The sequence below is a fragment of the Phalacrocorax aristotelis genome, chromosome 7 (assembly GCF_949628215.1).
Source record: "Phalacrocorax aristotelis chromosome 7, bGulAri2.1, whole genome shotgun sequence".
NCBI lineage: Eukaryota > Metazoa > Chordata > Aves > Suliformes > Phalacrocoracidae > Phalacrocorax > Phalacrocorax aristotelis.
This window is the reverse complement of record NC_134282.1, coordinates 32,719,850-32,958,236: the sequence shown is the minus strand read 5'-3', so window position 1 is coordinate 32,958,236 and position 238,387 is coordinate 32,719,850. Positions and strand designations below refer to the sequence as shown.

At 40.2% G+C, this 238,387-nt stretch overlaps 1 protein-coding gene and 1 long non-coding RNA gene across 11 annotated transcripts; both read right to left on the bottom strand.

The window, feature by feature from the left end:
• Positions 1-11,982: 11,982 nt before the first annotated feature.
• Positions 11,983-221,882, bottom strand: NEO1 (neogenin 1). 10 transcript variants are annotated; one of them, XM_075099801.1, is made up of 29 exons: positions 221,442-221,882; positions 156,417-156,734; positions 135,102-135,377; positions 131,093-131,246; positions 122,596-122,732; positions 88,762-88,916; positions 87,821-87,941; positions 63,736-63,955; positions 57,549-57,703; positions 56,841-56,989; positions 55,618-55,756; positions 51,649-51,698; positions 50,641-50,785; positions 49,154-49,264; positions 45,674-45,868; positions 44,769-44,864; positions 43,408-43,631; positions 39,467-39,605; positions 36,655-36,762; positions 33,536-33,730; positions 32,790-32,822; positions 28,538-28,606; positions 27,573-27,720; positions 25,580-25,818; positions 24,765-24,857; positions 19,201-19,359; positions 17,955-18,209; positions 17,482-17,622; positions 11,983-14,972 (listed from the first exon to the last, which is right to left on the bottom strand). In XM_075099801.1, exons 1-29 carry the CDS (start codon positions 221,554-221,556, stop codon positions 14,965-14,967), a joined length of 4,347 nt encoding a protein of 1,448 aa, XP_074955902.1. In that variant the 5' UTR covers positions 221,557-221,882; the 3' UTR covers positions 11,983-14,964. The 10 variants fall into 10 exon arrangements, with proteins under 10 accessions (XP_074955902.1, XP_074955900.1, XP_074955901.1 ...); XM_075099799.1 differs by having other exon boundaries at positions 17,486-17,622; positions 43,408-43,583; XM_075099800.1 differs by having other exon boundaries at positions 17,486-17,622; positions 63,736-63,895.
• LOC142059532 (uncharacterized) lies at positions 213,840-214,591 on the bottom strand. The gene is made up of 2 exons (XR_012661396.1): positions 214,375-214,591; positions 213,840-214,257 (listed from the first exon to the last, which is right to left on the bottom strand). It is a non-coding gene; the product is annotated as an uncharacterized LOC142059532 (long non-coding RNA).
• Positions 221,883-238,387: the final 16,505 nt, after the last annotated feature.

Here is a 238,387-nt window from a genome sequence, read left to right as displayed (position 1 = left end):
TTTTACCTACACTTGAATTTTTAACAGTACAAAGGAGAAATCTGGTAGTTGTTTTGCAAAAGCGTGTATGAAAATCCTTCACATTAATGGTAGATATGGAAACTCTGGATGACTTCATGATCCTCGGAGAAGAGCCTAATGAACTATACCACAGGATACAGACCTTGGAATAGGGACTATCACAGAAAGCAGACAATAAATGAGAGAAAGGAAGCAGCTATTTTGAGGTCTCAGGCTAAGCCAGACGATGATGCCAAGGTCAGGACCTGATCTATTTTAGGAAGTTAAAACTAGCCTCTACACTTAGCTTTCATTTCACTCCTGTGATACCCTCTTTGAGTCTTTGTCCAAACCCACTCTGGGAAGTATACACAAAATTGGTGATTTGGGTCAGTGGCTCACATGTATGGTCTCATGCGCTTCCTTCATAGCCAAGAAAATGCAGGGCAGCCTAGCTGCTGGAGTGTGTCCTACAGCCTGGGGCAGTGAGATGTAGCTAGCTACCATCCTCCCTGCTCCCTGTCTCCAAACAACTGATAGCCAGAGCCTCTCACCTCCATGCAGTGCCTCATCTCTGTCTTGCCAATAGTTTCAAATTCATTTTTCCTTCTCTGAAATCTCATTTTCTTCATACCTTTTCATCCAATGGTTCCGTTTAGCCCTCTGACATGTGCCCAGCCACTGAAGGATTTGAATTTGCTAACACATCAACAATATGTCTTTCCTGCTGAGATGAGAACAAGGTCCAGGACCTTCTTTACCAGGACTCCCCATGGCAGAGATGGAAAAAAAGAATAAAAGGAGCCCAAGGACCATCAACGGAATCACTGTTTTGCAGAGAAGGATGCACAGATGCACTCCCACTCCCACTGACACAGCACAGCACAGGCTCAGTCCAAGCAGGACATTCCTTTTCTTTTCCCTCCGGCTTCTGATGGTGCAGGAAAAGGGGAGACCCTGTCGGTTTCCTTCCCATCAAGTCTCTGACTTTGTCTGGCTGTAAATGAGCAGAACTGGTGAGGAAAGAGTAAACCAAACATTTTCATCAGAAAATGCCGTTCCCTTGAAACCAGATGGCTGTGTCCTGGTGGGTCAGTTTTGTCAGTTGTCCTGGAGTTTCAGTGAGGGACATTCAGGCAGTAAAATGTTTGGTTTGCCTTTCAAAACAAATGTCTGTGCCAGGCTGTTTTATTTCACATGCCATTACTATTACAGAGAAAACTGGGATTGTGAGTCAGTCCTGCCCAGTCAAAATTTTCTTTTAAAATTACATTTCACAGAAGATTTGTAAACTTTCAAGGTTTTAATGCTGGACTAGAACAAAATCCAAGTTTTGAGATCTTAAACTTCCCTGTGAAACCTGCCATTTGTTCTCCACCAGAGAGTCAACCCCCACTGCCACGTGTTGCAGAAGGATGGGCAAGACATAGGAGGATCTCTCACCCTTCCTGAGAGCAGAGCAGGTCACAGTTAACACAATAACTGTGAGATCTTCATGACAAGCATGATACCAGAGGAGACAGAACTTAGCTAATGGAGTCCGATCTTTACTTCACCCAGACCATTTCGACATAGCTAGTAGCCACATCTCTGCTAAAGGCCATTGTGGATCAGGATGGCACAGAAAGCTTTTCTCTGACCAAAGAAAAGCCTTTGCTCCACTATCCAGAGAAGCTGGAAGAAGCCCCATCCATTGTAGACAAGCACACTTGGAAGGGCTTGACTGGTTTAGCATATGTGTTGATGCCTCCTTATCTTATTGAAAAGACTTAAGACTGTGCTGAGATTTCATGATACTTGCACACCAGCTGTCAGGAACAAGCTGTTCAGATACCAAAGCCAAGTCGCCCTCCTATCAACAGGGTGGTTTCTCCACTTCCTGATCACTACTGCCTCCCCTGCAGTGCCTTGTGAAGACCCAGCCTGCTGGTGTGGGGGCTCAGAGTGGGAAAAAGGCAGGATCACCAGCTCTTGTGATAGCTCCCTTTCCCTAGTCGTAGTTTGGCCAGGGCTGTTCATAGGAATTTCAGCCTTGTCTTGGGAAACTCCCCCAGACTGGCTGCCCACTCCACTCACCCTCCTTCCTAGAGAAGAACAAACAGTCTGTGTTTATGGGAGGGAGGGACTCCCAAACTCATACATCTTGGACCCTGTGAGAGGTTTTGGGGTGTTGGAGACAACAGAACAGACCTACTCCTGGCAGTGCTTTCCTGCAGGCACTGGGATGGTCTGATCCCCTGCACCAGCCAGCCTTAGACAGGAAGGAAAGTGATGCTAGAGCTCTTGGAAATGAGGTTTTTCTTCTTTGCAAACCCACTGAGCTGTTTGGACCAGCAAGGTGATGTGGTTCATTGAGTACAAAATGGTGGAGCACTGTGTGGACACCAGCCTGGCAGGACCCTCAGCAAATCTCTTGGCTCAGTGTTGTCCTCCAGTCACAACTACTGTAAGAGAGACCCTGCAACATCTCTGATCTGTCCATAGGAAGCCTGGCACTGGGAATGGGGTTGTGCATGTCATGGCTGAGTCCTTTTTTCATTTCCTCCGCAAATTCAGGGATCTCACAGCACTGGGCACAGGACTGGTGAGCTCCAAGAGGCAACAGGTACCCTACAAGGTACTCCAGTAAATGCCCAAAAGGAGAAGGGATTTGCACTTTTCTCCTCCTTGCTAGGGGAGACATCAGTAAGATAGGACCCATGACTTTAAAGACATGAATACACCATAGCATATATTTTATTTAAAATAAAGAAAACCAGACACCAATGACAGCTTTTGCAATTCACTCCACTCAGCTTCAGGGGCCAAGCTTGTACCTGCCAGCCCAAGGGACTGATATGGCAGTGGGACATGAGCGGCAAACCGCATGAGTCAGACTGCATCCCTGTTATTTTGTGGAAGAGGATCACTTTGGGACGTGGAAGGGAAGATGTGCACAAGGCAGTGCTCCTGTTTGTGTGCAAACCACAGCATGTAAAAGACAAATGAGGGAGTTGCTCAAAGCCTGGCACTGCTTGTGCAGGATCACTCACTGCTGCTTTTCCACCTTTGGGCAGAAACAGGAGGAAACAGTGGCAAGGCAGAGGCAACATCGCACTGCTTACACCCCTGTAGGACAGCAGAGGACTTTTCTGACCCTTTGCAGGTATCCTGCTGCCAGAGCTGGAGCAGGTCACCCATGCAAGCTGCTCCGAGCACCTCAGGCCAAACTTCCTCACTGCAGAGAACATGACCACTTCTGCCCTCTTGGGCTGCATCCATCCCACAAAAAAGCAAAAGCTTGCAGAAATGAATCACGGAAGGGGCCCCAAAACCTTCCTGTGGGACTGGAGACATCGTGGTGGTCATGGGAAGATGAGGGCATAGACAATATGTTCATATCCTCAGGTGATGGGATGAACAGAAATCTTTCCATCTGAGCCCACCTCTGCCAACAGGCCATGTACCTTGCTGGGGCAAGGGTACAGAACAGCAATACAGACCCCGGGGGAGGCACCAGGGTAGGAGCAAAGTCCTGGAGCTGGAGGAGCTGGAGCCCAGGGAGGAAAGGGAGAGGGGCCAGGGTTGGATTCTCAACAGCCCTGGCAGTGAGGTGCTGGGGATCATGCTTGGACTGGAAAGTTGACCAGGAGCTTCTGCTTCCCATAGGCAAGGGCAGTGTTACAGCTTCACCGCTAGTGAACCAGGGCTGCAGCTGCTGGAACCAACATGAGCCTTGCACCTGATGAGGTGCACCCCTTGAAGGTAAGTCTCCCTGCCCAGCACTGGTGGGTGGCAGCCACCTCTCCAAGCCCCCAAGAAGTTCAGCTAGGGCATCACTACCATGTGAATCCCAGGAGAAGAGAGGAAAGAGGCCAGCCCATGCCAGGACCCTGGGAACCCAGTGGCAATGCTCTGCTCCAGTGCTGAACCCCTCTGCCAAGCTGGTGGGGCAGTGCTGCAGAAGGGCTGGACCAGGGTGGTGGCTGCAGGGGGTAAAAGCCCAGGAACTGGGCTGTACTAGCATAAACAATTAGTCCATTTTTGCTGGTGGCACTTTAACACCATAGACTCTCTCCCCATCTACCATTACCCCCTTGCAGACAGTATCCCACCCCTCCATCCCTGGCAGAGATGACCAATTGGTAGCCTGTGAGTAGGGATGTGGGTGGCCCTTTCCCACTGCTGAACTAAAGCTGGGCTCAATGGGAAGAAAATCAGGGCACGGAATGATGCAGTTTGGATTTGCTCTCAGGAGTTAGAGGTGGTTTTGCAGCTGCTTTTCAACAGCCATACAACCCCTTAGTAACACTTCTCCCTTTCCCCATGCAGGGAAATGCTCAGTTTGTGATGCCAGGTTTTGTGCGTGCATGTGGGGCCTCAACCAGGGTGTGATCAGCAGCCAGTTTGGTTTCTAAGCTCAAGCCCACACTGAGAAATCTGCAGAAATTAATTCAAGCCATTTAGGCACATCAGGAGCAATACTGGCCCCCTCTCTACTCCCCGCAGAGGCGTAGGCTTAGCTGAACACTGCTTTTCTGGCAGGAGGGAACAAAGTGGAGAAACTAGGACACACCAAGGTGCTGTCCTCAAGTCACAGCTGAGTACTGCCTGTTTTCAACACAGACCATCAGTGCTGAAGTATGAGGTCCTGAGTGTTTTCCTTATTCAAGGTGTTGGGCTGGGAGGCGTCACTGGATGTGCACAACAATTCTGTATATGAGATGTCTGCTATTAGTGCCACCCTCCCTGATGACCCTGTTAGCAGCACCTCAGTGAAACTGCAGGGAAGCTGAGGGTCTGGCCTGCCCAGGATTGTGCTGTGATCAGAGCCAGCACAGTGCTGGGGCCTTTCCAATGTCCCGGCCTTGTCCCTGTCCCTGCCTGTCTCTGCTCCCAGCAATCCCAAGGGACTGCTGGCTGGATTGGCAAGGTGTCTTCAAACAAATCCCCTCACTGCCTGCTTTCTCCCTCTTTGTAGAAAGGGGAGGGTGTGTGTGAAGTTTCACACATGAGTATATACAGATTGGGTTTGTCACTTTTAAGCTGTTTGCAGAGGCCTCAGATATTTTGTCTCACCAATTTCAGCACACCAAGCCCCCAGTTTGACTTTAGGCTCTGATTTTAATGGAGCTGACTATGGTGCCATCTACTATTGGCAAATTAAGGGAAGAAAATCCTAACTTGGTTCTGCCACTTACAGCTGCAGGAAAGTAGATTGATTTTCTTTTAAGACAGCTTTGCAAACCAGCTGCCTTTCAGCCTCCAGCAAACAGCTGACCCCAACTGCCATCAGTGACTGTTCTGCTCAAGTCCACCTTTTAGCAGGTACCTGATTAGGAAAGACATTGACTGAAGTCTCTCAGAAGGGGTAGACACTCTTTTGTTTTAACAGAGGAGAAACAACAGTTTGATAGGTTAAAGTGGGAGATTTAGCCCAGCAAATGCCAGGCCCTTTGTAGGACTTCCACTGAGTGACCTCTTGTTGCACAAGCGCTGCAGGACCCAGCTCTCCTGCCCTGTGTGCAGAGCCAGCCACATCCTCCAGAAATCCCCCCACCAAGGCAGCCATACTCTATATGCCCTGCCCTGCCTGCTGGGAATGGAATGGGAGCAGCCTGAAGCTGTCCTCAGTGCTGGGCAGGAAGGTGTTAACAGCATCTCCCAGTGCCACATGGCTAAATTCCTTCCCCTCTCTGGGAAGCTGCTCTCCGTGACTGTGCTGCAAATTAGACAGCTCTTCAGGGTCATATTTCCCCTCTTCCCTTTTGTTTTATTTTTTATACACCTGCTTTCTTCAGCTGTGATGGGAATGGCTGGGGCTTGCCCACACATGGCTCACAGCAGCCTCTCTGGAGGAGCACCCGTGCTCTCCCCCTCCAGCTCTGTCAGAGACAGCAGATGCAGGGCTGGTGGGGATGGCTCAAGGGACAGCATGGCCAGCTGCCCTCTCCAGACATGGTGCTGGCTCTCAGGTGTCCTGTCCACCCACACTGGCCTCCTGCTGCGGCCAAAGGATTCTGTCAGCTCCAGCCATGTGCATGCCCATCACTGTCAGCTCCTCTCTGCAGAGGCTTGGTGCTGACATGCTGCTCTGCTGTACTGTGTGGGCCAGCGCCGCCCCTGGGGTGGCTCGCCAGAGAGCGAGGGAGCTGAAGATGAGAGATGCTCATTGTTATTGCTGATGCTCCAGTTGTCCCGGCTGCCTCACTATCCTGCAAACAGCCACATGGGAGACGGGAACGCACTCCTACCGCCCAGCATGGGGGGTGGGGATGGAGTGCATACAGCATGTCCTGGCGTTGCTGGAGCAAACCTGCTAGAGTCAGAAGGGCCTAGCAGGCTTGGGAGGGACTTCTTGCTCTGAATGGGGGAGGAAAGATGGAGGACAGGGCTTCAGTGTGGCTTCTTTGTAAGCATTTTTGCTTCCCTCCTCAGGAGCAGCCTGAATGTATTGCCAGGAACACAGGACCCCTGGCCATCCTGGGGAGGGAGGGGGCAGCATGTTGGAGACATAATTTTTGGCCTGAACCACATCTGTAGCTCATGGCTGCACTGCCAGGCAGGAACCGTGTTCCTGTTGGATTATTAACCTTTTCCCTGCAGCCTTAAGCCCCTCTTGCAGCTCACGGTTTGTGGCAAAGATTTAGTGCCAGGACAACTTGACATTTCACATCCCTGTAAGACTGTGGCAACTGAGGACATATATACTTAGCTCTAGAAAGATGCCTAGAATGTAGCTTTTAATTAGCTCTACCACAAAGACTTGAGTATGACACCATACAGCCATGGTGGCGGTACCTATAGGAGCTTCAGATACCCCAGGGATGAACAGGGAGACCTGGAGGCACTTGTGCATGGACACAACGCGTACACATTTTTCCTCCCTGTCTCCAGCAAAATGATCTCCAAAATCATATGGTTTGGTTCAAGTAGTATGAATTTGGTTTATGTACTATGAAAACAGGCAGATGCCAGCCTTGGAGACTCAGGAAAATCCTCTAAAAGACCATGAATCACAAGGACTGGGGACTCAGAAACTCTCTCTAGTTTGTTGTGATGCTCTTGTTTGCTTGCTGAATTTGTTAGCGCTCAAAAGCTCGTAGCATGTCTCAAACAGTGCCTAAAGCAACCCGGTTGCAAAGAGCTGTCCCCACTCCAACCCTCATCCAGTTAAAACTCCCTTGTCCTCCACTGCTGCCTAGCCCCTCGTTTCCAGGCCTGCCTGCAAACCAGACAGGCTGGCCTGGAAGGCAAAGCCCAGCCAGGTGGCCAGAACCAGCCCACAGCCATGAGCAGCACTGGGTTAAGCACTCAGGCTAATGCCCTGTAGCTAGGAAGGGGCCCTGCCCTGGGGATGGAGATGGGAAACACCTGGGGAGGGTGGGGCACACGGGCAGGCTCCAGCCTGGCTCCTCACAGCCCCCTGGTCCTGGTAGCAAGTAGTAGGCTTCTCCAGCTCTGGCTAGGTAAGAGGGGTGGTGGGGATTTTGGGGTGTCTTCCCATCTGAAGCCCATCTTTTGGGGGGAGTGTGGGTGGTCCTTCTAATTCCTGGCTGCTGGAGTAACTGGGGCAAAGGTTGAGCCCTGATTTTGTGCTTCCAGTCCACACTGGGGACTCTGTCACCCCGGCTGTGACCACTTAGAGGTGGAAATGAGGATATGGTTGGAGTGAAAGGGTCTGGAAGGTGCTATGTGCTGTAGCGTGTTGGTAACTGGGCTGTGTGCCCTGTTCTTTGGGTCCCCTCAGCACTAGCAGGGTTGGGGCTAGGACTGGGCAGCAGTCTCCGGTTGCAGACAGTATTCCCCCAGCAGCCCTGTGTCTGGGGGTGCCTTGTCCTTTTGGCTTCACTGCCTTCCCTGCACACCCAGCCCCACTGCAGTAGCACCAGCTGCAGTAGCATGTTTTATTCCCCTCTAACCATGGCTGATAGCAATCCCACATCAGGCTGAGGTGGCTGTGGTTCAGTAACACCACGTGTAACTTCTGCCCATGGCAGCATTTGGCTGCTGGAGCTCACTGAAATGACAGGAGTAGGGACTAGATGAAGTGCTGCAGGGCAGGTATTAACTGCTGAGGGAACCCAGGCAGGCTGGGCTGGGAAGAACGACCCTGGTTACCTGTGCTGGTGTCCGGACCTGGGCAAAGGAGGACGCCAAATGCTGTAGGTCTCAGGGAGGGAATGCAGCCAACGGAGCTGCTGCAAAGCACTTCCTTGTGCACCTGTGTAACTATCCTGGTCTCTGGGGCATGGGGATGGGGTGAGGGCCACAGGCTGCAGAAATACAGTAACCTTTGGTTTGCTCCAGAGGACCAAGAGCAGACAGGGACAGACAGAGGAAGATGAAAGGGTCCAGGCAGGATAGGGCAAGACGTGGCCTTATATAGGGAGTAGGGTAGAGACCCTGGGGAAGGTTTCCCTGATAGCTGCTCACTGCTAGTACTTCAGTGCCCTTCTCCAGTGAGAGGGTTTTTTTGTCAAGAGACACAAAATCCCTGCTGCAGACAGTGAAGGGATCAATAGGAGCATTGTGGGACGAGGGCTGTGCCTCATAAAACAGCACAGCAGCTGCAAGGAAAACCCTGTGCAGGAGGAAAGCCACCCTGACCTCACCATCGTCAGCGTGGAGCTTGGCCAGACTAAGTGGATGCTGTTGCCATGGTGACGGTGCCCACGGAAGAGAAATGGGGTCTGGTGCTCTCACATACAAGGATGCTGGGACTGGGGAGGATGCTGGGTGGGAGCGGGAGGTCGGGCATGCAGCCATCCCTGGTTTCCCCATTCTGCTCGGGAAACCCCTCCCCAGGCTCTTCCTGGCCAGAGCACAGAGCATGTGTCTGATCACAGCAGGGCTCTAGTAAACCAAAGGACAAACCTCAGTATCCTGCTGCCCTCCGGACGGTGCTGCAGCCCCAGAGCTGGGTGCCCCCACCCTGGTTCCCCTGCCCTGCTGCAAGCTGGGACCTGGGTGTCTGCTTTAGCAGTGCCCTTGGGAGACTGAGCTCCAGCAGCAGTCTCATGCTCCCTATGAAAGGGTCCTAAGGTGGGGCCTGAAGTCAGGTCAGGGCTTTCCAACACAACACACCTGAATGTTCCAGCTATGTCTGCAGTGGCCCTGTCAGCCAGGGACAGTGACTGAGGTTACAAATGGGGTTGCTCTTTCATTTCCCCTCAGGTTTGCAGCCCAGGACAGAAGACCTCACTCCCTCTTCACAGAATGATGGAATTATAGGAGGTGGAGGCACTGACAGACAGCCTAAAATGAAAGAAGGGGGAAAAGGAACACAGCAGAACCTCTGTGTGGAGGAGCCTGGGGCAGTCCAGTGAGTGTTCTTCCCTTGCCTGGAGTCTACTAAGTGTGAGTGCCACTGATTTGGATTAAGTTAACGTGAAGATTTTATTGCTGCATCTCCAGCATATCTCATTTCATTCTTTCAGCCTTTGCAGCAGTGGGGTTGCTGCAGGATATTGTAACCAGGGTTGTCCTGTATCTGGTTCAGGTGTTGAGGATTTGCAGATACTAGAGCAGTGCTGCATCTTGTCTCCAAGGCTGGCAGTGGTGTTACCGGTGCATTTGTGTGTCAAACAAAAGGGCTGTGCTTAAACCGCCACCAAGACCAACCTTTGTGGGCAGAGCACCCTGCAGCATCCCCTTAGCCAGTGGCCACTTTGCCGCTGACTGAGGGTGGGATGTCCTGAGACAGATGGGTTGGGGAACAGAATTTCCTCCTAATAAATTATCAAGGAAAATTAGCATTTACTCTAAATTGCAGCCCTATGGAAGCCATTGTGCCTACAGAGAGGAAGGTCTGGAGGAAAGGCAGTGTGTACTGGAAGAAGGTGAGGAAACAGGAGCTGACAATGGGAATTAACTGGAAAAAGCTGATTCTCATTTACTGAAGGACAGAGACTAGGTTATTGTCCCACCTATTTTGCTACCAACCCTGCCTGTGGAGGGGAAAATGAGTCAGGCACCTGTGCATGAAGGGAGATCTGTCCTGATCAGGAATCCTCTCTCAGCTGGTGGCGAACACCTGCCCCACAGCAAGGTGGCCCAGCAACACTCAAAGTAGGCCGAATCCTTCTTTAGCAAATAACCCTTCATTAGATTTTAGTTTGTCTCCCTGGTGCTCTATCACATTCAGGCTTTTCTTGCCTTTTCAACAGGCAGGTGTGCAGTCTGGATCTGCAGGTGTTTGCCACTCTTTCACTCTTACGCTTATGTTCTTTTTGCCACTTCTCTATATTGTGCCTGCCAAGGATTGGCTTTCCTTTTCCAAACGCACTGGTGCTGCCTCTGCCCATGTCCTGCATGTTTGCTTGCTAGGATGATTGTCCCCTTGACTTCCAGGGTGTTCATCACGCTGGAGAGCTGGCAAGCCTTTTTGGAGGCAGGAATTTTGCTGTGCCTGCTTTTGGAAGGTTCTAGAGAGTAACACTACAGCTCAACATTTGACTTTTAAGCGTCACACAGACTGTGTGCATTCATACCCCTGTGTAGTAAGGAGAGACATGTAACCTGGCTGAAGCCTGTGTTGGGTTAGGAGAGACCTGGCCCTGCAAGAAAGTTGTAATGGTTTCACATTTTTGGCAAAGACAGTTTAGTTAAATCATGTTGAGCCCCTACAGGAATGCATTTATTTGAGATGAACCGTGACATGAGTTGTTTTAAACCCAGGCTCAATTAACAAGGTAGCTGTTCTTAACAGGGAAAAAAACCTGCAAGTGTTGCACGAGTTTATCAAAGGTGTTTGAGGCAACCCCTTGCTTCTGTGTTAGCACTTTGGCTTCTATTAAGGAAAGCCACAGCTAGGCATGAAAAAAAACCTATAGGTTGCAGCTTGAGTTCTTTACTGAACTGCTGCTAACAGGAAAGCAGCACTAATGGTGGGCTCTCTAATCTAGGCTGAAGAGAAACAACTTATTCTCTTCCAGGGGGATGCAAAAATGGTGTAGGCTGTGGGTTTGCTTTGCAGCCTTGTTTACTGGCAAGTCATGGCTGCCCTCTAGTGTCCCTGTGCCGCACTGCCCGGCGGCACAGAACGGCTCAAGTCCCAGCAGGTATGACTTCCACCTGTGTTAAAATAGGCTACGTGATAGACATCTCTTAAAACTGTCACCTTTTCATCCGCAAAGCAAATAGCACAGCGAACTACCTGCACTGATTAACATTGCAAGAAATATCCTTTTGCTTTTAAAGCTAGAAGTTAAGTAGAGGGTGGGGTGTTGTTTTTTGTTTTGTTTCTTCTGTATCCACTCTGCCTGTATCTCAGCTGTGCTTCCTGCCACTCCCAACTTAATAATTAATGCCTTTCTTCCCAATTTCTCCCTTCCCATACACATATACATGCACGCACCCCACCACTTCTATCATGGCTGAGAAGTCTCTGACCAGCTGCAGGGTCATGGCATCCCGTCAGGAGACTTTTGGGGTCCAGTTCCTACCCAAGACCTCAGTGTGGTAGCACGATTTAGTGAGCAGAAGGATCAGACTAGCAAAACGGGATGGGGGCAGGGGGTGCAAATCAATGTAGTAGCTTGTATTCCTGTTTGCAGATGTCAGGATGAGGAGCGGTTGAATGCTCCCAAGAACATGGGACATGAGTAACTGGGGGATGTGGCTGGCTTGCAGAGATGAGACCGATGATCAGAGCAAGTCTCTAGTATAGAAAGGAGGAGTCTGGAGTTAGCATGAGGGTAACAATAAGGATATCAGTTACTGCATTTTAAAATCTATGATGGAAAGTGCTATATTCAAAGAATTACAGTAGTATTTTTCTGTGATTTACTGGTTTACTAAGGCTATTAAATGTCCTTTCACTGATTCAAAACCGTTTGAGGGAAGGGAATAACAGCTCCTCTTCTTTCTCTGGAGGACACGACCTACCAAATCACAACAAAAAACATGCAAATAAAATTCCAAACCTGGTACCATATTGATTAAGAAAAAAAAGGTATAGGAGTGATTAAAAAGAGAACAAACTCTCCCAGCAGACCAGAATTTGATTGGATTAAAAAAAGTGTATTGGATGTCCAATACAAAATAATAAACATGAAGTTATTAAAAAAAGCCATAGAGTATACAGCAAATACTACAGAAAAGCAAAAAAATTGTACAGAAACGTAGACGTCTACAGCAGTCCTCAAAATTATTCTACATGAGAATCATAAAACAATATACAGGTTTGGTTTTTTTTTCCCCAAATGTCTCTGAGGGAAGCTGTCACTTAACAGCTTGACTATGACACTACAAGGATATGCAATGTTCCAAATTTAAAATCACAGGATATGTAAGAAAACGTAGCATTAAAATGTGAAAAAGTGCAATACAGATTATACACGGAATTGAATAAATGTTTTTTAGTTTAACCTTAAAAAAACCAACTTTGAACAGTTGTTTTATCATTAAAAATATTCCCCCTCCCCAAATTCAATGACAATATTAATATTCATGGTGTTATACATAAGTAATATTCACAAAGACCCACCAGCTAAGAATACTGTGTATGCACGATGATAGTTCTTTGGGTATAGGTAAAAAATAGGCAAACAAAAACATACACCCCTTCCTTTCAGAACAGGGTGTGTATTTTATTATTTAAATACATATTCTGTAGCTTATTTTGCCCTGAATTGTGTTGATTAAAAGTCCCAACATCAATTATCCAGGTGACCCACAGTGCTCCAATTCATTTGATTACCCACCCTGCCAGCCCCCCCCCCCCCCCCCCCCAAAAAAAAAAACCCCAAACAACCCAACAACCCCAAACAAAAACCAACAACAAAGAACCCAGCAAGTGTCCTAGAAATGACACCACCAAAGAGTCCAGGAAAAGAAAGGAAGTAAAACTACAACCCAGACCCCTGCTGCTCTCCCAGATGATTTATTGGCTCTCCCTTCTCTTAGTGACAGGAACTATGAAAATAGACCCAGAGCTTTAGCTTTAGTCAAATGGATACAAGAAAATAAATGAAGCAAAGTTCTTGCTTTGTGTTTTTTTTGTTTTGGGGTTTTTTTTTTTCTTTACCTTAAGCAGATTGCGGTATTTCCTGTTAATGTTTCAACAGGTGCAGCCACCTAGCAGAGGCACTGTGGAGCACAGCAGCAGTGCCCCGCACCTGAAACCCCCTTTACCTGCGCATCCTCCATTGTTATCGCTGAGCTTCCGAGATCACAAATCCGATCGCTCAGGAAGAACAGACTGATTTTCCCTCTGAATCATCAGTAAGTTTTGAGTTTCCTTTCATCTTAAAAGTGAAATTGCACATGAGTTTTGTTAGGCAGCTGGGTATTTTTTTTTAATTTTTTTACTAAAATACAGTTCCTCTTTTATGCTGTTCCTCCTCATAGAGTATGGCAGAGCCAGGCAATCATACATGGAGAAAACAAAAACCCTTTTCCCTCCCCTCATATATAGGAGTTCCCTTTTAACTTTCCTTCCTTTTTAGACAGCTATGTGAACAGCACCTGAGTCACTAATATTGTTTTTCTTTTAAAATGGTTTCGAAAGTGTAAAAAAATACATTTTTGCCTTGCTTATGTCTCTGAAGAATCCTTGAGAGAAGGATTCTTGTTTAAATGGCCTGGGATAGAGAAATTGCACTGGGGTCGGACTTGCTGCTGAAGGATCCTGTGGACATGTAGTGTTTTCAAAAGTATTGTATGGTGTATGTTGCTGATGAGAAGAGGTGCACAGTTCTCTGCCTCTGGGAGGTCCAGGTAGCTCAAACACAAGCACTACCAGCAGAGAAGTGGTGTGCGCTGTGCACTGCTGCCTGTGCTAAGTTTTCCATGCTGAATGAGCACTCCATCTGTACTTTGAAGTTTCATGATGTGATTTTTAAACTAACAACAACAAAACAGAGCACTGTTGCCAAAATAAGCTGTAGTGTCATCTAAACATAAGGAACCCTACTTTACAGGAGGAATTTTTTTTTTTTTTTTTAATGTTTCTAAATGAGACTCTCACTGCAATTCAGTAACCAGAGACACAGTATGCTGAAGTTACAAGGAAGGACGTTACAGAAGATGCTTTCATTTTCTTCAGTCTTTCGAGTCAATGTAGAAAGACAGGAAAACAACAATAATGAAACCTCCCACAGGATCCCCTCCCCTTCCCCGTCTACTTTTCCCCACTCAAAATATTGAAACTGCACAAAAAGCGACAAACAAGCCTTTCAAATTACATTTCAATTCAGACAGACTGGTAATCTCACAGTGATGAGAGGAGAAAGTCAGGCTTTTAATAATTATAATATAAAAATAATAAAAAAGGCTTACAAAGAGCAGCGCAGCATCCCAAAAGGCCATGGATTAACTGCCAGAAAGGGACGTAACAAAACAGAACAACCCACGCTGGCAATGAATTTTCATACACAACAGAACAAGCAGTCAAACATCAGTCTTGGCTGTGGAAAACAACAGTTTCTCCTTTTTTTTTTTTGATTACAATATTTTTCCTTTTTTTAAAAAAAGATAAAATAAAAACAAATAAAATTGTAAAGAAATGCGAATGTCCAACACTGAAAAGGCAAGGCAATCACACCACTGAGACAAAACCTGACCAGAAAAAAAAAATGTGAAGTCCATTTTTTTTTTCCTTTTGTCTGGATGCTAGATTTCAGCCTGATGCGTCCCATCCTGCACGGTCTCAGCACGTAAATGGAATTAAACTTGGCAATGACTTCACTGCAGGACGATGACAAGAAAGGTCATCTCTTTTTGACCAGCTGTAGCACAAATGCACTGGTTGGTTCGTTTGCTTTCTGTGTATGCTCTCGTGTGCTGTTTCTCTTTCTGTTGTGGTTTTTTTTTTTCCCCCCCTCCTCTATACAACTCCTTGTGTTCCAAGGCTGAGTCCCAAGACTTGTGAGAAACTGTTTGGAGTCATGTCCTGGTGAAGGTGGTCATGCTGTAGTGATGGCATTAAGGTCCTTCATAAGTCCTTCCAGGTGGGCCATCTCTTTGGTCAGTTCATCCGGTTCATAATTCTGTGGGAGATGTAAAAAGTTATTGACAAGGTGACTTGCTTTCTTTAAAGAGGGATATTTCTTTAAAGAAATAAGAACAAACAGGCAGTGATTCTGGTGTAGATGTTGACCCTGACAGATTAATAAGCAGAAGCAGATTTATCAACAGTTACAGGACTTGAAAAAATAGAGAATTGTTTCAAATTAAGTGCAGATCTTTTTGCAACAGTGATTCATGGTTTCACTGATTTTTAAGACTATGATCATCTTATCAGTTTTCCTTGTTATCAATTCCTGCTTCAAGAGAACAGCTTCCTCTGAACCAAAGTAGATATTTTAGAAAAAATCTTTCCAGCTTAATTGGAAAAAAAAGTTGAAGGAATCGCTTCAATAAAACTGTTTTGAGAATCGTTATGCTGGCTAAAAGCCATACTCCATTTTTAGCCTCAGTTGTCTAGCTTTGTCTATATTGCATTGATAACAGAATTATGAGAGCTGTTCATGTATGTCGATAGACACCATGAACTAGTTAATCTCAAAACCTTTCCTAAGATGACCAAGTCTTTCCCAGTACTGTGTAGTTCTGAACCCTTTCTGTTCTTGGAGCATTTCTCCAACCCCTCTTTGGGTTTTCACAGAAGGTGAGCCAGGCTGCACATGGTATTCCAACACCAGCTCTGCTAATGCCAACTCACAAGCAAGAGAACTCCTGTATCATAGTTTTCTACTCTATATATTTAAAGGTCCATTATTAGACCTTCTGGCTAGAGTCTGATATTAAAGCTACTGCTCAGCTGAGTGCAAACCATAAAACTGGAGTCCTTCCCAGAGTGGAGCCCCCAGCCCTGACTGTGATCTCACTTCCTTTGCTTCCAGATACAAACATTTTCTTTCATTTGAATGGAAATGAAGGCAGCAAGCACTTTCCAGTTTACCAAGCAATCCAGATTGCACCAGAAAAGTCATCTCTGTCCTGTGTCTAATGCATTATCTGCCAACTATGGACAATGATAAATAGCAGTGAGCTGGAAGTACTCAGGCTTATTCCTACAGGCTCTCATTGAAAAGCAGAATGAATTCACACCACTACCTAATCCTAATTTTTTAAACCCATAATTTAACTAGTATTTAGTGTGCCTTGGTGACTTTGTATTGTACTAATTTATTACTCAGTATATTTAAATATTAAAAATTTGCAGATGAATAAGCTAATGAGTATATTTTTGCTACCAAGCAAAAAAAAAAAAAAAAATAAAGTAGGAGTGACAACTTGACAGAGGGCAAAAGCGCACCAAATCAAGCATGCATACAGTTTCTAGACCAGTGCACACAGAAATAAAATAAAGAGGGTGTCAAAAACAACGTGACAAAAGGAAAGGACAATAAGGAAACAAGGAAAAAAACCCAGAAAAAATAATTCAAAATAAGCATTTCCTGTAGCGGTAATACCATAGCTAATACAATGACTTCTTGGCTTGCAATTTGAAAGGAAAACAGCTCTTTCAGTGCCTGACACCCAAAACATCCTCACATCTTAAAAACTATTTCCAAAGAAGCCCAACAGTTGCATTTTTTCCCAGAAAATCAGAACACTTTCATACAAGCATCTAAAAACATGTTTGGGATGATGGCTTTAAACATTTTGGCATTAATGCTAAATTTTCCATCTGTGATGACATTTTGGCTGCTGTGCAGCAGCACAGGAAGCTGCAGCTGCATGACTTTAATAGGATCCAGGCACAGTATGCTGGCAAAACAGATGGAAATAAATGACGTCTCAAAGTGAGCATGAACACAACATCTTAAGCTGTACGGAAGAGCAAATGGCACTGTTGGAGGCCTTCAGCTCTGTGCACAAAGATGCTCTTTACATCAAGCTAAGCAGGCAAAACACAGATGTGCAGGGCACTTCTACAGCTCCAGTGTGGAAGCCTGCATATAGAAATGCAAGTCATAAACCAAAGCTCCATTAGGTGCTATGTACTTTAAAGAATGAAGAGACTACTGCTATAGATGGTATCTCTGTATTCTCCTCTTCTTGTGATTGCGATAGGCTAGCAGAAACCAGAAGCACTGAGCATGAGTCAAGAAAGGAAGTCCCAGAGAGCTTTACCCTATGTTCAGCTAATAGCCTCAGTTCAGCCAAAATGTTGTCAAAGGTTTTTCAGTTTTTGACTTGAGTGGTCCTTGTGGCCTGGAATAGATAGAAACACTGCATCTGTTTAGTGCTGTGTAATTAGGAAGAAGGTATGCTTTTATGTAATTTTCAGATTTAGAAAGCACTCCTAGTACTTGCAATTTAAATGCTTATTCTCTGAATTTACTGCCTTGTGTAGAAGGTATTTGCACTAGATTTTTTTGATATCAGTTAACAGGCCATGGCGCTTGGTGGACGTCAGAAGCCTCATTATCCTCTGCCTTTGAAAGCCTCAATGCAGACATTACTAAAGTTTACAAGTATCATATAAAGAGAGAGTCACCACAGTTTGATAAGCACTGCCAAAGGAAGCCACTGGCAGTGTAGGAGTACCTACGCTTTCCGAGTCCTCAAGCATCCTGGTGGTCTCCTGCACATCAGGGGCGCTGGGAACTACCACTGGCATAGGAGGTCGAGTTCTTCCTAAAGTCCCAATTGATGCAGTCTTCACCGAGTGAACTGGGTGGTTCGGAGCTTAAAATAAATTGTTATTTAGTTATGCCTCAGTTAATTAGTTCTGTTGCCTATTCAGAAAGCTTTTGAAAGAAGTGGAATAAAAAGGATTCTGCTAGATGAAAATGAACCCTTCAAATCATGGAGTGCTGAATTTGAATTTTTGTCTAGTTTGTCTACATATGTAAAAGAAAAGGGCCTTGAAAATTACACCAACAAAATTCACTCCAGCCTCTGACATACTTCCTTTGAAGCCCAACTGTACGCCCTGGCTCTTAAAAAGCTTCTCTCATTTTCTTCTTAAAATCTCCTTTTTCTGGCAAGCGGATCTTGCCAATTTTCCCCCCACTCACCTTGCTGAGTCAGCAATGGTGTGCTTGGCAATGCAGGGTCATACGTGGAACCAGATGGTGGAACTGCTGGCACCGCAAAACTCTTCAGTGGGTGGGAAGGACGGACATGTGCTGTAGGGAGATTCTGAGCTGAATCCTCCTCTTGCGCGTTTGCCAGGTAAGACCCTGTGGCGCTTTCAGGATCCTGGTGGTCAGCACATGTCTGAGACGAGGAAGCCGGCATGGTGTCCGTGCTAGGTGTGTTTCGAACAGATTCTACAGCAGACAAAAAGAAAATAAGTGGCCTATTTCCTTGAACAAATTCCTTGAACAAAAATGTTCTCTGTGGTCAGATGGAAACAAAACAGTAGTGTTTGCTAGCACCTTTTCCAAGATCACCATTACAAGTTAAGAAGTGAATTCACAGGTTAACACTCTGCGCAGCAAATAACACCAATTCTGCGTCACTGTCCTGTTTTAAGGTGAACAGCAACAGCTGTCTAATAACAAAATAAGCTTCAGAACTGAATGATTCCACAGGCATATCACCAAGTCAACAGTTTTGCACTGAAACAGCTACATGTAAGATGACCTCAGATAAACAGCATGGAACACAAATCTTCATTCTCATTTTACTCGAGTATTTCACAGTATTGGCATTCTTAAGCATGGTATACATGAAGCATATAACCCTGTAGTGCATATAGAAGAGCCAAATTTTTTCACTAGATTTTTCAGAGCACTACAAACACGACAAAAACTATTGGAAATGATGGTGCTTCTAGCCTGAAAATGCTGCATAGAAATAACCGCAATTTCCTGTATGCTTCAGGAAGATTAACTAATGTCAGCTCTCAGTAGCGAAGTCTGGACTTCTGTCCCCTCTCCATTTTCCAACACAACTAATTAGGAAAAAAGTTATCATATTAAGTAGCTCATATTAGATTTAATCTGGTGTTTCAGACTCCAGGGCTGAAGGCTTTAGAATAAGGAATCTTCCTATTTGAATTTGTATATAAAACATTAAGCCTCCTTTTTCAAGGACGTCATCACATATCTCAAGGATAAATACCCAATCTACACAAGAAACTGTTCACAGAAAACTCAACCTATCAAGGATTTTGTCTGTACTTAGACCCATTGCTCTGCCTCTCATGGAACACCACAATGGAGGTTGACCACGTTAAGTTTCAGGTTTTGATTTCCACATGCTTCACTCATTGTTCCATTACAAGCAAAATCTACCTGATCATTTGTATCTCCTCACCTGTGGAATTGGCCCTGTCTGAATGGGACATGGATGTGCCAATCGGCCACGGGTTGACCTGGTGATGGAGATAGCTGCGGGTTGGAGAAGCGAGGCTGCCGGAGTGGAAATGATGGTGAGGGTTATCGAGTGAATGGATGGGATGAGCACTAATCACAGCTGTGAATGAATATAAGACAGAAAAATGCTTAACATACAGACAAGCATGCACGTGTACTGAAATGCACCATATCCCTCCCTCCTCCCACAGAGCCACTGAATGGGGGAGCCAACCGCTCAGAAGATTTACAGTGACACCGAGATGACATGTTTCAACACCAATTTTCCAACTCTGCTCCAGCACTTCAGCTCCCTCCATGCCAAGACACAAAACCCCCAGAAGGGGCAGAGCTCTTAATTTTCCTGTGCATCTCTCTTGGCTGTGTCTTTCAAGTGCTTTCTGTTACACTTGAGAAAAATGAAGCTCAGCTCCCATTAGAACTTCCATGTATTTCCTGCTGTGCTATAAATGTCAGGTCTAATACAGGAGACATATGAGCTCAAATTCCAAAATGATTTCTGGCTGTCACTGAAATTCTTAATATTGTAACCAAACATGGCATCGTTGTTTAATTACATAATGCAAGACTTTGGACAAGCCACCAAAGGCTCTATTCACTCCCCCTGTGCAGACTTAATAAAGCTCTGCTCTAACACACTCAGATCAAAAGCCTCTTTCTCTCTCCCCCCTCCTTTTTTTATCTTGCTCTTTTCTTCTTCCTGTTTTGAGACATACAAATTTTATACTTAACGTAGATCATCCTTTGCCCTCACCCTTTTGTGCTAACAGCAAAACAAACTCTCACTACTCTCTCCTCCAGCTGGGAGGAAAAGCATGCACAGAATTTAGTTCTTATGACAGACTAAAATACTGAACTGCTTAAAATCATCCAGAATGAAGAGTCTCAACACAGAAAACAGGAGGGAAATGATCACTAGCACCATAAAGAAAAAAAAAAGATTGTGGTTGGTTATTTTCTTTTGAACCTTTTCTGGAAAGTCTCCAGATGTGCTGCCTTTGAAAGTTATTTTCCCGAAATGACGTGCTGCAAAAATCCATCATTATAATGGTGAGTTCAGTTAAGACTTCTTGCATTAGTGCATACGGTTTGAACTCGAAGACTAAATAAATCTGAACCCTCCGACTTCCTCATTTCCTGGGAAACTGCCTGTCAGCAGGACATGATAGGTGACTTGATCAGTGGAGGCAATATACTTCAAGATTTTTCAGCTATTGGTAATAAACGATTTCTCTCTCCCATCGAGTTACACCAACAGAAAGCTAACATCTTTATCAACCTCCTGTAAATGAAGAGTAACAAAACTTTAATATGGAGTAATCAGTAGGTTCTAGATTTAAGTCCTGTGAGCTAGCTGTCAGGGACATGTGAAAAGTCAGATATTTTCACTAAGAGCTTCAAGCAAGACTGAAATGCCACTTTGTCTTGCAGGGAACTGGCAAATGGAGGAATACCCCACAAAAGCTTGGCGATCAGAAATCCAGCAGAGGCAACAGTCAGAGACACCAGGAGCTCTCTTACATGTCAGTAAGGTAGGAAGTGTAAAGATTTTAGGGCATAAAATTTTACAGGCATGAACATTTTCATTACTTCTATTTGTAGAAACCACTAGTCTCCACCTGTGTTTAAGCAAGCATTTCAAACACTCTCAAATGTAATGCAAGTTACTACAAAACGCTGCCTTATATGTTTTTGCAACCACAATAAAAAATCATGCACATACACTACACCTTTCAAGACATTTCCTAAAAGCTTGGAGATGGGGAAAAGAACACAAAATCGCAGTAGCTCTAAAACACTATCCAAAGCAGAATATGGTGAGCAAGTGGGGTAAACCTGATCCAGTGAAAAGCCACCCACGCTTAAACTGCTGGGGTTAGCTAGTAGTTTGCTGGGTTATCAGACCTAAATCATATATAGCTTTACAGGTCCAAAATCATTCTGTTTTACCACCAACTCTTAATGAAGATCGTGATACACTGTTTAATTTCAAGGAAAAGAAAAGTTTAGATGAAGAACAGGATAAAGAGAAATGTGGTGTGTTAAGAAATAGCACTTTGTGTTCTAATATCCTTCTAGAATCTTGGTTTTCCAGTTGTCAAAGGAAGAACTAAGCAGGCACACACCACTCCTGTTGCATTACTGCAAATGATACTAAAATTGAACATAATAAATTAGGATAATTTAGTATTTAAAAGGTAAGTAACTAGATTTGAATGCTACTGGTGGGGGGGGTGGAGATTGACAATGGGGAGGTATCTGCAGGCACAGACTTAAACACACTAAATGGTGCTGCCGTCTGTGTTGCTTGCTGAGAAACGGCCTTGCATACCCGTGTCAGTTTTCCATACAGCTTCTGCAAAAAAGGTATCTAAAGACATTACATTTATGTTTCCGCTTACTATAAAACAGAAACCTAGAGCTGGGAGCCCTCAGAGGTTTTGCAAACAGGATAAAAAGTCAAACAAAGTCACAAAAACAATCTCAAGCCCTAAGGCACCATAGGGCTGCAAACTGTCCTTCCTGACATTTAGTGCATCATGCTAACCCGTCACACCGAGCCAGCTGTGTCTGTTTTGTTCTTTCTGGGCAAGGCAGTATCTAATAAAGAGGGGGAAAACAGATAGGCTTTTCAAGTGAACACAGCAGGACTGGTATCAAAAAGGGATGTCACAGCAGGGTTTAGCGCTGCAAGGCAACGTCATATCCACAGCTGTATGTGCCAGCGTTATCACATCAGCTTGAACACCATCAAGAAGTAGAACTGGAATATACTACCTCCCTAAAACATATATCACCGCTGTATCACTTGTGTCAGCTGTGCATCTTTTCATCCTAATTGGGACTGAGCATAGAAGTTGCTGAGTATCTTTCTCACTGAATAACGTAGTATGAGGGGTACTTTGCCACGCTGTTTCTGTGGAGCACTCAGCCATGTCACCACTGGCTCCTGTATGAATTTCTTACACTATGTGTCCATTTAGAGAAAACACTCTTAGAAGTGCCCAAGGGAAGACTTCTTGCAGCTTGAATTCATTATAGGGTTACACAAGACTGAATTAATCATGTTCCAGCACCTGGCGTGGGACAGGAAACTATCAGAATCCAACAGCTGCAATGTCCCTCATTAGGCACCCGTATTTGACATCAGACAAAACTTTTAAGAAACTAATCAGAACAAAGTTGATTAGTGTAAAACTGCATCCTCCGCTTCTCCCTCATATGCATAAAACTGGGAGAAAACGAGGAGCATCAGACTACTTATTTTAAAACCAAGAGGAAAAGGTTGTAAAACAAGGTAACAGTGGAAAACTCACAAACTGAGCTAATCGGGTCATCAGGACACTTGAAAAAGCACACAGAGGCAAGAAAACCAAGCACTTACTTCAGGTAAATAAAGCAAAAAGTTAGAAAGCTGAAACATAATGGACTGGCCTGAAATCATTCCATAAAATACAAGAGCTTCTGATAGCAATTAACTTGCCTATAGGGTTGAACATCAACATAGTGCTCAGGGGGGTCTAGAGCTCAGACCAAATAAACACTGTGTAATTTTGCCTCACAGTTCTGTCACTGCATGTTAACTTTTGTATTCTTCACTTGTGTTCTCAAGTCAGGGTTTCAGCCTAGCTGTTCAGAGGTATAGCCAAGTCCCTTTCCATCTCAGAGTCATAATTTGAAAACTAGATATATTAATTCTTGAAATATTTCATAATAATAACTAAAAACTATTTCTACTGCCTCAACAAAATTTCAGTTCAGGACGTTTGCTCAAATCATCATTAATGGATAGGGAAATGCACAGATGAGAAATAACAAACCAGACACCCTCTCCTCATTTAAGAGTCTGCTCTGCCAGACTGAAAAAACCTCAGCCTCTATCAGTGGTCTATCCATGTCCTAATAAATTAGTATAATGGACACACTGTGGAGCAAAGCTAATGTATATATTGCAGGCTTTTGGTATCCTTGCCAAAAGATGAGCAGTGTTACTCCTTCAGAGCTATCCCCTCTGCTCAGTAAATTAGGGGACTAGCTCACAAGTGGGCATGCCTTGCACTGAGACTGCTACTGGATGAGCAGCTGAGTTGTTCCTGAAGCTGTTCCTGAGCTACGACCGCATTTTAGCACAAATCCATACTAATTTTGGTTTGCCATGTGAGGGTGGATTGTAAACTACAGCTGGTCGCTAACCACTTCACATGTAGCTGTCCATGCAGTGGGGACAGCAGTTATGTTTAATGTTTAAGAGTGAGATCACTCTTAAACATGGTAATTTAGAAAAGAGTAAGCATGACTCCTGTAAAAGTAAACCCTGCATCACTAATCTCAGAGTTTCAAGAGCATGCCGGTAAGCATGAACATAAAGGGAACCAGTGAATATAGGACAGCTATGTTTTCAAAAAGGCTCTGACAATATTTTAACTTTGTAGTAGAGCCTTAAGTTGCTGTCGGAGGGAAAGCTCTTTCATGGACTGAAAGTTGGTTACAGATAGGAAGCAAAAGGAAGGGACGATGATCAACTTTCTAGGCTAAAGAGAGTCGGCAGGAGATCCCTCAGGTATCAGTGCTGGGATTGGTTTTAATCAATTATCCTTCTGAGTGACCCAGACGTGGGAGCAATCAGAAATCTTCAAGTTTGGAAATTATGTTAAGGTCTTTGGGGTAGTCAAATGTGATTTTGATGGCAAGGAACTCCAGAAGGCCCTCACAACTGACGGGAAAAAATAATCCAAACAGTATTTATATGACACTGTGCTCACAGCTGGCAGTTACAATTCAGCAAAGAATATATAGAGGTATGGTTAACAGATCTCTGACATCGTTAGCTCAACGTGCAATGGCACCCAAAGAAGCCAACAGAACGTAGTACCTCATTCAGCAAGGAAGGTATTGGGAACAAGGCAGAGGATGCTGTGTGCAGCTCTAGCCTCTCTGCATCTCAAGAAGCATGTAGTCAAGTTAGAAAAGGTTCTGAGAATGGTAACTAAAGTAATAAGGGGGATGGAGTAGCTGCCTCGTGAGGGGAGGCTAAAAAGGCTATGACTGTTTGGTCTGGGGAGGAGAAAACTAACAGAAGAACCTGACAGAGATTTACCAACTCTCTACAATTCTATGTAACAGCTGGATACTGGCAGAGTACAAAGGGAAGGGACTATAAAAAGCAGCCAGGCTCATAGGCTCTCCATAGAAAGCACCTGCAGTTGCCAATCTTGGAGACTGGGACAGACAGACTGCTGGACACATTCCTACCTCTTCCCCACTTCTGCAGCATGCCTCCTGCTTGCTCGAATACAGCTATTCAGTTTTGCTTTTTAACTTGATCTAACTCTGCGTTCATGATAAGGGATTCAGGATGCCTTCTTCCCACTGCTGACAGAGCTACTTAGGAGAAGTAAGTAGGAAGGCAGTATGTGAGTGTGTGTGCCTGTGCATACAGTATCAACACGGCTTGTTTGGGTGCTCCCCAGTTCAAGCCAGCTGGTAGGTGGGCTGTTGACTTACGCTGAGGTGGTTGAGAATCAAAAGGCATCATCATCTTGGGCCTCATCCCCCTTCTTCCTGCCAGTGTGGACATGCTATCCTCTGATTCATGTCCTGAAGGAAAAACACTGAAGGTTATTTACCATTGCAGCAAGACTTCTGTGATACCATACCAGATGACTTCAATCCTCCTCTTTCTATTTCTCGGCCATCCTGTTTGTAAGCAGTTCTGTGACTCATAATTGATAAAAGCAGCTCTTTCATCCTTCCCTAGAAGGTGGAAAAGAGGACGGTTAGGGTAGAGGTTGCTGGGCACTGGAGAAACACTCCAGGCCATAATGCAAACACAAACCTCTGGCAGTGCATCTCTGGGCAATGAGTAGCCATACAAAGAGTCACACGCATGGGTCAGTCACGCTGGATTAACAAGATAACCACTCACTGAGTGAAAACTCACCCACACCTCAAGAGCTGAGCTATAGCTGGTTAAAGCACCAAAACCTGATTGTGTGTGTGTGTGACCACTGAAAAAATGTCACACGTCTCTCAACAGCTTAATATGAAACACTTGTTAGATGATCTTCTGATCAGTAATCAGAATTTACCAAGGGAAATTCATTATTTAATTCTTGGGTGCTCAATTTTCTCACTGAAACAGGTGATCCCTCCTTTTCAGAGTCTTACAAACAAGGCAGAAAACCACTTTGCTACTTGGAAAATAAGAACAAAGTAAGCTAAGAGTAACTGAATAATGTGTCAATAAAGTGATTTTGCCAGATACAGTAACATGTATATAATTTTAAAAATCATAGTCAAAGTACTCGCTGATACCTCACCTCTGTAGGAATTCCGCCTTTGATGGATATTGCTGTCCATGGAATTATCAACTGGGGTGATGTCTTGGGAGTTGCGAGGGATGGGGGTATCTGTCATGATTGGATTGGGATCTGGAGATTTATCAATGGGTTTTAGCTCCAGTCTTTCATGATGGATCCAGAGGTCAGGAGGTTTGACATCTTTGGAGTTTCCTTTGTACTTATGGGACCCATTCATTGATTTGCAGGCAGCTCGTTTCCTTGGGAAGGAAAACAAATAAAATGTTCTTAGATGTAGGCTTCCTTTCACTCATAGAAAAAGGCAAATTTTCACTGAGATTTCCTTCAGATCTTGTATCCAGCTGAACAAGAGCTACCCACTGAACAGGAAGCTTTGAATTTTACATATAAGCACATCTGACATCTCAAAGCAAATTCTGCGACTCTGATGCCATGAAATTTGTCTCAAATGCTACCACATGCTGCAGAACAGTGCTCTACAGTCTAAGCTTTCATTAACAAAAATTAAGTTTCCGGTACTTATGGTTATTAAGAGAGTATTCTAAACATGAAGTGTATGTGCATCGTGCTGTGCCCGTACTCCAGGGCTTACAAACATCCTCAAAGAATAGCTGTAGAACAATTGTGCAAATAGCCAATTATCGCAACAGGATGGTTAATTCTAATGAAGACTAATGACAAGAACGTTCATTTTACCGCTGCTCAGGTTAGACACATCTAACTAATGTGCTTGTTCATCACTGCTGAATAGTAACAGCAGCAAATGGGTTGCGAGGCAGACATCTGACATGATGGAATTTTGGAGAAGTAAAATGTAGAGTTGCAGCACTCCCCTCCATACATGCTCCTCGCTTTGGAGCCTGGTTATGATGGAGGAAGGCGTCCCTTCTGGGTAGCACACTTGCTAGGAATGGCTGAGAGATGACTAAACAGAGGTGATATGCAGCTGGCACCCAGCTTTGAGCACTGTAGCTGAACAAGTAAATCAGATCAGGCTATTCACCGGTGGTGGGTTGCTGCATGAAAGAGAGGTGGTATCTAGAAACTGGGAAAACAAAGGCAAGATTTCACAGGGTTATTTCTGCTCTTTGAAAATAAAATACATCTCTTGGGCACAGGCTGTGAATTTTGCCCTCTCCCAAACACATCCCCCAGTTGCTGGACCATCACTCATATGTCCTTGCTCTCCTCTCCTGAAGAACTTGCAATTTTGCAGGATGGTTCAGATTCAGCAAAGCAAGCAGAGATTATCTTCTAAAATTGGCTTTTAATCATTTTCTTAGAACTCTGTTTTGCATAACAGTCTTTTCAAAATTTAAAAAAAGCTTTCAGCTCCGTTCAGTTCTTTCAAAGAACATGCAGAAACAACCTTCAGGAGCCTATAAAATGGAAGCATCTCTGCTGTAGTCGTAATTCAGATGCTCTAAATGAGGGAAGAATTCAGATACACACCTGTATTTTGGATTTTGGGGCACTATTCTAAGGAGTCCAGCACCAGATTCAGATTCCCCTCCAGTAATCTGTCTAAAAATTGGGTATTATCTCATGCAGCTTGTACACCTACTCCACACAGTGAAGTACATGCTAAGGACAGAAGTGAGAATCTGCCTGGGCTGTTGAGCTCTCACAGCTCTGAACAGATGTATTGGCTTGAGTTTGGAAACAGTATTTTAAACAATCATTTCTCCTCAGAGAGAGGCAAGTGCAGGTATATGTGGAAGCACTGCCCCAGTTTGCCTGTAAGCTCTAAAACACTGATTAGGAAAAACAGATCATCATCATCACCACACACACGATAACTTAGCTGTTCTGATGCATGTTATGTCCTGAAGACCTGAATTCAAACTGCATTACTGATCTGTCGTTAGAACAGGATTTCTACAGCCTGCAATACTTAAAAGTAATAACGTCTAAAGCATCATAAAGAAAAGATTAAATAATTGAATTAAGTGAGAAAGGTAGGACAGGGCAAAGCGCCACTCGGACATCTTACTTTTTTTGGTGAGAAGTTGTACGACGAGTGCAGAAGACGGCGACTATCACCACTATCACAATGGTGATCACTCCAACAGATACTATGATTACAAGGAGCATGTTGCTGTCCAAGGGAGAAGTAGGACTTCCATGGGGGCTGTTACTGCCTGTAAGAGTTTGAGATAGGAGAAAGGGGTTATTTATTGTATAGAAAAATTCCCCATCAAAAGCAAGCAGTGCCCAAACACTTCTAGAATCATACAGATCAGCAGAATGAGAAAGATGGCTTGTCTGCTAGGATTTCAAGTGAAGTGCTTGGTTTTTTGTCATTTGCCAGTTGTGTTTCTGTACAATTTTGAAATCTGTAAGACGCTTTATAGATCCATTTGCAACTGTCTATAAAAATTTATGTTCACCCTACTCATATAGTTACAATACAAAAAAATTCAAGAGTTTAGAGTCTAAGGAGAGTTAACCTGGGACCTTGCTATAACAGGCACTACAGGCATCCCCTTGGACCCAGTTATCACATGGATCGGTATCAGTATTCTACAGGGGTCACTCTCCTCTGAAAGAAACACATTTTATGTAACACTAATGAGGGTCACCTTAGGGCAAGGCTTCCACAAGTGATAATAAAGAGAAGGAGTTAAGACAATTTTTCTTCCTTCCTAATATGTTCTTACCAAATTCATTTTACACTGTGCACTACAGCAGCCATTTAAGACTAAATTGGGAAGATCTGCTTATCAAGACCAAAATGTAAATACACGGGATGATATTTTTGCCATATACCCTACACAGCAGGCAAGAATGCTACATCAGAATTAGGCTACAACTTCTTGAGTGGGAACAACTGTCACGAGAAAGAGAAAAAAGTTACTGAAAGAGACAGAATCAGTATTTTCAGTTGGATATAGCATCACTTGGTCAAACACCAAAAGACACTACATTTTAATTGAAAAGCTTTATCACAACACTTACCACCAAGAGGTGGCTTGTAATCTGGTCCTATGTCCACTGGGCGGCTTCCTTTCCCTGCAGATCCTGAAGCTGAAAAGGTCACATGTGCTAATTTTATATACATCTATATATACACACATGTACAAAAAAACCACAGACTTTAGCATTTCTAAGGTAACTCTTTCGGAACTTCTCTGAACCACTGTGAGCAATTTTTTCTCCTCCTTTTCTCTCCCCTACAACATGATTTGGCTTTGAACAGCAGCTGTGTTTCTCCAAGAGGAGAACCACTTCTTCAAAAGAGCTATTTAATAATTAGTTTCCTGCCTTACTATTTTCCTAAGCAAGCTTAGGAGCCCCTACTGGTATTCACTTTTAAAAATATACTAAAAATTATTTGCAGTAATATATTGAGACAAATGGCTTTCCCACACTTGCACAGACAGTTAATCATCTTGAAACAGTAATTATACAGGTTTCTTTTCCTAACACCTAATTACAGTAAGTGTGGAAGACTGGAAGTAAGTGGAGGATCAGAAGCACAGTAAACGTAATATTAAGTCCCTGGCTATCCCTAAAAACTTGCTTTCAATTTCTCCCCATTCTTCTCTGTTTCACCTTTGCCACAAGCAACAAGGAAGCATCACAAAAATGTTTTCAGTGAAAGCTGGGAAAACAAATTTGTTTCAAAGCTTTATGTTTATAGGCTGGCAATGGAAGTAGACATATTTGTACCTCAATTAGTACAAAATGAGGCAAATTAACACAGTCCCTCCTGAACCTTAACTACTGCGAGTGTGCTCCTAGGTGCTACCTGCAAGAGCTGACCTCTCAGCTGAAATGCTGTGCTCTTTTCACAAGTACTTTTTACAATCACTTCTCCTTGCATAATTCAGGTCTAATTTAGATCACTTGCTGCCACAACAAGATGCATGAAGTCACAAGTTCACCTCTGACGTTAAGACCTCGCCTGAGTTAGCGGAATGCTTCCTGCAGATAAAGATATACAAAACCCTGGTTCTTCCACTTGTGTGTTTTCATTAAAATGCACTAATGCTAAATTACCATGAATGATAAAAATACTGTAGTAGGGGAAACATAGAGCAAGATGCAAAGAATGACATCCCTCTCGTTACAGGAATCCATAATACTTTGCACATTTTTACACTGTCATGCACAAAAAGGCAAGGCAATGAAAAGCCAGAAGTCTGCAAATCCAGTGGTTTCACAATCCGGAGAAGGATTTTCTCAGTTAAAAACTAACTCTAATCAAGAAGTATTAAGTGTTAAAGGGTGTACAACAAATGGAAATTGTGAACCTAAATTCAAAGCCTGCGAATTAGTCACTGTGAAATAAAGACAATTGGTAAAAACAGCAAGAATCTGATTTCATATTTTAAAAGGACAAATAGACACCCAATGCATTTTTAGTGCAGCAGCTGGAGCCTTAACATAGGCAAGATCACGGAAAAGGTGACCGATAGGAGATGGTGGCATACTCTATGCCCATCTTTCTGTTTTACTAAAAACCCGTATTTTCAAACAAACTAAATGACAGACTATAAATTTGGTTGGTAACAGTAACTATGCAGATGTAGTATATTTAGATTTCCATAAAACATTTTACTGAGTACTGCACAATGCTTTGTTAAAAACAGCATAATAAAAAAAAGCAATGTGACTCATATTAACAAGATTAACAACTAATCAACTGATAAGAATAAGAATTATAATTGCAGAATCATTACTCACGAGGAATATTTCAAATGAGTTCTGCAAAGACCTGTACTTGGCCAAGTGTAATTCAATATCCTTAATAACACCGTGAAAGAAAATTAAAATAATTGCCACTGAAGTTAACAGATGACGAAATAATGGAGTATATAAGATATACACAGTCACCTGCACAGACCAACAGGGTTACGTGGGACGTGTGGGTGCAACACCCTAAGTTGGTATGGTTTATGATGGGGTCTGCACATATATACTCACACAGCCAACCGCAGATTTTATATAGCCCCCACGTGTGTGTGTGTATGTGACACAGTTCTATAAATCATATTTAGATGATAAAACACTGGAAAGCAGTGATATGGAGGAAGCAGTATGCTGGCAAGCAGGCGTATTTCCAAAGGGTGTAGACATCCTTGGGAATAACTAACTGTGCACGATGCTCGTAGACCGTGGCAGCTCAGGGACGCCTGATACTGGCACCGACAGCGTGGTGTCAGGGTCTGCATGTTTCCAAAAATGCAAAGATACAAGCTACAAAGTCCAGTTTTCAAAATACAGTGAAATTTCGGCACCTAAGTGAGACCCTTCTCAGTATCTAATTCCTGACACCAAGGATCAACATTTTAGCCTTTAAATTGTGGGGAGCTCATCTCTTCTGCAGCGCAACCTGAAAAATGACCTGACTGCAGTTCATGTGGGCATAAGACTAACTCATCGCCTCTCTCGGAAGCAGCTAGTCACCTCCACTACAGGGAGCATAAGCCTTGCTTCTACATGATATGCTCTCAACAAGCATGTGCACATGCTGTATCTTCTCTATGGACACCAGCCTTTTTTTCAGGATCTTGCAAAGTTTGTTGATGTTTTCCATTTCCTTCTATATTAAGGAACAGCTTAAGATAACATTTACTTGATTTTTTTTCTTTAAACTTGTCAATCTCCACGTTACGCATTGGGTTTCTGTAGCCAGACAACGTATTTTAACTTTGTGTTACTTCAGGATAGTTTTACTAGGATTAGATACCTTAACCTTTGCTTTTGTACTAGGCCAGCTCAACTCCTTGAAGCCTGACAGCAACAGCCACTGACTTCTCCTAACACAAGCTCTGGGCTATAGAAGTTTGTGGAACAATAATATAGTGTGCTTTATACAGGAGAAAAACATCAAAGTAGGGGTGAGGAAAAAACGCAGAACCACTAAGGCCAGAAAGTCAATCCCATTGTAGTTTCGTTCCTTCCCAGTCTCGAGTAACCTGCCTACTATCTCCTCAAAGACACAGTTCTGCAATTCAGTGATATTCTCACAGAGCAGGCTTTTCTGCCCTTCAGCTCTTCTCCTTTTCTCCATTTAACCTACTGCCATGATTTATAATCTCCAAGTGTTCTTGTAGGAATTCTGAAACAAAACCCTCTTCTTAGCTTTTATGTAGGGTTTTATGATTTACACATTATATAATTTGACAAAAATTAGTCAAATTGTTCTAGAAGAATATGTTACTTCAAGATGATAACGATGGATGAGAAGATTTAGTTATCTGCTGAAATGAGGTCAGAATAGCACAGAACAGAAACCAGCAACTTTTACATAAAACCTTTTAATCTTCCCCTGCTCTCTTCCACTTGCAATTGAGCATCAACGATGACATGGTGAGCATCTGCTTCCCCACAGACAAGCCTGAATCTCAGCTAGCATCTCTGTTACACAGCCTGGACACATGTAACTGTCTAGTATCAGCATTATTTGGGTCACAGAGGTAAAAGCATATTTAATAAATTACTTCTAAGTAACAAGCTGAAAAGCAAGTCAAAAGAATCTCATTCTCAGCCCCTTTAGTATCTATTTAATTGTATGTCTACGCTTCTTACCAAAGTCCTTTCAAACTCATCCCTTTAGACTAATTCTTCCCCTTTTATTTGGCTTTTAGGTTATTTGGAAGAAAGCAAAAATAAGCCTGGCACATTCACCTTGTAATTCAATATAGTAAACTCAAAGCTACCATTTTTCAAGCTATTATTTTAAAACCTTACGGGTTTTAGTAGCTAATGCTGTGCTCTTCAGGAGAGTTTGGAGTATAAATGAACCGACAAGCAGAATCGCTCTTGCAAAAAAGCCTTCTAGAGCAGGCATACTTTCCTTTATTATGAAAATAATTATAAATGTAGAGCTCACAAAACAGCACTTGTGCTAATTAGATAACTGTTTGATCTTCCACCTCTGTGTACTGAGATCTTGCATCAATGGTTAGAGGCTGCTGGAATATCACTTAATCCAAATTCGTTTTGACAGAATGATTCAGCTCTGACATAACCCGCTGTCCCTTCATGTGACATCTGACTACAGAGATCACTTTATATTCCTAACACGCAAACCACAAATAGGACCTCCAGTTCTTCCACTATTAAAAGCACCCAGGAACTTTCTCATTTACAGTCAGACCAGAGGATATTTGTTTCATTTAGGAAATGCAACAGCACATGGACAGGAAAAACAAAATGTGTGAAGGATGGAATAAGAGAGAAAGCGTGGCTATTCATTTACCTTGATCATTAGGCATTTTATCTGAGGATTCAGCTAGCGGGACAAGCACAGGGAAGGAAAAAACAAGACAAAAATCACAAGGCTTGAAGGAGCGAGAGACAGAATTTAAAGTTTCATATAGCATATGTAGACTAGCTAGAGCTCTCATTTCTAACCACCAGTACTCATAAGGAAAAAGTACTGTTAAAAAAATCTACTAATAACTTTTTATATTTTTCACCTCTCCTTAGAGTACTTTTTTCCAAGCTATCATGTATTTGGACTATTTCACTAGCTACCCATCACCAAGCAGTTCTTGATTTCGAGCCTGTTGCGTCATGCTAGTTCCCATTATCTCATCCAAGTCAGCAGGGAGCAGTTGTGCGCTGGCTACCAGCTCCAGAGCCTGCTGCTTTGTACCATTTCATCACGAGCAGGCATTGACACACAAGACCTAGAACCTTAAAACAACTGAAGACTGGTTTTCTAAAAAAGCACATTTAGGACATGGACCCTCAGCATTCATAACTAGCTGACCTAAGTGCCCACCAGTAATTCTGAAACAACACAATCCAAGAGCTGAGCAACATTGGCATACGGACTATGTGCAAGAGCAATCCAATAGAAAATTTAATTCTAGTCAAACTCGACTGTCTTCCCGTCCTTTCCAGTTTAAATATAAAATACATGCTACTGGTATCTTATCCTTATGGAGCCTGCATTCAGAAAATGAGGAGGAAGATGTTAAGATATACGTGGTAGTTTACCTTTTGGGGTTCTGAACTGAACTGCCTCAGACATAGGCCCCATGCCCTTTGAGTTGCGGGCCTGAATTTTGAAATAATACGGCGTATCAAGGGTCAGTTCTTGTATTTGATGGGTCAGTCTGTTTCCCACAACGGGTTCAATAACCCAATCGTGAATTTCAGCATTCACATCCGTACTGTAGTAAATGATGTATCCTAGTTGAAGGAAAAACCAAAAGAACTTCATACGTAAAAGCACAGGGTAGTCATAAGTTCTCACAGAAAACTGACTTTTAATGATATTTGCATAGCTAAATGATTAAGGGTTTTCTGAAAGTGTGTTCTTATTTTTTCAAAGACTAAGAATGCATTCAAATACTAGACAGCCTTCCCATCTTAAATTTTAAACTGTTCACAAGTAAATGTTAAGAGGGGAAAAAAGTAATTTAAAACATCAGAATTATTTTTGACCATAGTTCACTGAATATGGACAAATTCCTCACTTCCATCTCTTTGCCTGGTCATAGATCAAATAATGTAAAGTAACATAAAGCTGTTTTGATAATAACATCCTCAAAGTATTAATACAGAAAATACTTAACCTTAAAGCAACAAAACATTCTCATGCACAGCTGAAGAACATGTGTTCAGTAGTTTATTATTTTCCAGTTTATTAACAAAGATGACAATAATCTGAAGAGAACTGAATTTACCTTGCATGGCACAGAAAAAAAAGGTGCAGAAAGAGCTTACGTTCTGGTATTAAAATATGCTGCAATTACAAGCCAATACAAAGTAAAAGCTTTGTAACTTTTCAATATAAGAAACAGAGCCCCAGCAGGAAATAAATACTTGTACCAATATGGAGCTGGGTCATCAGATGCTTCATGCACAAATGAAGCAGCTTCTCTTGCCCCACAGACCGCCAGTAAGGAAGGGGAAAAGTTCTCCAGAGTGACTTCCACTTCTTTTAACCAACTGAAAATACTGCTGATACCTCAAATTCACATAATTCAGTCACCAGCATGGCATGGAGGGTGGTGCTTGAAACGCCAGTTGTAGGCCTGGCATGCTTAATTTCTTCCCTCGGTGGCACATTTAACTACTGGGGAGCGCATTTAATAATTTCCACTTGTACAGGTCACAAAGCAACATATCTGTAACTTGCCTAAGAAGGGGCAAGATATCTATATCTAGAGTGACAGTTAAAAGCACTATATATAGTACAGTGGCACGAGGCTACCGAGTTCACTCATGACTGGACTAATTAGTCAGCAACTACAGCGATGCACAAGCATCTGGAATCCAGATTAGCACAGTTCAGTACTTCACATCCATCCTATCCACATCAAAAGGAGATCAGAGCTGAGAAGACAAGCATTCCACAGCCATGCTATCCAGTGCACGGAACGATATAATCACTTAGTTTTTACAGCATTACTTAATGTACAGAATGAACTGAGTGGAGTTAATGAATAATTACTGGAGCAATAAGCTGCTTCTCCCACTGGCAGTGGCTCTTCCCACCAGAGGGCACTCGGCCCACATGTCCCTGAAAACTCCTGCCTTGTTCTCCTGGCAAATTGAGTCTAATGTTTGGTGGACTCAGACTCACCACAGAATGATTTATTTTATTTTCCTTTTTAGCCATCAACTTCTGCTTATGCAAAAACTAATAAATGCTCTATGTTTTCATTCAACATGTATGAATAAATGTAGGGTTCTCCTTCACAGTATAGACAATGCAAGGAAATTTTTTACGTGGAAAATTGAATGCATATAATTTTGCTCATCACACTGTGCAAGTAAATGCTGATCTCTCTGTACATTTTTTTTCCCTCTCATGTATGCCCTTGATGTAAGACGACAGGCTTATCTTTTCAAGAGCATATATAACCTGGGGATATTTCTGCCTTACATTTCACACCTGACAATGACCCTCCCTGACCACTAGCAACCAAGTCCTTTAACTTGGTTAAAGGCCTTTGTTTCTCCAGTCAAGCCTTCTTTATCATATAGAGGCAATATCTTGTTGATAATAAAATAACGCAGAATTGGCTTTCTAGCTAATATAAAAAAATCTATACACACCACATTTAAACAGCTATATGCATGCAGAGACATACACAAATGGCTCAGACAGGCATTCTGGCACAGAGTAACCCCTCTGGCCCTCTCGTTTTAGCACTGACACCAGAAAGACAGCGTATCTGTTACAGCCACGCTGTCTTACGTGCAGCCTTTGGGCTGCATGCATAAACACCGCTTTGCCTTTTAGGGGTCTTTCTTACAGCTTACTTAAAAGTTTATTGTAATTATTAAAGGTTAAGAGTCTCCAATATTCTGCCTTTTCAGAGATATCTAATTAGTTTTGGTCTCCTGTCTTAGAACCGGGGCTACAGTACTGCCTGAGCAGATGGCAGTTGGTGACAGGTTTCAAAGGCTTGATTCTGCACCACAGTTAATTCTGAGAACAAAAGCAAAATCATACACTACGAACTATACCAAAAAAATCTGCTTTAAGCTTAAAGCCTGTGGGAAAAAAGGGAAGATTGAAATGAATTATATCAAAAAGCCTTTAGAAATGAAAATCAAAACAAATTGCAGAAAGGAAACAGTACTTACTATTTTCTGTCAAATGATTTATCCTTCGTGAAAGTGATGCAGTTACAAAGGCAAATAACAGTTTACTCCTAATGATTATGTCAGGGAACTAATGCACTGACTTTAAGTCTATTCTGTGCCACAAAAATGACACAAAGATGACAGAGCACTGGGATGGCATCTTCTAAATAAATACTGATGGCCCAGAGGCATTATAGATGTATTTCTGGAGGCACGCTATTAGAAGAGCACAAGCTGATGAAGGCAAAGGTTATTGAGATATTTAAACTTTCAATTATTTTTCTGGTTAGATTCCAATTTCACACTGCAGTTAGTTTATATCTTAATATATTTTCACAAGGTACAAAAGTAAATAATTAATCTGAGCTACTAAAAAGATTGAGAAAGAAGATATAGACCTCTTGGTTAGCTCTAGGCCAAATTAAGTACAGAACGTGTTCATATAGCTATGCAGATTATATTCTGCTGTTAATGAGGCATCTTATATCTGCCTTTATTGCTCATGCAAACTGCACCTGTAATTTTGCCATTGGCTTCGGATGGAGGCTGCCAGTTAACAATTATTGTCCGAGGTTTCCCCTCTTTGCTCACCACAGTCACGTCTTTGGGAGGAGAAGTAGGAACTGCAAAGAAATAAAAACCAAACTGTCAGAAACAGGTTGCACAGTTTCACCAGATGTAAACCTCAGCACCTTTGCTTTTTCTTTGTTTTACCATTGACAAAAGGCACGTGTGATAATAAAAGCTCTGACTGTTCAATCTTCAAATAAATCTACCATCTAGTGTAGCGGTCTTACTGAGTTACTCCATTCAACTGGCAAATGCCATCTGGCATGCAGCACCTCCTTTCCGTAAGGAGTTACCCACTTCTAAAGCACTTCTGTCAACAGATGCTGCAATTCATGACTCAGTGAGTCCACATGTCTTCAGAAACATGGCATGTTTGTATGACTAACAGTCAGGGTCAACGACTTCTAACCTGCATTTCTTCGGTCATCATAAAAATTACATGTGAAATGAATATATTTTATAAGCACAGGCATATCAAGTACCTCCGTATTTTCAGGTTTATGGTGGGACCAAGACCTAGTAACGCCCATTTGCCACTTAAATCTGAATCAGCAAAGTAAATCAGCAACAGATATTTAGAATCATAATCCATAATTGCTGATTTACTTTACTGAAGAATTATTTCTAAGCTGCAAGGAAATCTGCACCACAGAAGCATTTGAAATCCAGAAATATTTGCTGAACACAATTGTCCAACCTTTTTCCTTGAGTTGCAAGAGAGCAAGACTGGGAGAAAGAAAGCAGGAGAGAGAGCTTCCTTCTCCCACCAGCCTCCTCCTGCCTAAAGTTCAGGAAATGGCACAAGTTGCTCCAGTGGAAGACTGAAATCTGAGACCCTTCTCGCTGTGAACTAAAATACCCAGCTGGGGTTAGATTAATGGCTTTCAAATGCACAGAGCCAATGTCTCCAAAGGTGCATTAACCAGCCACAGTTTGCAATGAGACATTATGAAAAACATGAGACCTCTAATGAGGTAACTTTTAGCAAAGTAAATCCGCCTTGGATGTTCAATACTAGAATAGTAATATTTAGTGCTTACACAGTGCTTTCTGCATTTGAAGAGCTTTACACATATTACCTATTAGAAATTACTCTGTCCATCCTCTGAGATGGCTACCTATTATCCCTGAACAGAAAAATAGTTGGAAACTAGGGACAGCAAAAGCTCAAGAGTTACTGTAACTGTTATCCAAATATTTAAAAACATGCTCAACAGAAATGTACAGACATAAAGCACAATTCAAGGCCCTACAGTAAGCTTCAGAGGAGAAAAAAAAACCCAACACACAAAAAAACCCCACAGAACTAGCCCTCAAGAGATTACTAATTCACAGACCAACACTGAACCCAGTATCCCGTATTTTTCTTCAGCATTAGCTGAGGAGCAAGTCCTATACAATGCTGCTACTCATGAGTATTCAAAAATAGTGAGTCACACACTCAGGAATTTGGCGAGTAATATAAATCACAAGATCTGTTATGAGAAAATAAATTTAGCCTTTTTTGTTTTTTCATTTGCTTCTTAGTTCCCAAGCTTTTAGGTCATATTTGCAAATACTCTTTACAACCACCGCAACTAGAATTTTATTTTCTATTTAAATGAAATGAGACCGCCTCTGTCTTGCCTTTGCCCTTGTACCTTTTGTGTTTCAAAATCTAAAAACTTTGTGCAACTTCCCCAGTCCCTGCTCTTGGCGTAGAGTTACAGATGAGAATTGTATGTGTGTCAGCAAAAATCGAAAAAACCAAAACTGTTTTAACATGGGATGGGCATAAAAATTGGGATGGGAAAGGAACCTCAGTCCAGACCTGTGCTGTGAGAAGGGCAGCTGACTCCACATCATGGAGTTCCCACCAAAAACTATAACAACTGAAGCTCACAGAGGGTTTATGGGAGTTCAGAGTAAGATAGAGGCTTTCTGATTTTACCCTGGCTTTACTTTTTCTTACGCCTTGTTATAGAATATTTGGATCATCTCACCAATTCTTTGCATGCCTGATTTTTTTGCTGTATTTTAATTTACCGTGAGAACTGCAGGGTAATTTGGATAGGCTCTCTTGTCCTTACTGTTCAAACCGACAAACCTAAGCACAAGCAGCAGTAAATTTAATTGCACATTTAACACCGCAGGATAAAAAGAGCTAATGAGGGACAGGTCCTGGACCTCACAGTTACTCAGTGTGCCCAGGTTTCTCCCAGTAGCTACAAACTCTTTTCTGTTGTGTACTTTGAGAGCGCGTCACACTGACAGCACTGCAATGGCAATTCCTGCTGAAGAACATGAGTGTAGGTCTGATTTGGATCTACCTTCTCCCGGTTTCTACTGGGATCTTTTTTTACTCATTTGCCTCATGCACTCCCTCACTCTGTAATAATTATCATCATAATTATAGCAAATACTAATTATAATTTGCTAAACTATTTTCTTTGTATTTACTATTAATGTGCTAATTCTGAGCTGTTTCAAACGTACGCTTCTTTATTCTCTCCTGTCTGTGAACTGTGGTACATTATTCATGACTTCTCTGTAATTTGATGTAAATTCTTTTGCATGCAATCATCCCTTTGAATTTTGAAGTATGTTGTTTTTTAATCAGTATTTCTGACTAAGCTGTAAAGAAAAGAAGCCCCCACCAAGCATTCATCAGCATAATCATTTTAAATACATGCTTTCCCTCCTCCAGAATTCTGGCAGACCTGACTTTATTCATCCCGTCAGGAACGTTCACCCTTCCAGAAAGACATGAAGGAGTACCTAATTCAAAAGTTGTTCCGTGTGCTGTCATACTCCAAGTACTTGATCTTCGACCTTTAGTCACCATCACGGAGAATTCATACAAGGTATTTGGTTTTAACCCGGTCACTAAATAGCTCAAAGTGGTTGCATTTGCAGTCTGAAAGAAAAACAAAGTGTCAGTAACTTCTGAACTGAAAACCATCGATCGCCAGCTCTCAAACACCCTTGTCTCAGGTAAGTGCTTAGAACAGATTAGCATCGCTGGTCATTAATTCTGTAATGTTTTTGCTCTGTCGTGCAAATTCATTAATCAAGTATTAGTGTGCAGTTGTATTACCCTAAACCAGAAATTCTTTCTGCAATCAGAAGAGCATTTAATAGCAGTCGATTATAAATTTTAAAAAAGCAATACAAGATCCAGGGCACACTTGTTATGCAGCAGGCTAAATCACCGTCTACTTGGGGGGTTTAATTTACAGCATTTCATTAACTGATCTGGCTAGGGTAAACAATGGAGTGCAGCTAACAATAACAGTCGTCCCTGAAATCTGTATCTGTCTTCGAAATTCCTGTTAGAATTTTCAGTAAATTTTTAAAACACTAGAAAAAAAATATTCAACTGAAAGTACAGGTACTGAGAGACTTGAAGACAATGAAGCTTTATTAATATGTAGATATTTTTCAGAAAAAATGGTTATCTAGGATCACACAGTGAAACCACGTGATTTGTGACTCAGCCATTTAGGTAGCATTTTCAACCTTTAAGTTAAAGTATCTGATATTTGTTATACATGACGAACAGACACGAAGTGCGTGAGGCCTACGGGAAAAAACAATACATCCTCACATATGTATATTCCTTACCTTGACCTACAGCCATCTAAACACAGAATTAGAGAGTTATTTTAGTACTTGACAGGGACGTACAACTGTGTTAATAACTATTGCCTTCAGAAAACAACTGGTTTTAGCTAATTCTTTTTCAAGGAAAAGGCCATCTATGTTCCTTGAAGACTCCATGAATAACATAGTCCAAATTCTGCAGAGAAACCCCCTATTTCTCCAATATCAAAGACAGCTTTTTTGTTACACCGGGTGAAAGTTAAAAAAAACTGAACCCAAGTGATACTTAGATTGGTACACAGTATTTTGCTTGTTCACAGATGTGCATTTTGCCAGTTAGCCATCACAGAGCTGGACAGAGAATAAAGACATCATAAACCTAATTAAAATCAACTCCTCCTCTACTTTTAAAGGTTTACTTGATACAAAACTCAGTGTAGTTTCAAAGTAAATGCAATTGTGGCTGAATGGTTCAAATATTTAAGCATGGGGCAGGACAGTTCTTAACACTAGTTCACTGACAAAGCTTGACTGAGCACAACCTCCCCAGTATGAACATGAAGCCACATGTTCAGAAGAGCTTTTCATCAGCTCTCAAAGTGCCAAGTAACATTGTCTCCTGGCTCTTCGCAGTGTGTCTCAGGGACATCAGGAAATAGCTGATGCTCCAGTAGAAGCTGCAAAGACCTTTGGCCTGGACAATTATGTACCAACAGGGAGAAATCTTTTCGTAGCATCCTGCATTACAACCTGACTTACCCCGAGAAGTACACTGTTTCTCTTCCTCTCCAGAATACCTATGGAAATTCCTAACACCACTGACGCATTCAATTCTGTTTATAGTCCATTTTTGCCCCTAGCTGCAGTCATATGTGGCAGCTGGAGTCCTTTTTACAGGCTGAAGTTATATTTTTCATCTATGGCTTTGAAAATGGTATCTTTTGCTTTCACTGCACTTCATATTGGATGTAAATGACAAATGAAAGGCTAAATTGGAGCGTCACACTCCTCTGCTTTCTTCATTTTTTAACACCACTTACTGTTTTTGAGATCACAGCGTATCCCATGGTACAAAACCCTGCTCACCTACTAGAAATAAGCTTCATAAATATTACCCTGTAAAATTTATTTTTCTTTTACACAGTTCTAAAAGATCTAAGTTAAGATTTAATATTTTAGCTTATGCTTGAGAGCACACTGATAAATCACAGGTAGCCTGCAAGTGGTGCAGGTCTGCTCCACCTCCAAAGGTTCTTTGAAAAAACGTGCTCTGATCAACTTTAGTGGAACTGCATGGTTCAAAGCACAGCAGAGTATTTTAGATTCAGGAACTGTACCGCATCTGTTCCTCTGTTTATATGCTCTAGATTGACACAACTCCTATGTTGTGTCAAAATCAAGAAAGCAAGGCTCCTTGAGATGGAATCTCTTCACTTGTATTTGAAGCCGCCTCTTTAATAATAGTTTGTGAATGTCAGCATAGAATGGGGGAGCAAACGTAGAAAATGTGAATGAACTATACCAACATCCAATTTTCTGACGAGAGGGATGGATGAAGCAACACTGGTTTGAACAGATGTAGCTTTGGATAGCAGAGAACTGACACAGAGAGAAGATTTCTCTGTGCATGGCTGCATAACGAAGAAGCTTCAACGCAGCTGGGTGAACGGCCTCAAACCATGCAATAAATAACAAAGCTGGTAGCGATGGCTACGATAAACAATATACTAGCTCATACTTCATAAAATTGTTACCAAAAACTGGACTGAAATGCAGCAGCTAATTGAACAGCACTGCTGAAAAGAGGTTTTGCCTTTCTTAAAATTATCAATTCTTATTGTAGGTTCAGAATTCATGATTGAAACAGAGAAAGAAAAGCAGGACGTGAGTCCTCCAAACACCATGGGTTAAAAATTAAAGCAAATGTTCTCAAACTTACATCCTTTTAGGCAAATGCTTTTTACAATAAGCAATTATGAGCTCTATTCCATCATTACAAATTATTTTCATCCACAATAAAACTACTTGAGCACTGGCCACCAGCACCGAGAACGGTGGGACTATTTCATTTACCAGTGAAGGTGGGTTTTTTTTAAGCATTTAACTGATCAAACTGCAGCATTATATAAATCACTCCTGAGACATCCTCTGCACATGACTCAGGAATGTGCGTTCATAAATAACTTGCCTTTAGAGGAAGAACACACATCTTTTCATTTCAATTTAAAAATAAAAAATCTGGCTTGTAACAAGATTGCTCTGTAGGAGCATAAAGGGAGCTCCACTAGCTGGATATTTTAACAACCATTTCCTTTGGGTCTCATTTCAAATGTGAAATTTGCAGTCAGCATTTTGGAGGCCTCCAGATAACTCTGAAAATTAAAAAACAAAAATCCAAACTAATAAACTGAACCCCAAAGCTAGTGTCCAAATCAAAACAGTAGATGAAAATCACGGAAGGCAGGAATATCATGAAGTTATTGTTATATATTTTGGACCCATTCAGTTCCCAAAGGAAAGGTTCACTATCAACTTCCTATGAACAGAAAAGGTTGTAAAAGGAAACTTAAAACCATCAGGGTAAATATTTTCCCTGCATGACTCACCCCATGAATTCAGGTTCTTCTGCTAACTGGAAAGAAGCCATTAGTAACACATACATTACTAATACATTATTGGCTCCCCTAAAGGTAAGCCCACATCTGTCATACAAAACGATCATCTTAGGGTGAAGCAGAAAGGATAACACTGTCACCGTGTCCACGGTTCCACAGCAGAACATAACTTGGGAAGCATCTACCTCCCCCCCACACCAAGCCAGCTCTTCCATTCACTCACACACAACACCCCGTCTCAATCCTTCACACACATAAGCAAAAAAGACCACAAAACCAACGGCTCCCATAACATCCAGAAGAGTCTTTGCAGCGGTGGTTTAACTGAGCAGCACTGATGTACTGAGCAGTCCAGGCATCTCAAACGGAACCAGGCACACCTCCATACCATTTTCTAAGCGCTTGCCTTTACTCTCAGCTTTCACTTAACCCTGACTTGAACATGAAACAACTTCTCACTGAAATAACACAGCTGTGTTAGTGTTGTTGAAACTCCAATACCTTGTACTTCGTATTTGCAGGAATATTGGTTTTCCAGCGAACTGTGTAGTAGCGAGCATCTGTGATCTTCTGGTTCTTCGGCAGAGAGTTGTCTGCCCAAGTGATCCGTATGGTGTCATGGCTCAGAATGGAAGCCTGAACTCCCACCGGTGGCATCATGGGAGATGGATCTGGCACTGGAGTGTATGGAGCATTAATAACAAACAAATCAACCTCGGAAGTGTCTAGGGAATTGATGGGTAAAAAGTTGTGTATTATAATTAAAAAGGGAGAAGGTGGCATTTTAATGTAAACAAAAAACAAAAAAGGGGAAATGCAGGGTTGTACAATGAAATGAAAGGTGAGAAATGGAGAAAAAGAAAGAAAAGCCAGAGTTAATAGGTGACATAAGACTGGCTAATAAAATTACTCTTGCATCACGTTGCCTTCTTAAGACATTAAGACAACATACAATATATATATATCTAATTGTATTAGTGTTCAGTGCATTCAACCATGGCCTAAGAACACCAAACATACAGTAATTTTATTTGCTGCGATGTCTACTGATTCCTCTTCCAGAAAATAATGAGGAGGAAAGAGCTGGACAAATTCTAGATGGGTAAATGCCACTGTGTAAGAGTTACAGGGACCTCCCACCACCTTTTAAAGAATGTTAACGGCAATCGAGTTCCAAATATCACACAAATTTGCAGTAACTGAAGAAACTGCAATTCCAATGTCCTCTAGAAAATCTGTAAGAATTCCTGCTCTTCAGAGACTAAACCAAACAGAAGTGTTAACATCTGCACAAAATAGCGAAGTCAACAGTCTAGTAGGGAGCACAGTGAGCCATAGCATAGCAATAGGTCACTTGCAAACAAATTTCTCTACTTGAAAGCTTTTATTAATGGATTACAAGACAAAAAAAGAATTGCTAAGAACTTGTTTAGTGCAAGTGACGGCAGACTGAGACTTAGATAAAGAAAATGTAGGCATCATGTTCAAAATCTCAGTGCAAAACACAAAAAACACCCTATACTTTTCCATAAAGAACAAAATAAGGGCAATACCTTCAGAATTGCACCCACACAATTTGTGCTAATGTAATGGTAATTTTTTGACTAAGAACAACTGTAAGTACTTGAAAGACAAGTTTTGTAATTTAAAAATGAAACCTATTTAAGTTGGTTTATTAAATGGATGAAACATGCAAGGCAATCACTGAAACAGTAAGGCCAATCAGTTGAAGAAATGGAGCATACTTGATGACACTGAAAAACACCACTCATATTACATATCATCACGTTTTCAGCTGTTGTGCAGAGTCGTGTTAACAACTTCCAGCTGTCCATAACTTCAAAGCAGCCCCTCGCCTTTACCTGAGTGAGGCCTGGTCACTGCGCTCTCGTAGAGAGGGATTCCTTCACCAACGTTGTTGAATGCTTTCAGAGTTATGACATAGTGAGAGCTTGGGTCTGAAGGGGAAAAAAATATGTGTTTAGTGCAAACTGTTAGCAAATCCTATTTTCTGCTTCTCCATTTTCTCTTTGTCGGGTATTCTATTTTTTAACTGAAAAACATGAAATAACTAGACTAAATTTGAATTGAGAAACTCCATACAGACCACCTTCTAGCGGTCAGTAGTTCTCATACAGCAGTAGTCTATAGTCACAGCAAATCTACTTTAAGTACAGTCAAAATAGTAGCACGGAAAAACATTTTAAAATTAACACTTTAAGTTGCCCTACGATAATACTACCCAAATCTCCAGTTTTGTGGAATTTCCCAATAGCACACGATGCTAATATTTATTTTGCTTTCAGGCTATCTTACCTACCACAGAGAGTTCTGTGGAGGAGCAGTTCTATATTTTTCTTTTAAAGTAGATGCCACTGAGCCTTGGTGACATTTTAGCTTCCTTTTTGCCTGAAGCCACCTGTTCCGCAGCTCCAGAAGGAGAACAAGGGAATGCTGCTCAGCATGAAAGTTTTTCTAATAACCGTTGAAGGAAAAACATCAAATCAAGATGCACTATGCTTCAAACTCGGTGAATTTTGGATTCTGAGTTTGGTTTTTTTTTTTTACTCTTCTGCCTCTTTCTCTGTCAGCACAAAATTGAGATTATTTGTACTTTATCGACAGTTTGGCATCCACTGTAATATCAAATACAGAAAAAGATCCTCTTACAAACATGTGCGTAGTTTTATTTATTTATAATACCATAATTAGAAAACAGCAACAGAAATGAGAGGTAAAACTCGGGCACTGCTGTTAATTCACTTACCTAAGTTTTCAATGGTGTAGTATCTTTGTTTATAGTCCACCTTGATTGTCTGTGCGTGAGGGCTGCCAATGCCATACCCTATAGCATAGCCCCTCACCACGATGTTCTGGTTTTCAGGTGGAGTCCAGCTTACTACGATACTGGTGACAAGTGGACGGACATGTAAGGAGCTTGGAACTTCAGGAACGCGAGTTTCTGTTAACGAAAAACAATGGATTTAAAAGACTTGTCTTAAATAAAGATAATTACATGAAGAGCTGTGAGCCAGTAAGGTCAAATGTAGCACATCTACTCTGCGTCTGTACTGAAATGAGCACGCTCCAAAGGAGAGCACTTTATCGTACAAGGGAGAGCAAAGAACTCTAATAAGCAGAAGAAAATTAACACAGTTTTGTATACTACTATATTTTAAGAGATCCTCTTATTAAAAAAAAGGACAGTCATACTGAAGAAAATATTAGAAGTGCTTCAAGGCAGACTTTTTTGATGTTTGTGTGTGTTCTTTCCAATTTGTTATCTTTCAAAATACGCATTAATTTTATCACATCCTTCCCCTCCACAAAGCAATCTACTTTTAGTTCCATCGTATTACTTACTTGTGGGCATTAAAATAATAATATTGAAAAACACTGATGATAGAAAGGTTCTGGAGCTCATTGTAGGATTAAGTAGAATATTCCAAAGCTCTAAGAATTGTCAGTAAACTGGATATTGCACATGCTGCAAAGGTTTCTTGTGAGTTGTCTTACACTTGTCACTGTTTAAATTCTTGAGTCTCTCTAACATAGTTCACAAAATATATGCAGAGACTACACAACCATACCAGGGACTCAAAAAATACTCAGAGTCTGTATCAATCACTTGAATCCTAACCCCAACACGCAACACAAATCTAGTCACCACCCAACAGAGATGGAATTTGGATCCTCAATAACAGGATTTCCACAATTTGTCACTGTAATCTCCCAATAATTTTACTAAAAGGATTTTCCCCCAACGTTGATTACAACTGAAAAGCAACCTAAAAGCACAACTGTACATACTAACGTCCATACCTTTGTTTTAACTTCTCAAAAACTAAATAAGTACTTTTGTCAGGCCACTGGAGCCTGCTGTATGTTGACAGCTTATGAATAATTCTGTGCAATAGTAAGCTGCGTTCTCCACTCTAAAATAAAATCAGTTCAGAGAGTTCTGCTTCCTGCAGGGATTTAATTTTAATGAAACATGCTGCATTTATCTAAAAACATTTAATAAAACACCACAACAGGATTATTTGGATCATAATACGCCATTGGCGTGCTAGCTCAGGGAGTTTATAGTCTCCAGCTGACCCAGCTGATCAATTAAAGTTCACAACTATTAAATACAGAAAAGCTACAGAATTGCAATAAGAGATGACATTTTGAACTGCACAGAAGTTAGTGCAACAGGGATAAACTCTGCCCAATTGTTGAACCTCTTGCACCTGCGCTCCTTGTGGGACTTACACTAACTCTGCAAAACTACACTAAATTGTAAGTCTGGCTCCCAGTCACATTGATGACACTATAAAGTGAAATATCTTCTGTTTAAATTCAAAAAGCAGCCATGGAATAGAAAGGAATTATGCTGTACGCATCTGTTGAACCTGGAAAATTAAAAGATGAGCTGTAAATACATTTGTATGGTATCAAAATTATCCACATGAGCTTACTAAAGAAAGAAAAGTGAGAGATATGCATCTTTCCAGTACGCACATAGACAAATATCTCATACATGTATGCAGAATGATATGAATACCATGTTACATTGTCCTGACTGTGAATTTTTATTACTTTCCACTGTTAAGTGGAAAGAACAAGCATTAAAAAAAGCTAGATTTCCTGCAAGGATCACAACATTCCAATTTGAAAAAAAAAAGTCAACAAAATCAACGCAGAATTAAAAGGTTCTTTTCTTCTTCTTCCTCCTGCCCTATTTAACCTTAATCTTGATGCTATCCTCTGGCAAAGGATTGATAACTCTAATTCAAAAGCAGAACACATTTTCATTGCAGTCTAGGGAACTACTGGTTTCCCAAAGCTGCAGGGTTGCATCGTATCCAGTTAGCGGAAGACAGATACACAGATGCATGTCATTTTACCTCCGAAAAGTACTTTTTAATTAACACAAAATCGAATTCTACTGTTAACATAGAGTTAACAGCAACAGAGCAAGAAATAAGACGACAAGTATTAATTTGAGCATCAACTTTGCCTAATACAAAGACTGAAGCATGGGCTCTCAAGGGCTTTAATCAGCTGACTATTGAGCAATCTTCCAACAGTGCAGAGCAAATATTGAAGCTCTTCTATTATTCTGTCTTCCAGCATAACTGAATCTCAAGTTGCAGAGATGTGAAAGACATTACTGGATCCTGCGGCATTAAGCCAGAATGACCCTCCAGCTACTTCAACAAGGCCAAGAGGGAGACTGGCCTGCAAAAAGTGTAAGCTAAGTCGTGTGCGACAGCAGTCACTAAACACTTTTCTGAAACAGGAACAATCTACCCAGAGTCACCAGCTCCATGCAGGCAGTTCCAAAGAGATCTGCCTCAGCCATCATTTTAAAAACAGCACTTTTCTTCACTTTCAATTGCTTTTCAACAGATTCTGGGAGGTGCTCAGTACTGAAAATATAATCAATTTCCCTTTTCTTCTAAAGTGGGAAGATAACAATTACTGGGGGTCGAACGTTCTCTTTAGAAAAAGAAGCTAAGCAACAACAACAAAATCCAGGAAAAGTATTTTAAGAGAGCATGCTACCCATGAAATACAGCAGTAAGACTGGAAACGTCTAGGGGTGATACAGTGTTTTCCACTGTTTCTTTCCTCCTGTGGCGTATCTCTCACATTCACCAAAGCTTACAACCTCCAGGTCTGCAACCACAGTGCGGGCACTAGTACTACATACTGCAGCAAACAGGACTACATCTAGTGAATCTGCACACGGTATCTCCCAATAAATGTCCAGTCATCACTCTGAACTCTTCAAGGTCTACTTCAATGATTTCAGCAGCACAACTTAGGTGCTACATAAATACATAAACACTATTTTACTTCCCTCAAGGAAAACAGTCCTCCTACCTCCATTTCATAGCACATAAACCTGGCATAATAAATACGATGAATTTTATTACAATATTAAAATTGAGCCATGATTATTATTATTATTATACCAATCTTATATTGTTATTTAAATACTGAAACACTTACATTGTAATTCATAATTGGGTATTTCTTAGCAGAAAAAACAGGGCTGACTTACAGTACTAGAAAGTGTAGAAGCTGGGTTTAATTTCAAGCCATTTAATTGACTTTGCAAGAATTTTGTGTTAAAATAGAAATTTATTTCACTTAATAAATAAAGCATATTGTATAATTAGAATACAGTAAAAACAATTGAACAAAATCAGGTTTGCCTTTAAGAAAGGCAGTCTAACTTTTACTATGATCTCACCATCCAGATCACTCTCAAATGTTTCTGCTGATATCCAGTCAGTAGCTGGTCCAGTACCATTAACAGTCAAGGCAGCTACTCGGAAGCTGTATTCTGTACCTCGCTCAAGACCTAAGAGACAAAGAGTATCCAAGATATCAACACAGGGATTCCAGCTGTGAGCACAGGAATCATAGTTCCTAATTAAAATACAGGCATAACCTGAAGGTAAAAAGCCTTTCACCCCACCACTGCCGCTGGAGCATAACATGAAGTCAGGAACGGGAACAGCACTACCCACAGTGCAGCTCCGGTAAGGAAGCTGACACCAATTAGGGTGTAACAGCAACAGCTAAACTGCGACCGGAGACACCCAGGGCTGTGACACTCTGCAGACTGTCCCTGTGGGCCACTGGAAGAGTCTGAGGTACTGTTTGCAGCCAGGTTTAATTTCTGGGTATTAGTAAGTACAGAACCACCCACATCCGTAACTAAACCTTGGTGTATAGACAGCAAATGACCAAACTGTGCAAACAGTTTTAGTGTATGTAAGAGTGTATAATCAATCATCAAAGCAGTATGAGAATTCACTCAAGTTCTGATACATGGAACTTCTTAAACAGGCTTTGTTGCTGGCAAAAATATACTCTAGTTACAGGCACATATCAACTCCTACTCTGGGAGAGAAATGAAATTTACTGAGTCACAACTGGAGTTTCTGATAACAAATCAAAACATCCTGTTAAAAAGTACATATTTGTTTTCTAGAGAGGCACAATTTCTTGTCTTTTGACGAACTGTTCATTTACAGAGATTTAAAAAAGTGAACGAAACACAGTCTTGCTCCTGTTCTCGTGTACTGTTTATTTCTGCTAAACGAAATTCTAGTTCTGGTAACAATATATAAGTTATACTAAATAATGTACTAGATTGGATTTTTTAAGCGTACCAAATAATGAGAGGATATATTACATTCACACCAGAAAGAAGGAAAAAGGTTGATGTCAGTGAAACTAGATGGGATGATTTGCAAGATGCCTGAGGTAAGAAGTTCACAGGACTCTGAGCTGGGCTTGTTGGGGTGCACTGCAAGACAGAGCACATCTACACGGTATCCACGTGCAAACCGGGGAAGCTGCCAAACACCCAGCCAGACCGCATTTTTTTGGCATCCTTCTACATATGTTTATTTCTGGCATTTGGGCAGGCACAACGAGCTCAGGACCATCTTATCCATGCAACCCCTGTGCCTTTTATAAAGGTTTTAAAGGACTTGTCCAATCCACTCAGCAAATCAATGGCAAAATTAGGATTAGAAAACAGGTCACTAGACTTCAGTTACCATGAGCCAGCCCACACTACCTCATAACCTGCAGGCACTCATTTTAAGCATTTTCATTTTTTTTCTTCCAAGGCAAGAATCCTAGGTAAACATGTCTCTGAGCCTCAGCCCACTAAAAGCACCTAAAAACCCCTTCTGATAATAAACGATGCAAGTAATAGCTCACCTTCAATTAGCTGAAAAAGCTGGGTCCCACCAATGCTCTCCGTTACATCACTCTTGCGGGACACTTTACGGTAGCGAATTTTGTAGCCAGTGATTTGTCCACTGTGTGTCCCTGCAGGAGGAGGCTGCCAGTGTAGCATGATGCTCTGTGGAAGGTAGAAGGTTGTTACAAAGTCATCGCCTCCCAGCAAAAGAAATTACTCTAGTGCTAAAACGTCATGAAACACAAGATAAAAAAATGTATAGAGAAATCACTGCTTTTTCATATAGCAGAACACAGGCTACCTGTAAAAAGTAAAAAACCATGATTCAGCAGCAGCTGAACATGTGCCTATAGAAGTTCAAAATGTTTCAATCCTATTAGAGCTTCTGATTCCAATTTCACAAATGGCCCCTTGGGTTTCCCTTTCATTTTCTTCAGGTTAGCTTAAGATACTGTTTACTTGAGGATCCATAAGAACTGGTATTTCCTCTAAAGGGGAGCAGTTACCTGAACTGTAGCTTTTGTGCAGGAAGTTATTTATTTTTAACCATACAGGCAGTAGAAGAAGGTATTTGGAAAAGGCTTTTTAAAAAAATTCTCCCATCATAATCACTAAGGTTGCAATGACTAAATACAGAATTTTCCCTTTTGAAGTGCCCAGGGCACCATAAATGTGCGTGTGTGTGCACACATACTGGAAACAACAGTTAATCATCAGGAACACATTCAAGCTCTGGTGCTTCAGGCTTTTGTGTCTGATTAAAGCTCTTTCATAATTAGCCTCCATGCTTTGGTACATTGCCACTGTCTTCACAGCATTCTGTTACGTACGATCCACAACTGGACTGGAGTTTCTAGCGCTTCAAGCCCAATGTTCAGATATTCTCGTGTTGGGCAACTCATACACAAATAGCTGAAAAGCAGCATGGTAGAAAAGAAACCCAAAGCAGCTCTGAATTTTGGTTGATCTGAGACCCACCAACCTTTTGTTTACCTGCTACCAACAGGAAATTCTCCACATCTTACCTTGGAATTCCGTACCTCCAGCGTTAGATTCTGCGGTGGAGCACTGGGGACTGGAAACATTAAAGGAATTACAACTCCAAAATTTCTATATACTGTCTCAGGTACTGTATTTCCATACACAACTACTCTCCCGCTATCATTCATTACCTAAGTACAGACTAGTCTGGCTAGAGACACTGTATAATAATTAAGTAACTGCAAAATTCCACCAGAGGTACTTTATGACAGACAGTGACCAGCTTAGGAGCTTTGTGTTGAAAATACAAAACCAACAAACTCACTTTTTATTCAGGTCTTCACCTATCACAGGTATCTAAATAAAAAATACATTTACAGGCACTTCCCATAAACTCTAAGGAAAGAGATCACATTCAGTAATTTTCAAAATAAAATCTTTAATTTACATGCTATATTCTAGGAACACACATTTAAAATTCTAGCTGTCATTTTTGTTATCATGATTTTCTGTGACAGGAAAACCTTGGAGGCAACATGTCCCTGGGTGACTGAAGAGGTGAAGTGCATCACAAAGACAGCTTCGGCTTTTAAACCTCCATTCTTCGATAGTTCTTTACCAGCTGTAGCAACTTGCTGGTCACGACAGTCAAAGTCCATTAGTCAAAAAGGCAATGCAAAGAGAGAACCCGAGACCAAGGAAACCCTTGTTCCAGCACTTCAGACTCACAAATATTATCTCAAAGGCACAGATAAGGGTTCCCTGGCAGGACGGGGAGGCTCCAGCAAAGCACAAGGACAGGGAAGCAGCACAACAGGGCTCCAGACTGGTCCAGCAAATAACGCGCACCAGCCACAACAATACCTACAAAAACACTCACTCCTGAGTGCATAAAGTTAAGGTGGCCCTGGGAAAACTGAAAGGTATGCTGGAGTGTGCTTAAGTAAATACCCCTAAATACCCCTCTCCCACTACCCCACAATGGAAACAGAGACAAGGAGGATTTACGTTTCCTCTCTCTTGCCAACTCAACTGATTCTGAAATCACCAGATGTAGGGATTAAGTGCTATGTCCTTCGAAAAGCAAGAACACCGGTTAAGAGGAGGAAATGAAATAAACGTAAGCTTCCCCCTACCTGCCCCGCCCCTTATGTTTTATGCAGTTGGTGCCTACTTTCAGACAACCTAACAATAAGTGGTGGGTTTCTCGAGGACTGATTAATAATTATATGCATATATTGCAAACTTGGTGAAAGACAATCAGCAGGACAGGGGAAAGGATACCCGACGATAAATATATTCATATACAGATATCTCACCATGTGCACAGTTTGTTTTTATGTCAAAGTAAGCTTAGACTCAGATCAGATTAAGAACTTAACCAGGTCAACAAATAAAATGGATTTCCTATGGGCTGATGCTTCGATAGGAAAGGCATAGCCTGTGGCAAAGGAAGTGCCCTCCATCAGGGTGTGATGCAGACACTGCATTTCTAGCTGCGATATGGGATTGCTTCCTATAGCTCAGGAAGACCATGAGAAAGCAAGCTGTCCTTATGAGCAGCAAGTAAACCTTGGTTCAAATTGTAATATCTGAAGAGCCCATCCTGCAACAAACCACGGTAACACACATAGATTAGGAGAAAACACCTACATAAAGATGTGGAAGCTTGTTAAAAAGAAGCCAAAGGAAGCTTAGAATGAAATCTCTGCAGGAAACATGGAGATTGCTTACAGACACCACAACAAGGAAACACAAGAAGAGAATGTGTATCTTTCATCTGGAAAGATTTGAGAGATTGAAGAGGAGAACAGCACAGTTAAGCAGCAGGGTTATAAGATTCTAAGCAGCAAGACAACATCCTTCAGAAAGCTGTAGCAAATAAATTTCAATAGGTTAAATGTCAAAACATAAGGTAGGCCAGAAAGTACTTCAGGAAAACTTGAAAATTACATCACAACTCATAAGAAACTCTTCTGCAAACAAATAAGGAGCTGGAAGCCCTTTAGAGAAACTGTACAGTTGGCAGATGGTCAGGGTATGACAGAAAGAGAAAAAGATAAGGCCACACAACTAACATCGTTGCATTTGTACTGAGTGGAAGGAAGACGAGAGTTTCCGTGATACCCTGTAACAGGGGACTTAGAGTTGGCTGTAACCTCTCAAAAGTTACCTCGATACTGTGAGATGGGAAATTTGATGCCAGTAATTAAAAGGTGACCTGTTTGAGAAACTACTGGAAATGTCAAGGGATAAGTCAGAAACCTGGATTAGGCAAATAAACTGAAGCTGCAATAAAGCATGGAATTCATAGATACATGGAGGAATAATAGGTATTTTTCACTTTTTAAAGGCAAATCCTGCTCACAAACCTGCTCTTAAGAAATAAAACAATGAGGGGAAGCCCTTGCCTGAGTAAACAACTGGTTAAAAGAAAGGAAAGAGAAGGGAGGAACGTCCGTGGCACAAGGCAACGTGCGGAGCTCTACCACAGCATGTGCCAAGACCCCCGCTTCTCAATATGTTTCTAAGTGATGAAAGGGGGATGAGAAGAGAGGTGACAAATGTTAGCACAGACAAGATCTGATGGGACAGAACTGCAGAAAAACGTCAGGATATTTTGTGCCTGGATGTTCAAGTGAGAGATGAAATTAATGGTAGATAAAGTTACACACATGGGAAAAGTGATCCTGCCTCTATATGCAAAATGATAGCTCCAAGCAGACTGATGCCACCACGATCAGTCTACCCCAAAAATGTCACCTCAGTGCTCAGAATGAGCCAAAAAGTCAGTCAAATGCTAGTAATTACACACTTGCATCTTGGGATACAATTTTGGTCCCTTCTACCTCCTATTTTAAAAGCATGTAGGAGAAAAGAAACCTAGAAAAAGTTCAGAAAAGGGCACTGAAGGTTGAAACAGCTTCCACAAAAAAAAGGTCTAATCATTTCTGTGCCTTTTGAATCCGGAAAGAGATGAACAAGGGAGAACACAGCAAAAGCCTAGAAAATGAGGAGTGGGACAGAGGGGGCTGGTGGACACTCATTACCCACTCTTTCAGGCAGTACAGCTATAGGCAACAAATCATGCTAACATATAACAGGTTCAAAACAGAGAATATGGTGATTTTTCCACATAAAATTTATTTGTAGAGTCATCCATAATGTCAAGCGGACAAAGATAAAAGCTGACTTGGGTTGAAGAGGATGCTGACAGCATTTCATGGAAGAGAAGCTGAATTAGTAAATACACAGAAACCACTGTGGAGTCAAGAAGTCCCAGAGAAACAAACTTTTGGACACAGAGGACTTGGGACAACACTCTTCTCTGCTCCTTGATTCTGCTTTTGGTCACTCCTAGAGAGAAGGTTCCAGGATGGGCTCACTTTTGGTCTGACTGTTCTTTTATATAAACAAACTTCTCTATAAAAAGATAGACGTTAACATTAACTCTGATCATTCTACAACTGCTCATATCTGTATTTGCTCATGTTACCTCTTTATTTGCCTTATAGAAAATACTGTTACCACTTCCTGCTTTCATTATTAGATACAACTGATTTAATCGTATCTGTGCTGGAGTCCGAAGACATGCAGCATTTTCCCATACGGCTGCAATTAAAATAGAAACACTCCAAAAGCAAAAGTCTGCTCATATCTAAAAATATTATAGAAGCTAAAAAATAATTTGGCGTTGTTGCCTTGAGTATAATTGTGTTTCTGTCCACTCTTAATACTTTGTAGACTCAATAACCCATGAAATAAACTACTGATGTTGAAATGAAGGACACCGTTGTTTCATAATCAGAATCAGGTATAGTGATTTTCCTTCACCTAATTTGGAAAGCCCTGGGGGGACGTTCAGCACGCATGGCCATACACAACAACTGCACTATTAATAAAATAGGGCAACAATGAACAAAAAACATAGAAGTCTTTCTGGTTAAAAATTCACTTAAAGGAAATTACCACATAATTCCTGAAAAAAAAAAAATTGGAATAAAACAGCTTACCATCTGACAGCGTTCGTACAACAACATCTTGGGTTGAGACTCCAGGACCGTGTTTATTGTAAGCTACCACGCGGAAACTATACTCTGTGTATTTCTTTAATCCGTTAATGGTGTAGGAGAGCCCTCCTACATCAACGTCCTGTTCATGAACACACACACGCAAGTCAAGGTCAGAATCAGGTCTGCAACTATTATACATGTCTTAGACTTTCAGTACAGTAGTAAAGTCAGCAGCAGGAATGACACCTCTCTGTAGCACCTGCAGACCAAACCCACATCTTATACATAGCCAGGACTTGTAAAGATGCTAACAGTGAGCTTGCAAAAGGAAATTCTACCTATGTGATTTAAATCATAACATGGATGCTGGTTCTGTAAATTAAAAGGGATCTGACAAACTTGCCTATTATTAAAAAAATATTACTATATTTTGAATAGTGGGATGCAGAAGTAGAAAAGGTGATTTTATTTGAGGAATACAATATTCCTGTTTAAAAACTTCTGTCAAAAATTAGTATAAATGCTAACAAAAATATTCTTCCCTTAGCTTTTTTGTAAAGCTAGAATCATTCATTTGCAATTGGATGGGCAATTAAATGACTGGGATTAATCATCCCAAAGTTGTGACTATTCTCAGGTGGCAGCCTATACTTGCACAGAACATACTGGATTCTTTCAGTAGAATCCTAAGAAAATTTAATCAATTAGACACTCACCACTTTGAAATATCAATTGCTGCATCAAAGAACTCAAGAAGCAAGAAGAGTTCAGACTGAGGATGATTAATAAAGAGTTCAGATTAAGGATGATGACTAATTACTGAAAATTGGTAATTAGCCTACTTTACCAAAATAAAACCAGCCAGCCTATAAAAACTATGCAAACATCCTTTACACTGTCTGAACCAGAACTGTAAAATGATGACAGAGAAATTAATTGCGTTTTCCTCTTGTGATGTGATGGACATCCGCAAATGCTCCTTGATGCTCATGTATACACAGATAAGCCATCACGTAAAATACTGCTTTAATCCCAAAACATACACATTTCAGGCTGGATTTTTAATTTTAAATATTTCTGTATTTTAGGTTAAAGGATTCAGCCTATTAGAAATATGAACACTTCACAAGGTGTTTCTAGGAATTTAAGATAAAAACATAAGAGAAGAAAGAAAAGGCCGTTAATGGCATTGGGTATCACGCAGGGAGAGTCAGGCTTTGTACCTGCTCCGTGTCGTGTCCCTTCTCCATGTAGTAGAGCTTGTAGTTCTGGATTTCTCCATTGCCAGACAACGGTGTTTCCCAGGTGACAGTAACGGAAGTGGGTGAGTTGGCGTACGCTCGGATGTTGGGTGCTGGGCCAGGAAGCTGAACTGAAACGTAAGCATGGAACTCTGCTAGTCACCAGGTCTCCCCAGGAACATTTTCAGTAGCTAATTATTTTAGAGTCAGCTTCAGCAGTCATCAGCTCCAGGTAAAAGAATGGGTATTTTTCCACATGGATTCGGGGGAGGTGGGGGGGGAGGGTGGGGGTGAGGGGGTGTTAAAGGTAGGACCAAACTTCTAAAGGAAACCCTGCACCCTGGGTCAGATTCCTTTTGTCCTGAATGATCCCAATAAATCACACACTTCCTATTTTCTTAGAGTTTTCTTTTTTCACTTTCAGTAATGTCAATTTAAAAGTATTTCTTTCGTAACAGAAACTTTAGCGAATTTAACAAGGAATGTCTTCTCAGTTCTTCTTAAGAGTGAGAATTAATCACGTAAGCATACCAACATGTTAACTTGGAAAATAATTTTGAAACTATGGTCTGCAAGCACAACTTTTAAAAGTATCAACTTACTCTGGGAAAGGTTATGAATGGGGAAAACAACAACAACAACAAAAAATAAATCCCAAAGTCAAGAAGGCTTGAAATATTTACAGCTTACCCTCCGGCTGAGTTGCCACCTTCAGCGGTACCGAGCTCTCTCCAGGGCCATGCTTGTTCTGAGCCACAACTCGAAAGATATAAACTGTTTCTGGCATCAGGTTTTGGATCGTCACTTGTGTCTCTCCCGGACGACTTGTATTTTCAATGCGTTCCCTTTAGGAAATGAAAGGTTTGGGCATAGAAACAATCATTGATTAGTAAGAGGATTTTTGACGGGGAAATGAAGGAATAGCTGCTACTAAGATGTATCCTGTCAGAGCGCATCTAATGTGTTAATGATGTGATTATTTATACTGCGGTGACTACACAATAAAACAATAATATGCCAAAATTGCTGGTGACAAACAGGTTCTAATTTTGTAACTTCTCTTTGAAAAAAAATATGCACTGAAGAATAAATTATACTCGATGTCACAAAATTCTAAGGTGTTTCTTTGTTATTCTCCCAACAGCATGCAATAATTCATAGTGAGTTTATCCTACTACTCTGAAGCCAGAAGAAAAATATTGAAGCAGCATACATAGAGTCTGGTGAGGTTTAAGGCATTTTTGTTAATACTGTGGGGCTGTTTTTTGTGTATTTTTCAAAGAAGCTGCTTTAATGCATTCTTCTACCTCCAAACTGTACTTAGTTCCTCCCTAATATTTAGACTTTTTAAAAACCATCCATGGGCTCTGACACGCATACACCCAGGCAGACAGCTGTGGCATTTATGCTATCCACAAGCAGTGGAGTCAACAAACGCAGCGTCTGCCCGTGTCTCCATGGCTCTCAGCCAGCCTGACATGTGGGCAGAAACCATCCTTCAGCAGCAGTTTACACTTGTATTGTGCACTGGGCATCAGGCACCTGAGAGGGGCTTCTCCCAGACGATGCTCACCTCCAGCAACACCAAAGAGACAGCTCCAGGCCACTGGAACCCCAAGTCTGTCTGCCAGAGCCCAAAGAAAGAGCGTGCTGTGCGGGAAGGAGCGTTTATGTTAGGCTTACCAAAAAGGATGACATTTTGTGAGCTGAAAGCCATAATCCAGGTGGGAGAACGCACTCTGTGTTACTGAGGCAACTGGAAGGATTATTGCCCTGTATTTAGTGAACCTCCATTGCACCTTCCAGTCACGAGGGAGCTGGCTGCCTCCCCACTGTGGTAGCACTGTCTTGTGTTGAGCACAGTTCAGGAAACTTGGTCAGTTCTTACCAAGCTCAGGATTGAGGGGAAGATTAAAGGATTAATCATAACTACAGCTTTTATTTCCAACACATTGCTGTTGTCACGTGAATTTTCACAGAGCTACAATTGGGTAACAACATCTACACACTGTCCTTTGAAGAGAAGCTACCTACTCCCTGTAAATACAAAGAAAAGCAGCATTATAAAAGAAGAAACCAAACACTTCCCCACTCAGAAAATGAAGGGAAAATGTGACTGCTTTGAATACAATTCTTTCCCTTTTGTCTGCTAGACTTTGTTTAGCTCTACAGTAGAGGGCAGGCGATTCTCATCCCAGTGATTAGCTGCTATTAAGTAATTTTTAATGCAGAAGCCTAAGCAAAATTATTCCAGTCTCCCCTTTCCTACCTTCCAGCCATTATGCTTTACTTCATATCACAGAAATCCAATGCTGAAATCCTAATTTTTTATTTACTACTTTTTAAATCAACTGATACGGTTGATTTAGCGTAACTTGGTTGAAAACATTTTTAGATCTCTGTTGATTTCTGCACAATTGCAGAGCATTTATACAGAGAGAAACAATACCTTTACTGCAACTAAAGATCTGTTCAAACACATTTTCTGCAATATTCTCCTTCATGGAAGTTCAGCTAAAATGGCATCGCATAAGCAGCTTAATTTATTTCAGATTTTAAAAAAAATTCCATTGTTAAATGAGCAGCCTCGTTATAGCATTTTTGAATTAGAAATGTTTACAGAAGTTTTTTTTTCTTCTAATGGTTACAAAATATTTTTGCAAGAAAGAAGCTGACAGAGAAGCGAGACACACGCTAAAGAAATATCACACCCACCACATAATGAAAGGTGGGAGTGAAGGGGCAGGGGAAAGATAAATCTTTTCCCTCACTAACTTTTCCAGTTATAGCTAGTGCAAGATGTTTGCTGGAAAACGCATTTTCAAATGGACAGTTTCCTTTAAGAAGTGCCTGAGATACAATGATGATATTTGAAAACCCAGAGTAAGTGCCAACTGATTCATAGCTGTGGAATAACATTCATCTCCCATTGACATGCAAAATACATTGCATCTTCTGCCTCAAGTGTAAATCCACTCACTGATTTTATCTGGGAAGGAAAAAATGAGCAATCCAGGGTTATTATTTAAAATTTTAAAAAAATCAAAATATTTTAATGGAATGACAACATTTATCAAAAAAGAAATACACACATCAAAGTATCACAATATCAGTAATAGCTATGAACTGCGCATTCCGTCACAACAGTACGTTAAAAATATGTTGAGATTAATCTAATTAAGTGCTACATGAATCTCTCATTTATGCCCTTTCTTAGGGAGCCTTGAGCACCTTTTATGAGCTCCAATGTGTTTAGGTAGGCATAATACGTAACAAAACAGATGGTCTATACGAATAACTATTACCCTACAGAACATTATGACTATTCTAACTCATTCCAGTTTAAACCCCAATTAAAAAGCTTTGTAAACTAGAGTTAAGGTTTAAAATAGCTATCAAATACCTAAGGGAAAAAGCCTAGGGTTCAAAACCAGAAACAACTGTTAATTTGCAAATGTAAAATTTAAAGTTACACTTGTAGCAAAAAACAACCTTCAGGGAATTATTAAAAGTGAGTATCGTCTGTGCCAGCCATGTCAGCTGTAGAGCCTGGCAGCGAGCTCAGGGAGACATTTTGACAGTGTGATTACACACAATTAAACTCCATTTTCTGTGTTTGAAGCACACTCTTTTGACCCGTGGGTTTAATATCATTTGAATATCTCACATGTGTGATTTACCATCTTGTACCAGCAGCCTGCCAGCCATTCCTTTTACTTTTGTCCAAATCTTGAAAGTTTGGAGTTCTTCTGCCTGAGTGCTTGTCTGAAGTTTTACAGAACTAAACCTCCCTTGGCCCCCACAATGCATCCAAATTTTCCTACTCCTTTCAGGGGAACTATCTTCTTATTTGGAACACCTAACACAGGGGTGAAACAACCGTATAACTATACAACCTAGGAGGAGGACAGTAATTTCTGTCTGATCAGATTACTTCAGTTCTTCTAGAGGTGTGACAATAAAGCCATGAGACACCCACTTCATTTGCACCTAATCGCCTCAATAAAAGCCTCTCCTGGACACCACCAAGGCAATGTGAAGACACGCCACCAGCTGGTGCCCTTCTGCTGATTCCAATCTTGACGGCTGACTTCCACACTTTGAACCATTCCTATTCTGTGGATAGTTTCAGTTTCTCTGTTCAAGGGTAACCTCCAAGTCCTACCAATCTCTTACTCTCACTCACTCCTCAGCCAACACTACGTACGAGCAGGACCAGTTTTAATCATTTCAGAAGTGATAAAATCAGCCACTACAACTCTGGCAGTATTTGCATTTTTGCTGTAATTTCTTGGTCTTTGCTGCTTACGGATCTTCCACAACATTCAGCTTAGGGGCCAACATTATTCTGCAAGCATATGCTGAGTTTAAAAGGTGCAAGATATGATTTCTCTGGGGGTGGGGGCAGAGGGCAGAAGGCGCCCCTTGGCAGCTGAAGCTGCTGGTGGCATTAAGGGAAGGCATGGGGCCCAGGAAGAGCCTTTTGCAGGGGTGCCCCATGATTATGAGGGGGAAAAATCATGTTTGATTCATCTTGCAGTCCTCTAAAGAAGTTCAAAAGGGCAGAGGTAAGGAACACCTTTACCATGTTTCTGTGTGTATCTCCTTTCACTGAACAGATAAAAATAAAAGAAGCGTAAATCAGCGGCGGCTGAGGCAGCTGATACCTCAGGAACTGCACACCTGGTACATTGTAGAGAGATTTAAGCACTTCTACAATTCACAATACGAAGATGACTTTCTATAGGCCTTTAAAGATGGTTTAGAGATGTCAAAATATCTAGCTAAGCCATTCTGTGTTATATGGGTTTGGGTTTGTTGTTTTTTTTTCATTCTTCACAAGCCCTATTTAAAAGGTAAATAAATCAAATCCTAGTTTGATCTCTGCTCAAATACAAGGGAGGAAGAAACAACGCTTAGGCTACTAAAAGGATCCATTAATGCAAGGATTGAAAATGGTATATGTTGGCAAAAGCATAACAGTATGAGGAGGTGGTACATACACATTTAAAACCACTGCAGAGATACACAATCATGTATAATTCAAGGACTACAAAGCGATTATTTAAGCAGTTTTATAATGTTGAGAAAGAAAGGAGGGTTGCACATCTAAGCTTGACTTCAAAATTTTCCAATTTCTCACTGCTTAGTTGTGTGACATGCTCATCTTTTTTATTCCATAACCAATGTTTCCCACAAGGCCCAACAAACTGGTCAAAACGTACCACGTAACACCAAAAGAGCAAACGTAACTTTTTTCTTCTTTTAATTTTATTATTCTCATTCTATAAATCCAGGTTCCATGGCAGGATTTCACAATATTTTCATACCAATATGTGAAATGCATGATACCAACTGTCTTTATGAAGCATAACAAAAAAAACTTCCAATACGCAAAGGAGTGGTGAAGTTGAGAAAATAGTGAATATGCACTAATAAGAGGCTTTCAGAGCCTACTTTGAACCCTAATCCAGAAGGGCACGTAGGCAAACAAAGATCTCACTGAAGTCAGTGAAACCACCTGCTTACATAAAAGCACTAGCTTAAGTACTTTGCTGTGTAAAGTTTCTGGGAACTACATTAACCCAAGCCCCGATGGTTGCTCTGCAAGGACTGGAAACAGCAGTTTCTGCAGATTGTCCTGTAATTTCCTAACTTATTCACCACAAATTATGAGATGCCTCTTCCCCTTTGTTCTGCACATGCTTTTGGCCCAAGAGGAATGTTTTCTAGATTTCTGTAGCCTTTTATATAGTGGAAGGGGATGCATTTTGTTTCCTCAAAAGCAGTACAGGGAGAGGCATGAAGCCATCTCCAGCAAATTACTTTCTGAAAACCTAGTGGTCAGAGCAGCTACAAGCAGAAACGTGACAGAGGAGAGGCAGGAAGCAAGAACGGCTCACAAGATCCACCTGTTTTCCTGCCTCATTTAAAATATCTCCACTAAGAATGAATATTACCAACGTAAAGAAGCAGTAGAAAAGTAAAATTTGTGATAGAAAGAAAATTTTACTAATTGCCTCATTTCATTGTCATGAGCCTGGATGAGGTGTCCATCCACAGAATTAAGAAAGTGGCAATTCACCATAAGTAGCAGCGTGTTTTATATTCTACTCAAATGCCTGACTTGACTTGGAGTCTGATGCTTTAGTCAGTAAGTAGACAGATCATTATCTCTTAAGTAATAAACCTGATAATCATGTTAATTTGCAATTAATTAAGCATTGCTTAAAATGATTGTTAGCTCCAACTTCTTCAAACTTGTCACAACAAATTGAAACTGTAATTCTGAGCAGCAGATCCCACTAGGAAGAAAAAGGCATAGATTGAACTAAAGCATTGGGGTAACAGGTCAAAAACTCATTAATGCTTCACATTAATGAAATTTCTACTTACAGGGATCACTAGAAGAGACTCAACATTTAAGTGACACCCACCACAGCTCTCTCTAGAATCATACTACACTTACAGGGTTTTAAAGCCTGAAGTGACTGCTCACTCTCAATAGCTGGTGGACTACCTGGGGATGTTTCTGTGTCTGTGGTGGATGGCGTTATAGCAGTGTCAGTGCTCCCAAAGAAGTGTTACAGCCTGTGCTCACTCCGTTTCTAAGCAGTCTGCTAAAAGCAGGTAGCAACTGCTTGCAGTCTGTCAAAACCAGGCACAAGACTTGCCCATAAGACTATGTATATGAAGCAAATAAAAATGCCCTTCTGCTAATCAGGGTGCAGGAGGGGAGGGAACACAACCCCTAAGAGTCCACAGCCTGTAAGACTTTGAGCATTAAAGCCTTAAGGTTTATAGCGCTTCTAAGCAAAGCTAGCACAAAGAAGGGTCATGAAAGAGCACGAACCATTTTACATGTCAAGTTCTTTACCTGTTTATACCTTCCTTGGTGTAGAAGATTGAATAGGTGAGGTTGTCTCCTTGAGGATCTGATACAGGCGTCCGCCACGTCAGTCTGATGAAGCGAGTGGAGACGAGGGTGGCCACAACGTCCCGTGGGGCTGAAGGCAGTGGTCCTGTTGTAGCTGGTGCTAGATGGTCATTAGTGGCACTGGTCAGTGAAGTGGGAGGTAATGTTGGGATGGCAACATCTTGTCATGTGCAAACATTGGGGAATATGAAGGGCAAACATCACCACGGTTTAAAAAAAGAAAACGGGAAAAAAACACAAAAGAAATAAACAAAACCACGATGGGAAACAAAAGAAAATGAACACACACAAAAAAGGCCATTAAACTGAAGGCTGACATGCAGGCAAAGGTAACTACTGAAAACTAATGGGAAATAGTAAAGGACACATCACTGTCGAGCAAGCAGACCAGATCTCCATTGTAATGGAAGTGGCAAGGGAGAGGGAAGGGTGAAAACTGAGGATAAAATATGACCTCGTAAGAGGACATACCAGCGGCAAACAATACTTTCATTTCCTTGTAAACCAGATGTAACACCAAACATTTACCAATAAAAAAATCCAACTTGGATTATTTAGTAAAAAATACATCCAGACCCAATTTTCTCCTTTATTTCATTAAAATGCAGAATTCATTTATACTACTCTCAGTCACAAAAAGTGACAGATGGGATACACAAAATTCATTTAAGATGTGCAAACTTATCCAGGTTGTGCCATTAAAGACTGAAGTCAGTTCACACGGTAACTGCTTTTGGAGCTGGTTGGGTTCTGCTACTGCCCATGATAAGACATTGTGACAAACTTGGTATGGCAGTGGAAATAAAGGCCTTTTCCTGAACTTTCATTACGGTCACCATTTCCTTTCCATCAATGCTTTTCCTCCCTCTCATATCACATCATTTTACAAAGATGCTAACAAGGATAAACAACTCTTGCTTCATATTATACAAAGACTTAACAAACTTTTTGTGGTAAGTCATGTACATCTTCCTGTATTACTACTCTAAAGCTAGGATAAATCTCCGGGATTATTGCATTAAAAGGTTGGCAAGTTAACGGCACAAGCTGTAATGTACAAATAGCTGTTCTCTGAATCCTATTAAAGCAATCCATCCAGTAAATCTAACAGTAATATTCTGAGCAGCTGGACCCCAATTACCACATAGTATTACAGGAAGCACGTTTAGTAACAAAAACCAAAAGCTCAGGCTACCCTGAATTTTTCTGGATTTTTAACTATTTACCAAGCTTAAGCTGCTCATTGATATTTTCCACACAGGAATCTATGCAGCCAAATACCTTTATTCACTTATTAATTACAGAAGCTAACTAAAATGGCTCAGATTTCCCCAGAAGGAGTTCAGGGCTAATACAGCTTTTGTTGAGAGCTGCAGCATCTCCACCTAACATACAGTCAGAATACGTGCACTTGCGTCTCAACAGACAAGGAGAAAACTGCCCACATAAAATCTGACTAAACCAGAAAATCTTATCTGAACAACCAAACCTTCGGGCAGACACACCGAGAATGTCTTGGCTGCACTGAGAAGCCCATCTTCAATCACCACCTGATTTTACATTCTAAAAAAGCTTGCTAACCAAAGCATCACCTCACACCTAGGTCTTGAATTGGCAGAACTCTCATTTTTTCTATTTCCCAGGCAACTCCTGACAATGCCGCAAGAACAAACCATTTGCTTTTATCCAACTTGGACAATGTGATAAAAGTACTTGGGTAGAACTATGAAACCCTTCACTGTGACATATGAAACACTACCCTCCGCAATGCCACAAAAATAAGGGTGTATTTCTTGGGAACGACGACCACCACAAATGAGGCACAACTCCATGGGGATGTTGGCAATGTCCTCCTTCCCTTCCTGTGTGTCTGTTACTGCTCCATTGCAACCCCCGGCCTTCCTGAAACTCCCATTCACACTTCACCTCCTGTCTCAGATACTGCCCATCCTGTCAACTGGGAAAGCTTCGCTCCCCCAACAGGCACTTGTGTAAATACAATCACCAATTTAATTACATGTTTTTTCTTCTTCCTTTGATACTAAAATCAAGACTTTTTACTTCAATATGTGTATCTTTACAGGACTCTACAAGACTCACAGAGCTAGGCATTGAAAGTACACATCACAGAAAGACAAGTATTCAAGAATATCTTCTTAATTATCTTTTCCACACTGTAATAGCCACAGATCACAATTAAGTACTCTCCAGCACCCCCGTCCCGATCAATGCACTACGCCATTAATTTCACATTCATTTAAAAATCTAAACTATGTTTATGTTCCCATAATTAGGTTTCTTACAGAAAAGCACCATGTTTTAGCTCTTATTCTGGACTCAGACAGGGCCCCTGTGCCCTCCAGGGCTAACCTTGATATTGCAGACTACTCAGTACATGGTATTTCATTACACAGCTTCACCCCTCGTTGGATGGCACAGTACAATATAGCAAGGAGCAACAGCAGCATCTCAGGGCAGAAAAGGTTCTAGCTGAAGTTATCAGCACTTACTGTTACCGCTATAACCTTACTCCAAACTACACCACCACAGTTTCTCAAAGCAGTGAACACCAACTTGTGTTGTGGATAACTTCTTGACATCAGTGCTGGATGACCCAGCAGGAGAGATGCTTTCCTACATTTGGCTATTCGTAAGTAAGGAAAATTTGTTCAGAGATTTCATAGTCAGTAGCATCCTTGGCTGAAATGACTGTCAGATGGTAGAATTTAAGATACCAAGGAAGGCATACAGCATAATCAAGACACTGAACTACAGGAGAAGAAACTTGCACACAGTCAGAGGACATGTGCAATCCCACGGACAGCTGCCCTTACAGCCAGTTGAGATCAGGAGAGCTTGCTGATCTTCAGGGATGAACCACTCACAACCCCAGAACTATCCATTTTCCTACATGCAAGAAAACAAATGAGCAACAAGTCAGCTTGGCTGAACAGGGAACTCCTGGCCTAGCATAAGCACAGAAAGTATAAAGGAAGCAAAACCAGAGACCAAAACAGCTAACCAAACAAAATACAGAAACACCATCCAGGCATGCAGATGTGGAATTAGGAAAGCCAAATCTGGACCGGACAGGTAGACGGTGGGGTGTGTGGAGAGCTGTGGAGATGCTAGGACAGTGAGGGTTTCATTTCTTAATCAGTGACTTGGATGACAGGACAGATCATCCATAGCAGGTCTGCAGCTGTATCGGATTGGGAGGAGCAGTAGGTACACTGGCAGAGAGAGGGACCCGCCAGGCTGGAGAAGCCGGTCGGTATGAACCCTAGAGAGCCAATGCTGACAAATGCCCATCAGTGTCACAGGATCTTCCCAACTACCATCTCCCTGCTCCTAAATGACAATTAGAGCATCAGTTCAGTGTCACCTGTATGGGCCCAGTTACACCAGCCCAGCTTCTCCCATGTTGAAATTTGAGCCCACATTAATAGCTTTCCTTGGACTGGAGACTCACTCACTGTGCCCATCTTTACTCCTTCCACATCATGTTGCCACTGAGGAACACAGTACGGTACTCTGCAAAAACCTCCTTGGTGCCCATAGTTTTCAGCATCTTACCCAGAGTGCCTGCTCGACTGACTCCCATTTAATTTCAAATTTTATTTTACACTTCAATTGAATATTTTCCCTTTACAGAGAGCTTTAATTTCCTACCCTTCTATTAGCTAATTACATTAATAATAATATTTAAAACCACGAAACAGTTTGAGGAGTAATCTGTAGGGAAGCTGTTATAAAAACAGATGTGTTTTACAGCTGCATCAGCCAAATGCCTTCTGAAGTAGCATCTTTTGAACCATTCTGGTGACTTCTTGACTGACTGCTTCACACATTTATTTAAACTACTTCACATGTGAAGCGCCTCAATTTTTTAAAAAGAAAGTTAAGACACTTCATATCCAGCACAACAGGTAGTTGCTACTTCAATACACAAATTCCTTATAACCACCATTTCAGCTGTTCATTTTAACGCTAGGAAAACTATTAGAGCTGAATTTCTATTGCATAGACTTAGAAAGAGTGGAACTCCGAAGAACACTACCCGACTGCCATTTTCAGTACAGCAGTTGTCTTTTCAGAGCTCGAAATGCAAACCACTTATCTTCCATCACCTTACATTAATACTTTGGTTTCTCTTATGTGTCTAGGCAATATTGTCAGGTGATCTGCTTGAAATTGCATATTCTTGATGCAAAAGCTGCATCTTACCTTTAAAAATCATTCTTTTTAATTAAAATGTTATACAAATATTTTTAAAATAATTAAAATGAAACAAAATGTTGAAATTTCTCTAAGGAAAAATAGTCCCCTGATAAATTTTTAAAATTCATCTTCTTAATCTAAAACACTTCCCACATACTCATGTATTTGTCTTCCTATATAATGAAATAGATCCATCTTTTACGTAAGTGACCTGCACACAGTGCTTGAAGAACCTACTGGCATCAAGATGAAGAGTCTGGGAGAGCTGCCAAGACTTCCCAGATTAACAGAAACCCAGTTTTATCCTAGCACAAGACTCAAACCCAGAAATATTCCTCCTTTATAGGTAGATGGGTCAAACCCAACAAAAAACTAGTGGCGTCTGAAAAATAAACTGTGAACCAAATAAAAGCACAAAGGACTTGTAAATCATATAAGTGAGGTGAGCAATGAATAGGCGAAAACATTCACCCACTGAAAGCTGCAATTAAATACCAGCTTGGTAGCAATTCAGTACTGTTGATAGCTGTGGAATGTATTTAGAAGACCAGGTTATTTCCTTTCTTTTTTCCCCATTCTTCCTCAAAATGCCTTGAGTGCCATTACAAACTGATTTGTACACGGCCATGTGAGCAGAATGCTCACCATCGCAGAGCTGTGTTAATGAGTAAATACGCTAAAATTAGTTTTAACGCCAATAAGGGAGCAGCTTTATTACTTCAAGCTTTTAAGCGTGGTGTAACAAGCAACATGCAAAACAAGTTTCTTCTTTCTAACATATATTTCATCACTTTTTAAAAAGTAACTATGGAACTCTGGAATATTCTTTGCCGGCCTATTCCTACACAGTTTCACATTAAGCTCATTTTAAAAAAAAAAGGCATATTCAGCAAGTGACATGCTAAGAACATGGAAGAAGAATGACGTTGTTGCATTCCAGTCATCTATACAACAGATTTATCTTTTCAACCACTGCTGATATATTGGTTTTTCTGAGCTTGTGTTTTTCTAAGGGATCAAGAAAAAGCCCTTGCTCAATTTTGCATCAGACAAAGGCTGTACAGTCGAGATATAGCACATTATCTTGAATAGCATTTGAAAGAAATCATTTGGCAAAACAGCCAACAAACCAAAACACTCCTTAAACAGTGGCTCCTCTGCACTCAGAGACTGAAAGGGGGGGACTGAGGTTAAAGAAACATTGCTATCAGGATGCATTAAAACCCTTAGTGTACAATTTCAATTCTGGATCAATAGACAAGGAAAGTCACTCGATCTGTCTGCATCTAACAAAATTAAAAGCTAACAAAAATAAGTTAAAAACAAAGCAAAATATTTCAAGCAGTCCTTTTTTTGCTTCACACAATAATTTTTAATGCTCATGTAGTAACCTGATCAAGAGAATGATGTCTGAACTACTCAACAAATACAGGTAACATTTAACTACTGAAACCCAATTATTGCAGGACATCCAGCAATCCACCAACAGGGTGAGGTAGGCAAAAAAATGAGAAAGGAGGCTTTTTCTTAACTTTCCACTAGAAAGTTATTTTACATAGGATTCCAACATGTAGTAGCATTGTGCATTTGTGCTGCCCAGATGCAACACCAAGACTTCCAGCTAAGACAACCATAGCATGAATCCCACTGATCCAGTACAAGAAAATATTCCTTCTCTCTCTCCCTCCAGACCTGCGTTTTGCAAATCACAAGGTTCCCAGCTCGTTTTGCTGTGCAGAATGAGGACGCAGGGATACCCGTCTAGATTGCTAATTTCTCAAGCACCTTCTGTCAAACTGCTCTTTCCAAGGGTTTCTTCTGAACAGACATCACCTATTCCAAAACTATTTTATCGAAACGTTTTGCAGAGTACACACATACCCATAAAGAGTTGGGCTCGAATGAACGAGTAACCATCAAAGACTTCTATAACTTGAATCCTTCATTGGCAAAAGCACAATGTTTTAATTTTACCAACATTGGGCTGGTGAAGTCTAAGAGGCAAAGGCTACGGGTGCCTGTCAGTTGGATACAATAATGTAGTACGCAACTTTTAATCATGTAGGAAAAATGACCCCCACTGCTATTAGTGTAATTCACTGCGGCGAGATAACAGACCATTTGAACATGTGCCTGTGGTGCTATTCTGTCATCATAATTTCAGGATGCTGATGAGACCTTTAAAAAACAACTCTGTCAAACACGCCACACCTGAAAACTAGTAACTGAAATGCTTTACTTGTTAGCTAATTATTAGAAATACTTTCCATGTTGTTCAGCCCCTCCAGCTTAGATTTCCTTTTTCCTCCTTTTTTCCTCCAGTGGCGCATTACTGGCATATTCACAGCTTCCTCCTGCTTTGGGCAATAACATTCCAATTATACCATCGGATATACTACACAAAGCAAAGGCGGAACAGGAATGTTATCTGCTTCAGCATTGCTGCTGTTATGTGCATGACCTGGGATGAATCCAATTCCCTTGGCTACCTCAGACATGTAATGGGTATGCCACTGCTACAAGCCACCTCATGAAGGTAGCATTGAAATGTATGAAATTAAGATTCATAAACACTCTAGGAACTAGTTAGTGGTCATATTTATGCTATTCTTGGCCATGTTTAGCTGCTCACAAAGTCACAGTTACAGTGTCTGTCAAATGAGGGCATCTTGGATTTCTGAACCGAGGTTGAGCCTACGTCTGCATCAGAAGGCAGCAGGAGAGGCACCAGAGGGTGAACCAGCTGCTTCTGAGAGCCTAGCACCCACATTGTATGGACTTTATAGGTTTCACTTTGGCCTAGCTCTTACCCTGAACACCTGACAGGGACCGCAGTGCACCCTCCAGTTCAGTTTCATTCCAAAGACATCGAGATCCAAGACTACTGAGGCAGAATGCAATGGGTGAGGAGCCGGCACAGGTGGAAAATTTCACAGGTGCGCTCCTGATGGAAATGAAAACTTGCATGTAGATGCCCCCTCAGAGGATGTAGATAACACAGCAAGCAGAGAACAAGACAGACCTGGCCAACGGGGATCAGTTATGGGGACAACTGAGGAATCAGGGGCATCACAGAATGGTTAATATGTATACTATTGCAGAAGAAAAGAAAGACCTCTCTATAAGGACTTAAGAATGGATTTTATAGCCTTTAAATGTAAAGACATCTTTGATTTCAGCAACAGAGGTCTACTATAACTAAAAATAGCAATTTACTAATTGGCAAAAAAAACCTGTTGGAAAAAAAACCATGACCTGGGACATTCAGATCCCTAAATACCTTCAGTATTTTAACTGCATACCATAAGGATAAAAAATACCTCAGAGGCACCGATATGTTTAATTTTGACTTGGGGTATCTGGATAAACCTGTTTAATCAATAAATGATATTTTTCATGTAAATTGCTATGTATTTGATCTGGAAAAATAATCAAGACTTTCAGACATTTTACTTACTTCTACCTAATGCACTGTTTTCCTAAATTTGAACTTTAGTTTACAATATCATTCCCCCTGCTTCAGAACAGAAGGATTCAACCTTCATCAGGATTAAGAAACTGTGATACTTCAAAGAGTCACTATCAAAAAACATCAATGATCTTTTTGTCACTTTCCCTCATAGCGTTTCAAAAAAGAGCAGTAACTGTTTGCAATGTAGTGAATATGAAATAATGAGTAAGTCCATGCTATACAACTATCCTTGAAAATTTTGCCATCTCTGCTATTCCCTGCCACCATGCTTTTACTCATATCAAGTTGTCATCCTTCTTGAAATGCTTAATTCAAAAATTTATGACAGAAGGCACATCATCTTGTTACTCCTAATAGTTCCCTGCATGATACCAAAAACAGAAGAAAAACATGTTAACTGGCCCTAGTAAGTTCTCACAGGACAAATGGCCGCACTGCTGAAGCTGGTACTTCGTTTCAGTAGATCAGTTACTAACAACTGAATTACTTCCCTTGGAAAAACTAATTAAAAGAAATCTATCAGACTCTTTTACTAAGAGGTACTTTTGATGCAAAACTGAAAAAGTGAATGAACAGACATGAAAGAAGAGCGTATTAAACTAAATTCTACTGTATATAATGAACATACATAATAAACATTTAAACTGCAGAACTTTGTGCGGGATTTTGCTATATAAGGAAATCTGTCAGAAAAAGAAAACACACGAGAACATTCAGATTAACACCTTCAAGAAAGCATAACTATGGCCAGCTGGACATGAATCCTACTAACCTTGAAATTACTTCTAAAATTAAAATTGCACAAACCATTCAGAAATGCAAAACGCATCTACTGACGAACTGATCCCATAAAGGCTACTTCATCCCTGCATGACTGCATCACAGTGGTGTGTTACAGTTCAGGGACAACCGACTCACAAATTAAAACATACGGAGTTTTTATAGTTTATATTGCAGTGTTTTATATATTACTCGCTGTGACCAACTGAAAATCCATTAGCAATGCTTACCATTGTATATATAGAAGACATTTGGTACCGAAACAGACAGAAAAATAGTAGAATCTTTGACAACGGTATTTTTCCAGTGACCTGTCTTTTCTTTTAATGACACATTCACATGGCAACAGAATTTTAGTGTCTCTTCATTTCACCACTCTACCCAGCCAAAGAAACCTCCAAGTTGCAAGAAATTTCCAACCCGGAGTGTTTTTTTCTAGGTACTTATATACTGGTTTTATTAAAGCCAATGCTTTTAACTTCTGTAGTATTTTAACTACTTTTGGCTATAATACACAATCAATGACTGAAGGGAAAACAAGGTGACATTTTCTGGGAGTTTATGTCTGCTGAGTGGGAGAGATTCCCCTCTCATGTTGCAGAACTGGCCATACTTATGTGTATACATACACGAAGCCCTAAACTGGCTTTATGGCCCAGACCCCAAAGCCAATTTGCCTCGTTAGTCCAGAAAAGAGAGCATACAACTTTCCATGCAGGCTAGAAGAGAGTTGAAGGTATTGAAAGGGTATGACAGACACAGAACTGGTCAAAGGAGGTGGCAGAAGTACAGACTTTCCCTTTGGGATGTCAAGAGCCATCGGATGGTCTCAGCTCCACATGAAACCATTGCCTGAAACAAAGAAGAGTTTAAGTGAGCTGCCCAAGGAGACACAGACAACATCAACCACTGTGGGTGCAGTTGGAGGACTGAGTCGGGCTAGGAGGAACACCCAGCTCCCACTGGAGCATCTTCCAAGACGGAAGCCATCTTGGGAGGTGGGCATTCATCTAAACCTACGGGGAAGCCAATTCAAGGAGTTAAACCTGGACACAATTATCCTCTTCTTTTCAGTACTATAATACTTTTTGCTGCTTTATCATCCTGAATCAACTACTTTTTCCACACAAATATTTCCCTTGATCACCTCAAAGAAAGAAGCGGATTGAGGACAAGAACCCAGCACAGCTCTCTAAATCAACTTTATCTCTAGCAGGCTTAAAGAAACAAATGCAATCCCCCACCCTGAGGAACAGACCCTCTCCCCCCAAAAAGCAACCCTCAGTTTCTTCATAAAAATGAAATGGAGATGCTTGCTTGTTTCTCTATGCTGACATTTTTTGCCTAAAGCAGGAAGGCAAAATGACTTTTTTTAAAAAATTGCCTTAATTTACATTACCACTGGGAATGAGAACTGTTATTTACTCTTCACTTAATGCATACTACTTGCAAAAAGCTCAACAAAAATACATAGCAAGCAAATTCTTAAATACCACCCACTGATTATGATTTTTAAGCATTCACTTCATTCTATATTCTAATGTAAAATGGACACTGGTGCGCACTGAATAAATTGTGACTATATAAATATACTGATAAACACGTTCTGATCATAAGCCTGTTTTTTAAAGGAAGTCATAAATCCATTTTGATAAAGAACACTCCTCCCATTTTCATCTCATGATGAAATGCTTTGGTGTAGAGGGAACAATCTGATTTTTTTCCTGTCTCATAAAATAACCATTAAAAAGGCGTGACGGACCTTATTGACGCATGGCATGCAGAGGTGAGTCCACAGAGGAAGGCAGCCTCCTCTACAGACCTGAGCAGGAACCCCACAGTTCAGAATAGATAGCAGTGTTTCAGGGGAGGATGTGAAAAAAAAAAAAAGCCCGGCATGCATTTTGATCATGAGACTCACATTATATATTTGGCTTTTTTCCTTTTTTTTTTTTTATCTACCTATTCCCAAGAAGTTTAACTACTTTTAAACAGATTTTGTTATTGGAAAGAAATTCTACATAATTGGAAAGAAAAAACTACGTATTGCAAAATGATGGACATCATCTTAAAATTCAGTAGTAAATTTTTTTACAATTTTTTTTTTATATCAACTACTCCTTGAGGAATAGAGTGTCAAAAACCCTAAACAAAACAAACCTATAGAACCTAAGGAAGAAAAATGCATGTAAATACCCCAAAAGAACCCTGTACAGGTTATCCTCTTAATGTAAATATTCACAAATTGAGCTCTTATGCAGAATAAAAATCTCTCAAGAATAGTAGAACCTGCAACAATATGGTGTAATTTGACTTTAATAACAACAACAAGAAAGCAATTTTATTTCAAAAGCAAACACGCTACATTTGAGCAAAGCTCTTTATGGAACACGCACTAATAACATACTGTTTATTTTCGTTAAGTGTTCGTTTTCACAGCAGCCATTTGCATACCTGAAGAGTTAGGCAAGATTGCTCCCTCAGTCTAAAGTTTCACTGGGATTCTGCCAATAGCGCATTTATCAATTTGAGCAAATCACTTCCCCACGCCTTCATTTCCATCTCACCTTTTGTGGTGTTCTCGGTGCTGTTCACTTTTTCACTCACTGTTTACACACCCAAGGTAACAGGGCCACAGATGCTGTCAATTCTGTAAACGCCACAAATAATTAACAACAACAATTGCAACCAGCCAGATTTAGGTCTAAATCACTGCTTTGATAGCAGAGCAGTACCAGTACTCTGACACCATGACCAGACCACACTAAACTATTTAAGGAGGGATTTTCAAAGACACAACAGGGTAATTGCTCCCTTTCTCTCTTTTCTCCATAACAGCCTAAACTGAAATGAATTAACCCACCCTTGAGCTGCAATTGCTAATCCACAAGGTGCAATTCCTGCTACTGTCCAACGCTCCTTCTTGTAGCTACTTTGATAACCCTTGATTTTAAACTGAACCATTTAATTTAAATGACTGGAATGCTCCTCAAAGTTTCCTCTGGATAAAACAGCCATCTCCCCGTTTAGGATATCTGTGGTTGATGTGTGCCAACCCAGAGGCGGCTTCACTACACACAGGATTTACCTCAATGTTAGCCTGCATGGTTTTCTCCAAGAAATAATTTGGAAGTGAAAGATAATTTCCCTCAGTTTGGACAACTCTGCTGCACCAACTCCAGCAAGCTGAGCTTTCAACAGCTGAGACGGAACCAGCTGTTTGTCAAAATGTTACTAATTTCTGCTAATTTCTTTACCAAAAATCAGCTTATTTAATCACTTGTTTCTTAAAAATATCTAGTGCACTCTATTTTTCCTTCATTTAGGTTGGTTTATTTAGGTTGTTTTTTTTTAAAGGAGAGAAGATACCAAGCAAATCCCACCTCTCCTCTTTTAGGCCCTTTTCCTCTTTTAGGCTATAACCATGCATTGAGCAATACTGCTAGCTGGGGTATTGGGGTTTTTTTATATTTTCACTGCATTTCTCTGTTGAAGACCATCTGTATCTGCTGCTCACTTACCATTTACAGGCTAACTTGGATCACTGTTTTTATAGAAACCTAGGTGAGGTATCAGGATGTTTGGGAATATCAAGGACATGCAACCCAATGTTATGGACTCTTAAGATTTTTTTTTTCCTTCCAATTTTTGAAGAGCCAGGTAATGTTCTTTTGCTTCTTCATATTTCTAATTCTAACAGAAATAGTAAACCCCATCAATGTTTTAAAAATATAATTTCTTTCACTAGTACAGATGCTCGGGAATTTGATATGCACATCACAGCAAACAAGAATGTTAGGTTATTCCCCAAATGTACATGAGCAAAGACTACAGCACCAGATGCCATGTTTTAAATGTGGATTTTTAAGTGGTCTTTGACCACTTGAAAACTCCTGACCAAGGAGATTAAAAAGCAGTTATATGTAAAATGGTGCTGAAGAAAAGAATGAGACAGGACTCTGACTCTAGTCCAAAGGTCAAATGCCCACAGCTGAGGCACAGCAGCCCCTATTAGCTCTGTGACTTGGACTCAGAAAAGCAGACCCACATACGACTTTCCTCTTTCTCCTTATTTGATCTGGACAGGATGGATTGATGTGCTGAAGTCAATTGTATGAGGTTTGACAAGGCCAAGTGCCGAGTCCTGCACTTCAGTCACAACTACCCCATTATTAAAAATTAGTGTTATATTTATTTATTTGCTAGATTTATTTTATTTCCTATGGTATAAAACCCATAAGGCTATTCAGGTTGTCTTGTCAAGACTGCTGGAAAAATACATGACATCAGAAGTAAGAGAGTCTTCCAGATTCAGCTATCCAGCTGTACGAATCCTATCACATATGCAACCAAACTGTAAACCAATCTCTCTTCCTTTTTCTCCAAATGGCATTCAGCTGTCTCTGCTATTACTGTATAATTTAGCAACTTTGAAATATAAGCAACCAATTAAGATCATATGCACACATTTGTTCCCCCCTCTGGTGTGAGACTGAAAATCTGATATTTTCCTTTACAACATGAGGCTAGGATCAATTACAAATGAAGGCTACTTCTGTCAATCTTCATAACCCTGTTTATGAATAACAAAGGCAGAGTAAATGCCTCCGGTAGTTGTGATAGATATCAAGCTAAAGCTAATCCTGCCATTATGCTCTTCATCTAAACAAAAAAACCAAACCAACCAACCCGAAACACTAAAACCAAACACCCATCGTGATACAATAAATGCATCCCATACTACAGCTGGTGTTTTTCACCCTGATTATTTTTATTTTCACCTACTAGAAGCCATATATAGGCAGAGGAACAAACAAGCATTACTCAACAACTGTAGCTGGTCACACTGAATACACTTGCATTTGCTTACTACCATTTCGGAGCTGCACAGCTTTGGTTCCTGGTAATAACCATTGCTGACAATGTATTATCTAGTAAGGCAGTAGCTAAGCAGACGGAAACGATTTATTTTATATAAAATATAAAAGGATAAATGGAAAATTAAATTGGTAGATTTGGCAAGTGATATTACAGAGTGTATTTGCTTTTATTAGCCTTTCTGGTGGCAGAGACTTTCATTGGACTGAGAAACTGTATTGGGAATCCAGGGTAACCCACAAGAGATGATATCAAACAGGGACTCAAAGCCTTTGAGCCTGTTTCACAGCTGTCATACCATGTATACACATCCTAGTTCATTCCACTTCTGCTGTGGTACAATAAATATAGAATAAATACAAATGAAGGACGGAAAGCATGGTTTAAGACATGTTGAATATTTCTCAAAATACATCGAAGCTTTTTGCCCCTACAGGTTCTTTCTCTGCCTCCACCTAACACTCCTTTCACAGTTTTCTTCTTTACAATACGACCTATAATTTTTTTAAACACCAATACCTTTGAACTATGAATTTCACTGATGAAAACCAAAATTAAACAGGTGACACGGTCCAAGCGTTTCAAAGTAAAACTGTGTAAGCAGCAGTCACCATAACCCACATTTGCGCTGAGCAGACTTAGATTTAAGCCGTGGTGCACACAATCTGATATGAATACCTTCACAAGGTTTCAAATTTCTTTGCCAAGTCAACTGTAAATGCAGTCATAAAACAAGACATGAAAACTAATAAGCGCAATCAAAGCATCCTATCAATTTTGTTATGCCTTCCTGCAATTCACCGCGCACTGGCAAACATTAATCTATTACTAATTTAATCTAAATTAAAGCAATTTATTTAAAGCGCATGCCAACTTTAAACACAAATAGTCTATTGAACACAGAATATGAGAGCTGTTTAGGTCTCAATTTCATGAAGTTAAATTTTAAGAAGTTTGTGATCTAGTGTCGTTTAGTTTAATCAGTTGGACTTCTCAATAAGGCTATATAAAAGCAAGGGCCATAGAGAGGGAATAAATAAAGGCCATTTTTAAAACAGGGATTGAGTGAAGAAATAACTGAATTAAAACAGCTTTCTGGCAATTTTGAACATACATGCAGCCATAGAAACATAAACACTGACTTTCACTGAGTAAGACTAGCTAAGTAATATAAATTAAAATAAAAATTAAAATGAAAAAAGTCTTTCAGCATTAAAGAGGAGGACATACTGTTACATTTACAGAAAACTATTAATGAAGTGTACACAACCAGTAATAAAATCGAGTTTGGCTTTGGTTTTACAAAACACTGTTTAAAGTCATTTTGCTATTTCAGATGCTGTTTATGTTCCTAAAACACAACTTTCAAATTGAGACTTACAAGCTGTTCGTCTATCATTCACATGAAGCCATTTCAATATTATAAGACAGTGATCGAGGCAGCAAGTTTGGAAAACCTTTTGCTTACTCACATAACACAAGCATTGCCATTCTTTTTAAAAACTTCATTATACTGTCGGTATTGCGGTCATATTTGTTACATTCATTGCTTTCAGAGTTTTTTGCAGAACTGTAGCATACACAGCGTCCTAGAACTCTTTCATTTAGAAAGATGAGTATTTATGCATGCAAATCTTTTTATACATGTGAGTCTGTGTGTGACACAGAAGAGCAGAGAGCTTATGTGCATGTGCAGTGGTGAATGAGGAAATGACTTGAATTTTATAATACAGTAACTGCCAGAAAGAGTCAAACTATTTGAAATGGCATATTTCATACAGAAATATCACAGTCCCATAACCTTCCCTATCATTTCCTAAATTTGAGAGCAATTTCTGACACAAACTGTGATAAACAGTGTATGAATATAATGTTTTAATACAGCAACTGGTTGCTTACATTAAAAAAAAGAGTCTTAAGTCTGCTAAGTAAATAGCCCACACGGATGTATGTTGATTTATGACAGACAAAAGCAGGGAGATTTCTCAAGGGGAGAGGAAATTCCCCTGCTAACCTTGTCTCTAAAGATATTCATCATAGTGGATTTTCTTTTCTCCTACTTTTGGTTCTTCTCCCCATATGAGACCAGATGGGATCTCTCAAATCTCACCAGGTTTCCGATCCTAGCAGAGTTGGGCACCCTTTGTGCAGACCTGCTGTCAGGTTCGTTACTTACTCCTGCTCCCCTGAGATCCACGATTCATTTCTTCCGAGTACTTTTTCATGTTACACAAAATCTGAATTCTTGGCTGCAAGGGTTTGCAGCCTTACTATTCAGTTTTAATCTACAAATCATTTCTTCTCTGGTGGACACTAAGACTTCTGAAAGTCACTCATGTAAACCACAGGGACCTCTTCCAACTTTCCTTGCGTTAAAGCATGTAAAACGGCACAAGACAGAAAGAACGTGAAGACCTGTTTGAGTGAAGAAAGAGAACAGTCTTCAGGAAGAATACCCAACAGAGTCCTCCTCTTTTATTCTATGGACTTTTTTTCACCTTGCTCTAGCATTTAATCCACAGTACCCTACATATTTTTCAAGTACCTCTAGAGTCTCCAAGAAATCCATAGAATTCCATGGACTGAGAAAATATTTACTGTATTACCTTGACAACAAAACTAAATGTTCTTGATTCAGAGTATGCGACTGCATACAAAATACTCTAAAAAAACCTACCTTTATAAGATGTGAGACAGCCTGAGATATTATATATGACATCTGTGAAATAAGCCAAAATAGGTCCTGAAAGAACATGTGAGTTGTCTGCCTCCGGGCTTGTACTAGACAAGGGTTGAAGTTAAATTTATGTAAATTTTTACATATGGAAAACACCCCAAAGTGCAAAGTGCAAATCACAAGCCTTTTAAGTGCCAAATTTTTGATTCCTTTCAGCAGAAGCCAAAATTTGTCAAAAAGAAATTGTATTTGCCTCCTACAACAGAATAGTGGAACTTACAGATATGGAAAACAGCGCATTTCATATAACTTGATTTAAAGGCTTTTGGCATTGCCTCACATGAAATTTTCAAAAGCAAGCAAATATGTTCCAGATGAGGCTACTATAAAAGTGGATTCATAACGGGCTGGAAAAATCACATGCAGAATAGCTCTCAGTGCTTTAGTGTCAGAAGGAAAGGTGATATTGAACTGGGGTATGCAGGAGGGGATGACGAGTTCCATATGATTCAATGTATATTTTTTTTTAACAACCCAGATGATGGAGCAGAGAAAGTGCTCGTAAGGTTTAAATGAATGCAAAGTCAGGAGGGCTGCAAGCGCACCAAAGGGTGCACTTAGAATTTCAAAGCGTGTTGTCAATGTGGAGAAACAGCCTGAAAAAAGCCAAGGTTCAACACTCTACGAGCTAAGCAAAAAGGGTCCAAGGTTGGACTAACAAGACGTTGGAAATCCAATTATAGCTGGAAATTTTTTTTGACTGGCATCAGTCATGGGGAGCTGAAATAGCTTCTGAGAGGGGAATCTGAGCCACTGAAATCTCAGAGTCTGTGTCAGCCTGAAGTAACCTCAAACAATTGAATACCACTTGTGGTACAGAAATGCCAGGTTTTCGGCACAATCTTAACTGAAGTGTGCTGACTCCAGAAAACTTACATCAGACTTTTGATGTTCTCTGCCCTGCTGCAGGTCAGGGAAGTCCCCACCCTACCAGCAGTCCTGTCCACCTCATTTCACCGCTATGAGACCTGAGATAGCTCATGGCTATTCAAAAAATGAAATTATTCATGCAGCTGTGGTCCTGGACAGAACTCAATTGCATAAAGAGAGTGCAAATTTAGGTCAATAAATGTCTTTAAACCTCTCTCAGAATTAGGATTCACATTAGGCAATTCAGTGGAGGAATTAATATCATACAGTGCAACTGAAGTAGTGTTATACTTTAATCAAATTTGGTCTGTAATGTCAAACTGTACCACCAGTAACCAGACATTTATGTTTCTCATAAGGAGATGAGCAGGGAAATAGATACCACAAAATTGTCATAATTTGACTATTACATTAAGACTATATATAAAGAGATAAATAGGGTCCATTCACACCCATCAGACAGTTTTTCTGAATCATATAATACTACCACTTCGGAGGGATCTCAGGAGTTCATCTATGCAAGCCCTCTTTCAAGTAGAGTCATCTTTGGCCAGGTTGCTCAGGGCCTTGTCTAGGTGTATCCTGAATATTTCCAAGAACAGAGATTTCAAAACCTCCCTGGGCAACCTATCTGACTGCAACTACCCTCACCATGAAACTGTTTCCTTTTACCTGATTGGAAATTCCCTTTATACAGTCTTTTCCTGTTACCTCCATCTGCTGTACGCCCTCCATCAGCTGGCTGAGCAGCAAGATGTTGTTAGGCTTCCATTCTTCAGGAATAGTCAAACTCATTTCTCTCAGAGTCACAGTACATCTCAGTATACATCGTGTGCTCCAGCTCCCTAATCATCTTGGTGGGGCTCCACTATGTCAATGTCTGTCTTGTGTTGGGAAGCTTAAAACCGCCCTAATGTGGTCTCACCAGTGCCAAGTAGGAGGAAACAATCTCATCCCTTGAACTTCTGCCTATGCCACCAAGTCCTTTTCTGCCAAGCTGCTTGCTTAGTTGGTGGCCAGCCTCTATCACTGCACGGAGGCACTCTGGCACCAATGCAGGACTCCACATTTGTCAGTGTTGACTCTCTGAGATTCCCACCAGCCTACTTCTCCTGCCAGTGTACTTACTGCTCCTCCCAACCCGATACAGCCTGCAAACCTGCTACGGATGTTCTCTGTCCCATCATCCAGGTTACTGATGAAGAAATGAAACCCTCTCTGTCCCACCACCAAGGCCTGGGTAATACCACTCATTACCTGGGCTGCCGGTTAGTCTTCACCCCATTCACCATGATGCCTGGGAGCCTGCTGGGCCAGTCAGCTCTCCACACACCCCACCATCCAGTCCAGATCTCTCCAGTTTAGCTGCAGGGAAACAACTGGAGATGGTGTCAAATGCCTTGCTAAAGGCAAAGTAAACGATATCCACTCCTCTCCTCTCAACCACAGGGCCAAACATTTAATCTTAGAAGGTTACTGGAATACTTGGGCACAATTTTTCCTTGGTAAATCCATGCTGGATTTTCCCAGTCATCATGATCATGATGATGTCCTTTATGTATCCAGACAGGGCTTCCAGGGGTATTTGCTCCATATGAGCTTTGTCTTTCCTAGTTCCATCCCTGCACATTCATGCAATATCCATCACTTTTCTGCCTTTGCTTTCAACTTTTAGGTAGCTTCTTTTGTGTTTGAGCTCAGTCAGGAGCTCCGTCTTTATCCCTACTGGTCTCCTGGCCTCAAAATTCCTGCACTTTGGAATAGACCATTCTTGTGCTTAGAGAAGACTGTCCCTCAAGATCAAATGGTTCACCTCTTGCCCATTAACAGAATCTCCCATGGGAGCCTGCCAAGAAGATCCCTGAACAAGTAAAGATCTCCTGTCTTGAAGTCCAAGGTTGTAATTCTGCTATTTGCTTTGATCAGTTCTCTTAGAAGGCTAAATTAAAGCATCTCATCATAGCTGCTGCCAAAGCTGCTATGACCTTTATATCTCTGACCAGTTCTTTCTTGTTCCTGAATAGCAGGTCCAACACACCACCTCCACCAGTCATCCAGCCAGACACAAATAACCTGTGTCAAGAAAATCTCTTCAACCTACTCCAGAAACTCCCTATATTACCTGCCACACCATCAAGTTGCCATTCCAGCACACACCGGAGGATTAAAAGCCCCACATAAATACCAGGGCCTGCAACCTCCAGTTGTGTAAAGGCAGCTTGATCTACTCCTTTCCCCCTTGGTTAGCTGGTCTCTAGCAGACAGGCACGACAACGTTGTCCTTCCATCCTCTGATCCTTATGCATAAGCTATTGGCTGGCTCATCACCCCTCCAAGGCAAAGCTACATGCATTTGAGTCAGACCTCTGCATACAGAGTGACCCTCTTTCCTTACTTCCCACCCCGTCCTTCCGAAAGAGTGTGTATCCATCCCCTGCAACACTCCTAAGACATCTCTGCAATCCCAAATGCCTCACAGCTCTACAAATACATGCATACTTCTAATTCCTCCTCCTCCTCGTTTCCCATGCTGGAAATATTAATTCACATGCAGAATATCCTTGCTTGGATATAAATTAGTTTTCATGAAAAACTTTTGTTTAAAGCAATGGATAGTTCCACTACAAAAAATCTTGATGTGGTATTCTAGTGGACACCAGCAGCATACTCAGTTCATTCCCTTGAAGATCTCACTGCTATACAACTCACAAATACGGCACAGAATGGCAAATACTAGCTTCTGCAGTATAAAAGTACAAAAATCACGCAGCATACAACATCTATTTTGGAATTTTGAAGGTGATACAGTGCATCTCAAATCATGTTTTGAAACTGTTCTCTAAATAATGTGGCATATTTGTTTACAGTCTATGATTTTTCTTTATACAGCATTCGAGAATCACTTTTTTTTTGGTGCCTGAGTACTTGTCAAATGCCTATCACATAGGGGCGACAGGGAACCATCTGCCTCTTTCCCCCAAAGGCACCTCCTTTTACTTATTACCACCTGTTCTTTTTTCAGTTCCCAAATGGCAATTCTGAGCAATGCCAGATACACTGGAAAAGGCCAGGTTACAGGTCCTGGCTGAATTTCAGTCTTTTCACCAGCATTTAACCTCCATGAAGAAAACCCAAATGTATCCATTGCTGAGATTTTCATAGACCACACAAAATAATGCTGTAAAAATGGTGACAAGAAATAGTTTTGTTGTAACTGAGCGTATTAGTATATATGATCCATAATTGAGATGGTTAGAGGCTAACCCATCAGGATCTATCTGTAAGTAAAAAAAGGCTGGTTTTGTGTAAAAAAGGAGTGGGGAGAGATTTTGAGGTTGCTGAGAAAGTCATAGCCAAGGCACACTCCCAAGGAAGGTTCCTTCCTTCTCACTGGGATATGCAGGAGTGCTCTGTGGGGGCATTTGCAGGATATAAGAAAAGAACACCTATCTTCTAATCAGTAAGGCAAAGAGAGGAGCATTGAGACTGCCAAACGCTGGCAGTGGGTGAGTGGGGAGGAATGCGGTAACTGAGGCACTTCCTTTTCTTTAGGTAGTTCTTAAATTCTCCCTAAGAGGCAGACCAGGCAGCAGAGCCACACCTCCAGGGAAATTCCCAAAGGTGCTCAGCCTCCAGAGGAAGGCCAGTACCCCTGAAGTACAGGGGATACTGCTAAAGAAGAGTATTTAACTCAGACCATTTACCTGAATTCTCCTCCCTCTCCTCCCCCTTTAACCTTCTCAATTATGAAAAGTTGTGCCAAAATCTCTCAGTGCCACAGTTCTTTCATATATTCCAGAAAAGGCAAAAGTTGTGGACTCTGTACAGCCAACTAATTTCCAAGTACAGTCTTCTTTTCTAAACTTATCAACAGGTAATTACAGACTTTGAAAATAAAACAGCCACTCCAATAAGCCTTCAAATTACCCTAAATTTTTTAGCTAGTCAGTTTTTTGTTTTATTGTTTTCCACAACTAACTTCCATATATACTGCAAGCTCTTCAGAATCCACCCCAAATGCAAAAAAGACTAACCCAAAAGAAACTTATATCTGATCAACAATTAATTTAAGCTTATTCTAGCAGATGAGAGTCTGCATACACAGTGCTGTGTGGTTATACACAACATACACTCGTGCACCAAGACCGTCACTAAGGAGAACACAAGGTGAATCACCAAAATACTGCTACCTGCAAAGTAAGAAATCTACGTCTGAATACAGAAAACCATTTGTTGTAGCAAATAATCACATTATATACTTTACATCTATTGTATTTAAAGATTATACTACCATCTAAGACTGAAGAAAATATGGATGTGGTATTTTACTTTCAGACTGTTCAAAAACCTCAATAAAGCTATGGATGAAACTGTAGCATTCTAGGCAGCAAAAACCAACCCGTTGGAAAACTCCCGTATGAAGAATTTAGACTGAAATAAGTTTATGTACAGAAGAGACAACTAAGTTCTGACCTAATATGTAAAGTGCAAACAGTTTTACTGGTTTATTTCTATTTAACCTGTCTCAGCATATCTCCCTCAAAGTCTGAGTAACTCTGCCTTTCCAACTACTCAAACTCATCTCTGATGGCAGTCAACTACCCCCATCATCATCTTCAGTTATGTCACGATCAATGCTGTGGTCCATTTATAGATGCCCACACAATACTGTCAGTCCATTTCTTCAACTCTGTCCCATAAAAAATAAAATGCATTCTTTAAAGATCAATTTGATACGATAAGCAAAAGGGCTAGCTGGAAATAGTTTGTAAATAGGCAGATGTTTGCCAATTCCATTTAGGAAGGAGAAAACAGAACAGCAAGGGAAGGGAGATACTGCTAATTGGTATGGAGAACTTTGATGAACACTTAACATTTTTTCACTGAAATAACTTTTCAGGTTGCCAAAGTAGGTATTTCTCATCATCAGGTACGAATTAATAAAAAAAGCTTTCTGTATTAATGACTGAAATGTTCACAATAGTTTTTACTCAAATTAGTGTTTTTAATTTTCATATCACGATATCTGTCATGGAAGAACTGCTATATATGATACCTCCAGCCTCTTTCTCTGAATTTTGTTTCCTTCTTTGCCATATATATATTGCGATAAAGTATTAAAATAAGATATCAAATATCTGTATTTTCTTTGACTGTTTATATTATACCAGTTTTCATATATCACAGCTAAGACACAGCACATTCGTTCCTAGTGACACTACTTGTTACGCCACTACTCAACAATAACAGAATGAAACGCGTTTTCAGTGATGTACCATGTGGTTATCTCTACTGTTGGAGAACAACAACTAAAATGCATCAGCGCTACCCGGGGAGTGACACTGCAGGCCATATAACAGAACGACATGACTTCGGGGGTATATCTTTACACCCGAAATGAGACTCCATCAACACTGCATCCATAATCCTTTGGCAGCATGCAAAAGAAAAAGGACAGCATTATAAGGCAAAGTCCTTCAGGAAAACAGGACAGGTTGCCAGAATAGATCAGGAAAGAGAAACCACTGGGCAAACAACAGGGGAGGGAAAGGAAGAAGAGTGAGACCACAAGAACTAAAATAACGACAGCAATAGTGATTTATAAACCACTACTGGGAACCGGGTGAAAGTACAAACTTGAGCAGGGCTTCAAAACCCAAGTACATTAATTATTCAGTATTTTTCAAATGCAGAAAATATGGAGTAATTCTTCCACTTGCAAGATTTGGAAACTACTCCGGTGATTCATGCATATAGCAGAACTAAAATTAATTTTAATCATTTTTCTGGCAACCTGATGACAGTAGGCCATTGCTGGATCCAGATGCCTAACACTACGCAGAGGTTGAAATCCTATGGCTCTATAGTATTAAAGCTACTGAACCCAGTAGAGGGCACCTTTCATCCCCCAAATAACTGTGGAAAGCGTATGCATCTCTTCAGCCAGCAATGAAACATACCCATATCCAAACGAGAATTCAAAAGACGACGTAAGTGCACAACTGCTCTACACAACAATCAGAAAAGAAATGGGAAATCTCTCTCTTTACGGCATGCTCATTACAGTTTACTCCCTGTACTTTGAATGCCAAAACCAGGTCTAGCAGATTCGCATCTGTTAAAATTGCAAGGGTGAAGTTACATCATGCCTCTGACCATCCATAAGACTGTTTCTTCTAAATATTTTCCAGCCAAATGAAAAAGAAATTAGGATTTTGAAACAATACCCCAAAAAGACAGGCAACACAAAATCCCCCAAAAGTATAGAATTTATATTTTCTTGTCTGACTTGTCTTACTGTTGTCTTACTTACTAACATTACTATTGGTTTTCTTCCTTGTACTCTTAGAAATTATTTTTAAGAACTGTGTGACCTGAAACAGCAAAACAAGCTGATGCCTTAGCAACAGTATTCGTACTACCTTTTTTTTTCCCCGGAAGATAGCAGTTCTTTAATCATAACAGCAATTACTCTCTTTCAACACTCAAAAGATGCAATGCAAGAGATTGCAAGAAGGTGAGCATTGCTAGTAATTCCACTGACTGGAGCACAATAACAAATATTTATCTTAAACTGCAGCTGTAACCCAAAAAAATTTTGCAGTTGCAGTGTGTAGAAATGACAAAGCTTACTACTTTTTAAAATAATAGCAGAAAAGAAACACTTCTGACACCAAAAAGACTTCAGTGTAAAATGCTTCATTTGTGGTGCACTCCATAATTGCTTTTTTCACTTTCGTAACTTCAGCAATCGTTTTCATTTCGGGTATCCTATTATTTTTTTTTAAACTCAGCATGCAACAATACTTCAGATTTCTGGCTACAGTTTATTATTGCACTAAATATTTTTGACATATTTTCCAAAATACAGGGTGAATCCTATAAAATTTCTTAATTTCTCCTAAGTAACTTTAAGTGTACAGAAGACGACACTGAAACACTCATATGATTTAAAAAACCCAAAAATTCTCCTCTAGCTGAGTTAGATATAACACGTCCTGTGGAAAAGGTCCCTTGAAATTGTTCCTCCTCATCTTTTGGCACTGTACTGCCACGGTTTATCTTACCAAGGTCAAGTATTATCAGCTGGGCTCCAGCCTGTGCATTTCCAACATCATTCTCTGCAATGCACTGATAGAATCCTTCATCTGATTTCACCAGACCCAAAACTTGCAGATTATGTTCTTTCTGAAGAGTAAAGGAAAAATGCCACACTTAAAAGTGGGTTGCAATTGCAAAAACAGTAGTGTTATTATGGCACATTATTATGACAGGAGAAACTTCTGAACAGTAACATGGAAAAGTACATTTGGAGGTCCCGTCAGATTTTATCTCTTTTGCAGTGAATCCTCAAATTATACAGTATCAAAAAGCAGCAGAAGCTTGTACTAATGGCTATCATTTTCTAGCATCACTTATCACTGGCAAGTTGTAACATTTCCACAGCTATTTTTATGATATTTTAAGCACTGAATATAACTGCATAGCTCACTGATACAATCCTACAACCTCAGGTATACCCAATTACACAACCATCAAGTTCTCAGGCGTGTCTCAGTAATGACTTTTACTACACCTAAAATTTCCCTCTAGAAGTACTGGTGTGCCATAACTCATGATCCACTTATATTTATACTCCTGTTTGAAATTGTGATTGTCACTGATCATGGATGACTGCAGAAAACAGTCAGTGTTCATGGCAAGCTTGCACCTTAGCAGGTTCAACCTACAAAGTGTGTTTTGTCATCGTGTGCACATCCATCTCATGGAAAATCTAAGCTATAAAGAAATCAACTCATACAATATAAGCCTTAGCATCTCAGTAAAATGACTGAATTACAGAGCTTTAAAGGTTTCAAGAAACCATTTCTCTTCCAGGCCCCAAACATCAACAGTACAAAAACAGGAAGGTGGTCCTATAAGAGAACTTAGCTTCCACGCATATGTGTTAGAGGACTGACAGACAGGTCAACGGCTTAAAAACCTGCAAAACAGACTATATACTTACAACGATTTTGAAGTAGTCACTTGGGATCACCATGTCTCCATTTTTGACCCATTTCACAGTTGGAGTAGGTTTTCCAGTCACCTCACACTCAAACACAATGTCCATAGATTCATGAGCATAAATATTTGCAGGCCGCTTCAGAAATTCAGGAGGAACTTGAAACAAAAATGGAAGAATGACAAAAGATGGTGTTAGCATCCACGAAACCACACCAGTTGTTCTCCTTCGCAAACATACCATAAGACTCAACACATAAAAACACGACTTCAGGGACTCTAGTACAAACAGTAGCAACGTTGGCAGAAATTTTCAGATTAGGGCTTGAGAGAAGCTGATACAAGCTTTGCATTATTTCAAAATTACATTTGGGCCAGTTAAACAGCCAGCCATTTTAATTTGAAGTGACCCCCCTGAGAATACATGAAAAAAGACGACAAACCAAGATGTATAAAGTTAAAAAGTGTTTTAAAACCATGAGATACAGATGCCATTTGGAAAAATAATTCATGTGGTTGAAGAACATTGCAGTCTCCTATCTGCCGTGGGCATGTTGCTGCATGCTAAAGAGACCAGAGCAGGCAGTGGATTTCAGACATGATTCACACTTCCTTCACCAACTCACTTCATCTGAGCAAACCATTTAGTCCTTAATTGTGCAACAGTTTTATGCTCCTTCACAAATAAAGAATCTCGTGGGATAAACTCCCCAGCAAGACAAGGAAAGGTTATAAAAAAAGCCTTCACCCCTTCCTGCAGCAAAGTTTATTAATTTATACAATAGAAAGCTAGTGAGTTAGATTTGAAATTTAGAAGATCACACTATGATGAAAAAGGCTGCCTAGAACATTTTCAATAATCTACACTTTGGTGAAGTCCCTCTGGAGCACCATAAAACACAAAACAGTGCTGGTGCATTCAGGCTACACTATACAAGAGTACATAGTGGTTAGCAACAATTTATTAATTCAGACAAAACTCTGCAGTTGATACAACAGAAATTTTTCAGAGTTCTTTGTAGTCAGTACTTGAAGTCAGTAGGTAATTAAAAGCCAAAATCATATAAAGAAGGCTTTTTAACACGAATGGACACAAAACTGAGATGAAACTTTCCTACGGTACCATTGCCTTGCATTTCTGTGAAGAAACAGCTTATCACATACAGGGTGCTGTATTTACATAAAGATTTTCTTCTCTGGTTTGTGCAAGCCCAAGAAACACTATGTCCAGGACTACACACATAGCTGTGTATCATACTGATAATGTATGACAGATATGTATGACCAAAGACATGTATTGCATAACACATTAAAACAGAAAGGTTCTTCATTTAAGACACGTACCAAAGTCCTTCTCTCTGGGCTTTGTCTGCCTTTTTTAATGTCCTTAAGTACTCAGAGTAAGATTAATTAAATTAACGATATTTAAAATCCATAAAAACTCAGAGATGCAGATTTTTTTTCTTTTAAATACAAGCCCCAAAGCATCCTATGCACAGACATGTTAAAAATCTTGTGTGAACAAACACGCCACTAAGGGGCATCCAGCTGTGTACGACGACTCTCAGCTTCTTTAGTTTAGTGGCAGAAAGAAGAGCTGTTTGTGGCACATACAATTTGAATATCATCTATTATGAAGAACATTAATCTATTTATTTGTTTTTATGACACTCAGTGACATAGGGTGAATTGCTTACTTATGTTTGCAGGTTTGATTGTTCAAGTTCCAGGAAAGTCAAAAGCGGCCTTCTGCCCTTTAATATTTATCAAAGAAAGTCAATATGGAAGAACTGCAGAGTTCAGGCAAATGTACACGCTTCACCTATCAATGGGATTTATTTCATGCTAGGGATAAGGAATACTATATCACGTTTTACTCCTTCCTATGAAATGACTGTTAAGGTTTATAGGTAGATAAAAACAGACAGCTGGAGACAAGCAGCTCTCCAAAAACCCCTCAAATTTTGGAGTATAAATTAAATAGGAGAGCTTTAACATATGGAAATATTTATTCACAGAGCAAGATGGTGGCTTCACTCTCAGATAAGCATGTGAACCCATACCAGAAACTACGTAAAGTTGTACATATACGTTCGCTGCTAGAAATCTCTCACATAGGAGCAAAAGTCTGGATGGGGCTCAGTCCATCTGCCTATGTCTTCGGACATCCATTTCATATAATCATTTCCATAAATTCACCAAAAAGGTCATAAACTACACCTTAAAATGATATAGTTACTCTCTGTATCAGATGGCTGTTATAACCATCTATAACTATGACATTTGAAAACTGTCGTCTGAATTTACTGGTGGCCAAATTGCAATCAATTGTTCTTTATGAAAACAGTGCCTTTTATTTAAAATTTTTATTCCTCCCTGGCATTTAATCTTGGCATTTTTATTTATTGGGAGCTGCACTTCTCCACTGCCTTTCCACATCCCAGCCTTTATTTTTGCAGGCTCAACAAGTCATGTTTGCTTAGTTCTGGTATGACATCTCACCCACACCCTCCTCACAGACCCTATGTCCCTACGTATTTGCTGTAGTTTGAATTAATCTTTGCGGCCTGTAGAGTTTCAACTATTTGCGTGCAATTTCAGCTGTGTCTCTCCCATGAGTTGGAAAATGGCATAAATACAGTGTTATCACTACAGCAAATCTTTTGCTCAATTCATTCTACTACTATATTTGCCCTTTCCTAGATGCATCACACTGATGTCATCTTGTGATAGATCATTGCTCTCTCATCATTAGCCATTTTTAACTAATGAGTAATTTTGTTCCAGTCTGCTTGATCAATAGTTTACGTTCTCATTTGATTTCAATCTCTTTCTCCATATGTACACAGACACACACACATTGATTCTTGAGGTGCTTACACAGCTGAAAAAAGGGAACATAAAAAGTGGAAACATCAAGATTTAGTTGTTCTGTGACATTTACAGTGCTCATTTTCATAACATTTTTTGCAGGCTAACATTTAACTCTTTAGCCATATATTGAACTTATTGCAGGAATCCTAATAAACACAAGCCAATAACATCCACTGTCAAAAGCACAGTATTTGTGTAAAAAAATTGATCTGACAACCTCAGCAAGTTGCTGTACTGAGTAACTATACTGTAAAACTCAAGGGTGAGAAAAGGGATATGTAAGATAAGTTCAATAAATTAATGAGTCGCTCTTAACACAAAAAATACCTGCCTTGGGTTCAAGATTACCTTTGCTGAGCTTAGTTACCTTATCAAAAGAAGTATGACGATACAATTTGCCTTTAAGTAAACCACATTTTTATCTGGTTTTCCATTTACTTGTATGTGGTTAACAGTTATCTCTTTCAGAAGGATATTTAGACACCCTTTTATGTCAGAAACAATGAGTATAAACATCACAGAGGAGACACATGAGACCTTCCCTCCATAACAGAAGCATCAGGCAGGGCAAGTACCTACGCCTCAGTGTACACACACTGTCTGCCCAGCACAGACTGTATTATGGGAGGATCCTATCACAAAGTCTTGGAGTCAGATATCTCTAGTGGTATTCCACATATTTTCCTCTCTGAATCCATTGCTAGCAGTTCAGACTTCCTTCAACATCCACCTACTGGGTAAGAGACTCCCACAATATCTAGCAGAAAATAGGTAGCTTTTTAAAAACAAACCAAACCACAGAAGAATGAACAGTAGGAGTTTGGGAATGGCCACTGCTAATTTGACAGGCTGAAAGACAAGCAGAGGGTGAGAAGGAGGGAGGAGCACCATAAGGGAACCAATGGACCATCACTTTTGAAACAAAATTAATGCAGAAGTAAAGTTCTGGGATTATTTCTATCTTCCCCACCGATGTTTAACCTGTAATGAAAAACTTTGAAATGTACTCAAATATCTTTAGCAACTGATATCGCTTTAACTTGGGGCATCATCCACAAGCAGGCATCAATATTGAATCATAAGATTCAATAATTTTTGGTCATGAAGATGAAAGTTGAACTAGATATCCTATTATCTGCTCTCAAATATTTTTTATTTAGGAGATTCAGAATTTGAAACATTATTTTTTCAAAGTGACTTCGCTTTTCTGGCTTATGTAAGTAGTCTGGCATTTGTTCCAAAGGGATGATAATACAAGAAGTGCTCACTTTATTATCATTTACTTTCCAGTTAATGAATTAAAAAATGCTTTTAAAATACTCTTTTATAGTTTAACTATGTCAATGTTTAGCATTCGCACAGATTAACATAGCACAAGTACAGATGTTTGTGCTAGAGAAGTTAAATTGATAACCAGAGAGCAAATGAGCCAATTACCGTATAAAATAAGATTTGTAATGGCAGATAATGTGTTCCTTACCAAAGAGACAATTAAACTTCAAAGAAGACTTGGCAGCTCAGCCCACTCTTATGTCCCTCTTCATGTCAGCACGCAAATAACAACTATTTAAACTGCAAGATGCTTGCACAGAATTTCATATGCACTGTAGTATCCTGAGAGTCCCTGTCCAAGAGTATCTTCCACCCCTTTGCAGATTTAAGAGACAAAACATTTTGATGACAACAGTTGGGTTTTTTAAACCAACAGCTATACAACAATGGGAAGAGCTGAACCACCACACTTAGGCAAAAGGGATCATGCTCAAGTTGAAGTGGAAACAGGAATGGATGCTGGGCATGGATCCTGTTCCACAAACACATGTGATCAGAAGGAAATGGAAACAAATTGCCGCAACTCCCTGCTCCTCCATCTCTTCGGGGATAAGACTAACGAAAGGCAACACACTGCCGTACAGGACTGAAACGCTACCTGATTCATCCTTGTGCATGACGAGAATGATCCAAGACAGTGATTTCACAAAACAAAACATTGGCTTAGGATCCACACTATCTATGCATTGTTTTTTAAATGCTCAGGTATTAGAAACTCTTGAATAGCTATGTGGAGAGTATCAAAGCAGCATTATTTATTCAGAACTTTACAGAACAACTGTTTCTTCAAATGTCTTTTCAGTGGTCAGTAGCTCTTGCGTGTTCTTTCTCATTAGGACAAAAATTTTGTGGCCTTCAAGGGCATAGTCAAAAGAATCTATTTTCAATTCAGCCATCTGTACCGCTTTAAATGAGAGAGAAATTAATTACATTCAGTCCTCCTCACCATCTCTTGAATAGCTTTCCTTTCAGTCTAACAGTCACTGACGTAGAACAAAGGTTTCTGGTTTCACAACCCATTTCAAACCTGAAACATCAAGCTGAGCTTAACTACAGAAGAAAAGGAAAAATTCAAGGTCTGCACAATTAACTAATCAGAACTTTCAACTTTCTTAGTTACAAGCACAATGAATCTTCTACAATAACAAAATCAAAATGCTGTTATTCTAGCTAAGATCTGATTTTTAAAAATGTTAGCTCTCCCAAAAGTTAAATCCCCTCTACATCGCTCCCCGTAAGGAGGAAGAAAACCCTAATGGTGGCAAGGCAGTGATTATTAATAATCAGACTTGAACAACACAGAGAACCTTGCAGAGGCAGAGAAAATTATCTCAAGCAGGCAGGCCATTTATATCACCATAGGAAAGGAAAGAAAAAAAAAAAGACTAGGTTTGGGGTTTTTTTGTTTGATTTCGTGTTTTGTTGGTTGGATGGTCTTGGTTGTTTGAGAGTTTTTTGTGGGTTTTGTTTTTTTTTTTTTAAATAAGTATCCAAAAAATAAACTAAGCATTGTATGTCTAGTACTCCTCAAAGGACAGGCAGCTGCACCATTACCTTACTTCCCAATATGTTCAAAACACTGTCTGCTGTACATGAAGTGCATAAGAATACTCTCATTTTGACGCAACAGAAACAGACTGCAAACTACACTTTGAAAATACTTATTCTCTTTTTAAAAAGCATTAATAAATATGCTGTTGGTTCAAGCACAGCATCGAAGACAACATACACATGAGTAACTGTAAAAGGTAGATATCATCCCTATCACAGCATTTTGTTGTTTCTCCACATCCTGTATCACCTTCCTCGTTCCACGCAGATGAATTACTCTCCTTGCTCCCATAAATTCACCGAATTCCTGCAGACACGACTCCGCTACCTCCCTTAAGAGCTATGTGACTATATAAGCACCCTGTACGTATAACACGCTGGCTCACAACACAGGTGCAACACCCACTCGGTGGTCCTCCCTAACTGCAACTTAAAACTCATTAGCGCCACTAATTAAACTAAAGGAGCTTTTGACTAGTCTGAACAGGTCTCTGGTAAGCATGGAGTAGTGAAAAGCATCATCTTTAGGTCAGGAGAACTTCTTCCACCTGTGATTGCTGCCCTAGCACCAAGCAACCTGAAGCAAAACCCAAGATCTCACTCAGCATCACAGCATTACAAACTGACCAGACAACTCATACTGGGATTAAATTTCCTGATTAAGTATGATGCATATATTTTGTCACCTGGTGTTTGCTACAGCATGAAGAACATGCATTAACCCCACTGGAGGGCTATTCCCTTTGCACACTGACACACCATAATGACTTCTCCAACAGCCTAAGGGCAGCCGAAGGACTGAATAGCAACAATTGAATTTCCAAATAGAAACTGTCAAGGACAAGAGTGAAGTTGCCATTTCTGCTTCCTCAGCCACCTACAGAAGTCCTCAATTCCCAGAAATTAGGATTATGTTTTCCAAAGTCACGCAATTAAATCATAGTTCTTGTCAACACCTCTTTACTCTCTTCCTTTTATACTTCTGTCCATCACAAATACCTCTATCAATCAATGCTTACCATTCAAATACAAAAGCCATTTCTAAATCCAGAAATTCTTGCATATTCCAAATAGCAGATATAAAAACTAAGTAGACTGCTTAATTTTTTCATAATGTGTTTCTGACCCATCACAGCTTAGGCGTTCACGGCCAGATGACTTCCATTTTATAATCACATTTCTGGTGTACCTTCTGAGTAGAACCCCAATCTTGTATCTCAGTTAACAACCAGAATTACCAACTGCATTTAAACCAGGCATTTTACTATAAAAACATGTTTCATATCAGCCTAAAACGGTAAGCCCCAAGAAATTTTATCTCCTCTAGGGAGAACAAGATATCTCATTAGGGTATGTTACAAAGCCTATTAGAATCCCTATAAAGTTGAACTTCATTTTAACAATGGCACGTTTGTTTCCAACAAGGATATAACTCTGCACTATGATGACCACCCTGTTAATCCACCCAATCACACCCTGAATCAGTACTAACATATTCTGTGGTATCACTGCACTATATAAGACATCCTCCAAACCCACCTGTCAAGCGCCAAACCTTTCTATTTTGGTAAGATATTTGAAAGGATTTAAAAATCTTTAAACTCCTTTTCTAACTTTGCCAAACTGGAGGGCAGTTTAGTGGGTAGTTCCATCCCCAAATCAGACCACAGGACACTATTTCATTGCTTGAGATAAGTTCGCTTTTCAGCGCTAATGCCAGAGAAGACTACAGAGTGCAATTTATTTCAACTAATTGCAATCTCCTTGGTCAGTTAGCTGAAACCAACTAATTTCTGTCAGCCAGCTGGCACAACACACAGGGCAGACTGATGAAAATGTTTTAAATGGTTTTTATTATCATAGTACTTGGGAGCACCCACACATGGAACAGACTCACCATGTTGAAAACAAATGCAAAGTGTTTAAGTATCACAAGGCAAACAATGAAATTAAACAAATTTAGGATAAATTATAACATTAAACAAGAGAGACCGAGCTGTCAAACATCTCAGTCACTTCTTATATTCACCTCAGTCTATGAAAATATTTTCTGTTTCATGGTATCAAAGTGTAATTACAAACTAGTTAGCAATGCTATTAGTCCTCTAACTACATGTTTTTCCAAAATCTTGATTCTGCTCCAAAATAGCACGACATCCTTCACTTCCTGCCATTCCCACCAAAACACAGATAAGTATAGATTCATGTTTGACAGTGGAAGTTATTATCTTTTAATTCTATATTACGGTTGTACAAATTTGCTGGTTTTCTTCAGGTGTATCCTAAAACAAAAGACAAAGAAAAAAAATATTTAAAAACCAAAACTACGTTGCAGGAAAGTCAAGAGTCTTCCTAACCTCTAAGCAGGGCTGTCATGTCCCTAAAACACACTTAATATGCAGCTGGAAAATGTGCATAGCAAACAAAAGCTGACAAAAAGGAATCTTTTTACAGAAGCATCCACAGAATAGAAAACTGTCAAATTAATATATGTTTTTAAAAAGTCACTGTACCAAGATACAAAAAGGTCATAAAAAAGGAAACTAGTACATGCACAGCATTTTTTGTTGTGCAGAAACCAAAGTTCCAGTTTATGAACAGAAACTGAAGATGAAAGTCTCTGTGGTAGTGACATTTTATTGTTTTTCTTACCTAATAAGATAATGACTGGACATGTCTGTTTTTAACAAGTAAAAAAATTGATGGATTTTCTACATTTTAGGAACTCAAAGCTAACACACCTACAGATCAATGGTCCCCCGACTGTGGCATCCCAAATAGTATGAATTTTTCCCCACTTCTCTACCAGAGAGGGCAAAGAAAGAGGGACTACTTTTATGTTCCCTTCATGGGATCTCTGGTAGTTAGACTCTGCTCACTGGCTGAAAAAGCACTAATGAGCATTCAATGCTCCTCTATGCTTTTGCTCAAGTGGACTGTCTGGTGCTTTTCCGCTTCCTCCACCAACATTGAGGCATCTGCTATATGCAGGTGTGATTTCAGTGATGGGAAAAGGGCAGGGACGACCACATTGCATTTGAACACAAATATTTTATATTTGCAGTAAAAAGCTTTAATTCACAAATTGCTAAACTGAACTACTCTTCAGAGGCCAGCCCCTAAATAAACATTTCAGAAGCAGAAACTTAAAAAATAAATTCAATTATATTACAACAATCAAGAAACCAGATAAGGATGAATAGTACCAAATAATAATAAAGTACAATTATACTGGTCAATTAGAAAGGTCGAATAAAAATATCAGGATATAACTCAATAAATGTGCATTCCTTTTTCAGGGACAAATAATTAGCTGTGCATTTATGGAATAGGAAGTAATAGTAGTAAACGTTGCAGAAAAAGGTCTGAGAAAAAAAGACTTCAGAGATGACAAATACGACCATGAACTAAACTTGACTCCCAGTGTCATACTGGTATGAAGAGAATTGATTGTACAAGGAGGTATAAGCAGCAGTTCCTGAGACTCCTCTTCCACCCAACACACACTAATGCCTCAGCTGACCATGTTATTTGAGCATCACATTTCAAGAAAAACATGAACTCTGATTTACAAGAAAGCACTGGAAATGATCAATGACTCAGAAAATTGGCTCCAAAAGAAAAATGGAAGCTCTGGATTCAATTATTTAGGCAGAGGCAAGATTAAGCAGTCATACAATTGGACACCTCAAATAGGTAAGAGAGCCTAACACATAAATACTCACTGCAATAGAAAGAAAAATCATGTGTCTGTATACACATACACAGACACATATATCTCTTAAAAATTCTTGCCAAGAACACCTACGTAGGAGTAACAGCCATACTCTGGCCCTGTTCTAAAAAAAGGTAATACTCTAAACAATTGCTCACTTTTTTACTTTGGTATGAAAATGGGTGATTCTTTTCAGTGCAAGCTTTCGTAAAATAAAGCTCCACTCCCTGTTTTTTAAAGCAACCATTATGAACTTCTAAATGTGCAGGACTCTACATATTCAGCAAAAACTCTCATTAAAGGCCATGAGCTGCTAGCTTGGCACATGAGTTTGGACAGCAGGCAATTAGAGGTCACGTACAGACACACACAAATGGAACTGTCTGGGAAGTTTTCCAGGTGCAGAAACATACAGCAAGTTCTTTGAGCATCCTATATACTAGCAGTATTTGTCTTTAGGTTTTTCACTTCTGGGGCACCTTAGCAGTTGCAGCCCAGTTCAGTACACTAATTGCTTGCTGGCACTAAGCCTTTGGCAAGATTGCAACATCATCCATGCTTCCTTTAATTGTATCTATACAAAGGTAAGTGTAAAAAACCAGTCCTTTATTGTCCGCCGATCTGTTCAGCATTAGTGAGAGTGTTTACAGAAACTACCTTACCTAACCAGTATCTGCTGAAGCGTCTGCTTTGCACTGCTTTCGCAGTAACCATAGCCCAATAACTGGCAAACAAAGGCTGCTTATCAGCAGGACACATCCAGGAACATAATAACACAGTGAAGGTTGCAGAGTGCCACGAAGCAGCCAATTGCAAGTATCAAGGAAAGAAAATAAGAAAAGCATAAAAGCAATACAGCTCCATATATTCTCCCAACATTGAGCAATCTTGGAGATACCTTTGTGTTTACCAGTCCAGGTTAGATTTTGCTTTTACAAACACTTCTCACTGCTTCCTGGATCTGGTAAACTTTCAGCAGCCCTAATGCTCACAGCAGTAAGTTTCATGGGACACTCCCTGAGAAAACTGACTGGGTTTTACATGTTTTTAAGTCAATCAACAACATGATGTCTCTTCGTTCTTGCAACTGTGGAAAAATAAGCATTCATTTCCTATTTGCTTTCTCCATGGCACTCATGGCACTGATTTATCAGAAAAGAGAAGTTTTCAATGTTCCACGTACCTTTGATCATCCTTGTTATGTTCCCTACGCCTTCTTTGGCTTTACTACATTTAAAAGCTTTGCTACATTTACGAGGGGAGGGAATAAGAACCACTCGTGGCATTCAATATATAGGGCCATCACAGATGCAGACACTGCTGTAAAGACTTTTCTGTTTAGGTGCCTATTTCTTTCCTAACAATTCCAAACATTTAATTTGGTTTTTAAGATCTTGCATTTTCCAAAGGCCTATATAGTACAACTCCAATATTTTATGTCCGTGCAAAACCTGGCAGTTCAGAGACCACCACTGTACAAACCTAGAGAACTACATTTAACTGTAGGCACCACTTCACAGTACATTGAACTTCACCTGCCATTTCACTGCTTAGTTGTTTCTGACACAACAAGGTGTTTCTGCAGCTCCTCACAGTCAGCATTCGCTCTCACAACCCCAGTCAACTCAAAAGCAACAGCAAAGTTGGTCACCTTACAGTCCCCTTTTCCTGATAGCTTACAAAAATGCTGAACAGTGCCGACTCAGCACTGGTGAAACAAACTCCTTAGTCCACTCCAATTTTCTATCTGTTAAACAATTTATTTATTCTCTTTTATCTACATGAGGTCATTCCCTCTGACTCCAGAGTACCATCATTTGAAACTCCTAGTGAGAGAGACTGTTAGAGATGCTTTGAAAATGGAAGAGCCCCCCAACATCTCAGCAAATCCTTCAAAAGGTTCAACAGTAAGACATGGCTCTTTCCCCACAAAATATACACAAATAGATCCAACAGATGATACTCCCCATGTGCCTACCAACACTATATTTTATTATACTTTTTGTCAATTTAACTAGTCCAGACATCCGATTAACTCATCCATAGTTTCCAAGATATCCCCCAAAAGACTTAAAAAAACCACCTTATTTCACATTGACCAAATATCTTTAGTCAGGTTTTTGGGTGGGTTTGTTTTTCTGAAGTCTGATTATCTGATTTAAGTGATAGGTTACACAGGACACTTGGTAACTCCAGATTTCACACTTAAAACTCTGAGAATTTTTGAGTGAATACCATCTGGTCCTAACGATATCTTACTGTTCACTTTATGGATTTGTTCTGAAATACATTTTTACTAGCTCTACAATTTCAGGTAGCCCCCCCCCAAGCTCCCTCTATTTAAAAAATTAAAATATAATTTAAAAGCTTCAAATTTTGCAGAGAACATGGATATCAAGAACTCACTTTTCTGCTTCAGGCCATCTTCTCACCCCTTTCTCTTTATGTTCAATCATCTGTTGACCCTATGCTTTCTCTGGCAGGCTTCCCATCTCTGACAGGCTTAGAAAAAAGCTATTAGAAAATTTTTATGTTATTAGCAAATGATTGAAAGCTTTGTATAATTTTACTTGCATATAAACATGAGAAAAATAATTTTCTTTACCTTGCTTTTAGGAGATTTCAGGTGGGGTTTGGGGAGGGTTTTGTCTTTCCAATGTAACTTGACAGGTGTTAGGCATTCACTGTGAGCCTCCGCCAGGTCCTTAAACAAATGCAACGCCACTTGCCAAGTATTTAACCTTTTTGACTGTGCCTTTTCACTTTGTTTTTCAGTAAGCTTCCTCAACATTATGTATATCCCCCTTCTATAAGACTAAATGCTGTCAGTGATTATCATTGTCGCCACCCTGGAAAGGCAATCAGTTGTAGAGCTCTAATACAGTGGTTTTCAAATCTAAGTCTGGAATCTCAGTTTAAAGAGATTCTGTGTTAGAAATTCTAGGCATAGCCAGTGTACCACCACCTTCACGAAAACAAAGCAGTACATCTCCTCTGACCTGTATACGCTTCTGGCATCAGGACAGAAGGTCATCAGGTCATGAGGGGAGGAATGAATGCCCAACAACACAAAGCTGCTAAGCCCAACTTATTAAGCAGACCGAGCAAGAGAGAAGCTGTGGCTTGGAAACCTCTGTGGTCATGCACATACACATCACCAACCCCAACCCACCCAAATACCACCCAGGTGAGCGGCTGCTGTAAAGCTCAGGGGAAACACAACCCTCCTTTCCAACCAGTCTGTCTTGGGTTCTTTAGCAGCAGCTCAGCTCCAACACACAATGGTTCCTCCTCCAGCGCTCTGTTCCTACATAACACCTTCCCTAATGCTCACAGCAGTAACTTCCATGTGACGCTCCCTGAGAAAACTGACTGGGTTTTTGCATGTTTTTAAGTCAATCAACAACATGATGTCTCTTCGTTCTTGCAACTGTGGAAAAATAAGCATTCATTTCCTATTTGCTTTCTCCATGGCACTCATGGCACTGATTTATCAGAAAAGAGAAGTTTTCAATGTTCCACGTACCTTTGATCATCCTTGTTATGTTCTCTACACCTTCTTCGGCTTTACCACATTTAAGAGCTTTGCTCCATTTACTATACTGACTCACTAGACTGATATTTGGTATACTCTCAGTTGATGAGATGTGCATGAAAGTGCAAGTGAAATGCTTCCCCTAACATGGCCTATCACTCACTTGGTCTCCTTAATGAACTGAGCTTACCAGTGTCACACTGTCTGGTGTTTGTTCCCCACCACCCTCCATGATACAAATGTCTGAAGAACACAGGCAAGCCTCAGAGGACTGTGTACAGATAGCTTTTGGGACAGCCCACGTAGAAGAATTTAGGTGTGTTGCATGGTATCACAAGAGCAACAGGAAGTGCTGTTTTCCATATAGAAAGGAGCCACCCTCAAGGAGCCTCATCCCACCTCATTGTGACACATGGCTGGGGCCTGGCGAGGCATGGCTCAGTTGCTCCTCACACAGCACACCCCAACACGGTGGTGGGTTGATGTGCATACAACAACTTGAAGCAATGCAGCTGGGATCGCAATGCAGCTGGCAAAGGCTTCCTTTAGGATTACAACGCAGCAGGATGTGGGCACACTACAGTGCCTGGCATCATGTTTTGCAAGGTGGTGCAGGTTAATATGGTAGAAAAATAAATGCAATCCCTGAAAATATTAGTCAAAAGGGTAAATAATGGTAAATGCTTTTTTCAGTGTTTTACAGAATTTTCTGTATTCTGTAGGTTTCCCTGAAAAATCAACTTGGCTGTCTCTGCAAGTGGCAAGCCTGTGGTGATAAAACAACCCTCAAACACGCTGGCTGGCCTGTGGGGTGACACTTTTGGCAATGGTCAAAGCCTAGGATTTGCTACTGATTGTAATTTGTATCTGGGTTTGCCTATATTGCCATACTGCCTGTGCCTGGAATGACTGTTCTGTGGGTGAACCACAACTAGAGCACCAAAGAGATGTAAAAGCAGGTGTGGTAACAGCACAGTCTTCCCATAGTTTTATTTCCAGCATCTCTTGGGATGACAGACATAAGGTGGATGCTGTACAGCCACTGCACTCTGACCCACAGCATCCATGATGCATCAAGGGGTACAATATGACAATAACCCATACACCAGATGCACCAGAAGCTCCCCAGCTGGTCCCTACATGGATGAAACACATAACTTTTGTACAGGAGCCAAGAAAAAGCCGCTTTCCTAAGCCTTAAGGTTATTAGGACCCACTAGTAAGTGCTTGCTCTATACTAACCTGAATTCTAATTGTTTTGTACACAACACAAAAGCTTAAATTATGAATAATTGTGTGTGCATACAAAGCCTGTACTTGCCAGCTGTCAGCAAGATCAACACACTGAACAACACAGGACTATCACAGCTTCACTCTGGCTAAGAGATGAGTAAAGCGGAAAGGCCAAGTGTGGTGAACCATACCCAGGAAGACAAGGCAAAAAAGAAACGAATGCTATGAGGTTTGGCGCATGCCACAGATCAACAACGGACAGGAGATCTTCACTGGAAACAGCAGGAAAGGCACACCATGATACCATCATGACCTGATGTGGTGGGCAGCAGCTGGTGAGAAAGACCCTCAGGCAGACATCCAACCCCACGTAGCTCATGCCAAGGTGGAGCTGTCAGGCTTTGCAGCTGAGCTACCGCCAAGGAGCTCGACAGGAAGGCTGCTGAGGGGTATGTTGTGTCCCCCAGGCTGACCATCGCAGGCTCACTGCAGTGATAGCTGTGGCAGGACTCCACAGTTGACACATGGGTGTCAAATGGGTGTCAGCATGTAGCGCTCTCTGACACAGCTTATCCCTTGCTTGGTCTGCTTAATAAATCCATCTTAGCAATGATGTTGCTGTCTGTGTTCCAACACAAAACTTGTCTCCCGTTTTTTGCACCTGTTTCAGTCCAACACTGACTAGTTAGCTTTTTGTTCCTTCCTCCTATCAGAGCTTTGCTAATTTCTGTTTTCTTTTATGCAAGGATGTGGAGTTCTTGCCTCAGTACCTTCTGCACTTGTTATCTCCCCTCCAATACCTGCAGTAAGAGCCCTCTATGCCCTTTTTAAAATTTTAAATATCAAAGATTTATTTCTTTTTTACTAAGACTGAGCCCACCCTTTGTGTATGGCCACCCTCTGCGAAAACTTCTGAATGCACAGTTTGGGATTAACATGCTGGTTTCAGGGTAAACTCTGCAACTGAGGAAGAACTCAGGACAAACAGAACATATAAAATAGATCTCTATATTAAAAAGAGATAACCAGATCATATGTAAACACTTTTTAATCATCAGAAATTAAAATGAGCTCACTCACAATGCTTATCAGTGGATCTTAATGATTACTATTCAAAAGTAAAAAGCTTAATCTACACATCAGTAGCGTAAAAATGTTATGTTCCTTATCTTCATGTTTTACTAAGCCCCCCTTCCCCGGTCCTTCCAGGAGAAATCAAGCCTGTTTGACCCTGAATCTACTCCAAGTACCATGGAAACATCTGAATAACAAGAATGCTCATCAAAATTTAAACTTCTTACAGCAGTGCCAAAGGCAATGAAAATTTTATTGCATTCCCAAGCCCTAATTTTCTACACAAAGAACACACGGTGAAGAGGCAGCAGAGACAGCCCTGTGCAAGATGGAGGCCTGTAGCCTTTGGGCCCTTGTTTCCAATTTTCAGTGCAAAGCTATTTTCCAATCAAAACCCTCAATTTCAGTTTCTATCAATGTCACCTCTCAGACGCAAAGCTGCAAGAGAAGCTTGGGAGATTATTCTGTTCAGATCTCCCTGCCCTTCTAAAATGCCACTGTCTAAAATAAAACACTAATATCCATCCTCCATCTACACTGAGACTATTTAATGAAGGGATCTGCAGCACCACTTCAATCATCGTGGAAAAATCACAACCATCACTTCTGGCATTTATGGATACTTACTCTGGATGTGGGGATTTTTTCCTGAAAGGTATGTTTAAAGCAATTGCAGGCACGTGCCACAACACAGAAGCTCAAACACATCCACCAAAAAGTTTTAGTGCTCAGTAAAATGCATTATCACATTGTTTATCATTACTCATTTACTGTTGTATAAGACTTTTTAAAGACCATTACAACACTTAATGCATTTGTAAACACTGCAGTGTTACCATAAAGCTAGTAAATGGTTACAACAGCTAAGGATGAGCCTTTCCAGCAGACTGTAAAACAAAGGTTTGGTTATTTTCTGAATTATTGGTAAGTGTAAAGCTGAGGCCTCCATCTATAGTGAATGACACCTGAGTGCCTCAGTAAGAACAGGTTTATAACTTGCCAAAATGGGAGTATGGCAAATTTTCCACAGGTACTTTCTTCCTTGAATCACATTTTTCAAAACCTCAAATTATAAGTCTACAATTGTTCAGACCTCTTTGATCAGTGAAGGAAAAACTGGACTTTATTTTTAAATTTTTCATTTTGTCAAAGCTGCACAAGAGAAGGGATATGCCTGGAGAAAGGAGAGAGGACTGGAGACCAGTAGGTTGTGGTGAGAAATCTGGGACAAGTGGGATAAATTTGGGTACATACAGATAAAGATGGAGGGAGACAGCACAGTAAGAGAAATGGCCTGGCTGGACAAAAACAGTGAGAGCAATGACAGTGCTGGTAGCACTACGATTCGTAAAAGGTATCAGGAAGGTAAAGGGACTAATGGAGACAAGAAAAAGTAAAGAGGTGGCAAAGGAAAGAGTAAAAGGGCATGAACTGACTGAAGAGGCAGAGTAATAGGGATCAACTGAACAGAGAGTAGTCATCTGAAGGGACATGAAACCTGAAGAGTAGGATTTAGTAGGACACTAGGGAGATTAAGTACAGTAGAAAGAGACATTGATGGATGTGGCATACAGGAAGGGTCGGGACAGGCTGGGACAAAAAGGACAACACTGGAAAAAATTCTGGAAGTGTTGCCCCCATTAGAGTTTGGAGGTGCCCAGGAAGGCCAGCCCCACCCCTGTATGCCCAGCAAATGGACATAAACCTCCCACTTCCATCTGCCCCCCCCAGCCCCACAAAGAGCCCCCTCATAGTTGGGCACACAGAAGAAGGGTGGCTGTTACCCTCCTGGCTTGAGCAGCAGAGCTCAGCATGAAAGCTTCTTACTCCAACTCATTCACTGTCGGAGGTGAGCAGAGGCTGGCAAAGACACCACAAAAGGGAATGAATGGTCCTGTATCTACCAGAGCCCTAGGAAATCAGATGCCTTCCCTGTCTCTGCTTCAGTGGTGGGATTTGGGTAGATGTTTAAAAAGCAAATCACTTTTCACAGGTGACTTCAACACATCAGCCTTGTCATCTGGGTCAGTGGCCAGACATAGCAGCAGAGCCGCTCACCCTTCTCCAGCGCCCAACACCAATCAGAGCTCTAAAGGGACATATTAAGAGATGCATATTCTGAAAAAAATCGATGTTTGTGTCTCACACTGGGCACTACAACAGCTGGATACATTTAATCTTAATTTTTCTGTGTCTCAGTCAATTTTAAAAATGGATTCAATACCACTTCATTTCAGCAGAGTGCAAAAATACATTCATTAGTGTTTATGAATGATTCAGATTCCATGGTGCTGAATATCAAAACAGAAATAAATATGGATTTGAACTGAGCATAATCAATAAATCATGGTACTACCCCCTGAATAAGAACAAAATATCAAATATTGAATATTTTCTCAATAAAGTAGTACTATGAAGTTTGTGCACTGCACAAGGCAGTAAGAGCCTGCTGTGGAGAAACAGCAGGAGAACACGTAGTTTTAGATTTTTCAAAACTTCATCCCATAATGGGGGGGAGGAGGAGACAACAAATTAAAGACAGCTAGCCTTGAAATTTCTCAGTTTAATATTTGCCTGTGCAGCCTTCACAATGGGGCAGTGCATTTGTGCTGGAGACCGAGAAGCTGGCAAAAGCCAGAAAGGGCATAGGTTTTAAGATTATTTCAAATATTAAACTGTTTGTTCACTGAATACAAATTGCCTCAGATCACTGGGGCGGGGGGGGAGGACGGACCAAAAAACAAACTAGGTCTGCAAACAGTAAAAATAATTTATTGGATCCACTGCACCACTAAGCCCCCTCTCATCTTTACCAAAGCGTGATGTGGCCTTCCAATAGAACACTACTGCAGGTACCAGCCATATCCCTACAGTAATCACCCACTAGGAAAAATACTTTTTTTCCTGATCAAGTAGAAAAAAAAAAGATGGAGAGTTTATGCTTTTCCATGTTTTTCGCTTGTAACACAGACTCTGTAGGTTTGCTTCACACATCAATTAAGTTATCCAATCGCTTTCATTTCCAGATCAATGAATGTAGGCCTATCTTCACATCAAAGTCCCTTCTAATTTACAAATCCCCAAAATAACCTTAATTACAATCCACTTCAATAATAGCTTCCATATAAGGACCAAGCAAACAAGCTAAGAGTCTTCAGTCTGAAAAGAAATAACCGGAAGGGATAAAATAAAGGCCTCTAAAATCATGTCTGGTATAGTGGGAGAATAAGGACAGATTGCTTCAGCTTCTTCCTATGCAAGCTAGGAAAAGAAAAATCAAAGTTAACAGAGGTTGGTTCAAAACAAACAAAAAGAAGGTGCTGTTTCTCCCAGAGTCATGGAATGTTGCAAATACAAGATGTTTACATGGTGGGGAAAAGGGGTCAGGAGCAGGAGTCTGATTAATAGAAGCCTACTGAGGATTGCTAAATCATGTAGAAACTACATGTAGCTCAGAAAATCCGCAATCTGCAAATGGCTGGAGAACAAGACATTACTCAAGGCAAGCAACAAATATTCTTGCCCTTCAAATTCTCTCAGCCATCTGCTTTTGAGCACTGTTAAGAACAAGATACCGAATACACGAGCCTTTTGCTTGCTCTAACACAGCTACCATTGTATTGTTGTGTTTGCTTCGCTTGCAAAAACATGCACATAACAGAACTGAACTGTCACACACCCTCGTACAGTATTATCATTAAAATATGACACCTTCAAATGCACGGCCATCCTCCAGCCCTGTTCAGCCTCCAGTGCCCTGTGACAAAAAGTCCCCATTCCCGTCCATCCCATGGGTTGCTCCACCACTTACTTCCCCCTTTCCTGGTCCCGTGTCAGCCACACTCCTCTTCATCAAAGCAAACAGGAGGGCGACTCAGGCATCAGACCTGGTTGTGGCCACATCTTATAACAGAAGGTTTAACACACCTATACATGTGACGCTGTAGAAAGTGTCAGCTGGGTAAGATAAAGGCTACAGCACCTGGATCAGCAGGTTTTTTCCAAGGGAGCACACTAGGAGAGCCCTTCAAGAGGCATTACAGTATACATACTCCTAAAGTACAGTCTGTGACTATAGGGAATAGACCCTTTTGCATCCTGGACACTGTGTTATATTTGTGGTGGAAGATCAAAAATCTTGCAAATTTAAATATGAGTTGAGTTAGAGACAGGATGGATTTGGAATATCTTTCCATTTCTCCATGACTGAAGAGAAAAACCATGCCACTACAACACTGTGCTGTACCAAAATATATTCTGATTTCCCTTTTAGAAAAATATTTTTAAAATGGATCCTAACAACTTAAGTACCTAAAGATACAAATAAACTGAAGGCAATCTTTGTAAACAGCATGTTTAGTTGCACAAAAGCACATCATCTAATTAATCTTTCAGCTTTCTATAATTACTAAAGTTGGAATTTGAGGATGTGTTTCACACACTACAAGAATCAGTCTCAAATCTGCAGCTTAAGTGAATACAGAGAAGTCTTGCTGGGTGTTACAGCGCTCACCCCCTCTGGCAGGGGGATAGCTGAGAGATGGCCATGACTTGCATGAAGTCCTCTAAGCCTGCAGCCTATTAGGTTTAAACTTAAACCAAAATAACTAAGTCCCTAGCTCTATTTCTGCAGTATGGGGGGGGGAAACACCAAACCAACCCACAAAAGTAAAGCAGAAAACCAGCAAGATTTCAAAGCACAGTTACAAATTTGCCAGATCCTTTTGCCTTTACAGTTTGCTCATCTTGAAATGATACCCAGTACAAGGGTCATTGCTCTTCAGTTATAGTAGATCACAGGAAGCAACTGGAATACAGGACAGCATGTATCTCGGTCAAGTTCGTTCTTTGTAAATGAAATCCAGTCAATTTTGGGTTCCTTAAGGCAGATAAATCAAGGCAGATATTATGGACAAGGAGCACACCTCCAAACCATCCAAGAAATTTTGTAAGTTTGCAATATTTCAGAAAATAATTCTTCCTAGAACAGAAATAGTAGACTGTGGAGCATTCATACAATACTGGTAAACTGTTAATAGATTAGGAAGAGATGATAAGAGTCTCAGTTACTTACATTTCAACTTAGTAAATTAAATAGTGACCACTAACTTAAAGCACTAGAATCTCCCTACAAAAGAGCTGGCATATAGTTCTGAAGAATATATTGTAACGTTCAGGTTTTTTTGTAAGGTGGTACAAAAAAGGATCACTATTTTAATAAAAAGGGAAGAGTGCTCTTTCAAATGAAGCCTTACATATCTGAGCTATTCTAGGAAAACAAAAAAATTAAAACTAGTCCTCTTCATAAGCAAGATTTTTCTGCACTTTAAAGAAATTTCTCTTTTACTTAGAAAACAATGACCAACAACTATACTATAATGTGAAACTAAAGAAACCAAGTTTAAGTTTTGCAAGAGAACCAGCTTAAGATTTGAAGTCACAATATTTTGCTCAAGTACTCAAAACTACCAATTTAATGTTACTGTATGATTAATACCACGATGCAGAGCTTTACTAACAGCAACACAGAGAAAACAGTCAATGGAAACCACTTAAGAGGCTTCATAAAGCTTTATTCCTTGTTTTCTATTGCACTTGTTTACAATCCAGCTAAATTTTACATTAGTTACTATGTTAATTGTGTAAATACTCAGTTCTCTTGCTTGTAATCCTCCAGATTGATGCCTGTACTATTCCAGTTTTAATCAGAAGAAGTAGCAGCGAGATTAGCAACTCTGAAAATGATTCCTATAATGGTTAATCACACTAATGATAATTTAAGCAAATCAGAGCAATAACCATGCAACGTTCAGTATGACTAGAAGGAAATCTACAGTCAGTGCCAAGGATAGATACATGGCAGTTCATAAAGCCTCAAAAGCCTGATCCTACGTAACAAAACCACCTTTTTCAGCTCCACAAAGCCTCCAGTGGTTATTTTCCCTTCCCACTCCATGCCAATTCTTGGATATCTGTCCAAAAGCTTCAACTAATTATTTAAGCACAATTATTTGGGCCTTATGTTTTTTCTGCATCAAAGAGAATGTAACAGGACAGTGCTCATGCACTCTATTTTTCTGCTGTCTTCTCACTAGACACACCTTCCTGAGATATGGTTTGTTCTATGTTCTGTTCAACATGTGCTAGAGAGGAAGCAGGGGTAAAAGATAAATACTATAAAACAGAGCTAAGTTATTGTTGACATTATCAGTAAACAGACTTATTAATTATACATGTACTGCAAAAGCTGAAGAAAAATTATTTGCCCAAAGGGGACAGGAATGGAAAAGTTATGATTTTAAAATTCTCCCCAAAGCATCGCACATCATAAATTCGGATGTTTTGCTATAAACTAAAATGTATGCTGAACAGCATTGACTCAATGCTTAGAAGCTATGAACTGCTAAACTCATCTCAAAAGAGATTTTCACTACAGAAGACTGACATATTTTAAATTGCACTTCTAGCCTCTTAGCTTCATCGCTATGCATAAAGCCTGCCGTCAGCTTCTCAAAAGACAGTATGCAGACTTGTAAACATAGAGTGCATCATCCATTTCGTAGAAGATATTCCATTAGAATAAACAAAGAAAATTAATTTGAAGTTGGAGCTCCAAAATACTGCCGAGCTTGATGAGTTATCGAGCATGAAGTGTAATTATTTTCGAAGGCTGTTAAGACTTTCCTATCTCCTTCAAGTTCAATTCCACCCTGCAGCATGCCTCTGCAAAAGAGGCACTGTCCTACTGAAGTGAACTGCTCCTTGTGTTTACACATCCAGGTCTTTACCGATAAAAATTAGTTTGGGGGGAGATTTTGCAACTTGTGTGCCTAGCACCATTGCAAGCGATACGTTTATTCTTTTATCAAGAGAAATCTTTAGCAACCCTACATTCTGTGTATTAACATGACAGTAAGGTTACAGCAGCAATCCTGAAAGTTTATATTGAGCCTTTCAAGTATTGGAACTTATGATGAATACAAAGAAATAAAAATCTTGTACTTAGATTGTATTTACAGATCAAAATACTGAAACTAAAACCATCTGAGTCAGAAGCATATAACCTGTGGAATGCCACCTCTAGAGCCACTTTTTATAGCACATTGGTGCTTTGAATTACCATAGAGTATAGCAATTTATGTCCTCGCTTGTAAAACACTTAACACTGAGACTACACCTAACCTCCTAAGAATGCAAAAAAAGAAGAATGCATAGAAGAAAACTGAGTCAGCCCTTAAAAATAAACAAGTCTAGCAGAGCTGCCGGAGATCAGGACTGTTTAGAAAAATATTCAATAGGAAAATATCCTTCTGCCATTTACTACCCATTAACTAGCCTGCTGTGAGGCTAGTTTCCTTCTATCCAGCATCTTGGATCCTATTCACATTTTCTTAGAGGCTTCCTTCCAGCACCCTTCTGAAGGGGGTGCCTCAGAAGTGTCACCGAGGAGCATATAACAGCTTCACTACACAGATCACACCTGCCTCAAAGCTCTTCACATATACTACAAAACAGTATGTTTAACTTAAATTGACACTGTAACTAAAAAACCTGTTTAGTCCAGGAATCAAAACTCCATGGTGTTTTTCTTCTAAATTATTCTCATCATGAAGACAAAGTAATTAACTGCAAGACTGCATAGGGAATAAGTCACCACTGATAACAGCCCGCCTCCTTACAACAAATTACCAAATTGTTTCATCTTTGCAACTTTGGGATAAACTTCCCTGCCAAGGACTATAGTTTTTATAATGAGACATCTAGTAACTGCAATAATCTAGCTCCCATTAGAGAAATAATTTAACCGGAGGTATGAGAGTCAGCTTAACTATCGCAAAAATTAACTTGAAATAAAGTGTGCGCGCGCGTGTGCGTGCGCGTGTGTGCATCTCCCCTTTTTGGTATGGTTTCTCTAGAGACTTAAGTAATGCATGGTGTTCTTCACCATTTCCACTTTAACATCATCCTCAGACTTCATTATGAAATTTGGTGGGGCAAAAGTGGGGCAAAAGTCTCTGCTGAAATGGAAAAAAGACCTAAAACCCATAAATCCAAGAATCAAATAAAGCTTGATTAAACATTGAATGATGACCCTGATACACAGAGAAAAATACTTGCCGTTTAGGGTGCAATTTCTATAGAAAGTTCTCACTTAGAGGAAGAAGGCATTTTAATGAGCTGCTTCACTCACACTTCCAAATTTCTTGGAAGTCTCTGGCACATGCAACTTAAATTACTATTGAATCTTTCAGCTTTTATTTTTTAATTAAAATTCTGTCATCTCTTTGTGATAGGGAATAAAACCAACAATAAGAACCCTATGGTCTATCTATAGTTTATGATGAGATCTATTATATCCTTCAATTCTTATGAAGTATCCCAAAGGCACTTGCAACAGTGAACCAGCTGGGCTACCCAACTACCTTTCCTGTACCACCGTACGAAAAAACGTGTGTCATTTAAAATATCAGGTCAGTTGTGCAGAGGATAAACTTCCCACCCAGTATCAATTACCCTTCCTACCTAACTCACAAGGAACCTAATGGCATGCTTCATATGGCATACCATGTATATTGATGCATGACATGCATGGTATGACAAAATGAATGGAATTAGAGCTTTTTGCTCCAATCAATCTACAGGAAAACACATCATCCAGAAACAAGCTGAAACTAGGTATAGAAAATAGAGATAGCAGGCTTCACCGCATGTCTTCCCAAAATTAATCTCACCAATATTCTTTTAGAGACAGGCATTTTAGTGCAAGGAAGCACTAAAAGAATGAATGAAAAACTGGGAAAGGGAGTGGAAGACCAACTAACATAGGACTGACTGCCCTGTACTGCAGCATGTGTCTCCCCTAATTTGCAGTGTTACATACGTCATCATCACATAACTGACTTCAGAACCAAGGTAGTAAATCCTGTGTCAGGTAAATCTTGCTGCAAACTAAAAAGTACATTTTTAGTGTGGAGATTAGACAAATATATGTAAGTATGAAACTTAGGCAAAACCGTGTATTTTCTGTAACTGATTGTCTAGGCTAAAGGTATTGATAGCAACCTTAGCTTATTTTTTTAAAAGCCATTCTGTGGGAGAAAGTATTTGTTTCCATAAAGCAGCAGCTGGTTCAAACCCCCATTAATATGATCTTAATTTATTAGAAATTCTAGCTGAAAGAAAAACCAGCTTTTACAATTCCCTTAGTTCAGTATCAGTTTCTACATTGTAGATACTTCAGGCACTGCTGCTTAATTTAGTACCATTTTCATTCTCCCCAAGGATTACTCAAGAACATTTACAAGCAAAACCATTTGTGTGAATTGTATGGGTTACTGATAATTTGGTTTTGTCTTTCTTAATGGTATTTTTAATATATACATAAATAAATCAAAGTTTTTTTTAAATTCATAGTAAGCCTTATCTTCCTTGCATGTGCCCTTTTGGAGGCATTACCTCCCACCCCCCATGCAATTCAGTTATGGGCACTTAGCCAAAAGGATCTAATCTTTGTCCTCATTAACACTTAACATTTTGGGCTGTTCTGCAATTTTTTCAGTGCCACAAAAATCTGTTTGGTAACTACACAACATCCATGTAACAGAAAGAAAATTCTTCAAATTATGATCGAATTGTCTAGTGAATTACAGATGTTTCACGTAGAACCACCTCATGATTAATGGATGTCAGGTACTCCGAAAAGATACTCTTCCAAGAGAAAAAGCCTACCTGGCAGCACTATGGCTCCACCTGCTCTGCACTGTTAACCATTGTTGGGTTGCTCCAGAGAGCTTGTCCCCAGGATGGTGTCCAAACCCACAGAACTGCCACATCCATGGTCTTTCCTGCTGGTTAGCGGGAAGTCACCACTGCTGGGAAGAGCACGTGCTGCAAGCTGATGTTTCTGGATGCAGCAGGGGCATGACATTCCCAGTCACAGCATGATCAAAGAGTGGGATTGATTTCAGGTTGACAAATGTAGTCTTTCACATCCTGTGCTAGAAGCTTCAGAGAGATGGTACACCCATTTCCAGTTCCTCATCCTTGCCTGTCAGTGGGTAGATATCATGCTCTGATAGTTGAACAAGCCACACTCATACTTCTGCAGCACAGTTCAAACAAAAACAACTATCTGTTATTGTAATGAGTGCCTACTCTGTGAAGTCTCCACACCACCTCATCAACATATGGATGATTCACACCAGAGGGGATGCACCTCTACCTAGAGGGCACACCCATAACCCTTGTCTTCACTCTCAGGTTTCAATAACCATCCTGTACTTGCCCTGACTTAGACTCTGCTCACACGACACTGACAGCAGCTGTCTCTGCTCAGCCCGGAGCCCTGGTAAGGTCAGAAAACCATCCCAGTCCTAAGCTTCACACAGTGCTTACTCCCTTTGAATACTGAAAAACGAAAGGAAGTGCAGCAGGGCAGAGATGATTGCTTGTGAAGGCTGCTCAACACTTCTCATTACAACATTCAGTTTTAGTTGTTCTGTTGACACCACCATCCAATTTTAAACACTCGCACTGATACAAGGGGATCCTCCTCCAGAATTCCAACACTCATTCATCATTTTTAGAAATGTGCTTATAGAAAACACATTTTTGTCCCTCTATTAAGAACGGAGGCAAGCTCTCCACAACAAGCTTTCTTGTTTGGGTTTTTTTTTTGTTGTTGTTGTTGTTTTAAATGCATCTCGTTATGCATCTCATGTAGATGGGCATTTTTGGTCTCCAGTTAAAGCCTGAGCAAGCAATGTGGTGTTAAAATAATGCTGCGATCTCCCTCCTCCCCATTGCCTGTATGTTTCTGAATTTTTGTTTAACTTTTTCACTAGTAACATTACCCTTGAACACCAATGTGACAGAGGCAAAAGTTACTCAAAAACTATCCATATTCATATTTAGCTAAATTCACAAGTAGATTATACATCTCCATAACATTAAACTATACTTAAGAGCAGCAGCAAGGACTATTAGAAAGTCTTTTCAGGTAATCCAGTGAAGTGCAATGGTACTGACCAAAATTACCGTGAGTTCAGTTTATACACTTTCCCCACATCAGATTCCTCTGATTTACTGCATTTCTTTTGTATCACTACAGAAAAAAGGTCATCAATGGAAGTCACATTACAGTTTCAAGGGAAAGAAATAATGTGTACAAAGCTGATGTATTATTTTTACTATTAATATCTTCCCCCAGAGTTCTGAGATAACCAGAAAAAACAATACTTTGCCCCAAGTATGAGCCTTTGACAGCATCAGGTTTAGTGCAGTATCTTCTGAATCTATAATTGAAGTACAGCCTATTATCAAGATACAGTACTGAGCTTAATTAGAAACAGAAATCAATAAAGATAATCTAGAAAGTATGAGACAGGTTTTAGCAACTTCCTGTGTTGGTTCAAATTTCTTCCCTAGAATTGTTTCCAGTAACAACAAAAGCTTAATGCAAAAATAAGCGTCACCCGACATATTATTCTGTTGTTACAGGATTTAATGGGCTTTTCAAAACATCTACAGTTCCCTGAGAAGGAGGGCATTATCTCTTATGAAAGCATTGGCCACAGTTGAAGATCAGGTCAGATGTACTTTTGGAAGACAGGTCTTAAGATTCATTGCATTAAGGCTCTTCCTTCTAAAACTGTTCTGTTTTGATTTTCAATAAAGTCTCCACAAGTTTGACTCAGGCTGGTTAGTAAATGAGACTGAATAAAACTGCTCTTTGTGCTAGGCAAGGCAACTAAATGGACAGGATTGAATGCTGCCTCTTTGCAACCTCAGCAGGAAGTAAGACAATTGTGACATCAGTCAGATTATAATGATGCAAGAAAGGAGTCAGCTTGTTTCCCATGCAGTTAAGTTTAGAACCGGGGGTTAGGGAGGTGGTGTTCAAAATTTCTGAAATGGTTTAAAAAAAAATGTTTAAAATGAGATGTTTAAAATAAAGCTACAGGGAAAAGGCTTTACATTTTGACTTATCTCACACTTCCTGGTATATTTTCATCTTATTTTAATAATGGGAAGCGAGCTATTTGACCAAAGTGCTGTTTCTCAGTAGTAGCATAATGAGGAGCCATTTTTCAAACTATTTTCAAAGCCTCAATAGCTTTAGACTACATTGTTCCCAAGTATAAACAGTAGTAATCACACATGTAAATAGAAAAAAATTGATGTATTAATAGAAGCATAATCACTCCTACGCCAAGATCTTCAAATACAAAAACTTAAATTACCTGCCATCAATAACCGAAGTGATTTCTCTACTAGAAACAGCCATTACACCAACAGCAAATCGAATGGCTAAACGAAAAGGAAAGCAGAACTACAACAGATCCGGATCACTTCTCAAAGTCTGCCAGCAGCACACTTTCACAGATTTGGGAAAGCTAGGTTTCTTTCCTCCTTTGGGTGCCCCAAGCCTTGCTCCATGTGTGAGGCACCCTGAATTTCACCATCTCAAATCATTTTGCACGTGACAAGGCATTAAGTACACTCCACAGACAAAGGAACATTTCAGCTGGCATGGTCTAGACCCCCAGCGCTAGGGTTCTGCTGTGTCACATAATCATCATCTTTTCAAATCTGATCTGTGTCACTGACTATGAATTTAAAAATCCATCAGCTAGGCAAAAATATAGACTTTACCTAGCTTTTTTTATCATCCAAATTACTACCCAGCCCTTGCACAGAAAGCACACACACACAAATATTTTCTTACACTGCAATATATGCATTTTATGCTAGAATAAAGATCTTCCATTAGCATAAAGCTTTTCAGTTGTATTGAAAATATTTCCAGTGTTTCCCTTCAAAGCACAAAATTGAGAATTCTATCAAAACACTTCTGCATTTGGGTTTTTTCCATACAGTTTGCTCCGGCAGCACAAATAAGGTAGTGATCAGCCTATTACCATGTGCAACCTCTCATTTATCACTACAGACACCCAAAATAAACCTTTCCTTTATTTTTGTTTTTCATTTTAGTACATTACCACAGCAAGGCGTTTAATGCATAGTATTTAAGATACACTATCAGACACTGAATGCTGTCCTAGATGACTCAAGAGCCACTTTCCACAATTTCAGAAAACATTGAAAGGTAGTAACAACCAACAACAAAGAACAATTCTGACTCTTTGCACACAAATGCAGTGATTCACTTATTTTAAAGACTTTAGACATGCCACATCAATTTTGTAAAGAAAATGAAAATGGAAATGGAACTTTTTTTGGTTTATTATTTTCTGGTTCAGTATTAACTGCAATAAATATTTCAACCAAAAGAGAAAACTCCCTCTAAACTCATTATCTACAACATAAGTACCAAGACAGGCGGCAGGAAGCTCACGCAGTGATCTAACTCACGTCACAGTATTTGCAGAAATCCCAGGGGTGCTGGGCACAGTAATAAATTTGAAATATTTCCCAGATGAAGAATGAACTTGTAACCTTCTCAATATTTAACTGCCACTACGGCTCTTCCAGGCTGCAGGTTTTAGACTGAACAGAAGCCAGCTGATTACGTTTTAAATATATTTACTACTTGTTTCCCCAGCTTTTCTTTCATCACTTCCCACTCTTATCTCACGGCAGTACTACAGATTCTTTCATTGCTGGTGAGAGCAAACCAAATTTTTCCAGTGCTCTCGATTCATTACACGTGTTGTAAATAAATCTGGTACCCAGCACCATCCCTCCTGCTGACAACAAGGGGAAGGAACACTGTCAACACAGCTCATAGAAACTGGATTTTGTACCGAAGACTTTCAGACACCAAATTATTGCCTCCCTTCATGGGAAGTAACATGCCCTGGAAAAGACACTTTCAAGGTGCTTGCCCTGAGACAATGATGACATATGCTTTTCACACCCAATATTAACTCAAGGAAAAGTGAGTACAAAGCTGTACACACATTTTATCCACTTGATATTTGCCCCTAAAGACTATCTCAAATGAGGATGGGAATCAAAAATGTTAAGCTTTATAGGCTGAGACCATCTCAGCCAGAGATCTTCCTCCAGGACATTCCAATGTTCTCTTCCATATTCAAACCACTTCGCAAATGTGCAAGTCCAAAATTTGGTGCATGACACATGAGTCCATGAAATGTCCCATTTGCACACACATAACTAGAAACTTTTCTGTAACTCTGATGCAGAGCAGTCTTGTGAGTTCACTTCAATGTGTCTCCTCACTTTGTGGCAACGTGCATCTTCCCCTTTTCAAGGAAAAGGCCTGAAAATTGTGCTTCCAACAGATCCATCGCTGAGCTGTTCAGGCTTCTGCTCCCTAACCCATTTTGGACAAAATGATCTAAGATAGCTTCAATCAGACTAAAGAAAGTCTATTTTAAGTTCAGTGCCCTAGAGCTCACAAAAAGCATCTTCACAAATAGATGACAGAGGGGCTGTGGGGAGAAGCGGAGACAGTGCCCACCTTTCCAGTGGGCACAGCCAGGCAAAGAGAGGGCAGGAACAGTTGGTGTCATTCAGCAGCACAGAGAATTAATTCCAGGCGGTTGACAGAAGCTATCATCTTCCCAAAGATCTTCCAAAACCTACTTCAGATTTCTAGTACTTTGAATTCCCTGTGCTTTTCCCAAAAATCCCTTTGTACCATATTAAAGAATAATGAGGTGTAAAAAAGGGTTGAAAATTCAAGCATGTTTCACAGGCAAAGGGACAAAGAATATAACTAATGACAAAAACAGGTATTTATTCATGATTCTTTCTTTTGTCCTCCTAAATGTAGGCTATATGAAAAGCATACTCTTTCTTCTCTCCAAACCCACCTAAAATTTAAATGATTTCTCAACAAAGAACACTTTCAATACCATTATTTACTTCGACCAGTAGCTAGATACTATTTTTTCCTGTATTCCTAGGACCTGTACTGCATACCCTTTGCACATTATTAGAACAGCCTTCACTAAAACATCCCATTAAATTTCCATCATCCTCTGAATAAAATTAAAATCTCACAACTCCAGCTCCCGGGACACATGTTGTACACAAAGTGATCAAGGAAACGAATTTGCAGAACATGCTTCTGGACCCTGAAGTACCTTTCTAGTTGAGTACTCTTTTCTAGTTAAAGCCATTTTTCCAGATTCAATCCTTCTGTGATATATGTAGGGGAGCTAAATCAAATAATTGTTTTAAACCAAACACTGGGGCAATAGAAAGCTTCTCTTTCTTTTTTTATTTAAATGACACAGGGTAGCCTGTTCAACAGGCTACCTCCAGGTATGTGAAACAGATGATATCCTGAAGTGTCACCAAAAGAACTGGAGTGCAGTCAATTAGTTTAAGGTAACATTTATCTGAATTCAAAATGGTGCCAAATTTAACAGAAAATAAGAACTCCCCAGGCTGATTGTTTCATGTACTCTTATGCAGTTGGAAACAAGCCATCTTCAACTATCTTCCAGTTACCTTATGCAAATACACAAGCATCACAGCAAGATGTACCTATTCCTCACCAGCCAAGTGCAGCAGGCACCTTGATGCAGGACACTTCGTGGTACCCTACCCTTTACTGATCAAGGTCAGCAATTTCATCCTTGCTGCCATGAAAGAATGCGTATTCAGGTAATCAGTCCAACGCAGAGGATCCATGCATGGCAGCTTGCTGCCACTGGTGCCACATCAAAGAGAAAGCATATTTGCTTCCAGGTTTTTATATCCTTGTTAAAGAATATAGAAAAGCTGGTCTTGGAGCAAAGTAACATTTAACGAGCCTTTTTTTTATTCTATGCACAATTTAAGCTTACAACTGTTTCCAACTACCTGCAAATTTCAGTCAATCCATACACTGCGCACTGCAGGGAAATCTCTGTTAAGAGGCATCAACAGGAACACCATTTCACTTTAACTGTCCTAACACTGTCAAACAATGCCATCTTACCCACAGTAGATATTTACAAATGTCTCACTGACTTGCCATCGTGATATGTTAAAAGAAGGAAAAAAGGACTGACTGCCTCAGTACATCCTCCAGCATGCTAACTGAAATCTCCAAACAAAAACCCCAGGTGCTTCAAGAAGGAGATGCAGAAAAATACATTAGACAAGGGAATTAAACACCCCAAAAATTGATTTCTTGTATGGACTTGTGCCAGACTAATTTCTAAGAATGACAGAAGTACCTTAAATTAAGCAAAAATCATGCAGTTATTAGGTGGGAAGAGACGACAATTTTTCTAGTCCAGAAGAAAATGATACAGTAATCAGGTAACATTTACTCAAACTATTCAGCCCTTCACCAGATCATAATAATGCAGACACACAATTACTGTCTGCAGTGGCCTCTCAAAGAAAAGTAGAATTGAGATTAGAAGTAATAAAATCAGAAATGTAACTTTCCAAAATGCATTGTGTATAATCCTTATAATCTTTAATATATTTTACTACTCAAGCATTATTTTTTTTTTGCACCAGGCATATAAGAAAAAATCAGCACAAAAGAACTGGCAGAATATATTTTAAGTCTTTACCACGAAATAAAGAAATCCCTTATGTTGGTTTAGATAAGGAGCAAAGGGTGATCTCAAAGTCACTGTCATCCCCCAAACGACCCAGCTGTACACCCTACATGAAGGCTATAATCTGAGTCTTACTTATTACTTTCTTAGCTTAATTGCATCATATCCTTAATATTATTTTGTGCCATTGCTCACAAAACTCAAAGTCTCATAGCAATTCTGTAAATTTTATAAGTTGGAACTGAATTAAACACAGCACACTGAGTTGCATAAAACTATCATAAAGTACTATGAAGCATCAAGCACGTAAGTATTTAAAAAGACCCAGCACCTATCTTTATTCTTTTGGCTCAAGAAACAAGGTAAGAAAAATGTGGGGGGTTTCTCTGCATGACTAGAATTTGTCGGCTTTCAAAACGCCTCAAGTCAAAGTAGAGCAATATTGCATTTGATCAGGCCTCACAGACAATGCATTTCTTGGATATTCTTCCTCAACTTCTAAAGGAGGGCAGAGTTAGCTAAAATGCTTCTGTAATCTACAGAAGGCAAATGACATGCTTGGAAAGCTAGTCCCAAGACCGGTGGGGACTAAAATGCAAGGTGAAGCTTAAGTTACAGGTAGCAGGTAACAGCGCAGAGTGAGTACTGATAACACACTCTCAGAAGAATATTCCCCCTGATATGTTTGGAAACAATTTCTGCACCTTGTTAATGTTCGGTTTTACACAGCCGTGGTTAAATATGGCTGTGACATAATGCAGAAATGTTATGGATGCTAATATAAACCTTCTTTCATACTGCACTTTCCTAATGAGGGAGAACTAACTATTCAATACTGAGCAGCTCAATGATCAACTTTCTTTGAAAACTTTTTGTCCATTCTCAGTATTTTTTTTCCAATCCCCAGCTGACCTCCTCCAGCTCTTCTCTACCAGAAACACAGCCGTATTTCTGAAGTTCCAGGCACGACACAGAAAATATATCACCTTAAATATAAAAGCCTTGAGCGCTAAAATTTCAAACTTTCACACCTGGTGTTTACAGAGAAGAACTCTGCTAACTTGCCTTTACATAACATTTCGTGGTGTTAGAAGAGTTAACTCAATGTAAAACAATACTTTTTTTTTTGTCACAAAGGTTTCATCTATAGATAAACCTTCCTTAAGGGTTGATCGGTGATTAAATATATCCCTTCAGACATACTTTCAAGACAAACTTTCTAGTATCACAATCCATTTTAAAACAAGTCAGTTAAGCTCTTACAAGGACATTGCATATATGAAACACTCTTACATGCCAGTAAATTCTAGCTGAAGAATTTCAAACCAATATGAAGATCCAATTAATAAAAAAAAGACAGATTTCCTCATGAAATGTAAGAAAGTTGAAGAAGCCAAATTTTTACCTTTTTTCCCTGCTCATTAACAAGTCTACCTTATTTGCACAAGTTACATAATGATGTTGTTTTTAAAATCAATGTTATCAACGTTTCAGTGCTGTTTCTAATAAAAATTGCTTTCAAGAGTAAGACAGCTATACACAAAATAAATCAGGGTACTACTAAATAACTGTCTCAGCTTTTATCTTCTGTCAAGCTCCTTGAAAACACCAGTATATTTAAGGATTATGAAAAGTACTCCATACATGTCCTTTTCAAGGAAGACCTAAGTAGTAGTACTATCAGTCAACTTTCAGATGCGATTAGCAACACTGTGATCTTTGTCCTCCTTTAGAAAAGTACCACATTTAATATTATATGAGTATATACAGCAGCTTTTAGCCATGCTCAGGAATTTACTACTTAAGCAAATTCCTCCTTTGAATATTTACAAAATTATAAGCCATTTGAATAAGAAAAAGTAACGCATAACACAATGCAACAGAATTGAGGGGGGTGGGTTGTGAGGGCTTGTTTTCTTTTTTAAAACAGGGCACAAAACACAACAAGGTCTTTAACTCACTGCACAGTAAAACCCTTACGAAAAGTCACCTGGAGATCCATTCTATCTTAAAATTAAATATTTGACCTACCTTGAACTGCAAGTTCTGCTTGAGCCTCAATTGTCTCATTTCTGTTATCTGCTATGCAGGTGTACATCCCAACATCCTCCTCTGTAACATCACTGATCTCCAGACTGCCTCCCGCAAGCAGAAGAAATCTGTCATAGCTGTGCAAAACAGGACATATGGGCGATTTACTGGACAAATTAAATAAAGTGTTACCAGAGAAGCACAAAAAAGCTCTCTGCCTGAAGCGTCTACATAAAATGAAGAAGTGTTTACATATGATATTCCTGGGTGCCATTCACAAGGAGCCATGATAGAGATGAATTTTTAACTAGATGGTCAAATTCTATACTTCAGCTTCACATTTAAAAATTAAGTTCAACTATACCAATTCCACACGAGTAGCTCATCTTCTTGCACTTCCAGCTTCAGTTCTGCTCAATGAAATGCAATCCAAGGTATTTAGACAATAGCAGCTAAAACTCAAGAAAAATGAAATAACACAACCATATAATAAAAATCCTATTTTGTGGATACAGCCAGAATGACTTATTGCTTGAAAAGTTAAGTGAACTATAACATGCCAGACTTATACCTGTACAACATAAGGAACAGCAATGTACACTGTATAATGTGTAGTAATTCAATTTTTCTAAGATAGCCATTTCAGTAAGAGGTAAGATTTCAGAATAAGATATAGGTTAAAAATTTTTCAAAAGACAAATTAAACAAGATGACAAAGTTTCTGTATAGAATTTTCTCCCACTGACTTGGGGGGTGGGGACGGCCCTTATAATTCGTCCCTTATAAGCCATCTCCTTTTTATGCTACATGTAGTACCGTCAGCACTCTTCTCCAATTGCAAACACCGTTTCCCTTTAAGTGATACAAATTTGTACAAGAGCTTTCCAAGTTTCTTCATCACTCCAAGTGTCCATAATAAAACTCCAGTAAGATTACTAAAAACCCCAAGCCAAGACAAATCATGACTGGATGCTGATCCAGGACCATTCTTATTTCTCTTTTTTGGAGAGGGGAAAAAAGTCTACCTGATGGCTTCCTTTCTGGCGTTATCAACCAATGGCTTAGTGGGCAGGAATGCGTTGAATTCTTTCAAAATGGTAACTGAATAGCATATTAAAACAATTAACTTTCTTTGTCTCTGTAGAGTGGCCAATGTACTAAAATCAACCCAATTGCTTTCTCCATTTGAAATTTTACTAGAATTCTGTTAGTATAACCAATGGTCTTACCTGCTTGGAAAGGTAAATTGTTAGGACACAAAGACTTTTGACTCACCTAATTGCTATATTAATATTGATTTATGATACTACTACAATTGTTGATCAAATTTCTGATTCAATACATTTAAAAGCAGAGCAAATAAAATCATTATGGGAATTAAGTGGAAGAAACCAGTCTTAAAAGCATCCAGTGACATGTCCTATGCAGCTATACCCTAAAGAAAGGCATTCTGTTTCCATGATTTAGTAACAGGAAGACTACAAAAAGTTAGTTTCCCAAGGAGTGTAGGGAATTTCAGTGAATATAATAGAAAGTTTGAAAAAAACTTATTAGGAGTTTTAAAAAGGGGAATGCCTGAAGAAATAGTAGAGGAGTATGTGGACAGCACTGCAAACAGGTTCTAGCTAAGAGGAAAGCAGAAGGAAGTTGGTCATTAAACTCTGCTTTGGAACAGCTTGACAGTGGTTCAAGAACAGAAAGTAAGATGACAAAATACATCCTGGATTATTTTATATTTATTTTATTGTCATGGCAGCCAAAAAAAGGCAGAAGCCTGATATCATGCATCAGATGAAAAATTACTATGTAGAAAAAAAAAAGGGAGCATTAGCAGTAATCAAAGATAGTGACGGATGACCCGCCTCCTATCTCGAGCAAGAAAAATCTGTACAAAGGGTATGTTAACAAGAGCTGCCAAAACTGTATCACTTCTTTCCCCTCTTCTCCCACTTTTTTTTTTTGTATTGTATTTACCTGTATTCTATCCAGGTAAATTGATTATATTTAAACCGCACAAGTCTGTTGAAGTTAACACAAAGAAACTGAACCTTGAAGTCTCAAGACTACACCACCTCCACGGCAAATCTGACTATCTAAAGAAGTTCTAAGACTATATAAAAAGATCCAAGAAAACAATGCTCTTTGCAGTTCTTGAACCTCTTTGTCTGTATCTGGACACTGACAGTCCACCAACACAAAGAGCTTTCCAAACATCGTCAAGGTGAACAGAAACAGTATCACTGAAACTTACTTGTGAGAATCGCATGTTAGACATGTTAAGGCTGAACTAAAGTCAAGCCTAAAGAAAAATAAATTACTAAGACAAGTCTGGACTTTGACACATCCATACATGCAGTTTTGTATCTTATTATTATGTAAAACAGCTTCCTTGATTATTTGTTCTAGCATTCGTGGCAAGTTAATCTCCGTAGCATATAACCTGCTGATGGCTAAAGTCAAAGCAGAAAGAAATTGAGCCAATTGGTAAATGTGCTAGAGCTACCAGCAATAGTCAGGACATGGAACAGGAAGGAAAGCTGTGCAGAAAGAACTGACTGAATGCAAGAAGCTGAGACTAACACAATTGCAAAGGCACGACAAAAGGTTATACAGAATCCTAGTGTAATTATGATGACATATAGTGCCTTCTTCTGGATATCCACCAACTTCCATTGTTATCCATCTAAAAGCAACACGTGCCTTATGACGCTCATTTTCCCATACCCAGCCTCTGGAAAAGCAAAGTAACATGTGCATGGTGAGGCAGCAGACTATGATGTTACTAACCAGCAATTAGTATGTTACTAAAACAATTTTAAAAAAATTACTAGACCATGTCATATTAGGCAACAGAAGTTTGTCATATAGGATCTCACAAACTATTTGCAACATGATAGTATTTACAGGAATTCCCTTTTTTGTCAAGAAACAAGGTAATATAGTTTTCAGCCATCTAAGTTGTCAGCTATACTTCTATTATCTTTTATTATTTTCCTCAGTAAAACCTAGAGTTGAGTCCAGAGTTTTGCAATACAATATCCAAGTTCACCTCTGTTAAAAACATGGAATAAAACAATCTGCCAGACTTCTTGGTGATTCCTTCTGTATGCATTAGCTATGGGATAATTCTAGGCTTAAAGCAAAATAGTTTTTGTAATGAAGTAAAACCAACTTAATTTTATAAGAACAATGAAGCATTTCCACAAAAGAGTGAAGCAATCAGATTTCAGGCACTGGAGACAAAGAATCAGCTTAGTATAAAAGTGATAACATAATTTAAAGTGTCATTAAAAACAACAAAGATTGATCATTCAAATGTCAGAGAACAGCAAAATGAAATTCAAGCCTTTTACATGCATTCCATACTGCCCTCTGTTACACACTCATAATATACAATTACTTGAGCTACTTTGGATACTTAAGTCACACGCTCTTTTTATGTTCATTATCAAAAAACACAGTGAGCCTTTAGTAGTTTACTGTATTCAAACTGCCGGTTATACCCTGAGGTTTAAGCTTTTTTTTTTCCTTCTTTTAAATTAGTAATCCCAAAACATCTTATAGTCTATTTGCAGTGTTAGTAAAGTACAGCAGATAAAATTAGACTGTAAATTAGATTATTTTGTGAAATATACTACCAGAAAAATCTCCGTAATTACTCTGCTTTGTTTAACCTTTACTGAGTTAGGCAAGTGTAATTCACTTAATACAAATCGCTCTGAGCGCCTGGCAAACAATAATATGTAATAATTTAAAATATCACATATTTGTGCAAAGTATTAAGGAAAAACGCCCGCATCGGAATATGTATGCGATCACACAATTAAAGACTTCATTTGAACGCATACAACAACAGCATAAAATTAATGCCACACGTGCAACCTCAGCTTTGTAATCTCACTTGAGGAAATGATTAACCATACAACCACGGTATAGTTTTCTGTAGTCATTTTTCAATGAAATAAAGTTTTCCTAAATTGAACAGCCCAACAGCACCGAAGACTAGGCTGTACTTCAACAGTCTTAAAACATGTTATTGTTTAGGGTCCTTTCAACTGTTCATTTTCAGATTGACTCGTTTATTGTAACTTTTTAAAGAACTCTTGCAGTACAAGCATTTGTATTTTCTTCCATATAAATGTCCAAATATAAATCAAGTTACACAATACATGCTGTTTGAGCACATACTGGAAAGCTTTCAAAGCAGAACAACATCTTTCAAACATTTAAAACTCAGCACCTGTCTCCCAGGCTCCGAAAAGCCATCTTGGCAACCACCTCACCTGAAACTTCACTTTTTCCATTTCAGAATCATCTAAACCACAAAACTACTCCTGCATTTGCTAACACACACACAATCATGCAGCAGGATCCTTAGCCAGACATGACATTAAAAGATAAAAAGATAAAAAAGGAATTATGAAAGGCTCAAGTTGGCAAAATCTGAAAAACTATTCAACCTGCATTACTTACTGAGTTTATGGAGGAAACCCAGCTGAAAAAGTACAATGCATATACGCATCGCTGAACCACCTGTATGATAGGGTGGGTATGCAATCATAGTGCCAATCCTAAACTAAAGAACTATGAGCAGTACAATCTATATCACAAGATTATAAAAACACAAATACATACAATGGGTTTATTTCTTCTGCTTTGGTCTGAGTCTAGAGGCTCGCTTCATATTTTGAAGCTCTGGTTTGGAGCTACAAGCACCAGCACCATAAATAGCAGCCTAGAATAGGGTTTAGCCTTTTCCTTTCTTTTCCAACAACGTAGTTTTGAGAAAATTATGTCCCATGAAGATTATTGGCTTGACTAGTAAGCCAATTCAATGAAAAGCTTTAATCACAAGTCAAATGTTTCTCCCAGTGACAGGTTATCGGGTGCAATTTTCAATTTGTGATTCTTTTTCTCTCTGAAGTCTTGACTACAGTAAGAAAGGTCAAAGGAGCAGACCAAAGCCAGACAGCAATGCTCAGAGAAGGGCAGACAGATGGCACAAGCTCACAGACACCCTTCCTCCAAAGAGCCTTTTAGCCTTCAGCTTCTGAGCACTGAGACTTCCCCAAGTCCTGAGCAGAACCTGGCTATTTCATGGGCTGAGGGACTTCTTTATGAGGAACCAGAAAGTCAGCAGTCTGTCACCTTTATTTAAAATCTTGAAGTTAACAGGTTCTGAAAGGATTCTTTGAAGTTGTAACAGTTTTACTACAATGGAAATTTTTAGCATCACATTAGCTTCACCGGTTTCTCACTCAACACTCAAAGCTTCCTTTCTCTTTCACTCAAATTAGTTTGGAAAATATTTTATCACAGCAAACTAATTTCACAATATATTACACTACAGGCTGCTTGTTTGAACAAGTGCCAAGACTGCCATCATTCCAGTTTACTCATATTTATCCATTAACATAAACCTTACTGCAGTCTTTGACAAATACTCCATCAAAATTGAACACCTGTTTTTTTCAGGTCTTATAACAAATATTTAATTCCAAAATCCCACCGTTCCTAATCCTTAAAAAAAGCCTATTTTTCCTACTAACACAGGTTCCTATACATATTCTCCTTAGCAATACAGCTTACAGAAAAAATTAAATTTTTTATTAGATTAATTACGACCATTAAAAAGACAAAAGTAAGAAGAAAGTTGTGTGCTTAAACCATTTAACAAAGAATAAAAATTAGGGACATACCTAACTTTGCTATCCAAGTTTTGTTTCCTAACCCCATACATACGCATATACACAGACCATGTATCAATATATAATTATATACATACGTATATATGTACATTAATGTCTGTAGTGTGTGTATATAGACAAAACCCAAGATTTAAAACCTTTTCCTAGGTAGAAGGTACATTAAAGCCTGTCCAGAAGAAAAGAATCCGTTGTTTCTTGGGATAAAGAAAAGCTACGCTCATAAGAAAAGCCTTACTTCTATACCAAAAGGGGATATTAAAACAGATTAAATGTGATGTGATTTGTAATTAGATTAACAGACCACACATAACAAGCTAAGGTACCTGTTTTGCAGCAGTCTAACTGCAGGCTTTACTCCAACAAAGAATCTTAATTTTTAGTTCTAGAGGTTTTCCAGTTATTCTATTCAAAAGAATAATACACCAGCTGCCGAGTTAAATGAAGTTTAAGAACTTTTTGTTGTCTGCTGTTTGAATCTCTTCTCCATGAAGCCATAGTCATGAGTAGCAGACTTAAGAGTTTTGGCACAGTTTGACCAGTTCAACAACCAATGAAGGAAGCTTACTGACTACAGAGTGAAAAGCCCCCAAACTTTCTCCTTTACAGTGTGCTCATTATAGAGTTTACTTTTAAGGTAGGTAAGGAAAAAAAAAACCACACCACAAACCAAAATTTTTAGAAATCAGTTTCTTCAGCAAGATAACTTTATTCACTCATCTTCAGCCACACAAGAAAGGTTCTGTAACTAACAGTAAGTCAAAAGAAATAATATTTTCATTGTTCAAATCCCTTGTTTACTCCTTTTGGGTTCTTTCTTTGAGCAGAAGAAAACTTTTATTTCAAATGGAAGAGGAATATCTCCATCTTTTCAACTATCCTCCTTAGTGAATACATATCCAGAGGATAAGACAAGCAGTGGATTTCAAGAACTTATGGGCACCTGCAGCTTTCAGTTTGGCAAGAGGCTTTCCTTGGGTTTGGCAGAGAATATGCATAGCTCCTTTGCTGCAGGAGTAGAAAACATTTAGTAAAACTGTGTTTGGGAAACCTGACAGCCTTGTGGCTCCTGCCTCACCACACAGTGTCCATGTGATAATGGAAAGATGCTCAAGAAAAAGTGACTTCAAGCAAAGAGCTGGTGCCAGCACAGAGGAAGCACTATTCTGACTGCCTGTACTGACAACTTGACACACACTTCACAGCACCATTTGGACTTGCAGCGAAAGTCAACTGGAATCCGTTCCTGTAACAGAGACATAATGCTAAGAACTAATGCTAAACGTTCTGAAGTATCAGGTCATATGTGGTTCAAATTGTGCACATATAAAGATCAAATAAGTTCACTGATGTTATGCATCAGCTCTCCAATAATTCTCACTCTGAATTTTGAAAAGACAAATATATTTGGGAAGACCCCAGAAGTTATCATGACAACCTGCATAGAAAAGCTCATAAAGGAATTGACAGCACTGTATTAAGAGCAGGATTTGAAAATTCCAGCCTTATATAAAAAATTTGAAGTAAATAAAAATGAGAGCTCTTTAGTTAATGAGCTTTAACATCCTTGTGCACTGAATGTGATGTAGCCGGGGGGGGGGGGGGGGGGGCGGGGGGGCAAAAATTTATAAAAGGTATGACATGACATCATTTTACATAGAAGAAAAAAAAATTAACATCTTACCAGGCACATTTATTCTGACACTTAATCACATTTGATTGTGCAATTCTAATGAGTCTGCACCAACCTCGTAGGTGAATGATTTCTTTTACTTACAAAAGATGAATCTAAATCTTGTGCCATCAGATTGACATCACCACAATTTCTCAGTGGTATTAAAACTGTTACTCACTACCCACAGAAGCTTGCATTTTCCAGACAAAGACAGTTCAAATTACGAGCCCCTGGATTTTTTTAATTTAAGAGTTGTCACAAAGAGAGACATTACTGTCGCTGGTACTGCAGAAAGACTTGCATATTCCTTTAGCTGCTTTCTCTATCAGCCGTGCCACTATAGAACTTTACCCCTCATTGTTTCACAATTAACTTGTTCCTACATTAATCTCACCACTGACTTTGAGGGATGCTGTGAACTTTCAAGTATCTGTTTGTAATTTCCTTGTTCTAGCAAGTATGTTCATTAGATGGACAAAAAGATAGCTTTTCTTGACAAGATTTGTTCTGCTTTTTCATACATATTTTCTACCATCTTATTTTGAACGAATACACCAGTAATGACAAAATACAATAGAGTAGTTTTCACTTGATGCACTCCTGAAAGGCCACAACTTCTTTAAATCACACCTAACATTTTAATATTCTGTTTTAATGAGAAATTATGAAATTCCACTTATATCCGTAAGTTCTCGTGGAACATTTAGACACATACTGGACAACTTCACTGCAGAAAAGAGTAACACGAATACAGAGCTTCACACATAGAATATGCCAACATGAAACAGTCTTCGCTTTTCTGCGGTGACCTTATTCCCTTAATTGCTTCTTCTACACCAGTGGCAATCTGAAAGTAATATGTTCTTAACAAGCTTCCAGCCTCAAATAACATTTCTTGGTTTCAGAAGTCTGCAGAAAATATACAATGAGCTTGTTCCACAAGTCTCATGAACTGCCTTACTTGTCATAACACTCAGTCTAGAAGCCCTGCAGCATTTGAAAACTAGCTTCTGTTCTCCTGGTTTAAAATTAAGTAGAACGCAAATTGTGCTCTCATCTAAAATTGTAACTCTGAGTTCCTACTGTTATATAAAAATATATGTTAGCCGTTACTCACCCTTCTGTGATAAGCTCTTCTTCATTTCTTGTCCACCTGATATATGGAGTTGGAAATCCCACAGCAACACATGGAAAAACTGCACTTTGCCCAGTAACTTTAGTAAGCGAAGAGGGCTGCCTCACAAACATCAAGTTCTGTGGCACCTCTGGATCTGCAAATATTTTGTAAATGACAAAGTTGTACCAGATGCAGGATCAGATGATAATCATTAAAAAGAACAATTAAAACACCTATTTTCTTTCCTGCATCTTCACAGGATTGAATGGTCATCTTACCTACCTAAATAGTTTTCTGTGAGAGACTCTTGCGGCCTCCCACTTGAACAGCTCTTAACTGTTTCCTCCAGACAGGCAAACTGATTTGCCACTGCTGGGATCTGACTCCTCAAACCCCCTAGGAAACAATTTCAGCTAATAGCTACAGCCCTGAAACTAACTTTGATCAGCTAGCAGAGGTTTAGTAAAGAAAGGTATAGGTTTGACTTTGTCCAGCCAACCTTGGGCAATCACCTGACTTCATCAGGTAGCTGCCTGAGAAAGTGCTTTTACGCACTAGAAAATGAAATTGCTGCAGTAAAGAGTCAACCCTAAGAGAAATAAAATAATTAGATAATTTGCACGCTGAAGTAGATTTATAGTAAAACAATAAATCCACCATGGTTTTCCATCCTTATGGAAATGGTGAATCCTCTGAATTAGTTTTGGCTTTGCCTTGAATTGTGCAGGAAAGGAGTTTCTTTCCCCCCCTTAAGAACAAGCACAAGCGAAGTGCCTATTTACTCAGTCTTTCACTACAGGAAAATGATACTTTAACTGCGAGAATTGAAAACATACCTCCCATTAAAGGCTGTCCAGCAATCTCCTCTGAACTGAACTACCACAAATAAATATTCAGGACAAAAGGCTATTTTTCTACCTTCCTAAAAATATCCACTACTCAAAATGTAGCCTTAGGATAAAGGTTCTAGAATCAATTTTAACCACAGCGGTAACAAATTCATAAAAGGGCCTCAGTAACACCTGGACAGAAGATGTAGTTCATACCCTTTGTCTCTGCAGTAACTTCAGCATGTGCCGTAACTACAGAAAATGAGCTCCTACGCACCCACTACAGCATTTCTGCTGGGTTGGTTATCATAACCCTTTTGCCAACTGCTTGAGAAACGCAGTGTTTATGCTGCATGAATTGCTGTATTCTCAATACTTAGATGTGCACTTACAAGTCTGATGACAAGCAAGCTCCAGAATCGGACACACTCTTTTTGGCCCCTTCAAGGGGGACAGACTATTCCGTACCTACACTGCTTTTGCTCACTGGAGCCCGTTCTGTACCTATCGTGCACAGTATTCGGCCCCATCTCACCTGGGACCTATGCAACACTTGCAGGAACTTATGGAAGTTGTTGGTTTTGGTGTTCTTCAGGTCAAAGTGCTGAAAATAACTGAGCGTTTACAGCACTATGCTAAGGGCATGCACATGCTCCAAGGTATAACATGATGAGATTGCCATTCAAGAGAATCAGGCCTGATGGAAATGATGTTTCAGAATTGTTCCGGGCAGAGGGAGCCAAACTTAGCACAATCCTGGATCACACCATCTGTCTCAGGCCCACACACAAACTCTCACAGCAGCTCTGCCTACGGTCCCTGTTAGAGGGAACTAGTCTGCTTGCTCCAGAAATAAGACCATGTGTGAACAGGCGGGCAACACAGTGAGAGTGTCCTGGAGTGGCATATGGAGCAAGCCAAGTTGCAAAAAGCGGATGTAACAGATTGCCAGCAATCACTACACTAGGGAGAGGTATTAGAATGATTCACTGGAGACGGAACTCATTAATACTCCAAGCTCACAAAAAGCATTTCAGTTCTCAGGTTAGTGGAAACTAGATTTTAAAAAAAAAATCAAGTAATTTCTTTTTTCCTTGCATTCCTATATTTGAAAACACCTGCTGTCAAGTAGCAGGACTCAGAAATGTATGCTCCTGCTTGCTTGGTGGCAGGTAAAAGTCAGACTGAATGCTCTAAGGAAGGTCACTGTAAGAAAAAGCAGAACACTGTCCGTGGATGCAAACGTGTGTGATGCAAGTGCATGATGGGAGTATTTCAAAGATTTAGAAGCAGAGCAGCGGGGCTGCTGTAGGCATTATCAATTTAAAAATGGGATAAAACAGACGGAAAACAGCTTAATTCAAATCCTTCTTTCAAATATATCTCAGATCAAACAATCAATTATGGGGCCACTCAAGATTGAGAGCTTTCTGTGCAACAGTTTAATCCCACTTTTTCTAAAAAAAAAATTTAAATGCCTGCTAGGAGGGATTTCACAAAACTTCTCAATCAACACCTTCAGACTCATGAGCAAGCAAGTAAACAGCTTTATTTGTATTCCTGAATAGACTTATCTTTAATCACCTTCAGGAAAATATTACAAAAGGAAGTAAACTATATCTGGAGCCAAAATCATTTGGAACATAATATGGAATTTTATCAGGAAATCTTCAATTCCCCCAAATCAGAAGAGTCTTAAGCATTCATTTGAGGCGCTGTAGAAACACAAAAGCAAAACTAACTGAAATAATTAAGTACCTTTTCCAAAAGCACTCCTCTTCAAAAACTGTATGCTTAGTTGAGAAAGATTTGATCCTTTCTTTTCTGAAAGTCTGAAGAACTTAATGAAACAAATCCTTATTTTAAGCATGATTTATTTCCAAAGCCTAGCAGACACTCAATTTTAAAAGAAGGAAGGTTGCAATTGTAAAATTGGGGTATTTTAAAGTATATTTTATCATTTTAAAGAGAAAAGTGACGCAGTCATTTTCATAGTCATAGAGAAGCAGAACTATTTATTGAAAGGGGCCTCTGAAGATGCCTAGTGCAACTACCTGCTTGAGGTCCTTCTGTTGTCAACACTAGGTCAGACCAACCACAATACTGCCCAGCTTAGCCCTGAAAACCTCCGAAGATGGAAATTTAGCAACCCTTTCTGGCAGTTCTCCAAGCAGTGAAAGTTGAATCAGAATTCCAACATGAAGACTAATTCAGAAGAAACAGCATGAAGTTCTGGAAATAATTAGGAAAATCCACACAAGACACAGCCCCTATTTCCCTAGTTTGGGAAAGTACGATTCACATTCCTGTCTTACTCTTGGTCAATTTTCAAAACTTTGTGCTAGAACGTCTGGTGACACACAGCTCCATGTAAGTGTCATTCAAAACAGAACACGCTAAATGTGGAAACAGTTTACATCAGGGCTGGGCTTTTGGTCTTGTAAAACCATCTAAACATTTTGGGACAATAGGCATAGCCAAACCTTTCAAAATAAAATCATCTCCCCTTTCTAGAGTCTGGAGACTTCACCAAAGGGTCCAGTCAGAACTTCTTAAATATTAGGACAATTAAAAGTGCATCAACTGAAGCACCCCAAGAGGAAGGGACTAAGCACCAACTTCTTTTGGAAATTTTAAGAGTATTTTAAATGTGTGATTCAAGCCTGAAAAACTCAGAAATCCCCAACACATACATACTCAAAGAAACAGTTAATTCCCTTTTTGTAACGCATCGAAATGGAAGTGTATTACCAGTGGCATTTGAAAATAAGTCTTTCCCAAAAAGTCCTTAAAAGCTAAGCCATTAAACATGGCAAAAAAACCTATGCGCATGTCTCCAGCCGATCTCCAACCATTGCAGAGAACTCGGACACTGACAACTGATTTTGCTTTTCTGTTTCCCAACTGCAAGACACAGGTTAGCCTTCCCAAGGTACAAAATCCTTCAGCTTAACCACATGCACTCATTTTAAGCTACACTGAAAACAAAACAAAAAACCCAACCACTAGGTTCCGCAACACACATTACACTTAGCTCCACTTAAAATATACAAAAATGCAACAGAGCAGATTCTTATGTGTTCCCCTTTCAGTATTCTTGTTAGGTACTACCCGCTCCCCCACAATCACTTGACTAGTGTTCTGATTATTAATTTTTTTAAAGAAAAACAGATTAATACCTGGAAGAATTTTGAGCTCTGCTTCGTCACTGTATTTGGGGGTCCCACCACTTTCAATGATACAGCGATACAGTCCTCCATCCATATCAGTAGCATTGCTAATAATTAGAGTCCCACTTGGTAATTTAAATACACGATCATCCAGAAAGAGTGGCTGACGATCCTGCTCCCACCTCACAAATGGTGCAAGGTCAACATTGACTTCACAGTTAAGGATTGCACTGTTTCCTCTATAGACAGATGATGATTCTGGCTGACTGGTGAACCTGGGAATGCCTGCAAATACAAAATAAAAAAGTTAAGAGGTATTCTGAAGATGACACCAAAGCTTTGAAGTCCAAGTCAAGATTTATGAACATAGCTTAAAAGAAAAAATTAAGTTGCTCTCCAACTCTCTCAAAATCTTAACACTTGATAGCACTATGCTAAGGACTGCTGGTGGAAGGGCAAATAAAATAAATAATAAAAGTACTGATTTAAAAAGAAAAGTAGTTTTAGAAACAAGCAAATGTCGACAACACAACAGAAGTCTTTGGAGTCCTCGAAAATGGGAGGGGACATGCAGGTAACCTCTGCTCACTTCTCCAGTGTTGCTGTTATACTTAAGGAATGGCAAAAATCAAGATTGTCTCTCTGCCTGGTACATCAAATAAATAGTTTGAACCACATTCTGTAAGAGCCACTGATTCACTTGCATTGTAACACAGATATCCTCTAATAGTCACTCAGGAGATAGTAACAAGGAGAGGAGAAGGCTTCTCCTATGCCTTCCAACTCAAGTCTGCAGTCTACACAACATCTTAATTTACTGCCTACAGGAATACTTCTAATGAGGGTTTTATTCTTGTCAACTTAGGGTATTTATCTTAAAATTAGAAGTTTAGCAGTTAAGAACTTCGACAAAAAAGTTGAAAATTATTTTCTACAACTTCATCACCGGGTGTGTCTAAGTAAAGGTTTAGTTTCACAGTAATTTCACTAGACCATGAAAAGGAGCCTGAGGCTGTTGAAGAACCAAATCTCACTGAAATTCAACAGAAACAGAATTTCCCTTTGAAGATTTCAGCTACAAAAAGCCCTACATATAGCAACATAAAGTAAAAACTGCATTTATTCATAGGCAAATATTTATTTTTTTCATGTTAGTGTACCTGAGAACTGAGACTCTCCATAATGTAACACAAAGGTACCACTGCCACACTGACCCAGCAGCGCTGCCCAACAAATGTGTCACCTTCTGAGTAAAAACGTTCTCCAGAAATACCCAAAGTCCACTGAACAGCTTGACATTTGTTTCTGTGTCCCATTTTTGACAGTGGAGGAGCTGACAGGGTGGCCTCCATGAAAGGAGGCTGAATACTCCCAAGCCGGACATGGTTGGGGCTGGTTCCACCTGTTTCCACAGCGGCCCCACAGAGGCCCTGGCTGAGCCAGTCAGCAAAGCTGGTGGCACCTCTGTGAAAGCATTTCCAAAGGGTAACCTGCTGTACCAGGAAAGGTGTGAGAAACAGCCCTGCAACAGCCAGGTCAGAGCAGAAGAAGAGGAAGAGCAGCTCCAGGTGCCACCCTGGGGAGACCAGGGTGGAGCAGGAAGCAGCAGAACTGGGAATGAAGGCATGAAGTTGAGCCTGGGAAACGGGAAGAGGGCAGGATAAGGTGTTTTAGTTTTTGCCTTTGTTTTCCTACCACTCAACTTTATTTTAATTGGCAAGAAATTAATTTTCCCCAAGTCAAGGTTGTTTTGCCTGTTGCTTGATCACCCTGTCTTGACCCACAAAGTTTTACCTCTTGTCTTCTGCCCCTCCACGCTGTTGGGGAGCAGAGTGAGAGAGCAGCTGGGTGGGCAGCCAGCAGCTAGCCAAGGTCAACCCGCCACTAGTATTTTGCACAAAAATTTCCCATGACATGGAAGTATCAGATCTTCCAACAGAAATACCCTGTCCACCACTACTGGTGTAAGCAAATGGTTGAATAAAGGCAAAAGAATACAGTATGGGGGAAGAAAGAGGACAAAGCATGTGACAGGAAGAAGAAAAGTCTCCTCACACTCCATTTTCCACGGTGGTTAACTATATTACCAGCTCACCCTTTTGCAGCTTGCACAGAGGTGGTTGTGCAACCAGCACAGACACAGGGCAGGACACAACTTGCTCACTGCAGTAGCAGTCTCAAAGTAAGTTTCCCTTTTTTTTTTTTTTTAATGCTTGCACCTAAAACTAGTATTATCATAGAAACAGCCTGTCAGTACTCTTGACATCTTACCTTTCCCTCTCACTAGCGCATAGCTTCAAGTACATATTATGATTTTTTTCTTTAAAGTCAGTACACTGTGTGCCTTCAATATAAGAAATGGAAAGTGGGACTCTGGGTTGCACAAATTAAACCATCCTAGTACAACTTTTCAAGCACGAGAACGGAGCCTGCTGGGGAGCACTAGGGTCTTGTAACCTCTAATTCAATGCCACTGCACACAGCCAGGACCCCAGATCAGAAAACACAAACACAAGCTCTCTTCATAGTCATGATTATACATGAAAGAAGCTGTGACAGCTTAAGTCAGCTCTCACCTCTTCCACTTCTAACAAGCTTAAGGGTGAAATCTCTTACCAGTTATCTTCCATTTTCAAGAGTTTGACCTAATCGGAAAAATTCTCATTTATCTCTTGTGAAGATTATTCTTTTACATTGTTTTAAATACTCATTTCCAGATAGGTCAACCCAATATTTTTACACGTCTCACTTAACACATATCTATCAAGAATGCACTGAGAATTTAACAGTAATATGACCAATCTTGTCTAGGTTTTTAAAATTTATTTTGTAAATACCTAGTTCAGCACCTTGCAATTCTTCCTTTAAAAAGGGATAATGAACAACTGCTCAGACCAGGGACTTGATGTTGAAGTACACAAAATACCCATGGATGAAAAACACTGCATGGCTCTTCAATGTAAAGGGGTAGAAAAGGAATGCATGAGTTAACTACCTCCTGTGCCTCAACTTTCTGTTCATTATGAGCACCCACATAAGTACAATTTTAATATATACTTCTTATAAAACTTGTATATACATTTCACCTGTAGAAATATAAGTCTGATCCAGGCCAACAGCACCACCTCTGGTGCTCTGCAATCAAAGCCAACTACAGAAGAGATTTATTTGAGCAAACCCACAAATCACCATCTTCACACACTATATTAAACATAAGACCTATAGTAAGAGACTGAAATCCACAATCTACCACATGCCAACATGTGACAGATCAAAAATGTTAATGCAATGAGAAGCAGCAGCATACCTGCTCTCTAGTTGTGGCTAACCAGAGATCTTCCAAATCCTTCCGAATAGCTGGACTGATTTCTGAAATATTAGATTTCTAACATACAGCTCACTTGTGTTTTGTCAAGTAATTCCTTGCATAACCTTGCACAGGTCCGTCTCCAAACATTACACACTTTCCCCCCTCTTGGAGTTCTAGCTGGAGGCTCCTTCCACAATTTCATTCCTCTGAGAAGAAAGTGTTAGTTTCCACTCCCAGTGTATTTACAACCAAATTCTAGTCCTTTGATCTTGACCTTGTTTTTGTATTATTTTGCATCTTTTATATTTATCCATTACTCCCTACAAGGTATTCATATGAGTAAAAATCATAGATGCTTTCAATTTTCCTTCTGCTTAGTTAATGAAGCTACAATCTTTAGTTTCTTTTCCTCATTCCCCTAACCATCCTGTCCACCTTTAAGACTCATAATTGCAGAATCATTTGGGCAGGAAGGGACCTAGTCAGAGCAGAGTCAGCTACGAGGTCAGAGCTAGTTACTCAGCCATTTTTTCAGTCAGATCTTGAAAATTCCCATGGATGGAGACTGCACCACCTCTTGGGCAACCTGTTCTACCACCCAACTCTCTTCACATTGGAGAATTTCCTCCTTAAATCCAGATCTAACACCTCTTACTCTCTCACCACGAACCACTGACAGGACGACAAAGACACAAGATGCAACAAAGTGACAACAGACAACTTGAAATGCCTATTGTAATTTAAGATCACAGGCATCCACATAAACATAACAAAATTGCTTCTCTGTATCTATGAAAAGATCTTCCCAAAAGATTTAACAATCACATTAGCTCTCTGCACATTGGCAGGTTACAGTCAATCCTATAATCCACCAACCAGCCGCCTTCTCTCATAAAATCGCTGGTCACTATGTCCCAACTTAATACAATACCAAGAATATTGCCGTAGCTGCATGACCTTGCACACTGTGCTAATAAGTTTCACCATTATTCAGTTCCTAGCATCATTTAATTCTTCCTATAAAACCATCAAGGCCACATCAAGAGCAACAAGATCTCCCAAATTTGTAACACCTGCTAATTTATGAGTTATATACTTTGTTCTTATAGCAAAATGACTGATGAGGATGTTAAACATGATCTTTCTAAACTCTAGTCTCCAAGGCATCTTTCCATGCTGAAAAACTCCCTCTCAATATAATCCATTAAATTTTTGTAATTACCTCAGATGCTTATCAATCTCAATATTCTCATTTACATTTCTAGCATTTTGACCTTTAATAATTTCTAACAGGACAGCGCATCAAAACGCTGTGTTGTGGCATGCCCGTCCTATTATAGTGCTCTAAGACATCAATTGCTTCATCAAGAAACTCAGATGCAAACCACGGACAAAAGTCATGTACAGTTTAGCCTTCTTTCCATTTTCCTCTGTCTTAATTACCCTTGCCTTCAAAACCCCTTTAAAAAGGGCACAGTGTTGGGATCAGACTAATTGGTCTACTATCATACCTTGCCTTTTCGGACACACATTCTACATTAGTTTTTCTTCCAGAAGAATGTACTAGCCCCTCAATTCACAATTCATTAGAAACCTTTATTAAGAGACTTGCATATTAAGCCAATTCTTTCATCAGCCTGGAAGGGAGTCCTGGACCTCCTCTTTTTGTCAGATGAGCACCATGGCTTCTGTTTTCGCCTCAACCATAGCAATCTCTTTACCCCGTACAACTACCACTTGTACAATCATTATCTCAGCAACTTAAAGCACTAGTGAGGATGTGAAGGACTAACGCCCTGCAATTTCTAACATAAAGCTCAACTATGCTTTAATTTAAATCCCTTACTAATACTATTTACTTTTTGGACAACACAGGCATTGTGTATTCTGTTGTGTGCAGATGCTCCATTAAGGTTAAATAAGCTCTGTTTAGGATGGTTTCATTACTCACTAGCAGTGAAATTAGAGTTCATTTTCTAGGTCATTTAAATGCTAGTTAAAACCTTCATTTGATCATAGTTCTGTGGAGTTTTAGAATATATATATTTTAACCTAAGCTATAATTTTGCTCTAAAGAGCAATTTTCTCTTTTTCTATGATTATTTGCAATTTTCATTGCTTAAAAGCCTCCATTGTGGAGGAGGACCCTTTTGCTTTAGCCATCAGACAACCACAAAACAATAATGATTTATTACAAGAGGCGCTCTAAATATAATCCTTAACAACTATTAATTCTGAGACCTGTTTATAAACACAGAGGCAGGTCCCAGAGTACATACCTCCTGCAGCAGTATACTACTAGAAAATACCCTTTCATCTACTAGTCCAGAGCCTTTCCACTACACGGTTTCTCTTTTCCTCTTCAAAATATCAATGGAACAACTTGTAAGCTTGCATTTCCTTAACTTTCTATAATCGTTTTCAAATGCATTACCATGTAAGCTAATTCAGTCTATTTAAACTATAAACACATTTAAAACTATTATTAAAGTTAAAATTTTTTTAAAATAGGCACTTTCTACATTCGATCATTTGCATTTCCCAATCGCATCCATCAACAAGACTACACAAGAAGATCTAATGAAAATTAGTTACATTTCTAATGAGCATGCAGCACCCACTCTTTACCCACATGTTGCAAGACATTCAGTTGAAGATATTACCCTTTTTCTTGCTAAATTAACATAATGATAAATGATACTTTGGGGCTCTGATATTAAAGATTATTTTTTCATGTTTGTACATATATTAATCATCCCGTAGCAGAACAAATAGATTATGTATTGATTTTAGGACACTGAAGGAAAATGCTACTGATCTAGCAGGAGCACAGATTAATAAACTCTATTTAGGAAGGATGATTTTCCACTTGGAATGTTCTCTAAACATTGGCAGGAGAACACATAAGCAACAGTGCAATTCTCACATGCATACAATGGGAATTAGATGCACCACAAACTTCAAATTTTCTGCTAGGACAATGCAAATTGGGGGAGGGGAGGCAACTCTGTTCCTATTTTCTCCTCCACTTTTCTCTCTCCCCTCATCAAAAGACCAGAGCAATGCTAGGAATTTGAATGAACAATCTACTTAGTGCAAATCTTTTCCATTCAGATGGCATTCCCAGTCTAAGCATTACTGAGATTTGTGGCCCATTGTCTCAATTTTTGAAAAAGCAAAGATGTGCCTAGAAAAGCAATAATACCATGCTCCTGGAAAACACAGATGGTAAAAGTTCTGGCTGTAGTCTGCTGCCTTCAATGGAGCCAGTATTTCATCTCCTGTACTTTCCAGAAGAAGAGGAATTCATTGCACTAATGAGTTGCTAATCTAGTTCAGCAGTCTCTGTGCAGCCACAGTCAGTGCCAATCATTTTCAAGGAGGCTGAAAGAAAAAACTTCCATAATCAACAATTACTAAATAACTCATGTGACAACCTTCTAAGTTCAGAGTAAATGCTTGCTTTCTGCTTTAAATACTGTCAGCAGTCACTGTAAATGCTTAATTTTATTTAACATGGACACTATTACCACACATATTTAATCTGCTTTAGAATCCTGCAAACCTTCTGCATCAATCTTGCCAAATCAAGACTGCAAAGCAAAAATAACGAACTTCCGTCATCTCAAGGGAACAACTTCCGTCATCTCAAGGGAACAACTTCCGTCATCTCAAGGGAACAACTTCCGTCATCTCAAGGGAACAACTTCCGTCATCTCAAGGGAACAACTTCCGTCATCTCAAGGGAACAACTTCCGTCATCTCAAGGGAACAACTTCCGTCATCTCAAGGGAACAACTTCCGTCATCTCAAGGGAACAACTTCCGTCATCTCAAGGGAACAACTTCCGTCATCTCAAGGGAACAACTTCCGTCATCTCAAGGGCAACAGGAGGCTGCAGAGGAATTCACTTTTTCCCTGCCCATGGCAGGGTCACATACCCTTACTACATGGTCACAAGCCCATCAGATCAAGTCTTGGCGAGCATTTTTGTCATGTGCCCAACTCTCCTCTACTGCTATTCCACAGGCTGCAATGAAACTTAATACTTTGGGTAAGCACTAGATAGCTCAAAACACATATTTTACATGTTTATGCAAGTAACTGTTTCCCAAAGCTGGTTTCAGGCTTTTTTTGTGGCATCTCAATGTACTCAGCAAATGCCTTCCCCATTTTTTCCCCTGATTATTTCTATTGCAGCAGGGAAAATGTAAAACACAGGAGCAGCTGACAGTTTTTCCCAGAGCATTACCTCCTGTATACCAGCTATGAAAATCCTATTGCCCAAAATTACTCTTACACAAGTTTCTCATAACTTACCCAAGTCTACACTAACTTTAGCAGTATCATCTACTAACACTGCCACCCTATAGCTTTCACCTTCCAATCATTCTGCATTAAACCATTCTGTTCAAACACAAAGAGACTGAATGATTATGCAAAATACTGATAATTTTAAGACACCAATTTTTCCCCCATTCTTGTTTGCCTAACTGAATCTGAACATATTACAAATCCACATTCTATTATTACTTTATTAAAATAGCCTCTTGGGAAGCATGAAGATTTTAGCAATGCAAGTAGGTAAAGAAGTATAGAAACATGATACTCTATTGTTAAAATAGCTACATCTGTTATCCTTCAGTGAAGCAGCAGATCTTAAAGATGCTGCATATTTTGTTCACACATCAGCTTCTCACCCAAACCCTGTTAAAGAATTCATAAATCCAGCCATCTGTGGTCACTTCATTAAATTATTGTAGCTCCTTTCCTTCTCCTTTGCTTGAACATTATTCAGCATCATTTGTCTGAGTGGCAGAGGTGTGAAACATATTTTAAAATACATATTTCATGAATCTCACTAGCAAATAGATTAGACTTCATAATTAGAAAACATTCATGGAGAACAGTACTCCAACATTACCTGAATTAAGATAAGGCCAGATGCTTCTAGTCATTCCCACAAAGGAGAAACACGAACATGAATAATTGTTCCCCGCCTTGCTTAGACAAATTAGGAGAGAATGCAACCTGACCTAAAATCTGGGCAGGAGACAACTAGTCAGGGGAGACAGAGTATTCTTAGAAGGATTGTAACATGAAGAGAGGAAAACCTACCAAACATCCTTGCTGGCTAATCTAAAGCGAGAAGCATGAGGAATACGCAACAAGAATGAGAAATTTCTGTATGGAACTAGAATCCTGACTTTGTTAAACACAGACTCAGCAGCATAATTAACATGGCATATACTGATTTAAAAAGGTGTCGTATCCCTTGATAAGAATTAACAGAGGAAAAGGAAAGGATGTCATTGTACCTATCAGTAAGGTACACATTGACATATCTACCTATACACATATAATTAACACACACAGAGTAACCCTGTATGACCTCAGAGCTGTTTTGAACAGGCAATTGAACTAGAGATCTCCCAAGGCCCCTCCCAAGTTTGATTATCTGAAGACACTATGGTATGGAGAAGCTATACAGAAAAATATGGTGAGAGAAAGCAAAATATTGCACCAAATATTGTGCAAAGAGGAGCAGAATTACATCTGTCAAAACAAACTTCTAAACAGGGGAAGTTTGAGCAAAACTGATCATGCCCTGGAGCCCAGGGTCAGATTACACAAATCTGAGGTTGCCACCACCCGTCTCAGACTTGGATCTGAGCTTTGCCACAGAACCACAAATTGAAAACAAAACAAAGAAACCACATATACAAAAATTTAAGAGGGTGTCTGGACTAGTAAAACACATCAGGATATTCTGAAGTCTTATCTGGCATTAAAATAAATTCTGTGAGGAACTTTTAACAGAAAGTTGTCCCTTATGTACCCAGTGGTAGACTCTGCAAAACCTAGTATTCCTGGAAGCCCAAACTGAGATACAACAGCATAAGAACACAACCATGTAAGTGTCAGAAAAACCTCACAAATTTATGTAAATCAAATCTGACAGAGTATTACAGATCAATTCTGACCCTGAACCAGGACACAGAAAGCTCAGAGTTCCTGTTGAACTCAGGCCATCAATGGAAACAGAGAGATCCTGACTTCTTAAGAAATTTTGCTTAGCCTACAAAAACTCTTTACACCCAAACCAGGACATGATAATCCCACGTGAGTTTCTCTCGCAAAAGCTTGATGAAAAAGTGAGACAAGTGTCGATAAGATAATCCTGCTGAAAGCAGTAGACTTCTGACTGGCAGCACAATATTGAGTAAGAGACAAGTCAAACATTTAGAAATAACTAACACCAGTTTGCCAAATGCTACCTTTGACAGAAGTCCCAGGAATAACGAAGTATTAAAACAGACCAAGAAAAAAAGAGGAGAGATGATGTACATCCCCATATTGTATCAACTGCAGTATGGGTTCCTGACCCAAAAAAGAAAAAAAAAACCAACCAAACAAAAAACCCACCCCACAAAACAGCTGAGCACATGCTTGCTATTCTTTGACACATCCCAATGCCTGTAGTGATGATCCAGGCTTACAGCCTGGCTAGCTGCAGCTCCAGGAGAAGCAGTAGAGGAAAACTGCTCTACCAACCATCTTTGTTTATGAACAAGTAAGAGCGGCTCTGAGAAGGGATGAACGTCTGGTGGCTTCTAACTTCAAAATAAAAGATAGGAAGACTAAAGAAATTGGAAGATCAAATAAACTTTTTTCTTCTTCCGAGTCAAAAATAAGTGGGCTACCAGCATAAGGCATTTCATATTGAAAACTAATTTATCGATTACTCAAACATATTTGTCCTTTCTGACCTATGGAAGCATATTTTAACAGCAGGTCACCAACAATAACGAAAGACTGTGAGGTTGTCCAATTTAACAAGATTGCTCTGCAACTGCAGAACGTGTCCTGGCAGAATTTCTGATGAAGATTAACTGAACATGTATAGCTGCTCAAACTAGGAGTGAAGCAGTTATGGAAAGCCCCCTAGCATAATACGTTGCAGCTATATTTTAAAAAGCTAATAATGTAGAGGGAAGAAATGCTAGCAAGAAGTGAATCCAGCTTCCTTGATGAGAGTAGCTCAGAAACCCTTTGGAGGAATGTAAGAGATCAGAAAATAAGAACTGATCTTTGATAAGGTATTGAAAGTGTTAAAAAACACGGACAACAAATCTAGAGAATGGACCAAGGCTAAACAAACAAATCCAAATTCTAGTCAGGTGACTAGAATCTGGATCTCTCAAGAAGAGACTGATAAATTATTCCAGGAATGAAGTGGGAACAAGAAAGGTGATTCAAGGAAAATAAAAAATACAGAGGTCATTGATGACAACCATAAACTACAGTAAGTGTAGTGGGGGGTGAGGCGGGGGGGGTTCATCCATGGCACAGCAGAAGGTCAGGCTCAGAAAGTGCTGCAAGAAATGGTACAGGGATACTGGAAAAAAAATATCTGCTAATGGAGTAGGTGAAATAATAGCTCCATTAAAATCAGAGACAGGACTTGCAATTAAAGGGCCAAAGAACAGAAAAGCTTGAGCACCAACAGCAGCAGTTCAAGGCAGCAGGAAAAGCTGTAGTAGCCACAATGAATTCCAGCTATACACACAGACACAGGGAAACGTGGTAAGTAGACATTTCTAAGACTACAGAAAAATGAACTGAGAGGGTGCATGCAAACTATGGAATAATTTATTTGGTACTGTTCTAATAGCGAGGGCAATGAAGAAAGCACTGTGTGATCTTAAGAGAATACCTTAACGTATGCAGATTTTCTTATCATTTAAGAAACCTCAGGACTTGATCAATAGACTGCCTGCTCACAATTACTCTAAAACAAAATCAATAGCCCTAACAAAAGAAGAATAAGATCCAAGAATCCTGGTGAAAGAAAAGGGCTTGACAGGTTAAATAATTTTAGATCCAGGCGAGGCTATCAATTACAAAAGCTCATGTGAATGAGCTATTCAAAGAAGATTAACACACAGAGAGGACAGTCATGATAAATTTATCAAGAAACTGGAAGGAAAGATCAGAAAAAACTTTTGCAGGCAACTCTATAGACAGTGACAAAGATGGCTGGTACCTGACGACAGACATTTAGAGATAGGAAGTAACCTAATCATTTCACAGAGAAATACTCAGAATCCATAAATAGCAAAGAAACCCCTCCAAATAGACTACTTGAAGACCAACATAACAGAAGATATAAACACAAAGGAGAAAAAACTTATATAGATACAAACATCTAGCTGGAAAAAAATGATGTCTAGAGACAACAAGGATGCATGGCAGAAAAGGAGGAGAAACACTAGAAGAAGTATAACTAGCAAACTATTTGACAAAACTGTAGTTCACTCAAAGGGATCTGGATTAAAAACAGCTAAGGTGTGGATTATCACACCACTGACCCTTGAATCGTGGCCAGTTGATAGCAATTAAGCTCTTCATATGAGTGATACTTTTTTTTAAAGGTCTCTCCATAATGAAGCCTTTCTTTGCTTTATTTTTAATGTGATCAATTTAAGAACAGTCACAAGAGAGCAGACTGAGTGCATCTAATCCAGGAGTGTGACTTCAGAAGCTATTAGAGAAGGAAGAGCAACACCTTTACAGAAACCTATAAATTATCTAGAGACATTTCCCTACATTCCTCCCCTCCAAACTAGGGGTTTATATATGCAAATTAGTAGGAGTTGTAGGGGTTTTTCAGTAATTTAACACTTTTACTTCTAGTGTACTTACGTGAATGATCAGACATAACCTATGCTTTTAAGGCTGTTACCAAGAACTAACCTCACTGAAATCAACCACAGCAAGTTTTGTAACTTAATTTTTCATTATTAAAAATAATTTATCTCTATTGTGTCTCCTTTTCAGTGTCATTAAACTTCCTCTTGAATTTCTATTATGAAAAAATGAAGAATTTGTCATACACACACTTCTGCCATGATATTTCTTACCCTTACTGCTTTTGTGCCATCTTTCATTTGGGTAGGTGTGATAGTACAAGTACCTCTCGTTTCAAAATGCAATATTCAGTTGATCCATTACCAGCGTGGAGACCCTTCACTTCTACATTAACTAAAGCTGAAATCCCTTGTTGAATCCCACAATAGAAAATGCAGCAAGTCAAGAATACAGGCTGCATATGTAACTATCACTTGCCTGACAGTTTGGGATTTAGTGAGCAATCTATGCAAAAACTTGTCAAACAAAATTACAAAAGGGATTTGCTGGGGCTGACATGCAGAACATAAATAAGGAAAAATACATATTTGAGTGAAAATATTAGCAAACAAGAAAGCCAATCTAAAAGTTCATCCAACTTTCTTGTTTAGGGTGTTGATGCATCGTCAATATGCTCTCACTTCCTACTTTTGTATCACCATCTACAATCACCCATCAACAGATCATCTACTATAAACCCAAGTGATTGTAGAAATTTGGCATTGAAGCTCCCTTTCACAGAATTCATGCTTCTCTAGAAGTTAACTATATTGCCTTCCTTGTTTTCAAAACCAAAGGTCAAGATCTGAATGTATACTGCAAAGAGCTTTAATTATTATTTACAGTAAGTATATATTATATTTTGAAGTACATCAACATAAATACAACTTTGCCCATTAACCAAACACACAAAGGATACTGTCTTTGCTAATTACAAAACTTACCAATTTAAGTTGCAAACTGGTAAAACCTTACCTTTTGGTTTATAATGACAGGGAATGTGGCACTTAATGCCTAATTAAGAAAAATCTTAATGAAGGACCACAGGATTTAAATACTTCTGTGCTGTGTATTTAAGAACCAAGAAGATTAGCTACCACAGCCATCTTAAAAAAAAAGATATCCCAGCAAGGGAAATTTCTGCTACCTGTAAATGGGATAGCTGGTAATGCACCTCTGAGGTTTCATTCATTTCGATTTTTTTCCTGCACCTACCCTTCACAGAAAAGGATCCATAATCATCCCCCCACCCTTTTCTGACTGGGCTCAGTAAAGGATCTCTCATTGCACTAAACGTTAACTCCATTCTAGAAAATACATACTAGTTTGGGGTTTTTTCCTACTGAAGCAGGAAATTCAGGCACAAGTGTTACGGATCTACTTGTGCCCCCTCTCCTATAGCTACAGAAGAGGATTCGTCACCCTCCAGTAAGCACAAATAAGCTTTAACTAGCTCACCAACCTGTGCAATTAGGGACAGAGATAGTATTAATCAGAGTAGGCTGTTTGATTTTATTTGATATTAGGCAAAATGACTTTAAACACAGAAGCTTAAGAAAACCTGTGATTTTAAAATAGAAACAGTGGGTTTAATATCATTTAACTAGCAAATTAGAATCTCTTCACCTAGGCTATAACTTGATCATTAGATATCAATGAAGAGTTTAAAAATAAGCAGGTCTAAAATTCTCCTGCTGTGGGCTTTCACCCAGGATTAGAATAATCAGTTTGGCTGCAGACAAACTGTACAGCTATCTGCTTTGGACGTGGCAAGAAGCTGCCTGATATTAAATCAGAACTTGGTATTCTACTTTCATATGAGTTGCTGGAGAGGACACAGCACTCCAAAAAGCAGGATAAATTAACTGGATAGACAAGGACTTGAAATCAAGGCTTGAGGAATTACAGGAAGCAATTCCTGGCATGCACACCACAAAAATAAGGGAGAAAGACCAATTGCTGCAGAAGAGGGAACAGGACCTGGATCAGAAGCAACACTTCTTCCCCTCCTAATTCTAGAGGAGTTTCTATGCTGATACCCTGCTGATATCTCCAACACTTTCAGTTCACGTATGAAATGACACAGTTTTAGTGCGATTAGATTTCTACTGATTCATTTAAAAAGCATTATTTCAGCTATAATCAATTCCAACTCCTCTCCTGCCATACCCCTCAAAAAGGAATTAAATTAAACCAAATTCTAGAAGAAAAATTGTACCCTAACCCTCTAATAACATGCGAGACATTCCAGATCAGAGTAAAACATCAACATCATTACCTTCTGGCATTTGTTTGGGTTTTGTTGGAAAGGAGGAAGGAAATGAGTCTCTAAAAGGCAAACTTTTCAGGTTGCACACCCAAAAAGTGAAACGCTCAATATCATCAATTACTTCAATCACTTAAGCTCCCATCTCCCAAATTTATGCAGTTACTGTTCAAAAAAAGTAAATGATTGGGGAAAAGCGCCTATGAATTCATTCTTCCTAACGTTACACTGAAAGCATTTATAATAGTTATTCTGAATCTGGATCTTTGTTTTCAGTCCAAGTACTAATATACATCAGCCCAAGGTCTCACATAGATTTTTTTTCCCCTACTCTAACTGGACAAATGTGAATTGTAAGAATTTAGAATGACATATAAGGTAGAACATTTATTGTCTTAAACGTCTAAAATCTCACATTTTTAATAACAGCTCACAGAAATGGTACAAACTATGGTTTCATTAAAACCACCTTTCCCCTTTACTTGTCATTGACATGAAAAGCATTTTGATCTAAGCCAATTTATGAAAAAAGTATATTTTTTATATATAGAAAATGTATTTTTGCAAGAAAAATTTATCACCCGTTTCACTTTTATTGGTTAATTGCTCTTAAGTACGCTCCACTGAAGTACCTATGCTCTTAGGTTTTTTCTAATTCCAAGGTACGGAAAGTTCTTTTCATGATGACCAAATCAAGATTCCCCCCCCCCCCCCGTTCTGAAAGAAAATATGCAGCACTGAGTAAAAAAAAAAAAAGTGCTGTTATTTCTAACCTAACTGCATCTCCAAGGAGCTGGTATATGCACATAGTTTGTTCTGCTCAGCCACTAAACTAAGCTTCTCTCTTCTCCTTAGGGATGGCAGACACACACCCCAATAAGAAATACAACACTGTTCAGTTGTAATCTTCAAAGTTAGGCAAACGTTGCAAAAACATGCGATTCCAGAACCATGCAGGCCGGATACTTTTTTTGCAGTTCTTAGTAGTCATGGCAGTAGGCAGAGATAAAATTTCAACCCAAATTAATGTTTAAGCAAAATTCTTATCTATGCACCATTATTTAATACATAAATTACTTTGATATTAAACAGCTAAATACTAGAACATACCAGAAATTAATTTGTCACAACATACCTCCTTGACCATGTGCCTTGCAGACATCTAGCTTTAACTGCAACAACACATCCATCCAAGTCCTCCTCCCTCCCACAAACTGCGCTCAGGGAATAATCCTATCCTAAATAATAATTTCTTTGCCTCAACTTTGCCTACTGCATATCATCCAAAAACTCTAATGGATACAAAATTACTTATTTCTACATGGTCTTCTCTCAGTGTGATCTTTTACAGAATCTTGGTACATTATAAAAAGTAATACTCTAAATTTATTGAAGATAAATTCTTTATTAGGCCATCAAGAAACAGGCAAAGCATGGAGACCCTCTTTCAACCATATAATGAGCCTGCAATGGAAGCACTCTCCTGGCTCGTCACTGAATTCCTCCAAGCCACATTATATTAAGTACCACAGTAATTGCTCATCCAAGCCTCCTATAATTTCAGTAGCAGTTATACAGACAGCTCTTCTAGTCATCAATTTGGAAGCCCAAAGCTAGATATTGTCAAGATGCAAATAAACCTTAAAAAGGCGATCTAGCCAGCTAAATCAGGGAACAACTTCACAAGTGACGTTCGTTTTCTATATATGATGTATTCACATCAAGTCAATCACATTAGTCAAGCGCAACTCAAGGGCTTGACATCCTGAGAGGTTCTGTGCAGTGTCACGCAGGGGGTTAGATAATACAGTTCACATCTTTCCTCCTCTGGTCATAAGACCTCTGCTTACTAAGGAACCATCTTCACTTTCCACAGTCAAAGGACTTTCTGCAGACAAAGGACTTCTGTATCTTCCAAGCTGTACGAGACCTGAGGGAGCTATTATCAAGGAGCATTTCTTTCACCACACAACTCTATCCCATTTCCTGGCCCCCAGGTTCAATTCTGTACATGGATGGAGACAGGTCAGCAGGAACAAAAGTGATTGGGAACTGTATATCATATGGATACGACCACACCATATACAAAGGGACAGGTAACTGCACAGTCAGCACGTTCTGACATTTAGCCTACCTGATTTCACAGAGGAAAAGTAGTACTACATAGGTTTTAAATGAAGTTCTGAAAAGAAAAACAGTGAAGACTAGTTTTGTTAATGCAACTACAAAAATCCCTCTGCCATGCCACAGCAGTAAGATCCAAAGCCAGAGGCTTCAGCAGTCCGGCTGAGTCTAAACTACACAATCAGCTGAATGAACTAGCAGGAGGAGGAGGAGGATGTATTCAGGTCAGAAAAGCAGAACACTACAGAGAACACCATGCCGAGGGGCACAAAGTGCTAGAGCATACTTGGAATTAAACTCCAGATCTTTCTTCCAAGTACGTACACAATGTGCTTCAGTCCACACAAGCAAATACTAGTTGTACATGGAAAAACAGGAAGTCTATCAAGATTTCAGTATAGTTTTCAACACAAAACAATACTTGAAGCTTCACCATGATAGTTTTCAGAATTACTCCTCAGGAAGAAGCAACGTTCATTCTGGACAGTGCTGCACCTGCAATGTTTTCAGATGGTTCTGAAAGAAATACCATGTTTTCATTAAATACAAACCTGCCTTTTCTGATTATTGAACCCTTTCGATACTACATGGGAGGAATATTTCTTAACAGAAGTGATTTGCCTGTACTTTTTCTAAAAGTAATTACAAAATGAAGGTTTGAAAATAAAAATTCTAATAATATTTAAATGAGAAGTAATAATATAAAGGAGTTTATTTAATCGAGATGGGAGAAACAAAGGTCATAAGTTATCACCAAGTGTTTTTTGAATTAATGAAACTCAGACATACCTAAAGTTAGTACCTAGGCAGCGATACAGCTATCTCATCACAACCGAACAAGTTCTATACAAAGCTCAAAGCCAAGTATTATCAAATGCAAAGATAAGTAGAAGAGGAAGAAAAACAGATGGATTCACCATGGGGAAAAAGCCAACAAGAATGGAAATAAATAATTTAGTGAATAGTCTTTAAATGGACATATAGAACTGGATAAATTCATATGAAGAAATGCAGTGCCACTGTCATGTTTCAGGCCTTTTGGATGTTCATATACCTGTCCTCTCAATAATAGCTTTATGAGAGCTTTAGCTAAGTAGTAGTAAATAGCGACGGGGAAAAAACGTATCTCAGGAATATTTTTAAGCTAGTATCATTATACTTTTTACTACAATACATATTTATTTTTCCAAGATTAATTGCAGACAGTTCCCTAAAATGTTGTAAAGCCTTTTTTTAATCCATGCTTTGTAAGAGCTATTCCAACCTTTCACCCTTCTTAAGATCTAACTGGCACTTAATTACCAAAGACAGATTTGTATTTCAAAAGCCAATTAAAAAAAAAACCATACTGTAGTAAGGCACTGATTAAAAAGTGTTGTGGTATTACATAAATTAGGCAGTTCTTTTGACTCTCCCTAGTGCAAATCCATCATAATAATGGTAAAAGCTATAAATCACATGGATTATGTTACTACCACACTGTCTCCCTCCACTGCCCTGATGTTTGCGTGGTTTTGAAGAAAGCAAAACCACTTTTAAAAATATATTAATAATTTCACAAATCCAGTGTAGAGCATGATAACATGGTTAAGTTTGCACAGCAAGAGGAAGCAAAGAAGGAAAGTAACACCGTAAACCCCAACCTAGACCTTCATTTGCTAGAAGGAACCGAAACATGGAAGCACACACTGAACAAGAGAGAGATACCTGTATCCTGAAACTACTCATTAAAGAAAACTAACAAACTTCTTGCTGTTTGCAGTTTCTAAAAATCAAATTTGTTCTACTAGAAGTCTGGTAGAGCAGTAAATAACTTATTCTCAAGGCATAGTAGAATACAATGTCAAGTTACAGGCTAATCGTGCTGATGTAAAGTATTCTTCATAATGTAATACCCTATATCATAACATCTGACTTGTTTTTTATATCACATGAGAAACTAGATTAAAGAATGAAAAGATCAATTTCTATTGAGTCTCAGTTTCTACAGAAACTTTGAATCTCACACCTCAAAAAACCTGAAGAGTAAAGGCTTCTCATCTATTATCACATATGGAAAAGGTTCTTTAAAAGCTCATTGTCAAACACACTACAAACTTGCAATTCCACATCATCATCAATTTTCCCCTGCCACAACACGTTTATAGTGCTGTGTCAGAAACAAACTGAAGCAAGAAACCAAGAAAGTAGGTCTCTAACCTAATGCATTCAGTCAATGTCTGAACAGTCGACGCTCAGGTATTTGAGTGTTTCGGTTTGATTTTTTCATACAATGGTTGACTAAGCCCCTCTGTCACCTTGCACCACCTTGCGTTATCAGTATCTGTCATCCTATGGCAACAGAGGAGCTTCAGTTTCCGACATTCAAAAAACTTTTAGATCTGTCAATGTAACATATGAAAAGGCCTTTAAATATTTGAGAAATTTATCAGGATTGATCAGCCTTTAGACCTTTATGCAAGACTCACTATAGGTGGATTGCTCAGTGCTATCTATCAGCTGTTAAGGCAAACAGTGCAGTTGAGACTAAAAATTTGAAGCTTGTATTCATTCATACGTATGATGTAATGCAGCCTGTTTTTACTGAATCTTCTTTGCCCTGGCCTACATTATTCACCAGAATTTGTCATTTACAGGTAATGAAGTAATTTAATGAGTAAGTAGCAGTTAAAACATGCAAGCTACCCTTCATAATATTCTCTTTTAAAGAAATCAGGTACAATCACAGTACAACATTCACACACCCCATATGAATTCGACATACCGCTGTTCAATTAAGAAGGAAATTAGCTGCCTCCCACTGTTATCTTGAGGCTGAGGAGAGACCTTATTCTGCTAACTATCCCCACACTTTCCACAGCCTGAAAGCTTCCAATTGGGGGGGGGGTGTGTGTGTGTGTGTGATATTAAAAACCACTGATAAAACTGAGGGATTCAAATGAGGTTGAGAAATGCAATATAGTTAAACCAGAATTTAAATATTCCATCTTTTATTCCAACGCCTTCAGGAACCAAAGCTACCCTTCCCCCCAGCTAAAGGATTAAACTCTGTGTAGTCTTGCACAGCTCTTGGCACTTAACTGAGTTAATAAATAGATTGTCGCACACCTATATTTGACAAATCTTTTGGAGCAGCAGCAGAAGTTATGCACTCTGCAGCCAGAGGATGCTCTTGTGCAGGTTTCCAACTTAATAGGATGGCATAACGCAATGCAGAACATGCCATCAAGAGCATTTCCTCTAACTCTGAACAAAAAATTACAGTTTTTGTTACATGGAATTGATCAATAATTTTCCAATACAGCTGTTAGGCCAACATGAAACAAATGGGCAACCACTTGTGTGGTAAACATTGGTACTGCCTTGGGTTAGATGATATTTGTTCCATTTTCTAGCACTGACTTTTTGAAAGCAAAGCTCACCAGAATTGCATTGGGTTTTGTTTTTTTTTTGTTTTGGTTTTTGTTTGTTGGGGTTTTTGGTTTGTTTGTTTTTAAATTCTAAAAGGCTCTTTAAGATTCCATCCTTTTAGAAACTATCAATTAAAACAGCCTCTTCTACATTGATGCATGAAAATTGAACTGGAAATTCTGAAGACATTTTGGATTGCCTTCATTTTTAACCCCATTAACCTCACCTAGTGATCATATAGACCAGAATGATAACAGAAGCAAGATGTTGAATGATCTCATGTGGAAAGCAGCAGAATTAATCATGACAGCAGTAGTGTAAGAAGGTAGTAATTGCCCAAGATAAGTGTGTGAGAACTGCTTTTATTGTCCTCATTGCCAAACTTATAAATGCATTTCTCATTCAGAGACTCTGCAAGTCACTCCTTTAAGGTATAAAACATCGATTTATTTATTTATTTCTGACATTTCTGATGTTTCACAACAATGCTACAAGCTAACTTAATCAAACAACATCAGAATATAAATGAGAGTAAGCAGCAGCTCTGGGAGATGCTGTAACACTAGTCAGAAAAAATTCATTACCTCAAGACATTTATTAAGCAAAGAAAAAAAACCTGTTTGAAAAAGGCTGGCAAACATCATTACAGTAACAAAATAAAACTGCTCCACAGGCTCTTTCCTAGTTATATTGCCTCAGTTTACTTCTTTTTGTTGGTTTTTGAAGCCTCACTCTTACAAAGGGAATCCTAAATCTCTTCCAGATATACAGTTAACAGTCTGACACTCCCAGCCCTCGAGATATAAACAAATGACATTCTGAAAACAGATCACTTTCCCCAGTCACCTTCAATTTTACCTGCAAACTTCACCAGTTACTGCTTTCTACCCCCTAAATAAAAGCTATTACATGACCTCATGTCTAAAGGTTACTCAAAACGTCAAAGGCGAGGTTATGACTTGGGCTTCTTAATGTCTGTCAAAAAAGTTTTAAGCCTTTCATTGTTTGTTACTTTTCAAACTTCCTTGTTCACACCCGATACTCAAGAACCAGAGAAATACAAAACCCCAGCACTCTTGCTTTCTCCACCACTCTTCCAGTTCTTTAAGGATTGTACACATAGCTTGCTTTCAGGAGCAGATAATTCTCAACATATGAACAGCCAGAGAAATGTATTTTTAAGGGTTTTTATATGTGAAGTAGAATCCTACTCTTTTTTCCCCTTCTATGCTGTGGTAAATCTTCATTGTGACTACATGTACCTGACACTTCTTTAATCCATTCAGTTCAAGTTTCTTCATTTTCAGCATTTCCTGGAAAATACACATTAAGCCGCTTAAAGGAATAGAATATATGACAACTTTCAGCTAGTGAAGAGAGAGATACAGTCCCAGTTTCACTGATAAGCGTTGAAACTATCTTCTCCTTTCTTGGAAAGCGCCTTGTTCTTTTTGCAAGGGCAAAGTACACACCTACATTATCATGCTGTTTGTTATACTTAACAACAAAAAGAGAGACTTACCTGCTACCGTGAGCTTTGCCGTTCTGCTGACAATGGTCCCCAGGCTTTCCACAGTTGCCACACACTGATAATATCCTTCATCAGGTTTATTATGCTTGGAATGCACCACACTGTTTATTAATAAAGATCCATCTGGTAGCAACTGGCGACGGTCATCTGACACCAAATTTAAAAAAGTCCCATCTTTTTTCCATTCAATTTTTGGAGAAGTTTCACAATAAGCAGAACAGTTCATTATAACAGAAGCTCCACGAACTGAAAGAATGTCCATTGGCTCCACCAGAAAGTAAAAAGGAGTGAAGGTTCTCACAAGGGATCCTGTAAAACACAAATCATACCACACAGGTTTTGGGTTAGCCTTCTACATTTTTGTAAAACATGAAATGCGTCCTCATCTCAAAATATTGTAATGTGCACAAGAGCTCTCACTATTTGCAATATTGTCTCCCAGAACAAATTAGAAATAGTTTGTCTACATGACAGTTATTTTCTGCTTTGACTATTTACACCAATGGACACTTCAAATAAGTTTTCCTCCCTGTAACATATTAGTCTGCTCATATGGGAACCAATGTGGTTAACAGTCCCGAGCAATCCATTGCAGACAGAAGCCTGCCTCATCAAAACATATGCAAACTAATATATGTGCGCAAGCACCACTTCAGTAACAAAAGATACATACTCTGTTAAGGCTCTCTATTTGGCCTTCCATGGTATGGCGACCATACCACAGCAGTGCGGTAATTTGTTTTGTATTACAAAGATTAAGAACTATAAAGAGTAATTCAGCCCTCAAAAGAAAAAGATTCGCCAACTCCGAGCTCAACTCATCATGCAAGTGCCATAAAACACTTTTTTACTTCTATTCTAGTTCACAATAGACATGATTATTTTTCCATTTTAAGTATCCCCAAGAGAATTCTATAATTAACACCTAATTTCCATTAAGACATGACTTTTATTTGCTGTATTTCTGGTGTATTTGGTCAAGCAGAAAGATTGGGTGTCGGTATCACTTTGACTTGTCTTAACCACCCATGGAACACAAAGAAGAAAAAAAAATCTTTCAGGAGAGAAGAGTCATCATAATGTTGGACTGAGAGAAAACAGGGTCTTTGTTTTTAAAGCCAACCTTAGAAATAACATCAAGGTTCCCCAACTATACTCTGACAAACTCCACCTTTCCTCCTCTTGGGGACTAGGAGTGGGATATGTGTACAAAAACATCACAGCAATGTAAGTTGAAATACTACTAGCTGCCTACCAACAAACCAAAAATGAGAGTGCACAGACTAAAAGGTTAACAGCGCTTTCAAAGCAAGTCACTTCAGCCCTGAGCTGCAACAATTTCTCCTATCTTTGTATAAAGCAAACAAGCTCTAAAAGGAAACGCTTAAAAATGCCAGCTGAAAACACACAGAGCCAAACTTAAAATGTCTTTTTGCAAGGCCTAGAAAAGAACTACTTTCCATAGACAGAACAGCTAAATGACAATCCTCATGAATAAAGCATATTTAACAAGCACTATGCCTAGTAATGTATTCTTAGCATGAAGTGGCAGACTCAGACTACCCTTGTCTAAAAATTTTAACAATAACATTTTGACGTCACAGGCTTAGAGACCAGAAAGGAGATTCCACCAGTAACACTTTTTTTCCTTTTTAAAAACAGTTCAAGCGGTTTCTGTCAGCGTGAGCTAACACAGGGAAAAAAGCTGGTCTTTAAAGCCTGTATATAGTCATTGGGGGGAAGTCTTGACCTTGGGAAAGTGGGCATTGTCTCCCAATTAGAGTCCTTAAGATGAATGTTCAGAAATATAATAAAGCAGTGAAGGAAGACCTACTCTCCATTGTACTGCACAGGTACAGACTACCTTATTTTATCTGACAATGGTGTGGCAAACCTACCCATGAACCAGTTGACTGGACCTGGCAGTACACAATACATGATACAGTGAGAATGAGTTTTTCCTTTTAAGCACTTCTCCTGATAACGTGAAGGCAATCCATAACACTTGTGAAAGGCATTGTTAGAAAAGGGTTAAAATGCATTCACAAATACAAAGTGAAGCTTCTCTCATGCACACTAAACCCTTCAGAAAGGGTCATAACAACATTCATCTCAAAGCTATTGCATCTTTCACAGTAACGTTGATAATGAAATGCTGAAGTCTGTTAAGACCACCTTGAGGAGGAATATGCATTTAATAACTAAATTTGTTTCATTAAGTCCCAGAATACTTACGAAGCCTGTGTTTTCAGAAAAAGTAAAATATGAAGGAGACATTTACTTGTAAAGAAAGTCTGTCCTGTAAGCACTTTATCTTCTGCAACCACTTGTTGGGGTTTGTGGATTGTTTGTTGGTTGTTTGTTGTTTTTTTTTTAATGGAATTTACCTTCTAAAATAGCCTTAGTTATCAAATTTATATGATTCCCTCTATCACTGAATTGCACAGAATGTCTGTCATCTCCAAAGAGACACTTCAGCTCCCCCTGGAGAGGAACTCCAGCTTTCCTGCATAAAGCCTATTGTCTTTGCTACTTAGAATTCACAGAAGCTTGAAGATAAGGCAGAAGGAGTGGTGTGAAAGAAGCAACAGATAAATTATGCTTTCGTAGATTATAATATTCAAGTATTATTCTACCTTCAATAATTTAAAGATTAAATATGAAAAAAGTTCCCCTAGTGACAGTAACAGTCCCAGACATGGCTGGAGATCTGTTATGTTGATATCCAAATCATAAGATGGTTTGGGTTGGAAGTGACATCTAGAGGCCATCTAGTCCAACCCCCTGCAGTGAGCAGGGACATCTTCAACTAGATCAGGTTGCTCAGAGCCCTGTCCAACCTCACCTTGAATGTTTCCAGGGATGGGGCCTCTACAGCCTCTCTGGACAACCTATTCCAGCACTTCTCCACCATCACTGTAAATTTTTTTTTTCCTTATATCCAGTCTAAATCTACCCTCCTTTAGTTTAAAACCATTACCCCTTGTCCTGTCACAACAGGTCTTGCCAAAGAGGCTGTCCCTATAGTCCTTGAGATTTTGTGTTTGCTGAGGCGGGGGCGGGCACGCGGAGACAAGATACCCACACGTAACAAAACATACCCAGGAACGCTTTAATTTGTTCTAGGCGCTGCTTATGTTTCTTGTTACTTCAGTTACTGTAATCCCACCTATGGCAGATGTACCTGATTCTCTGTATGCGGAGCACTTTCAGCTCTACTATACCAAATTTCGGAAAAAAATCATAGAACCATAGAATGTCCTGAGTTGGAAGGGACCCATACAAGGATAAAGTCCAACTCCTGTCCCTGCACAGGACAACCCCAAATTTACACCATGTGTCTGAGTGCATTGTCCAAGTGCTTCTTGAGTATCATCAGGCTTGGCACCCTGACGACCTCCCTGGGGAGCCTGTTGCAGTGCTCCACTACCCTCTGGGTGAAGAACCTTTTCCTCATATCCAACCTAAACCTCCCCTGGCACATCTCTCTGCTGTTCCCTCAGGTCCTGTCGTGGGCCACCAGAGAGGAGAGAACAGCGCCTGCCCCTCCTCCTCCCCTTGTGAGGAAGCTGCAGAGTAGAGCGGGATAATCACCTCCCTCGACTGGCTAGAAACAAGAGTCATGAAAATATTTTAATGTCTCTGTCAGTGCTATCTCTTCCATTGATCTAGAAACCTAAAGCTCCTTTTTAAAATTAAGATTCATCTTTATTGCCCCTGGGTTTTCCAAGAGAAAGCCAAACTTCCCCACCACCACATTTACACGTTTCTGTAAGTTTTGCCAATACAGATCCAGACCTCCTACCAGAAGAAATGCAAACACTTGAGTATTGTTCTTCTCTGCCCTTTTCTCTGGCTTTTCAAATAAAATCTAGGAAACCCTTGGAAAAGGGAGTCTGGCTTCTTGTTTCCCTTGTCTGGCAGCTTTAGTGCAGATTGGAGCAGATCAAATCCATTGATGAGATAAAGATTTTTCTTATTCTGGAAGCAACCAGGTGCCCAAGGAAATAACATCAGAGTACAGGGTAGAGCACATCAAGAGAGAGCATGCCAAGACAAAAACAGCAGCACAGAAGGGATTAGAGACTTTCAGAAGGAATGGGAAGCAGATTGTCAGCCAGGTTTCAGAGGTAATAAAAAAGTTCTTGCCAAGGGCTCTCTGAAGACTCAGCACAGTCTGCTTCAACTCAGGACACTACCAAGCTCCTGCGCAGAAAGCAGTGGATTGAAAAAAACCCACAAACCTAAAAGGGTTGGTAAATAACTAAGTTTCATCTTGAAGGAAGTTTAACTAGAACTGGGGCCCTTCTAGCCTGCAGACTCAGAAAGGTTTGCAATTTAGATTTAGAGGCACCCTGGAGAAGTGCTGGTGGGCTGCATTCACTCTCCAGCCAACGGAGTTCATACCTCATTTAAGCCTCAATTCAGCAAGAAAAGGCTTTGTACATGCAAGCCCTTAATAAACTTCTATTTCTGTCAACAAGCCACTTCTCCCACTCCATCAACCTATGGATTATTCAGTTAAATGACAACACATTATTAAAGGCTGAATTGGTGTATTTTGTGGAGGGTGTCCTTCCTCATTCCACACGCTTATCTTGGGGTGGGGGTGTATGTACATATCAGTGGCTTGATTTGTGTTAATATTGGCCCAATAAACTTAAATGAAAGCAAGACAAGTCTATCTTCCTGCTCAGAAAGAGGAACCGTTAAATCTTGCTTGCAGTACTGCTATGATTTAAGCGTATCTTTTTGCCACTGTGGGCACAGAGAACAGCCTGTTCATCTTCCCCAACAGTCTTCTACATATTTGGGGACTTAAATCCTTCTCTAGCCTTTTCTTTAGGCTTTGCATTTCTAGTATAGTACTAGGTAGAAAAACTAGTACTAGATAGTTGGGGGGGGTCTGATAATTAACTCTGAATCCTCTCCAACCAGCCCATGTTCTTCATGAAGTGCTGTGCCCAAAACACAGTGAGATCCCCAGCAGAGACAACATCAGTGTTAGGTGCAGGATTTTTGGAGGCTCTGCGACAACCTTCCTTATCCCTCCCAACACAGAGGCATTAGGTTTTAGCACAAAAGCATAACACTGCTGACAGCATCAATCTGTAATCCCTTCACTACCATAATCCGTAGATCCTCCTCTTGGAAACTGCTGTGAGGCTTGTTCTTTTCCATTTTAATGTTCGACTAGCTGACTAGTCCTGCCTACCTGTATTAACTTTCACTTGGCTCCTGCAAATTCTTCCTCCTTCTGAAAAAGTTGACCAGTTTTGAACTCTAACCTCATCCTCCCTCTTGCAGCTTTAAATTATGAGGGAACTCAACAAATTCACTCACTCTGTCATCGAGGCTGGAAGACATCTAGCAGAAGTTTACTCACAATACACAAGTGCAAAACCCCACACAAAGCAGCCTTCGATACCATCATCTTTACTTCTTCTCCCAACACTTATGCACCCCTCTTCATAGCCATCTTAGTCAATGAAGACCACGTTTCCCTATTTCCTTACAAGAGTGTAATGGGATGGTAGTGGCTGAGGAAAGAATAAGGGAAGGTGTTTTTTTTTCCTAAGAAACTTTTTTAACTACTAAGGAAGTTCGAATGGTCTGAAAAATATTTCCTTGACAATGCCACATCAGTTAACCACACTACCTTCCAGAAGTTAGCTCAGGAGCTAGCAGGGCTGATTGACAGGGCTTTAAACTAGATTGGAAGGGGGAAGAGGGCGGTTCCAAGCTAAGTCAGTAATGAGCAACAGGTAGACTCACCAAAGTTGGAGCAGCTGTGTACTAGCGAGACTCCACGTGGCGATGGGCACAAGGAGCCACACTTGGAAGTGGTTTTTCACAAATGCGTGCAGCATGAGGAACAAGCAGGAGGAGCTGAAAGCCCTGGCCCAGTCCCAGAGGTATGATATCATTGGCGTAAGTGAAACCTGGTGGGATTAGTCCTGTGACTGGTGTGCCATGATGGTTACAAGCTCTTTCGGAGATAGGCAGGGCAGGCGAGGCAGCAGGGTGGCATTGTACATAGCAAAGGAGCTAGAATGCAGAAAGATTGCAGTTGGTGATGGCACAGAGAGCCTCTGGTTAAGGATTAAGGGACAGACAAATAAAGCAGATGTTGTTGTGGGATTCTACTATAGGCCACTCAGCCAGGAGGACGACATCGATGAGTAGTTATTTAAGGAATTAAGGGATGCCTCTAAGTCACCTGCCCTTGTCCTTATGGGGGACTTCAACTTGCCAGACGTCAACTGGGAATACCACATGGCTGGGACAAACAGGTCCAGAAGGTTCTTAAACCATCTGGATGACAGCTTCTGGGTACAGGTAGTAAGGAACTGACCAGGAAGGGTGTTTTCCTGGACTTGCCACTTATTAACAGAGAGGACCTTGTAGATGAAGTGGAGATGGGAGGCCACCTTAGCCACAGTGACCATGAAGCAGTCAAGTTTAAAATCTGTGGTGACAGGAGGAAAGCTGCCAACAAGACCTCAACTCTGCATGTGAGGAGAGCAGACTTCAGGTTGCTCAGGAAACTGCTTAGTAAGGTCCCCTGGGAAAAAGCTTTTGAAGGTGCTGGGGTCCATCAGTGCTGGCTGCACAGGAGCAGGTAATCCCAAAGTGTAGGAAGTCAAGCAGGCAAGACAAAAGGCCGGCTTGGCTGACCAGGGGTATTCTTCTAGAAATAAGGAGAAAAAAGAAAGTATATGGCCAGTGGAAGCACGGTCAGGTGACACAGAAGGACTACGGGGATGCCGTTCGCCACTGCAGGGAGGAAATACATGCAGCCAAAGCTCAGTTAGAGTTGATGCTGACCAGTACTGTGAGTGACAACAAGAAGGGGTTTTTAAAATACATTAATGGCAAAAGGCAGTCTAGAAATAACATAGGCCCATTGCTTGATGAGAATGGTCACCTCACAAGCAGGGACATAGATAAGGCAGACACGTTTAATGCTTTCTTCGCCTCAGTCTTTAATACAGATGGTGGGCTCAGGGACCCCCAGAGCCTTGGACTAGTGAACCATTACTATGGGAATGATAAATTCCTAATAAACCCTCAACTTGTGCATGACTTGCTACTCCAGCTAGATCCCTGTAAGTTGATGGGGCCTGATGGGATTCATGCAAGGGTAAAGAGCTGGCTGATGTCATAACGAGACCTCTCTCAACGACTTTTCAATGCTCTTGGAAATCTGGAGAGGTCCCAGTTGATGGAAGCTGGCAAAATAGACCCAATCTTCAGGAAGGGCAATGAGGATGACCCCGGTAACTACAGGCCCGTCAGTCTCACTTCTGCACCTGGTAAAATTATGGCGGAGATAATTCTGGGAGTTACTGAAGAACACCTGAAAGACACAGTCATTGGCCCCAGCCAGCACAGGTTCACGAGGGGAAAGACCTGCCTAACAAATTTGATTTCCCTCTATGACAAGGTCACCCACCTAGTTGACCAAGGAAAGCCAGTCGATGTGATCTTTTTGGATTCCAGTAAAGCTTTTAATACTGTCTCTCACAGTATCCTCCTGGACAAAATATCCAGCATACAGCTGGATAAACATGTAATGCAGTGGGTAAGCAATTGGCTGATGGGTCAGGCTCAAAGGGTTATAATAAATAGGGTCACATCTGGCTGGCAGCCAGTTGCTAGTGGGGTTCCACGGGGACCCCATCTTGGGGCAGGTACTCTTTAATTTCTTTGTTAACAACTTGGATGCAGGACTCAAAAGAATATTAATTAAGTATGCCGTAGACACAAAACTGGGAGGAACTGTTGGCACTCTCGAGGGCAGAGGGGCCCTGCAAGGGGATCTGGACAGACTGGACAATCACCAATTTTATGAAGATTAACAAAGGCAAGGGCTGGATTTTATACCTGGGGCACAACAACCCTGGATACACATACAGACTCAGGAACAAGAGGCTGGAGAGTAGCTCTGCAGAGGGACCTGGGGATTCAGGTCAACAGTAGGTTGCACATGAGCCAGCAGTGTGCTTTGGCAGCCAAGAGGGCCAACTGTGTCCTGGGGCGCATCAAGCCCTGCATTGTAGCCGGTCGAGGGAGGCGATTGTCCCGCTCTACTCTGCGCTGGTGCGGCCTCACCTCAAGTACTGTGTGCATTTTTGGGCACCACAATATATTAAGGATATAAAGCTGCTAGAGAGTGTCCGGAAGAGGGCCACGAAGTTGGTGAAGGGTTTAGAGGGGAAGCCATACGAGGAGCGGCTAAAGTTCCTTGGTTTGTTCAGCCTGGAGAAGAGGAGACAGAGGGGAAACCTCATCACAGTCTGCAGCTTCCTCACAAGGGGAGGAGGAGGGGCAGGCGCTGATCTCTCCTCTCTGGTGACCCACGATAGGACCTGAGGGAACGGCAGAGAGATGTGCCAGGGGAGGTTTAGGTTGGATATGAGGAAAAGGTTCTTCACCCAGAGGGTAGTGGAGCACTGCAACAGGCTCCCCAGGGAGGTCGTCAGGGTGCCAAGCCTGATGATACTCAAGAAGCACTTGGACAATGCACTCAGACACATGGTGTAAATTTGGGGTTGTCCTGTGCAGGGACAGGAGTTGGACTTTATCCTTGTATGCGTCCCTTCCAACTCAGGACATTCTATGATTCTATCAAGTTTAAAAGAAGTTCAGTTGCTCACCCCTCGATTTTTCCAGGAACTGAAGCCAATCTGACTACTTTTATACATCCCTAGCTCCTCCTCTCCTCCCATTTAAATTATTTTGGATTTTTCTAGTGCTCCTTGTACCTCATCTCTCCTCAAATTCTCAAAGTTAACCAACAGTTCTGAAATTGTTTCAGCGAAGATAAAACTCACCACACAAAACTGATCTGACAATATTTGACAGTAAGGTACTTTTAGCCTGTCCTTCGCTCAGCCTAGCTTATCTCTTACCCTCTTGGTATTAAGACGAAGGACCATAAGTATGCAACTCTTCTCACTGAGAAAGGACCAAAGAAAGCACATTTTAGATATGATACCAAGTTCACAGAGTTAAGATGAACCTGCCTGAACCTCTCCTTATAGCATGCTGCCCCAAAGACCATGAAAAGGCTTTTAAAGTCAAAAGCAGGAAATTTTAATACAACACTTTCCAGCCACAGGAAATCTGAACGCAGACAGGCAAGACAGGAGGAGCTCATCAACTGCTCTTACCCATCGCTGCATTTTCAACAGGCAATATCCCTCAATGTAAAAAAAGAAATCCAAGACTTGCTTTAGCCTTCTTTTTACTGCTACCACACCTACAGAAGGACTTTTATTTCTTGTACATTCTGTTAGCTGCATCACGTTTTGTGCAGTGACACATCTTTAACAAGGTTTCATGTGAAGAAATGCCTAGAATAGTAAATGCAAAGTGGGTGCTCCAGTGGGGAAAAAGCTTCCCTTTGTTATTCAGTTAATTTCTGAAAGACACGAGCATTCCGATATCAAACTTAAATCATTTAAATCTGTACTTGAACAACTGCCTGACACAAGCTTTTCAGAAATTATGGCATTCCAGAAAATAACTTGAGACAAAACCACTTGAATCTCAGTTCTACTTAGTACATAAAAATTACCTCAAACCAGTGCATGACAGTATGTGTCAGAAGATTTCCCTAGTACCAGTGCTATAGATTCAACCTTAATTCACTCTTGCCACCAAAACTATTTGGTAGCGATGTACTCCTGACAACGACCATCAACTGCATTCAAAGCACAGGACTTTAATACCAGATTTCACGTAACTATTCAAAGGAAACTTAATTCCATTTTACAAGGACCAAATGCAATAACCATGCAGAAAGAAAATGAGAAGCACAGGTATAGTTTCAGAACTTCTTTTCCCGAACAGAATGATAAGTGAAGGCATCTTTCATCAGAAGAACCTGACTTTAGATTAGTAGTACACAAGGATGCAGTCATTGGGAGGAGTCATACAGGGATTTGGTAAAGAACGAGCATGTTTACACATTGAGGAAAGATGTGGCAGTTGCGGGGGGTTAGGCTCTGAAGCAATTTAAGAGTACATATATAACACCCTTGAAAATTGACGTTTAAAATAGAAGCATTTGACAAAACCATAATGAGACTTGTAAGAACTATTATAAAGCCCCTTTTATGTATTGCAAGGTGATGATTAAGGATCCAAGCTCTCTTGCTGCAGGACTGAACTTTGAAAATGCTTTTCTCCAGAATTTAATTATATTTCCCAGTGGCCCTTGTAATCCTAAAAACAGGATGTCATGCCCTCCCTAACCTAGATCATTAAAAAAGCTGTCTTCAAGAATTAGCCAAACATATTTTAACTGAAGATGTTACAAACAGTATTCTTTGCAAGCTGCCAGCAAGATGTCACAAGGAACTTCTTTGGTGGTTATGTTAAAATATTCATTGCTAAGGAGCACGTTATCTATATGGATAAATTGCTAGATGTGTTAATCTCTAAATAAAACATATTAGCAGGTTGGTATTTTTTTTTTATTTCCCTGACAACACTGGAAACATTCTGCACTGCCCAATAAGCAATATTTATATAAGACACTATAATATACCACAGCAGAACAAATATTTAAGCAAATATAGATTTTATGCTTAATATTACATTTTTCCCTTTCGGCAGAATACAGACCACCTGACCAAACTGAAGTGCATAGGATAGCAATATACATCAGCCATCCAAATTTCTTTTAGAATTTTTTTTTTTTAAAAGCACATCCAAAGCCCCATCACATACATGGTAGTTGGCAAATTTACTCCTACTGAAAAACCAAAGCCAAAATCTCTAAACTGCATTCTCTAAACACCATTTCATTTCTTTCTTTGCAAAGACTCTACAAAACATAAGTTACAAGACAAAAATGATATTGTGCTTAAGCATCAAGAAAAAGGAAAAAGTGTAAGAGCTATCCCTGACTGCAGATGGGCAATATAAATCCTCCTGGTACTTTAATAATTCCAGCGGTAGGCTGACAGCAGAGCTGAGAAGAGCAAGTGATGTAACATTATAAGATAACTAATGCCATGTATAAATCCAGACTTTTCCCAGACTTACTAGGTTCCCTTCTCCTTCAGCACATGCACAAGATTTCCTCTTTCTATTATTTAATACACTATAAAAAAGGTATTAATAAAAACAGTAACTTGTCTGCACCCCAGCATCCTTAAGTGTTGTGGGCGAGCAATGACATTTGAAGAATGATATGGTGCCTCGGTTTTACCCTGGCCTATATGGGAAGGGGCAATGTTGCGAGATCCATAAGGGAGAGACATCCTTTTCTTTGCAATACAGGGAAACAACCCATACAGAGCCCCTCCCCCCTTTACTAAGAAGGGCTTAGTCTGTGCTGCAGAGAGGCAAGAAGAAAACTGCTTATTCAAGCACATTCTGCTGAAAGACAGCGGCATGAAGCTGGATGCTTTTGTCCTTCTCGTGTCTTGAGTTGTGTCAGTTCCGCACCTGGGTGCCGCCTTACAATACAGGCCAAGCAGACAATACTGAGTGAATATTAACAGCCTACGATACCACCAGAAAACCTGTACCCTCAATCTTCTCAATAAAATTGTAAATTTAGAGAAATTCTTTACGGTCCACTGTGAAGAACACATGCAGGCTGTCATCAACACACAGGTGGCAACTTCTCATTATAAGGAACTTGGCCTTTTTGCTACCATGTTTTTCAAAAGGCATCCATCTAGAATTACAGAGCCATGAAAAAGCTAAGTATTTTTGCATATTATTCTCCAACGTTTTAATGTTACTGAGTTGAGAAGGTTTTTGACACCATGTACTATCAAGAACACAAAGTCAAGATGCTCATCATTATCACAGGAACTACTATAACATAGGAAGAACAAAGTCTTAAAACATGCACCTTTGGTAACTTAGGAGTATCCTTCCCTTTCAGGCAGCACAGTCAATAAACAAAGAACAAATTCAAGCAAAGCAAACTACATTTTGCAACAATTCTTTTACAGCTTTGTCTATCCTTCCAGTTACGTTTCACTTGTTATTAACAAATTGTTAGCTTAGTCTTAGCTGACCTTCCTGACAGACCTCACATGAAATTATATTTTTAAAAATTAGCCCATTAAAAAAGTATGTAGACATAGAATTAAGGAAAAAGTATCTAAACAGCATACAGTGCGCTTGCAGTGCAACACTGAAAAAGTAGGCATCCATGCATTTACTCTAACCGCTCTTTCTGTAAGTGATACCATCTCCTCATATATTATTAAATAATGGGAAGGAAAACAAGATAATGATCAACAGCCAAATCCAAACACAGATTGTAATCTCAAATACCAAACGTCTTAGGAGATGCATTTACATCTGGTGTTTAGTTGCATGGCCTTTATAATGCCACTAGGGAGTTAGAGTTTTTTACCTGAATTTTGAATGCATGGAAGCAACTTTTCCATTTACAGTGATGCTGCTTTTAATTGTCAAAAGATCTGTGACGATGGCTCCCTGAAACAGCTAGCTAACAAGTGCTGCCATGCTCAGTCACAACCCTTACACCCCTTTACTATGGGGCTGCGGTTCCATTAGCTTGGAAAACTGAAGTAGAGAAGACAGCAAAAACTCCTCTTACAGCGATTTTCCCTAAAGCACGATTCACTCTAACCATTTCTCATGGTACACTCATGCAACTTGTGAGAAGGACGTCCCACCAAGGAGATCTCTCTCCTCCCTGGTCCGGAATCCCACTGTTAGACAGTTACCTCCTGACAAGGTTTCCTTGATATGTCTTAAACCTACACTCAACCCTAGAAAACTGTCATCCAGCTGTGCTTCAAAAACAAGTTCTATTGGACTTTTATTTCCTCTTGGTGTGCAAGGAAAAAGAACCCTTTATAATCACTAAGCCCAAAAATTTAGATTTCTTTCAAGTTGCTTAAAAACAACCCTTGGTTTTACAGAACTCACTTTCAGGAACTGAGTCCCACAAACCTCTCACCTTCTGCAAGGAACATACTTTCAAAGAGATTTTGCGTTTATAATCAAAGGAAAAGCAAGCCAGACCATTTAGTGCCATATATTCGAGTTAAGCCAATGAACTACTCCAGATATCCTAACTGCAATATGTCTTCTCAATCATTTCAGAGAGCTTAAAAGGACTTAAAACCTTTCCCTTTTTTATTGAGGAATCACCAAAAGTCATTTCTCTCATTTCAGAAAACTATCAGTTTTCATTCAAATAGCCAACCTCTGACTGACAAATCCCTTTAAGCTTGCATAGGATTTAGAAATGGTACTGTGTTTTAGTTGATACAAAGATAAAACATTCTTGCATATGGTATCCCCTTTCTACTGCTATTATTGACAGAAATAAGTTAAAATGACAATAAGGTAAAACCTTTTTTACACATAAACACCAAGCACAGAAGTTACCTTAAGCAAAACCTCTTGGGATTAGTTGTTCAACATATAATCTAACAGCAGAGCTAAGATGCATTCAGGGTGATGTCTCAGTAGTAAGCACTATAAAAACCGATGTGTTCTTTACCCCCTAACAAAGCCCTCATCCAATGTCAAACTTCTCTTTTCTCATCTGTCAAAATAAGCCAAAGTTATTCCCTTTCACACGAAATTAGTAGTATGGCAGATTTCCCTCACACATACTTCTGCCCATTTTTTGAATGGCTCTTATTCACCTGCAATTTTCTTCCTCTACTTCAAGCAAATAGATAAAATCAGTTCCTTTGCTTGTAACTTCACGGCCCTGGCTGAAACCCCATTTCTGGAGGACCCAATTTATAGTTGTCAGCTCTGATAGCTTTTATAGTAATCTGACTTCAGAGTGCTTACAGTTTTCATATTCTTCCTGATCAAGAAAAGAATGGCAAGCAATTTTTACTTATTTTTCATATTAGCAGTCCTTCCTTCGGAAAGTACATCAGTTACAGTGGACCAGGGTTCAATTTTTTTCTTTTTTAATTCTTCCAGTGACCATTTTCATTAACTTATCAAATTGATCTGAGGAAAGATACACCTAGCATTTCTACAAAAGATTACTAGAGGGCACTGTACAGACACCTATAAAAGGAACAAAATTTATTTCTGTTCATCATCATGAACAATAGTACTTTTCCACAGAAATAGCTACCATGTGTTAGCTACTGACAATACTACATTTGTTATACCAGGTGAAGAGGAACTTCCATTTTTTTCTGGAGTAATGGATTTTTTTTCTCCTAGAGCTCCAGTATTCTGGGCACTCAGGCACATGATTTACCTCTTCAGGTATGTGCAACAGTGAAACAGTGGCTTTCAAAGGGTTAAAAAGCAGAAAACCCATTTTTAAGATTCAAAAATACATATTTGCTCACAATGCAGGCAAAATACTAAACATCTAGCAGAAGATTCCTCCATCTTACCTTCCTTACACCCTGTTTGGGTGCTCAGACTTGAGTAACTGGTTTGCCAAACCCTCACCAGGGCTAGACAAGTGGTTTAGCTCCCTATGGAGATTCCCCATTGGTTTGCAAACCAAGCCCAGATATTCAGAGAGCAGACTCCTCACCTCGATCTTCTTTTTTCACCAGAATGGTACTTCAAAAATAGTTTAGAAAATAAATACAGAAAAAACCCACCATACATCACACAAGAATTATTTGCTGAAACTAATTACTTAAATATTTTCCAAGTAGTAAACACACTGCAGTATCCAAGAACTCTTCATGAAGGGTAAAGTAATATTATTGTTCCTCAGATGCCAACAAGGTTATGGGGCACCCAACAGAACATATTCAATGTAGCAAATTCATTTAAAGATGCACTTCAAGTGAGACAAGAGTTGCGCTTCAGTGAACCATCTCCCTGCTTGCTGTGGATTTCCTCCAGCCCACTTATTCAATTCACTGCTGCAGGGTGATTATAGAGATTACAAAGGATGCTTGCAGGAGAAGTGTGAAGGGCAAGGGGGAACACTGTTATGAAGTCAGGGGTGCTCCAATAACAGGCAACGGTCACAAATGCCATACAGGAAGATATATGAGGAGAAAGAGAAGAAACCTAGTTTCTATGGGAAGCTTAAAGTAAAAAAAAAGGTTCAACACTAATAAAAGATGCAAGAACCCAATTGGAAGTTGCAGATCATCATTTCCAGTGTCATTCTAAAGAGACAGACCTCTGTCACGCTTCATGAAAGAGGGAAAAATTCTTAACAAATACAGCTTTAATGCTAGAACAAGCAAAGACTGTCTAAGAGGACCTGGAAACAGAAGAACAGCTGCATCAAATCAGAGCAAAAAGAATCCTTTTAACTCAGTGTCTTGTCACAGTACAGTCGAGATCAGATGCTAGGGAGCACCTCAGAACAGAATAAACGTACAGAAAAGCTTTCCCAAATTCAGCCTCTGAGCACCTCGCCACTTGCTCCTGAGGGACTTCCGCAGCCAGAGGGGGTTTTGTTCTTCATCTCAATAGCTCTCAGAGAAGGACAACCAGCAACCTCTGCTGGCACCTCTGAACTGCGTTGGGGGTGAAAGGAAAGCAGGAAAGGATGAGGGCAAAAGAACAAGAGTTTCAACATTCAATTTGAGGGTCCCTAGTTTAGGGGACTAATGCTTAAAGATTAAGACAACCAGTTTATTTTGTAGATTCAGCATAACTAGTTGTACAGCCTGTTTCACTCTTCTAGTTTCCTATGCTACTAAAGTGACCACTGTCCAATCACACTACTGATCCACAATACATAAAAACATAATAAATTTAGCACTTCATAAATGACAATTTTATTGATCTTTCAGGATACTAACGGAAAAATGTGAACAGTAGAAAGATAAGGAAGAGATGCACATGAACTCTACCATAAACACAGTGCAATATATGTAAGAATCACATTTTAAAACATGTTTACACTAGTTTTTCTATCCCATAAAATGCAACATTTGTGGCAGAGTTCATTACCTGGGTAAACTAAGTTGCAATAAAACTGACCCTTCCCAAATTTAAGTCAGAACACTACTCTTGTCACTATTTTGAACTCTGGTTTCTCAGTTTGCTTTTACTTTTTTAGCAGAAAGGTACATAGCCAGAAGATAGGCACATCATCAGTCACACGGAAAGGACAGAGATGCAACATGTAGCCTCAGCTGACATGAAAAACCACAGCCCGTTCCAGCTACACCAGCACCAAGGTAAATAATGCATCAGGGAACTGGAGGAACTAACAAAAAACCAGTAGTATCACCCACCCGTCTGTTTAGATTTGCTATTGAGCATAAGGGTTTGCTGTATTTCTTGTTTCAGAAGGCCAAAATAAAAAACAGTGAAATTTTCACATGTAAGTCAAAAAAAAAAAAAAAAGATGAAAGCCTTAAGAGATGCCCATCTTTGTTCCAGTTAGTGAAACTTTAGCCTCTGCTACAGAGTCTCTGTCAACCACTGCACAGCACCAGAGCATCCACGCTAACAGAACACTCTGCAAAGCCTTCGCCAGATTCTGCATAGCCCAAGTTCTCAGTGGTTTTACCCCTTCATCCATCTCGCTCTATTTCTAGATTGAGGGCTGACTGTTCATGTTTGAAGATGGTGCTAGCATTGCAATAACTGAGGTACACAAATGCCTTGGGGTAGAGCATTTGATGGTCAGAGGAAAAGCTACTGTAAGTAGAGTTAAATTATTTTCTCTAGCAAGAGCGAAAAATCACACACTCAACGCTAGCAAGTACAGAAAAATAAGCAAGGCACTTTACACTTGATAAATGGAAGATTAGAAATCCACTTAGTTTCCAGCCCTTGGAAAATATTTAAATCACAAGGTACATTCAAGTTGCATTTCAATCAAATGGAGAAGAGAGGCAAAAACTACCTGGATTCAGTAACATGCACCCACATCCAAGTGCACCCACTCACAGACTGAAGCCTGTGGTCATAATCTGCATTAACAAATCAAATAGGTGATAAGAGCTTGCCAACATGAAACAAAAATACTAAATTGGCAAAGAAAATAGAGGAAAAGGCAGCTTTACTATTACAACTGATGTGTCTCAACTGCACAGTAAGAAGTAGCGATATTTTTATACTTAGTGTTTACATTCCTATACTGCTCAGTAAGAACACTGTACAGACAAGACAGCAGGTATACATATTAAAACAGTCACACCATCCCCTTGTACAGATACCTTGTTGTTACGTATGCGGTTGTGGGGTACTGCTGCACTGCCTTGTGAATGTGAGTTTTCTGGTGATATAGCCTTTGGCAAAGACATTTAGGTTGAATATTTATAGCAATAACAGAGTAGCAACCATCTAGAAGACTGCATAAACTACCTTGGTGAATTTTAAGTGACAAATCATTAAGTCATGTACTCCATGCCTTTCACTAATTTTTGTTTAAATTTTCATATACACACACCCCCTCATATACGTAAACTTTACATCTATATACACACCTTTACATATAAATTATATATATACATATCCCTACTCATGTACACCTACTGTTCTCTATGATAACTATTTTTCAAACTTCAATTATTTTTTCAAGACAAGCATTTGAAAATAAGAAACAATCAAAAACAATCAACCAAAACACATCTTATTAGAACCATTGATGAATTACCCATAGGAAAAAAAAAAAAATAATACAGCTTACAAAACTAGAATGTTACTGAACCAGACTGCAGGAAAACTTAGCAGATCCGGAACTGGTAAAAGAGAAAGATATTTGCAGATGCAAAAATTAATCTGATATCTGGATCAGCACCAATATTAAAAAGAGACAATAACTGGACACAAACAAACAACATTTTAACTGCAGCCAAGAATAAGCGAAGAGACCCTCAACTACATCACAGACTGGTGCCCACCAGGGAAACAGTTTAAGTAGCAACTGAAGCACATGGCATGGAGTTACAACTCCCTCAGGTTTTTTGGTTTTTGGGGTTGGTTTGTGGGGTTTTTCTTTTCTCTTTTTTTTACTCCAAGCAGTGGATAAAACTCCATTTGTGTCATGTCAACAAAACACCGGTTTTACAAGCTTCAAACTTTTTTTTTATCCTCTCAACTGTGAGTTCTGCACACTGATGCTGGAAACATTTTATGCCTTTTATATAATTTGGCTGGGTCAAGATCAATAACTATTAGATAATGTCATTGTGTTTGAAAACCAGAATAAGGCTTGGGTTTGGCTGGCCTAGCACTCCCTTCCCAAAAGGGAATATTTATCTTCCACAAAATTGTTCTACAGCATATTTGAGTTATGGCTTTGCACCAGTGACTCCAGACTACATTCATGCATTAGACAAGGTGTCCCAGGCACAGTACTGCTAACTCAAACTTTGCCATTTTAAGTTAGCCTCATTTCACACCCTGAGCCAAAACAGGACAGAAGTATTTGCAAATCTTACTGATCCTTTGTTGTGAGATGTACAAACATGATCTGGAATTTAAAAAAATTCCGTAAGTCTTATTTACTGCAATTTAATTATTTCAAGTGCACTGAACATACAGAGTAGAGCAAAAGCATTGGATTTTTGTTTATTACTTTTATATATATTTAATCAAGCAGCTATACTTCAAGAAGGCAACTGCAGACTATTAATGACATTTGTATTCAAAGCAGATCTATTAAAAAAAAAATCTAATTGCACTAATCCTTTATTATAACTTTGCAGTCATGTTATTTTATCCAGTTGACATTTTTCCGTAACAGAGTCCTGCTAAGCTATTACTGAGCTCTTTATAAGCCAAGAAAAGCTACAAGAAAAATAGCCAAATGCCTCAATTTAACTCAATGTCTACTTTTTCAAAAGGGGAGTGGGTGGTATATGGTTATCTCCACCTCTCTAGTAGGGAATGGGGAGAAGGAAAGCACCAGGGTTAACACTGACATTCCTGCGCCTTCCCAGAAAGCAGCAGAGTTGGATGTCCAACTTGAACCGAAAATATAAACCACACGACCTTAATGGAGCATGTCTAACTGCTATCGCTTTCCCTATTTGATCTCTGTTGCAAGTACAGTAAAACAAACTGAAAGACCAGTTTTAAGAGCTTTACGCAGATTCTTGTCTCTTCTGAAAGTGTATTAATGAAACAGCTTCCTGTTTCATTTTCTAAAGACAAACACAAGCTTTCATCTAGCTTGTTTACTCACTTAACCTCCTAAATTCCCATGAAGCACTGTAGTTTTGATTGACGCAGTTTTTTCAGAATAAAATAAAAAGCCTGACTGTAACTTTGCAAATATATTAGCAAAAATATTTGCAAGTGTTAGCTTTGCAAATGTTACATAGATGTGCAAGGAAAAAACGGATTTATCTGTACATTTATAACAGATGATGCCGCCAAAGTGGGAAAGCAAACATGTTTAAAAAAACTTACATAGAGTGGGAATACAAATATTGCACATATTAACCAAATTATCATACAGATACAGGTATTACCTGAAATACTAAGTTAGAAATGCTTAAGAAAAACAAATTCACAGGTCATTATTAGAAGAAATTTGCTTATATCCCCTTTATTCTCATTTCCCCCAGTTGTGAAAGTTCTTGTCTCTCGTGCTAGATACATAAAGCTGCCTAAACAATAATCTGACTAAAGAATGCAAGCTGGGTTTAGTGCACCACGACTTAGATTCAGCTAAGCGCTGTCTCCCTTTAGTAATGTACATACTGCCCACTAAAAAAAGGCCAAAAAAATAAAAGCCAGCACAGGTCATCTGTCACTCTAGATGCTACAGACTACTGGCAGGATGAGGCTGTTTAACCAGCCAACACTTCACTTCTAAGGTTTCGATTTAGTTTGCTGTCGCTCTGCCTCCTGCCATGCACCACTGCAAGAAGCCTGGCTCCATCTCCTCAATAGCCTCCTGACAGGTACCGGCAGGCTGCTACAAGGTCCATCCCCCCACCCCGAGACTTCTTCAGGCCAAACAAACCATTCCTAAGGCACATGCTTCAGCTCCCAGCTAGGCTGGTGGAGGGCCAAGTGAGCAAGCTCCAGTTTAACCAAGTCTTTGACACTGACACATCATGGAGCCCACAACTCAATGCAGTCTGGATGCAGCCCACAGAGCATCAACTTCCTTCAACCTGCTGGCTCTGCTCTGGCTAATCCTGCTTGTGCTATGAATTGGCATGCACAGACCATGTACAATAGTCTGACAGCCACCTGGTTGGCTATATGAGAGGTTCCAATTCAAGACTTTTTTTCTCTGCTTAATACTAAGCAGAATTTTTCAGCTCAAATAATATCAAAACAGGACCCAGATCTGAACTCTGGGTATCACATTGGAGGACAGTACTCAATTCACACAACTTCATTTTTGAGCCGTTAAACAAATAGACAGACCTGATGAAATATTCATTTGACTAATTATGGCAACAGAACCCCAGAATGAACTAACAACTCCACAGAATGAGAGCAATACCTGTTCCCAGCACTGACAACTGCACAAGTTTCAGACATCTAACAGATGGCTCTAGAAACCTTTGCAGACTGTGTTGATATCAGCCTTTACTTTGGCTCTGTCTCCTGAATTTTTAAGATGCAAAAGCTTACCTGACTAGGGAGAGCTGAAGCATGAGCCACTGAACAGAACTAAGTAAAGACAGGACAGAAAGTCTTTATACTTCACATTTCTTCCATTTCATAGACTGTAACCAAATTTAAGTGTCCTTGCAAAAGAAACATTTACCTTCATATGACAAAAAGCTTTTTAACCCACTTGGACAGGGGAACCAAACTACCTGTCAACTTACTCCCCAAATTAAAATTTTGGGCAATAATGCTTCACAAAACATAATTCAGATGCAGTCCTGAGCTTCCTTTCGCAAGTCATAGCTGAAGGAGTTGTGTGTCCCAGAACGTCAGAACAATCTAGGCTGGAAGGGACCTCTGGAGAGAATCTAGCCCAGCCACCTGCTCCATGCAGGTCTGTTTAGATCAGGTTGCTCAGGGATCTGGCCAGCCAAGCTTTAAGCTTCTCCAAGGACAAGCAACAACAGAAGGCAAGCAAGCAAGAAGTGTACAAGCAACCAAAGCAGGAAAGCACAGCGAGACATACATTCCCCAACTGGTTTTCCATTTTTTTGTTTCTGACATATCACAACAGTGAGCTATGGTTAAATATCTACAAAATTAAAAGCACAGAAATCACAGGAAGCAGCACAGAAAGCCACAATAAAGGCAACATTAGGAACTTTTTTTCCCCTGAGGAATCTCACAATAAAAGCTACACCAAGTACCTGATCCATGTATTACTGTAGTTAGAAACAAAGAGGAGGGACACAATATACCAATACACTCTGAAAAATCACACCTTCAGGGATTCAGGCTGGCAACAGGATGGACAGATCCGATTAGCAGAATACCACTCAGAACTGCACCTGCCATTCACCCCAAAAGTAGGGTTTTGCAAAACCTATTTGAAAAAAAGCAACACATTCTTGGAGGAGCCATGGGGCTTGTAACACAACTTCACCCAACTTGAACACAGTCACTTGACTGTTGAGCTTGCTGACATTGTAATTATGGTTTTGCTTATGCTACTAATAAGTGCATTTACTATACGGCACTAAGCACAGAACACAAGTCCAATGACCAAGAGACTCAGAGACAACTCAAACCATGACACAGAACTGTTAAATACCATAACGTCCTTCAGTGTCCCCAAACATCTCTCAACTCCATTTAAGCTCCAAACTGCAGAAGTTGATCCACTCATCTGCGGCGGAAACTGCTTTGGATGTTCAGGACTGCGTATCTCGGCTCCACTGCACTCAGAGCCAAAGCACAGAGTAAGCTGTCACCACATCCCAGCTGCACATCTGTAAGGACAGTGTGCTACAGCTTCCCAGATGTGACAGCTCCCTCCAAGATCAGCAGCAATTACTACCACCAACATGACCAAGGAACACAAGGATCTAATCATCTTTCAACTATAACCTAGTATAGCCTGCCAGGTCTAGCTTTCTCCTCTATTTTAGGTCTCTAGCTAGCGTTAAAGTAAGGTTTTGGCACATCCTTCACATTTGCACCATGGTCGATGCCTGCTGCAACAAGCTTTCTATTTTAAATAATACCTGTTGATAGAACTGCATTAAAATATAAAGCAATTTACACAAGTAAGATAGCTCAAGCATCGCAGCATAAAACAGGTGCCAAAAGATGTTATAGCAAAGGTTCTCTCAGATTCTTTGAAGATTTTCTGCTGTAATTTGTCCCAGTCACCAAAATACTACCTTTAAGATAAAGCCACAAACATTTTCAGCTGCAGGGCCGACGTGCTCTGCATTGGCACCCACCACTAATCGCTGCCAGACTCTATTATAAAGCTAAAAATTCCTTAGGTCTCGTTTTCCCTCTCCGTTCTGATGTTTTATGTAAATAGCCTGTACAACCTTCTCCTGAGAAAGTTTCCTAACTCAAACATACCTCAGTCACAGTACAGTCAGATAATTAGACTGCAGCCCCTGGTAAATCTACCATTAGCACTTTGAAGCTATGTTTGGAAGGGGGAAGCTTTATTTCAATCAGTTCACATCATGTTATGACTATCACAAATGGGAAGCCATGTCTGCCACCACAATAATTCACACTTCTTAAACAAAATTTCCCAAGAAAATATTGTCTAATAATGTGTGGTGGGGTTTTTTGTTCAACTTTTTTTGTTTGAAAAACCACAGCCAGAAAACAGAACTACTGAACCACCTCCTGTCAGCTTTCCAAGAGAGCCAAGCACTCGTGTCCCTTTTAACCATGAAAAAGACCCAGACAAGAGCACGTAAAATTGTTGTATGAGCTCCGTAACAGAAAAATCCACTGCTACAGATCTGATTATAAGAGGAAGCGGCCAAAATGGAGTTGGGAACTGGTCAAAGGACAAGGGATCTATGAGGTGATAGTTCAAGAACACCATTCTGTACATACAAATATGTTGTAAAACATCAATATGCATCTGTATATATAGATAGATCAACAACCTGTTAAGCTTCTGTAAAACCTTGTTTATCTTACCATTTCTGGCTTTGAGTCACCCAATAACATGCATTACACAGGTCCTCCTTCACTTACTGCACTGTTATCTTGCTTGTACATGAGAAGGGATATGAATCATAGTATATTAAGTCAAGTAAGATGCTTTGCCCTTATTTCATTAGGGTTTCTTTGTGGCAGAGATTTCTTACAGCCAATACAAAAATGTAATTACTTCGTCTCCAAAGTCTTATAATACATAGCTTGCATGTATTAGAAGTGGTTTTCATCTTTGTAAACATGATGTAGAAAGGGAAGGGCAAGCTATTCATATTTTTACACTTAACGGTTTCAGTTCTAACAGCATCTCCCTTCCCAGACCAGTACATCCAGCCACAGCAATCCTTCCCACTTTGGTTGAAGATGAGGGAAAAGCTGGGGGGATGACGGGACTGTTAAGTACTGGCACAAGAGTTTGTGACAGTAACAAAAGCCCATAGGAGTGCCCAGCGCAACACAGCTGCTGGGAGAACCGTGAGACCGGGGCAGGCAGATGGGCCAGCGCTCAGCAAGTCGTGGGCTAAAGCATGTCAGGAACCTTGTGAAATAAGACATGATATAACAATATCTAATCTGAGCACCCAGAGCTAAGTCACCCTCATTTTATTGCACAGAATACAGACATCACCTTCGTTTTATTGCACAGAATACAGACATCCAATACAAGCATATGTAAGTTGTCTTGTACTGAGTTATATATACTGACTTTTATATATTCTTACATATAAATATGTACATATCAGCACAGCTGAACAAATGTACATATGTAATAATTTCTCAAGCAAAACTTAAGTTAGAACTATCAACAGAGCAGATAAATCGATACAACAGATCATTTGAGGCAATCAATAATGGCTTTAGATCTATCTCAGTATTCAAATTAATTTTCTTGCCAAAGCAGTCCGAGTGCTCTTCATAAATAAGTTCAGTGAAACAGGTGGTGTGCTGGGCAAGGGCATCTCTTACACAAGGGACCACTTCTTGCATATATTCAGTCCCATGCAATTTAGGGAAATCAACTTGGGCTTCATCTCACCAGTTTAAATATCCAGAGAAAAAGGTAACCGTGGATACTAGTGCTACCTATTTTAAATTGGTAATCTACGTGAGCTATTTTTACCGGGATATATTTCATCAGAGAGATCTCCTTGGGATCTACAATTATCCAGAGATTTTAGCAAATCTGGGGCTACACTGCAGGACCACCTGATGGAAAAAGACCAAAAAACCTAAAAGGACACCATCTAATGAGAGCCCTGTCTGGAACAGGGGAGTGAAAAAAAAAAGCAAGGCAAAAGGAAGGTCTCACAAGCACCAAGCACAACAAAAACAAAGGGGCAGTGATGATACTGGAAGGAGAACATCTTTTGGTAACCAGTTAGTATTGTTTGCACAGATCAGAGTCAATTTTTCAACAAAAAGTGAGCATGTATGAAACCAAACACAAACAAACTAGCAAACCCCAATTCATTTGAAGGTTTACTACTTGACTGGCACTCCAGGTATGCGTAATGGCTGGGGAAGCTGTAGAGCCACTTCTCAGGTCTGCAGTACAAAGCACTCACTGTCAGAAGTTCATTCTAGCAGCAATTCATTCTACACCAAAAGCAAATGCCTAAAGGGCTAGTGACTAAAAACTACCCACTAAAACAAAACCATATCAGATGTAGAGTTTGCATCCAAACAGCAAACTGATGGGAACACTACAAGAGTGCCTCATTAAGTTTGCATGAGTTGCTTTTACTTGGGCGGGAAGGTCAGTATTAACATGGTCAAAACTTATTATTAGACTAAGGTGTCCGTGATATCTCATCGATTAAATTAAGTATCATTACTTTTGAATGCAACTCATAGATCATTCTCTAAATGCTATGCCAAAAGCATAATTGAGTCTTCATTAAATGATCAGATGGGAAACGGGAGCTCTTTCCACACTACACAATTCAAGGTTAAGCTGCAGCTCACCAAGGATTGTTAGGAATTCTCAGACCCTCACCTTCAGTAACCACGCACACACAAAAAGAGTCTGTATTTTATTCACTACAGATTCCCCTTGATCACCCAGCTTCTCCTTCCAGCTTACCAGTAACCTTGAAAGAGTGAGATAGCTGGAGCCTTTAAATAACAATGGATTTTTTTAACGTAGTCAAATGGGCTAACGAAAAAGGAAATTATTTCAAGCTACAAGTAGAATGTATTATCAGCCTTCACTACACTATTTCAAAGTTTAAACTTAAATTAAATTCAAAATAAAATAAGCTGCGTTTTCAGCCACCTGCTTATCATTTCACCTTTGTGATAACAGTGTCAGGACGGAAAACCTCCTAGCCTTACCTTAACAACCTACTCCCACAGCTACATTTGGTCAACCGTCTATTATTCATGTGTGGTGTTGGAAGAAATCTACTTTCTAGTACTTCACATTTAACGACTAGACTTTCAAAAAAGTGGGTAATTTAATACACAAAAGACACTACCACTGGTGTAAGACAGCAAGTAGAAGAGGCACTGGAGTCAGTCATTGCAGAGAGGGTATACTACTACCTGCAAAGTAAATCTGGAAGAAACTCTGCTTACAGTCATGATCTAAAGTTTATTTTTCTAACACACCGAATTGAAAAAGCCCTCAGCCATGCCAGCCAACAGAGCGAGATTGCCAGGCAGCCAAGAGGTCAGACTGGAATACAGGCAGGCTTCCATCTGGCAGAGAGATGGTACTGGTTGCCCACCGCAAAGATCCAAGTGGCACGGACTGGGGCAAGTGAAACAAGAGCAACTTGGCACAGCACCCTAGGTTTTGTAAAGGCTTTTAAAAATTAATTCAGTGCTTTGGTTGAATGAGATCACTGCTCTGGGGCATGGACAAGTGATCCCTTAACATGGCCATTCCTGTTGGTTCACAGCATGCTTTTTATATTTTATTTAAACATTAAGGTCAAGACACGAACACCTGTCGTGTTCACACCTCTCCAAATTCCACCCATGCTTACAAACTGAATCTTTGTCTTCATAGCTACACTGTCTCCTTGGTTCAATCTTTTCAAATACGACCTTGAATTTTTGCACCCATTCCAAACTGCGTTCCTATCTCTGTTACACTACCGGAGAAGGAATAGTGACAAAATTTAAGTCATAAATGTTTTCCTCATCACTCCAAACCTGTACACTAAGACTCAGCTTTCACAATCCTGTCCTACAATTACGCCTCTAGATCACAAGTTTCTCATTAGACAATTTTTTCAGCATAATTGGTTTCAGCCATAAATACATTTTTTTGTGAGAAATATTTTGTAGTGGTGGTATTTTGAGTCTCCCAGAAATCACTGATCCATTATCAATCTAATCTATAAATTTTTCACTGAACTATTCATCAAGCTAGGTCAACCATAGCAAGATACCCAGAGTACTAGAAATCTGCAAGTAAACAGCTGGAATGTGCTCTATTTCTGATCACATATAAGGAATTTAGGAAACAGTATTTAAACAGCTTGTTGGACTGCAAACTACTTGTAGGAGCGCTTCAGCTGATCATGTACTGTCTACAGTGAAAGAATGCAACTCCCATTTGCAGAAAAGAATGACTTTTTCAAAACTCTTTCTAGAGAATTAGGCAACATATCCTATCTTCTGCAGACACACAGCCTTTTCTGCTCAGGTACGTATATCTGATGATACTTTCCATTCCGACACACTCACCAAAAAAGTTGGTACACTAGGGCTGACCGATGGAATTTAGTTGGGTGTTGTTTTTTTTAAACAGCTCCATTCAAAGACATAAAAATCTTTTTCTTAAATAATTACTATGGCTTATTGTCCCACAGTTTTTGTTTTAATTCCGAGTGCCCTAGCAAAACTGCTTGCAAGATACAAAAGCAAGCTGGAAAGATTCACACCAGATTTTCATCACACTGCAACGAGCGTGTTCACAAAGTAGAAAGCATTGCTTTTCCATTTTTTTGCCTGTACCTAGAGGTCAAAGAAATCACTTTACTTGGAAGCCTCCTAATGACAAGGTCGGGTTTCCCAGTAGCAGTCCCACACCAGCAGCCACCAGCCCCTGGCCACAAAGCCCAGAGCCCAGTAAGGCAGGAGAGGGGGATGGGGCGCCCTGGGAATCCCATCCTGCCGTTTCCATGGCTACACCAGTTGAGCAGGGAGCCTTTTACAATAACCAGGCTGCGGGTGTTCTGTGGTCCCTCTCTGAAGGAAGCACTGATTGAGCGGGGGAGGACCCCTAAAGAGGGGTAAATGTGGAGGGGGTCATGCAAAGCCCTGCTTAAGCTAAGACCAGCCTGGAGCCTTGCAGTAATTTTCCCATCACGTGAACACAAAAGAAAAATAAATGCAGGTTATCTCAATTAAGGTGAGCCACGGAGAGCAGCACAAATTGCAGGAAGTCAGAGGAATTTTAATGTTAAGGGTAAGCGTCAAATATAAGCTTTGCCTTGCCAGTAAGGCATTTTCATGTGCTATGGCAGAAGTGGAAAAAAGAACCACTTTATGCACACTTGTACTTGCGCAAAAACTGGTATTCACAAAAGTTACAGTGAAGTTTTAATAAAGAACACACGTACAAGCATGCTGACCACTAACTGCCACGTACAAAGCATCTCTGGCTCCAATCTGTGGTGTGTAACATTTGAATTACCCGGTTGCTCTCTGAAAAAGCTTCTATTTATTTTCTCATGTCCCTACAGTCTGGTTTGTAAAATGAAAATAAAAACAGGAATAACTTACCCTTGTAACAATCTTGGAGGCATAACTTACTATTAGTTACATTTTGAGATGTTGGCAGCTTACTGGTTTTCTGCTACACTTCTTTAAAATAGACTATTATGAGATTTCTATTGAAAATCAATCACTGAGAGCTGCAGGTAGTCCTGGCCTCCCTTTGTGTTACAAGGCACATTAGTCAATCTGAAATAAAGCATTACCATTTGACTTGCAGCCTGCGCCATGTAAATTCTGCATGTGTTGTGCTGCAAGTCCCAAAGACAATGACATCACTTGTCTCCGTATGGGATTTGTTGAAGGTAAAAGCGTTATGATTTCTTATAATTATTTCAGAAACTACTGCTAAGATGTGAGCTTTGTCCTCACAGCAACGGTGAAATAAAGAGAATGAGGGGAAGCAGAACAGTTTTTCAGTCAATGCCACTCCAGCAGTAATGTGTTTTCCAGCTACACTTTCAGCAGTCAAAAATGATTATAAACACAGAGCTTGCCATTCAATTCAAAAAGATCTTTGTCAACAGCAGCAATGAAAAGAAGGAAAAAGCCCACAAAATTCCTCCACTTAAAGCACAATCTCCAAACATATGCTTACAAGCCTAGAAATCTTTGAGAGATTCAGTGTGTTAAACAGCTGCAGCTGAGCTTAGAATGAACATTGCAAATAAATGTTAATGAGATGCTTTTAGATCCCAAACAAATTGATTTACTGAGATCTTGTTGAGTGTCTCCTATCAAGGGTTTGTCAGAGTAAACAACCAAATCCTTGTAAACAGAAGTGACTCATTCATTAAAACTGGGAAGAAAAGAAAAATCCAAGCTTTCATTGAGGAAGACCATAGAATAAGCTACATATCCACACATGCACATATTTTTTAAAAATACATATATATGTACTTTTGAAACCAGTTAGATTTTCCTGCCTCTGAAGAAATTTGTCAGCAAGAGAAGTAGTGAAGGGTAAAGACATGTGTAGTTGAGCTCACCAGAAAGTTAGTCCAGTTTGCAAGGCCCTGACTGCATTTAAACACTCAAGACACACTTATCAATAGAAGAACTGCCCATACTAAAAAAATACTTACATAAAGTTTTAGAATAAACCCATGTAAACCAGATGTATAATGAGTTCATATTCATGTGTTAAATTGTTTTATTGCACGTTGTTTTAGTACAACCTGTATGCATAACTAATGCCTTGGAAATCAAATAGGTAGTAAACCCATCTTCTTAAAAAGAGTCTTCTTGTTTATAAGATTACATACAATTAGGAACAGTAAGTCATGTAGGAATAGTAGTAAAGTAAAACTTCAGCAGCTAGATATCAGAATGAGAAAGTGTTTCTAAATCAATAGAACTTTGATTGGATAGTACTGTAACTATTCAGGACAGAAAACCATAGGATTTCTGTTTGGCCAGTCACCTACAAAATATAAATGTTTAATAATTGTATAACAGTAAGCAGGGAAGGTGATAACATGTATCCTCTGACCAAGTACAGCCAAAGAGTTTCTCTCACAAAATAGAAGACTGAGAAACTGCAATTCTCAGAACTGGGACAAAAAGCAAGCACCAGTTTATTAACACTATTAGTCTTTGGGGAGGTTGTATAATAAAAATATTTGGTAGCAAAAGCAAGGAAATACAAGAAAAATTAATCCCTTTTACCATTTCATTCTCCATAACTCCACTCACTGAAATCCTGGCAGCTGGGGGGGGAGGGGGGATAAATAAATAAATTTTTTTAAAAATTTTCAAACTCACCAGTCTCAACCTCCTACTGAAATAGAAGCAGCCCCAGAGTCCTACCTCCCACAGCTGCATCTGGTAGGTAATTTGCAGAAGAACCTCGTGAAAGGCTGATGTACTCTACTATTACTAGATACTCTGCAGCTGCCTGCAGTTATTCACAGATCAGGGTACTCACAGAGGAGCATCCCCTTCCTACTAGAGGAAGGGCAGGATTTTGCAGGGTTTTCCTGCATTTGTACCACAGATCTTCACCACTGACACCTCTGTCACTTGCGCAAAGCAGAACAACATCAGTTCGGAGAGCAAATTCCCTTTGAAATAAACAAAATCAACTCCTCCAAGGGCTGAAATTCTCCATTAGGATCAGGAGAGCACACTCAAAATAAAGTACAAGTCACAGGTTTTCCATGCCCCTCATTTCAAGCAATGTACAGCAATTTCAACATTTCTTACAGCAACACTAGGAGAAACGGACTCAAGGTTTTCCCCAAAGAGACCCAAACCTCCCAAGTGAATAATAAGTGCAAGTTCTAGCAACCGCAAGCTGTGAAGAGAAAGAAGAAATCTATCTTAGGAAATCTCTTCTAGGGAAAATACAGTTCCTACTGTTCTGTGAGCTCATTCCTATGATGGTGCACCACTGTCATTATCATGACTTCCTTCTGCATCCCCTATTCTCCTTTTTGCTAGCTTTTAAGTATCAACTACTAGAAGTCAGTAGCAGCTTGCTCTCTTACAGAGATTAGCAAATCAATGGAAAATAAAGAAATCTTTTCAAAATTGAGCCATTTACAGAATCAGTGCAAGAATGCTGAAATACTCGGGAAGCTCTTCTATCTTCCTTCAATCACTTCACAAGCCAGAAGTACAATACAGCAATACAACACAATAGGATGTGTCCTTTGTGAGAAACACTCATGTTTCTGCAAAACAGCTCTTGGTGGGGGGGGAAGATTGGCACAACTGACTCCCTCCCTCCCCTGGGTTGTGGAGCTTAAAAAGGTTTTTAAGTCAGCTCACTGTTACAGACACAGGGCCACCTAAAAATTCTGTATACTATGCCTTGACCAGATTGATGTTGTCTCACTGAAAAAGATGAAGCTATTATTTAACCAATGGTAACAGAAATTAAAGTGAACCAAACCCACAACTCTTGAACAAGCAATCAATCTAAAGATGGGGATCACTAATACTGCATTAGTTCTCCACATTCAGGACATAAGTATTCTTGAAGGTTGATCATTTTGCAAAATACAGTATCTTTGCAATGCTTCAGTTGAAAAATTAACCCAGTATCAGCCAGAAAGACATTGCTCTAAGTCACATATTCTCAGCTGTTTCTAAAGCCAAGCTTTCCATCCCCAGGAAAAAAAACTGATCTCCAAACTCAGCTGTGTACCCAAAAGAGGAGCTTGCATTAGAGTCCCCCAAATCAAGCCAAAACTCCATTTAACTTATAACTCCTATCATTTGCACCACTTCATCAGACTGTTGCTTTGTACTTTAAGTGGACCAGAATAAAGACCATCCCTCACCAGCATATAAGTGATATATTATTGAATATACTGAAAGTACACTTCCAATCCCACAAGTCTATTTCTTGCCTTAGAAATACAGTGCAGCCTCATACAGCTCCAACTTTCTCCCAAACATTTCAGACTTTCCCATTATTCTGTTCCTGCAAGGAAAGAATTCAGAAAAGCTTAATAGCTAGCTCTACAAGAGCAGCACTCCATAGCAATATGTAGCATAGAAATGGTTTGATGTTTGTGGGGTTTGGTTGGTTTTTTGGTTGCTTTGTTGTGTTTTGTTTTGTTTTTTCATTTTGATTTGCATCTTCAAGGAAAATTTAAAGCAACAAATGCAATAACTGAAGCAGCAACAGCAAAGACAGAACATCCCAGATGTTTACATATCCCACAAAAACATCAGTATTTTCTAAATATAAGAGGACAAGATTTTGGGGTTTAGCCTATGCTAAAACTCAACTGTTTAACTTCAATGCCTTTCCCATGTCCTAGCCTTTCCATATTTAACACTAGAAGTTAACCAACAAGCACTCTGGCAGAGGTATGATGAGTGTGTATACAAGACCGTATTTGACATGACCCAAGCCTTAACTGCAATTCTTATACATTGCTTCAAAACAAGTATGTTTAGCTGCTTTTCATTAAAAGGAGATGAAGGAGCCTGCACCGACAATGGGTTAGACAATGGGTAATTCTGACATTCAGACTCACATTTTCTCCCTTGTAAAATGGCACATGCTAAGCTTCAGATGATTTACAGCTTAAGTGCGTGCAAGCAGTATGCACTGCCCACCAGTTATGTCGTAAAGCATTTGCGTGCATAGCAAAATAAACACAAGGTACTTCCAAAAAACAAGTTTATTTTCATTCTAGTCTATCTTTAGAAGCTCCATTTCACATCTACCATATTATTACTACCAATCAATTGAAAATTATTTTGCTTTTAAAGGCACTATATACTAAGCACTGCTCCAAGCCTGAAAGGTTGAGATGGAACAGCATCATTTCAGACCTAGCCAACATCCATCTCCTGTAACATGCCTTCACCACAACTGCCGCACCTTCACGTTCCTAAGAAAAATGTTGACAGGCACTGCAGCCAAAGAAAATATGCAGTCTACTGGCAAGAGAGGCAATGCCTGTTTCCGCTAACTTCAATTAACAACCTTCATCATTTTCTAGCTTTTGCTAATTGATTTCTCATTCCTCATAGATGGGAGTTCTCTGATCCATTTGGCAATGAGAGAGTTCAGTGACTTTAGACACCTAAAGAAAGGCACAAAATAAAAGATTTTTGCTGTTAAGACAAACACAGGTTTCGAAGTTATTAACGAAAAACATGGCAATCACACTCCATGTCTCCCCTAGAACATTAACTTTGAGAATACCGGTGTTATTCTGCTAATGCTCAAGAAAACCTAAATCCTGAGCAATTATTAAATCACTTTGGCTGGAAAAGACCCTTAAGATCATCAATTCAACTACTGTAAACCTAACACTGCCAAGTCTACCACTAAACCGTGTCCTTAAGTGCCAGATACTCCGGTACTGCCCATACAAATGGAGAAGCACGTGCTGTAACTCCCTCTACAATCAGTAGATCAGACAGCTTTAACATGAACTATGAATTCCACCACTCATATGGGTGAGAACTTATTAGAAATCTATATTCAGATCCATCATCTGCAGCACAGGTCATACATACAAACTGAGAAGACAACTACAGAAGAAACCTACAAAAGTAAGTGATGTAGACAGTCCCTCCTCAGAAAGGAGTCCATAAGACCTCTAGGACCTAATTTTTATTAAGGAAATTAGAAGGTAACTCTAAAGCACGAAATATTTGCACAGAATAATGCCATAAAACATTAGAACATACTTCACCTCCTTGTGTTGCCTCTGTCCACAAGCTTTAATTAGAGTCATCATGTTCTTAAGACAAGTAATTAACCACTTGACTGGATGACCAACAAGTGTGGAAAGTTCATCACTTCGACTTCTGATCAAACCTGGAATATTCTCAAGGATGCATTTGCCATCACAACATCCTGCATTGTAGACACACACTTGTTTGTATTTTTTTTAGGAAGCAGTCATATCATTGTTGGTTAACAGCTACTGAATGTAAGAAGATTGTAAAGCTAGTAGCCTATGAAGAGTTCCCCTTCCTAGTCATGAAAATGAAGGAGTAACACTCCCGTTTCCTAACTGATACAGCACAGCAGAGTACTAATGAAAAAGAATACATTCCTTGCAGCAGAGAAACTGCAGTGTGTCACAACAGCTCCAGGATCTGCAAAATACAAAACTCCATAGACAGAGAGGTGTGGAAGCAGTGTCAATAAAAGGGAGCAGGGAAGCACATGACAACCAGCTGGAAGCTTAATTTTTGTTCAAGCAGGATGTATTTCCTAGAGTTGTCTCCACTTTGGTTAAGAAAATGGAGAGCTACCTACAGTCCAGTTTCCAGAAACATTTTTTCCTTAAGTGAAAACACCCAAAGCTGGCCGCTCTTTGTCATCCATTCCTCTTATACTCCTCCAGTATCTACAGCCATTACATAGGAATTGCAGGGTGTAAATCACAGCTTAGGCTTTTGCTGTCCTGTTACTGACCTGTCATTCTTCAACACACCTAACCCATTACTGAATTTGCTGTCTGCCTCTAGTCTCCTGTGGCAGCAAGTTCCGAAAGTTCAATCCCTACTGCATCATGCAGTTCTTCCTATTATCTCTTTCTTAACTAAGCTATTGCTTTCACCACATGACTCCTGGTTGCTGTATTGCAGGGTTTGGTGAAGAGCATTGTGGCACCTCCCTCATCCACTGCCTTCCAGAGTTAGCAAATGTCAGACTCCACTTCAGCCTCAGCCTTCCCCACCCCAGATCAATCACTCCTACACTTCAACCTTCTTAAACTTCACTGCTTCTTTCCTGTGATACAGAGGAGAGACTAGAGCTGTGCACGCCACCAGCATTTCATATAGCAGCTAACGATGATCCCAATACTGTCTCCCTGCTGAATGGGGTACTAGACTTCATTGACTTGTTTGGCTGCCACCATGCACTGAGCTAACGACATCAGAAAACTGTCAACCGTGACTCCACAAGCTGTAACTGCCAACACGGAGCACAGTAGCAGGTAGGTTCAGTCTGGATTATTTCTTCCCTCAAAGCTTTACATTTGCTGAAGCTACACCAGTATTCACCTGCTGCCTTTTCCTCACGCGATGCTGTGAGGTCCTTCTGAAGCGCCTCACCATCAGCACAGCCTGTGACTGCCCTGATCCACCATCTGCCACATTTCGCTACACAAGAACACAGTTAAGTGTTTTCTTCTACTGTATTTCCTGTGCCACAATTTTACAGCAGCTAAACACACTCATCTCAAAATACTTACATTGGTTCACACTGGATTCTGCATGGCAAAAGAAATACAGCAAAGTTTTACATAAAAGATTATTTTCTATTATGTACTCCACCCTGTGTATGCACAATATGGATACCCACTGCGACCATGTTTTCTGCCACTCAGTCACTACGGAAATAGGTTTTAAAAAGCTACAGTGAATTAATTACATGTTATGCCCAAGGCAAAAAAAGCTTAAGACAAACTAATAGGACAAATGCTGTCAAATCAAAGCAACTGCCTTTTAGGGCCATCATAGCAATTATATATGGACACTATTTTGTTTTGTATAATTTAAAGCAAACTACAATGACAAGTCATAGTAACAGTGAAAAATAAAAGCGATATTGAGACGACTGAGATGCTGCAAAGTGCTCATTTAGTAACTAGCCAGGAAACCCTAACACTTCATTATTCCTCCCTATAAGCAAGGCTAATGCTGCTTCTCCTCATTTGCTGTCCTTGCAAAAGAGTGAGTGCTTTTAAACATCTTCGCTATCTTTTCAAAGGCAAATTCCCCATCTACCTTCACAGTGCGTTCTTCTCAGCCCTTCAGTGGTTGAAATAAAGCATCTGTGGAATAAATTTGGACATTTTCATGAACTAAATCCGTGACCTAAAGAGAAGTGCTTATTTCCCATAACAAGTCCAGAAGCATGGTCCAAGATTTTGAAAAACCAACCAAACAACAGAAACCCCACAGACAGACAAGGTAGAGAGTAACAGTATTACAGAATTAACCTATTTATATACATGTATATATGCCTTTGCCCCTCCGACAATTGCTAAAATGAGAGAAAGAACACAATTTCACACTTTCTTCAAATTACAAAGAAAACACATTATTGAAAAATAACATGACATAAATGTGATAGAAGCAATCACAGGCTTGGGTGATTTAGAGAGGTTCTGGTGTTCAGCTTGTGGGTTTTGTTTTGTTCTTTAATGAAACCAACATCTTGTAAGTTCAAGATTACCTAGTTTGAAGATAGTGCTTCATAAATGTATTAAAATATCACAAATTTTATCTTATAAACAGTACAAAACTGCGCTTTATAAAAGTGACTGTCTAAAAGAATTCATGGTGTGTACTTTGTAGGCTGGTTTTTAAATAGGGCCTACCTACAGTATTTAACATTACAGTGGGAGTTTTTATGCCACTTTGCTTTTGAAACCACTGCAAAATATTTTATCGAAAATTTAAATTTAACTTCAGTATGCAGCAATTTTACTCAACTTCAGCCACAGAACAGATTTTTTAAGTGACCCTGCATTAATTCCTAAACATAGAAAACTAACAGCATATGAATAATTTATTGATGGCTTTTGCTTCACGTCAGCAGCTTTGCTGGAGGAAGTGATACTTATAAAGTCCCACAGGACACCAAGAAGTTAAAGATGGGCAACAAAACTGTAGGATAACACTACTACTACTGCAGAATGATGCTTCAGGTAATGTAGGCATCACAGGTGGTTTCCCACTGTGAGAGAGTTATACAACGCCAAAATTCATGGGGCTGGGAGAAGAGATCAGTGAGCTTATCCCAAGGAAGTCGGTATATTTTAAACCATTGATAAGTAGAAGGAGGACATTTTATGCGTAACAGGTAGGCGTTGTCATTTTGTGTGGCCTTCAAGCTCCACCTTAAGCATGCTCCTGCAAGGTATACCTCATAACCCAGATTCGGGAGCTGCTGAAAACAGGTGGAACATGCTGCTGTGGAACACATCTTGGCATTTGGAAATCCAGAAAAGTGACAGGAGAAGAGAAGGAAATGTGGCCAGAAGAGAGTGTCTAGGGCAGAGCTAGGAAACAGGATGGAAAAAGGGAAAGAAACAATCAGGGAAGAAGACTAAGTACAAAGAGTTCATGGTTAAGAAATGCATCACCAACTTTTCAGCAGGATCAAGAAGCAGCACATAATCACAATGATTAAGAGAGACAGCAGCAGTTCCCAACATTCATTCATTCCCTCTTTATGCTTCCTGGCAGAAACCTATCATCATTAGTTTTATTATATCACATCTTCACTCCTAACCAATCTTTCCTCATGGTATTCCCTGTCCAACCAGCAGCATCATCTCAGCACCACATCTCCTACCAGGTAAGTTCCTCACCCTTTGAGTTTGAGGATCTAAGAATCTATTCAGGCATCTGCAAACAATATCCCACAACCGTCTTCCCTAAGGCACCTACCAGTTTCACATTACTTATCTTGTCTTACAAAGAACTTAAATAATGGAAGTATCACTAAGACCAAAAATCAGTTTCCGTTAATTTGTCCAGATCCTTTTAAAATTTCTAATAAAGAATATGCAATATGCTTTCATGACAGCCTCTATTAAAAAAAATACCTTTCTTTTCTTAGATGCTAAGAAATTCTTCACAGGAAACAAGGGAACTCTCCAAAATCCATATGTGAGCAGAAATATCCTGCTGTTAGTCAAAAACCAGATGAAAGTTCTGTAGCAAATCTTATGAGGATAACTGACACAACTGACCACTTTATTTTGTATCCTGTACTGGTGGCAAGTTTTCACTTAAAATAAAGGGACACATCAGCAATAAATCTAGAAGTTGGCAGGGAGGAAGTGAACTAAGAAGTCAGTGAGAGGATAACATTCAGCAACACAAATTAAGTGTTTTAAAGCTGTTGAGACTCTGGAAGAAAGCACAAGGCAACAGAAGAAAAAGCAAGGCAATGAAACCTTCAAAACATAATTAACCATTTCTCTTGAAACCCACGACAAAATACCAAACTACTTCAATTTTGACTGCTTATTGCTCAAAATTTGGGTGCTACTACAACAATTTACTAATAACCAATATAACATAACTTCAAATCTACTCTGCAGTAGATCCTCTAAACTTCAACATCTCATGCAAAATGGCTATGTCGGCCATAAAGATGGCTCTTCAGCAATCATGAAGTAGTTCTCTGCCAGGGGCAAGACATTGAGAACATATGAACAAATGAAGCCACACAAATATAAATTTCATCTCCTACCTAAACATCAGAAACTATGAAAGTCAGTTCTATAAGCAGAGCTTTAGCACTATTTCCAGAATGAAAGTTTTCATTTAAAAGAAAACCTAGATTTATAGTTGAACTTCATTATGAACACACCACTTACGCTTAACCTACCAGCCTCCACTCTTTTATACAAAACACATCAACCCATGTTTCTCACTTCAAAAATATGGTTCACATATCTAGGTAGAACCAAAGTTTTTTCCCTACTCACAGGAGGCTATGGGGTAAATTAACGCCTCAGACTGCAGTGACTTTGGATTAGGCTAGCCTTTGTCAATATTGATATAGCTCTGCGGTGCAAAAGCATAGCAACAAGCTAGATTAATGAAAGCCCCTTCTACTATGACACCAGCTTTTTTACCCATGTGGAACATGTATACACAAGACTGTTAAACATTTTTATTGTAACAATTCAATACTTTGAAATTGTAGCAAATAGTATCATGTTTAAACTGGCCTCAAAAACTTAACCAAGATCTTTATCATGCAAGCTCTTTTCAAGTCTTGGGGATTTCAGAATCCTAATGCAACAAATAAAAAAGCAACAAACAAAGACAGCAACAATGCTATTCCATCAGCTTGGACACTGTGATCTGTCGTCCTCAAGAAGAACAGATGAAGCAATGACAGACCCTCCATACGTAAGCTTAGCAGTCATCCTCCATGGATAGATTATCCGTTCTGCTAAAACAGCTGTGAATTACAAAACCCACACTGGAGTTTGAATAGTGACTTGTTAGAAAGAGATATGGCAAGCCACAGACAGCATTTTTATACTCATGCTGTCCTATCTGTATTGTTATATTACTATAACTGCAAAACTGAAGTACTGAAGTGCTGTAGCCGCAAATGGCTTTAAAATGAAAAAATCAGTTTGCAAATTAGATCATTAAAATAATTGTTTCAACAATTGTAATTATCAAACAATTAAATAAAATACACAAATCTAATCAGTTGTAGCCTAAATTAATGTCTTTTTAAGAACTTTTTTCTTAAATAAAAAACCTGTCCTAGATAATCCTGGATTTCAGGTGTTTTGTCATAATGCAATCTTAACAAGGCCACTGTTGCTGAAGGACATGACCTGGTTTCTTCTGAGGTCGACAGTTATCAGTAGAATTTGAACACTACAAATTTTTATCCTGAAACTCAAGAATAACACTGAATCTGTATACTTTTTGTCAGTTTTCAAGTCTGACTTCATTTTGCCAGGAAGTCCTTCAATTGACATAGCCCTCAGTTTTGGCATTACGGCAAGCAGTTGTACTTGGTAAGTGTCCACTTATCAATTTTGGAAAGACACTTGCATCTTCAAGGAATATAACAGATGCTGCATGTTAGTCATGAACCATGCAACCATTACAAAGTGACACAAAAAGGGACTTTTATGTATATGTGTGTTCTTCAAAAAAGGTGTTCCAATTGTTTTTATTTTCCTAGACAGAGGCTGCCTTTTTGTAAAGAGCAGAACAAATTTAGATAACAATAGAGTTCTGGTACTTGTGGCTGGGCAACAAAAGTATTAACTTTATTACTCAGCTCACATATTCAAACAAATACCAGTTTAAACACATTTATATTATAATCCCTAAAACTGTGAAGGGTCAGATTACTTAACTTTAGCTATCCTACATGTGTTATCCATTCCCTCACACAGTGACTACTCCATCACCACTCTAAGCTAAGGTTTTCTTCCCCTTAGCATCACCTACAAGAGCAAGGTGCAAGCTTGGACCTCTTTGTACATCCTGCACACAGCAATAATAAAGGTTAAACCTTCTTCTCAGTCTCAGGTGAACTGAATTCAGACAGCAAGGAGGGTGGTAAATTGTTAAAGACAGTTAAAGGGAAATAATGTTCAAGCAATTGCCTACGCTTCCATACAAAATAAGGGCAATTAAAAATAGTACTTACAAATAAGTACTATTCATATATAATCTGAAGGAAAGCCATTATTTCAAGGAGCATCGTTGGAGATCTTTTTTAAAAAGCTGCATTGTGTCTGGACATTTTAGTCAGTGAATTATGCCATAAACAAACAATTCGAAGTAACAGAATACATCTGCCTTTGGTACAGCTCAGGGGAAGCTACTGCTGTTGCTGGAGGTTTTACAAAACACACCTTTAAAGGAGAAAGTGTTCCCTGCCCATCCCGACACGCACAGTTGTCTAAACGCTACTGTCTGAGGAGGCAGTCTCTTCAACCTTTCTGACATGGAGATAAAAAAGCATGAGGTCCCAATGAGAATGCCTAGTACTCTGAAACACAAACTACAAACTTTAAGAGGGGCTTCCAGAGAAACAGCACTTGGGAAAAAACACAAGACTAAACTCTTTTACAGAAACAGGCAGAAATTAGAAGCTCTTTTGGTAACCTACTGACATTTACCTCATTGTCATGTAAAATCTTCCATAAAAATCACCAGTGCCAGCACTGTTAGGAGCTCAACGCATCACAAACCTTAAGCACAGTGGTAATTCATAGTAAAACCTGTGTAGCAGGTAGTCCTACCTGTATACCATTGGAGACTTTGTTTAAACACAGCCAGACCCTACATTTAAAGTTTACCTTTAGGCTAAAATTAGTCTTTTCATTCAAAAGCCTTACCACTGCCCCAAATTAAATTTAGTTAATATTTACTAGACTAACAGACAGTTTAATAAATCCAAATCTTTTTTTCTTATCCATTTGCTTACACGTACAGAGGTTTCAAAACAAAATCTGCTACAACATTGGTCCACACGGGCTTTAAGCTAGAGAAGCCAGCATACTGCAAAAAAATTCAATATATAACCACAAGGGCCACATCAAAGTCATTTAGCATAACCAGAAAACACTAAGTGAAATTAAACCCCAATCCTTTCATTAGTGGATGGGGAAGTCTATTTACATTCGGGCATTCTCTGCTTAAAAAGTTTGCTGCCCATTTCCTTAGAGCCCGACTAGCATTAGCATGGTTGCTACAATACCTAATATATCTTGTGTCTGTAATACAGCCAAGAAGTAAGTCACATAAGGACACCAGAACAAGCATGGACCAGTCAGCACTGCCAGGGTCAAGAGAAAAAAAGTGTTTTCATGTTATGAAGCATGGCTGACATCAAGATCAGTACATCCTAGGGAGTCCTTGCTGCGATTCAGCGATTTCTCAAGTGTTTCAGCGATCATCTTAGCTAACACAAACTAGCCTCTCTCAACTCCCTAACTGACAGGTTCTTCTGGACATAGGATTTTCTTTTCCTTTACAAATCTGTAGATACGGGTATCGGTTCTGGAATTCTACAACCCCAGGCTCAACACATTGCAAGTTCAACTCAAACAGACAGCAGCTCCCCAGACACTAGGTAATCCAAAGGACACTCTGGATTCAATTGTGGTAAGAACACTCTCCCACGTCCTCATGCCTGTTCATGGCTCTCAAGTGAGCTCAGGAGAGCTGAAGTCCCAATGGCAGACCCTCTATTGTCTTCTGCCCCAGCACCCCTTCTCCTCTTCACTCAAGTTTCACAGACCAAAGTTCATTAATACAAGAAATTTCAGCCCTGCACAGAATGTACGTGAACCATACATTATAATTTTATGAGCAAACATACAGTTTCTTTCCCTAAATTACAATGTATCGGAGAGCTGAGTGGAAAATGCTTAGCACATGTGAAAACATCATTATCCCCCGAGCACCAGTTTGAGGATTGGGTGAGGATTGTCTAAGTAGCCGATCCCTGACTGGAAGTCAGATACATGCAAGACAAATCCGTACTTCAACTGAGAACAGACTGATCATTACATCTGCAGGCTTTCTAAGAAGTTCTCCTCAAGATGGTTAATAAGCACATTATCAGCTCCTAGTGAAAAAAAAACACACCTAAAATATTTCAAGAAACGATTACAGTTAAGATGCATTAGAACTTTCACTTTCAGACTACAGTGGCATCAACACATCAGCAATGACAGAAGTGTTCAGCCTTTTTAATCAATGGAACCTACAGAGCACCTGGATAAAACCCATAATTGCTACCAAGGAAAAGGCTAAGCAAGAGACATCAACACATGAAATGGATTACAAGACAGGGCAGACGGGTTTTGCTAAGTACAAGGGCTCTCAGCTAAAAGTCTCACCTGTTCTGTAACACCACAATTACCTTCTTCGATGATTATATTACAGGAATAAATAACAAAATTCTGAAGTAGAAGACAAGCATTTACAGCAATAACAGAAAGTAGAAAAATCAGGTAGTACAGGAACATGCAGATCTCTTCCTAACTGAATTCTTTTCAAAACTCTTAAGGACTCCACAATTCTTTCAGCTTTAAGATATTAAAAAAAGGTTAATTTTAAACTGTCCTCATGAGGCTGTTCTAACTCTTGCACAGCAGAAATCCATGCATATTGGATCAAATTCTAGCACCACTTCTTACATTATTAATTCTAAGAATAAAATAGCCTTCAAAGTTCTTTTCCTTTATCAAATCACTTCCTAAGCCCAGGAGAGGGGCAGGGAGGGACAAGATGAACCTGCACATTCATGTTTCAGTACTACTTACATTGCACTGTGCCTGAAGGTCTCAAAAGTTTGGATATCACTGAATATGGTGCTGCTCAAGCGTACTTTACTGCAAGTCCTGCAAAGTTTCCAGTTTAAACAGGAAAATGTGCAGAAGGAAGGAAAAGAACCAAGTTAAATGACCTTCTAGAGTTCATTAATGATGTACTCAGATTTCTGTTCTCCTCAGAAGTAAATCAGTTTAATCACACCCCAATTAGTTCAGTTCAAGCAAGCATGGCCAACTATTATGAAACTGCACAGAGAAACAGATCGAGTTTTGTTAACTCATTCTACAAGCTGCTACAACATCTAAACCCACTGATAGGTTTTTTTACCGCCTTTTTTAGCTTTGGCCTATGTTCAAACTATAGTTTAGCTGAGCGGTGAAAACCATCTGCAGGTCAGAGATGCAAAGAGCAAGGAAGTTGAAACATCCATACTCATATCACTATTTCTAGCTGCTTTTAAGCAAGCAGGCAAATTTTGTACACATGTGCATATATATGTACATATTTTCACACACAGTACCAACTTGCAGAGACTCCACAGTTAGTATTTGCAAATTTTAAACAAATTTGACAGAGATAATGATTTCCAAGAGGTCCCACAAAATTAAGAAAAAGGTAATCACAACAATGAGGAAAAATTACCGTTTTCAAGAGGAAAAAGGCCACATCAAACCCAAACTTTTTAGGGCATAGTACTTCAATGCTAATACAATGCTAACTACATATGCATTGCAAGATTTATTTATTACATTGCTTGCAGAACTATTAACTACTTCCCTCCTTCCTCACAGATTTGTTTTAGAAACAAAACAAAGCAATAGAAACACTAAACACTACTCTGAAAACGTGAAAATGCACTTGTAGTTGGATGGCAGTACTGCTTCTTTCAGCAGCAGTGCCGATTGCAAGGGTACAGTACATGGAGGCACAGCGCTGCTGCTATCACCTAATTTCTCAACTAGTTGGACAGCACGTCTGCAGTCTGTAACTAGCTAGGACAGCTTCTTCGCTTTCCTTACAATAAGGGCTTAACCAGGGCACCTTCCCATATTCCTGTTTAAGGTGTAGTCTACAGCTCACTGCATTTACAACTGAACTTGCTTGGCCAGCTTCCAGCAACAGTCTATGAACTGGTTCTGATTTTCAAAGCAACTACTGGATAAAGTCACTGCTACAAAGGTGGAATTTCAATGTGTGAAGCACCATTAGAGCAACATTCCTCTGGGATAATGCACATCTCGCAGCAGGAGTACACCAGAGACACAGCATCCCTCTCTAAGAGCAGTCACAGAATTACTTTTATGAGGAGAATCCTCAAACAAACTCTGACCACATTTAAAGATAGTCAGTCTCTCTTACTTTGTGGCCCACTTCAGATTTGGTCTTTCAGTATCCTGGTGTCTCATCGAGCCAGGCTAAGCTTTAGAGAGAGGAAAGAGAAGATGAAGCAGCTGGATGGGGTTCTTTGTAGCATGGTCTGTCTGTCTGTGCAGCAGCAATGGGCAGCAGTTAACAGCCCTGAAACAGACTACACAATTAACATGACAAATATGGCACTTTGCAGCTTCAAAAATACGTTTCAGCTCCCTCAATAACCTTCTGTAGGAGTCTGTTAGTAAAAGACGTTAACAGCATCTGTGCCGAGTGGTAAAAGTACTGCCACCAAATATACATTACACAACCAGCAGTGGGGCAAGGAGAGAAGAGGGAGACAGCGTTACGTGCCAGTCAGGTTGTTGCATGTTAATGTTCTTCCTTCACACCCTGAAAACTAGTGCAATTCCTCTGTCCTCAGTTCTCATCAAGAATATTCTCAAATTCAAAAGACTTTTCTATGTTATCAGATTTAGGAAAAATCTGAACTCAAACTTGCTCGAGTTTCAAAATGGTCATGTTCAAATACAAAAAAGTTATTTCTCATCTACATTGTTATCATAAGGAAAGAGGATAGACTGAATTTATACTTTTCTAACACTTGCAGTTAGCTAACCAATCATTACTCCATCTGAGAGTACATACTTACATGCTGACAGTTCTGATTTACATTAGTAAGACAAAACCAAAGAAATCACACCTATTATAGCAGCCAAAATACTTAATCATCTCAATTTTTCTTTATTCTCATAGACTTCAGTTCTCCACAAAAAACAAAAGGTGTTTAATCACATGAAAAAGATACTCTTAAAATCAATTTAATCTAGTGAGGATGAAACACAAAGGACTGGTAGTGCAGCAGCACAGTGACTCCCACCCTGCATCAGTCTAACCGGGTCTGGCTTGTAGTCGACGGCTGGGGGTGGGGCACCAAAAAAACCCAGCCACATTATGATGCTCTGCCACTAATAAGAAGTGTTACTAGAGAAAGCACGACACGGGCAACAACTGTAAGGCTGTTTTCAGACAAGGTCAAGTTCAAATAAGGAAAACGGGGGCGGGCGGGGGGGCGGGCGCACGCCCATGAAACTAGACAGTAACAGAGAAACTCAAGTTCATCTTCTCTCATGCCTCCCTTCTCAGGCCTGCCTCTCTTGTCACACTTTCCTTGTCCTACCTTTTCTATTTCTGCCTATTTTCCCCCAGACAGAAGTACAGTGAGGTTGACAAGCTGGCATTCAAAATTAAAACTGGAGCATCAAGAAAAATAATGAAAATTAGATCCATTTCTATCAGCAGCAGAGTACTGCAAATCACAAAGAACTGCCATGCACCATTTTTCTCAGGTTGGTTAAGACCCCTTTGAAAAGCCCAAGCTTTAACAGTACTTAATATCACATTTCTGCCATCTAGTCTATACAAAGGTTTCCTGTTCCCGGAGAACAAGTTCATTTTCTTCAAGCTCTACACCATGCAGGTTGGCACTATTAAGAAGCCTGAGCACTTCATATAGTTAGCAGACAGGAGCACAAGTTCACATTTCCTAATAACTTCCTGAATATTTTACAACTGCTTCCTCTCAGGAAGTTTATTCAGTCTTTGTAGCTCCAACACCAACAATTCTTGTAGAGAGTTAAGTTGTCCAAGAATATTAAAAAGCACATTCCTAAAGATGCGGACACAGACCTGTTTCTGGCTCACTAACAATACGTTTTTCTTTTGGCCAAACCTGTCACTATAAGGAAGGAGAATAAGAATGAACTGATCAGGTAATACCCAATGCCTCAGGCTTTTTATAATTCATCTGTAAGCAGTATGGTCTCCAAGCACAAAAAGAAAAGTGAGCTTGGGAACAAGTCTGAAAAAAGCAAAGTAGTATGTAGTAAATCACCACAAACATTGAGGGGGGGAAGAAAAGGATTTCTTTCACAATTCATTTAACCTGATGTGTCGCCATGCCCAAAACCTACTTTCCCCCCCATCTTTAAGGTAACAACTAATTCCTTCCAAAACAATGATGTGTCTGCCCATGCAACAGATCCTTTCTGTTCCATTTTTACATATTAAAATTTTACCTGCAACTGATCTTGATGTGTAATATACTAGTTACTTACTAAAAATCCATCAGACTTATCTTCCATAGAAGTTCTGTTGTTGAAACTAAAAAATTAAGTTACCAGAACTTTTCAGTCAGGGGTTTGTCAGGTGGTGGCCTTTCAGTGGTTAGTTGGGGGGGGGGGGAAGACAAGACATGAACAGATATGTAATCTATTAATTCTGTAATTCTGAAGAACAAAAAAGTGAGTTTTTTTCTGTCATGCCGTCCCACAATTGTTCTAAAAATAATTATTTTGTTCTTACAAACCTTCCCCCTCAAAATCAGTCTGATAATTTTCAAGATGATATCCTGTAATCATTACACCAAATCTTAATTTTTGGATCAAAAAAAGATATTGTATGTGCATTATCAGGCAATCATACTTACTAAAACCCATCTGTATTACTTCTTACGTGATATTACAGTAGAAAAGATGATTACTGTTTATTACATAAGTTTACTTCATATCAGTGTCAAGTTGTTTTTCTAGAGAATTAACTTGAATGCTGTAAACAAACATGGAGAAGTTGTTTGGTAGGCTTGTTTTTAAACAATATACATTAAATGGTCTCGACTTACAAGGTCATCACATTCTACACATCCAAGATCTATCTGTTGAACAAAAGTCTCTATAGTTGGTGAGCTGAACAGCTTTGATCACAAGGTCCTGTGATCTCTGCTTCTTACATGGAGCAGAAGATGCAGTTGCCCTGATTTTTCTGTTCCTTATTAATATTTTAAGGTTGTGTGAAGTATCTACTGAACTTTCACCAAAGTGACTGTTTCTTGCGCTAGCGTAAAGCTTGATATCTGTCAGAATCCAGCTCATCACTTAAACTCCATTTCCAGTGCTTATCGAGTAACTTCCCCCTCCTACTCATATGTATTTCTTTTAAATGTCAGGCTTGCATAACTAAGTATTCTGGCAGTACATTAATATAAATGTTGATTTTAAAGTAGGCAAAACTTTAAATATTTAGTTATATTTTTAAAATCAGCTTTAAATGATAGCCTGTGTTTAAATAATATTTAAACTACCTTGCCAGAAAATATTTGGATAGGAATAAACAAAACTTAGAGGAGTCAATGGGTCAGAAATTGCTTGAAAATGAGATACTAGATTTTTTTTGAAAGGGAGAACAGTGATAATTCCTAATATTTTTTCCAACTTGTTATTAGTTACCAAATCCACAAGGAAAACACACCCTAACTACAGGTATTTCGGCAAATAATTACTAACTGTTTTGCCATAGACATTACCCATGTCAGCCTTTGCACGTTCATCAGTTTCATTAACACTGCCTCAGAATGAAGGCTGCTTATCACTTTCGCAGCACTTCACACGTTCAAAGCTCTTTAACAACCTTCACTAGTTAGCAGTAACAAGATCATTCTAGGGTCCTGGGTTTCAGTACTATAAATATGGTAGCTTCACCATCAGCTTTTCACAAAAGATAATTTGTTGTAAATGTGGACCACAGACTCTGCTAAAACAGTGTTAGGAAGGTTACACATTATTACTACATCCTAACTGCAATTATTAAATTGTAGAGACACTACATATAACTTATATTCCTTTTCACCACTCAGAAAAATTAAGAAACGAGTCTTGATGCAGTTGGCATACAGAATTAAACACAAGTACACCTGAACAAGAAACTGGAGAAACCAGGACAGAGGCGACCAGCAGAAAATGAGATTTCAAGGCAACATGCCTGCAGAAGTCCTGTGCCCAGAGCTCTTAACGTTAAATAGATTAATGGAAACTACCTAAGTTGCACTATAAGCCTGACACTGGCTAAGTAGGGAGCAGAGGGAACATTAGTGCCAAGTTTCAGTAATTGATAGTGTATGCTTGCATGCTGTATCTTTCCCCCTCAAACTACATTTTGCCTGCATATGGTTTCTCTTTCTGCCACTTTTAAAGTCATTTATTCTCTTCAGAAGGAGATTTAGGTCGTATTTGATCAAATATTTAGGACCTTTTAGACATTAAAAGCCACAGATTACAAAGAAGGAAGGTCAAAAACAGTAAAATAAGATTAAAATTGAAGATAAGCCACAAATATTGAAGTAAGGAATCAACAAGCTAGCAAAACAAGATTCAAAGAACTAAAAGGCTTATCCACCCTCCTTGCAACGTCTGGCTCCTTACTGCTAAACAAAGATCTTAACCACACACAAGCTGATGAAAGGGGTCTGAATGTAGGTCAGCAAAAGGCTTTTGGATCCAGCTACAGGCACTAATTAGATCACTTTCAGTTATTATAAACAAGAAAAAAAGAAAAAACTTCAAAACAAAGGGTTTACCCCTCAAAACATTTTGCATTTTTTTTCTTCTTTCTATTCTCTAATTGTCAGTGGCCTTTGGTTTCAAAGAAGCTGGTTGCTGCCTCAGATCTGAAATGGTCACGAGAAGACGCAAAAGACTTCAGTGACCATACTAAGCAAGAACCTCCAGCAAAAGTAAGACTGAACATTTGCAGCAATACACAAAGACCTGGGGGGTGGGGAGGGTGTGGGGGTGGGTGTCTTTAAAGATATTTTCAAGATATGAAAATTCTTGAGGTTTTCTAGGAGAACACTGACTGTTTTGTTTGACACTACCATTACCCACAGGCCAAAAAAAAAAACCACCAAAAACCAAAAACAATCTGACCTCCCTCACCCACCCCACCCCCCACCCCGAAGTATACAGCATAGCTCAGTTCATACAGCATTGCTTGTACCACCTTGTTTATGCCCTCTCTTCTGTGAAGCACACCTTTATGTCGCCATAGTGGAAAAACCCACCAGCTTATATCCTTTTTGAGATGTATGCAGCCAGTTAAATTGTAAAGTAATACCTGTTTCAAAGTCTCACTCAAAGAAATGATACATTCCTGGCTTGGGACCAGAGCCAAGGAGGTCACCTTACACCCTGCAGTCCTGTGAGAATATTCGGGTTTTGGAATTTGGTATTTTGATTTCCGTATAAAGTAAAATTTTACATTGAAAGGATGAAATATTGTGTATTCTGCACACACAAATTGTGCTCGTTTCTCAAGTGATAAAGTTAATATTCCAAGGAACAAGAAAAGACAGTTCAAGAGTTCCTAGTGATTTCAAGCCATTCAGAAAGACTCGGGAAAGTGACAACTGCTAGTAGCTCTGTACTTCTCAAAAACAATTTTTAGTCATGAATAAACCAGTATGTAACCAGACTATATGCATAAGAATGGCATAATCTGCACAAAACAACACCACATTACAATAAAATCCACTTGTCAGAGTAACAAGCCAAATAGATTTATTTCCATGCGAAAACTGTTACGAAGAGACTGACATTTTAATTTCTAGTTTTCTTCCAAATAAGCAGCATGCATGCAAAGTGCCTAGTGCCACTAGAAACAGCTACTGGAGATGGGGTGCACATGGCACAGTACAGTGCGCAACCAATTGCTAATGCAGTTTCATGTCTACAGAACTCCTTTACAGTTGACACAGCCAAAATATGTAGAGATATACAGGCAAAATGTATTATACAATAGGTAGCAAAAACCTGCTAAAGAAATCAAGAAGTACACACAAGTATAAATCGATTAAGATTTACCAGCATGACAGAAAGTGCAACTTCATGTCATCACCAGGTCCTCGTCATTAATGGTGACCAGTTCCCTGAATAAAGCAGCACTGGAGCCTCCATCAGCAGCCACTGCTTCTACTTCCCTTCCGTGTCAGACACTTGCAGACAGCATTCAACATCCATACCTTTACACTAATTCAAAGAACCCAATAAAGCCTAAGTTAACTTCTGTATTTCAGAGAGCAAGCAAGCAGTATGGCACAAAGAAAGAAATGCAATTGCTATTACCAGTACACACCACCTTCTCAATGCACAGGCTTGTAAAATGATGCAGTGAAGGAATCAGATTAGCACCTTTTTACCTGCCCTGTGTCAGTTCCTTCAGTACTACCATCATATTTTTGATTTAAGTTGTGCTGCACTCCTCTTTAAGCTCTGGCCAATAAGAGCCATCAACCTTTCAGCACACTGGGCCTAAAACACAGGCCCTTCCAGTATACCTTTACTTCATTTGGAGAGCTGCCTTCAAGATTATGAGGGGTTTCGCTACTTGCTGAATCCCCACCAGGTGAGCTTGTCTGTACTGCTCTGCAGCATGAGACAAGTACACTTTTTTAAACTACTTTTAAGATCTTTGAGCTAAATATTATGCTTTATGACTAAATTTAGCAGCATAAACAGGTATGCAATGGTACCTTCTACCTCTGACAGATGCAAATTAAAAATGTATCCTAAAGTTCTCACACCATGGGGTTTTTGGATGGATACTAGAAATCTAGCAAATTCACCAAAACAAGTACCTTCAGGTTTTTGTGACATCTGTGTCCAACAGAAGCTGTCGAGTAAAATTCACAGGTTGTATTCTCCTGAATTAGTGAAGTGAACATAATTACAGCACTTTCTCTGGTGCTGTAATTTTCAAGACACAAGGCAGCTGGCTGTGCTGTGTTCTCAAACTTCTCTGTTTTTAATATATTAAAAACTATATTGTTTAGCCCACGTTAAAAAAAGTCCTTGTAATGACTACTTTAATTCCTTTGTCAGATCTGTACCATGCCACGAAAGATAATTCTCTACCTGTTTGTTAAAATAATGTTCCAGGGACCCAGGAAAGCTAAAGACAGATAGGAAGCGTTAAAATCAATTTTTGGCACAAAAAAAAATCTGTATATTGATTAGCTACTCAGTTTTCAGAGAAAGAATTGACTTAATATTGGCATCATTAACATCTAACAGTGAGATTCGTAACACTTTTCAAGCAAGGGATACATAAAAGGGCTGTGCCATTGAGTAATGTTGCAGTAAACAACATCGAGAAAGCACAGCTACATTTCCAGGTAATCTGTCAGTTCCCTAGTATTTTGGAATGTTCCAGAATAATATTTAAACTGTTTAACCTCAGACACCAAGAATGTAAATTTTTATGTTTGTCATGTGCAAAATCAGTTGTGTTGACAGAAATATAATTTGAACATATTTACTTCTTAGCAGCTCTTCTGCATTTGTCTTTGGGGTACTGAAATTCACTTAGTTTTCATAGTATACGAATTTTTCTTGCCAAGCAGTGAAGCTCAGGATTTATTTATATCTCTGTATAAATCTACAAAGTAGCTCTTCACCATGAAAACATTTCCAGTGCAAGCTGCATTAAGAACAACAAACCACCTAGACGAACTGTCACAACAGACTGAAAGGCTTTGTCTTTGATATCCATCACATTATAAGTAACAGGTTAAGTTCTTAGTCCTTCTAGAATTTATCACCACTAAAAATTGATATAATTTTGATTCAACTATTAGCCAAAGCTGGTAGCAGAGAGGCATGGCAGGCCAAGAGTCACTTCGGGTAGAAAGCAATTAGTTGTAATCCTGGTCCTTAGTGTCCATAGTTAAAGAAAGGCATTTATTTTCTCGAGCAAATAAAGCTGCATAAAACCAGCCTTCGTCCCTTCCTGCACCACAAGACAAGTGTGCTGTGCCCCGTGTAAATTACTGCTCCTCATCCTGGCAAGGAAAATCTGCTGGGCTTTAGCCACTGCTTTTCAAATGCAGGGGAGTGCAGTAGCCTTTCCCCCATCCCAGCTCAATTCTTCCTGCCATTGATGGCTAACAGCCTTCTCCAGCCCCCTGCTGCGGCCTCAGACATTCCTCTGCTCTGTCAAGCAATGAAAATATCAGCAACAGGATTAGAGCAAGCTTTGGAAAGAAAGACTAGCTCTCTAACATCCAAAGCCTAGGAAAGAACAGACATCTTTTGGGGTTCACAATACTGGTAATGACTAAATTACAACCATTAATGGCATTTTTTTGAGCTTCAGACAAATTAAGACCTCTAAAAATTCTGTGATAGTTTTGCAGCATTAAAAGGCCTCGCATTCCTGCAGGATGCAGCCGAAGTTTGTAAGGCAGCCTGCTTGTTAAGCAAGGCAGCCTTCTGCTCTTGCACTAATAGGTAAAAGGGAAAAAAGAGAACAAGCAAAATTAGAAAGCAAGACTTCTCTTCCCATTGCAAATCTCGGTACCGTCACAGCCAGCTACGTTGTTTTCTTCTATTCAACTCCATACCAGAGTGGTCAAGGGTTAAAGTGGTTTAAAAAAAGCATTAAGAAAGGAAAAATGTTTTTTCTACAACGAGACATGAGAGGAACACTTAGGAAAGGCTCTGAGCACCATGCTAATTGAACGAAAACAATCGTGGGGAAGGAGGCCCTCACTGCAGCATTCAGGTTTGGATTTACATTCATACTTAGCCAAGTAAATACATCTAAATAAAATTATTCAATCACAGTGTGGCTTCCAAGCCACATTAAGGTAGTAAGATTCTGATAATTATACTCCTCTTCACATATTTAAAAATCCTCTTGATGTTTACTTGAAAAGCTAATTGCCAACAGCTAGAAAGAGTGTAAACGCTATCCTTTCCAATTCTGGGGTGGGGGGAACGTACTGTCCCCCTGCCCACCCCAACTCTCAGGACCCCCATTCACCTCACAGATATGCTGGGCAGCTTCAGCCTCCTTCCTGAGCCTAACAGCTTTACAGCAAGTCACAAAGTAAATACAACCATCTCCCTACGAAAAGAAATAGCATTTCTGTATCAAGTGAAATCCTACTTCTACAAAGCACGTACACGTTTGTGCATCACATTAGCATTAAAGATGTATAAATTTTAACTGTTTTAAAATGTAGATGTCTACCTCAGTTTGCAAATCCAGTGAAAGTGTAAGGGACTTGTGTAGAAACACATTACTCACCCACATAAAATCCAAAGGTCAGCACGGCATGCTACCCATTCCCACTCTGAGGTAGATTTACACAGAAAAGAGAAAGACACTAAAAGATCCGTCAAACACTCTTACTACCACCATCTGATACATTATGCATGTCAGTGCTGTTGCCTAACAAGCATCTCTGGCACTTTATAGCTCAGCTCACCATCTCCCTGCTTCCCAGACGCATCCAGATTGCGTCCAACTCTGTCCACTCTTTTTGTATTGTTTGCGTGTCTCCCCCACCTATATTTGTGTAATCACCCATCTCATACAGCTTCCTATGGACACTGTGGGGTAAGGGGATGCAAAAGGAAGCCCAGGAGCTTTTTTCAGAATAGAAAAATCCAAACAGATTCACACAGTTTTTGATTAAAATTCTAACAGGGATTTTAACAAGATGACTTACATACAGTTCCTAATTGTTATTTAAGTTTAGCCCTGCGGACAACACAACCAGGTTATGTCCACATTCCAGAAGTGTATTCTATAATCTTTGTTTTTTGTACATCAAAAATCATGAAGCAACTTCAGAAAGATCTTACATATTACAGCCATGCTCAAAAAATACCTCCAAGCTACTAGTACAATTTCTCAAAAATTTGCAAGCTTAATTTAAAATGACCGTCCTATTAACCAGGGCATTTTAGATTTTCCGTGATAGTTCTGATGACCAGTTTTCTTTTTTAGTCAAGTATAGTAAGGTAAAGAATGATGCCAGATGTCACACACTGTTTTAAATGGACTTCCACAATAAACTTTCTTTTATTAATCTTTTTCTGGAAAGCAAAGCTTGGAAGTGCAAAAGCATCTACAAAGGAGAGAAGTTAAATCAGGTCCAGTTCTCCTGTTATAGACACAAAAAAGTTAGACATAGGATGGCAAAACCACTGCAATTAAACACTTATCACAGAAGTTTCTGATTTTATTAAAAAGTTGTGAAATCCAGCTTAGTAGAAACTTCGGAGGCAAATGCTGAGGAAATGCACTAGCGTTTACACAAAGGGGAGGGGTGGGAGGAGCTAACCTAAAAGAAACAGCAACCACCTCCCCCAGTACAGTTTATTAAAGCAAGAACTCCAGCATTGAAGTGTACAATAAATGATGGAAGTGTAATGCCTTTGTGACAAGTTACTGAGCTTAAGCTTTATGGTAAGCTAAATGATTTGTAAATGCAGAGTTGTCCAGTTGCTCTTTTCCTGCATCAAAAGCCTGATCAGGAAAGGAACATGCAGAGGCTACATTTATGAGCTATTTTGCCAAATATTTACACCATATTAATTTGGTTTTGAGTCACATACACACTCATTGATATACTAAAATGCAGGCCAGTTGCAGTAACAAAAATTAGAGGTTTGGGTTTGTTTTTTGTGTTTTTCAAAGCTGATTTTTTTCAACTTGCCTATTCAAACTCATGCTTTCATTTTCACCTCGTTTACAGTGAGTAGTAATGCACCTGCAGAGTGCATTACAGCTACCTTCTTCAATCAATCTTTCCCCCTACATGCAAATTGGAAGTCTTCGAAACAAGCGTTATTTTTTTTATTCTAAAAACATTTAGGAAATGGCGCCTCAGAATGCAATTACTTCTACACAGACACCGCTGAAGGCTGTGTTAGCCTTGGAAGAGTATATAAGCAATTACAGAACAAGCATATATGTTTCTGATTCAAACTGCTATAAGAGACAGCATAAATGTAACAGTTGTTATCATAAAACTTAGAAGAATTAATTTGGATCTGCTTTTACAGTGATATCTAGGTATCATTTGGTCATCAGCTGAAGCCCTTCTATCAATTGCTTCAAAAACTGCCTGAAGAGGAATTTTCCAAATGCTGAAGCAAAAGGTGTTCTTGTTACTAGAATTTCTAAGAAATTGTAACAGCTTCCACAATTAAAAAATGCGCAGCTCTAACAACAGAAGTATTTCTGCTTATCTGCAGAGGAAAGGTAACAATTCCCCACCCACCCACCACCTTTGGAAGTCCTGAAAGAAGTCCTGTTTCTGAAACCACTAATAAGAAAGTTACAAAAAAAATCAGCAATTTCCTGGCCACTAGGAAACAGACTATTACCTTATTCTACCATTACCTTTCAGGTGTTTTGAGCAGTGATGCGACCTCTACCCTCCAGTTTTCCAAAGATCTGGGCTAACAGGCAACGCCAGACAATAAACATACAGCTATCAAAAAGGAATTACAACATATGCATCAGTAGTTGAAACCAAACTATTTCTTCTGATGCTGCAGGACAAAGTGAAATCTGCCTGAACTCCTTGAGTGCATTCTGTATCTTAAAAACACTTTTAATTGTCCTGTGACAAGTAGCACATTTTTTAACAACAACAACAAAAAACTGCAATCTTCGGGCTACTGGTACAAACCACCAACTCAACTTACAATCCATTCTCCCTTCTTAATACAATTGACTTACAGCAGGATTGCCTGAGTTACAAGAAATTAGATGCAAGGTATTTCACTGAATGTGTTGTGATTTAAGCTTCAGTTTACCAATTTAATCTGGCTGCTTTGTATCCCAAGGGAATCACAGTCAAGACAGGTCAGTGAAACTAGCTTTGCATTTGGTAATAATCCAGCAAGGCACTTGATACCACCAGTAGCTGTGAGGCAGAATTGACAAAGGCCAATTATTATTTTCTGGTTTTGTGGGGGGTTTTGTTGTTTGTTTGTTTTATTTTTTAAATGAACACCATCACCCCCATCACACCCCCTCCTCCACTCAAGTGCACTCGCTCACAATAACATACAGCCTTTCAGCATGCAAATTAAGAATGCGTAAATCTAGTTTAACTCCTGTAACATGAGTAACTTTATCAATCAATATGTTCCATATATTAACCTGTAAACATAACAGAAACAATCGGTTTATAATCTTCCAAAGCCTTTAGCAGAAACAGGAATGACATGTATAGACTACACCCAGCAAAAATGTTTCTTTAAGATCACACAAGATAAAGGCAAAAATCCATGTCTTACAGGTCCTTTTAATTTTGATAAATAAGCAAAGGACATGCTTGAAAATGCTACGCTAAAGTAATAAAGCCTGCACACGATAAATGGGAATGCAAAGATGATGAAACTCCAAAGCACCAGAGCAGGCTCTGCTGTGGAGTCATGGCGACTGGTGCTTCCCCAGTAGGTTCTGGAGAAAACAAAAAATGGGACAGAAAAAAAATAAACCGCGTAGATCAGATCTAGTATAGACAGATACCTTCCGCTACCATGAATGTTGTCCTTTTTCCTTTAGATTGATTTCTACAATAAAATTAAAAGCTGGCAAGAAAAAACAAATAAAGAAACTGGAAAACACCGCTTTAAAAAAAGAAGCTAAAAGAACAAATACACTTCAGATTTGGGGCTGATAATGCTGTTACCACGAGCACAAGGTACTCCAATTGAACTGAACCAGAATAAGCCTTTAACTAGCGCTACCTAGAAGTCAGATTATACCAGATCCCACCTTAGATGCATTTGATGGCTGGCTTCCCCTCCTTCCACATTCAGAAATTGACTTCTCTCCCCTCCAAAAGCCTCAAATCGGAAATATGAAAACCTCTGTTCACATGCTTGCAGGTTCTGCCTCCTTATTTTAGATGAGGCCTCCAATACTTATATCAGCTATAAGGAATACTACTTGTACTCAAAAACAACCAATTGAAAGGGGAATAACGCTGATTTACACTCAAATAACACCACCGAAAAAACCTCTTTAGTTCCAATATAACACTACATTTCCTGTAGCCATGGTTTGCGTGTGTGTTCTTTCATCTGCATCTCTAAAAAGTTACATAAAACCACAACACAAGAACAGTTACCAAATCACTGCAGATTTCTAAGCCGTTTCTGACCTCTTAGTGTTTAGGTATTTTATAAAAACTACCATAACCTCAAATAAGGATATAAATAAAAAGAATCTATAGCAACAAAAGAAAAACTACAGAACCTAAAATTAAGGCTCAGAAGACCTAAATTAGATATAAGCAAACAACTACATGTGAAGTTGAGGACAAATAAGCTATTTTACACTTCAAACAGAAGACAAGCCATGTCAGATTCTAGAACAGGAAGCAATCTCGGAAAATTATGAAGGAAGGTTGTGACACCCAAAATTTGCAGTATACTCTCTAATAGCTAATTAAAATAGCGTCCCATAAAATATATTTAAATTTGCCCTTGCCAATGAATAAGAACATACTCCTGTAATTTCAAATGTAATCGCTGAGACTGTCCCTTTAACAGCATCTAAACAAGTCAAGACGCATTGCACCGTTACCTCGGTTGGTAGAGGCAGGTCTGTCAGCATGATTTCCACGTCTGTATGACTATTATCTCAAAAAGGAATAACTAAGTTATTTCAAAAAGCCCTCTCCTAAACTGCTCTGCAGAACCACCAAAAAATATACCAAGATAGGCCACGGTGCAGGAATGAAGCAGTTTTCTATCTACTTGCCCCCAGCTATACGGCCCGAGTACACCTCACCTCCATGCCAGCCTCCCAGTGTCCGCACATCCCTGACACTTAATTGCAACATTATTTTTTTTCCTGAGAAAACCAGAGCAATGTCATCCTTCACCATTAAATTGGCTGGAAACCTCCACACACTAGGGGTTGGTTTGGCTGCCAAGTTTGCTTCCCACACACCTTGAAATCACATGACATCTATAAGCTTTTCTTACACTCCCAAACAGGTTTCAGTTCAGTGTATCCTTCGTTATTTGTACAGGGATGATTTTGAAAGACCGGGACTCACAAAGCTACAACAGAGCTGCCAGTACATGACAAATTCAAAGTGACACCTGAAATGATACACTATGCAAGGTAATCATCATTAAATGAAGTTTCCTCTCCACTTCAAGCAAATAAGCAGCTAGAGCATTTGAAGAATGACCAGGCCACCATCCTTTTAAGAAAGTGTAACCTATTTGGTAGTTTTAAATTACTTTTCCTCAAGACTAAGTATTTTAGGATGAAACTTGTGGCTTTGATCCCACTTTGGAATCAGTCAAATGAAATTTTAGTGTGGGGGGAAAAAAGTAACACAACCGAGACAGTAATTAAAGCTAAATTGAGGATTCACTACCAATCTGAAGATGAACTTTTATGAAACATTTTATTAGCAAATTCATTTGAAAAGAATAATGTACATTTTCTGAAAAAATTTTGGTCTACAGATCTGAGATCTATGTGCTATAATGCATCATAATATTAAAGATTAATATGGTGACAGAAGACACATGATATATTTTGTTCATAGTGTTTTTTGTGTTCAAATACCAAGCCAATCTCTACCCTAACCAGAAAAAGCAGTCTTGCTGTCCCACGACACTGTTCCCACGTGCTCATGTCACCCTCTCCCCTCTGCTAACACAAGTACTCATGCAGGCACATGGCACAGCAGATGAGGGAACTGATCCAATTCTCTACATCCTCTGCAAATGCTTGTGAAAGCAAATGGAAGGGCAGAGTATACAGGTCCTCCTCCTTTTAATGGCACTGCCAGCCTGAAATGCTGAAATTAAACACATGAAAATGGGATTAACATTTAGCAAAGACTCCATAGCTGCTGTGCTTCCTATCTGCCCAGACACATTTCTAATAAAAAATTCACAAACTGATATCAAAATACCTGGATTTTCTGCAACATGAGCACTGACAGCCCAACACCGAAAATGCCATTTCCAGCTGCACAGGGAGTACACTACAAAGTGTTCAGGTGTCCTCCCACATCAAAAAATGTTTCTGGACGCAGTTCTCCTTGATTTCCAGTTCTTTTATATCTCCTTCCTTGCCTGTTTTCAAACAGGAACATTTGGCTTTATAAATTACTTTTGGAAATATTTCATCTTCTTGTTAATACCCATCTTTCCTGTCTGCTATGTACAACACTGCAACAACCACTGGTTTCAAGGAATTATTCATTTTGTAGCCAATGTGACAGTAAACCCTTTAAAATCTAGAGCGCAAGCTCAAGAGATTTTAGAAGTCATGACAGGTCTAATGACTTAAATGACTTTTGACAGCCTGTTCTACTTTTAGAAAGAATATCCAAACACCTCTATTTGTAGCTCTCCCTTTCTCACTACAGTTACATTATAAGGTTTCAATGCACGAACTACAGAGCTGCGTTACAGAGTTATTCGGGTTCATTAGTGACAAGAGGAAACTGAGGAAGAGATTAAGTTTATACAGAAGGACTTGACTCCACCTCAGCCCAAGTTGAAGCAAGCTCCTGGACCACCACACTGAAAACTGAGCTGAAAAAAAGCTGGAAGTTGCCCCCGAGTGCTCAAGCCAGAAGCAGTTATACAAAGGTGTCTCTGCCAGAAGTGAGATAAAAGAGAAAAATCAGTGTATCTCTGACCATCTTGGTCTCAGTTTTTACATCCAAGACACTGTAGTAGGAAGTGCTACACTATAGACAAAAATAATGTATTTATAGATTCACATAAATGTGAAGACAAACTAAGATTTCCCATGGCTCAAAATACCTTAGTGAAGAAAACACTAAGTAAAGCAAAACTTTTCTATAAAAACCCTCATTACTACCTGGCTGTAAACTACATCAAAGCACATCAAACAAGATAAATTTATCCAAGTATAATAATAATGGAAGACAACTGTGCTGGCCACTTGTTTTGACCCAGTGTCACAAAACATGATGGCTTCAAGCCGTGTGAAAAAGGCATCAGGTAAAAAGAAAGGTAAAATATTAAGAGCCCACATATACATAAGGGCAGAAAGCTAGAATCAAAAGACCTCAGAAGTTGTCCATACTTGTACACCACAGATTAAAAAACAAATAGGTGGCAAAGGTCAGTAGAGCTATACCCATCAAGCAGAAATACAACCCCACTGAAACCGGAAGGATGTAAAGTACATAGGCCATTAGAAAACTAGGAGAGATGGACTGAAATTTTAAGGGAACAGGTCCCTGAAGTACAAAAACACAGGAATTCCTAACCACACCAAAGAGGAGAGCCAAGACTTTCAGGCCTGCAGCAGCAGTCAGACACAGGTAAGGGAATTCTTTAAGATGGCTCTGCCATCATCACCAAGTAAAAACACACCAGGTCATCTGAAGGGCTGAAACATCTGATGGACCTACAGGTGGCTCAGCTACTTCCAAAAGCTAACACGCTTCCCTAAGCTTCTGTAGTAGATCAACAACAAAAAAAAATTACAAAACTAGCAAGTACAGAGGTCCGGGTTTTTAATGCAATAGTAAAAATTTATCAAAACCACAGTAAAATCCACTCCTGCGTGGGAAACTCAATTAAAACCTTAACCTAACTTAACTACAAAGGACAGCTGTATATTCAAATTCTTTGAACAGATGAATGAAGTAGTGGGTAATTTAATCATACAACAGCTTTTCCACTTTAAAAAGACCTCTGGACAAAACTATATGACCGGAGGATACCAAGAGTTATCAGGCTGCCACACTTTGATGAGACACAAAATAACTGAATCGCCAAAACTCACGGTGATTTAAGCCATTCACCTGAGCAAACACCTATCCAATGCACTAAGGTGATAAATAGATTAAAATTTGCAAGTGAAGAAATTCAGCATAAGCAGTGCGCTTGAATTGTTTAATCAGATTGTTAAAGGGACATTAAATAGCTTTAATTAAAATTAAACACTAAATCTCTCCACTTTCTACACAATTCAAACATCTCATGGCTGTCACGTACTCCAGGGAATTATCCAAAGTCCCAAGAAACTTTAGCAGCGGAACACTGCTAATTCCTTCAGTCCCTTTGATAAGGGCAGCTTTCATTAAAGAAAAAAAAGCTATTTTAACCAATACAAAACAGGTTTATCATAAATTGACGGTGTGTTTATTTTGTAAATTAAGATATTCTCTTACACATGAACACTAAGTGGTAAAAAAAACCACTTAAAATTAAAGTATCTGAAATACCATATAAAGCTAGGACTTCAGTTTTCTTAAAGAACTCCACAACCACACACATACAAATTGTGCTTATCTATTTATATGGAATTAATCAGGATTACCACTTTCATCTTGGCAATTTCACTGGAGAGCTAAATCAATAGCATCCAATCAGTAAAATATGACTTGTTTCCACAGTGCCGAGACATTTTCTCTATTAGGAGCTGTTTTGCCCTTTTTTAAGATCAATATCCTCAGAGCATTATATTTAACTATTCAAGGTGCAGAGATCTATTTCAGCATGAGTATCTGAAGCAGCACCTCTCCGAATATCTGAGGCAGGATGGCTCCACCCAGAACCCAGGATACGCAAACACAGACCACCGCCTCAGCTACCATGCGCAACGCTGTACTAAGCCTTTGGATTTTTCAAGGGTTGAACACCCAGTTCTTAACTTTCATCGCAAAGTAAATAAACCTATACTGTAACTAGCATTGAAGTTGAACACACGAGAAGCTGCAGTCTTGGCCCTGCAGCCAGCTGAATTATAATACTGCAGCCACTGAAATCCCTACAAACTGGTTAAAGACAAGGGGAGCGAAGCCTGCCTTCCACTGACTGACTGCTTCACGCCAGGACAGATTCCTTACGGGAACCGAGTGTTGATCAGTTATTAGCAAGAATTTCAGTTATACCTCCTCACAAACAATGCAAAGTGAAACTTTAAAGTCCTACATATATAAAAACACTGCACATTTAGAAAAGTTAGCTATAAACATATCAGTATACGTTCTATATACAAAATTATTTCCATGCCAAACTAGTGATCTATAAAAATTTGCTTTCAAACCCAATATCAAACTCGGGCTGATACTGCACAAGTTAAACGTTTTCACAGTTTGAAAGCGAAGGTTAAGAACCATATTGTATTACTCTGTGTAGTTTTCTTAATCTCCCACTCTATTTCCATGCTCACTCCTTATCACTCTCCTCTTCTTGGCCATGCAGCAAATGTGTTAGGTGCCTACACAGTTTTCGGACTTCTCTGAGAATCTTTGGTTGAATGTTAATGCCTTGCAAATCACAACATTTTATCACCAGGAATAACCAAATACTCTTATTCATATTAAGAAAAATCTACAGTATGTCATGTACTTAAATTGCACTGATAAATTAGTGGGAGATAACTATGCCAAGTGATTTTTTTTTAAGATCATTTTTATTCCCTGTTTTCCACTGTGATAGATACTAGGCACAGGTACATACACACATCTTACAAATATTAAATTGAAATGTTGGTTTATTAGGATAGCTTCATAAGCAAGTCAAACCATTTTCTTCGATGATTAATAAAAGACGTGCTGCAAAAGCCATGTGCAACTTCAGCAGTTGCAGTAGAGTGGAAGCGTCAATGCATCACCACAACCCCAGCGAAAGGTACCTTGACTCACAGATTATTAGAACAATAGTTCATACTCACAAAAAAATATGCTCCAGCCTCAACAGACCTTTTCACTGTTGCCTATTTATCCATGCATATCATCAGTGGAGCTGGTGTCCACATACCTCAGGAGCTACAAGCAATCAAACTGCTTCTACCAAACCATATGCAACACCCAGAACACACGTGGCTGACACATACCATATTTATATGAAACAGGAATACCAACCAGAGACCTGTGCTGAAGTGACCTGGGAGGTAACTGAGACTGGAATATTTCTACTCTATTTTTAACTTGCGATATATTTAGAAATAATCAAGAAGTGCATAAAAACCGGAAACAAGTTATGACCTTACGTTTCTAAGGAACCCAGATGATTGATGCTCCCATCATCTTTAGCTTTCAACACAGTCTCCTCACACCCTAGAAGAAGCATCCTATATAGCAGCACATACTGCACCAACGGTCCACGACCAACACATTGCTGACAAGTCGTGTTCCAGTCTGGGAGTCTCGTGCACCTTTCATGCCCACCAATTGCTAATTGCGTTTGATTGCGGACTTCCAAAACAGCCAGTTTATCCTTTAACAACAAAATATATATTGATTCCAAGGACTTCAAGAATACCAGGGAGAGACAGAGCAAATTTCCTGCTTCTGAATAACCTAATTTGCAATCTGAGTGGTGTATATAGGTTATCACAGCTTTTCTATTCAAAGTTAAAAGTGACACCAACTTCAATTTTGTTCTTAATAACACCATCCTGTATAAATCAAATATTTTACATTACTCTCAAGTCAGTTCCAAACAGACACAAGAGGCAGGATTTAGCTTAATTTATCCTCACTACTGACTTTTTTGTTTTATTCCTCAGCTAAGTGAAGTATTGTCCTAATTCTAAAATCAGTAGCTCATTTTACCCTATTTACTAAGCAACCAAATAGACTAGGAAAGACACTAATCTTTACAGATAGACAAATAAATGAAGTTACACAGTTTTCCTAAAATAATTCAGCTACACTCTTTTCTTCTTCAGAGAGCAATGACTAGCTATTTATAGATGGGATCAAATGTCCCTCAAACATACATGGCAACATACAAACAATATGGGCTTACAATTCTATAACTTCTGCTCATTTAAGTCATCTTTATCAACACCGAAAGGACAGCTCTTTTTTTTTTCCCCCCCCTTTTTTTTTCTTTTGGCATTAAAAACCTACCATTCTGGACATCACAAGCAGCACTTCAGTCTTGACAAGCAGAGATGCAAGACTCACAGCTAAACCTCCATCCGGATCTAAAAACTAGGTGTTCCTCAGCCCTACACACCAACCTAACAAGATTCTTCCAAGCATGCTGAAGAGACCAAGCTTCACACAAACACGGGACAGAAGACGGCACTTTCACCCTTGCATCTAAAACAGAAAGGGGAGTGCTTTGACGCTTGACATGGAACATCTGTACCTGACTCCCTCTCCTGTGAGCAGGGAGGAACTTGAACAGCCCTCTCCCACATGCAAGTATGCAGAACATCCTCTAAGTAAAGATAGTAGTGAAAGGTCAAAAAAAGTGTGAATTAAGATGAAGCTCATCCACTATGCAAGAAGTATCTCATCTTCATTGAGACAAAGAATTAGGAAAGCCTCTCCCTCCTCCGTTACTCTAATAACTGGTACAAACACCCTCAGGGCTCAGGAAAGCCCGGCTTCTGGTTCACACCAGGGCTGAAAAGGGACAGTACCCCTCTGTACGGCATAATGGCGCTTTCCACAAAAGAGGACAGAGGAGAGGTTCACCAGAACTTCCAAGACTTCCACAATGATACTTCTAAATTCCCATTCCAATAAACCGTCAGCTTCCACAAAGGTTTTACTTTGCATGTTTCCACACATCACTCCCCCTTTGCTGACTTAATTCACGTATTTGGCTTCAACAGATAAAACTTCACCTATCAATTTGATTTCCTCAAACTATACAGGATTTTTTCAAGTAGCAAAGTGCAACCAACACAATTTTAACTACAGCAAGCTGTCAGTATAGTAGTAAATACTGAAAAAGAATCATCACGTGGTAAGATTTTACAGATCAAAAAAGTAACTTCTCTATTACACATACTCTGAAGATCTTTGAGTCCAAATATAATGTTTTTCAAGAGGAAAAAAAAGTGTCTGCTTCAGACCTGGAATCTGCAAAGCTCGTACTGCATAAGAGAATAAATAAATATATTCCCTGACAATAGGAGTCAGCATACACGGCTCCATCGGTAGTATCAAAGATGAGAACTACCACGGACATTTCTGCCTAATATGATTTGTAATAGGACAATTACACCATTTAATACCAGTTTAACCACTCTCACTTTTCCAAGCTGCTAAAACCCACTCATTTAACCAGCAGTTTTTTTCCAAACCCCCACTTGCACAGAGCTTTCTTTTAAAATACCAACAATCAATCTACAGGGGAGTATCTGAAAAAAAAAAAATCCCAGCATTCAACATTCAGGAGCAGATTTTCTTTCAAGCTTTTTACTAGTTTGTTGCTAACAAGGAAGAGAAGGGGGAAAAAGAAGTTACTTTTTAAAACCCACATTTTGCGAAACGGGTGAGTAACATTACTGCAAAACTAGGGAGCCTTCTACGGTATTAAGGGTCTTTTGCAAGGGCCTTTTTAGAAAGCCTTCTCGTACGCACACCACGCTTCATCTGGATGGGATTACGTTTTTCGTAGCCTATAAAGAAGCAAGAGCCAATAATGGATCATTAAAGGTAACAATAAAGGTGAGAACTACAGCGACAGAAATGCCGCCAGATCGCTCCTTTCTGGGCTACTGCGGCAGTTTTCAGGCAAGTTCCCCTCCCTCCACAGGTTGTCTGTCATCCCCGCTCCGGGAACGAGTCCCTACCGCTTGCAGTAACGCTCGTCGTGTCTCCCAGCTCAGCGAGAGCCCGTTCGTTCTCCCGCCCCTCCCCGGCGAGCTCCCGCCCGCAGACGGCGGGCCAAGCACCGAGCGCAGGTGGTTCGCTGCAGGAAGGCGATTCAGGTGTCCCTCGTTCCCCCCGCTCCCGCCCCGGCAGGGACGTCCGCCCGCTTGGGGAGGCGCGCAGTGGCCTCTGCTGGTGCGCGCACCGCCGCCAGCACCATCCCGCTCGTACGAGGGGAGCTCGCCTCCAGCTCAGCTCCGCCGCACCGGGAGCCACCGAGCGCGCAGCCGCGGCCGCCGACCGCCTCTCTCCGAGGCGGTACCGCCGGCTCCCGCAGACCCCGGCGGCAACGCGTCCCCTCAGCCGCCCCCTCGCGCCCCCGGGCCCGCCGTACCCCACCGCCCCCAACAGGGTCTCGCCCAGCTCCTTACCTGTGAGGAGGCTCTGGGAGCTGCTCCGAGCGGCGGCGCCGGCCGGGTCCGACTGCCCGAGCAGAAGGACGATCCAGAGGGAGCCGAGCAGCCGCCGGCCTCTCCCCGCCGCCATCTCTCCGCTCCCCGAGCCCGGCAGCCGGGCACCCAGCACCAGCCCCTCCCCCGGGGGGCTGCTCCTGCCTGCCTGCCGGCTGGCCGAAGCCCACTCCCCAGTCCTCCACCGCCGGGCTGCGCCCCTGCGGCACCCCGAGGAGGCGGCCCTCAGCCAGGCGGCGGGGTTGGCGCAGCCGCCCCGCAGAGCTGCCAGCGAGGAGGGCGGGCGGCAGCGGCCGTGCTCACTCCATGGCGGGCCAGTCCCAGCGACGGGCTCCGCCGCTCCCTCGCACGGAGCCAGAGGGGCGCGCGCCACTACGCTCCTCCCCCTCAGCTCCCGCCCGCCCCCGGCTCGGACCGCCCCCCCGACACCCCCACCCCCCCCCGCGTACGCATGCGCGTGGGTCCACCCTCTGCGCCCGCTCGCCGCCGCCGCCGCCGGCGAGACGGCGGCGCACGCGCTCCCTCTCGCCGCCGACCCCTGCGCCAGGTGTGCGCGCGCCCGGCCGCCGCCACTGGGCCTGCGCGACAGCCCGCGCGGCGCCCCCGCCCGCGGGGAAGGGTGGCACGAGGCGGGAGTGTTGGGGTGGGTCTGAGCCGCCGTTCTCTCGGGCGGGAGCGCCAGTCCCCGCGGGCTGATCTGCCCTCCCCCCAGGCAGGAGGCCCCGTCACATCAGGCGGGAGCTCTCTTCCTCTCAGGTGGGAGCTGTCCTTTCCTCAGGCGGAAGCCGCCCTCCCCTCAGGCAGGGTCCCTCGTCCCCGCAGGCGGGAGCTGCCCCTTCTTCAGGCAGGAGCCCCTGTCCCCTCAGACCTTGAAGGGAGCCCCTCGGGGGGCGAGGAGGCGGCACCATGGACCGGAGGGGTTAGAGCGCCAGACACTGAGCCAAACCCCGCGTTGTGGCAGGTCGCAGCAGCACATCGTTCCTGATACTCGTGTTGAGGAAGGTTCGCGATGGGAGTGAAGCCATTAAGTTCCTGCCTTTCAGTGAAATAAACTTTTGTTTGCTCCTCTCACCCAAAGGCCCGTGTGGCTGCAAAAGCTGCACATGCTGCGTGCACGAAGATGTACAATAACATTACAAACCGCCAGTCTGGTTTATCCTTGCAAATCTGGCGAGATGGAGGAGTAACTGCGATGCAAGGAGTCATTGCGCTGTGTGTTGCTGGGAACTGGCGCGGAGATGCGACAACGCTGCCTCCAGAGCTACCAAGAGAAAAAATCTCTCACTTAGTCTTGTAAAAACAACTTGCAGCGACTTGTTTTCTTGGGGGAAGGGTGGGGAATCTCTCCTGCTCAATTTGGGACGTCGACTTTCATAATAAGCGTGTTTCTCAATAAACCAAAGGATAAATAAATGTGAAGGGAAGACCAAACATACTTTGAAAAGGCAAGTGAAATGTATTTCCATCCTCCTGGGTGTAGTTTTATACAGCATTTGCCATTCAAATCCAAATCATTTGAATGCTGCATCACTGCCAGCCAGTTTTAGTCCTATTGTTGGATCCCGTATCCTTACAAAGGACACAAGAGCTATAAATATACATTCCTCCGTCATTAATCATATGAAGTGTGCCCTTACATTTTTTTTTCCATCTCAGCTTGTTGCCCACTAAATTATATTTTTACAATGCGCACGCTATCCTTGCTCGTTTTATTATTGACTAATTGAATCGTCTCTTTCAGTACATAAATTATGCAGTACCAGGGCTCAAGAAGTGGTAACCATGAGATAACCGTACCCCTGGGGCACTGCAAGAAATGAAACATCCCCCCAAAATGTGTGTTTGTGTTGCAAAATGTTTTAAAACTAGTTTAAAATTGTTCGTTCCAGAAAGGAACAAGCTTTTGCACCGGTAGTGATGCTCCTGCTAGGGAACTGAGGACTAATTTTGGGAAAGTTTACCTTGATAACCTCTGTGCATGCAGTGAGGGTGTCCCTCTTGATGCAGGCACCTCTATATTCCCGTGTAATTGTCCCAATCTAGCAGCACTTATAGATTTGTCTATTTAGAGGCTTTTTGGCGAAGCAGACATTGACACATTTTGCAACGTACCAAAAGTGTGTGCTTTGCTGTACATATGGATGCAGAGATGTGCATGACTAATTAAATGTTGACAAGACTAGAAAGTATCAGCTAACACAGGTGTCTGAAGCATTTCTCCTTGTGAAACTTGCTTCATTATTTCATAATTTTGTTTGGTGTTTCCATCACAAAAGAGGGGTTTTGTCCTCCACTAAAAATATCCTGGGGCATTTTCACAATGATGTAATTACCTCCTCAGAAGGATGTTTGGGTTTCTCCATGTTATGGTTGCTGAGTTACACTGATATCTGATACGCCAAAAAGATTACCAGACCGAACTGTAATTTATACTGAAAATGCAAGCGCTGACTAAAAGGCGGGACTGGTAGTACAACTCCTATTAAAGCTGCTGAGCAATTCCCATCATCACATCCTACCTTCAGCCAGTTTTAGTAGTGCCAGGCTAACCACTCTGCTGCAATTTAAGCGTCTGAAGTTCATACCTCAGGTTCTTTCTTCTTTTGTTCCTTCTGTCAGGGACCTTCGAGTCTGAAAACAAGAACAGTTGCTTTGTCAGAAGTGTTCCCTCAAAACCCACCATGAATAACCCTACTCAAAATCCCATTTGCCCACAGCGGGGTCTCACCAGCCCTTTGCAGTGCAGTTCTCCGGCAGTTTCCGTGCTCACCCAGCACATCACAGCCCAAGGCTGTAGGAGTTGGAGCTGGACCTGCAGTTCCAGTTCCCAGCTGCTCTGGACCATGCCAAGTCTGAAGGTTGGAAGGGTGAGCGGGAAACCTGTCCTTCCAGTCCTCTCGGGGAAACGCAGAGCAGGAAGCTCCTTGAATAACACATGATGGGGACGAGAACTGGATCCGGACAAGTAAGCTGGCAGGCACAAAGGGTCTGGAGAAAGACAGGTTCCCCGGGGTGGTGAAAAGGAACTGGGAGTTGGAAGGGGAAACTGCGTCTGCTTGGAGGGAGAGATAAAGTGAAGCTCATAAGCAAGAGTCTGGAAGACAGCCTGTTGGGAGAAGACTTAAAAACAGGCTGGAATGGGAGAAAATTGCCAGGAGAAGGACATGCAATCCCGAGGGCCAGGGCTGTCAAGGCCAGTACAAGACCAGTACGTTAGCTGGCTAAGGGCTAAAGGAAAATTTGCTGGGCAAAAGGAATCAGACAGGAGAGCAGGAGCAGGGCAAGGAAGGAAAACTTGGGACTCTGAGGCTGGGTGTGGAGCTATAGGGAAAGCAAGCATGGCACTGTGGCTAAGGTGGGTGCCTGCTGCTCCAGGAAAGGGCTTCAGCCTCAGGACTCCTCCGGGATGCAAAGCACAACGCTTAAAGCAGAGCCTTCACAGCCACGCGCTAATTGTGCGGTCCTCACTTCCTACGTGCCTGATCTGACATTTTGAAGTCTGATTTGCAGAACTGAAGAGCACTTGCAGATATATCTGCAGTAAATGAGAATTTATTCAACCTTTGACTAAATTAGATGTTTTGCCATGTTATATTTTATGACAAAATTAGGCATGAGTATTTTTAATTGGACACCTAAAATTAGAAGATATTTTTTACTGTTCTTTCTGTATGCCTAAGTTCCTCACCTGTAAAATAGGGGTAATATCAGCTCTCACAACAGCACTGAGAAAATGAATTAGAGTTTGTGAAGCACTTGGATTCCATAGTGATGAGTATCATGGAAAAGCCCAGGAGGAAATGAATAAATCTGTCTTCAGAACAATATTTGAATAGTGTGCAGTAAATAAAGCATGGGCCACATAGTGAACAGCAAGGAGAAAATAAAATTATTACTTAGTGAGTGCAGTCTATTCTGTACAATGAGTCAGGCTGGGAACCTGTCGAAAGAACAGCGTGTGATCTAATTACAATTAAATAGTGTATCATAATGTAAGTGCACAAAAGGGACAAATTACAGTTGCACAGGGCACCTTAACATTGGCATTTCTAAACTTTTAAACTCTTAAAAAAGAAAAACCACCTTTAGGCTGCAAACTTGTAATATGTGTATATAAATGATTCCCTCACCCTTTAAGAGTTGGAGACAATATATTTACCTCGTCTACCTCAGCTGCTGTTACACGGTTGAGCAGAAAAGGTGTTTTTGTCCTCTTGGAGATCTCTCAGCCTTACAGTCAGGATTTAATGCCGTCATTCACACATTGACATCGTACAATTTTAAATTCAAGATTTACCACCTTTGGGAGCCTGTGTATGATCATCAAAGACAGACAGGATTCTTCAGAGAGGGATCCAGAGGAGGGCCTTAATTTCAGTGATTAAAATGTTGTTGTTTGCTTGAGATCCTTCATATTTCAGACCGGCCTACTGCTTTCTGGTACAGCTGCAAGGTTATGGAACAACAACTTCACTGATCTTCTGCGACCCGCCAGGCCTGAGGCTAGCACTGAGCCTTTCTGACTCCTGCTGAGATTTGGAGGTGCTTCAGAGCTGCTGTAAATTGCACTGGGTTATCTGTTGCCCACAAGAAGGGTGATGAAATTAGGATTCGCCTGTTCAGTGGCACGCTGGTTGTGTCCATTTTTCTGAGCAAGATTTCTCTATTGCTTAGCAGGATGTGAGGTGACACTGAACTGTTATGCCAATCTATTATTATCCAGAGATTTTTCTGTTACTGGGCATCCTTTAGCAGCTGGTTAAGGCAATTTGGGGATAAGAAGGCTGCAGTACAAATAAAGACCTGGCTTATTAAGTTTAAGACTCACAGCTATGAGATACTCACTTGCAGTTTAATCTGCTGTGCTGCCTCCCTTGTGTGAGGCATCAGCTGTACCCATAGACGACTTCTGGCAATGATGACCTGTCTGATATTCCTGCAGAGCTCTCCATACTGAGCCCAGCACCATAGTGCCCAGCGAGGTACACTGCCTTTCATCATTCAGTAGAAACTAGATATTTTTTTTCCCTTCATATTTATTGGTCACAGATGTGGTTTTGCAAACTGCTCTGAGGTTAAAAGTCATCCTCCTGACTTTGCAGAGCAAATTCTAGGTTAGTGGGCCATTTGCCAGACACCCTCTAACCCCAGCATATATTTATGTCATTCCTGATGACAACAGCTAAACAATTCCAACTCCTCACTGGAGTTGGGGAGGGTCATAAATGGAGGCAGACCTTCCAATAATTAAGGTTAGCTCCCTGGGAAGTTTGAGAGGAAGATGGAGCTCCTTTGCTTGAACCAGTGTTCAACAGAGTCTGAAATACGAGCAGACCAGTTGGTGTGAAATGCTTTTAACAGCCTCAGTTGCTGAGTGGAGGGAGCTGTTGAGGTCTAATCCAATGTTTGTTTATTCAGGGATTTCATAGGTAGGTAGAAAGAACCTAGAATCCAAAATGCAGGGTTTACGAAATCCAATCCACACTTTAAAAAAGAAGAATAATTTATTTCTTATCAGAATGTGCATAATGATGCTGGATGTGGCTGTCTGGGCATTCAGGAGGAGAGGAATCCAGGTAATCCCCAAGGGGAAAGCCTGGTGTTATTGCAGTCAATGGGATTTTTGCCATCCATTTAACCAGAGTGAGATTTCATCTCTGGAAGCCTGTCATGGGATGACTCTGTGCCACAGGCACTCACAACGTTATCAATCAGTGACACTTAGTTTGGTATTTTTGTCTCTGTTTTTGTGGTTGTCTATAGTCTTTGTTCTCAGGTGAGACAGTTACTGAAAACACACTACAAATTGAGTCTCCATTCCTGTTCCTCACTGGCAATGCCCTCACGCTTCCAGCATCCCACTTCTCACTGAGGTACTGGAACTCCTCTTTGGACTGAAAGCCTTTTTGCACACCCAGTAGGAGAAGAGGCAGATGGTCCATGCCCGCTCGTGTGAACAGGATCAGCCTTCCCTGCAGTCTAAAAACCACATAAGCCAGATGAGGATTCCAGGACATATTTATCCCAAAGCATTTCCAAGAACCCCACAAGAATGTTAATTACTGACACCAACAATCTTGTTCTCATTCATATAATGGGAGTGCCTAAAGGTCTTGCCTGAGGTTGGGTTGTATTGTATTAAGACACTGTTGGATCACACAATTGAAGCAAGACCTCTGCCCAGAGAGGCAACAGTCTAGCAGGTCAGCCTGGCAGGAAGTTAGAAGGAAAGCAGAACCACGGGAAGGTGTTGTGAGCCACCAGAGATGGTGCGGCAGGTCCACATCTCACCTCTCCCAAGTCCTAGTGCTTCAATGCAATGTAAACACTATCCCGTTTTCTCCTGGTGTCTGTGCCAGCACAGGCAGGGAAGTGAGATTGCAGCAGTCTGAGAGCAACTCAAAACAGAAAGGAAAAAAGTGGAGAGGAGAAAGGCTAAAAACAAAAGAAAGAGAACTGATACTTAGCACATAGAAACAGTCATTTGCCTCTGGGCTTGGGAAAGCAAAGAAACAATCTTAGACCAGCAACAGAGGATGCCTGGAAAATACACAGTCCATTGCTCCTGGTGATCTAAGCACACTTTACAGGTATTCATTCAGCCTCACCTCTGCCCAGTGCAGAAAGTTACTAACAGCAGCATTGCCCGGTCATTTTTTTTTTGTTACCTGATAGATACAGTGGATGTGTTGGGTCGTACGGCCAGAATCCTTCATTCCCCTCTTTCCTGGCACATGACAGTCACTCCCCACACACAGCCCATACACCCTGCACTCACGTGACAGAAGAGGCTAAGACACACTTCATGGTGGCTACACAACACTGCTGTCTCTCTCCAGCTCTGAGACCCATCCACTGGTAAGGGGGACTGATCAGCTGCATTTGTGCAGTCTTGGAAGTGGAAGGAAAAAGTCATGTTACTTGGACGAGATACAAAGGGATCAGCCAGAATTAGACGAGCAAGTCCCATGCATAAAACTTGAGACTAAACAGATTTGACTGCTATGTCAACACCTGCAACTCCCAGAAGTGCCCTGTGCTGCTGGCAGTCAGTCATGGCTGGCTTGTATCTCAGACTGCTACTCGAGGTGTTTAAAACTGAATATAGACACATAATGATTCCCTGTTTGAAAATAGTGGCTGAAGTATCCCCCTGTTTTAAATGGCAGAAACTGGAGGCCCAGCAAAGTTCTAGAATCTTGAGACGGAATAGCAAATATGAAGAAAATTACCTCAGTCCGCTGATTTAACAGTTTAAAAACAGCGGCACCTGTCATTACTAGTGATGTAGTGAAGACAGGGACGATGATCTGCAGAAATGGGAAAGAATACTGACATTGGACAATAAGTCAGGATATGGATGGAGTCCCGTTGGCTGTAATGAGCAACTATCTTGTTCATACACTCTCAGGAAGCCCTTTAAAGTTAGAGTTTTGGGTCTGCTTCCTCCTGCTGGAATCCTCCTCAAAACCTCATCACAAATGCTGTGAAGGAATTTCCTACGAATGTAAGGGATTTTTCATGGAAGAGATATTGGACTTCTTCATTTTTACTATGTCATCTGAAAAAGGAACAAGCTCAAACAGTTGTAAAATTCAACCTTTCAGAACAGATCTTCAGGTTCATGTATCAGATGGTTTGAAGACCTTACTGTGCAGTTTTAGACGTAAATTTATCTATGCATAAAAGTGCACAGACCTAACTTGGCTCTATCCAATAAGGTAAACATCTTGATAACAATGCCATAAAGCAACAGATCCAAGACCTTGGTTTAGACACGATTACCAGTGCCTAAGGTGCCACTGAAGGATGCCTAGAGTCCTGGAGGACTTGTCTTTTGCCAGTGATCTCCTGACACATGATCTCTGCACCATGATCATGGTGTTTCTCAAGGCACCTTCCTGCCAAAAAAGGCAGGAGGTCATGCTGCAAAAGTCCAGACAAGACCTTGGTTACGTAGTTCTCTCAGAGGAGAGCATGGAGGTCTCTTTCCAGAGGGCAACATTAGGGATACAGTCCTGATTTGTGAAGGAAAGACACAAGCTTCTGTTCCCAGCACTTCCTAGTTTGAAAGCAGAACTATTCCTTGAATCATTCTGCACAAAATTGATCTTTAAATCATTTGTAGACTCCTGCAGATTTTAAGCACCTCCAAAAACAGGGCAAATTTGCCAAGATTCCTTCCTAGTTTTCAGCAGTCCAACTTCTTACTCCCATTAGTGCTGTCTGAATCTTTGTCAGGTGCAGGACTGAGCAATTTGGAGATACAAGGACAGTTTAAAAAGAAAATAATACATTTTGTGCTGAGGAATGGTACTATGCTGACAGCTCTACCAGATAAAACGTGGGTAGCCTTCAAATAGGTAAAGTGTTTTACTCGCTAAAGCTGTCAATCTGGCACTTTTTCAGACACATGAATTTTATTTTCTTTTTTTGTTTAAGCATCCCTTCAGGGCAACAGTTCTGGAAAAGCACCACCATTCTGCCACCTCTCGGTGCTCCTCCCAGGGGACTGGCGATCAAAGCCACGAGAGCAAAACATGCAACTCGGATGGGATATGAAATGGGGGCGATCATGCTGTGAACCCTTGTATCTTCCTGACAGGTACGCTGCACATTAAGCACATCAGGATCTATACATCTGCTGTCACAATGTGGTTTACCGCATATTTTTATTTCCTCAGTACCTGAATGGCAGCTTTAGAAATCAAATTACAGTCTGAGTGTGACAGGCTGCAGCCCCCTGACTGAGCCACTAAATCAGACTAATTGAAACAACAAATATGCCTGAATAGCAGTTCCTTAAGAAAATGTTGCCCTTACAACACACTGATTTTACTTCTAACGTAACTTGACTGGACTTAATGACTGCTTGGTATTTCTGCTACTACATTTGAAGTTTATTGATTCTAAGAAATATGAAATGAGTTTCAAAGAGGTCACAATGTGACTTTGTGTCCAAGTAAGACACAAAGACATTCAGAGATACTAAATGGAGCAGAGGGAACTGCAGGAAACTAAAGGTTGCTAGTTCATATCCACAGAGACCAGTGGTTTTTTTGAACATTACTGCCCGTTGAGCAACCTGGCCCAAAAAAAGAGATGAAGGTGCTAATCCACCTGCTAGTGAACAGGTCCCACCACACTGTAAGTGTTGCCCAGGCTGTTGCTCCACCTACTTTCCCCTCCACTAACACATTTTTGGGGGGATGCTCTTAGAAGGACCAAAGGTTGAAATGGCATATCCTCCTTCAGTGTAGTGGGAGGTACATGCTAGCAGGGAAATCTGGAAGGAAAATCCTCTTATGCTATACAGGCAATGGACATTTTCTGTAAAAGCAAGATGCCTTCACACTTCCAAAGGCATTCAGCTGAAAAGGATCACTACCAAAAACTGGAGAGAATTTAGATGTCGGAACAAATTTGCATTGCTAAAAATGGGGAATTAGTAGAGGAAGAGGTTAAGGCTACCAAAAGTACCCTTCATTTGTGAAAGTACAGAAGTGGATGCATTTCTCAAAAAAACTCTCATGCCATGTTCAAAAACCTACAGTGAGTGCTGAGGAGAAATTGAGGTTTATGTCTATACTATCTGGAATGAACATTTACATCCTGTGAAGAAAAGAAATGGCATTTTTCAGATGCGAGCTCTCTGAGGCAGGTAACAAATAAGGTATATTTGACAGAGGGAAAAAAGCTTTCTCAAAAATGTAATGTTTTTCTAGCCCCAAATGGCTGCAGCCCACCTCTAAAACCCTCTTTCAGGCTGATGCTTGCTTCGCGATCTGTTAGCTTTGTCTAAACCATCCTCTCAAATTGTAGTCCAGCTTCTTCCTTTGGACCTCTGCCCACTCATCAGATACCAGGTAGCACTTGTCTGGTCCTCCTGGGGTTGTCACAGTATCTGCAGCATGCCACTACTTCTCACACTGCCAGGTCATTCTAGGAACTACTACTTTTGGAGAAGGCAGCATAGGGGAAGACAAGAAATAGTATTACTAACATGCTTTTGATGTTTACAGCTACTAATGCTGTTAATGTGTGTTTTTAATGAGTCCAGTACTGGATCTGCTGTACTGCAGTAGCTGCCTTGGAGACAACCTTTCAAACTGTGGATCTGAGGTCAGTGAACCAATCTGTTAAAACAGCACTGGAAAGCCACCATGTGTCTACTAAAGTGGACTGAGAGAAGGGAGATCCAATAATCCAGAAGTCTACAACAGAAGGGAGTAGGGTAGAGATCTGTAGTGTTCAGAAGCAGTCTGCAAAAACCCTGTACTTCATGGAATACTTCATGGGCCTTGGGCAGCTGGGGTGACACTGCAGCAGAAAGTGAGCGTTTGCTCACAGCCTGAAAGATAACTTCTGAAAGGAACTTAATTAACACTCCCCCACAAAAGCTACAAGTGGACTCTTGAAATTGGGCAGTGAATGAAACTGCTCTAAGTCAGCACTTAGAGTGGGGATCTTCTCCCTGATCGAAGGAATGTGCTGTTAAATGTATGGGGAAAAAACAGACAGCAAAAGAGATGGTCCGAAAAATTAGCAGCATATATATTTGTGTTGAAAATCTTTGTTCGCATTAGAAGAACACCTTCACCATGGTACCTGAACAAGAGAATGAGGATTAAAAAAAAAAATAGGGAAGCCTGCACGGGGTGCTAAGTAACCCTGAATGGAGCGCACTCATCTTAAAGTTCATCTCCTGTATCTAATTTTTACATGGAATATAGCAGACACTACAGGAAGGGTGAAAAGGCTCACAGCTCTGTGAAAGATAAGAGGAAATGCAGAATGGACAGCAAGTGGATGCTCACGGGTCACCCTAGAAAGGGGAGAAAATGCAACCCTTTGTCATTATGGTTAAGCACAAATAAATATATAGGAAAATATCACTTCCTATTTCCTGCAAGGAGTAAAGTTTGGGGGGGAAATGGCCTATGCCAAATATTTTTCTCTGCTGGAGGCATCAGCAGAGTTCTGACAGGCACATTAGGAAAACAGACCATATGTTTGTGCATATTCAACAGCTCCTATGGAAGACATAATTTTCTCAGGTTGCCGTTTGGGTTGTGTTTGGCACTTGAACTGTTTCATGCGCTTTGATAGCCTAGGATCTGTGTAGATGATGTTTTGTCCTGAGGGAAAAGAGTAGAAGCACATAACCAGAAACTGATCAGCTTTTGAAAGACCCAGACCAGCAGAGCTCAACCAACAAAACTCCTTTGTAATGGAAATGCCATACCTAGGCATGAAATTAGAAAAGCAAAGTGTACAAGCAGATTACAGTAAGATTGAAGTCACCCCCACTATTCCTGCCCCAGCAGAAAAGGATGCAAAGTTAAGATACCTTTGAGTAGTGAACTGTCTACCCAATGTAGCTGCCCAAGCAATCAATGATGAATCTTTATTTGCAAGAGTGTTTGGCAGACCTAACGAGGGATCTTCACAGGGAAACTGGAAGTAGCTAATTAATAGTCTCAGATAAACAGAATTAAGTGCAAAACTGGACTTAGATCTACCTTTACAGGCTGATGCTGACTGAGCTGAATTCTCTCCTTGCTCTCTCACTAGTGCCTATGACCCTAGTGAGGCATAAAAGATTTATGCTTATACAAAAAGCATTTGCTTTCCACTTTTTTAAAAGCACTTGTAGGCTCTCTACTTGAATGTTTCATCTGGTTTCAATTAGAGACAGTATTATTCTTTACTTACAGTCTTAGCTGGGTGTAGTTTTACTCCTGTCCCACTCCAGAGGAGCCTGAAGTGACACCTTTCTACCTTACTGCTATGATCGCTGGGCAGTGAATGCGATAATAAGTCAGACTCTGTTTACACTCCAAATTGACCAGCTCTATTCATGTCAGTGGGGTTGCCCTGTTTGCAGTGCAGTTTGAAACCCTCCGGTGCCCTGAGCTCCAGAAAATAATGAATGTTATTCAGGGTTAACACACAAATCACTGGGCAGGGGGAGATGTTGAAAAGTCATGCAAATTCTCTTTGTACCCAGGAGACTCAGGGTAAGTGGCCTCATAGGAGCTTAAGGAGGAGTTTGAAGGCTATCCTTGAACATGGGATGCTTCCTGGAGCATCAGAAATGACAAAGAAACTTCTTTCTTTAACTGTTTTGCTAATTACCACTGCGATGGTGTGCAAAGGGGACACCAGAGGGTAGAGCTTCTGCTATGAAGGCAAACACTTCAGTAAGCTGAATACACTAAACAGCCCAAAAGAGTCAAGTTGCACAGGCCAGGTCGGTGTGTAAGAGCCTCTGAAGACGTATATTTTCCATCAAGGCCTGCATAATAGTTAGGAAGGGTGCCCCAACCATGAGTATATACCCACAAAACTTAGGGCAATGTACTAGGGGTTATTTGGCCTTTTCCAGGAAAGTAAAAAAGACATTAATTTACTTTGAGGACTGGACTGCACATGGTGTTTTGCAGACTTGCACAGGGGTTCTACCAGCACAGATGGGCAGGCCAGCAGAAGGAGCTACTGCCCTCTTCCATCATACCATTTTGTTTTGACCCAAATATTCTAGGGAGAAAACCCAGACACAGCCTGGCCAGCAGGTCAGCAGGAAAGGTCTGTCTGGCAAGACATACTCCTGTGTGCCTTTCAGGAGGCACAGGAAGAAGTTAAACACTGAAAATGAAGAGTCGGCAGCGCACAGGCAACTCCTGCATCAGGAAACCCTGACAGCAGGTTTTTCAGGATTGTGACTTTGGGCTAAGGTGCCTAAATTCTGTGCAAATTTCACTTCAGATGTCTCTTTTGATATAGCCTTGAATATCCCTTTATTCCTGTGGAGAACAGCAATACTTCCATGGTGTTTCACAGTGTCACTGTTAAACTCGACAATCCCTCTTCAAGACCTACAGGTAGAAGGTCCTGCACAAAAAAATCCCCTTTTCTTTTATAACTGAAAGTAAGGTAAAAGAGGATACCAAATAACAGAGTCAGCCTGAAGGTGCTGAGAGGATTCACAGAGGTGTAATATGCTTGAGAAAGGTAAATCGGGCTCAAGGGCTGCAGCTGATCTTGGGCCTCTAACCTCAGCAGACATAGCTGCCTCGGTGCTGAGCAGCTACACGTGTTGTTCCTTGAGCAAGGTCTCTTGGCTCCAATTTCTCTGAGGTGCCTTTCTATATGGAAGCTAAAGATCATTAAAATCTTCCAGAAGACAACTGTGACCCAGCCACCATTCCTCCCTTCAATAAATAAAGCAGTTTCTAGCATAGGCGGCTCTGTGAATTACTGCAGAGTACATAATAGTCCCTGCATTTGCCTACACAATCACTACACTCCCCAGATCTAACTCATTACTGTGCTTAGCGAAGCACTTTGAACTGCCTCAGGCATGAAAAGCACCATATAAGAACAAATTTTATTCTCATAAAAAGGTATTAAGGCAAGTTAGAGGCACTATTGATGCACATGATACATTAAAATTTGCAAATGTTCAAAAGGCAAAATCCAGCTTTGTGCATGAAGCTGGAGGGTACCTGTGTGCACACTGAGTCTTTCCAAGTGCATCCACTCCTCTGCCCTACAGCACTCCCAGCTCCTGCAGACAAGCTGGCTGTTTGAAAGCCACGACTTCCTAAACACAGCCCTTTCGCTTAGGACAAGAAGCCCGACTCTGCTTGACCTGATTTTAAAGGGAGACATGAACGCCGCTGGCTAGCATCTGCTACTATCCAGCTGCAGCTCAGTCTTTCCTGACACATCACTCCCCCACAATCATTTCGGTCACCATCGCAACACAGCTCAACACCCCCGAGGATCACAACCGCATCCCTGCACCTTAACATGTGGCACCCTTTCCCCAGCTGTCAACTCCGCTCAGCTGTGACCTGCAGCACCCTCTGTTGTTCCCTTCCTGGAGTTCACCCAGGTCTCCCTCCCTACCAGGACTATTCCTTTCCCATTTACTCTCTTCTGAAAAGCTACCAGGCACCACCATTATGCTTGTCTGTCCTGGTCTGGACTGTCATTCCCTGCTTGCTAGTCTTGCCAAATTTGTTTATTTCCAAAATATTATCTGTGAAACAGAGGGACACTGTAGGTATAGAACTGAGATAGCTGAAGTCCTTAATAGGAATAGGTAGAACTCAAATAGCATCTAGTGGCCCAGAAGTCCTGGAAAATCAGTATTTGGAAGTGTCAGGTTATTCATCTACACGAAAGGCTCTATATCAGTGCTGTGCTTCAGGATGTTAGAGAAGCCAGGAATGTTCTTGGGGTTGGAGGGTAGTGGGCAGAACATTTTTTGCAGGCCCACACAAAAATGTTGGGTTATCCCAAGCCAATGTCATGTCCCAGAGGGACATCAGAGTCAGCAGTTTCACTGCTGTAATTACCAGCAATCAAGATAAATACATTAAATATTAATGGGAATATTGAGAAAAAAAAAAAACAACTAATAAAGAAACCACAATGGTATGTGCTTGCAGGCACATGCACATGCACATGTGTGCAGTCTGTCCAATGGACTCGTGCGATCATCCAAGATCCTGGCCCACAAGCTACATTAAATCCCTGAAACTTTCCACTGTCTTGAATTCCTTCTGTACAAAGGAAGTTTCGTGGCCCATGTTAAAGCTGTAACAGCTTCGTTTTGGCTAGAAAGCACACTACTTTTCAGGAGGTTTGAGCTTGGTTTCTCTTCTGGACTATCAGGTATTTGGAAAGCTGCAGAAATTGCGTGAACACCCTGGGAGAGAAAACAGCATCCCCCATCATACACTCTGTGTATGACCATGCCCACAAACCCGCCTTCCAGACTCACAGTCCATCAAGCAGCCTTGAGTCTTAAAGACAAAAGCAGATGACAGAAAGGGTGAGCAGAAACCTCCAAAAACCTGCTGTGCTGAAGGTTTCCTATGCTGTGGGACTGAGGAAGGGGGAACGCACATGCATTGGCAGCTTCTCCGAAGGCTGCACACTGAGATCCCCAATCACTTCTTAGTCCAGCACTCGGGAACTCAGAGGAGTTGGAGCCTCAGGATTTAACTCACAATGAACCTACACATAAATGATCTGCATGTAAGGAGAGGTCACCAGGACCTGCAAGAACCTGACTATGAGGTGCAACATGGGGCCCACTATGGCAGCTGTGTCAGGGGTAAGCATTTCTGGAGAAAGCTTCTGGTGTGTGCAATATTTCTGTGGTTGAGCATACAGGAAACACTGCTTGAGAGCTTTCGCTTCAAGTGTGCACTGAAAGGTTTTTTATATTTCTCAATCTGGTTAAATTTTCTTGGCTGCCATCCATTCTGCCCACAAAGTGCTGCTGGAAAAGGAGGAAATTCTTATTTGCATGCACAAAGATTGGGAGTTTTCTTCCTCCACGCAATGCTGAACTATTCAGTGGAGGTTTAATCCAACAGGTCCCTTATTGTGAGTCCAGTGGCCTCTCTGTCCTCCACTCTGCTTCAGCTGAGCGTGAATTCAGTGGAGTGAGCTTGGTGTTAGTAAGCAGGAAGAGACCAGGACTAGTGATGTGCTCACATTGCTTCATTTTCAGATCTTTCCTGATGAGAGAAATTGAGAACCAAAGATGTTCCACCAAACCTATTCATCCAATTACTGAAGCACTTTGAAAATGTGATATGGATCAGTCTGACACCCCAAGCTCCTCCCCAGAACCTCAGACACTGCACTTTTGGAAAGCATCAAGAATCAGACAGATTAGCTTTGCAGCTTTTGTTAGTGGGTTCTGACTCACTTTTGACTACTTGCCTGCTCACTATTAACACCCCATGGTGCAGTTGTGTTTGACATCCCTATAACAAACCCTGATTTATATGGCCTCACACAATTTCTCCTCCTTTGTGTGGCCTTGAGAACAGCATAACAGGCATACTAAAATGGAACCCATTTAAATCAGTTACTACAAAAGGAGCAGACACCTTCAAAGACTGTTATCTTTGTGAATCAAACTTCAGCCTTCCTGAATAATCAGGGTTTTTTAATGAAATGTAGCTTTTGGGGTTTGGCAGAAGCAGACAAATACTTACTCCAGTGAGTAGACTTAAAAAAAAAAAAGGTGAAAGCATGACTGAGATTCAGAGACCTACAGAATAAAAGAGAGAAAAGATCCAGAGAAAAATCAGATGTACTACATTCACCACTCAATCATTCAATTACAAGTATTTGAGCAACTGTCCAGTGAAAGGAATTCAAGCTCCCTATTTTATGGCACATCTCTGAACATCTCTGATCCTTTCCCACATTGCAATGCAGCAGATGAGCTGTACTTCTCTATACACCCATTGCCCATAGAAAATCTGCAAACCATTGTCATTGACGCTCACTAATTTAGAATCCATGTCATAACATACCCTACTTCCAAAGCGTGTCCACTACTTAACGTGCTGCTTGCTTTAGGAATGTGGTTTTTCTTTGGTGCAATGCGAACACTACAATTATGTGCTGCATGTGCCAAACAGGCAGGGCTGGGTGGGGAAAAAGAAGGGAGGCTTCTGCTCAGAAATGATAGTACCTATTTTTGGAAACAGAAGCCAGGCTGTGCTGCTCCCACTCTGTTCTGATGATCCAACACGTATCATTCTAGATGTCACCAATCCCAGGCAGTCATGACAGTTCGGGCTGCTGGGCTTCAGAATCTTGGGGGGGAAGACACGCAGCAATTTTTCTGGAGTCTGTGGCAGGCACAAACTGTATCATGGTAACTGTTATTTTATTATTAATATTTAGATAAGGTTATTTTTCAGTCTGAACGTATCATTATAACACAGGACATATGGACCTGGCTTTTTCTTCTCTAACAACCCTCCACCAACAAGACATCCCCTTCTCTGAAACATCCTATATGAAAACCTGTTCGGCAACCATGGTGATTTTTTAAGATCTGGTTAAGCATGTTGCAGGACCAAATG

What these genes read in the sequence shown, in the direction of transcription:
- NEO1 (XM_075099797.1), bottom strand. Translation starts at nt 221,556, where the DNA reads ATGGCGGCGGGGAGAGGCCGGCGGCTGCTCGGCTCCCTCTGGATCGTC. An exon ending in GTGACTACTTCAAAATCGTT is followed by an intron (nt 87,942 to 88,761) that starts GTAAGTATATAG and finishes TTTACTCTTCAG; the next exon opens with AAAGAACATAATCTGCAAGT. An exon ending in ACCATTGCTGACTCAGCAAG is followed by an intron (nt 17,623 to 17,954) that starts GTGAGTGGGGGG and finishes ATTTATTTTAAG; the next exon opens with CTCCGAACCACCCAGTTCAC.